Source organism: Arvicanthis niloticus, chromosome 29 (assembly GCF_011762505.2).
Source record: "Arvicanthis niloticus isolate mArvNil1 chromosome 29, mArvNil1.pat.X, whole genome shotgun sequence".
In the NCBI taxonomy this organism is placed as follows: Eukaryota; Metazoa; Chordata; class Mammalia; order Rodentia; family Muridae; genus Arvicanthis; species Arvicanthis niloticus.
Genome location: NC_133437.1, coordinates 1,896,553 through 2,184,910, shown reverse-complemented (window position 1 = coordinate 2,184,910; position 288,358 = coordinate 1,896,553). Strand labels below are relative to the sequence as shown.

The following is a 288,358-nucleotide window of genomic DNA, read 5'->3' as shown; positions in this document are numbered from 1 at the left end:
ACTATAGCCATTCTAACATGTCCTAAGTACTGCATCATTCTTGCTTTTACCTTGATTTCCTTAGCTAAATGGTATTGGATATCTTCTTATACATTTATTAACCATTATCCACTTGCATATCTTCTTTAGTAAATATCCGTTTGTATAGTTTGTCTACTTTTAATGAGGCCCCTTGTTCTCTTTTTTAAAAAAAATCATATTATAAAATTATAATGCACTTACAGTGCCAGGCACTGAAATATTCCAATTTGTTGGTCATAGGATTACAAGAGAGACTCCAAATAACATAGGCTATTGCCACTGGTGGACTCCCAGAACTCGAAGATGAAATACTATTGTGGAAGACACTTTGGACATAGGACTTGGAGGAATTGAGCTGGAACTGACCTAGAGGCTTTCTCCATGAGGACTAATAGTAACTGAAGATGCTATAAAAAACTGCCAAGGAAGAAAAAGTGGTCTTACCCAATTATAAAAACTATAAACCATAACAACGATCAGCTTAGCAAGATATTGCCAATGGTGTTGATAGTGGCACTTAGTTCTAGGTGGGTAACCAATAGCGTGTAATTGTACTTCAAGTCCACTCAATAGAAGAGAGTTCATGCAACTGAGGAAATAATCACAAATAACTGGCACAAATAGAGTCCCATCTCATAAGCAAGCACCAGTCCTTAACACTATTAACACTATTGCTATGCCTGCATGCAGGAGCCTAGCCTAACTATACTCTGAGAGGCTCCACCCAGCAGCCTCAGACAGACGCAGAGATCCACAGTCAAACAATGGATAGATCTTGGAGACTCACATGGAAGAGTAGGGGGAAGGATTGTGACCCCAAAAGAGGATAGGAACTCCACAGGAAGACCAACAGAATCAACTAATCTGGACCCTTAGGGGCTCTCCAATTCTGAACCACCAACCAACATACACAGGCTAGTTCTAGACTCCCCCACCCCACATATGTAGCAGATATGCAGCTCAATCTTCACGTGGGTCTTAAACACGGAATGGAGGCTATCTCTAAAGCTGTTGCCTGTCTGTGGAATCTGTTCCCCTAATTCAGTTGTCTTGTCTGGCCCCAGTGGGAGAAGGAAGTGTCTAGTCCTGCAGAGACTTGATATACTAGGGTCGGGGGATACTGGGGGGGGGGGGGGTCCACTCTCTCAGAAAAAAGGGGAGGGGGACTGCGAGGGAGTGATTGTGGAACAGGGAACCAGGAGGAAAGACAGAAACCAGGATGCAAAGTGAACAAACAAACAAAATAAGAGACTTCATGCCTAGTGCTATAAACTTAGCTAATTATCAGTGGCTGGTGAGGTCATAGACCTTAGGGGGGAATCTACTACTGCCACTTTTTCAAACCAGTATAATTTTTAACTGCATTCTAAGTACCCATTCTTACACCCACATATATGGGTAATTCTCAGTCCTCATCAAAGATATTTCTTTATGAAGTAGACAGAAACCATTACAGAAATCCACAAATGGTCAAAATGCAGAGAATGTATAACTGACCATCGGATGCTCAACACCAGTTAATACATCTATAAGACAATCCCTAAATCTAAGGTTCATAGAATATCACAGAAGGAGGTGCAGAAAGGTTGTAGGAACCAGATGGTCAGACATCTGCTACGAGGCGATGTCTTCTGTTTATGACAAGAAGCTGTAGCTATGAAATATCAACAAAATGATCACCTAAGCAGCAAGATGAGCACAGGAACAACAGTTGACCAGTTGACATGCTAATATGGATGGGGCAAATCTCACAAGATCCACTCCTAGATGGAGAGCTATAGGCAATCAATTGCTGCTGAGACAGAGAGAGAGAGAGAGAGAGAGAGAGAGAGAGAGAGAGAGAGAGAGAGAGAGAGAGAGGAGAGAGAGAGAGAGAGAGAATATTATATCTTTCCCAGGCACAAACCCCCTGATAGGTTCTCCAGTCCCAAACAATCAGCCTTAATAAATACATACATGTATGAGCAGCACTAAGTGGATAGAGAAGGATTCATGTATAAATACTGTGTGTTTGTGTATGTGTATGTGTGTTTGTGTGTGCAACAATTTTTAAAAGCTGTCATGAATTTTAGAGTAAGAGGGACATAGGAACAGTTTGGAGAGGTGAAAGAGTGAAAATGTAAACACAGAACAAATGTATGAAAGTCTCAAAAACTCTTTTTTAATAAAAATCCTGTAAAATTTAAAATATTTATTCTTAAAACATCATTTTGTTTTACCCCTCAGTTTTGGAGTGTTTTTGTTCTACTTCTTGAGTTCTGGGAACACAGGCTTGTGCTATATACCACCATGGATGCATTTGCAAATATTTTCCTGCAGCTATTGCTTTTCTTATTTTATCAATTGGTGTCTTTTGTAGTGGAAACGTTTTAGATTTTTATGGGGTCTAATTTATCTGGATTTTTACAGCTATTTTTATATTCTTAATGTTGTATTTAAAATACCTTTACCTAATTTAAGGTCACAATAATTTTCTCCTGTTTTTGTGTGTGTGTGTGTGTGTGTGTGTGTGTGTGTGTGTGTTTTCCCCTCTGTGTAGCTCTTATATATAAATCTATGATCTGATCTAATTTTTAGTTAATTTTATGAGTGATTTGAGAAAAGGCTATAAGAGGTTTGTTGTTGTTTGTTTGTTTTTTATATCTAGATATCCAGTTTTTCTCCACTTGTCTCAAAAAGAGATTTCAGAGCTGAGTGCGTGGTTTGGGAGTAGATACCACAGACTTAAAGGTTAATGACACAGCCCCATGCACAGTCTTTACGTACAGTAATACACATGTCTACAACCTAGGAAATAGAACACAACTCAAGACTGGTAATTTAAAAATGAGTTTAAGGTTAAAAAAAAAAACAAAACAGAGGATTGGCTTTGTTGTCTTCAGGGAAAAGACATGCATGTGTGGACTTCATATAGCAAAGTGGCTTCAAATTCTTTCACTTTTTTAGTTTCTTAACATAGTAGCTGGCCCTGGTTTATTTTGATACACACCTAAATATTTAGATTATAGAAATTCAAATATTGATGTTTGCTAATGAGCTCACACTTGGTATGCTTACAGCTGTAATTATAATGGTATCTTAGAACAAATTATTCCTCAGCTTGTGCTTCAGAACAGGTCTTTTATGTGGGTATTATAAAAAGTGGTCAAAACTGGCTTAATGGACGAATGCTGGATTAGGAATCCAGAGACTTAATCTCTGTGCTCTTGACACATCACCTAACTTCTTAGATCAAGTTTTATCTGTTCAGTTAGCACTTTCTGAGTGTTCATGATTTACTGGACAATGTGAGCTATTGTTAAACAGAGGTAAGACAAACCCTTCCAGTGTCATAGAGAGGAACAGGAATGACACTGTCATGGTGTGTGCTTGTTCTGCTATTTTCCAGGTCTAGCAATGCACATTTCTTCTAAGAAAGTAGTTAATGTGGAAAAAGAAGGAAAATTTCCCAACATGAACTTTTAGGATATATATCTGCAGGAGAGAACTTCATTTGTAGATGTATAAACTAGGAATCCATTTCTAGTGTAAATGTAAGCAGCCTTTGGAAAATAGATCGTCATAGTGTTGAAAGGAGGTGTGTTCATTCTTCTATGAAAAGTGAAAGTGAAAAATATAAGGACTATAAAAACCTTGGTGGGTACTGGGCTTCCAAGTTTCTATACTGTACTAAAACACATACTATTTCTGATGCTTGTTTTATTTCTCGCTCTCCCAAACCAAACCTACAATAATGATATTTTCTTAAGAATAAATTCATTTTACTACATCATGCAGTTGACACAAGTTAATGTCCTGATACTCCTGTGAAGGCTGAGCTTTCAGATACTGAGTAACATTTTTGAAAACATTTTTTTTTTTAAATGCTGGAGCACCTTCAAAGTTGAGCCTAACCATCCCAGGAGTCTATCTTGTGGTACCCAGACAGTGGGTCTATGTCTTTTGAAAGCTTTCGATACTTTGGTTTGAGATCTCTCTATAATTTTGTCGGGTTAACCTCTGTGTACATCTACACACCCACACCCACCACAGCCATATTTTCTTTTTCTTGGTAGGAGAGGAGCTAGGGCGGTGTTAACTCTAAAGCTACAAGTAAGCTAAGTGACACTGCTTCCATATAACTATATAATATTGGTTTGGCAAATGTAAATCTAGGATCAACCATTGTTTAAGTGTTCTTCTATATGTCTTAATTATGCATTGCATATTGAAACTGCTCTAATCTATTAGTCAGAGTGCTTGGTCTCAAGTGATAGAAATTTCATTCAGATTAGCTGAAGCAAAAATCCAATTTGTGGACTCCTTTAACTACAAAGTCTAAGTGTGGACTTGGCTCTCACCTGGCTAAAGCCAGGTGATCTGTAAGATTCCTGTTTCCTGTGTCATTTGGTTCAGCATCCCCCTAGGTCTCAGACTCATCCTTGCACAACTGCTCTGCAAGTGCTGCTCATTGGTGACACAGCACTTCCAGACTGACTTGGCGTTTGTAAGTCTGAAGCAGAAGAGGACTCTTTGGCGTTTATATGGAAGACGTCACCAAGAGACTCTAGCTAGTAAGGCTTGAGTCCTGTGCTTACCTCTCTGCTAAAATCCTCATGAACAGTAGAAGACTGGCTGCTCTAGGAACTGTCCCAGCTCTTAAAGCTAGGAAAGAGAAAAGTTCTTTGACAAACTCTTCAGACATCCATGGGGAAAAGAGTATCAAGTCTCTTGGATGTGTCACACACACACACACAGGGTGAGTCAGACACACACACACACAGGGTGTTTGCACCACGTGAGAAAGTACTGATAGAAAACTTCACATGTAAGTCACACTAGTGTTCATTGGCCACGAAAATGCAAATCTGCTCAGAGAATCATGGTGTTGTTTACTTACCTCTAATATTGCAGTCTATTTAACTCCTTCCTTGCTTAGTCTTTTGTTTGATAGTATGAAAGCTTTCATGGAATTGGCATAAATTGTAATGATACCCATTTTTAAATTGTATCATTTTATAAATATTCTCATTAAATTTTCTTGTGTAAACCATGACAGTTTCGTAATAAAACTTACAAATCTTACTGAGAAACATTATTAAAACATACCCCTTTCTGATAGATCTGATGATGGTAGTTATTGGGAATTTAAAAAGAATCTTAATGGAATTTATTCAATACCTTGTGGACTTTTAAGAAACCACAGTCATAAGCAGCCTTCAGCAAACCACCTTCCCTTGTGTAGAATATTTTCAATCCTTAGACTGTGACTGTGATCAGCCTTTTAGAAATTGCAGCACATTTATGAAGGAAAGAATTACACTCATGCACTTTAAATAGCAAGTCTATATACAATGTTTTTATCCTTATCAATTAGGATAACAGCAACAATACTAAAAGCCATGGCATATGTACAGATCAAATGAACATTTAAATAAAATTTAAACTCCCTGGGGCTTTAGAAAGCATGGAGGATAAAGTGAGAAGTACAGACCCTGTTCTACAGTTATCCAGAGCTATGTGTGTGCATGTGTGTGAGTGTGCTTGTGTGCTTGTGTGAATGTGTGTGTGTGTGAGTGTGTGTGTGAATGTGTGTGTGAGTATATGTGAGTGTGTGTGTGTGTGCATGTGTGAGTGTGTGTGTGAGTATATGTGAGTGTGTGTATGTGTGCATGTGTGTGTGTGAGTCTGTATGTGTGTGTGTGTGTGTGTGTGTGTGTTTGTGTAAAACCAGAATTCCTGTGTCATGGTTAATTTTAGCAAGCTATCTTGTTTTTTCAATCTTTGCCATAGCATCCAGAGCATTGTGTGCGAGGATCACTTGTTCTTACGAAATACACTGACATATTTAGTGGCAGAGGTCAGCTTACTTTCTGTTGGTTTAGGACAACAAGGATGATTACATGATTTTCTAATTAGTGAATATTTCATAATTTAACTATTCACATGCAATAATTACATGTGAACACAGATGAGAAAGCTGGACTGCCAGCTCATGTGATTAGGTTTTCTTCATGTGGCATAATTAGTTATTTAGAAATGCACATCTGCTAAAATTTTATTTCACAGTCATAGTAGGGAAGAAGGATGGAATAGCAGTATGGATGGAAGTGATCCACTGGGTCCTTATGCCAGTGAGTGAAGAGACTATTATTGGAGGAGAGAAAATTCACAAAGCTTAGCTTGCAGATAGAACAAGCCCATGTGATAGGTAATAAAACAGGTTGTGTTAATAAAAATATTGAAAATATAGAACAGAGAACAATGGCATGAAAATGATAAGAAAATAGTCTCCAACTAGAACTCTATAATCTATCAGTCAATTGCAAGGGCAGAGTGAAGATAGTTTCAGGTGGGAAAGATTGATAAGTGTTATCTCCCTTGAAGCTTTTCTTAGAAACCCACTTAAACAGGTAATTCAAGAAAGACAAAATTCTCTGCCCAAGACAGAGGGACTCATCACAAAGACCACCAGAAAAGTCTCACTAGGCATCAAGTCTAGGGGGCCACAAGTGACCAGCTGAATAAAGTGTCAGGGTTAAATCATTCTGTGAGGCTATGCCACTCACAAAGTGATGATGTGGTGCATCCAACGGTGCATGCCAAAAGATTATTAGAACCTGGAGTACCACTGAATGAAGGAATTTTAGCAAAAATATAATTTAAAACAGTTTAGTAGCTAGAAGAAATATCAGTACTTATAAAATTGATTATTCATGGGAAGAATGCCCAGAGACTGATACAATGGGAGTACCATGTTTTTGTTACTATTTAATTATGTTACCAAGTGTATCAGTTATTTTGATTAAAAATTAAAACCAAGGTAAAGTAAAAGCTGTTTAGCATAAGACTTGTTCAGTATTTAAAGATATTAATAGTAGGAAAAACTAGATGTGGGCTGTATGAAAACTTTCTTCACAATTTTAATGTAAACCTTAAACTATTATACAAATACAGTTGTTTTTAAAAGTCAGAGAAACAAAATGATAGGAGATAGCATATAGTACATTAGACATGACACAGTAAATTAAATGAACATCAACATGTATTATGTTAATAGATATTCCCTGTACACATATATTTAAAATTATTTAGTATTTCCAATGTTATTATTTCTCACAGAAACATATGCTTTAAAAATAATATCTGTTTGGTTAATTGGCAGACATCTTTCTCATTAGTGGAGTAATATAACCTTGAATCATAACTATTATAATAATCAATTCCCCACTTCTATCCTATTTCTGTATTAAGCCCCATTAGTTCTAGCAGGGTGGTTGCAGAGGACATGACAATTAGCTTGAGAAGGGCTCTGCTATATCTGCAACCTGTTGTGTTCACCATGGAATCTTATTGCTTCTCTTTTTTTTTCTTATCAGTTTGGCTAAGAAATAGTCCAGTTTCAAAGGTGATCAGCTATAGTCAGATGGCACAGTGATGAAGGGTGGCTTCTGATGCTGAGAGTAGGATGACAACTTTGTCTTTGAGTTTCAGACATGTACGGTGCCTGCTGTTGCTGTTGTCAGTACAGGCACAAAATAACAAGTCCGAAACAAACCATACTGAACATTCAGTGCCCACAATCACCTTTTAAGATGGTTTTGAGTATTTCCTTATTATTTCTTACACTTTCTAAATTCCTTTCTGTTATTAAAGTACTAGACATTGCAGGAAACAGCTCAGTGCCCTGTTTTCTTACAGTGGATCTAGCAAATGAGAAGGACAGCCTGCAGCAGCGAAATATCCGAGCTTTAAGATCATATTGTAAACGCCCTAATTGGCATAATAACCTATAATTTTCTTTTCTTTTTTGGCATCACCCATATTAAACCTTGTACTTCCAGTTTCCCTCAATCACATAATTATCAGATATTCTTGTGGGTTTTAAAAGGCATTTTTAAAAATCATATTCTTTAATTAATTGACCAGTGTGCTTCCATCAAGTGGACTGTCTTGTGCTTGGATGGGGCATTGTCTAGTTCAGTAGTTGGACACAGTGAGGCCTTTTTCTGATTTTTCCAATCATTTCTTTGTTGAATGTTACACTACTTTCTGTGTGAAGTGAGGCGTTTTAGGGCCCCGTAAGTGCTTCTTATTGTACATACACATTGAGCTCTGTTTCTGAGTGTGATGCAGATTGGTTGTCTTTGGGTTTGTTGATTTTTACCATGTCAGTAATAGCTAAATAAACATTGGCTTTTCCTTGATTTTTGAACTAGCTTGTTATAACGAAGGACAGAATGTCTAATTACCCAACCCCTACCAGTATTTATATGTTGAAACTTTCACCTTCAATGCAATGGTACTGGGGGTGAGGCCTTTGGGAAAATAACTAGGTTTAGAAGCAGTTTTGAGGGCAGACTTTCAAAAGGGGGCTTAGCATTCTTAAGAGGAAGAAAACAACCAGTACCTGTCCATGCTCCCCATGGCTGCACACTGAAGAATGGTCACATGAGCACAAAGTAGAAGATGGCCATCACCTATTCAGGGAGAAAGCTCATACCCAAGAGGCAAATCTGTGGGATTCTTGATCCTGGAATTTCTAAACTATGACAAATGTCTCTGATTAATCTACCCAGTTTATGATATTTTGTTATAGCAACCCGAGGTTATTAAGACAGAATATTTTCACCATTTTCAATGTTATATTGAATTCAATATAAATACTATATATTTATACAATATATAGTACTATATATTATATATTATACTATACAATGATATATATATATAAATAATTGTATAAATAGCATAGGGCTGATACTGCTATTGAACTTCCTTTGGACCTAGTACTTCCTTTAGCCCCAGGACCACACTCTAAAACCGAATAAAATTAGATTGTTTTGGAGGATTCCATAAATTCCTTACTTATTCTCTAATTTTATCATGGTCAGATTTTGTCAGCCTAGGTAAGTACTGTGCATATATGATATTTTTCTTTCCCTGGTGTCTGCCTGCCCCACATACTGGGATATAATGCCCTGCATCCATTAGGAAGCTACCTCTCCCTTTCCTTATTCCTTAGTCCATGCCTGAAGGAGACTTACTTCAATAATGGATCTAGAACAAAGCATTTTGTACTTTTTTTTTTAAAGTGTTTCTTTTATTTTTTGAGATTCTAATTATATAATTTCCCCTTCCCATGCCTCCCCTCATCTCCCCAATAACCCAATCCTCCTGTTATTTCAAATTTATTCCCACCTCCCACCAGCCACCTTTTAGAACATATCTTTGAATCAAAACAGCTAGAGAGCCGGGCGGTGGTGGCGCACGCCTTTAATCCCAGCACTTGGGAGGCAGAGGCAGGTGGATTTCAGAGTTCGAGTCCAGCCTGGTCTACTGTCTACAGAGTGAGTTCCAGGACAGCCAGGGCTACACAGAGAAACCCTGTCTTAAAAAAAAAAAAAAAAAAAAAAAAAAAAAAAAAAAACCAAAAAACAGCTAGAGAATTACATTTTCCTAATCTTACTGACGGGTCTGAGGTGAACATATGATTCATTTCAGGCATATGAGAGACAGACCAAAGGTTTTTCCTGATATCATTGGGCAACAGATTTAAACGTGTACAGAGAAAAATGATTCTGAGAGACGGAGTAAGAGATGGAGTAATTTGGGTTATATTACTTAGTGCCTAGAGCGAGCTTTCAGTGGATTTTTGATCATGTGAGAAATCAAATTTTCTCTTTGCTTTAGATGGGTTTAAATTTGACTGCATAATAATTTAAACCAATAAAACTGCTTAGTAACATGATTAACAAGTTTATAGTTATCAGAAAGTACACAGAGCTAGCCTCTGCCTGCTCCTGCCTGCTCTGAGATGAGTTCCTCTGATCCACCACAGCCCAGTTGCCAGGCTGCTCTCTCTGCCTTACACCAGGCACAAAGCTAGTCATGGACTGAAATCGATGAGAAAATTTGTTGAGAAAAAATGATCTAATCATAGTGTGAATCATGAGCTCTTCTTTCCTGAGTCCAGTTTCTTGCTATGATCAATGAGTGTATTGAAAAAAAATGTTCAATACACTCTTGAGGCCACAGCCTTGTTCCCATTATATGGAAAAAAGAAGGAGGATGAAGAGAAGGGAAGAATAAAATTAGAAGAGAAGGAGAGGAAGCAGGAGAAAGAAAAAGGGAGCAAAAAGTCTAAAAGTGCTATCTCACTTTTATTTCCATGATATACCCTCGATAAAATACCCAACACTTTTGGGGGGGGGGGGTATACTATCAGACAGTTGTTATTTTTCAGAGCAAGAATTTTTTTTTTTTTAACAAGAATGATATTCAGTGACTGTTAGGCCCAAAACCTTTATTATTTCTTAATTTTAGACATTATTGGATTTGTTATGATATCCTGATAATTTCTGAAATGCAAAATTAAGCCTTCTTTAAGAAAGAGAGACGAGATAAACGTATACACACACACACACACACACACACACACACACACACACACACAGAGAGAGAGAGAGAGAGAGAGAGAGAGAGAGAGAGAGAGAGAGAGAGAGAGAGAGGCTTGGATGAAGGGAAGAGGAGAGGAAGAGAAGTCCTTTATTTCTAAGGTTAGTCCATTCGTTACTTGTAGTTTTTAAAACTAAGCAATATTTTACATTATGCATTTAAATACATTCTTTTAAAAGTAGCCTTTATTTGGGGAAGGGTGTTTTTTTAAAAATGATTTGTTTAATTTTACTTTATGTTCATTGGTATTTTGCCTGCATATATGGCATGTGTATCTGATGATGTCAGGTCCCCTGGAACTAGAGTTACAGACAGTTGTGAGCTGCCATGTGGCTGCTAGGATTTGAACCCAGGTCCTCTGAAAGAGCAGCTAGTGCTCTTAACCGCTGAACCATCTCTTCAGCTCCTAGACACAGACACACTCTTATGATGTACTCTAGTTTCCTTTTCATGGCTTTCTTTACCCTAAATAAATACTTACATTTTATGCCTAGCAACTCCTTTCAGGGCTTCTTGTTGCTCAAGCTGCTCGGCTTCTTGTGTGTCTTAACCTTCTTTAGGGCTCAGTTACCTCATGTTTAAAGGGCATTGGGTAAAGTTTAGTCCAGACTCTCTTCCAGTCCTATGAATTCACAGAGATGTATTTTTTCCATCTCATTCCACTCATGATCAATAGACAGTGATAAGACAATTCTTAAGTAATAACACATTCATATTTTAGAAAAATGATGCCTAATTTTTGGTACTTCTATGACTCACAATTTTAAGTTTAGAATATTTCAACCTTTTCCTGTAAGCTGCGAAGGGTGACCCGTGAAGATGGTTCGCTACTCTCTTGACCCAGAAAATCCCACGAAATCTTGTAAATCACGAGGCTCAAACCTTCGTGTTCACTTTAAGAACACGCGGGAAACTGCTCAGGCCATCAAGGGCATGCACATCCGCAAAGCTACCAAGTACCTGAAGGATGCCACTTTAAAAAAACAATGTGTGCCCTTCTGTATAATGGTGGAGTTGGTAGGTGCGCCCAGGCGAAACAGTGGGCTGGACACACAGGGACGGTGGCCGAAGAAGAGTGCAGAGTTTTTGCTGCACATGCTTAAAAACGCAGAGAGTAATGCTAAGCTTAAGGGTTTAGATGTAGATTCTCTAGTCATTGAACACATCCAGGTGAACAAGGCACCTAAGATGCGCCGACGAACCCACAGAGCTCATGGCCGGAATAATCCACACATGAGCTCCCCCTGCCACATTGAGATGATCCTCACTGAGAAGGGACAGATTGTTCCACAGCCAGAAGAGGAGGTTGCACAGAAGAAAAAGATATCCCAGAAGAAACTGCAGAAACAAAAGCTCATGGCACGGGAATAAATTCAGCATAAAATAAATGCAGATAAAAGTTAAAAAAAAAAAAAAAAAGAATATTTCAGGTTGTATGCAATGCTTAGCGGCTATCATAGCATGAATCACGAGCTCTTTCCTGAGTCCAGGTTCTTGCTATGTCTTCATTGTAATCAGAGTATATTTGGTGAAACCCTGCCTTTAACTGGCTGATGCATACGAACAACAATTTTTAGCCTAATTCTTAAGAGGCCTGCATGCTTTCCCTGCTGCTGTGTGTTTCTGTTTCTGTGAGCTCAGGAGAATGACACAAGAAGCACGTCTTCACATCTGAGTGGGAACTGGAGCTTGCCTAGGCACTGAAAACTGAAGTTGGGCCTTTCCCCTGAGCCTCCCCTGAGCCCAGCTTGATCAGCTGACCTGTGATATAAAGATAAATAATTATTAAGTCTAGTGTGGCCTAAGACAGCATTTTGTAACAACTAACTGATATAATAGGTACCCACAAATATAATTACAGAAAGGTAGGCTGTGAGATGCTTTGGTATACATCCTGCTCCTCAGACCCATGGTCCATTCAGAATACCACCAGCAAAACTGCTTTGTTTGTTACTTTGATATGTGTCTTCACACAGTTTCTTTTTTTTTTTAAATTTATTTATTTTTATTGGATATTATATTTACATTTCAGATTTTATCCCCTTACTCCCATTCCCCCCACCACCCACGAACCTCCTATCCCATCCCCCTTCCTCATGCTTCTATGAGGATGTGTCTCCACCTACCCCCTCCACTCCCACCTCCCCACTCTCGAATCCCTCCCCCCACCTCAGTGTTCAGCCTTCATGGGACCAAGGATCTCCTCTCCCACCTATGACCGACAAGGCCATCCTCCCCTACATGTACAGATGGAGTCATGGGTCCCTCCCTATGTGCTCCCCGGCTGGTTCACACAGTTTCTTTACAGCAATGCAAACCAACATGCATACATAGTGACATATTTATATGTACACATGTAATATATATGAAGATTATATAGACTTCATTCTTTGTTTTTTACAAGTTGCTTTATTTATAATATCTTGGGTATGTTTATAGACTGTGGTTGCGGTAGTTTGAATAAGTATGGCCTCCATAGACTCATGTGTTCCACTGTTTGGCCCATAGAAAGTGGCACTATGAGGAAGTTTGACCTTGTTGGAATAGGTGTGGCCTTATTAAAGGAAATGTGTCACTGGGGGCTGGCTTTGAGGTTAAGTCTGGCCAGTGTAACAGTCTCCTTCCACTGCAGGTGGATTAAGATGTGGAACTCTCAGCTCCTTTAGCACCACGTCTGTATGCATGCCACTCTGCTCGTCACCATGCTCCCCTCCATGACGATAATGGACTAAACCTCTGACACTGTCAGTCTGCCCCAATTAAATGATTTTCTTTATAAGAGTTGCCATGATCATAGTGTTTCTTCACATCAAGAAAACCCTAAGATACATACATATCACCGTGTAGAAAACATTCTGAGTTTTCTGCAGCTGTGCAATATTATATTGGACAGTGTTATGAAAGAATCCACTCATGTATTGATGGATAATTGGCTTGTTTTCCATGTTTTGTTATAATTCAATTATGTATAGAAATATAGGTAAGAATATTTGCAAAAAATTTTTCTGAGGATAAGAAATGTTCACACATTAAATTTTGTTAGTACCAAACTACTTTATAAGGAAACAAGGGATAACTTAGAAGAGATATTGTAAATATCTAACAGATTTTCTTTTAACTTGGAAAGGAGGAAAATAAAAATTTTCACACTGAAAATGATCCAATAAACTTCTAGGATGTGATGTGCCTGTCAAATTGCTTTCTAAATAACCACATTTATTTCTACAGAATAATGCTGTTCTTAGCTTTGGGTAAAGCTTCTTCAGCTTTTGTCACTGGTGACTTTAGTTATTCATAACTGACCAAAAGACAAAGAATAGATGACTGTTGTATGCTCTTTCATAAGATATATATATATTGTCATGTCCTCCAAGGTTCAGAGAACATTACAAAGGAAAAAATGGAAAGAACAAAGACAGAAAGAATGTAAAAGTAGAAGGAAAGTGTAGGGAAACACTGAGACACTTGAAATACTGACTTGTGTACATTTCACAACTGCCGAGCTCTTGCATTCACAGGATTACCGGCATGAGATCTCTATAAGTTTGGTCCCATCAAAATCCTGTCATGGAGGTTTCATATCTAGAGAAAGGTTGGTGGGAGAGAGACTTCCTGATGGGGTAATCACTGATAAGGTGTCCATATTTCAATAAACCAACCGAGTCAAGTTCTTGTGAACAATACTAAGGAAACTTAATAGTTTACACAAGGGGGAGTACATTCATGTGCTAGCATCTGTGCACACACACACACACACACACACACACACACAGAGGCTTGGAATGCTGACCCTGGATAGAGTGCTAGTGTATGAGGGTTTAGATCCAATCTGCAGCCCTGAGAAGTCTCCTGTCACTGTGAGCTTTGAGCACTAACATGCTGCTTTTACAGAAACTCAGAGAAAAGGTTTAGTTTTCCACTATGGCTCAGATAGAAGGATCATAGTAAAAGTAATCAATTTTTGTTGAAAATTTACTATTTCCTAAGCACATTCTTAGTCCCACTTTTTGTGGATCATCTTAACGTCACAGTCATTGGTAACTACTCTTAATGTCTTAATGTCTTCTGTATACAAATAAGTAAGAGTTTAAGGAAATTTAAACAAGTTTTCCTAGTTGTTCGGCTAGGAAATGGTAGTGTCAGACACACAGTTCCCAAATTGTTCTTTTGGTCAATTTGAGATGTGTTTGGCTAAATGCTAGTATGTGAGTGTAGTTAATGCTGTGAAGGTATTTTGGAGTCGTGACTCAAGTCCATCTTCTGTTGGTGTTAGTAAGGGAGGTTATCTTAGTTTATCTTCAGGGATATGACTTAATCAGCTGAAAGGCCTTTAGGACACAGCTGACAGGAAGAAATGTTCTCTGTGGACTAGATTTCAGCTGCCTGAGGCCTCCAGCCTGCTCTTTGTGCTGACTTCCACTGCCTTTCAGGTTTGCTTTGTCAGCCTCACATTTTCGTACACTGAGTTTATACGCAAGTCTGCTAACACTGAAGTCTTTGTTATAATTTTGGCTTTTGAATGTATCTCAGGCTAGACTGGAACTCAATCCTTTCCCCAGTCATTGCTGGGACTGTAGGTATGTACTGCCACACCCAGCTTACAGTGTCTTAGTCAGACATCTCCCACAGGATCCAGCTCTGTGCTTGTGTACTGACTGACACATTTGTCTAAGTTCAAAGCTCAAGAAATAATTAGAATGCTGTACTCATCCTTGTATATAGCAGATTAGGAATTTGAACTCCAGACCAGCACTCTGTGCACATGCCTTTGAGTCACACGTTGCACTTAACACACCATGTCTCATCCTGCTAAGTTTTACATTTTGTGCAGTCCAACATGATAAGCACTGTGAAGGACACAAGGATTTAACCTCACTTTCCCTGTGCTGTGTCACACACACTGAACACAGCTCTATTGTCAAAGTCACTGTCACCTCTCCTTTACATTTGGTCAAATGTGGGCATTAATTTTCCCATGATTTCCTTTCACCTTTCTTTCTTAATGTTTTATTTTTTCGGTTTTAAGAGTTTAGAACTTAATGTTGCCAGTCTCTATCTTGTCTGTGGTTTTAGATTATCCAGGTAATTTAAACCCTAGTGACAGAGGAAGAGGATGTCTCTGTTGCGGGCAGAGGAAATATCCTGCTACATTCTCATATAACCATCAATCAGCCAAAGTGGAGACTAGGATTTAACTGTTTTAGACATAGTTATAGATTACAAAATCAATTATATTTGTTTAAATGGATCAAAGCTCTATGAGCTTATAAAATATGGAGGTTAAAATTGTATAGTTGAGTTTATATAGAGAACATTTTATCAAATCAAAACTGGAAAGCACATGCACCTTATTTTGAACTGTTTGAACCACTGTGAAAGCCAAGGTGCTTTTGTAGGCTTACTCTGGAGCACTGGATACCTGCACTGGCTCAGTGTACTGCCTGCATTACCTGCCAGGGGAGCAGGATGTTTTAAGCTTATGTGAACACAGACATGGTGCCAGGGGATGCCACTCATTACTATGGAGCTTCCATACAGCTCCTCCTTAAGGCAATATAGTGCAACAGCCATATTCTCCTCTCCTTCCCTCTTCTTCCTCATCCCTTCTCCTCCTCTTTCCCATCTTGTCTCCCTTCCCTTCCCTTCTTCCCTTCCCTTCTCTCCCTCCCTTTCTTTTTCTTTTTCTTTTTTTCTGTTTGAATCAAGATTTCATTATGTGGCTTCCACTAACCTGGAAATCACTAAACACACACACATACACACACACACACACACACACAGAGAGAGAGAGAGAGAGAGAGAACAAGGGATGAATTTACTCATGGGAGCAAATATGGAGATAAAGTATGGGACAGAAACTGAAGGAGGGGTCATCTGGAGATTGTCCCACCTGGGTATCCATTCCATGCGCAGTCACCAAAGGCAGACACTGATGTGGATGCCAGGAAATGCATGCTGACAGGAGCCCGATATAGCTGTCTCCTTAGAGGTCTGCCAGAGCCTGAAATATACAGAGGTGGATGTGCACAGCTAACCATTGAGCTGATCATGGGGTTCCCAATGGAGGAGTGAGAGAGAAGACTGAAGGAGCTGAAAGGGTTTGTGGTTCCATGGGAAGAGCAACAATACCAACCAACCAGAGCTTTCAGGGTCTAAAACAGCAGCCTGGGAGCACGTTGGAAGGGACCCATGGCTCCAACTGTATATGTAGGGGAGGATGGCCTTGTCAGGCATAGGTGGGAGAGGAGGTCCTTGGTCCCATGAAGGCTGGATGCCCCAGTGTGGGGGAATTTGAGGGAAGTAGGAGTAGGTGGGTGGGTGAAGGCACATCCTCATAGAAGCAGGAGGAAGGGGGATGGTATAGGGGGTTTCTGGGTGGGGGTTGGGGAAATGGGGAAAGGGGTAACATCTGAAATGTAAATAAAATATTCAATAAATAAAAGATTAAGAAGTTAAAAAAAAGCCTGGCAGTGGTGGCGCAGGTCTTTAATCTCAGCACTTGGGAGGCAGAGACAGGTGGATTTCTGAGTTCAAGGCCAGCCTGGTCTACAGAGTGAGTTCCAGGACAGCCAGGGCTATACAGAGAAACCCTGTCTTGAAAAACAAACAAAAAACAAAAAACAAAAAACAAAAAGAAAGAAAGAAAGAAAGAAAGAAAGAAAGAAAGAAAGAAAGACACCAAGGTGGCAGGTTACATGGGAGGGTTTGAAGGGAAGAAAGGGAAAGGGGAAATGATTTTATATTTTAATCTAAAAATGTTAAACAATTTTTAAAATATGTAAAGCATGTATAAATTATTTTGAAACATGATGAGTCCATATTAGTAATCCTCCTGCCTCAACCTCCCATGTGCTATGATTTCAGGCATGTGCTGCAATATTTGGTTCCAGGATTGTTTTCTTAAAGTGGGTGTTGTAATTGCAAAAGAACATTTTTGTAAGAATCGAGGGCTTTTGCAAGTGTGGCACACTTAGTTCTCGTCAGTATGTAGACTGTGGAGGTCTCTGCAATCCTAATTATAAACTCTGTTACCATAGAGCTGGGGTTTCAGTCCTGCTTCCTCCCTTTCTAGGTGTGTGACTTGTCCCTTTGTCTGACCACACTGCTCTGGACTGCCATCACCTTCTTTAGACACATGGAAGGTTTGCTTCACTGGAAGTAATTCATGGCCACATGACTTACTTAGGGTAGGGAGGACTCAGGGTACAAAGCACCAAATTCTCTTCCCTTTGCATGGCAACTAGCTTTATATCAGACAACAGAATATGCCATCTTCTCTATCGCTGAGGAACAAAGTCCCAGCTATGTCATGACAGACAGGTGGCACAAAGGACAAGTAAGTATTTGTTGTTTGGAACCACTAAGGTCTTGTGGTTGTTAATTATTATGATCTCATCTGTCTTCACAAACACAGTGACCTTAGACAAATATTTACCCTCTGTTAGTTTTCTTATCTATAGTATAATAATAATAATAATAATAATAATAATAATAATAATAATAATAATAATGTCTAGTGGGAGTTGGTATGAAAACTAAGGGAGTTTATCCACTTAAAGTACTTAGCACAAGACCAATCATTAATTAGAGTTGCTATCATCATCATCATTATCATCATTTTGTAAAATCATGTGAAAAAATGTGTATTTTTAAAGCATGTTTGCCTCCTTTACACACAGCCCTTTAAAAAATTGTTTCCTGACATGATAGTTCTAAAATGTGCCTGTTACAGCCTTCTAATCCTTCTATAACTTAAGTAGTTTTTAAAACTTTTGACTCATCATTTGGGAAGTCAGTTGATGTATAATAATGTAGCTAAGTAGAGTGGCCTGTGAGGCAGAGAGAGCCTGTACTGAGGCATTTGGGATTGCTTCTCTGTACTTTCATGGAATTGTTTTTCTATTATTTTTGATGTGTTATGTGTACTTATACAAAAAAAATCCATTTAAATGTCTTTGAAGTACCTTTAGTTCTGCTTAAATTTTGGAAAATATTAACCAATTTGTCAGAATTATGCATAATTTAAAAGAAAATAGTGTGAAGTAAGTGGCTACTTGGTAAATAAACATTGCTACAATTGTGTTAATCTCCTGATACTCCTTTAAAGAGATTATCAGTGTGTGTGTATGTGTGTGTGTGTGTGTGTGTGTGTGTGTGTGTGAAAGAGAGACAAGAAAGATTGCTTGTCATGTGATCACATGTGTGTGAAGTGTGGATGTCAGACAACGTTTGAGAGTTGGTTCTCTCCCCTGACATTCTTGCGGGTTTCTAGTGGTTCCTTTCATACTGATAATCCCTGAACTTTGCAAGGTAATGACAATAATGGTAACTATTTTTCAAAATGGTTATTCTGATAGGCGTATATACACTAGATGTGTGAGATGTAAAAGTCTGTAGGAACAACTTATAAGGTGTGTGGCTTTTCTTCTATTACTTAGAAGTATTTTATTTAGAGATTTATTTAATATATCTAGATGTTTGTTTCTTATTAGATATTTTAATAATTTAATAATTTAATAATAATAATTTAATAATTCTTTAAGATAAAAACATGCCACAAAAGTCTGCATGTACCACAACATGAGGATAACATTGTTCATAGCAGCAACCCTTACAACTAAAGCGAATCCTTAAAAAGCCTCAAGGGATGCAACATTATGATATACACATAAGTGAAACATTGCTACTATTGCAAAAAATCCACCCTGAACACATCACACAAATATAACATCAGGAAAATTTGTGCACACTATTATATGAAGTTCAAAAACATATAAAACTAAGTGTTGGTTTCAGGGGAGGCAAAAGGAGTGAAAGGATGAGCTCAAAGAATGAGGCATAAGCAAAATGATGCCATTGTTTCCAATGGCAACTGTATATATCTTTATACTAAGTATATTCACTTTATCTGTCTAGTTTTAGTGCTCAGCAGAATTCGTTCCTCTCCACTGCAAACAGTGTTTGCTCATGGAGGCTCTGGGACACACTCTTATTTACTACCTAGCAGCCCCATTCAAACCCAAATTGGCTATCAGATATTTGGCACCAAGCCTGACACAATGTAGTATCAAAGAAAGTATCAAAGTGAAGTGGAAAGTGGGAATGGTGAATGACTGCAAACATATTTTCCCAATGTTTGTTAATGTATTTGAAACATTAAGCAATTAGTTCATTCAGGAGTTAGGACTCATGATCCCAGGTTCTCTGATATCAATTTTGTTTGTTTGTTTTTCATTTTCTGAGACAGGGCGTCATCATGGGATTCTGGTTGGCCTGGAGCTCCTATGCGTAGACTAGTCTGGCCTCACATTCACAGAGATCCAACTGCCTTTACCTCTGAGTGCTGGGTTTAAAGGTGTATGTAACACACCTTGCTCTACTGTCATCGTTGGTGTGTTTTATAATCCAGGCATACATTATGTGCCTTTACAATTGCTCTAACAATCTACCTAATAACAACTTAAAAGGAGGGAAGGGGTTGAAAGTGGAAATTTCTGTTTTTTGGGGGGACTCAGTTGTGTCGTGTGATGTTTTTTTCCAGAAATTGTCTTATGAGAGGATGATTGTTGTTGAAGCAGACATGTGGGAGGATGTTTTGTTGAGAAAAGACACGTGATGTTTTGCTGGAAGCAGCCTGGAAGAGGGGCAGGTGATGTTTTGCTAGAGCATATGCTTGAGAGAACACGTGATATTTGGAAAGAATATGAGTTTAACCAAACAGACAGTGGACGATGCTATATGGTATTAGTTCACTGTGCCATTCTTTGCCTATCATCAATTGTTGTGACTTCATAGAGAGAAATGCCACCAGAGAACTTTTGGTGATGTTCTGGCAGCTTATTGCCACTTCTGGGGACTCTGTGTGATTGATTAGCAGAGCCTTGAAGTTTCTTCTGAATCGACCTGCTATTGTTGATTCTTGACAACTGAATTGCTGATATCCTCACAGCACAGATTAGATTTGCACCAAACAAGTTCTAAACAGGTCCATACCCTCATCTGCTTTATTAGCCTTTCCTTTCTACTACATCTGGTGGGTAGTGGGCTAGAAGAGAGGTTAAAGCATTTAAAAACTCAATTGAAATTAAGAATAAAAAGATCCAAGTTTAAAGGTTTTTTTGGTGCAGGCGTTCCGAGCACCATAGGTGCTCGGCACCATGGGTCCCAGGATGGAGGAAGCATGTGGGAGAGAAGAAAGTTGCTCATAGAGGACAAAAGCAAACCATAGAAAACTAGGGACCAGAGCAGTTTTCAAAACCATGTCCCAAGTGACCTGTTTCCTCTGAGTAGGCCAACTTTTAAAGTTTCTACCTACTAACACAATGCTCCCAATGGGGGCCAAATGCTCAAAAGACAAGCTTGTAGGGAACATTTGTTATTCAAATAATGACATTCTGCCTCCTCTGCCTCTAGTAACCCATAGGTATTTCTTTACACAAACTATATTTAGTCCTCTCCAAGAGTTGGAAAGTCATATGAGTACCACAATTATTGAAAAATTAAGCTCAAAGTTTCCTCTGAGACTCAACACCTCCAATTTAAAAACAAGTCCAAGCTGTGTACTTCCAACATAAAGCAGTCCAGAGTAAATATTCCTATTCCAAAAGTGAGGAGCACCAGTAGAAAGGAAGGATTAAATCAATCAGACTAAAACAGCACAATCCTTTCCTAATGATACCTTTTTCTTTTTCCTTTTTTTGTGGCATTTTTAACTGCACTTCTTTTCTGGGCAAACCTTTTTCAGTAGCAACAAGAGAAAATGTTTAAAGGCATCTCTGAAACAGCCATCCTCTATCATGGGCTCCATCATGGAAAATTATAAACTTATTTCAGAGACTTTCTTTTGAGCAAGAGAGCACCAGCTTGCATAGGTGATCTAGTGGGGTCTTTCTGCTCATCTTAAATGGTCAATTATTTTAAAGTGTATGTAAATACACATATTTTATATTGATAATATCTCTCTGCATACTTTCCCTCTTTTACTAGTTCTCTTTGTATTCCTGGAGAGCCTCACTTCTACCTTAATGTCATCTATAATAATGTCCTATAAAGTCTAGGCACCACATATGAGAAAATACAATATTTGTCTTTCTGAGAGTAACTTGATTCACGTAGCATCATGATATTCAATTGTTTTCATTTTTCTGCAAGTAATATGACTTATTTCAAGGCCAAAGGGAATTCTATTGTGCACATATGCCACATTTTTTTTTTTTTACCCATTCCTTAGCTGTTGGATACTTCAGTGTTCTATAATTGAATACTGAAGCATGTGTCTCTCTGGGATGGTGACTTGGGGTCTTTTGGGCATCCATAGGTAGTCTCACTAGAGTACTCGGCTGTCTTCAATAGTGGAGAATAGTTACATCCATGTCTGTGTCATAGTTCACTTCCTTTTTGTCCTCATCTTTGCCAGAATTTACTTTCTTATTTTTTAACGTATTTATCATGCGTGTTTATTTGTGAACATGCATACACACATGGGCAGAAGTTAGAAGACAACTTTGGGGGGGTCAGTTGTTGACTTTCTCTTTCCCAGTTTATGGGTCTTAGTGGTTGAACTCAAGTCATCAGGCTTGGCAGCAAGTGTGTTTACTCAGTGAGCTATCTCAGCAGCCCATGTTGTTGCTTTCACAATGACCATTTATTTTGACTACAGTAAGATGACAATTCTCAATGTCTTTTTGATTCATTTCTCTAATGGCTAGTAAAGTTGAACTTACTTTCTATTGGCTATTTTTATTTTATCTTTTGAAAACTTTATTTCATTAGCCCATTTATTTATTTTTCATTTATTTTTTGAATTTTTAAATTTTTTTTCAAATTTTATTTACTTACTTACTTACTTATTATTTTTTGAGACAGGATTTCTTGTATAGCTGTGGCTGTCCTGGAACTTGATCTGTAGATCAGGCTGTCCTGGAACTCAGAGATTCCTCTGCCTCTGCCTCTTGAGTGATGGGATTAAAGGCATGTGCTGCTGCTGCTGAAATTTGACTTCTTTATATAGTCTAAATATTTATCCTCTGTCAGATGTTTATCCAGCAAAGACTTTCTTCTATTTTGTAGACTGCATCTTTGTTCAATTAACAGTCTTTTTGTGTGTGTGTAGAAGTGTTTTTTGTTTAATGAGGTTGCATTTGTCAACTATTGGCCCTATCGGCCAAACTAGAGTCTTATTGAGAAGGTTTGGGTGCCTTGAAACGTCTTGAAACATTCTTCCTCTCCAGAGTTTCTAGGATTACATTACAGTCTTTGATCTATTGGGAATTGATTTTTGTGTTATGTGAGAGACAGAGATGCAGTTTCTTTCTTATACATGTGGAAATGGTTTTTAAGCACCAATTGTTGAAGTCGTCTTTTGTTCAATGTGCATTTTTGACTTCTTTGTTAAAGATTAGATGAATGTAGCTTTTTGGCAATATTTGGGTTTTCTCCCTCTTGATAGATCATGCCTATGTTGAAGTGATGGTCACATTTTCATTACTATGGATCTTTCAGGTTTAACTTGAAATCAGGAATAGTGATAATCATACTATGATTCCTTCAGGCTTTTTTTTTTTTTTTTTTTTTTTTTTTTTTTTTTTGGCTATTCTAGGTATTTTGTTCATCCGTACATATTTTAAGATTGTCCTTTCCATTTCTGTGAAGAATGCCATTGGAATTTTATTAGGATTATACAGAGATTGCCTTTCATTAAATAGAATATTCATAATTTTCAGTCTCCTAATCTATACCTGCTCTGCTTTTTCCTACCAATGTTTATTATAAACATGGATAAAGCCAGGCAGCATCTATGCAACTGCTTGGATGCTTTGTTCTGTTGAAACTACATTTGTCAAATGAGTGTTTAGCCTTTAAGTTCAGCTCTCTTCTAAATCTTTTAACATAGGAAAAAAAAGAACTGTAGACAATTTTTTTTATCATAATGTAGCATAACTAGTTTCTATTCTAATCCCTAATAGAGTCCTTATTCCCACTGGAAATCTTGTAGCAAAGTTTTTACTGTTGACATTTTTATAAACAGGTTGGCTTGAGTTCTTACCAGCCTCACCCATTAACCCTGCTTACAACATCCTAAGAGTTCTCCAAAGTTTTCCAAATTTCTGCTTCAAGTCAATTCTTGTAGACACCTTAAGCATGATATGTTCAGGGTTAGTGATGGCAATGTCTCTACTTTTTTTGTTACAAATTTTCTGCATTTGTTACTTTCCTTGTTATTATGACAAAATTACATTCCTAACATAAAAGTTAATAGGATGAAAGATTTACTTTGCTTATAATTTCAGAGGTTTATGCCTATGATAGCTTGGTCCTGCTTGGTTCCATGCACTTGGGCAGAACATTATGATGGCAGGAGTATGTGGAGAAGGGTTCCTTCACTCTATGGTGAATGGGAAGTAGAGACTGAAGAAGGGACAACACATAGAGCCATACCCCCAGTTACGTACTTCAGCTACATCCCACTTTTGAAACTTTCTTTCCCTTTTTTTTTATTACTTAAAAAAAAAAAAAAAAAGATAGGGTCTCTCTATATAGTCCTGGTTGCTCTGGAACTCACTACATAGACCCAACTGACCTCAAACTTACAGAGATCTCACTATTTCTGCCACCTGGCTGACCTCTTATTATATCCCAAAATATTGCCAAAAGCAAGTGTTGATCACATGAGGGTGTAGGGAACATTTAATTCTCAAATCACAATATAGAACATAGTTTCTGATCCATTTTTATCTAATTAGTATATGCAATTATTATATTTGTTTGAATATATGATTCCTGATAAATAATGAAGGGAAATACTTCTGTATATGCATGATCTTTTTTTTCTTATTCACATATATTTCTGTCTCCAGTGTGACTGCCCTAAGAGAGCAAGCTGAGACTCAGAGGTAAGATAGGAAGGCCTTTGTTTCTTTTAGTCAATCTTGTCCAGTTAGACACATTTCCTTTAGTGACAAAAATGACTGAAATCATTGGAATGGAGTCATTAAAGCAGTAAAACCAGAGGAAAACCCCAATGCATACATTTTTACCAGTCACCACCACTGCAGAACTGCTGTATGGTTCTGAGCTCCTGCAGAGACATTGGGCTACCTGACTCCTAATTAGTTTTTTAAAACTAATGACCACGAGATTCCTGTACAGGAAACTTTTATAGTTTAACTTTCACAGAAAAAATAAACACTAAAAGATATAACCATATATTTAGCTATATATAACTATATATTTAAAATAAATATATATGTTTAATGAAAAGATATATCAACAATACCTCTTATTACATCAGAATTTTAATGCTTTTGAGTAAAGAGAATGAATAAACTCTTTCACTAGGGATAACACCTACCATTTGCTGAATGTATGAGTCTTGCCAATTGCTATGCTAAATGCTTAAAAAATATAATAGAAATGTGAGTATGTATATAGCTAATTGATTCTACCTATATCACCTATGTATAGAGGTATTATACATATGTATAGAGGTAAATATTTTTATCATTTTGGTAATTGTGATGGCTATTCCTGGTTGTCAACTTGACTACATCTGGAATGAACTATAATCCAGAAATGGAGGGCACACCTGTGATGTAGATCTTGAGGCTATAAGACACAGGCTTCTGACCCTGATCCTGACTTGGATGGCACACACTTTTGGTCCAGACCTTGAGGCATAGTGGACATGAAAAGTTTAGGCCCAGACAAGGTTGTATACACCTTTAATCCCAGGAGATTGAGGCAAACAGAGTTCAAGGCCAGCAGCCAGGCATGGTGGTACACACCTTTAATCTGGGTCATACCTTCTGCTGGTTTGTTAGATTTAATTACCTTATTATATCGAAGTTGATATAATTTTTAGGATCCTCAATCACAAGATATTACTGGTCTAGACATTTGGATTCTTTTTTTAAAATTCAAATCAGGGCTTTGAGTGAATATCAAAATAAATACTAATAAAAGTAAACAGCAAGCTGTTAGCATCTCAGTGGTTGAAATAACTTCAACATTAGTCTGTGTTTTGAATATTTACTACATTTGGTTCACATTATTTTTAAAAAGAGACATTTAATTTAGCTACTTTAAATGATTCTAAGGCTATTGAAGGCAAACTATTTCTCTTTTGACAGAGTGTATTTTTCCAAGCTTATTTATTTGCATAAACTATTATAAATCTAGGCGTCACATAATCCAATATAATATTGGAAAAATTATTGTTAGCTAACTAACATCTATTATATAAATTACTAGCATGAATATGTCTGCTTTCTCAAGATCCAAAATATTTAATGACTGCAAATTAGCTGACCTGGAACATTTTTACAAAAAGTATCTATAGTATGTAGATTCTTTTCAGTTATCTGAAGTCCTAAAGTCTTGCCATAATTTTGTATATAAATAGTGCCATTATTTGTCTCAAGCTGATGTTTATAATGTCTTTATTAATGAGCATTTTCCATTTTCACAGCTCAGTTATGAATTTTGTACAGAATTTTCTGGGAAATAATCCCTTTATCTCAAAAGACTTACTTATTGTAATTAATGTGAATGATCTATTAAATGTAATTATGTTAACTACATCTATACTTAAGCACTATTGGAATGAAGTGAATAGATGTCAAAATACATATCTTTTTCATGATTTTTTCCTGGGGAAAAACAAAGCAATGTCTGTTAATTGTGGTTTCTATAACCTGTCAGGTTCCAGGATCTTGGTGACAAAAAAAAAAAAAAAGAAAAAAGAAAAAAAGAAAAAAAAAAAAAAAAAGAAGCATGCACAAACAGTTGATAAGATTGGCAGAAGAACTGTCATGTAACTTTGCAGTATCATGCACGTGAGGGTAATACAAGCCATAATTAATTGTAAGCACATGTATGACTCATTATATGTATCACGCATAAGATAAACAAGGGCTCTTCCCTGACAGGTTGTTTTAAGGACAGTTTGGCCCTTACTGGGCTTGTGCCCAACACTAGTCTAAGACAATCTTGTTTATCTCTCTTTCTACCAGGGTGTACTTGACCACAAATTGTGCAGTGGGAAGGTGCTGAGGAATGACCTGCCAGGAAGGGGTGGACACATGTTTTTCAAAGGGAGGTTGCCCCAGGTCACTGGAGTCTCTTCTTCATAAGCCCTAAGGTTGTGACTTCTCTCCCTGTTTCTATTATGTCTCATATTTATGTAAGATAGGCTGTCAACAGACCAAAGAAATGTGTCCACCCCAGTCCAGGTTGGTGAGCCAATGGGTTTGTTAAAGTAACTTACAGAAACAAGGGCAAGAGGTTACTCCCCAGTGCATGAGTGACTAAAAAGCAACTGCATCACTACAGAGTCTCAGCCCAGCATGGGTGAAACTATGAAAAAGCTGAAGCACACCTGCAGTTAACCTCCCACCACCTGCACACTGAACACAACAAGAGCTTGCATAGCTGAAGAAGCAGCAGGACACAGGATCTGGAATTGCAGATGAGAGACAATGACCCTCTATTCTGCCTCTTTTAGGGGGGTAATTTTTTTGTTTGCTTGCTTTTTGCGGCTACCAGGGATTGAATCTAGGATCTTCATGCGTGCTAGAGAGGCACTGAGCTACATTCCCTACAAGACGAGAGGGCGTATTAACAGTGTATTACCATTACCACAAGCCTAGCCATCAGTGTGTTGCCTTGCTTAGTCCATTGATATGACTACAAGGACAAGGAGTTCTGCATGTCACCACAGCAGTTTCTGGCTCATTTTCGACATAGTCTACTACTGCAGTTGTGTTGCTAAAGATACAGGTTACTGCAACAAGAAAAGGTAATTTTTTTCCTTTTTATTAGCATATGTTAATTGTATGAAGCGAGGAATATCACTGTGGCTCTTTCATATAAACAGGTAGTGCACTTAGATCCTCTGTTACTTTTTTATTACTCCCACGTCACTGCTTCATGGTGGAGTACAGTTTAATTGCATGTATGATTAATTATATATCACATTTTCTTTATTCATCATTTGGTGGACACTCAGGCTGATCCTATTAATTGGTGATTATGAATACTGCTGTAATAAACAGAGGTATATGAGTGTCTTTGTATTAAGCTGATTTTGAATCTTTTAGTATGTACTCAGATGGAATTTCTCTATGTCACATGGAAGTAATTTCTGTTAGTATTCTGCCTAAACTCCACCTCCACAGTTACCTGGCAACAGCCAGGTATGCTCCTCCCCACAGTTACCTGGCAATAGCCAGGTAGGCCTGGTCCACTATAAAAGGGGCTGCTTGCCCCTTCCTCTCTCTCTTACCCTCTCTCTCTTAATCTCTTACTCTCCTATTCTTACACTCTTACTCTCTTGCCTCTCTGTCCCCTCCCCACCTCTTCCTCTCTCTCTACATGGTCATGGCAGGCATCTACTTCTCTACTCCTCTGCTTTTCTCTCTCTCTCTCTCTCTGTCTCTCTCTCTCTCTCTGTCTCTGTCTCTCTCTCTGTCTCTCTGTCTCTTCTCTCTCTCTCTCTCTGTCTCTCTCTCTGTCTCTCTCTCTCTCTCTGTCTCTGTCTCTCTCTCTGTCTCTGTCTCTCTCTCTGTCTCTCTCTCTCTGTCTCTCTCTCTGTCTCTCTGTCTCTGTCTCTGTCTCTCTCTCTCTCTCTCTCTCTCTCTCTCTCTCTCTCTCTCTTCTCTCTTTCTTTCTCTGCCTCTACTACCCTCCTGGCTCCCCTCCCCATGCCCTCAATAAATGCTATACTATACCATACCGGTCCCTCACAGGAAGAGATGCCTTTATATGGGCCCCTTCCTCATACCTCTCCACACACCCACAGAACATACTCTCTTTATCTCTTTATCTTTTTTATAAACACTTCAATTTCTACCTTAAACATTTGCATAAACACCTAGAAAGAATTTTGAGATCTTCCTGTGGTGGGAATACAACTAAGCTTTTAAAATAAGACAAAAATAAGCAATCAAAGCATCTGGTGCCCTGGTCTCCCATGTCTGCACCAACATGGTAAAAAGCTATGTTCTTGTTTTTTCTGGGAACCCTGCCAAGCGATAAACATGACTCTTGGAATCTTAGTTCTCCAGAATTAGTAGACCTGTGTATCTATACCACTTCTCTTAACTCAAAGCACAGAAGAAGCAGAAACTGTACAAGGCCTGGAGCTGTTTAGGTTTTTCCAGAGAATTGGGGGGGGAGGGGGGATGCATATCTTATCACTATTATCTACTTTTATGTTGGTGGTGTTTTATCTTAAGGAACTGACTTATGCCATTGGCTATATGCAAGGCAGGCAGTCTGGCCAGGTGGAAGACCCTCAAGTAGAAACAGCTTTACTCTGGAGGTGAAATAACTTGTACATTAGGGCAGCTCAGGTTGTTGCCTGTAAACAATTGCTTGAAAAAGCAGTACTATCGAGGGCATTCTGATTTACACCCAACAGTTTGATGATGTTTGATATCGACAAGAACCTTCTCAATACCACCTCCACAAAAAGCTTGCCAAACTGGGATTGACTAACAATCAAGTGTCTCCCTATGGTAATCATGCTCCTGGGAAGAAAGTCTCAGGAGATTTTTCAGCTGTAGCCCAGCCTGCATAGGAATGGTTGGGGAAAGGAGACAGACCTGCTGTCATCTGTTTTTCTCCTGGCTTGTCTAGTCCTTCCTCAACCTTGTGCAGCCCCAGAGCTGGGTAGGTCCTTGTTCTTCACATAGGCTAGACAAAAGAAGTTTTGATGACTTCCTGAACAAATTGGCTGTAAGAAGTTAATTTTGAGAGGATTTTGTGCGAGCTTTTAATAAATAGCTCTTGTGATGGTTTTTGGTGAAAATGGGGTCCTTAGTTTAGCTTCACTCAAAACAACCTGCATGGAGTTTTGCTTTGAGATATTGCATATGGAAACCATTTCAGGGATGTTTTATTAGTCACAAATTAATGCTGTCAATGCGAGAGGAAGTGTTGGGGGTATCTGCATTTACTTTATAGCCATCAGAACCTCGGAAATGTGTTTTCCTTATGGCTGTTTTAGGGAATTCTACAACACAGAACAGGAACAGTGATGAAAAGATTCAGTTTTGATATGGGTAAAGTTGTTTAGTCTTTAAAAGTTTGGAAAGTGTCAGAAGTATAGGTCATAGTATAGTGTGTGAGAGCATAATAATGCTATGAGAAAAGCATATGGTAGAATTTCTTGTAGTGAGCCGCTGTTTCAGTGGCTACACACGTGCGTTTTCCAACATGGCGCTGGCCGCATGGTTCCCCAGCAGTAAACAATCATTCTGCGCAGCTGCCAGGCAGAAAGAGCGCCAAGCCACTGGCCTATCCCGAGGCGTAATATTGGGTAGTGAGCGAACAGCCATTCAGAAGTGAATACGTCACTCTAGGGTGTATTTAAGGGACCCTCTTCCGGTTTCTTGGGTCTTTCCGCTTTATCGTATGGAGCAGTAAAAAGTTCCTCGTGGCAGAAAACCCGACTACCGCCTCCTGTCTTTATTCGCGGGCGAAAAGGGATTTTGGGGGCGTTCGTTACAATTTCTCTGTGACACCTTAGTTAAATAAAAGAAGTAAGAAGAAGAAGAACAACCAAAAAGCCCAAGACTACCGGACAAGGAGCACTTTGTTTTCAAGCTGACCTTCAGAGGTATGGGGAATTAACTTGTCTCCTAGAAAACCTCACCTATGAAAAGAACTCCTATCAGACTCATTATGTGCAGTGAGAGTGTGTGTGTGTTGACTTACAGTGCATATGTAATATTGAAGCACTTATAAAGTAAACAAAATCTTCCTTTTTTTTTTTCAGAGCACTTTTAGCTAAGAAATAAAATTGCTAGTGAGAGCCATAGAGTTATCAACCAGAGGAAGAGAAATCTTTATTCAAACAACAATCTTCAACTTGACACTACTTGAAAATACTGTAGGAAGACTGATAGTATTTGGACTGCTAAAAACGTATTTAAAAAACAAAACTTTGCAGCTCCTATGTTGATGCTCTAGAATACTAACAAAATGCACATTATTTTAAAAGTTTGCAATATATTTATATTACATTAGAGCTAGCACCTAGAAAATTAAGTTTTAAAAATTTACTTGTGGTTAAAATAATTCCAAACCAAATCTGGGGAGGGTAGATGGGAGTAAAAGACATTACAAGCCCCCCCCCCCTTTTTTTTAAAGCAAAAGTTAAACCATTTTCACCCCGGAAAAATTTCAGTTTCAATAATTGTTTGCAACCTAGTTGAGGTTACCTTAAAAACCACATGATAGAGCCACGTGGAGTCCCTAAGAGCTTCCCAGGACTTCTTTCTTGGCTCCTCCCAAGCATAAAAATGAGTACTTTGTGTGTTTCCAAAGAGAACTTGTAGAGTCTCTGAGTAAAGCAGGATTTTACTCTATATTTTAAAGCACATAGTCCTGACCAGTTTTGTTTTTTATGACTAGGAGCAAGATGACAGACCATATTAAAACTTCTACTTTTGGTCCATTACCTGATAAAAACAGATAAATCAGTCTTTCTACTAATACTGTCACCTTAATGCTATTTTGTTGAAGCTAGTACTTTAAAACAAACTGGCCTTGTTTCCATATGAAAAGAAAAAAAAATGTATATTTTTCCTTGTCTGTGCTCATTTTCTCAGAACTTGATGGTATACTTTTCATGCCAGAATATTTGTGCTGGCTCCAGATGGAAGCCAGACCTTCTGGCATGGTTAAATTTCATACACCAGGTCATATTTTTGCTAACTTATTCATTAACAGATTCATCTGCTCCTGAGTCTCACTTAGTAAGATTTCTGGCTGAGTCAATGAATCAGAGCTGGGCCTTGAATTGATAGTCTGATACAATTTCACATTTTCCCCAAATGAAAATTTTGATAATTTGTTTTGGTACCATGTTCTTCTCAAGGTACTGAAATGAATTACCAAGGTCTAGGTGACTCAAATAACAATAATTTTTTTTTGTTTTAGTACTTTTCCTCTCATAATATTAGAGCTTGGGAAGTCCAAAATCAAGGTGCTAATGCACCAGATGGCTTGGTTTATAGATAGCATCTTCTCTTGTGTTTACATGGAGGGAAGAAAGAACGAGTAAGAATTCTATAGCTCTTCTTAGAAATATCCTGATTGCCTCCTAAAGGCTTATTGTGTGAAGTAAAGACCTCAAAACAATATTGTATTTATGGTTGCTATTTCAACATAGGACTTTTTCTGGGGTGTGTGTGGGATATCTAATTTTTAACATCTGCATCAGGAAAAAAAAAAAAACTTCCAATGTTTAAGACAACATACCAAATCCCATCCTTTTCACTCCAGTCATGTAGGCACCCAGAAACTTTGGAGAACAAGGTGTTCTGTTTGGCTGTCTTCAACCTGGTGTCTTGCTTTTAAAATGAATTTTGCCATTACTTGACATAGATGACTTAAGTGGGAAACAGAAATCTACTGAAAAACTTTTACTGCTGATACAACAGACTTGCACTCTGTGATGTCAACATCCATCCCCCACCACCCCACTAAAAGCACAAAAGAAGTTTTCTGCGAAGAAGTAGTGACCAAATATTCTGCTGAAAAGCAAGGGCAGAACTGGAGCATGGCCTGTGTCCACCAAAGGCTCCGAGTAGTGGGAAGATGTGGAAGACCTATTGCCATTAGATTATCTGTTCATTTGTGTAGGTTTTCAAGTTCTCAGCAGAACCAGAATGGAAAGCCATTCTATAATAAACATACGACTCATGGTAATGTAGCTAAGTCCTGCAGAAAAAAATATTTCAGAAGCTTTCCAGAAGAATGTGTTTGTGTTATCCTGGCTGCTTAGTGTCAGGTAAAGGTGCATGCTAAGAAAAAAAATTCTCAAACCACTTGCAAATTGAGACTCTCTTCCTCCCTCTCATATCAGTCTTGTTCAAAATGCTTGGTTTGAAGAAAATATACCTATTGCTTAGGTTCGACATGTTCTTTGCACACAATATCATTCTTCTAATCCAATGAAAACATTCTTAAGATTGCTAAAATGCATATGCTTATCATCAAATAAAGTTTAAGTTTAGCATTTTCCACACTTTTAAGGAGAATTCATTGGCACATGGATGTAAAGAAATGACAGGAAATTGCATCAAGAGGTCAAAGAGTTTTCAGTTTTTATGACAAAAAAAGTAAAGGGCTGGTGAGATGGCTCATCAGGTAGAGGGGCTTGTTGTACAAGCCTAGAGACCTGAGAATGATCCCTATAACATACTCAAAGATAGGAGGGAAGAACAATATTGTTCTCTGGTCTCCACACATTTGCTGTGTCATGATCACCTACACATAAATCAATCTCTCTCTCTCTCTCTCTCTCTCTCTCTCTCTCTCTCTCTCCCTCTCCCTCTCTCTGTCTTTCTCTTTCCCTGTCTCTCTCCTTCTCTGTCTCTCTCTCTTCTTTCTCTCTTTTACACATACACAATCACACTCTCACACATACATACTCACATATTTACACATATGTGCCACAAACACAGTAACTAACTAAACCAACAAATAAATAAAAAAAGATTTATTATAGGCCTAAAAAACATTTCCAAATTCTTGACCAAGGTCTAAAAGCAAGAAGGAAAACCAACACATGTTGTGTCTGTCTTGGTCAGTTTGGACTCCTACAATCCATCCACCTTACAATAAGTAGCTTAACCAACACTCATGCATTTCTTACAGTTTTGGAAGACAGAAAGACTTCTGCAGTCAGTGTTGATGTGATCTGAGTTCTCTTCTTGTTTTAGGCTTCTTACATGGAAGGAAATAGGATGCAAAAGAAGGTGAGGAAACATTCAGGTCTCTCAGTCTGGAGATAGCTGTGTTAGTCATGCTATTCTGCCTTCCTGATCTAACTACTACTCAGACCCCAGCTCTAGATTCCATTACTTGGAAGGTAAGTGTTCGATATATTCTGGAGATTCGTGAAATTCACTCTCTAGAAAGTTCCATTGATTAATCAAATCCTATATTCATTTAAGTCAGCTAAGGTCTGTGATATAATACTAAGCTAACCACAGACAGATAGTCCTGATGGCAATTTCTTTCTATGGAAGGACATAAAAAAAGCTATTCATAGCACAGAAGTGAAGCAAGGCCATCACTCATTAAATAGAACAAAATGTTATGGAAATGATGTGAAAAGCTGAACTATAGATTCTCCTCAATTAGGTGATGGGATTATAAGAATAAAGCCATGGTAAATTGAAAGTCAACAATGCATGTGCCACACATAACATAGCAAAAATCCTAGCTGCTTGGTGCGTTCATAGTGTATAGTAAAGTATCAAGAGTTGACCCTTGTTGTGGTGTGATTCAGGGAATCCACAGCATGGGGAAAATGATATACTTCACAATGCTAACTTGAGAAAGAAAAATTCATACTTCAGTTCTATTGAATTCATGCCACGTTTGTATGACCATAAAAATGAACCATTTAAGTGGAGGACTGCCTATAGTTGAGGCTCTAGAGTAATGTTTTTCTTTAGAAGTTATTGCTGTGTTCCCCCTGTTGGCTCAGTATGAGATGTTAGTGATGCTCTATTTGCATGAGGATAGACTCCAGGTGTTACAATGTGTGACTGATTGCCCATGTTCCTTTCAGTGGGGTGTCATGGTTACACGTTCCAGAGCAGGTACAAAAATGGATAGGGAGTAGCTTGCCTCCTGCTCATCTTATGTCTCTGAGAGTCTCCTAGTCTGAGCTCACTCAACTTTACCAGTTCTTCTGTCTGGTGGCCTGACCCACTTGTCCTACACATTGGTTTACATTTTTATATTTTATATTTATTTTGTGCAAACATGTATATATATATGTATATATATATATGCAAACATGTATATACACACACACACACACACACACACACACACACACACAAGCATGCCATGACATGTGTGGAAGTCAAAGGAAAACTTGATGTAGTTGCTCCTTCCCTTGAACTCAGTTCCCAGCTTGAACTCAGGTTGAATTCAGGTGACTGCTGCCTGCAATGGCTGAGCCATCTTGCTGCCACTTACTGACATGTTTGATTAAAACATTTCCAATTGTCTACCCTTTATATATCACTCTGTTGGGTCCATGCATGTGAATGTGCCTCTGACCCTCAGAAGCTAGTGTGAGACTTGAGGTGACTTCCTATCTCACTCTGTACCTTCCTGCCTAGAGACAAGATCTCTCGCTAACTGAAAGTTGCTTATTGGGGAAGCTGGAAGCCGATGAGCTGCTGGCCTAACTCTGTCTCTGGAGCTCCCCACCCGGTTGTGAGATTTCAAGCCTGGTCTACAATGCCTGGCTTGGTTTTTATGTGCACTCTGTGCTTTAATTCGGGCTCACACAGTCACAGCATAAGCACTGTTATCTTACTCGCTGAGCCATCCCCAGCTCTCTAATATAGCTATATTTTAGTAATCATGTATATTATTGAGAATGAAGACCATTAAAGAAACAAAGAGTTTTACGGAAATATAGAATTTAGAAGTGAAGAGTTCAGAAAACAAAACAAAGCAATATTTGGCACTAAAAATAAAATAGAAAAATTTCAGATGTTTAAATTAATAATAACATGGAAATCAAATTAAGCAGACTTCTAAGCATGACCTTCACAGTACCATTAAAATATTACAGAGTTGTTTGTTTGTTTGTTTGTTTTTGTGAGAATATTTTCACTATGTAGCCCTGGCTGGATCTGAATCTATAATGTAAACCAGGCTGGCTTCAAACCTATAGAGATCTCGTTGCCTTTGTCTCCCGAGTGCTAGGGTTAAAGATGTGCACTATAATGCAAGACATTTAATGAAACTTTAAATGCTGATCATGAATAATACAAGCTGACAAGAATATTTTCTCACAGATTCTTTAATGTATAGGTCAGCCAAATAAAATCCTTATCATTATATATATTTTATGAGTTAATTGCTAGTCAAATAAATAGAATAAAAACAGAACAATTTTATATAAATTTTAAAACCCAGCAAAACCAGAAACATCTCTGACAAGCTCTAGAAATTTCTTGAAGATTGTCTTAAAACAGGTAAAGAAACTCACCAGAGGTTTGACCTGATAGTGATTTTGGAGTAGAGAAACATGCTTTTGAGAGTCTGAGAATGCACTAGTGAAATGGATTTCAACTCAGATTAATGGTCGTGATTTTCCATGAATAAACATGACATTTCTTTCTTCTCTGTTTGCATTAACTGGACCACTGAGCTATCAATAGCCTAAGAATTCCAACATTTTTTTTTTTTATTTCAAATTCCTTCACAAAAGAGAATGTAGAAGTTACCCTTTATTGTCCTCAATTTAGAAACTCTTTTATTGTCATTGTTACAAGTTTCACAAATAACACTCAAGGTAGACTTCAGACAATGAGTTAGATTTGTAACAGAAGTACATGCTCAATTAAAATATCAAGAAATCCTGATGTCTCCATAGCCATGCACATATGGAAATTGCTAGTTTGACTCGAAATCTTTAATGAACAAAGAGGCACATGACATTGGAAGGGAGATGGGATGGGGGTCACCAGGGAAAGTTGGAGGGAGCTAATAGTAATGGGTAGATATGATCAGAAGATATTATGTAAGTGTATGAAAGTTTCAAAAAAGCAATTAAAATATTATCTAGTAAAATTATGAAAGTGTCCTTTATATACTGTGCACTGAGTAAACATGAGTGATATTAACCTCTATTATTTATCAGTTATTCAATCTGTGCTCTTGTGTTACAGTAGCACAAAAGAATTTATGGCAGAAATTGTTTACCAAGAATGGATCATTGGTATAATAAATACCTGAGAGAATGGCAGGATAAAGGCCACCAAGCCAGATTTCAGTGAGTGGGTGATGTTGGTTAGGGATTAGAAGAAGCCTGGATTAGCAAAACATAGACCATAAAGGTCATTACAACAAGCTCTCAGGAATAACTGAGAAGAAAGCATGGCAATAAGTGCAATAAGGATTTGTCACACAGTATAAAAGCCTTGGGTGCTTTATGTTTGTGCTGGCCCAAAGGTGTTTAAGCTCAGTGGACTGGACTTTCAGCAGTGAGCAGCAGAGTTGCCGGGTGTGCTCAACTTCTTTTGGTTGCTTATATAAACAGTGAAAAGTAGCAAGCAATTTATCCATGGAATTTATAATTGTAGAAGGAAGCACAAAACCTAGAAACATTGTGGCTTACTTAGGATTAATAAAAACGCTGACTAGGGAGAGTATTAAGGAAGTGGCCAGGAGATGTTCTGCGGAAGAGGTCACCCTAAATGGAAGGGGCCTGGATCCTATTCATCAAGGCAATCAGTACATGACCCTGAAGGCATTTTTGAAGTCTTCTGTGCAGCTCTTCCCATCACAGACCAGGGAAGAATTTTGAACCAAGACTTCCAGGGAAACCTCTGAAGGACTAAGATGTATTCTGTCCCCTTCTGGGCTCTGGTGCTTCTTACAGTAACAGTTGGAGTTTATGTCTGTTGGAAACCTCTTTGTGCTGTTTACCCTGTTGAATTTTATTTCTACCTGGACAGTTGTATTTTGGAAGTTTGTAACTTCTTTCCCTTCACAGGGTTCTAAATGGATAAAATTTGTATCAGGATGAACCATGTCCTAAGTTCTATCTAACTCTGCTTTTGATAAGGCTTTGGACTTTTGATTTGATGCTAGATTACTAGAATGAGTTAAGACTTCAGTGGCTCCTGGGATAGAATAAGCCAGTAGGGAGTGGTACTTTTATGAGGTGTGGCCTTGTTTGAGTAGGTGTGGTCTTGTTGGAGAAAGTGTGTCACTGTGGAGGTGGGCTGTGAAGTCAGATATGTATGTGTCCAAGCCACAGCCAGTGGGACAGTCTCCTTCTGCTGCCTAAGGATTAAGATGTAGAACTCTGCTCCTCCAGAACCATGTCTGTGTGCAGGCTACCATTCTCCCACATTGATGATAATGGACTGAACCTCTGAAACTGTAAGCCAGCTCCAATTAAATGTTGTCCTTTATAACAGTTGCCGTCCATGATCATGGTGTCTCTTCACAGCAATGAGACTCTCAGATATGAATCCCCTTCCTACTCCTGCTCACACTTTTCTCACTATCCTTCCTCTCTCCCTCCTTTTTCCTCTCTTCCCGTCATGTAATCCAATATGTCATGATGCAGCAAGAAGCCCAGAACAGAAGCCATCTCAGGATCTTGGACTTCAAATTCTAGAACTATGGACTACATAAATTTCTTTTGTTTTGAAAGTATCCCAATCTATGATATTCTATAATAGGAGCATAACACACACACACACACACACACACACACACACACACACACACACACACGTTTATGTTTCCTTCAGCTTCATTAGGACATTGTTGGGAAGGGAAAGCTGCATGGCATAATGCACTTCACAGAGGAAATGTCATGTTCAGCATTCAACCAAAGATAATGATGTATTACATGGCACAGTAGCACAATAGTTATAGGAGTTGGTGGAAAATGTTTAGATTTAGAGAAATATTTTTTATTTTAGTGAAAGAGTGAAAGTCTTAGATTAAAAAATAATGAAATAAATGATTGGTAGAGACAATTCAAAGTAAGATGTTTTGTTGACCTCTATCTCTATCTATGTATCTATGTATCTATGTATCTATGTATCTATGTATCTATCTATCTATCTATCTATCTATCTATCTATCTATCTATCTATCTATCCCTTTATATCTTTAGAGACTTAAGTATAAGAAATAATCCCTAAAATTTTAAGAGCCAAAGCTACTTAGGTTAGCTAATAAATTAATGACTTACTAACTTAATGCCATCAACTTACATTTATGCTGAACTGCTAGAGCAAAAAAGAAGTGGAGATTAATTGATATCTCATTTTTTTAACCTGTTGTAAAAAGTGCAGATTTTGTCCTAGGGAAAAAATCGGAAAATAGCTTTACTTTATTTAGGCTCTGAACTAAAATATTACTTGTGAGATGTTGATAACTATGAAAGTGAAATCAGGATTTTTTTTTTTTACCCCAGCACTGAGGACTAAACTAAGGGATTCATGAATATTAAGCATATGCTCTTTTAAAATTTCTGTTTTGGGGTCAGATATGGTGGAGGCAGAGTCAAAGGATTTCTGTGAGTTTAGTACTAGCCTGATCTACATTGTGAGCTCCATGCTAGCCAGAGCTGCCCAGTGCTATCCTGTCTCCAAATAAGTAAATAAAATTGAAAAAAAAATCCCTTTTTTATAAAAAGATTTGTGTTATTTTTATTGCTGTGCTGATGTGAGTAAATGTATGTATGGGATGTCCAAGGAGGTTTGCTTATTTACTCTGCCTTGATTTCTCCCTGCAGTTCATGTCTGCCTTTACTTTCTGACCACTAGAGATCAAAGCAGGTCCTCTACCACAGGGAATCTGAATGACTTTAGCATCATCCTGATGCTTACATTTTACTAATATTCCAAAATGGAGTAATATAAAAGCAGAAGCTAAGAAGCATCATGTTAATTTAGATATTGTCATAGGAATTTATGCAAATAGCAGTGGATAACAGCCAATTAATGAAAGTGAAATACTGTAGAATAGAGAATAGTACTTTATCTTATAAATACTTGTTACAATGTTTGAACAGAATTTATAACGCTAATGTTTACATCTGTACCACATATTGGTTTGCTTTAAGAATTTTTTTATAAAGTGTGTAAGATGGCTCAGCAGGTAAAGGATATTGCCGCCAAGCCTGATAACCTAAATTTGATCCTTGGAACCCATGTGGTAGAAGGAAAGAAACTACTTCCTTAAACTGTTCTTTGATCTCCACATGTGTATACAGTGGTCTTCCTTCCCCTACCTATGTATTACACACACACACACACACACACACACACACACACACACACACAGAGAGAGAGAGAGAGAGAGAGAGAGAGAGAGAGAGAGAGAGAGAGTAAATAAAGAAGGAAATAAATAAATATGACTTAAAAGGAATGTTGTTACAATTCTAGCTGCTACTATGTATAGAACTACGTTTCTTTAAATGCAATTAATTAGATGGGTTTGATAATTTTGACAGAAGAAAGATTGTTTAATCTGGTATTTCTTGTTAATGAAACAAAAGTTATTTTGAAATTTATATAAGCAAAATGTCCATACATATAAAAATGGGGAAAAAAAAGGTTTTGAAAATTCTGCAGAAAAGAGAAAAGAAAACCCATTTGTTTACCTCTTATATGCCTGGCAGTAGACCAGAACAAAGGTTTTTACCTTGTAACATATTCTAATCAGCTCAGACAGACACATACTAATTCCTTTACTTAAAAAAAATAGAGTGAGAAATTTATTTCAGCATAATTGATAACTTTGATGAACCAAAGGCAAGCAAGCATATTTTATAAAATAAAATGCAGATGCTGTTATTTCTCATATAGATATCATCAACACTGCAGACACATGCAGTGCCCATTTAGCTTGGCACTCTGTTATTTGATGATTTTTCAATCATATGAAATTCATGATATTATTTATATTTGAGGAATTTCATTTTTATAAAATTACTGGTCAAGTTTGGTAATATGACAAATTTTACCTAATAGTGTCTTAGCCTGACTTATGACTTTGTTGAATTTGTATTCTTGTCTTCCCTTACAAACATTATGGATAGAGCTGGGAGAACTCTTCTTTTTGATCAATGAGATCTGTAATATAGAGAGTATTGGTTGATAAAAGATTGTAGTCAACCTGGAGTCAAACTATGAGCATGGACAAGCAACATTGCTGGCAGTCCCTTGAAAAATTTAGGATAATAGATAAGAGCATAATAATATCAAATGTTAAGAGATAATAAGGGAAAAGAGTTATTGCTAAGTGATATTCTCCACCCCTTATTTCCAACCAAGATTTGCCATAGCAAAGGTCTGAGTATTACCCAGGTTGAACACAGTGCTTGCAAAATCCATTTATTCATGTAATTGCTTCTGTTTCCTCACTTAGAAATTGTGAGTTATCAACCTATGTGTGTTAAAGTATTGTTTTAATGGGTTATAGATAAAAGTAGTTATAAAATACTTGACACAGCGTGTAAATGAGTATACTGTAATAACATCTGATATTCTCATATTATACTGCTAATTGTCAGGTTATGATCTATTTCACATATAGCGACCCATCATGTGCTTGTTTATTATTTTGGTTGTATTTTTACATAGTTGATTTTAAAAAAAGATTCAAAGGAACATTTTTAAGACCTAATTACTGACTTTGTGACTCAGAACATAAAAAGGAAGGGGGAGATAAAGAAAGGATGGAAGGGAGGGAGGGAGGGAAGGAAATAAAGAAAGGAGATAAAGGAGATAAAGAAAGGAAGGAAGGGAGGAAGGGAGGGAAGGAAAGAGGGAGAGAAGGAGGGAGGGAAGAAGAGAGGGAAGGAGAGAGGGAGGAAGGAAAGAGCAGGAATTGGAGGGACCAGGAGGGAAAAAAAAAAAAAAAGAAATCTATCACAGAGAAAACTGAAGCTCCATCTATTTTCTCTGTCTGGTTCTAGTAGTAATTAACAGATGGTTCTTGTGTATTTGATAGAACAGTAGGCAAGAAACTAGAAGTAGTTTGTATCAGAGGCTGTATATATCAGAGGCTGTATGTCAGAGGCTATATACCAGAAGCTGGCATCAGTCCTGAGTTCTGCTTTCAAAACTAGTTTTTTTTTTCTCTCTCTCTCTTGATCTTCAAGCATCAATTCATTAAATTTTTTTTTCTATTTGATTGTTGAACTAACTTAATTTTCCACTTCTCCTGAATTTTGAGGGGCATCAGTGTTTAAGAAAACAGACAAAAGTTGATAGTATTTAGAAAGTAATAAAGTCCTTCAGGTTTCTCCACTCAAACGGGCATGTTTTGTGGCAACACTGAACACAGAAAGAGGCAAATATTAACCTTCTTATTTATTTAGATGAGAATAGGCCATTCTAACTTTATAATGACTCATAACATACTATCATAATAGTGGCATATCTCAGAGTTTCTGTTGATGAGGGATTTGGGACTAATTAAAGGAGGTTGTTTGGGGGTCACTTCAGTGACTTCAGGGTGCTTCATGAGTCTGCAGTTAGGATATTTTCTGTATCTGTAGTCACTTGAAGGATGGACAAAGGCCCTGAGCAGTGGTTCCAGAATGTCATCTTTCTATATCCTCCTTGGCAGTTTTGAAACTTTGTACAGCTCTGTTATTCTGGTGTTTCAACTCCATAATTTCTGTCTTTCCCTAGAGTGAGTGATCCAACCTGTGAGGACATATACCACTGACTTATGATATATTTTATTAGATATATAAACTAATCTGATACAGTGTACATCAGAAGGAATATGTGATCACAAGAGCCCATCATATTCTGGCTACCAAGGATGTGCTTGTATTTGGAGCATTTACCAACAAGGGTTGAATCCAAACTAAATATAGAAGTGTTGTTATCAGTTAACTTTTTGAATATGCTTTAGTCTTTGAGGTAAATATTGGCTACTATTTGAGGCTATGTTTTAAAATAATAATATTGGACTCTGGAGTCAGGACCAAGTTCTAGCTCCTGACTTCACTCTTGAAAAATATTTGACCTATATATTATTCTGCCTATTTATATGTTTTTAAGTAAAGGGATTGATATGTGTCTGTCTGGGTTGAATAGAATGTGATACAAGGTAAAATCCTTTGTTTTAGTTATAATGCCAGGCAAATAAGAGCTAAACAAATGGCATTTTCCTTTCTCTCTTCTCCCAGTATACTTGGAAGCAGAATTTCAAAACATTTTTCTCCATTTTTTATGTGTCTGGATGGTTTGCTTGCATGTATGTCTACGTATTATGAGCTTGCAGTGCCTTTCAATGTCAGAACAAAGAATTAGATACCCATAAAACATTGTTATAAAAGGTTATGAGCCACCATGTGGGTGCTGGGAATCAAACCCAGGTCTTCTGGAAGAGTAGTAAGAGCTCATATGTAGGGGTGGTTCTGATGCTAAGGTCCTGTTCCCCAATTGGTTCTTGATTGACCAGTAAAGATGCCAGCGGCTGATTGCTGAGCGGAAGGAAAAAGGCAGGACTTCCGGGTCCCTGTAGGCAGGGGAGACAGGAAGAGAAAGAGGATTTCTCTATGCTTCAGAAGAAGAAAAGGTGACCCCAGGCAGAGGATTAAAAATGCAACTAAAGCTGAGGGCAGATTCAAGGTTCTGAGCTAAGAGTAGGGAAGGGCACACTAGCACCAGGAGATTAGCAATGCCCAGCAATTGCGCCATAAGGCAGGTTAAAAAATAAGCTTGTGTGTGTGTGTGTGTGTGTGTGTGTGTGTGTGTGTGTGTGTGTGTGTGCATGCGCATGCGCACGCGCATTTCATCCGTGTTGCTGAGGGAAGCTGGGCAGTTCTGGTAGTGTGGTCCACTCAAAGCTTAAAAGGGGTGTGGGGTAGCAAGTGCTACATGCTACACTTATAATCACCGAGCCATTTCTTCAGCCCCAGAATTTCCACAACTTTGTGCCAGGAATCACTAAGTTTTATTTTACCATCTAAACCTTTTGAGTAGTGCCTCTCGCTAAGGGCAGTTTCTTCCAATGCACCTAACACATACTAGTGTATATTTACCACCATGAAAATCTTTGGAAAGAATGTCTCTGAAAGACTTTTTCTTTCTTTCTTTCTTTTTTTTTTTTTTTTTTTTGAGACAGGGTTTCTCTGTGTAGCCCTGGCTGTCCTGGAACTTACTCTGTAGACCAGGCTGGCCTCGAACTCAGAAATCCGCCTGCCTCTGCCTCCCAAGTGCTGGGATTAAAGGTGTGCGCCACCACCACCCAGCCTGAAAGACTTTTTCTAAAAGGGGCACTAAAATTCAATATTGAGAAATTATGTAAGAGAAAAAAAATTAAGCATCCAGCATTAAGGAAGAAGTTTACCAGTTCTAGTTTATAAGTCAGATAGTTTTAGGCACATAAAACTCTAGAGACTCCAGAGATAAGAACTCACTCTTTTCTGCTGAGTACAGGCATGAGAAAGCATCTGTAAAGGTTCTCATCCCACTGCCACCAGAACTAAATCAAAGCCATTTAAAGAACCCCAGCATCTGTAGAAGTTCATCATGGATATATCTGAGAAGCCACTTTGAGCAATGGGGAACTCTTATCTGTTGTCATTATTATTTTACAGATTTACTATACCCCCTTGTTTCCTTTTCATATCTATTAGGAGTTTCTATCCCACTTTAGATAATTTAGTTCCCAAATAAAAGACACAGGCACTTTTAAATTTATACTACGCTTTGAAGCACTAGAGCTGGGCAGATATCAAACCTCTATACTATTTTGTCTGCTTCCCTGTCAAAATCTTTGAGATTACTTGCTGTGTTTTGTTTGGGCTGCTCTTACTCCACCAGACCAGGCCACTTGGCCATATACTCATGATCCACACTACCTCATGGTGACCCCTTCCTTCTTCTTCCTCACTTTCCTCCTGGTCCCTGCCTGAACCTGTGCTCTGCCTCTAACTCTTCTGCCCAGCCCAGGCTGTAGGCATCGTATTAACCAATCAGGGATAACTTGGGAAGCAAGGTTTATACATCAAAAGCTGGTGTACCAGAGGATCTTGGGGCCAGTATTTAGCATTTGAATACACGGCAACACCAACCCACTACACATAGCTACTTTCATATCCAAACACCATGTCATCTAGGATGTTGGCAGGTTTTTAATTTAGCTGTTGGAGGAGGTGAATGCAAACATGAATGCATGATCATACTGACAGATTAAAAAAAATTACCAAATCAAAGAGTTCTATAACAAAGGAAGATATTTTAAAAAACCAGGTTCGTGCTTATCTATGGAAAAGATCTTTGTTGATACTAAAGAAGACACAGAAGAATATCAGCTGTGTGATTATTAAGCACTGTGGGAAAGTTGAAGAGCTTGAAATCATGATTGACAGAGACCGTAGAGTGAAGAAGGGCTCTGCTTTGATGATCCATGAATAAGATTCAGTATCATTCAGGAAAAATGATCCTGTGAGTGGCCAAGGTGGTGAAGTAAGAAGCTCCTTGTTGAAGAGCTAGCTAGTGCCTCATCTCACCAAAGATACTGAAGTGATTCTGGAAACTTTGATGATGGTTATGGTGGAAATGACATTTTTGGAGGAAACATCAGTAGTTGTGGTGGTTTGATGGTGATAATGAATAGTTATAAAGGATTTGATAATGGTGGTCATTACGGGACTAGAGCTAGGGTTTTCTGTAAGACCAGTATGCACTCTTAACTGCTTTTATTGGTCCACAAAAAAACAAACAAAAACAAAATAAAAAATGAGAATTAAAAACAACCATAACAAGAAGAAACAAAGCCATGGGACACTGTGGCAATGTATCCATTATCTTATTATCAATGATTTGACTCTAAAAGAACCTATATACCCAGATATAAAAGAAGCATTTAGAAATCTTAGAACAATCTTTTCCAAGTTCTCTAATTCCCAAAGACAGATTTGAACCTATATCAGACTCTTCAAGGAATGGAGTTTAGAGTTGGGATTTATAGGGAAGGCCTTTAATACAATTTTTCAAAGTCATGTATAGAGCAATTCTCCATTTCATATGGAAAAACAAAAACCCAGGATAGCAGAAACTTTTTTTTTTTTTTTTTTCTGAGACAGGGCTTCTCTGTGTAGCCCTGGCTGTCCTGGAACTCACTCTGTAGAGCAGGCTGGCCTACAACTTAGAAATCCGCCTGCCTCTGCCTCCCAAAGCAGAAACAATTCTTAATGATAAAGAAACTTCTGGGGGAATCAATATCCTTTACTGTGATGGTTTATATATGCTCAGCCCAAAGAAATGGCACTATTAGAAGGTGTGGACCTATTGGAGTGGGTGTGTCACTGTGGGTGTGGCTAGAAGACACTCATTCTAGGTATCTGGAAGCCAGTATTCTTATAGTAGCCTTCAGATGAACATGTAGAACTTACCTCTGCCTGTGCCAGGTCTGCCTGGACACTGTCATGCTCCTGCCCTGATAATAGACTGAACATCTGAACCTGTAGGGCAGCCTCAATTAAATGTTGTTCTTATAAGAGCTGCCTTGTTCATGGTGTCTGTTCACAGCAGTAAAACCCAAAGTAAAACACTGACCTCAAGCTATACTACAGAGCAATAGTGATAAATACTGCATGGTGTTGGTACAGAGACAGACAGATTGATCAGTGGAATAGAAAACCCAGAAATAAAATCACACACTTGATCTTCGACAAAGAAGCCAAAAATATACAATGGACAAAAGAAAGCATCTTCAATAAACAGTATTGGTATAACTGGCAGTCGGTATATAGAAAGATGAAAATAGATCCATATCTGTCACCTTGTACAAAGCTCAAGTCCATGTAGATCAAGGACCTCAATATAAAATCAGATATACAGAATCTAATAGAAGAGAAAGTGGAAACGAGCCTGGAACTCATTGGCATGGGGGGAAATTTCCTAAACAGAACTCCAATGGCTCAGGCTCAAGAACTGATAACTGAGACCTCATGAAACTGAAAAGCTTTTGTAAGGCAAAGGACATAGTCAATAGGACAAATTGGCAACCTAGAGATTGGGGAAAAAAAATCTTTACTAACTCCACATCTGATAGAGGGCTAATATTCAAAATATATAAAGAACTCAAAAAGTTCCAAACCTTCAAATCTTGAATGGCTGAGAAGCACTTAAAGAAATGTTCAAAGTCCTTAGTCATCAAGGAAATGCAAATTTAAATGACTCTGAGATTCCATCTTAAAACCAATCAAAATGGCTAAGATCAAAAACTCAGGTGACAACACATGTTGGTAAGAAGTGGAGAAAGAGGAACACTTCTCCATTGCTGGTGGGTTTGCAAACTGGTACAACCATTCTGGAAATCATTCTCGAAGTTCCTCCGAAAATTGGAGATAGATCTACCTGAAGACCCAGCTATACCACTCTTGGGCATATACCCAAAAGATGTCCCACCATTGTCACAGGGGAATGCCCTCCACTATGTTCATTGTGGCCTTGTCTGTGATAGCCAGAAGGTGGAAACAACCCAGATGTCCTGCAACAGAAGAATAGGTACAGAAAATGTGGTTTATGCACACAATGGTATATTATTCATCTATTAAAAATGAAGACATCTTGGGTTTTGCTGGCAAATGGATGAACTATAAAATATCATCCTGAGTGAGGTGACTCAGACCCAAAACAACACACATAGTATGCACTCACTGATAATTGGACATAAACCAGGAAAATTCTAATAGAGGTGAATCTTACAAAATATTTGACCTAGTATTCTGCAATACTGCCAAGGGCATAAAAAATAAGGAAAGTCTTGAGAGACATAGCCAAAAAGAGCCTATGGATAGGCTCCCGGGATGCAGAAAGCTATTGGCAAAAGGTAATGAAAAATGCAACTATAAACTTTAGTTAATATTCATTTTAGCATGCATTTGCTAGTTATAACAAATAGAAGATATTAGTTATAGAAGAAGATGGCTGAGGAAGTCAATGGAATTCTATCATGTTGTATATATAAACCTAAACCTGTTCTAAAATAAAGTCTATTTCAAAAAAAGAAAAGAGTCATAGGGACACCACAAACGATTTGAAGGCAGGAACATTCAAAATTTGTAAAGAGAAGATGCATTTGTTGGGGGAGGGGCAGCTGTAATGGAATCTATTCCATTAATTTACTTCTTCATTTACTCAGCTTATGCACTATAACCTTGATTCCACAGGTAGTGAGTCTGGCCTGAGGCACTCAACAACTTTTATCTCTTTCTCTTCAGAGTTGTAAAATCCTACCTCCTTTGCCATAGGAGAGTAGATTGAGGGTAACCAATGACTTAATCCAGGTTCAAAGTGACTCTAGACTGTTGAAAAAATCCCAGTAGTGTGGCCTTGAACTGTGAGGTGGGAGATACTGCCTCTTGCTATTTGGAGTGAAGAACTTGGACAGAGAGGGGGAATCTCAAGAAAGAAAGCACCACAAGGAGATGACAAGCTAGAATAGAGCCAAAGGCACAGAACAAGGCATGGGGCATTTTGGGGTTCCCAAGTTGGTCCCTGTCTGGGTGAGCTCTAACTTGGAAGCTTCTTGCTTACAAGAGTCCATGGCTCGCTCTAGAGAGCAGGAAAGGTCTCTAAAGGATAGAGATGAAGAATTGACTCCAAACTTATGTTTATGTGTAGTATGATTAGATTTATTTTTTGACACAGGAACTCATTAGTGCAAGCCAGCCTTAGACCCATGATTCTCTTGCTATGGCTTCCTGACTGCTGACCATAAGCCTGGCTACATTCAAAACATTAAGAGAAGCTGCTCTATTTCCTGTCACAAAATTAAGTATTTATTTAAAGATAAACTTGTGGAAAGTAATTTGGTTCTTTTGCTGAAAATATTTAGAATGAGTGTGCAGCATGACACAGGTCAATCTTTTTATTTTACAGGCTTTTTCTATGTATGTGATAATTTTACAATTAAAAGAGTTTTGGAAGACCAAAGCTGATTTTGTCTGCCTTGGCGATCAGATTCAGAAGTAGAGGTAGTATGCTTGGAACTTACTGCAATCGAAAACTGCTAATGTGGCAGAAAGAACATGACCTATTTGGCTGGGTGGTTCTGCCACTCTGGACTGTGTAACCTCAGACAGCTATTGTTCTTCTTTGAATATCACTTTTCTTTTGTGAAAAACATGGGTTATAATATTCTTAGCATTATTAACTCTTGTGAGAAAGTTTGTGTTACTGTCCCAGCATCCAGTGTTCTAAGTAAATGTGTTTATTATTTTGTCAACTAAAGACTCTGAATTAAGCCAGAGTCTGCAAGAATGTAGAAGAGAGAATAGATGGCAATATAATTTAGGTAGTAGACTGGACAATCCATGGAGACCAATTAGATGCCTAAGCAAGGCAGAGCAAGGGGAGCTACTGTACTGGCTAGGAATCCTACCTGTGTATATGGACAACTAAGAAATTTACATAGGAAGAGAAACAAGATTATTGATGTGTGTGTGTGTGTGTGTGTGTGTGTGTGTGTGTTTTGAGAATGAAAAGAATGATGAATCCAATGGGATTTCTCACAGAGATGAATCTATCAGTTTACAGTTCAAATTCACTCAGAGACCTACTTCCTAAGAAAGTGTGCTTGGGGTAATAAGTAGGGGACCAAAGTTAGAGCCATGAACAATATGAAGAGAGAGTCAACAGAAAAGAAGAGTAAGACTGGAAATAGGGTGGGAAAAAATTTCTGTATGTTAAGTAGAGAAGTAGAAATTCTTAGACCAGAGACAAACTTTTTCAGAGGAAATGATTATTTTATGTTTTCAGCTGCCATGGCAAGATTCACTAAGGTTTGTGATGAAAAAGAGAAAATGAGGCATTAGATTTAGCTAATGGTTTCCTCCGGTCCGACAGATTGCAGACTATAAACGGGTAGATGGGAGGAAAGAAGTGGACATGTTGTCAAACTCGCTCAGCATTCTAGAAGCTTAGCTGTCAAAAGGAAGACAGACAAGGATGGTGTAACAGATTCATTTGTTGACGTTAATGAATCTATGGGGAAGTAACCAAATGTAAGAGATTGGGAGAGACAGGGAAGGAGAGAGACGGGAAGGAGAGAGACTGTAGTATAGGATGTCGGAAGGAGTGGGATTTGCTACCACAGGTGGAGGAATTAGCCAGAAACCAGAAGGAGAGGTCACTTCCTCTGAAATGAAAGAGAAGCCAGCAAGGAGAGATAAAAATAGATAAAGTGTAGGTTTCGGTATGCAGGTATGTGCTGAGGTGCAGAGGAAATTCAGCTGATCACCTTGAAAGTCTATGGAGAGAGATACTGAATGAGGGGCACCAGAATGGATGTGTTGACCATTCGCTGATCATAGGTTTACAAAGTGCTTGGGTCCTGCTGACGCAGAAGGACCATTTCCTCCACAGTTTCCTTGCTGTAGCTGCAGGGCTAACAGCAGTGACAGCTGACCAGAGCCTCTCGGAAAGCAGGGTAGAGTCCAAGGGGACGGCTAAGCATGCTAATGTAGAATTGTGAGTCCAGACTGCTACCAAATCCGAGGAGTCAGGCTGGTGGCAGATGGTAGATTTTTTGAGATCGAGACATTAGTTTTATAAAAGTGAGCTACTCTGAAGCAAGGGTATGATACATGCCTCTCAAGTAACATGGTCATCCACAAGGCTATTCTTTATCTCATGGTCTTTAGTTACTAGTGTCATGGGCGTTTTTTTGCTTCTTTAAGGGGAGGAGGTCACAACTTCTCAAAAACAGATAAAAAAATGAAATGATTTATTTAATTTGAAGTTATTCCACAAGGAGAACATAAAATAGATTTTTCTATTTGTTTGGTTGGTTTGTGAGACAGGGTTTCTTTCTGTAGCCCTGGCTCTCCTGGAACTTGCTCTGTAGACCAGGCTGGCCCAGAACCCTCTGCCTCTGCCTACCAAGTGCTGGAATTAAAGGGCATGAGTCCCCACTGTCTGACAAGTCTATACTCCTTATGCCTGGCTCAGAATACATCTTTTAAAAGCCACTATTCATATAGGCATTACAAACAAATTCGGACCTAGTTTTAATTAACCTAATGAAAACATTATACTACATTGTATGAATTATTTTATTTTTGTCTATTTTGTGAGAGGATTACAATAGACTAAAAGGAACTCAGAATATTTGGCTTATTCAGGCTACCTTTCTGAATTTTGGGTTATTTTGTTTTGTTTGTTTGTGCATAGTTTAAGGAATCTAATTTGTGATACCTTGTGACAAATTTGACAAGAGACAGTGCAGCTAAGCTCTCTCTCCTTCTCTGTCCCTAATAGGATGTATTAAAATTAAACAACTCAGAGATGTCTCTTTCAAGGAACATGGTCTTCAATATCCTAGGAGAGATAAGGAAAGATATAAGTGGCAGCCGAGAGTTGGAGAAGTTTAGGATTCTCCAAAAGGGGCCAGTGTCTCGAACACTCCACTAGTTGCTAATCTTACTGTGTCAACACTGCTTGTTTCATAATACTGTCTTTTAGGGAAGGGCTTGCCCCTTTTGTGGGTTCCCTTTTCAGGATATCTTGATCAGGTCTGAGTGGAAAGGGAAGATGAAATTAAATATTTTAGAGGAGTGCATTTATGGATCTTTCAGATGAGAGGCTCGGGGTGCTGGCACCCAGAGTTACTGTGGAAGCACCATACGTGTGCTCTGAAAATATCAGGATGAGTGTTTGTAGTAAGACTGTTCTTAGTGTTCCTAACTGGAAACACCAAAACTCCAACTACAGAATCAATAAGTAAGTATACGATGGTTGATTCTCACAATGACTAATATGATGGTATCCCAACAACATGTATTTATTATTACAAAATAAATGAAAAAATAAAATCTTTGAAAACTGTGTTTATTGTAACACCATTTTTATAGTTCTCCTAAATAGGCAGAAAAATAATAAACTCAAAGTTCATGGTGATTACTCCAAGGATGCCAAGGGTGAAGGGCATGTCAGTAACAGCCTGGATAACAGAAGATACAGATGTGAATTATTATTGTTATTGTTTCAGTTAGATGGTGTGTTCATGGGAGCATGTTAAGACAAATAAACTGAAGCCTACATTAACAAATGGAGATAATACATTAGGAACCAAACAGTAAACCTTTAAGCAACATGCAATTATGGTCAGATGCGGCTCTTACAAGGCCCTGTGGGCAAGCCCAGCTCTTCTAAACCTGGTTAGCCAGACCCTTTTTTGGTTGAAGATAAAATATAAACAACCAAAAAATTTCAGCAATTGCTTAGTACCATCCAAAACGTATCAAAATAAAATCCACAAAGCAGTATCTCCTGAAGTAATTATGTGGGCCATTCTCTGAGCTAGGCAGGCAGACAAGGATTACTTGGATGAAAGAGTATTTCATTTAAATTTTTGCACTTAATTTTTTGATAGGTACCACTTACATTTTTGATAGATACTGCCAAATTGCTCTTCATAATAGCTTGTGTTAATATTCAGAGTCTTGTTTCTTCACAACCTTACCAAGGCTGTGAATTATCAACAATCTGTTTGCTTAGCCATCTGGCAAATGCCAGCACTTTGTTTCCTATATAATCAACCAAGTTTGTAATAGGGTCTTTTACTAAATTGGAGAAAATTTATTTTTGTATTTCTGCACAGTTAGCAGTGAAAGAGTGGTCGGTATGTACCTAAAAACCCTTTGGCAACACGTGTGCTCTGTGGTTGTTTTATTCTGTCCTTACCTAAAGCATAAAGGGAGGATGAGAGAGAAGATATTTATTTCCTCAGCTCTTCCACATACCAGGCAGTGGGAGTAGCATTTCCACAAGTTCTTGAACTATATTTTTTTGGCAGCCTTCTGAAGTACCACAAAGACTTAAGTTAGAATTGAAGACTGCACTAGTTATGCAGGTAGGTAGTGATTTCACTTTTGTGGTGAGTTATGTGCTGAGAAGGGTACACAGTGTGTTAGACTTTGCTTTTAACTCTGTATCGGAGATTTCCTAAGAAATTTTGGCTCAACCTTTGGCATAATTTCTTTACTTATGAAGTGGAGGTAGTAATCTCTGGTATCCTTAACTTAAATGACAAATAAATACACTGCTGTGTACGTGTATGAAGAGGCCTTAGCATATATAAAATGTGCTGTCATGCAGCACCAGTTCATTCTAGTGATCCACTTTCTAAAATCTGGGCTGTTACTAAAATAACCCAAAACTTATGTCTGGCCTGCACTGCAGTGTTTGAAGAGGGCAAGAGATGGGATGTGGAAGGCTTGGTATGAGTTATGGAAATGATTTCACCTCAGTCTCCTCTTTCTTCATTACACTGAAGACAATAGAAACTATCTGCCCTTGTGAGCTGGGACAATTACTTGAGGCTAACAGTGCTTAAGAAGAAGTGGTTTGGTTTGTTTCAGTTTAAGAAGCTTTAATTTGTGATCACTATTCCTTGTGCGGTATAATGGAGCAGGGCCGTTCATTGTGTCAGACAACTGAAAAAGACACAAGAAAGGCCAGGACCAAGATAAGCCTTTCAATGTATGACCTCCGTGACCTCCATCTTCACTTTGACCTCATATCTTATTTTTTCATGCCCCCACATTATGAATCTAGAAAGGAATTAATCTATTAAATAAGTAAGATCCAATCACTTCCCAAATGATGAAGGCTGACAGCCAAGTCTCCATACCAGAAGTCTTCCTTGTTGGGAGAGTTCACATTAAAAACAGCATACCATCTCAGAATGAAGATGAATCAAATTCTATAATAGTTGTGAAATTATTTATTAAATAGTAATGTACCCCACAACATTAACTAAGTCTTCATTCAGATTTGAGGCTGTTAAGTTATACTCTTCAATCTCAACATTATTGCATTAGCTGCAGAGGTGCATATCTGTTCTTCCTGTCTCCCATTTTGGAACTCCTTTGCCAGTCTGTCTCACTGTTCTTCTTTACACTTTATTTCACCTTCTTTCTGCTTACTTCTTATGCAGTCTCCAGGGGCTTTGGAGATGTCCTGTCCCTGGGCTTTATTTTGTTTCCTCTTTAATTATGTTTTTATTCATACTGAACAAAGTAGTATTAACCAGTTCACAGCCATCTTGCAGCAATTTGTGGCTAGCATTTTTGACAACTAGTTAATTTGCTGAATTTTTTTTTTTTTTTTTATAAAATGGTGTCACTAAATGGTGATGTTCCTTTGGAGAAGGCATCCCCACCCCCAAGTGACCTAGAAAAGTAGAACCCAAGAGATGATGAATAATAAACACATCAGGTTAGACTCAGGATAAATGTGCCTAAATGGTTAGTATTAATTGTTAATTTCTTTGTTACCTTTTGTTATGATATATACTATAGATACTTTTGCTGAACTTTGATTTAATACAGATGATAAAACTTTGGAATACCACAGTAGTCATCTTAAATCCATATATAAAATATAATATAATATAATATAATAATCTGTGCCCTAAAAAATGCTTTCAAATTTCTTCCCCATTTTAATAGTGTCCTATAATGATTTTACAAAAATAACCCATAAATCTTCAATATGCTGTTATTAAAGTAAATACTGTTGCTAAGTGGCTGTTCCTTTAAGTGGAGTTGCAGAAACCATATACCTAATATTGAGCAGTTGAACTCATAGGAAAACTAAAAGGAAATTAAAACAAATAAGCAAAAAACCCCTCACCACAAAACACACATCTGTAATTATTTTAGGTAAGTTTTTCCTCCCTGGAACTTAACATTTGCTTTTTTTGCAACTGGTTTTACTATGTAGAAAATTTGACAATAAAAATGTGTCTTCCCCTAAAGCTAAGCTGCGGCAGCTGAATCGGTAGTGTCTTTTAGGACATTTTTAATAAAAACAATGACTCTTTTTACTGGGTTATGTGAATGTTTGGGCTAAAAGGAACAGAAGAACTATTTAGCCCCAGCTGTTGCACTTATTTTCAGATGTGGAAACTGGCTCCAAGAAAGTGACATTTTACCTAATTTCACAAAGATGAGTCACTTTACTGGGGGTTCTTAAAGAGGAGCACACACTGGTGCATCTATCTAGGTATGAAACCAAAAATGCCTTATATACTGATTCTTAATGAGTCACAGGGTTCATTCAGATGCGGTTTCTCTGAGCTAATGCTTTGGGGCAAGGTGAAATTGTGGAAGCAGGGTCTTTGTTCTCTTGCTGTCTGAGTAAAGTTTTATGTAGAATAAAGATACTCAAAGCATCGGGTAAAGGTAGCTTTTCTTTGGAGATTTACTCTGTTAAATCCTGGCTTTATTTTTTTTTTTTAACTCTAACCTTATAAAAAATGAGATCCTAAAGTATGCGTGTAGGGACATATAGGAAGTTATCACCGAGTGAGATAGTCCCCCACCCAACCCTGAGGAGATGCCTCCCTTGGCTTTTATGCTTTTAAGCACACATTATTGCTGGCTTTCCTGGTGACACCTCTACTTACAAGATTTTCACTGTCTTCAGTTGAAGTCTACTCCCTGTAATTTCTACCCACAAACTCTAGACTTCTTGTCTGGATGCAATGTACTTGTCCACTCTTTTCTTTCCCATGAAGTCCTATCCTTTCGGGAATCACTACCCTTATCCATTGGGTTTTCTTCATAAGGCATTATTTTCAGATTTATGATTGCTATTTTCAATCTCAGTCTTGTTTTAAATTTATGCCTTTTAGAATGTGAGGCTCAGAACTGTTTTGTTTTTTTTTTTCCCTCCAGATAAGGCTGTTCATTATTGGATCTGTAGAGAACCATGGCTTCTGCTAGTGAAGCTGTGTTTGTATTAATAGAGATTATGGGTGTATATTCTATCTTGGTAGTTGCCTTATGTGCTTGACAAAAATTACCCTTGGAAACAAGTAACCTTCCTAGATATTTTCTCCATGAAATGTTGTCAGATCAGGTTTCCTCTAGTCTATATTTATGTAATTAAAGTTTCAACCTACATTTATCTGTCCTAGATGTTATATTCTGGTGTCACTGTGGCGCAAATATAGACATTCTTGACCTTGTTCATGATTGAAATAAGAGAGCCAAAAATTCTTGCATGTTAGAATTTGGCAGGCCTCCTTAGCAGTAATTACAGAGTTTGTTATCTCCTACAGCTTGAAGGCAGAAAGTGCTGAAAACCACATCCAAGATTGAGTTTTATAAGCACCATAGTGCCAAAAAGCATTACATTCTGAGTCCCGGTGAATTTGCTGGCAAGCTTAGAAAAAGAATAAGACTAAGTTGGGTAAAGAATGGAACTCTAAGTTGAAGGTTGAAAAGGGGGAATTCAAGGGCGACAAGATAAAAGTGGGTAGATGAGAGGGGGCACACCGTCATAGAAATAGGAGGAGGGAGGATGGGTTAAGGGGTTTCTGGGGGTAACGAATGGGGAAGGGGATAACATCTGAAATGTACATAAATAAAGTAGCCAACAATAAAAAAAAAAAAAAAGAAAGAAAGAAAAAAGAAAAACAAACAAAAACCCCAGATAATGGAACTGGCTATAACAGTCAAACATTTGATACTTTTTAGCAGCAATTTAACATTATCCATATTATGGGGATTCCTTATAATTCTCAAGGACAAGAGACTGTGGAATGGGCCCATGAAACTTTAAAACAATATCTTCACAAAATAAAAAAGGGGAAGTTATATCCCCATACATTATGAATTTATTTAAATCATGTTCTTTTTATTTTTAAATTATTATTTTTTTAAAAATTTGGATGCAAAGGAACTTTCTGCAGAGTGTCTATGGTACTCTACAACTAGGCATATTTATGCATAGGTGAAAGGGAAGGATCCACTTAATGGCATAAGGCATGATCTCATTCAGGTATTAAATATGGAGAAGAGGGCATGTTTGTGTTGTTTCTGCAGGATGCTGAAGGAGCATGGTGGCTGCCAGAGCAACGGGTGAGACATGCTGATGCCAGGACAAAGAATGATGCTGACCTGTGAGCTTGCTAAGTGCTCTGACATATGTATTGGACATATGTTCTGGACCCACCATTGTTTACCTATACCCCTAATGAGACAAGCTGCCTTGCCTCAAGTGTTTACACCTTGTGGAACAGAGAATCAAAAAGAGAAGTTATAATGACTCTTGTATTGTTCTTAAATGGGGCCAGTTATTCAGACTCAATCATGGACTGGTCTAGAAATCAATCTAATATTGGAAATAACAGTCTTCATTTATAAGGCTGGTTATGAACATTTTCAGAGACATATATGGAAATTAGCTGCAGTTCTCTATGATGTTATGATAGCAAGATACAAAGTTGGGGCAGGATCTGGATTTCAAACAGGTTGTTAGCACATGTGTTAAGGCTCTTTTAATTGTCAAGTTAAAATACTTTTGTTTCTTCTACAGTATTTAATGTAAGTTGCATTGATTGTACACCTTCTAATTGTGTTTGTGTTTTGAAATACAGCATGATAGTTATGGAGGTCTACCAACCAGCTTTTGTTTTAGTGCCCTGAGTATCACAGAACCTCAGTATTCTAAAAATAGCTTATGAGTACTGGAAGAAATGATTCAGGCTTTAAGCAGAAGCAAGAGGGTCGTGGGCTTGATTATTGCTGGTATAACAGCTTTAATTACATTAATTGCTAGCACCACTGCTTCTGCAATTGCTGTGACACAAGAAGTTAAGACAGCTACTTTTGTTAATCATTTAGAAAAAATGCTACTAATGTGTTGAATATACAAGAGGATTTAGATAGGCGTTTGGAAGGATGGATTGATGTTCTTTATCTTATTCAAAGGAGGTTCAGAATTTAAGGGTAAGGAGCCATCTAGAGTGTCATGGCAAATACCATTGGATTCATGTTAGTTATAAAATTTACAGTGGTAGTCATTATAATTAGGAAGAAGTTTAAAGACACTTGCAATGTATTTGGCATAATTCTAACACCTCTCTGGATGTTTTAACATTACATAGTGAGCTTATGAATTTCAAGAATGCTGCTCTGCTGAGCATTGATGTAGTAGATACTGCAGATAAAATTACCCATGGCCTGACGTCAGTATTTCTACTTTGGTCAAGCTTCAAGAATGATATATATAGCTTGATCATGCTACCCCTTTTTGTCCTGGGAATACTTTTAGTCTTTCCCATTGTGTTAAAGCTTGTCTTTAACAATATTGACATGTTGGCAGCCAAAGTACATGGCTTGAAACTGATAATGGACCCCCCAAAAGAGTTATTAAATGAACAGGCTGGCAAGCCAGGGATGGGTTAAGATTCTGCATGGAGCCTTACCAATCTAAGACAGAAGTGCATTGTTTTAGATAATGCAAATTCCATGATGGGTAAGAAAGGCATTCTGGTCAGAATGACCTAAGACCGGTTCTGTCTTGTTAATGAAATAAAAAAGGAGGAGAATCTGAGAGCCTTTGGGGCTGCTTGGCATTATTCTGACATGGGCCAAGGACAAGAAAATGGGCTGCTTGGCAGGAATATGACATTGGCCAAGGATAAGGAAATAGGCTTCAGGTGGGAATTTGACATTAGGCTAGAAAAAAGAAGTAATTTCAGGTAGGAATCTAAATATTAGGCTAGAACAAAGAAGTAATTTCAGACAGGAATCTAAATTTTACGCTAGAACAAGGAAGTAGGCTTCAGACATTCAAATGACTTTGGGCTAGGACAGAGAAGTAAGGTCAGATATTTTGGTCATTCTGATAAACCCTTAGAAACAGTGATCAAGGGAGTGTTCATGGAACTTAGTTTATTTCCTTGCTTGTTCTTTGACTCTTTGTGTTTATTGTCTTGCTTGTTTCTTGACTATTTGCATCTATTGTATTGCTGGACCCTCAACCTAGAACTGACCTTAATACATGCATGTAATTAAAATGGTATAAAAGCAAAAAAAGAGGAGGGGAGGATGGGATTGGGAGTTCGGGGGGAGGGGGATAGAGAAAGGGGATGATATCTGAAATTTAAATAAATAAAATATCCAAGAAAAAGAAAGAAAGAAAGAAAGAAAGAAAGAAAGAAAGAAAGAAAGAAAGAAAGAAAGAAGGAAGGAAAGAAAGGAACTCTAAATTAGCTGGAAACATCTGGACAAAATCCTCTTATCCTCCAACTTTCTGGGCTTGTGGATAGTAGTGTTTTCTTCTTGATGGAGAGTAATATTCTACCCTTTACCTGAAGGCAAAATAGTAAGCTCTGTCTGGCAAAACCACACTGACTTTCTCCCCACATCTTAGGTTCTGCTTCCATCTCTTTGCTATCAGTCCAATAGCTAAGGTAAGGTCACACACCTTGGTTATGTTGAGAACCGCACTAGCCCCACGTTGGGGCGGCCAAAAAATGTTGCCGCCTGAGCAAAATGTTGAGGCCCGGGCTGCCCCGCGTTTGGCGGCCACTGTATCCTGGCCCAAGCTGCCGCTCCGGTCCGCAGGTCAGGATTCAGCAAGAGAGAGAGAGGATGGACTCGAAGAATGGAGACCAGACAGAGTGTGTTTCAACCCTGTTTATTCTTCAGTCTCTCTTCCTAGTCCAAATCCCAAGTCTTGAGTTTCTAGTCCCTAGTTCCTAGTCCCTAGTGCCTCCAAGTTACTTTCTCCAAGTTACTTCTTCCAAGTGCCTGCTACCTAATGCCTAATAACTAACTCCAAGTTGTACTGTCTAACCTAATTCCTAGTTCCAAGTTGTACTCTCTGAAGTGTCTGATTCTCTCCCTATAGTCTGATTCTCTGATCTCTCTTCTGTCTACCTCTCGCCTTTATATGTCTCACTTCTAAGCCATGCCTTTTGGTCACGCCTTTAATCATGACCTTAGGTCTTGTCTCTAAATCTGATCTCTACACTTCTAAATCACACTCTTAAGTTACACACCTTTAATCTCACACACTCAAGGTATCTAAACCAAGATTATCGGAGTGTGTTCAGCTGTTGTAGGCTATTGTAATCCAAGTCTCATGTCAGGGTAAATGGCTCAAGATGGCTGCAAAGCTGATAGCTGCTTTCTGCTAAAAGTCGGCCCCCAACAGGTCAGACAAGTTTGAGTTTTCTAAGGAAAGAGGAATAAAATTCTGGAACTGCAGAACCCAGTAGAACTTACAGTATAGAAAGAAAAGTTTGAGTCCTCAGAGGCACCCCATAATACAGCAAATGTACACAGTTATGTTTCTTGATGTTCTTCCCCAAAGGACTAAAGGTCATTTACTCATGCAACTTTGCACGTGCACAGTTGGTATCCTCCAGCATTTTATAGGTGTAGAGTACAGGGGTCTTGATACCTAGAAACCCAAAGCATCTTATTAGGGAAAATCGAGGGCACTGTTGTGCAGAAGTTCATAGTGAACGAGTTTCTGGCTCAAGACCAGATGGTAGTGCATCTATGGGCCCATGGGTCCATAATGTTATCTGCTCTTGGCACAGTGTAATTGGGATGGACATAAAGTGAGGTGGCACAACCACCATACTGGTTCTTTGGCCTATGGGACAAACATTACCACTATGAAGGTTAATTTTAAGACTCTGAAAATAAGAGTAAATCTAAGCAATTCCAAATCATGGAGAAAATGGTAGAGTTTATTGTTACTCTGAACTTTAAAAAACATTACATATCTCCATCCCATTTACCAAACTATAGTCTAGCTATTCAAAATTCATGCCAGTCCCACAGGATAATAACCCCCCTTTCCCCCTTTTTTTTCTGTTAAAGGAGCTAGCTCACTGGGGGGGGGCACTATTTCAGAAATTTCCCCCATCTTGTTAAACTTTCATACAAAGAAATTCAAATCTTTCTCCCACCCCATGCCCCACCCTAACTTGTACAAATTTTATGTGTGTCTCTTCATGTCTCTCTCCTAGTAACACTTTTGTTTACTCCCAGGCACTGTATCATTCCTAGGACTTGATAGCCTCAGGTCATAGACCCCTTCCTCTTTATCTTCATTTCCTTTGTGTCAATTAAAAAAAACCAAACTTTCCAGCCATGAAAGACTGTGAAGCCAGATCCCAGACAATGGGGAAAAGCTACAGAATATCATTGCTGTTAGGCTAAAAACCCTGGGGATCTCCTTCTCTATGTGTTAGCTAGCATGTTTTGGGTCATGGTACACCCCTTTAGAAAAAGAAGAAAGCCTCCTCATTGGTTACTTTTGCTTTTTTTTGTTGTTGTTGTTATGTGTTTGTTGTAGTAATTATTTAAAAATGGCCACCGGAGAAGCTGACTAAGCTGCGGGGTCTCTGCCTAGCTCAACCATGTGGCCAGAAGCCATGTGTGTGTCACAGCTAGAAATGGCCAGCTAGAAACACCAGCCCTGCCACACATGAGACAACAGAGTGGGAAATGGCTCTGCCAATCTTCCATGCTGTCTTGGCAAGGCTGGGCAGTGCCCGGACCATCCTGCCAACCACACAGGCTTGGTACAGATGAGACTCTAATGCTTAGATTATCCAAAGGCTTTATATATTTGGTAATGATCAATAACAAGATACCCTTACAATCAGAGGTGTAACCCAATACCCAACCTAGATATACCAACTACCTTTGACTGCTACAAACAAATGAATAGCCTCCATGTCCCCCTCTCTGGTTTTCTGTCTCTCTCTTAGCTGCTCCTCTTCCTCTCCTTTACTCCTCCTCTTCCTCTCCTTTACTCCTCCCACCTTAGCTCCTCTTACATGTTTCTTTTGTAAAAAAGAATATTTTCTAAAATGAGAATTAGAATGAACTACCTGCAAGTCCCACCAAGCATAACCTCTTTTCAGTGACTATGCCATATATGGATTTTTTTGAATTTTGTTTTTGCATATTTATGGTGTGTGTATATATATACATATATATGTATATATATGTGTGTGTGTATATATATGTATATATGTGTATATATGTGTATATGTGTATATATGTATGCATATGTATATATGTATGCATATGTATATATGTACATATATATGTATACATATGAATATATGTATATATGTGTATATACATACACACACATGTATTCATGCGGAGGCCTGGAGTTGAAGTCAGGAGCCTTTTTAAATCCTTCCCTATGTATATACTGAGGGAGGATCTCAGTGAGCCTAGAGCTCACTGTTTTAGCTAGACTTACTAGCTAGCTTACTCTGGAGATTTTGTCTTCACATGGCTCCTTTTCCTGACTTTGTATCTGAATCTTGACACCAGTCAATGTGGTTAGGGACTATCACACTCTGTAATAGGACTTCTTCTTGACTAATTGCATCTGTATAAAGTCTGTATGTCTTTATCATCTTTAACACAAAGAAGGAAGAAAATGGTATGTTGGAAGAGTCAGAAAGATTTATGTATCAAAAATCATGGGAAATAAACTCTATGAATGTTCAGGTGACTGTCACAATAGTGATTTTTTTTAAAAAAAATTGTTAACTTTAGGCATGCAAGGTCATAGCTGCAAAATAAAGAATACATCCTTGCGTTTTAAGTCTCCTGTCACGAGGAGGAAGTACCATGTACTAGGTCTTTTACATTCCCAGCAGCACACTTAGGAATATCTGTCCAACCCACTTACCACATTATACAGAAGTGCAGTTTTTAAGTAGAGCCTATTCCAAAAACAAGTCTTGGCTCTAGCTATCAGTTATATAAGTGGCCTTGCTGCTGAGGCCATGTGAATAAACACATCCTAGGTATGATATGTTGGTAGTGGGAAAAGAGACACATGAAAGTTGAGGGAAGCTCCTGGTATTAGTGTTCTACTGTCACAACAATACATAGACTAAGTGGTTTATACAGTAGACATTTATTTTTTTTTCTTTCACTGTTTAGAGGCTACAAGTTCTAGGTCAAGTCTGAGTGCAAGAGCTCACTGTGCTCTCAAATGCTCTGGTGAATGAAAAAAGAAGGAGCTTTTCTTACAAAGGTTTTTTCTTTCTTATATGGACACTAATCCTATTGGTCTAGGGTCTCACTCAATCTCCAAATTTCACTTAAATTTAATCATTGCCTTACAAATTCCATCTCCAAACATAGCCACACTCTAGAATAGGGTTTCAACCTGTTTATTTTAGAGACGTGAAGACTTCTGTTCACATATTACAGTCATGGTGAAGATCCCTGGAATATACTATCTGTATTGGAGGATTGTATACCATTCACTAAACACTTTGGTGCTACTACACGCTGACGATGGAATCCCACGTGGTGGGGCAGTCACAGGCCCACAGTCCTACAATGCTGTAATCAGAATTGCCTATCATAAACTAAATTGGGTCATATTTCAAATGTAAAGCTTAGTGAGGCCAGAAATAATGAATTATAAATGAAGTAGTACATTAATTCCATACCACCCACAATTCCTGTTCTGTTAATTCTTCCTTAGTTCATACATAGGACTACAGAGGCACGAGGTCCTTATACCTTACTAATAGAGAAGAAAAAAATTCTCACTTCATTCATAGATTACTTGGCCGAATGCAGATCCAGCTCAAATATAGACTTGGATGTATGATAACCTCTTGAAAGGCATTTTGAAAAGTGTGAGGAAATTGATCAAATAGGTGTAATTGTGGGTGGTATGTGTGTGTGTAAAGATGTAGCTTGAAGTTAGAATAGTTATAAAAGCATCAAAAATGGTGTATTTATCTAATTAATCAAGTCCCTATAAAGATAATTGTTCTAAGATTCTAGATGAGAAAGTGTGGGGATGATCACACAGATTACCATGTAGGAGTGGGGCGAAAATCAGGGTATTTATATCTCCTGTTCTTTTTTAAAAATCTTTATCAGAGAGCATCCATCATGGAAGCGGTACTATGAATTTCTAACCAAGTAGACAGAATGAGTTAGTGGACATCAGCTGATCTCTGTTTCTAGCCCTCTCAGTGCTGATACCTGGAAGTGGAAATGAAACTGCTACAGTGGCAATGATAGAGGGTAGACATTGTCCTGAAATCATGACCTCCCCGATTCCCTCAGGATTCAGCTTCTTATTGCTGTTGTTACAATGTCCATAGTCTTATCAACAGACACCATTATTATATTATGCCTCTAGAAGAATAATTTGCAACTAAGTGATAGTTTGATTATATTGGACTTTTCATATTGGAATCAGCATATGTTCTGGGTACGGATTTGTCTTGTAGATAGAACTATTATTTGGAGAGTGTGGGAGATACTAGACAACATTGTTATAACATTACATCAAACTAAGAAATCCTATCTGGGGCTGGAGAAATGGCTCAGCGGTTAAGAGTACTGACTGCTCTTCCAGAGGTCCTGAGTTCAATTCCCAGCAGCCACATGGTGGCTCACAACTATCTGTAATAGGATCCGATGCCCTTCTCTGGTGTGTCTGAATACAGCAACAGTGTACTCATTTACATTAAAATGAATAAATAAATCTTTTTTAAAAATACTGTTATTTTTAAAAAATGAAATCCTTTCTGAAATAAAATGTAATTATAAAATTCATTGTTCTTATTGGATACCATCCACTAGAAGCTGCCCCTTTAGTGCAGTGATGGGATGATCTTGTAAAAATACAAATGAGGTGCTAGGTTGGAGATAATAAAATATAAAGATGGCGTCCGAGTGCATCAAGTTCTCTGTGTCCATTGTTGTTGCTCAAGAGGAAGCATGTATGGATTAAGGCACCAAATTTCTCAATGCTCCGTGTAGCTCATTTGGAAAATATGAGCTTTCTATCTTTCTGGACTATGAAATGTGTGGTTTTAAAAGTCTTATTTCCAAGCAGAAGAACATTTCATTCAAGGGGTAACATATAGCTGTCTTATTAATTTTTTTTAACTACAAGTAACACTTTAGATTTCTCAAGAAAAAAATACCAATAAAAGAAAAAGAAAGCTATCATCCTAGCAGGTAAAACTGAAGAGAAAACAATATGACTTCTATCCAATAGGGTCATGAAAAAAATCTGGCACTTGGATAACTCAGTGGGGAATTTCTTAGTAGTCTTTTTTTTTTTTTTTTTTCAATTTTGCATGTAAATGAAATAATATAACAATCATGACCTGAGAGGGTGTTTTGTTTTCTTTCCTGGCTCCTGGTTACCATTTCTTAATATGGGCTCATCTTTTATTTTTAGTTTTATGTTTTGATCTATATGCCTTTAACTCTATGAGTGGTGCATTCTATCAAATGATTCACTTCTGAGAAATCAAGTCAGGTAGAAATGAAATGTTACATTATATAAACTCCACAATAGTTTCATCTGCTCTTAACAATATCCTCCAAAACACCTCTAAAAATGCTGTTGAGTTCATTTTGGGTTGTCTGTCTACTGCTGAGCATGGGATGTACCCTAAAGTTTACTGTCTATCCAGTGAGGCCCCATTGGTGAAAAGTTTTTCTTTGTGAATGGCTATCAGTTGGAGATAGCTTCTGAGTTAGGGGTGGAAGTTTTGACTACTCCCTTTCAGTGCTGGAACACCATGTGGCTTAGACAATGTGTATGCTGCCATAGTCGTTGTGAGCTCATGTGTCTGTCAATCCAATCTAGAAGACCTTTTTTTCTTGGTATCTTTCATCTCCTTTGGGTTGTGCAGTTTTTTGCCTCCTCTGATTTGTGAGATGGATTTGGTGGAGACAACTCCTTTAGGGATGAGTATTCCAGGATCTCTCTCCCTCCCCCTTCCCCTCCCCCTTCCCCTCTCCCTCCCCCTCCCAGTCCTCTTCTCCTCCCCTTTCCTTCTCCGTCTCTACTCCCGTGTGTGTGTGTGTGTGTGTGTGTGTGTGTGTGTGTGTGTGTGTGTGTGTGTATGCATGTTTTGTCCAACTGTGGGTCTCTGTGTTTGTTTTCATTTACTGTAGGAGGCAGCTTTTCTGATGTTAGCTGAACAAGACACTGATCTATATTACAGCAGAATGTCATTAGAAGTCATATTATTGCAATGAGCCTTTAGCAGAACATTAGTATATGGTTTCTCACAGGTCCCTGGACTTAGGTTCTTGGCCTCCTCAACAAAGGTAGGCATGGGTTCCATATCATGATGTGGGCCTTAAGTCTAACCAGATAATGGTTGGGTATTCCCACAACTTTTGTGCTACTATCGTAGCAGCATATCTTGCTGGCAGGTCACTGTTATAGGTTGAAAGGTATGTGACTGGGTTGGTGTTTATCTTTCTCCTCTGCTGGTGTGCAGAGTACCTTCCAATACCATGAACACTAGAGGTAAAGGTTCTAGGTAGGTACCAGTTCAACTTCTCTGTATTCAATGACTTATGTAGGTCCTGTCTTCAGCAATGGGTCCCTACCATCAATGGGTTTTGGAGAGCAACCTACTGCTTGCCTTAGCAACAGACTGGGTTATTTGAGGTTTTCCATGGGGCTCCTTTGGCCAATAAGTCAACTAGATATAACCCATTCCAGGCACTGGAGGTTCTGTTAGGTAATTTCATTTAAATTTTTTTCATATGTGTATATATTTTAAGAAGTTTCTACTGCAGTAGATTTCCACATAACCCTTCAATTGGCCCTTAGTTTTAGCTGTTCCTCCTCCTATTCCCTCCTTTACCCACCTCTTTCTTCTCCTTTCCCATTTGATTCTTCTGTTCCAGTCCACTTCCCTGTCTGTTCATAACTATTTCTTCAATTTCCCTTCCCTGGGCAATCAGTTCTCTATACCTAGCCTCTATGGTCATATAAATTGTACCTTGTTTATCAAAGGTGTAACAGCTAACATGCACATGTAAGAGACTAGGTACCATATTTGTACTGTAAGGTCTGGTTACCACACTTAACGTGGGCTTTTTGTTGTTGTTGTTTTGTTTGTTTGTTTCTAGTTCTATCTATTTACCTGTAGATTTCATGATTTTTCTAAAAACGTAATATTTCATTGTGTAAATGTACAACATTGTCTTTATTCATTTGCCTGTTGATGGTCATCTAGGCTATTTCCAATTTCTGGCTATTTTATAAATAGAGCAACAATGAACATGGAGGATCAAGTGTCTGTAGTAGGATGTACAATTCTTTGAGTATCCAGTCAAAAGTTGTATAGCTGCATCTTGAGGCAAATCTGTTGCCACCCTCCTAAGGAATCCTTACACTGATTTCCATAGTGGTTTTCATGTTTGTATTTTTCCACCACTATTGAGGGGATATTTCTCTTTCCACATTTTCTTGCCAGTGGAAACTGTCATTTGTTTTATTGGTCTGCATATGCCTTTCAGTGTGTCACTAAATCTAAAATTACTGTTTCTTAGATGGCTCATGTTTATTGCTTATTTCTCTGGCTTTTCATAGGGAAGATCAGCACTGCTATTTCACTTTAATCGTAGTGATATATATATATATATATATATATATATATATATATATAATATATAATATATATAATATATATATAATATATATATATAATATATATATATAATATATATATAATATATATATTAATTAGACTGTGTGTCCACGCACCATGTGCATGTCTGGTATGCAGGGAGGAAAGAAAGAGCATTGGCTCTCCTGAACTGGACTTACTAACCATTGTGACTCAGTGTGTGGGTGGTGGGAGTCAAACTCCAGTTCTCTGGAAGAGCATTCCATATTCTTAACCATGAAACCACTGCTCTAATCCTTAATCTTTTATTTTAAAGTTAATACCATGTAAAAATGGGTACACAGATTATCTTAAGTCTTAAAGTCATTCTTAAGGTTATATTTTTATTTCATTTTCCTTTTACAACTCAACATGAGAACAAGGGCCAATTGTGTGTATGTAGTCAATCCTTTGCCCAATATAGATTTCCAGTAAGTAGAGGTTTTAAATAATGCAATGTGGATATGGATCAGTGCAGTCTCTGAATAATTACCGTGACTCTTCAATAAGGCAAATACTTTTTTGATGGATCATTAGAAACACATTTGTGGTAGAGTTTTAAACCATTAATGACTATGAAGACTATCTTAATTGCTTTCTGAGTGAGGAATTCTTTGTGATGTGAAGAATTTCTTTCTCCTCCTCTTCTTCTTCTTCTTCTTCTTCTTCTTCTTCTTCTTCTTCTTCTTCTTCTTCTTCTTCTTCTTCTTCTTCTTCTTCTTCTTCTGCCTCTCTCTCTCTCTCTCTCTCTCTCTCTCTCTCTCTCTCTCTCTCTCTCTCTCTTTCTCTCAAAATCTGAAGAAGGGCTCTGAATCTCCCTGGAAAGGAGCAATAAAATAGATCTTGTGTGTGTGGTCTGGAACTGGTAGGGATGAGAACAGGAGGGAAGAGAGGAAGGAGAGAGTACAGGTGGATATGACTGGAATCAGGGGCATTTAGGGAGCAATATGGAAATTTATTGCAATGGAAACTTCCTGGAACTTATAAAGTTGACCCTAGCAAGGATTCCCGGTAGTGGAGGATATGGATCCTGAACAAGCCATCTTCCATAACTGCACAAGGATTTCAGTGAAGAACTACTTTCTATTCATCTGTTTTGCTAGCCTGGGTCTTCTTAGATTGTTTCCCTTGAAAATGGGCATACCTGTGCTTTTAAAATTCTAGAAGTCCTGAGCCTATCTGCAAATATAAAAATAGCAATAGCAACTGACAGCCAGTCTCTTTACCCCTATCATTTATGGGACTATTTAAAGTTATATCTATTTCATGCTCTTAGAGTAATGTGAGGTTTAGATTTGACTCTCTTTAATCTGAAACACTGAGTGAGCCTCAAACCACTTAGCAGCCTTCCATTTTTCACTGGGAGGGGAAAAGCAGCAATGTAATTTACTGTCTACATTTTATAGTTTTCCATTTGGAAAAAAAAAAACTTGCTTATGCAGTTCCTGTATTTGCACAGAGTAGAGCAGGGAATGGTTTTTAAACAAGCTCTGCCTAGGCTGTACTGGAAGCAAGTGACACACTAACCTAGCTAGTAGTGGAGATGAGAAGCCTCTTCCCAGAAAAAACAACAACAACAAAAAAAACCCTCAGTGTCAGAGAGAGGATGAGGTGAGGCTAGGCAGGGCAATCAGATTCTGTGAGCCCAGGGGAGCACGGGACAGGCGGAACAGAGGGTCCCTGCCAGTCTGCCATGCTAAATGTAAAGAGGAGAGAGTATAACACTCTCTTGTCCTCTCAGTTGAGCTCAACACTGCTTGGGCACTGACTCACTGTATGGAGTCTCACTGTTACCTTGTCTGAACCCTAGTCCTTCAATACTCAACCTCACATAGAAGTTCTGTTACTAAATGGGCAGGGTCTGTTTTGACCTTTGCTTAAGGGAATAGAAAGGTGTCGGGTTCCTGAAGCTACCCTCTATCTTGCTTCTAATTTTACTATACCCTTGATGACAGTGCTCAACAATCTCACATTCTGCAGTGCTTTTTATCTTCATAATGTTCTCTTTTCTCTTCCCGTTCATGGAGTGTTACTGAGCATCTGCTTTGAGATATCATGTTCTGACCTAAGCATGCCTGTGCTAACCAGGCCTCTCCTGAAAAACAGAACCTGTGGGATTGTGTATGTGTATATATGACTGCATTACTTTTCTTGCTTCTGTAACCAAACATGTAATGAGAAGTAACTTATGGCGGTAGGGTCTGTTTTTATCTTACATATTTAAGGAGTACAGTTCATTGTAATAGGGAAGGCATGTGGCAGGAATGGGAAGTCACTAATCACATTGTGACTATTGTCAGCAAGCACAAAGAGAATTCTACCATTTGTATCACAGTGGGTCTTCTTATCCCAGTTAAACTTTTTTGGGAACACCCTCCATGTGGTTCTGGAGTCCATTAAGTTGACAACCAGGATTGATAATCATAACACACACACACACACACACACACACACACACACACACACATATATACATATATACATATACATGTATCTAGTATACATACCTGCATAATTCCATATATATGCAGATACCAATTAGAATCAGTAGAATGTGTAAGTGAATATGTATACACATATCCCAATAATATTTCTATGTTTATCTAAATTTATTTATGGAACTAGCTTATAGAATTGTGAAGGATGACAAATCTCAAATGTATGGTAGGCAGGTTTGAGGCCCAAAGAGGAGTTGGTGATGAAGTATAAGTTCTAAGAAGTTGAGAACCCTTGAGGAATGTCAGTATGTTTTCTGTGAATGTCTTTAACCAAATGGATGAGACTATTAACATTATGAAGAATAACCTTCTTCATTTATTTTCTACTGATATAAATGCTAATATTGTCTAAAAATAGATAATTTGAATACATGAATACCATGGCCTAGCCAGATTGTCACATAAAATCAGTCATCATAGACACTATGAAATTTGTGGTGAAAAATGGTGTTAACCTCGTCCACAATCAACCTGTGGCTAGTTAGGTAGATACCCATATATGTAAATATCTATAAATCAGTTTGTGAGCCTTGGAATAGCTTTCATAGCAGCTACAAACAAAGGGCTTTGAGAATCCAGTGAAGGTGGTGATTTTGGACTTGAGACAGCTAAGATTGGTTAAAAAAAAAATCAGGGAAGGTTTTTTTTTGTTTTTTGTTTTTTTTTTTTCCCCCCTTGAGTATCTCTGCTTCTGATGAGAGAAGCTACTTGGGTCCATGAGTCAGGTCTATGAATATTATAATTGGCCATGCATGATGCTATCTGAAGTACTTTCTCCCAAAACAAGGAGCCTTGTTTTCTGGCTATTTTTTATTTCATGGGATTTTTATAGGGCACATGCCTTCCTGACCTGGGGGATTTTTTATGCAATGATGAGTAGTCCATGACAGAAAAAAGGAGAAATGTCTTCTCCAGTGGACCGCTCCCCTGACCTATTAGTTTTGGGTGATTCCACAGAGGTCCAAAACTCTAAGCCTTCCTACAGATTTAAGAAATAGCTGCTGCCTTGTGGCTTTTAAGTGGCTGCTGTTTTACCAGGTCTTTTGTTTTTGTTTTATGGAGAAGTTAAATAGAAAGTCTTTGCCAACACCCAGCTGTGGGCTGTTGGGATTTAATCAGGGGCTGGGGGGTGGGGGTGGGGGGACTTCAGTTGCCCCTTCAGCTTGTCCAAATCCACAGGATGATGCTGAGTGAGTGCACAGCAGGCTCATCGGCTCACAGTATTGGTTGCAATGTTGTTTGTGCACCACATAGGGTACCAGTTGCCAGTCCGTGTATCAGAGGCTATCTGTAGAGATCTCTGGCCTGCCTGGTGGGAGGGTTCAAGCGATGGGGAAAGGGCAGGGGAAGTGCCACTACTGCCACTGCTCTGGTGACACTGCTGCCTCAGTTGGCTGCTGCTGTTACTACAAGATGTTGTGCTGGTTGCGATGAGCTGAGCTGGTGAGCAAAGTGCTGTGGGGCTGTAGCTCTTGCGTGGGTGTGGGTCCTGTCGGGCTGAGTTGTGGGTCCTGTGTGTTTGCCACCCCAGGCGGCTGGAGCCACAGCTCAAGGGAGCAGAAGCTTGGGAATTCGACTGAGTTACTCCACTCAGCACCCACCGGGCTATGGGAAACCACAGAGCTCTACACTGTGCATGGGGAGATCCTAGTCTGAGGTCCCTCAGGGGCGGAGCTCTTGGGTTGGGTACCCCCAGGCAAGAAGGCAGGCAGAGATCGACTGGTCTCAGACCCTTGGGCTCCCAGGTGCTGCTGAGAGGCCTTGGAAGAGTTGAGACAAGAGTGGGAGCAGGGTTGTGTACGAGCTGGACCGGCCCACAACCGAAAAGGGCCTGGGGGAGAAACCCTATTGGGTAGAGTAGTCATGGTGACTCCCTTGGCTGGGCCTCGGCTGGCTCGAGTTGCTCGGCTGGCTCGAGTTGGTGGGCTCCGTAGCTGGAACATAGAAAAGTCCTCTACAGGAGATTAGGCGGTGGCTAGTTAGTTGAAGACCTTCTCCACGGTCCCCCATGGCAGGCCCCAAAGACAAGAGGAAGTCCATGATCTTAAAACATTTATTGTCATGGCAGAAAGTGGATGAAGCTGTACCCTATGTTCTCAAGGTGGACCTGAGGTTAAATACCTTTTGCAAGTAGGAGGGGATTTGGGGAGGGAATGCTTAATTGGCTATGCCCTCTGGCTTTTAGGTAACTCATGAGTATGGAGATCTCTTGAGGCTCTGCAGCCTGTAGTCACGCCCTCTACCTGTGCTATAAGACACAAACCTCTCTTTGGGAGGGGCTGTAGGTGGCTGAAGGTAAGTGAAAAGAACCAGGGCCCAGGAGCAAGGCTGAACATCTACGGGGTTCGAGGCCTGTACTCCACCCAGTTGACTCTCACAGCCCACAGCCACACAAAGTGCAGGGGAGCTTCTAGTGGCATAAGCTTCAGGAGAACATTCTCTTCCCAGGCAGTGTTACAGCTCTTATGCAACAAATGCTCTCAGAGTAATTCTCTCACACACTTACTCTTTCTGGATAGGATCTTATATATAGCTTGGGGGTGGATTGGGGTCTGACAGTGGGTACTTCCTACTGGCTTAGTCTGTGATATTAGGGATGCCTCATCCTACATGTGGAAAGGCTTGAGGGTGCTGCCCCTACATGAATAATGGCCTCAACTCTCTCTACATGGGAGAGCTGTGGCTACATGATAGGGGCCTGGTGTCAGGAGCAGGTAAATCTCCTACTGTCCCTTCTGGGTCCCCGGGGCTTCAAGACCAGCTCGACCTTACCAGGCTTCCTCTCATGGTTCACTGCCCCACAAGTATGCAGTATTATTCAGTGGCGTAAGGTTTGAGGGAAGGAAAACATCTTAGATGGAGTTGAAACAGAATTGTCCATTTGTTCTCCATACTTTCATTGATTGAAATCTGTATGTACCTTGCTTCAGGTGCTGTTGGACTGCAAAGATGTATGAGTTGTCCTGAGTGAACAATAATGGTTATTGCTTGCAAAGTGCTGCATTTACCCTATGCCACCATCAATTGCTGGGCTTGTGGGAAATGCCAATGCACCACTCAGAGGGTGAGAGAACACAGCCCTGGCTGGGAGCCTCATCCCGGGTAAGAAACAGATTGAGGCTGAAGCTGGAGTTTCCATGCTCCCACTGGGAGGGAGTCATCTGGAATGGAGGGGGCCAATGGTTTGGGGACCAAGAGCCTCGGGAGATGGGGAACTCTGATTTAGCTCAGAGGCAGCCAGTCCAGGAGCATGAAGGAGCCTTCTGTGGGAAGGCTCTGTCTGTAGACAAAGGCTTCCTCCATGTTCCCCATGGTAGTTCTTGATGAGAGAGACAGGCAGTCCATGCTTATCTATATCTTTTAATGACTGTTCATGGTGAAAAATGGGTAGATACTACTTTCTGAGGGTGGACCAGAGATTAAATACTATTTACAGGAAGAAATGCTTGGGAAGGAAAGCCTATTGTTGCTAAACCCTCAGGACCCATCTAGATGCCTCATTAGTATGGAGAACTCTGTTCTGATCTATGTGACCATTAGTTATGTTTCTATGTGGGGAGTGTGGTCATGTTTTCTAGACAAGGAATTTGGTAGGGAGTAAGAAGACCACCTACCATCCTCAGAAGGGTGGTAGAGTCTCTGAACCTACTCAACCTTACCAAGTTTCCTGGCATGGGCTACTACCTCACAGTGCTGTTTGTCATGTGGCAAGCACTATGCTTAGTGTTGACATTCATCACAATAATTAAGCCATCATTCTGTAAGTAAAGTTACCAGATTTCATACTAGTGATGTCCAACCAGTGTAGACTTGACCTAATTCCTGGACCAGAGAAAAGAATGTTTCTCTGGTGGAGGGTCTAGTGAAAAGAAGAGCTTTGTCATTGCTAAGCTGTCTTGATCAGGCAAGACTTGGGCCTTGGCTTAATGTTCACCCAAGTGTTTCTGTAGCCTTTCTGTTATAGACAGAAGCTTTCATGATAGTATGTAAAAAGGTAGACTCTATGATAGCCCTATCCTTAATTACTTTGCATGTGTGTACATGCTTGTGTCTGTGTGCATACATACATGTGCAAGTGTACATGAACGTGTGTCTTGTACATTTGAAGGCCAGAGACTGTAAGGTCTTTTCTTTTATTGCTCTCTATCTTACCTTGTGAGACAAGTCTATTACTGAACCTGAGACTCCTGATTGACTAGGCGGTTAGCAATGGGGATTTCTTTTCTTTCTCTGCTTCCCTCTTTAATTTTTCACAAAATCTGCTTCCACCAAAGTAACCACTTTTATCCAAAAGAGACAGGACTAAAGAGGTTTAGGGACTGGTTCAAAATCATGCAGCAAGTTGATGTTCAGCCTGAAGGTGCCACATGTGAAAACATATGCTCTTTCCAGTAAAGTATACTGCCTTAACCCCTAGACCAATAGATGTCATCATGGTATAAACAGGTACAAAAAAAAAACCCAACCAAACAAACAAAAAAAGCAATGCTACAATGTAGTTTTCTATGAGGCACATACAGGGAGATAAGCTCCAAAAGAAGTATAAGAAAAAGAACATAGACTGCCTGGTGTACTGAAGCAAGTGAGCCTGGGAGCAAAGGCAGGTAATGAACCTAAGACCAAGGCAATGCAAATGAAAAGAGGAATTTGTGTTGGGCTGAAATGTGTATCTAGAAGACAAAGGTGTGTAACTGGGTTTGTGAAAGTGAGACAACTTAGGCATCAAGGCTCTTAGTTAAAAGCAAAGGAACATCCAAAGCTACTTGAAGCAGGAAAGGAACTAAGGAAGGACATTTCACATGTCACGTTCTTCCCAGGAGCATTAGAAAGTCCTGCAGGCCACAATCCGGGAGTTGTAGGCAAACTACACCATAGGATCCATCCCACAAGAATTAAACCACTAGGACAAAGCACATTGCATCCAAGATGACCACTGATGACTGGTTAGCTCTCTCTAGACTGCACCTAGTTTTCTAATCCTAAAGCTGAAGCTCTGGGTCCTTACTGACTGCACTTTAGGTAAGAATGACTCTTAGTATGAGAACATCTTTGAATATGCAACATTTGTTCAGTGATTTTAGGGTAGCCACACACATGCCTATTCCAGATGGTGAGAGAAAGCTTAGAATCAAAATTATTCCTAAGTTTCTTATTTAGCAAGTGGATTATTTAAGATGCTATAGGACAAGATATTGAGAAAATAGAAAAAGGACTAGATTTGCGGGACCAAAGAAATCAGTTTTTGAACAAATTTAATTTAAAATATATGGAAAGAGTCTACAGGTAGTTGTAAAATCAGACACTAGAAGTTTGGAGAACTTGTCTCCCACTACTTTCCAGCTCTGTTCATTCTGTATAGAATCTAAAACTATTGATCAAGCATCCACTAAGAAAGGAGTCTCTCAGAGTAACTTGAATTTTTCCTGAAGATATTAAAAAAACTGAACATTTTGTTTGGATTAGTTTTCTCTACTACTAATATCATAAATTCTTATTAGCACCTGCTACTTGCATTCTTTGAGCTTCCCTGGTGGTTCTCTTGAAATGTTTTTCTAAAATATTTGTGGACTGTACTTAACTCTTACTTTTCTGTATTTTGTTTCCATATTCTTGTTTCTTGACTTGATCATTGTTTAGCTCAGCATGGTGAATAAACCAGTGGCAAGCTAGAGAAGAAACCAGCCCAGGATGCCTTTTCCTTCTTCTGACAGAGATGCAAAATGAAAGCTCATCCTTAGATTGCGGGCTGCCAGAAAGCAAGGCTTTGCTGGGATGGATACTTGGATTTTTTCCTTTCTACTTGTTTGCTTTGGTCTTAAAGAATGTAAGAAATTTCTTGTGTAGGAATTTCTTTCTTGGCTCCTGGTTACTATTTCTTAACATGGGCACATCTTTTATTTTTAGTTTTATGTTTTGATCTATATGCCTTTAACTCTATGAGTGGTTCATTCTATCAAATGATTTGCTTCTGAGAAATCAAGCCAGGTAGAAATGAAATGTCACATTTTATAAACTCCACAATAGTTTCATCTGCGTTTAACAGTATATATCCTCCCACCAATATTTCTTAGCACCATCTGTAATAGTTTCTAATTGTTTCCTATTAGATAGTGAATATTTTGAGGTAGATGGCATGCTGGCAATCATGTGGTTCACTGTTCTTGGAGGTAAAGAAAGAACCTCAGAGAAGTACTAGCTTGTCAATAATATAGTTAATTGTTCTGTCTCCTTTTGTCTCCCCTGTTAGAATATGTAGAACAATCCCAGATAAATCGCATCAAGCTGCAGGTCTCATGTGAGAGGTTTCATTGGCAGAGGAGGCCTCTGTGAATGGGGTTGGGGTAAGAAGAAGAGGAGAAGGAAAAAGAGAAGAAGGAGCTGTGGGCTAGAGGGACAAGTATTTTATCTAGGACATGACATATGTGACACATGCAAAGGGACCGTGTGACAAGTGCCAAGGCAATGGACACAGGAGCAGCACTGTCATCTAAAGATGACATGTCTCAACTCTGGATCCAAGAGCTGGCTGTAAAAACACTTTTAGCTGTCCGGGGATGCACCCGATGGTAACATTTTTCTCTTTTTCTCAGCATAAAAAGAGGAAAAAATGGGGGGTGATGATGGTGAGGTGGGAATAGGGGTGTAGGATCTCTTAAACTGCTTCCTGTTGTCTAGGAACATCATCATTTTGGGGTGTAGGTGACCCTCACCACTGAGGCTCATTCAATAGTCGTTCGCATCAGGTGCCTCTGGAAAGTGGTTGGTAATCCTTTAAAGGGTGCTGATTAATTGTTTGGTTAGAAATATTTTGAATTTGTCATTAGAGGAATGTGGAGATGAGGTTAATAAGGTAGAGAGCAATGGTAAAGCCAGAATAATGAGAAGAGGGGTTAGGAAGGGCAGTATCCACTTCCATTTAGGGTTTTTGAAAACCCAGGACTTGGAGGCTTCATGCTATTCCCTGCGTTTTTGGATCTGATTGTAGCTGCTGGATTTTGTTTCTCACTTGTTGTAGAAACAACATTTTTTTTCCCCTTGGAGGAAAAGGCAAAGACCACCTTCTTTCACTGTAAGAACATCTAGTCCTTGGTCATTTTTGAAGTACCACTGCTGCCAGGGAATCAGTCTGTCTTTGGAAGCTAAGCATGGTTTGGGTCACCTTGGACACTGTTCTCAAGCTGGGAAGAGAAGTAATTGTATAAGGTTAGAGGGGTAGTCAGCCCCGTCATTCCAGTACCAACACCTATAGTTGTTCCTGCTGTGACCAGTAATGGCACGATTTGAACTGCCCTCTTGTTATGTTGGGTAGATATTGAGTCTACAACGATTGGTAGAGGCTCTTTTCTGTGGATTACTCCTAATTCAAGAAAAAGGAAAACCAATGAGCACACTCCTGACCAGCAGGTAGATAGATGATGATATACCTGAGTGCCACAGAGAATGGATGTGTTTGGACTGTAGAGCATTGTGGTAGAGATGAGCTAACAAGGGTTATGGCTTTGTTGCAGACTAGGGATCTTAACATTCCTGCAGAATGTGTCCCAGATGTCTTAAAAAATAGTCTGCCATACCAAAAGGGTGGTAGAGAAAAGGTATGGGGTTGTGGCAATACCAGAGTTGGTGCAGCTGAGGAAAGTGAGGTGATGTTGCTTGCCAGGGTCACTGGAGAAGCTGTAAGTGGCAATTGTGAGTTAGTTTCCAGGGGATACACATAGCCAATAATCTTTAGGGCGACCAGATTAGGCGACATTTAAAAGTTGGTCGACATCCATACATGAGTTCAAAAGGTAAGATGAAAAGAGGGTGCTTGGGGAGAGCCCTTTGCCTAAAAAGAGCCAGAGGTAGAAGTTTTATCCAATTGAGGTGAAGTTCCTATAACAGTTTGACAAGCATGGTTTTCAGGGAACAGTTAGTTCTTTCTATGTTCCCTGAAGATTAGAGATGATAGGGATATGAAAATGACAGGGATGTACAGGGCATTAGATAGAGTTTGAAAAACTTGGGAGGTGAATTTAGAACCATTGTGTGACTGGAGTGAGGCTGGGATTCCAAATTAGCGAATGATCTCTCAGAGGAGGAGATCAGAGATTGTCTGAGCCCTTTTGTTGGTGTTGGGGAATGCCTCCACCCACTCTGAGAAGGTGTCCACCAAAACCAGGAGGCACTTGGCACATTTGACAGTAGGCATGTGGGTAAAGTCAAGTTACCAGTTGGTTCCGGAAAAGGAGCCTCTAGCCTAGTGAGTAGGAAAAGGGGTGTTATAATACCTGGAGTTGGAGTCTGATATCTGACAGATTTTGCAAGAGGCAGTGATAGATTTTTAAGAAATGTAAGTCCTCAGGAATAGGCTGCAGATGTGTTTTTAACAAAATCAGACAATGCTTGGCTGTTAGGATGAAGAGCTGATGAAGATAGCACAGGGTTTGACAAGTACCAGGGGGTGATAGAGGGGATGTGGGTTGTAGTATAAGAATGTATGTCCTGAGGAGGATGAGATGAGTCTAGGTCTATAAGAGCTGAAGCTCTAGCTGCCTTGTCAGCTCAAATTGTTTCCCTTGGAGACAATAGAGTCATCATCTGATGGATAATTCCAATAGCTCACTGGGGAGATGGGAGGGTTTTTTCATGGCCATAATTTAGTTTGCAATAGTTACTGATCCTCCTTTTGTCATAAGTCACCCGTGTTCCTTCCAGCGTGGAACAGGAGGCTATGGAAGTCATATTTGGAGTCTGTATAGATATTTAGAGATTGTCTCTGTGCCAGCTGAAAGGCACAAATAAGAGCTATTAGTTCAGCCTGTTGATTGGTAGTGGTAGTGTGGGCAGGGAGAGTCTTTGCCTCAACCATCTCTGTGTCTGATACTAGAGCATAGTCAGCTCCTCTGGCTCTTTCATGTAAGAAGGAGCTGCCTAGTTATTCCTAGGAATCATAAAATCTCTTCCTTTGTAGAGATAACTGTTAGATACTGAATTAGATTTTTTTTTTCTACCTAAGACCTTGTGGGTTGGAGTAATTGTTAGTCCCAAATAGGTAACCTGAGGAGTGGACAGTTGAACTTCAGAAGATGAGATGCTGTAGCCTCAACGAGACAGAAAATTTAAAAGAGCAGAGGTGCCAGCTTGGGTAATTTCTAGAGAGGGACTGAGAAAAGAATATCATCTACATAAGGGGCAATCTTACACCTAGAGAAAGGCAGAGACAGTAAATCAGAAGCCAGGGCCTGGCCAAATAGGTGTGGGTTGTCCCAGAATTCCCGAGGTAGAGCAGTCCAGTTGAGTTGAGTAGAGAAGTGGGTGTCTGGGTCAGTCCAGGTAAAGGCAAAGATGTTCTGTGACTGTGCATCTAGGGGGATAGAGAAGAGCACATCTTTGAGATCTAGGACCGAGAAATGATACGCTCCCAAGGGGATAATGAAAAGAAGTATGTAAGAATGGAGAGGAACCACGGAAGAATTAAGGAGCCTGAGATATTGAACCAGGCGTTGGGTTTCAAGTTTCTTAACTGCTAGTATATGGGTGTTAAAGAGGTAGGATGGAATAATTTTTTCCTTAGGAGGTCAAGGTTGATAGGCTTAAGTCCCCTGAGACTCTGGAGAGAAAGAGGGTATTGAGCTTGGGTGATGTACCTGGTAGAGTCCTGTAATTGGATGACAACAGGAGAATGATGTTTAGCAGCAGAGGGGTTCTGGGAGTCCCAGACTTGGGAAATAGAAACAGCATGTTAGAGTTAGTAGGTTGGGTGGCTAGGAGAAGGTGAAGAGGGGCTGCTGGTAAGTTTGGGTTTAGACAAATGAGGGGATCAAAAGAAACAGAGACTCCTAACTTAGCTTAGATCCCTTCCCAATAAGGGAACAGGACACATCGGCACTACCAAAAAGGTATGGGTGAGAACACCCCTAAAAATGCAACTAAGTGGTAGGGTTTGGTGAGGTTGGTAAGTCTGCCCCCTACCCTGACAGTAGGGAAACAAGAAGAAGAGGTGGGTCTCCAAAATTCTGTCAGGACTGAGTAAGTGGTCCCAGTGTCCAAGAGAAAGGAGATGGGCCACCCAGATACCATGATGACTACCCAGGGCCTCCCTGCCAGCCTTTCCATCTCTCTGAAGTTGCAGAGTTAGGGGCCCCCTCTCGAAGCATCTAAGTTTGGTCTTAATGTCGGCATAGCTTTCAGAAGAGAAGAAGGTCATTAAGAGTTGCTTATCTTCTGAGTTTTCAGTGTCTAAATTAGTATATTGTTGTAAGGCCTTTGTGAGGCTCTCTAAAAATTTCTTGCTTATCATAACTGCATGACCTCTTGGAGTTTTTCAAAATTTATTGGTTTTAGGGCAGCCCTATGAAGAGCAGCCAGGAGGCAGATTGTGAATTGGTTTCTGGTTAGAATATCATGTGGAGAATTATAATTCCATTGAGGATTCTGGTTGGGTACTGTTTCAGACCCAATCGGATATACTGAATTTGTCTGATGAATCTCATCTGCATGTATCCTACCCTGTTCCAAACCTGCCTGCACTCATCAGGGAGTAAACTATTACTGAGAACCATATGTCTATCATGGAAAGTCAAGCTATAAGATTGAGTGATAAACTGAAATTCTTTAATAAAGGCAGAAGAGTTGGAGGTGTAAGATCCCAGTCTTTTTTCTATTTGAGAAAGTTCATTAAGCAAGAAGGGGACCTGTACTCTATTTAGACCATCAACCCCATCTATTTCCCTTAAAGGAAGGACTGATGCTGGTTAGCAAGATCCTGTGATCTGCTTCTGTGTTTCATCCAACACATCTACCTATGGTTACAGGCATGGTTAGCCATGACCTCCCATTTTTCATGGGTTGTGGGTAATTGAACTCAGGTCTTCATGCTTATACACTAAGCACTCTTACCCTTAGAGTTATCTCACCAGTCCTATATAGTTAATTTTTTGAGTGAGGAGTACAAACCTAGTTTTCTAGCTCAGCTTTTGTTCTATGTGCACAAACTGATTTGTGCTGGTGCATCAGGCACATTCATGGACAGCTAAAAGCCTTGTTACAGCCAGCTTTCTGACCCAGCGACAAGACGTGTCATCTCTAGGTGACAGCATCGCTCCTGCATCTGTCCCTATGCACATGCACCATGGCCTTGCCACATGTCCCTCTGCACATGCATCATGGCATGAATAAAAGACTCCCTGCCCCCTCCTCTTTCCTTTCCTTCCACCTCTCCAGCCACCTCTGCTCCTCTCCCAATGAGACCTCCCACAGGAGACCTGTCACGTGACATGATTTGTCCAGGATCCTGCCGCTTATTCTAACACTGCCAACCAATTGGCAAAGCCAAGAGAGTAAAATTAATTTCCTTCCAAATGAACTAAAGAAAAAAATGAAATAAGGAATAGGGTTTTTTTTGTTGTTGTCTGTTTTTTTTTTTAAAATAAGGAGTTTTGCTGAGCATAAGGGGAAGTCTTGGAGCTATGTGAAGGAGAGAGGCAGAGGAATATGGCTTTTTGCAAGAGTAGCTCTCGAGCCTGCTGCCAGATTTGCTTTATTCCCTGGATATGTGCCTGCAAGTTTATTGCATGGGCTAAATGACCCCTTTAATGTCAGTAAAATACTGCCTCATTTCCTTGTGAATAAGTTTTTAAAAGATCTTTTTCTCCCTTTTAGGAGTCTATCACATTAATTTCATTTGCTTAGACTTAAGTATTGAAAAGGGGCCATGAGGCCTTGACACTTGTCTTGCGTCTTTAATTGGTGCCTGTGTTCTCTCTGAAGAGTGGACATATCTGGTCTCCTTTCTTATTCCAAATCTGGAATAAATGCTTGGGGTCTCCCTGAACAATCACACTGTAGGTCAAGATGTATCTCAGTATAAAGTAGCTGTCCTGGAATTCCCTCTTCAGGGTTAGAACCCACAAGTTTTGGATCCTAAGGCAAAAGCCTGACAATCAAATTTTAAAGAAAAAGACCAAGTTCCATTGTTCTTTCAGATGATCTACTTTCTGTTTGTAAACAGACTCTATCTCCCTGCATATTTTCATATCCTGACTTTAAGCACATTGCTCTAAACAATGTCTGATGATGTCCTAAATATCAAGTAAAAGCACACATACATGTTCTTCCTCCAGACAACAAAAGCAAGTATCAAAAGACAGAAGAGAAAAATTTATAGTCTACCTTTTGAATTAAGATATATCTCTTAATAACACTAAGGGCTTGAGTCTGAAGCCTGGGCTTTCAAATCCCTTTGTGAGTAAAGAAAGGACAATAATCAAAGTGAACACTTTAATAGGGAAAACAACCTTGGAGCTATTTTTACCATAATGGGCTTCTGCAGTTAAGTAATTAGCTACAGGATTTAGGGCAGGGATAAAGTCAGCCTCTTAGTCCAAAGCTGGCAGCAGGGCATGAAAATCTGCTGTCATAAGAGTATTTAGTGAATTTTTTAGGCATAAAACAAACTAATATGTATTCAGCTCAATAAGTGCTGGTTTTTGGAGAGTGGGTTACTTACTTTTCCTCTTGTGTTTAGATTAGACTCATAAACCTTTAAGTCCCAAGTACCTAGTTAAAGTCCCATGGACTTTACTGAAGGGTAATCATAATATAATACTATATGCATAGGTTAATTAAATGAATTCATAATTGAATCTCTTTAGTTAAGTACACACACTTTTATACAATAGCTCCCAGTTCTTGTCACATGCATATGCATTTAATAATTCTTAAAACGGGAACATTTTATATCATACTAATTGCACATAACACTTGCTCATTATTAAATTTTCTCGTGTTCTTGCTATATTAAAATATAAGAACTATCATAAATTGGGCCTTCTGTTTAAATTATTTCACAATGTTATATTGGTTACTATCATTGTTTGGCTTAATTTGCATGTCTTTGTTATCAGAATAAACATTTGTGTGCATTTTGTCTTATTGATCAGCTGGGCATGAACTTCGGCTCCTAGTCATTTTTAGACAGAAGCCTGTCTGTTCTAAAATAATCTTTAGGCCAGGAACATTAGAAGAATTCTTTCTCATGTGATTTGTCTGAAACCTTCTCATTACATTTTAGCTGAAATAACTATTAAACCAATAACATGGGGAAACCATGCTGCCTCTTGCTGTGCCCTCATATAGCCAGGTGAGAGGACGAGGAGAGGACACATAGAGAAAGCTCTATGCTTTTCTTATATGGTCATCCACTCATCATGGAAGGGTGAAAACTCATGACCCCACATAACCTCAAAGGTCTCATTTTCAAATAGAAGCACATGGGCCATCTGTGTGTGTGTGTATGTGTGTGTGTGTGTGTGTGTGTGTGTTTGTCTGTGGTGTAGAACGAAAATATGAGAGTGTAGAGTGGTGACACAGACTTTCAATCTATAACACACTCTCTCTCCTCAGATGACTCCTGCTTTACCAGGGAAATCACCTTTTTAATGGGGACTTTGACTCTAAGTAGCAGCTTTGGAATAAAGAAAAAGGAAAGCGTGAAATGAAAGTAGTTGGAGAACTGAATGCTAAATCAATCATTATCATGATTTGGCACATGAATTTTGAATTTCTAAATTTTGAATTTCTCTCTCTCTCTCTCTCTCTCTTTTTTTTTTTTTTTGGTTTTTCGAGACAGGGTTTCTCTGTATATCCCTGGCTGTCCTGGAACTCACTCTGTAGACAGTCAGTAGACCAGGCTGGCCTCGAACTCAGAAATCCACCTGCCTCTGCCTCCCAAGTGCTGGGATTAAAGGCGTGCGCCACCACCGCTGGACTTGAATCCCTCTCTTAAATAATAGACAAGAATTAGGAGATGTACCTTTTAGCAGCACTAGGAACTAACTCTTAGGAAACAGGGCTCTTTCCTTTCACCCCCTACCCACATTTTTTGCCAGAGCTCCACGTATAACTGGCAGCAAGTCAGTTCCTCACTGAGCTATTTATTTACTTTCCCTTATGAGTCACAAATGAGTCAATATCTTGGCAAGGAGTTAAGTTTTTTTTTAAAAAAATAAGCTCATTACTTGTATTCTGTTACATGCAAGTAATAATTTGAGTATTTGAAATACTTGCTTACTTCATACAAGTAAATATATAATATTTTAAATATATACAAGCAAATATATGAAATTTTCTCTTAGGGTTTAAAAAATATTTTGTTGACAATTTCAAAAAAAACCTAAGTAGTTGTTAGGTCTTAATAATTTTATTTTCACGTGAGTATATGGAAATGTTTTTGAAAACAGTAACTACCACTAATTTCTTGATAATGCCCTTCCCAAAATACTGTTGCATAATCATGTTGTTTATATAGGTCCCTCTGAGAAAAGCCATTTAGGAATATAATAGTTAAATCTTTGCTATTATCTTCATTGTTATCTTGTGTTTTCTTTCTTTCTTTGTTTGTTTCTTTCTTTCCTTTCTTTCTCTTTTCTTTCTTTCTTTCTTTCTTTCTTCTCTTTCTTTTTTTTTTTTTGGCATTTGTCTCATATCAGTACCAAGAGCTTTTTTTATTATTATTATTATTTTTAAAGGTAGATAACTGAGTTGTGCCCTAATTTACTAAAGTAGCTTCCTATTAATAGATATCTGTGTTGTTGGTTGGTTGGTTTGTCTTATAAAAGGTAAATTATACCACATGAAGAACCTAATATGTGCATGTTTGTTTTTACCATTCATTTGGATATATACAGATGTAGATATAGATATATAGATATTTCTTTACATATATATGAGCTTGCACTGATTTAAAACAAATGGCTATTATTGACTACCCACTATTTACCTTCTACTTAATAGTCAAGTAATCTAGGGTCATTTATTTAACAGGTTTGATCATTGTTCTCACCTATAGAATGGATATGAACAATAAGACCTTAAGGAGATGTTCTGAGCATTAAAGGAGGTAACCTAAGCATAGCATTCTAACATCCATGTATAATAGACTCTTCATTGAAGGCCCTTATTAGGGTAATTGTCTATAAGCCTGACCTTCTCTTTTACAAACATCAATGTCACTTTTAAGAAAGTGGCTGGTTTTTCCCTAATCTTGGTCAAGAACTCTAAGAATACTTGTTGCAAGTGCTGATATAGTCCATGCTTCCTCTCAGCTCAAGGTAGATGTTTATTTAGTAGGGTCGGTTGAGAGTAGGAGTTCCTGGCTGTAGGTAGAAGTGAGAGACTGAGTTTTTAGTCCTTTCTTCAAATTAATATTAGGTTAAAGATGGTCATTTGGGCTTCACTCTCTTTATTTGTTACATGCAGGGGTTGGATTAATTGATCCCCAGGGCACTCTTCTGCTCCAATAATTATGTTTGTGCTTATTCAGTATCAAAATGGTACCTAGATTATACTGCCTAGACTATTGGTGGCAATTTATTTAAAGTTTGCCTCATCTAACAGTGTGGTTTTGCATGTGTTGTCTCTATGTGTGGAATTACTTCCTCTCTGGCTTCTGTGCTATTCTAGAGTCTCAGCTGAGTCTCTAGGCTGGCCTTCTCTTTTGACCTGATTAGGTGCTTGTTCCCTTTCAGCTGGATTGGCCCCTGCACTGTATGACGAGCTGACTTTTCAAATCCCACTGATAATTTTTATATGTCACCCCAGGTTCAGCCATAACGTTGTGGTGGGTGTTGTTGTTGTTATTGTTGGTAGTGGTAGTGGTGATGGTGGTTTTTGTTTGTTTGTTTGTTTAGTGCACCAAGAAGAAAATGACACAGTTTTTCTTGGTTTATATTTCAAGTCAAGATCATAAAGGAAAAAAAAACATATGTGCCGCCAGGCAGTGGTGGTGCACGCCTTTGATCCCAGCACTTGGGAGGCAGAGGCAGGCGAATTTCTGAGTTCGAGGCTAGCCTGGTCTACAGAGTGAGTTCTAGGACAGCCAGGGATACACAGAGAAACCCTGTCTTGGAAGAAAAAAAAAAAAAAAAAAAAGGAAACATATGTGCCTAGATAAGGCAGTTTGTGAGCAAAACCATTCTCTGTGAAACTACATGCTTCCCTAGACAGGAGTTAGGTGTCTGGGCTTCTGACTAAGGAGAGAGGATCTAGTTCTTGACCCTGTCCCCCTTCCCGTGTACAGGGAAGGAGGGTGGCAGAGCCATTGAGAGGTACATGGAATACACGGTTTTAGAAAGTTGGGAGGAGGACATCCAATTACATAAGTTTGAGGGACTTTGCTCCATAGAGCCTCACATGACATGGTGTAGGAGAAGATGTTTCTGAGCTGGAGGGTAGCATGGAAGTGTAAAAAGACTGAAGATCACTCTGCTTCTCTGGACTTAGTGATGTATAAGAGTAACAGAAGGATACTGTATTTGCTGGCTAGTTTTATGTCAACATGACACAAGCTAGAGTCATGTGAGAGGAGGGAATCTTGATTGAGAAATGCCTCTATAAAATCAGGGTCTAGTTGACCTTTAGGACATTTTGTTAATTAGTGATTTATGGGGCAGGGCTCAGGCCACTATGGGTGGTGCCACCCCTGGCATGATGGACTTTAAGAAAGCAGGAGGAACAAGCCATTAATTCTTTGATGGCCTCTAAGATCCTGCCCTGATTTCTCTCAATGGATTGTGACTTGGGGTATGTATATCAAGTCCTTTCTTCCCTGAGTTGTTTTTGGTTATTGTGTTTTATCACAGTAATAGTGATCCTAAGTATTCTATATACACAATTTTATCTATGTGCACATGTTATCTATCTATCTATCTATCTATCTATCTATCTATCTGTCATCAACAACATATATGTATATGTGTGTATTGACATGTACACATACACATTTGTACATGTATACACACATACTCTCACATGCATATGTAACTGCTCTACTGCTTTCAAGAGTAGAAACATTTGATATTTTCATTATTTATTAGGAAATTTCAAAATGTGATTATGATCTTTTAAGTACATTAAAAGCATAGATAAAGCCTCTTTATAATGCTAGCTTGCTTATTTTTATGAAAGAAGCATGCTCTTTGAAAATTTGTAAAATATGAAAAAAGAGAATAGAGAGGTTAAGCTTACTTATAATCGTATTTCCTTCAGCTTTCCGGTATTAACCTTCAGTTGAAATTCACCGTGATCTTAGAAACAAAACATTGGTGTAATGTTTTGTCTACATGTAACTATATGACAAGTGTTCTGCCAAAGCACAGGGTGTTTAGTATTTGTGGACCCAAGAGCCATCTGTTTTGGTTGCTGGGCTTGGAGGGAGAACTTATTGTAATTAAAGCTTAATAGATAAATTGAAATATTCAAAATGCAAATTATGACATTATATATACATTTTTAAAATTTTTTGCTTTTTGATACTGTGTAGCCCTGGCTGTCCTGGAACTCACTCTGTAGACCAGGCTGGCCTTGAACTCAGAAATCCACTGACCTCTGCATCCCAAGTGCTGGGATTAAAGGCATGTGCCACCACTGCCCAGCTATATATACATTCTTTTAAAGGAAAGTAAAAATGTTCATATAATACAGGAAGATTATTACGATAACAGTAATTTTAATTAAAATTTGAAACCCCAAAGGGACAATAAAAAACAAAACAAACCCAAAATATGGTTCACAACCAATAGCTTGACAGTAGGGAGGATGATCCAGGGGGATCTGACCATGTTACCGCAGTGCATTAGTCACTCACAGCAGCTAATGCAGACAATGCTTCTGTCTTCTTGACCAAAGGAAAAAGCCAGAAAGCAAGAAAGCCAGCATTGGATATAACACTAAAAGTTCCACAGTCTCTTTCCTCTTTTCCCAAGGGTTCTGGGATATTCAGCTCAAAACAGGAAGCAGGGTCTAGCGCTAGACTGACAGTTTGAACGTTGTAGAAAATGGACACATCTGTTTCAGTTACTTAGGGAAGAAAGGTACCTTCCACACAGGGCATCAAAAACTTGCCCCACAGCTGAGTTGCTTTGGCTTGTTTCTGTTGTGTTTAAAAAATAGAAGACCTGGAGGGCACATTAAATTGACTTGATGTTTTTAGACTTTTGACATGAGGGACTAATCTTATTTTAGTGTCAGTGTATCTGTCAGCTGCTGAAGATTAAAATATAATTAGTTCCTCCCTGTAATTAGCCTTGTAATAAACGCATCGCCTCAAAGCTATGGGTAGTCAGAGCACTTAGAGCCAGACTGCCTGCATTTGAATTCTGACTCTGGTTCATAGGCTGTGAGGCTTGAAGCAAGATATCAACATCTTTAGGCCCAGGTGTTCTTATTTGTACCTATCTCATGGAATTTCAGAAGAATAAAGTGCATTTACGCGCGTAAAGGACTTAAAACAAGGTGTGGTGCACAGTAAGAAGTGTAAATGTGTTAAGTAAAGCATTATCCTTGAAGAGTTCTCTGTTGGTTGCTGGTGAGCCTGGAGCTAAAACAGAATAGCTAGGAGTGGGCCAAAGGCTGACTTGAACCTCTCATAAGTGCACTAAAACTTGCCCATACTTTTCTGGTGAGATGGGTGAGTGGTGGGGTGGGGCTAACACTACAGGAGTCTTTAAACACATTAAATTGCTTTGGGAGGCAAGCTGTGTTGGGGCTGGTTATAGGATGTGGAAAATTAAGTTACTTTAGGAGTAAGACAAACATTTGGAGGGGAGACTAGGATTTCAATCATGGTGGGAAAAGTACCAAGTCCTTCCAGGGCTATGAGGGCACCTGCCACACATAGCTTGAAGGTTGGTGTCTGCTGGACTTTGCAGTACAGGAATCTATATTGGCAGCTATTATTGCCTCACTACAGGGGCTAGTTGTCTGTATGTATAACATCCAGATCTTAGCAGGGATTAATTTACACTGTGACCTTTTGTTAAGAGTGTGTTTGGATTTCAAGCTTTTCTAGTAACTATGAAGAAGGAGGATAAGGGATAAAAAAAAAATTAAAACTGTGAAAATTAAAACAAGAATTCTTATTCCTGAAGAATGTAAAGACTGATCAGTTGGCAATTATTATCAGTAGTTATTATATTACTAGTATATTTCCTGGAGTGCATGGAAATATGTCCCTAATTCCTACAGTTGGAAACTGTGTTTTTAATTCTTTTACCTTTTGCAACATATGTATCTATAAACTGCTCCAGATCACTTTTTTACAGCAAGCTGAGAAAGCAAAGGCAAAAAATCTAAATGAATGAATGAATTTTAAAACTCTAAAATACAGTCTATTTGAAGTATTATACTAATTATCTAATTGAAATTAATGAGAGTTACACAGAATTCCACAAATTGTTCTGTTGGTACATTCGTTGTCTCAGATAAAACACCAGTCAGAAGACGTCAGCTTCCAGTGACCTCAATACATATGCATACAAAGGGGAAATGCCCGTGTGCCCTGGGCACATGCTTGGATGAGTTGGCTAGCCTTGTTCTTCTCAACTTGTTTCAAATGACTTGTTAAAGAATGCCAAGTGTTGTTATTACTTAAACTAAGTTAACTAGACGTTGAGATGTTCATGTATTTGGTTATGGTCTATATTTCATTTTAATGAGCATTTTTACTGCTTTGTTAAAAACCAGTCAGGTAAAAATTCTAACTGGATCTATTGGTAGGGAGAAATGGATACTAGATTACCTATACATCACTTTTTTGTGGAGTGTAGACTGACTTGTTCAGCAGTTCTCTGACTGTTACATAATTCTGTAATAGATGGTGCTGGTGACGAGAACTGCTTTAGCATAATATTTGATAAATTCAATGTATGTAGTATATTACATTTTCAGTGATTTTATTCACATTCTTCTTGATTGTATAATAGAGTACAATGCAAGAAAGAAGTAAGATTATATATGTGTCTGTTTTATTTATTGATTTGGTTATTTTATTTGAGCCTGGGTCTCACTATGTAGCCTTTAATGACCTGGAATTTCCTATGTAGATTAGGCTAGTTTGGAAGTCACAGAGATCCACCTTCCTCTGCCTCTCTGCCTCTGGTTAATTTGTATATATAACAGATAAGATAAGATATGGGGTGGGTAATAACAGATACTACCCAAGAGCTGCCAACAACCTATGAAATTGATTGAGATATTATTTTAAAACAAGTCTTCCTTAAATCAGGTCTGTAATTTTGTTTCGTTTTTGATCTGAGATAAGATTTCCCTATAGAGCCTTGGCTATCTTCGAACTCAATATATAAACTAGGCTGGTGTTGAACTTACAGAAATCAAGATCCTCATGCCTCTTTTTCTTGGATTCTGAGATTAAAGATTTGCACCAACATGTCTGGCATAGCTCTGTAATTTTTATAACAATATAACCAGCTTGAAACCTATTCTTGAGTATCTGATTGCCTCTACATAGAAGCAATCAGCTTCCAACAGTGCTCCTATAACAATATGCTGTTGGTTGCTAACTGGTAAAAGAAAGGTAAGTTCACGCATAATTAGAAGGAGTTCTGTTGCTTACAGAAGGGCTCCTTCACTAGATGGTTAAAATATTCAGCTCTGTGTGGCAACCACCCAACTGTAAACACCTTGACAGGTAGTATTAGCTATGAACATTCATATGATGTTTTAATCATTTCATATCTGTTGCTCAGTAATAACAAATGATTATGTAACTACCACTGGGCCTCTAGATCTCCTCTAGAGACAAGGTCCCCTCTGTCAGGCCAACCATACAACTATTCTTCCTCTTTGTCTTTTTCAGATCATGACTGCCTGCTTGCTTTTTTCCAGATGTTAAAAAACAACATTTCTGCAAGGATAACTTCCAGACAGAAGTGGAATATCTTACAAATGTGACCTCAGACTTTGAGCAGATTCAAGTAACAAAGCTAAGACAGTTTTATTTCTGCTTGTATCCTGCAGTTTTGATTAGATTGAATCAACATATGAAAATACTGGCATGTAAATTCAGTAAGGATATTTTTTTTGAATATATAGTATATAATTTTCTATTGTAGTTCCTTGTAGTGTTGGACTCTAAAGATCTAAAACCAAGGGATGCACTCCCCCAGAGACACTCAAGGACAGGACTTGCTGCAATAGCATGAGGTTTATTGATAAACTGATAAATTGATAAAAACCAGTGCTCTGGGGTTCCCTTGCATGCTGGCAAGAAGAACCCTGAATTATAGCTGAGGGCAGCTTATATACTATTTTTACAGACTTTATGAGGGCAGTTATACAATTACTTCTTAAACATTAACCATATAGGCCAAACTCCAACAGCCGTTTTCAGGCTTGGTTTCCATTCCCAGGCCCAGTTGCTAAGTAACTCAAATTTGCACCATATCTTTTTACAACAAAGAAGGGTCAGCTTAAGAAGCTTCTATTTACCCAGGTTTTACTGTGTTAAGGGCTCATAAACTCCTATCTTGGGTCTTTCTTCCTAGAATGTTTGTTTGAGTCTTTGGAATGCGCTTCTCTTGGGATGCGTCCCTGGGGGAAGTTAATGTTTGAGTTTAAAACCGAAATGGGAGCTTTTTATTAATTTTAAGTTTCTACAGTAGCACAGCTGGAAAATTCTAGTTTTTCTTTACCTTTCTTTAGTCTGATGTTTCTAGCATTTTTGTCCCTCTCCTATGATGTCTTTCCTAAACAGAGGCTGATGGCAGCAGATCTCACCTAGTTCTGTTTGGGGCAGGTGTCCTCTTTCTGCCTCACTGCCTGCTCCGGCCATATTGTACAGTCATCTGGTGGGGTTATCAGAATGTCTGAGCTGACTGTGACAATATTCTTGGAGTTTGAGATCATTAATCACTGCCAACTGCTTGTTTGCAGGGATTTATTTCATCTTCCTACCATTCAAACAACATCGTCTAATTGACAATCAGATACTTTGCATCTTTTGGATTCACTTTAAAAACCTTTATGTCAGTAGTAAGACTGTAATGCCCATGCCTGAATAAAGAAAGTTTCTCTTGTATATACTGCATATGGAATCTTGTATGCAAGTACATTTGTATATGTTGAAGGAAGTCCACAACTTTCAAAAGAGCCTGTGAACACTTAGGTGTTTTTCTTTTAAACACAGAATAGAATGCAGTTTTAAAAATAATGGGAAAAAAAACCTAAGTGTAAAGTATATATTTCAATGCCTGTGGGCATTTTTGTTTTAGCTATTGTTACCTAGAAGTCTGGGTACTCTCTTAGGGTTCTTAGTTTTGGTAATAAAATTTTAAGAATGGATTCAAATGAAGCCATAGAATAGTGTTATTAGAGTTTAAAATAAAAACAAAACAAAAATGACAGAAAAAAAAACAAAACAAAACAGGGTGGCAACTATAAATCTGCCTAGAAGAAGAAAATGGAGTAAAGAAAAAGGCTACAACATTTGAATTATGCCAGCATGGAGGCCAGCAACAGGGTATAGAACTTTAGAGAAATATTGGAGAAATATTGGAGCGCAACGTATAAGACAAAGCATGCTTTAAAAAAGAGGTGGAAACACAAAAAGAAGTTATGTTTTTCTTAGTAATTAGACGAGTAGATACATTTGCAAAACTCAGTATCTGCTACACTGTAAGAGACTTCAGAAAGGGCAGGAATTCTGGGAAAACATACTTATTCCTCTTGTGTCTTTAGCATGGCTCAAGGGCCTGCCTTCATGAGGAATGGTACTTTAACCAGATGATTCAACAACCCAACTGGGATGTTCAGTCTCTCTACCCATGGTCAGAAATTTCATTTGCTTCACCAAAGGAAATAGTTTTTCCTCAATAGTCCTTCAGTGCCTCTGTAACATTATCAAGACCTGAAGTGCACATAGTCCAATGCTCCTGACCAACACATTTTATTTTTAGGATTATCCCCCAAAGTACACTGGTGTGTATCTTCAATAAAACTGTACAAAAATTTTTATATGAGATTGTTTGTAACAGCAATAAATTGGACACAATTTTAGGTAAAAGATCCTTTAGGTAAATAAAAGTCTTTCATAGAAGTCTATTTAAATAAGTTAACATTAGTAAAGGAGAATCTTTTAACCATTGATTTAAATGAAATATGTATTGAAGTGGAAGACCAGTGTTGCTATTCGTATATAAAAAGAAAGAAGTCAATGAGCACATTGGTGAATTCATATATCTTTGTCTGTATAACCTGTTTTGACATTCTGTTAGTAGTAGCTATTGCTAATGAAAGGAACAAGGAAGTTGAGAAAGGTCAAAAAAGTTTTACTTTTTAAAAATAAGTTTAAAATGGCTGATTAGTGCATATAATTCCCGGAGAAATGAACAGGTAAAAATTAGACAAGTACATGATGCATGTAACTTTTGTCTTTCTGCCAGGATTTTTTTTTTCAGAGATGATTGATATTTTTATTTATAATTGTCAATACCTTGAAACACTGTTGATATAAAGAGGCACTACAAACCAGAAGTGTGTATAAAACAGTTTCAGAGATATTAAAACTATCCTAATCCCAAACCAAATTTCACTTAATGATTCTCTGTGAAAGTTCAGTCAACAGCTAGAAAGAGTAATTATGAAAATACATTTTAATATGATATGACCCAGACAAGTATCAGTTTGGTATACAGTAAAGAACAACAGCATGAAAACATCAGAAGGTTTTTTGTTTTTGTGCTTTTTCTGCAAATAAATCATTACCTGCCAGGATTTCTTACAGCTCACTTTAACAAGAACTCTCCTCTAAGAACAGACCTAGCTTCTGCCCTGCAGACTGGCCGTGTGATCTTTAGCTCCACTGTCTCCCAGACTTATTTATGTTTTCCTTCCTTCCTAGTACTAAGAAATAAGAGCTATTGTGAAGATTGGGTATTAAGATTTCTAGCACAAAGCCTGACATAATCCTTAATGAGATTTAATTCTCTCTTTCCAGCTTCAGAAGGTAATGATGATTTCTTTTCCTCCCCTGCCCCACACAGGGGGTGCATAGCCTACTGAAGTTTTTATGGGGTACTAGGATGAAAGAAAACTGATTGAGACAGGTGTATAACAAAGCCTCCTTGCTAGTGTCATAGTTTAGAACAAGTATCCTTGAGCCTCAGCGCTAGGCTTAGAGCAGGTAGGGCCAGATCCTACTGAGCTCAGCATCCTCTCTAAGGCCTGGAAGCTTCACACTTTTTTTGTGGCTATGACCCTTAGGCCCCTCTGTAGTCCTTTTAGTTGTGGCAGCTGTGCAGCTCAGGAAAACCAAACAGCCTCTTAGATACCAGAGTTCTCCCTCCCAATCGCCACCCCCCACCCTCCTCCTGAGGCTTTTCCCATTATTATTATTATTACCTTAGCTTTCAAATGTGTAAAATAAGTACTTATGTATTTTTATTTTGCTTTATGAGAAGAGGAGGATACGTTTATAATAAAGAACTTTGGGGGACCTTTTGTAGTAATAGATGTGCTTTTCTGAGTGTGTGTGTGTGTGTGTGTGTGTGTGTGTGTGTAGAAACCAGCAGAGCACAGAAAGTGAACACAGTGCTTTCTTTGGTCCCTTGTGGCCTCCTTGTTGTTTTATACTACATGCTGGGAAGTTTCACACACACCAACTTCACATGTCACTGAAATCAAAGGCTATAGTTACAACTTCACGAAGGGAAACATTTCTCTGGGCACCTTCCATAGCTTTCAGATTTGTTTTGATGCACAGGTTCCCAAGAACAGCTTGGAAGAGCTGGAGATGCCCGTGAGTAAGAGTAGGTACAGAGGCTTGCATTTGTTGCTGTTACCATGTGGCCTCATGTGTCATTATCAGTTTGTAGTATGGGCTGGAAGGTACTTGAGTGAGAAAGACTCAAGTTTTATTATTATTTTTTGTTCTTCTTGTTGTCTGTTTTCTTTCTGGTACTGGAGGTTGAAATTGAGGCCTAGCACATGTTGGACAAGTGTTCTGTTTTTATAGAGAACCAAATTAGACTTTAGTGACCTACTGGCAATTATAGAATAAAAGAAAAATTAAGTAGGAGAAATCCGAGAGGCCACAGAGTTCAGCCCTTCCATCATACTGAGACTTATGTGGCCTGCCTGAAATCACAGAGCTTGATTAGCAGTGGCCTGGGACCTCAAAGTCAGATCTCCATGAGCACTGTTCATTATCCATGTCAGTCTTCCGATGCCTTTTCTCTTATGCAGGATGCAGAGGCCTTACTAAACTAGTTCTAGGCTGGCATTCTGAATAGAATATTGGTCACAAAAAGGTTGATTTCATCAAGGAAATTGCATAGATAGCAGTAAGGGTATGAAAAATTAAACGTCTAAGATTGTTGTGGGGAAACAGCATTTTGCAACATGCTTTATGATCTAGTTATGGAGGCAAATCCAGTGCATATGTGAAATGGCACTCTTCTTTTAAAGCATAGAGAAGAGGCTTCTTGAGCAGCAGGACATGAGATAATGGATGCTGTCAGTCCTAGAGAGTAAGTAAGAGTCTGGCTTTGAATTTGTAGATGAAGGATAGTTCACTACAGGGCCAATAACTTATGCAAAGAAGGGCAGCCAGGCAGTGCAGGGAGGTGTCTTGGTATCCATGGGAGCCTGTTATAAAAGCCAGTCTAACTGGAATACGAGGCCATATTGGTAGGGTGTGGTGAGATAATACAGGGCCTTAAAAACAAGGTAGAAAGATGAGACCTAAAGACTACACAGAGTTCGATTTACATTTTAAGGTGAAGTGCGACTTTAAATGATCTTATTTGGTACTGCTACTTGGATAGTTAGTTATTGGTAGTATGGACTTGAAAGAGTATAAAAGATGACTTATGGGACCCTTGATAATCTAGGCAGGAGATGGTAAAGTGACAGAAATGCCTAAAAGTGGGGGGGAAAAAGACATTTTAAAGGAATTAATCACTTGAGTGGTTGTTTAGATTTGACAGACAGCGAAGAACTTATTCAAAGTTGAGTTCAAGGATATTAGCCTGGGTGATCAAGTGAAAGGAGTTGGTATCTTAAACTTCATTCTCACAGAGGCCAGAGTTTGAGCCGATTGCTCATGAGAACCTCCTCCTGGTTTGGGGTCTTCTCCCTGTGGTGCAGATTTCAGAACTCTAGTATTAAAGATGTGTCTTATTTCCCCCCCCCCAAAAAAAAAAAAAAAAAACATTTGAAACATTTGGAAGAAAGTTGCTTGGTTCCTTGCACCTGCCTTCTGACTGTTGTTGACTTTACTACATAGTTATCGCCTTGTTAAATAAAGAGAGAGAGAGAGATCCCTGGGACCCATTAGTGTCCACAGCTGGGAATGAATTTAATCTTTGGGAGAAAACAAAACTGCTTACCTGGAATATTTGTTCTCTGACTAATCATGTAGTCATGTTGATCCACCCGTATATTCTCTGAGTTCCCAAAGATCTTGGCTTTGGGAGAGTGACATTGGAAATGGTTCAATTTACAGATGTGATTACAGCAGCCATTTGGAGGGTCTGGTAACACTAGGAGAGTAACTAACTTTGAAATGTCCAAAGCACTAAAGTCTGTCTTTTATTCTGTTAGAGAGAGAGAGAGAGAGAGAGAGAGAGAGAGAGAGAGAGAGAGAGAGAGAGAGCTCTCTTAGCATATCTAAGGGACATTCTATTCCATTGCTACATCTCCTTCATCCTGAGAGAGGCCAAAATAATTTTGTAATGTACATATACTACAAAAGGCCAAAAGTCTTCCTATGAGAGCAAACATTTATTGTGGTAAAAATGTTGATTGAATCCTTCCAATAGCCCTGCAAGGAAGATAATACCATCATTTCCATTTACAGACAAATCAGTCCCCCCCCCAAAAAAAAAGCAGATAGAAACACTGTGAAGGAAAAAGTGAGCTGAATATTGAAGGCTGGCCATCTAATTTCAACCCTGACTTTTCCCTCACTCTCCTGTATAGAAGTTGAGCCAGAAATCAAATATGGAGAAGCAGCCAGGCTCAGAGAAGCAGCCAACTTGTTTACATGGCTTTATTTTTAAATTATGTGACATTATTTATTACAGATTATTTGAACTTGCCTATTACAACAAACAATTCAAGGCTTGCATGTTACTCTCTTTGTCTATAGCTTTTGTGATATAATTATGTTACAAAGCTCACAGTTTTGCTATTTATCCAGCAAGTTCATCCAAGAAGTTTTACTTCTTGCAAGGTCCTGCTTGTCTTGGAAAAAAATAGATGTCCCACACCCTCCTCACTATATTTAGCTGACTGGGACTGCAGCTTGTACCTGTTTTTTTGGCTTAAAACCAAGGCTGTTGTGCAAGAGAAGGGCTAAGTGGATAGATTTCGACTGCATCTTTGCTGTCCGTCAGCTGTTTTAACAAGGGCAGCGTTTTGAGGAAGTGATAGCCACATTACTGTAGGAAATGCAGGCATGGGAATGCAGGTGCTCTATCTGGGTTCATCCTTAACTAAGTTCTGTCTTTAGGACATCTGTTGACCTAAAGAACACTTCTTTGAAAGATAGCTGCTTCTCCAAGCTTGACTTCTCTGCTTGTGAGAAATTGTCAGCATTGCTTCTTTTAAGAATTTGGCATCAAGAGGTCAGCCTGGTCTACAGACTGAGTTCCAGGATGGCCAGGACTACACAGAGAAACCCTGTCTCAAAAAACAAAAACAAAAAAAAAAACAAAAACAAAAACAAAACAAAACAAAACAAAACAAAACAAAACAAAAAAAACAAACAAAAAAAACAAAAAAACAAACAAAAAAAAAACAACCAAACAAAAAACAAAGAAACAAAACAAAGAATTTGGCACCAAAAAAGTTGCTGTCTACCCTTTTTCTGGTGTGTGAAATCATCACGTTCCTTTGTCAGAAGGACTCTTAATTCTTTCTAATTTGTACCCACCTTCCTGCCACTAACTCATTAAACACACTCAGAAAAGCCATTATACTGTTAAGTCTCCAAAGAGAGTCAAGTTTCTCTTTATAGCTAATTCCTGGTTGTGTTTAAATAGCAGAAAAAGCAAGCCATAGCCAGGTTAATCCGAGTCTCTAGGCAGGTATCTTCCTGTTTATTTTGGCAAACACCTAGCCAGTAAAACTGATAATATGTACATGACAAGATGGGAGGACATAAAAGTGGATTATGTTTATCAGGGAACAGTGAAAAACACAAACCGTGATAACAATATGGTAATACCTTACCTAATCTCAAGCCAAGTTATAAGTGAAGCAAATCTACCCAGAAGCTGTTATAAATGGAGGTAGAAATTACTTCCTGACATTTACTAGGTAAGATCCCTCCATAAATAATAAGAGATAATGAGAAGACACTTTGGATCCTTAGGATAAATGATCAAAGATTCCTTAGTTATTCAAGTCATTCCAACTGTTCCTTGTTCATCAAATAAAATTAACACATGTGAACAATTTTCTCACCTCAATAGTTCCAAGGGACTTATGAAAAACACTTATGATTTTTCATAAGAGAAGCCAGTTGGCGAACTTGAAGCCAGCTGCCTCCTGCCTCAAATCCATCACACGGAAAAGGAAAAAGGAAGATGAAAAACAAGTTCCAGGAGATGGGAACAAATCAAGCCACAGTTCTAACTATTCTCCCTGAACACCTGCCATTGCTTTAGGGAAGCAGACTCTTAGTCGGTGTTCAAACCTATCTCTGTGCAATTGTGCACTGCTGTTTCCAGTTCATTTAACCACTTAGCAGGCTGTTTCCTGCTTATCCACAGTTTATTGCATGATTCTCAAATTCTCTGGTTCGAAGGCCCCAGTTTACAATCTTACTTCATTACTGTCTATGGCTGAAGTATCTAAATCTAGATGGCCCCTAGTCTCCAACTGAAGGCCTATACAGGATGGGTCCCTAAAGTAGCAGGTTACATGAAATGTGGTGTCAACCTCACACTAATGAGAGAAGTGGCAGCATACTCATCAGAGCTGGCACACAGATGCAGGCTTGGAGAATATTTCTATCAGTGGACTCCGGATCCCAGCCTTTAGCATGTATTCATGCAGACAAGTCATACATATCATCAAAATTCTCCACAATGGTTTGAAAAATTTCCTACTACCTGGTATTCTGATCGTGTAAGTTTCACATGGGGCCCAGAAATAGTTTTTAAAAGCTTCATAAATGGTTCTAAAGGAACAGTTTACCCTAAATAAATAGAAAGGTCTTTGAGCCTTTATCATTTGCTCACATAGCTAAAAATGAGATCTCTGCCAAAGTTTTAGAGGGATCTGGGTTTATTTATTAGTCATTATTGAAGTACCTGCAGTGAGTATGAAGTTTATAAACATCAACATCTACATTTTTATGTGGATTTTGAATTAGAACATGGTCTTTGTAAGTCATTGCATTTCTGAGTCCTGGGCTTTGTGAGCTGTGTAAGTTATAGCAGTGTCTGTTTGGCCTACCATCCCATAACCTTTTCAAAACTTAGACTCTTGTTTGCTAGTGTCCTGGTCAGGTCTGAAAGGACAGTGATGACATTTGTCTCCATTCTGGGTTCTCTGTACACAGGTGGGTTTTGGTGTACTGTATCTGAGTACATTGTGACATCTATCTAGGCTCTCTCCTTTCTTTCCAAAACATGTTAGGTTTTGCCTCAGTTTACCAAGCTAATATTCTAGTTCTTCGTGAAATCCACTGTGTACAGTGAAAATTATTACTCCACAGTTCCAAAATTCTGACCATCTGGCCTGGTTCTGCCCCATTCCTCCTCTCCTCTGGACCTTCTAACACCGACTGAGCTTGAGGCATTGTGGCGTGAGGTGGTCTGTGTGGAAATGCCTGGGTTGGAAGCTGGCTAGAAATCTTCTAGCTGGATGAGCTTGGGCCCATGGCCTAACAATTATCTTTTAGTTTTGTTGTCTACCTTACTTACTTTCTATAACTTTAAAAAAAAATTGAAAACAAGAAACAGGATCTTTTAGGAATTCAAGACAACACATATAAAATATAAATAATGTACTCAATAAACATAGTCCGGTCTGATATAATTGTTTTGGCTTACTCAAAACTGTACAGCCATTGCCTACGAAATGGTTATGTGCTGTCTGCTCTAGGGATTGGTCTACAACATTTGTTGGGCATCAGTTCCCAACTGCCTAATTTTTTCTCAGTTCCCATCATCTGTATTTCACTGTTTTCTGACAAATATGTTATCCAACCCTATTCATTTATGAAAATTTATTATTTTTAGTACTTTTTGCTGAGTGAATTATCTAAGTCACTTCAATTTAGTAGGGTGTGATGTTCAGTTACTCAGTCACCTTTTGTCTTATAGTGTAAGCCTTGTCTTGAGTTTTTGTTTGCATTTGGTTGCTTAAGCATAGCACAGGTTAAGAAGGGTATGAGGTCATTGGGGAGAGTGAAAAGATTGGGGTGTCTGCCTGTTCTTTCCTCTCTCCCTCTCTGCTCAGGATCATCCTTACCTGAGCAGCAGAAAGCAGCTGCTCTCATACACGTGGGTGGCTTATCTGCTCATGTTCAAACATTTTCTGTGTTTTGCTAGATTGTTTTAAATGAAAACAAGTCTCTTTAGGAAGCTGCTGATCTGTAGAAGGATCAGTGCCAGGCTATGCTGTTGGTAGTGGTGAAGGTGGGGATAAAGTTCTTCCATGTAGGAGCAGGAATGATGACCCTATCTAAAAAAAGATTAAAGGGCAGCAGTGGGAATGGTAGGAGGGAAGGTAAGAGATGGGCAGGGTTGGAGGGTATGTCTACACATCCAGTTGTTCATGTTGGCTGGTGGCTAGAGGGAGTGTTTGAGAACATCTGGACAGAAAATCAAGAGGTTATAGAAAAAAAGTACTGTTTTCACTGGTTTCAAAAATGCAAAATGATGGGGACTTACAAGATATCTCAGCAGATAAAATACTTGTCATAGAATCACAAGGACCGGTGTTTGAATCTCTAGAACCTCTGTAAAAGTTGGTCAGGTGCGGTGACTCCACTATAACCCCAATATCAGAGACAATTAACCAAGTGGACCATCTGAATTGCTAAGTTCCAGTTTCAGCAAGAGACTGCTTCAGGAAAGAAAGTAGAATGAGATCAGAGAAGACACTTGATATCAACCTCTTGCTTCCATATACATATGTACATCAAGCACATACTACAGAACACATGTTTATCCCACTGTGATGGTTTGTTTATGCTCAGCCCAGGAAGAGGTACTATTAGAAGGTGTAGCCCTGTTGCAGTAAGTGTGGCCTTGTGGGAGTAGATGTGTCACTGTGGGTGTGAGCTTTAAGACCCTCATTCTAACTGCCTGGAAGTCAGTATTCTGCTAGCAGCCTTCAGATGAAGATGTAAAACTCTCAGCTCTTGCTGCACAACACCTGCCTGGATGATTCCATGACACCTTAATATTAATGGACTGAACCTGTGAACCTGTAAGCCAGCCTCAATTAAATGTTGTCCTTATTAGACTTGCCTTGGTCATGGTGTCTGTTCACAGCGGTAGAACCCTAACTAAGACAGAAGTTGGTACCAGGGACTGGGGTATTGCAGATAGGCCTGACCATGTTTTTGTTTGGGAAAATGTGGATTTGGAAAACCATGGAATGTTTTAAGTGGGGCTTAATGAGCTATCCTAGTAGGAATATGGAAGACTTTGTTGCTGTGAGTGATTTGAACTTTTCAGACCTAGCTCAAGAGGTTTCAGTGGAGAAGGACTTCAGTATATGGCTTAGAGACTGTTGCTATGGTATTTCAGTGAAAAACGTGGCTACCTTTGGCCCTTGTTTGAAGAGTCTGTCTGAGGCTACTTAATTGCATTGACAAAGGAAGTCTTAAAACATCCATCATAGAGTGTTCTCTGGTTAAGTCTCATGAGGAACATTTTAAACATGCTTATCAAGCTGAGAAAGAAAAAATATAAAATAAATCCATTTGAATATTAAAGGGGTGCCAGAAAGTGAAACAGAGGTGGATCCAGTGTTCAAGGAGATAACAAATTAAGGCAGTGGTGATCTTGGACCTAGATCCTATCCAACTAAACTTAGATTCAGGCATGGTGGGACAAACCTGTAATCCCAGGAGACAAAGCCAAGGAGATCTCTGAGTTCAATGCCAGCCTGACCGAGCAAGTTCTAGATGAAGAAAAGATTAAATACATGAGTGGTGGTACACACCTTTAATCTCATGAGACAAGCATGCAGATCTCTCTGAGTTCAAGGTCAATCTACAGAGTAAAATCTAGAACAGCCAAGCTTAGGCAGTGAAGGACTTGGAAAAGAGGAAGCAAGTGATAATGTCCTAGAACAAGGGGGCCATGGTCCAGCTCCTGCAAGCAGCATGTGTCTCTGGCTTCAGAGTTAAGTGGAGAAGGGACTACTGGGACAATTGGTGCTGTTTATCTGGAGCTAAGAAATTGGTGGTGATTAAGAAGAGACCAGCATCACAGAGGTGAAATCTGGGAAGTGTTTTCTGAGAGCAAGAGAAACTGTGTTTCAGAGCGGAAGCTGTATCTCATGCTGCAGCTGTACTTGCTAATGTGTAAGAGTCATCCAGGTGGCACTGGTTTGGAAGGTATGAAGGTGTCATGAAAGGCAGCTGAGTCTTGGCACTGTGAGAGGGCATGGAAGGCCATTGGTGAAAGTGTGGCCTCAGTTGCAGTTGATGGCTCAGGACTGAAGGGGTCATGCATCCCTTTTGGCCTAGCTGACCCAATCTGAAGGGATAAAGTAACAAATACCACCTAAAATATACCAAATAGGATTATTGACTCTGGGGAAACCTCAATACTTGATAGAGAACCCTCCATCATTTGATAGAGAGTGTAATGAGGCCCCCTTTATGAAAAATGCCTATTCAAATCATTTAAATTAAATATAAACAACAGACGGATTTTAACCACAGAGATAAAGTAACTGTCTAGATGGCAGAGCCAAAAATGAGTCCAGGTTAATGGACACCCCATTAAGGAAGTCGCTGTAGAAATGCAAAGGACCAAAGATTGATGCTCTGAGCCTGAGCCTATGATAACACAGAGTATAAAACACTAGGAGCTGGAAGTCGTTTCCTAAGTGTCCCTTCTCACCTGAAGTGCAAAAGCTGCCTTTCAGGCAGAGTGGCTCTTGCCACTTCCTGGTGCCAGAGAGCTGAAGCCTTGGCAGCCAACTGCACTGCTAGAATGCCTGCAAGGACAGGCGTCTAGAACATGTCTGCACAGGAGACCAGTATTCTCACATTCACTCAGTTTTAAATAAGGAGATTCATTCTGAAACATGTCATTAGTCAGTCCTGGATGACTCCAGAGAGGGCAGACTTTCAGGTTTCATTGTGTTTTTAAGAAACATTGTGTAAAAGAAATTGTTAACTCTATAGCTATGTCCTATGCATTATTCTATAAGAAAACTCATCGCTTAGATTCCGCCCGCCCCCCACCCCAGAACTTCAAGGGGCATCTCCAGACACAATAATACACACACACACACACACACACACACACACACACACACACACACACAACCTTTAGAAACAAGCATATGAAAATAAAGAAAGAAAACAGTCATTATTCCTTCTCAGCAGAGAAAATTTTGAAGATTTTGACAGTAAATAAAGAGAAAGAGGTTTTCAATGCAGACACGTAGTGTGGAGGTAAGTACTAGAGCAGGCCGGTACTAATGGGGTAGAAATCTGCTTAGGATATTCTACAGCCCTGTGGCTCCAGAATAGTCTTTTTGAGCAATACCAAAATACCAGGAAGAGTTCAGTACATCTCAGTCTCCCAACTGACGGAACCATAATTCCATCGTTGAAAGGATTCTCAGATGATCAGTGTATACACTGAGGAGTGAGAGCCTGGTAGAGACTGGAGAGGCAAGATACTGAATAAACCTGCAATAGATGGGGCATTCCGATTTCAGCAAATATGAATGATGTCAGGAGATATTATTATAAAGGCACATTTAGGGTCCAGATCAAAGAGGTTCTGACCCCACAGGTTTTGTATGGTATCTGTGAAATCAGCATCTCTTACATGTGTCCTAGGGCTCTGAACCACTTTTTTTTTTAAACAAACCTTTGCCACTGATGCCAACATCTTTCATAAGAAGGATGCATTTAGTAAACACAAGCTATGACAGCAGGCTTTGGATGCTTTCGCCTAGGCTAATATTGTGAACCTAACAGATCCAGAATAACCTTGTAGGAAATCTCTTGGGCATATCTGTGAGGAAGTTTGTAGACTATGTTAACTGAGATGGAAAGATCCATCCCTGAATGTGGGCAGCAATGAGCAATGTCCCTAGCACTTGCTTCTTGCACAAGAATAATGGGTCCCTTGTCTGAGATAGGATCTATGGTTCTAGAATCCCCAAGGCTGGTCTTCCTAACTTTTTCCATGAGCTCTAAGTTCTGCCCCCAAACTTACTCATTACTTTGCTATGCTGTCTTTTTCCCCTCATAAGTTTCAGAATAAGAAAGGGTGATTTTGGATGTTGGTTTAAGGCATGTAGAATTCTAGTTCTGTGATCCTGAGGCAAGGGTAGTTCTGAATCTTCAACAGTTTCTAAGACTGTATAAAATAGATTACAGCAGTACCTGTCCCATAGAATTATCAGAACCATTGCAAGAGAAATGGCCTGTGGAAAATACATGTCACAAAACACCTCACTTAGCAGACATTTAATAGATGATTATAACAGTTCTCTTTTCCTGCCTGAAGAGTGGCTATTTCCTCCGAGGTTTACTTATTCATTATAGGGTGTCCTGACAAGTCTCTTCACGTTGTCTATAGTGAACACCATCTGTGCTCACAGAATATTAACACTTCTTTCTTTGCTTTTTGGACATATTCTTATTCTTATTAGCTTGTTCTTAGCCTTTCTGCTAAACTGTAAGATTATCAATACAAACAACAACAACAACAACAAAACCCTGTTTCATCCTTCTTTGTAGCATTAGCACCTCTTACAGATCAGTAAAGGAGAGGTGATTACACATAAGCACTGTACTCAGTGTTTTTAACATAATATCTCATTGAGTCCTCAGAACAACCCTGTAAGATAGGCACTGCTGTCGTCTCCACTGTACACACTAGGAAAGTAAATGCTAAATAGTTGTGCTGGCTAAATTTATGTCAACTTGACCCAACTATCATTAGCTGAGAGGAGGAAACCTTGACTGGGAAAATGCTTTCATATGATCAGGCTGTAGGCCAGCCTGTAGGGCATTTTTTAAGTAGTGACTGATGGGAGAGAGCCCAGCCATTTTGGGTGGTGCCATCCCTGGGCTGCTAGTCCTGGATTCTATGTGAAAGCAGGCTGAGAAAGCCGTGAAGAGCAAGCCAAAAAGCAGCTTCTCTCCATGGCCTCTGCATTAGTTCCTGCCTCCAGGTTCCTGCCGTGCATAAGTTCCTGTCTTCACTGTGCCTGATGATGAACTATTATATTGAACTGTGAGTGAAATAAACCCTTTCCTCCCCAATTTGCCTTGGGCTTGGTGCTTTATTACAGTACTATAAGCCCTGACTAAGTAATGCTGGTTAGTTTTAGTTGTCAACTTGACATGAGCTAGAACCAGCAGAGAATGGAGATGTAATGATGAATTATCTAGTTCAGTTTGGCTGTGGGTACGTATATGTGGTACTATTCTCTAGGCAGGGAACAGTAGAAGCAAGGAGAATATTAGCCGAGAATGAACAAAACAGGATATTTTGATACAGCACCAGAAATGAAGCCACAGCAAGTGCTTGTTTTCACTACTTAGCAATAGACCTGAATTTTAACTCAGAGTTCTAGTTCCTACAGTCAAGACAACAGGTGGCTCTGAGTGCTTGGTGAAGTACATGCCATAGTGAGAACAGCTATTTTAGGTGAGACCTTCCTTCTGCTGAAAATGACCTTTTAGAGGTGACAAAGAAGCCAATCAAATCACTGGTCAGTCTTTGGATGCCTTATTAACTTCAGATAATATCAAAACAAACCAAATGTAAATGTTTAATGAATTTCATTTGGAAAAATAACACCCTCAAATCTATGACGAAATCACAAAGATATATATTTCAAAGAGCAAAATTTTGTTGTAGAATGGGAACAAATGTAGACTCCCTGACACAGAGATAGCTTCTTTTTTTTTAGCTTTGAGTTATAATGTACAGACAATAAATGTACAGCTATACAATACGAGTTGATATTTCACCACAATCAAGATATAGTAAACTCCACTTTCCTGAAAGCACGCTGTGTCTCTTTGTGCCTTCCCTGTCCCCTACCAGTTCTGGAAATCTGTTAATCTGCTTTTTAATCATGATTTTGCCTTCTGCAGAATGCCAGCAAATGTAACAGAGTATGATAGACTTTTGTGTATAGGTTATTTTGTTTCACGAGGCTTTGAAGTTTTAACTATATATATATTTTTCATTAGTAGTGTTTCTATCTTTTTGAAAAGAGCTGTTTCACATTATGAATTTCTTTAGTTTAGGAATTTAGCAGTCGACATTTATTCTAAAGCCAAGGAAAAAGCCAGGTTCAGAACTAAGTGTTTTAGTTAGGACAGATGACAGAGGTTCTGGTTAGTCATCAAAATGATGGACTGGGTATTAGGACTATCTTGTACCTCACTGGTACAAATTGGCATAATTATGCTCTAATTGTATTTTGAGAGAAAAGTTTTATTTTAACAGGAAGGGTGATATGTAGGAGGAGCTAAGGTGGGAGGAGTACTGAGAGGAAGAGAAGGAGTAAGCAGAGGAGGAGAAGAAGGAGAGGAGAAGCTAGGTGATGAGAGAGAGAAAGAGGGGGGAGACAGGGAGGCAGATATTCATGTATCTCCACCAGTCAAAGATAGTTGATATACCTGGGTTGGGTAGTGGGTTACACCTCTGACTGAGCATTACCAAACTTATAAAGCCTTTGATTAATATTTTTAAAAGCCGGGCGGTGGTGGCGCACACCTTTAATCCCAGCACTTGGGAGGCAGAGGCAGGTGGATTTCTGAGTTCGAGGCCAGCCTGGTCTACAGAGTGAGTTCCAGGACAGCCAGGACTACACAGAGAAACCCTGTCTCGAAAAAAAAAAAATATTTTTAAAAAAATGTATAAATGCAAAAAGGAAAAGGGGGCATGGGATAGGGGTTTTCTAAGGGGGGGAATGGGGAAAGGGGATGGCATCTGAAGTGTAAATAAAATATCCAATAAAAAAGGAAAAAAAAAAGGAATTTAGCAGTCAATGCTCATTTGGGTTATTTCTTGCTTTGTTATAGATACTCATGGAAGTTCTTTCTATAGAAATATGCTTGCATTTTCTTGATAAACACTTTGGAGTTCACTTGATGGGCCTTATGGTAAATTCGTATTTAGTGATTGATATGGCATAGCCACATTGGTTTCCTTTTTCTTTTTTAATTAATTTGGTAATTAAATTTAAAAGTTTTAGACTGTATATATGTTAGACATATGTGTCCTCATATCCCTATCTTCCTTTTTATTTCACCTTCCCCCCATCAGCTCCCTGACGATTACACTTCTACTTTCATGTCATAATTATATAGTACAATTTTATGTATCTGTATGAACTCTAAGAACCATAAGTTAGAGGAAAACACACAATACATGTTTTTCTGAGATTGTCTTATTTTACTTAATATGATGATCTCCACTGTATCCATTGTCTTGTAAACAACATGGCTTTATTCCTCTAAATACTTGAAAAAATATTCACACACACACACACTTTTCTCATTCATTCCTCTATTGTTGGACATTATTATTGTTTCCATAATTTAGCTAATTCGAATAGTGAAGTGACAATGACTGCTGTGCAAGTATCTATGTGTCATGTTGACTTGAAGTAATTTGAATAAATACCTGAGAGAAATAGAGCTGAACCACATGGAAGATCTATTTTCAGATTTTTGAGGAACATCGCTACTGACTTCCATAGTGTCTGGACTAGTTTTTCTCAGCAGCAGTGTATGAGGGTATTTATTTGTCTGTGTTCTTGCCACAGTTTGTTATTTATTTTCCAATGACTGTCTTGATTATGGTGTGGTAGAATCTCAATATAATTTGAATTTACACTTCTCTGATGACTAATGAAATTCAACCTTTTGTCTTCTGTTTGTTGGCCATTTACATTTTGTTGTTTGAGAACGGTTTCTTCATTTCATTAGCCCATTTGTTGATCGGTTACTTGATTTCTTCTCTTTTAGTTATTTTGTATAGTCTAGATATTAATCCTTTGTCAGCTGTATAGCTAGTAAAGACCTTTCATTTTGTAGGCTGTCTTTTCACTCTCTTTTGCTATCCATAGTTTTATAATTTTATGATGTCTCTTTTAGTGATTGTTGGCCTTATTTTCTGAGTGGCTGCATTGCTATTGAAACAGTCCTATATGTTGAAGGGACTTTGTATTTTCCTTTATAACATTTTCAGGGTTTCAGGTCTTATATTAAGATCTTTATCCATTTGGGATTGATTACTTTTTCAGGGTAAAAGATGGAAGTCTACTTTCCTTCTCCTATATGTGGACATCTACTCTTGCCAACACCATCTGTTGAAGAGTCTGTATTTTCTCTGATACATGCTTTTAGCATTTTGACAAAAATCAGGTGGCTGAATCTGTGTGCATTTATATCCCACCCTAGTTATCGATGTAACCATAGTATATTCCATTCTTCCAGCAGTGTACTAGACTCTTGGTTGCCTCTGTCCTCAGCAGCACTTGATATTATAAGTCTGCTTTACTGTATTCTAGATTTGATGTTAGGTAGTAACTGTTTTGTGGTTTCAATTTTAATTTTCTTTAAATCTTTTCATTGACTATAATCATAGTATATAGTAATGTATTGGATAAGGACGTTTTTATACAAGTATTTATTTTATTTTGTAAATTTGCATATTCTTGAAGATTGGTGATGCCAAACATCTTTTCTAGATCAGCAATTGCCTATTGAAATTTTATAATCTAAAACATGGTTGGTATATTTTCTTGATGAGTTTTATATGCCGTTTGTCAACTACATGTTTTACAAATATTACTTACTTTGTGGCTTGTATTTCCATTATCTTAAATATGTCTTTTGGACACTAAAACTACTGTATTTTATTAACTTCAACTTGTCCATTGTGTATATGTGTGTGTGTGTGTGTTGTCTGTTTCTTGAGAAGACTTGCCTAACCCATTCCCACAATGATTTTGTTCTCTCTAGTTTGTTTTTTCTTCACATTTATGTTTACCATCCATGTCAAATAAAGCTTGTGTCTGAAATAAAGGTTCAAATTCTGCAAGAGTTTCATCTTTCACCTATGTGTCACACATTTCTCATGCCCCTCTGTCAGGCTAAGCACGGCCATGTAGAGACTATTATTCTGGAGTGTGAATGTGTGAGACTCAGGAAGCGTTTAAAACTTCCCAGTTCTCAAGTCCTCAATAGATGCCAGCATTTGAATTAGGCTCATTTTTTTTTTCTGTTTGTTTGTTTGTTTGTTTGTTTGTTTTAAGTGTGGGATGTAAAGAAAGAATATAAGGGGGAATTTAAGACAGATGAAGAACGTGGGTAACTTTTAAGTTCATTTTACTTTGAGCAGATAGGTTCAAATAGAAGGTAACTTAATAGAATGACTAAACAGCCTATCTACTTTTAAAATTACTTTTAAAATTATTTTCATTATATACCAGAGTTATTACTTTGCTTAGCTTTTACTTTCACCCATTTCTGAGAAGCTAAAAGTCTTTGATGAGCCTTTTTTCCCCTCTCCTGAAAGCCTGTTTGAACAGAGAAGGAAAAATCTTGGGATAACTCTGAGCCTGGTGTCCTTTTTTCCTAGCTTGCCTTTTTCCCATTACCACTCCCACATGCTCTGATCCTCAGATAGTCTGAAGCTTTAACGTGCCAAGAAAAAATTCTCTGTATTTAGGTTGTTTTGGATTGTTAATTATTGGTGGCAATGGATGAGTGTTCAGCACCTTGGAACTTTTGCAAAAGAAACTTAATAAGGATACGTTTGCTGTCGTTGGAATAGTATTTGATGAGCAGCTGACCTTTCCAGTGTTTACATGAGTTGAATCTCTGAAATGCCGCTAAGAAGGTCCAAGTTCTAGTTCAGACTCAGACACTGAATCTCTTTGTAGAGAAAGCTTTTAAAATATATTCTGCTTCAATTTTCAAATATTTTAAAAGATTGCCTTCATCCATTGGTTAATTGGTTGTTGTCTATAAAAGTTTTGAGAGACAAAAGTGTTTCCCTAGGGAAATTCCCTGCTGTTTTCTCTCAAGCTTGCATTTACCTGAAGAAAGTGGATTCCTATTGTGGAAAGGAGTGCTGTTCTATAGATCCTTCACCATGGGCTAAAATAACACTTCTTCCTCATAGAGTTTGTGAATAAAGTGTCCACTGTTAGGAAAGAAAATGCAAAAGGAAACACAGTTGTCTGGATTAGGTCATTTATATACACTTCAAAAATATTATTAAAATCTCCACTAAGTAATTCTCTGAGCATATTCCATAAGAATTTCTTCTCAGTTAATATTGGAAATTCACACATATACAATTTTTGTTCATTGTGTTTCACATGAGGCCTGATGTTCACAGTGCCCCACTGATTATAGAAGGTAATCACCCATGCCTCTGAAGGAAGAAGGAGGTAGGTTGGAGAAGGCTGGATTGGGAAACTGTGCAGGACAAGAATTATTTTCTAATGGTGGCCCTCCCTTCCCCCTTCCCCCAGATGTTTGAGTCAGTTACCCCTTGCTTAAGTGTCTTGTTTAGATGAGGTCAGGTGACCTTCATCAACTGTCCCAGACATTGTAGGAGAAACACCATAGCCAGTTTCACAATGCTCTCTTTGTAGTTTGGGATATTTCATAGGCATCAACCGTAACCTAGGACATTGAATATCTTTACTGGAAAATATCATACGGAAATAATCCTAAAAACCATCCTTTTGCTTACAGTTGAAATATGAAGGGAATTCTCTGAGAATCATCAACTGTGTCTGGCCACAAGAGAAGATTTTTTTTTGTTGTTATTGGATATTAAAAACTACATTAAAATAAAAAGGCGGTCAAGGCCATCTGTATATATGTCTGGTCAAACCTTGAAATTTTCATCATAGTGTTTAATTGACAAAGAAACTAAATGGAAAGCAAATTTATTCTAAATCTCAGTTAGGAGTATTGAGAATCCAGAGATTTCATGTGAAGATTGGGACCTTCAGTTTTTTGTTTTTTTTTTTTTTTTTTGTTTGTTTGTTTTTAAACATTTGAAGGGACAGCTGTATTCATAAGTGGCAGTACCAACTAGATCGGGCACAAGGACCATTCGGAAGTCCTGTCACCAGCTTGAGAAGATCTGTATGTAGGACCTGAACTTTCTTACTAAAGGAGCAGTCATTATCATGTTGACTATTTCCTACTCCAAGGAAAGAAGCTACCTACAGAGAGAAAAGAATGAGTTAAAATGAAACATTTTGCTGTTTAGAGTAAAAAACTTCACAATTGCACACATGGAGTGGTGAGAGATCACATGGAGATAAACTTCCATTTACTTTGGTTCTTCTGGAGGAAGGTATCATGGTTATGTGCTATTCACTCCTTCAGAATCTCTTGGGATCCCAGCACTTTTTCAACCTGGCCTCAGTTACTATTCAGAGTCAGAAAGCATCCCTTCACCACACTGTCATCTTGACCTCATCTTATTATACCTGGCAGTCATGCATCCTTGTTTTTATTTATTTACTTATTTATCTATTTATTTATTATTATTTATTATCTCCTTGGTTGAGAAAGAATCTCAAGGATGACCTCTAATATACCTTGCTTCTCCATTAGTGTCCTGAGGACTGAGATTACAGTGTGTGTCTCCACCCAGGTCTTTCCTTTTCTTAGTATCATCTACTCTGTAAGACTGTCCCTGCTTCTCCTATTTAAAACATTCCCATAACATGGATCTCCTACATACTCTTTGGCTTAGTTTAAAACTTACAATATAAAACTTTATCACCATCTAACGTACATTTTTCCTATGTTACTTTTACTGGGGTGCTGGGAATTGAACCCAGGGTCTTGTATATCAAGGTGAGCACTGAACTCCTTCCTTAGTTACAGCCCACCCTTGCCTGGGACGTAACCTGTTGTCCACACAGGTACATATAGTGCTCACTGTTATTTACCTCACATATGATAGAATAGTGTTTGGCACATTGCTTTGAGTTTGGCTCTTAAAGGAACAGTTTTATTTTCTTTGACTTTTATCTTAACAATCTAGTTCAGTGTGTGGAAGAGAGCAGGCACACAAGAAACTTTATTTTTGATTTTGTCCCTAGCTGCTATGACTATGAAAGAGGATCTAACCTTTGCATGGTTTCATTCTAGTTAAATGTTGTGTGGTAATCAGGGGGACTACTTAGTATTTAAATTCTTATTCATTTTGTTGTATGCATGGTGGGGGTGGGGAGCAAACTGATCAGGGATGAATTTACTTAAAGAAAGGCTCTGGGTTAGTTTCAGGAATTTTCCCCAGTCAGCACTTTGGAGATGAAGCTCTGCCTTTGATTCAAGCCAAGAAATACAATGGATTGTCCTAGTCTGCACATTTCATTTGCAAGTTCAACTGAAGGGGAAGTTGATGGGACTCTGTCATTGGCTCTCTGAGAAGCAAAGATTTCCAGCAAAGAAAAATGTGTGTGTACTTGTCTGGCCAGTGAGTGAGAAGCCATCAAACGCTGAGTTCCCAAGGGCACACCCTCTCCTTTCCAGGGCCTTCTCCAGCAGTTATTCAAGTGTATGAGATTGTGATTAAAAAATAAATGGAATTTTATTCCAAATTTAGTCCATTCTTTAAATAAGAATATTTTCTTGTTTCGCTTTCACTTTCTTTTTTGCTTCTACAACTAAGCATTCTATTTTTTTTTTTTTTTTTTCAGCAGCAAAATTGCATCTTCTAGGCTGGCAGGGCTTCAGGTAGGACTCATAATTTCTAATTGTGCAAGCTATTTGAGTGGTCAGTGAGGACTTCTATAATTATAGGATGCTGGCACATAAGTGGCTCTTTTGGTCACTGCCACTTTTATTAGGAGAAAGATTAGACAAAGATGTGTTTTGAGAAACTACCTTTCTTGGTTTTTTTTTTTTTTTTTTGAAAGATTTATTTTATGTATATGAGTACACTGTTGCTATCTTCAGACACCAGAAGATAGAATCAAGTCTTGTTACAGATGGTTATGAGCCACCATATGGCTGCTGAGAATTGAACTCAGGACCTTTGGAAGAGCAGTCAGTGCTCTTAACCACTGAGCCATCTCTCCAGCCCAAAACTACCTTTCTTAAACTTCAGATCCTAACTTGTTTGATTATCAAAGGCAGAAGGAAGCTTTTGCTGCATTGAACTTCTTTGTGACATGAAGAGAGTTCTTCCAGTCTGAGAGTTAGCTATTTTAAAATGCTAAGATTCCTCTTCATCTCATGTGAATGATAGTAGATACAGGCTTTTAAATGGCCAACTTTTGAACCCTGGCTCAGCCACTTGCCTGTCCTATGGTAGTGCAAGCTAGTGATTTCAAAAGTTTAGAGTGTGTTCCCTCATTTCCATGTACAAAGAAAACTATAGTATATCTCCTATAAGGTCTTTGTTAACTTCAAATAATATACACAGCTTAAAGTGTTCAGTTAGCACTCAGTAAAAGCTGCATGTTGTTATTTGTTTTCTATGATATATCGCTACATCTTCACTCTTAGTCACATAGTTGCTTTGCCAGGAAGGCCCAGGGGTGACATATTTCAGCGTTGGTCTTGAACAACATCTCTGTCTCTCCAAACCTGTAGTGCTGTGACACAGTCTAGCTAACTTGCCCATCCTTTTCTTTTCAGAGTTGTGTTATTGTTTGCTAAGGTTGAAAAGATCTTATCAGCCAGAACAAGGTGATAAAGCTTCCGATTCATGAAATTTTTACAGGATGGTCTCTGATACATTGTTTTGTTAACCTGGTCCACTCACAGAGAACTTGTTTTCTCTTGTCTTCAAGAAGGACCCACACAGAAGCTGGAAGACTTACTTGATGGAACATTAGTATTAGTATTAGTATTAGTATTAGTATTAGTATTAGTATTAGTATTAGTATTAGTATTGATGGAGTATTAGTATTATATACTGCAGTTTCTTGCCAGAATCTTTCGCAGACTCAGCACAAAGTTTGTTATATGATTGTATTTTTGGATTCAGCAGTTGCTCTGTTGTATCTTAGAGATCACACTGATGAAGCACTTTTTAAATTTTTTTTTTTTTTGATCGATCGTTTGACCTTTTAGCATACATTTCCTCTGTTATTTTAGAAAAAAAAAAATGTTTTGGTTTCTTTGGCTTTTTAAATATCTGGGAAGCCAGGCGGTGGTGGCGCACGCCTTTAATCCCAGAACTTGGGAGGCAGAGGCAGGCGGATTTCTGAGTTCGAGGCCAGCCTGGTCTACAGAGTGAGTTCCAGGACAGCCAGGACTACACAGAGAAACCCTGTCTCGAAAAAAACAAACAAACAAACAAAAACAAATAAATATCTGTTATATGATTTAAATATTACAGAAATAATGATAATCTATAAAAATATTTTATATTTTTGAATACTGAAGCTGGGCATTCTAAAAATCCTTCAGTTTTTTTTTTGCAATGATAGCTGTCATCCATTCATGTGTAGGCAATACAATCAGCAGAAACACTGTAAATTATGTTTTTAAATCACCCTGCCCCTGTAGCAGTGCTAGTGAAGAAGCTAGGACCATAATCTTAATAAATTAGATTACTGTAGAAACCCATTTTATTTTTATGTATTCCTAGAAGACTGTATACAAGTATATAATGTTTTCACCACATTCACCTCCATTATTCTTTCTTACTCCCATTCTCTCTCACTTCCTTTTCCCAAAAGTTTTCTCTCCTTCCTTTAATGACCTGCTGAGTTCAGTTATTATTAAACTTGAGGGTGTGGCTTTCTTTACTGGCGCACCATGGGGTGATACCACTGAAGACTGTGGCTCCCCTTTCTCAAAAGCCATTATCAGAGAGTGGCTGCTCAGTTAGGGGTGGGCCTTATACTCTGCCCACTTCCCTATCCTCGATGGATAGATAAACTTGATTTTGTACAGATCTTGTGTAAGTATCCACAGCTGATGTGAGTTCTTGGCTGTGATAGATAGCCATGTCATGTCCTCAAAACAACATTTTGTTTTATTTTAAACTTTGTAATTAAATTTATGTACAGAAAATTTAGTGTACATTTAATCCAGTTTAGTGGTGAGTTTTTTAGTCTTTGACTTTTCCAGCTTGGCAATGTGAACCACAGACTCAGGACCCAGTATGTTGCCTCACCCGTGGCAGTGGATCTAGTCATATTTGTCATCATAATTGACCCTAATGGCTTCCACCAGCTTAGCCAGAGCACCCTTGTCTAACCTGTGTGAAGGCAACAGTGGTACATGTCTTCCTATGGACCAGGTGCCCCAGCCTGGCCTTTCCCTTGATGATGCAGTAGGACACCCCCATCTTTTGACACAAGGCAGGCAGGAAAACCACACGCTCAGTGGAGTCTACATCACAGGGAATCACCACCAGCTGAGCCTTCCTGTTCGCCACAGTGGGTGGTGACTATATTGACTCCTGCTCAGAGGACAGGTGGTCTCTTAGTTGGGACGCCCCCTTTGCCAGTAGCTTTCTTCTCAGCACAGGCCAGTAGCCTTTGCTTTTTCTCTTGCGTTGTCTCTGGCCTGTACTTGTGGGCTGAAGAGGTCAGCTCAGGAACTTTGGAAAATTCCACCAGACCCCTCCCCTCCTGGAAGAGAAAGGTCATAGAACACTTAGGCACCCCTCCTCTCCATAAGGGAGAGGCTAATTAATACTCCTCAGACCACAGGGGATGGGGACCAACCATCAGCCACCTGAGGGTGTAGGAGGCCCAGAGCATGTAGACACATTCTGCACAATGGACCAACCCTTGCCACCTACAGACAAGGAAGGTCCTTGCCACCTCATTCCCTAAAGACCAATCAGTTTTAAAAGTCACACTGTTCTGCCAATCACATAGTTCCTAATGGCTGCTGCCCCAAAAACTGTATAAAAACTGGCCAAACAGGCTGCCCAGGGTCGCCTCTCCTTTTAGATGCAGGATGACTTCAGCATGCTGGAATAATAAAATTCCTCTTGCTTTTTGCATTGATTCTTGGCTCCCTGTGGTTCACTAAGGGGGTTCCTGGTAAGCTAAGACTCAGCAGAGTTTTATAGGGGAAACTTAAGCATCTGAGTAGCTGTTTGCCTGTCCAGGGCCTGGGTGAACTTGTTAATGGTAGGAGGTACTTTGAGTCCCTTATAGAGAATGGCTCTTTGCTGCTCCAGCCTGATGTAGCAGGGCCATTTGGTGAAGTGTGTTAGATCTCTTTTGGGCTGGATGTCCTGCCCAATGCCTAAGTTCTTGGGCCTTTTCTCAAACAAAGGATTGACCACTGGGGCTACCTTCTTCTCTTTGGCCTTCTTTCCTTTGGGAATCTTGCTTGACTGGAAGAGAGCAAGACAACATTTTAAAACACTCCTTTCTGTCCTACTTCTTAGATTCCTTCCTCCTCTTCTACTGTTCTCCCTATACCTTAGGAGTGAATGGTATGGATGTCCCACTCAAGGCTGATCACTGTTCCCCACATTACTTCTGCTCACAGCAAAATGAAGCTGAAGACCCTCATACTCGGGAGACCCTTTCTCAAGTCTCAGGAGATCACAACCACCCAAAGATCACAAGAAACCATACCTGGATGCAATTAGTAGAGGCTTTATTAGAGAAGTTGGTCTGCGGTCAAACCACAAGCTCTCTCTCAAGAGCAAGGTTTGGCCTCGAGTGATGAGTTAAGGGATCTTTTAAAGAGGAAAACCCCGCAAACCAGGGGAGTGAGGAGGGGGTGAGGAGTTGCCAAGGATACATAACATAAGAATAGTGAAACATTCCAGAGAAACCCACCCTGAAAGGTTAATAGCCATGGAAATTACTCAGTACAATCATTTTTCTCAAAAATGTAGTCTTACCAAGTCACTGTCCCCTATACTGTCATTACAAAATATTTCTCACTTCCTCCAGTCACAGCCCCACCTAGATGGCTTGTATTTTTTATGGTCAGGAATGTGTCTTCCTGCTTCGGGCCCCCACCCACCCACAGGTGGGTCTGCTGCCTGAGGCTTGAGGAATGTAATTCATCCAGCAAGTGTCCTGGGGGGCCTGAAATCTTATTTTCAGTTCCGAGTTCTGGAACCTGCATTTTTCTGCCTAGGTCTAAGGGCAAAGAAATCTACACATATTTCATAAAATGGCCTTTATAATTTTTCACTCTACAAAGCTTCTCTAAGGTTCACAGTTGTATCCATCTATGGATATAAACACAGAGACTTAGAGGGCGGTTTGACAACATGGCAATTTAGCTAAACAATAGTAGTTTTGTTCTCACCTTAGGGCCATGTGGCTCCAAACCAAGTACTGTTGAACAGGTTTCCAGTCCAGACATAAGTTCCCTTATGTAGACTAGGCCTTGAATCCAACCAAAACAGTTATGCTACCATTATACCAGTGGGCAAGCCTTATCTGGCCAGTCAGTGTAATAATGTGCACATCCATTTCTGCCCAGTGGCATAGCACCTTCATATCTACTTAGGAAAGCTGGCCAGAGGAAGGAGGCTTCCAGGTCGGTTCTGCCTTAAATTCTCTACATCATACAAAGTATGTGGTGTTTTCAGCAACAGGGTCTTACCATCTAGTTTTGATGGAAGAACCAAGAAAAGTAGCAATAGTTAAGGACCTCTGGAGTCTCTTTGAACAGAAACTCAGTCCAAAACTCTTTTTCTAGGACTGTTTGTTGTTTGTTAAGTTGTTGTTACTGTCGTTGTCGGTCGTCGTAGTCATCAATCATCTTAGTCAGCGGCACTCCCCATCCCTGCCTCTCTGTATGCATTTTGGGGCATGGGGAGGTCAGAAGAGGCATCAGATTGCCTGAAGCTGGAGTAATAGGTGATAGTGAAACACTCACATGGATGCTGGGAACTGAACTAAGGTCCTTTGTAATTGGCAGCAAGTTATCTCTCCAGGCCTTGACACAGAATTTTTTTTTTTTTAAATAACATGTGGCTTTTGGGAGTAGTATTGATCTTCCTTGTGAGCTACCTCTGTTCAAACTCCTGTTTGGAGCATTTTAAAATTAGTCCATAATGTAGAGGTTTCCATGTAGCTTTCATGCACTTTTTAAAAGTGCTGAAGTTGGGTTTGCTTTCTAGTTTTGAAAGCTGATTGAGTTATGTATTTTGATGTTAGAGTTGTAAGCTATCCAAAAGTTGGTTTGCATAGGCATTTAAACAGGTCAGTCACTGACCTGATCCTTTGAAACAGATTAGAATAATTTAGCATTACAAATGTCAAATTGCAGGTCAAGAAAGGCACAGAAAGCAAAATTTGCAATCATTTCCAAGACAATTTCAGTTTCACCTTAATTTATTTAAAAGTTTTAGAGGATGTAACTTCACTGTTAGTAAAACATTTGCTTAGAATAAATGATATCCTTTGGTTTGACCTTCATTACAAAAACATGAACAGAAAGTAGACAGAGGTTATTAAATGCATCATTAAAAATTACTATTTTTTTTAAATTATAAAATTCAGTTATTGGTGGCACTTAAGATATAGTCTGAATTAACCTTTATTGGTCACTTTCAAAGTAAAGTACACATTTATCTTGAAATGAGTCTCTTGATTTGTTACAGCCACACCTTCAGGTTGTATGATTGAATTGTAAAATATACTTCAGCATCTCAATGAAACACAGGATAGCAGAATGAAAACTCTTCCCCCTTCTTTTCCTTTCTCCCTCTTTCTGCTTTTCATCTCCCTCCTCCGTCTTTGCTCCCTTCCTCCCCCCCACCCCCTCACTTTGCTTCCAGCTCACTTAAGAATTCCCCCTGGTAGATTTAGAAAGCGTTCTTCTACCAGGTATTTAAAAGCTTTTTTGGCATGCAGTGTAGCCAATGTTAACACTGGCAATTGGTGTAATTTACAAGGGTGCATAAATATAATTATGATATTTTTACATCACTTGCTTAAAGTCAATTTGTGATAAACCTGTGTTGGCAATGACAGATATGTGTTAGTGATTATTGCATGTAATTGAACTGTATAGAAGTTGTAGTGAGTTCCTAAAAATTAATTTTGTGGCATCTTTGTTAGTTTTGAATAAAGCTGTAATGAGTTTCTACATCTTTGAATTGAGCAATTCCCCATCTGGGAAAGATACACTACAAAAATAAATTATTTCAAGTGCCTTTTGAAATTGTTTAAATTCTTAACTGACTTCTCAGCTTCTCAGCTGAGTCGTTGTTTCCTAGTTCTTTTGTTTGCCTAGAACCTCGTAGGGCACATGAGGATACAACAGTTCATTTAAAATTAAAGGGTTCATTTAGGGGTTCCTTGAGGCTCGCAGATGAATGTTACAATGTCTAATCTCTGGTGTCCTCTGTGAACTGGGGCGTTTTGGTTTCAGTTGTACAGTGTTTGATTAGTCTTGACTCATGTTTCTTTTGGACAGTTGTTTTGAGCATTTACCTTCCAGGAGTCAGAATTTTCTTTTGCTTTCCAAGTTCTACAGAGAAGTTTTTTTTTTTTTTTTTTTTTTTTTTTTTTTTTTTTTTTTTTTTTTTTTTTTTTTTGGCTTCTTGGGGTTTTGTTTGTTTTACATTGTTATGCCTTTATCAATTCAATTGCCTCCCCAGCTTAACATTCTTTTAAAAAATAAATGATGAGAGTAGTGACCTTTTGAAGTAAAGGTTTAAAACGGCCGCTAGTCAAGCCCACTATCTAAGCTGCGGTGGCTCTGCCTATCTCAGCCGTCATGTTCCACGGCAAGAGGCCACGTGCGTGCCGCAGCTAAAAATGGTCAGCCAGAAACACCAGCCTTGCCATCCATGAGACGCCAACGTGGAAGATTGGCAGAGTCATCTTCCAACACTGTCTCCGCAAGGCTGGGCTGTGCCTAGACCATCCTGCCATCTATGTGGGCCTGGTAGGAAAATGAGACTCTAATGCTTAAATATTAATCAAAGGCTTTATATGTTTGGTAATGCTCAATAACAATATGCCCATACAATTAGAGGTGTTTCCCAATTAGCTAACCTAAATATAAGTTGTTACTCGGGACTGCTCTCCATACCTGCGTGGCTCTTCATCCTCCTACATCTCTGCCCTCTCTAGCTCCTCCTCTTCCTTTTCCTCTTCCTCTCCTTACTCCTTCCACATTAGCTCCTCCTACGGTGACCCTTCCCAGATTTTACCAACTATGCCTGAGATTTTGCATGAGAGATGTGAGCCTAGTGGAAAACAACTGGAAGGAGCAGTTGTTTCTACAACTCTTCAGACTGACACATAGATTGTAACTTTTTGAGTGTGTGGCATTAAATCTTAATTCTCTTACAAAATTCTAGCTTGGAAAGATAGTAACAAGAAAGAACAGAATGAAAAACACCTTCTCGGTGCCTACAAGATAGTTGGTAACATATAGGGCACCTTTAGATAGATTATGTTGGTAATGTGCAAATTCACTTGAAAATCTGTAAAAATAGGACTACTGTTTGTATTTCTATGTTTGAGTGTGTTTTGTGTGCTCCCAAATAGTCCACTGGAGGACCCCAGACTGACACTGATGAGAGCTGTGTGGGTCTGGGGACCCCCATTCCCTTTAGTAGTTTTCTCAAGAGAAATGCTGTAAAATGAACAAACCTGACCCCAGTTGTTTGTTCCTGTTCAAGGTGTTGCCACATGACCCAATGAATGCTGTCAACTTGCTGTGTCAACACCCTCTGCTCTTACCACAGGCCAAATAAATGGGGTCCTCACCTGGCTTTGGGATTTGAACTTCTAAAACTGTTAACTAAATGAGTCTTTTCTCTTTATACAGTTAGCCCCCTTAAACATTCTGTTACTCTAATGTAAAGAGACTAATGCTGTCATTCATTATTCTTTACTTAATTATTTGGCGGGCTTACAGGAAACACAAGTTGGATCAAGTATGCTGATTACGTTGCAACAGAATGATAAAACAATGACTCCGTGATCTTTGACCTCTCTTCAGTCCCGATCCTTTGTTTCTCTATTAGTCCTAGCACTTACAGTTTTTAATTTCTTATAGGTATTTGGTAAACACTTGTCATAGCACTGAGATATAGCTACATATACAGATATACTGCATTCATTCATTTTAAGTCTCCTCCAAGGTGGTTTACACATTTTGATTTATACATTGAGTACATTATACAGAGACTATGAGATTGGCCATAGTCTTGAGTTTCCAAACCTTCATAGAATGGACAGACTTTCAGAGAATGCTAGACTTGAATGGGTTTGTTCCATGCATATGGTGAGTAGGAGAGGCAACCATGAATAGGAACATGCGGACAATAGGGACAGTGGAAGTCAGCTGTAAGACACAGCATATCCTGATTCCTTCTGTGATCTTACAGATGAAGCATGTTTATAGGATGATATGATCCTGTGATGAACTATCATTAATCACTTTTTATTGGGAAGAAATTGTTCAGTAATATAAAGACTCTGACACTAAAGTGACGATCTCTGGCAGAGGAATGTGAAAAGCTGGGATTCACTTCAAGACCCATTTGGAAACAATTACACTGAGAATGACATTGCAGATGTCTGCTTCTCTCCATTATTTGCACAAGACTTTGGTGACAGCAACTCAGATGACAACCCGACATCTTTCAGAAAATGGAACAAGCCTTTAGTAGACAGAAAAATTTATACAATTTCAAATATTGTGAAGTTTTTTTCTAAGCAGTACTAATTATAATAGTTGTGACTTGACTACCCATAGTAAAAAAAAAAATCAAGAATATGATATAATCAGATTTTGTTTAAAACCTGTTATGCTATGTCTAAATCTTTGTGTGAGTCTTGTGACTTAAAGGGCCACTAGTATTGTTGGTGGTTGTTTTGTTTTTGTTTTTAAACAAAGGATGTTAAAACATATACGTTCAGAAATGTAGCATCACTAGAAAATGTTTAAATCTCTCTTCATAGGAGGAGTGAAGTAGAGGTGTGTGTATACTTAATGAGGGAGTAAATGACTTTTTTTTAATGGCCTAGAAGAGCAGACAAGGCCTGGGACCAAGTTCCTCTACACTTTTTGACTTTGAGATATCTTCTTGTAATTAGAATCTTCCTTGTTTAATACAATTTCAGGTAAAAGACTAAAGACCAATGCTGAGGGGCACCTCAGCTATTCTTTATTTCTTTCCGTCTCCCTGTCTTTTTGGTCTCTCCTCCTCCTTCCTCTCTCTGTCTCTGTCTGTCTCTGTCTGTCTCTGTCTGTCTCTGTCTGTCTCTATCTGTCTCTGTCTGTCTCTGTCTGTCTCTATCTCTCTCTGTCTCTCTGTCTCTCTCTCTCTCTGTCTCTCTCTCTCTCTCTCTCTCTCTCTCTCTCTCTCTCTCTCTCTCTCTCTCTCTCTCTCTCTCTCTCTGTGCCTGTCACACTCAGAACAACTGTAAAAAGTCAGTTCTCTTTTCCACTATGTAGGTCACTGATCTCAAACTCAGGTTTTCGGGCTGTTATCAAGCACCTTTACGTACTGTTGCATCTCACTGGCCTTAAACAATATTTTAAGTAAATTTGTTCATTGACCATTTTACATATACATACAATAGACATTAACCATTCTTTCATCTTTCCATTACCCCTGTTTAGCCCCTTATTACATATGTTTCTTTCTCACATTCATGTCTTTGAGTTTTGTGACCTGCTGAGTTTAGTCAGCACCCTCTGTGAGACCATGGTTTTGAAGCTATGTATGTGTTGGGGTCTGGTTCATTCAGCAGTGGGTACACAACTAAAGAAAATGATTCCTTCCTCTCAGAATCTATCAAGAGCCAACAGTTCAGCAATAAGTGGTGGAGCCCCACGAGGCCCTGCCCCTTCCATGACTGATTGTTGGCAGCTCTAGACTTGTGCAGAGCCAGTGCGGATAACCACATTTGAGAGTTCATGACTGTAACAGTTGTGTCATCTTTTACATTAAAAAGATGACATTTCATAGCCTTTCACCTTATCTTTCAACTGTTATGTACATCCCACACCTTTTTTAGCAATATTCCTTGGTGGTGTAAATGTCTTATTTAGGTTGAAATTCTCAACTGTCACTTATTTTCAGCATCTTCAGCAGCCGTGAGTCTATGCATTCACTATCATTCACTGCAAAGAGAGGCTTCTCTGATTAAAGTTGAGAGTGGTTTTTGTCTATGGGCATAAACATAAATATTTATAAAGCAGTATGACACCATAGAAATTTAGCTAAAAAAAAAATAGTATTTTAACCAGGCTTATAGTAACATTCATGGTTTCACTCCGTGGAATAGGCCTCAAATACAAAGACAGGTGTGTGTTTGCAGGCTTATGCAGTCTGGTATCAGAAAAGTGGAAAAGAGAACTGACTTTTTACAGTTGTTCTGAGTGTGACAGGCACAGATTTTGTTTAAAACCTGTTATGCTATGTCTAAATCTTTGTGTGAGTCTTGTGACTTAAAGGGCCACTAGTATTGTTGGTGGTTGTTTTGAAAGTGGAACCTCAAGGTCTGTGTGAGCCTGTCTGGCTGCCTAACCCACATGGCAGAGTACCACGTGGTGGGCCGCAGGCGTAGTTAGTCTGCAGCAACAGTGGAAATTCACGCGGTTAGTGATGGCAGATACCAGCGATGGAGTCCACGTGGCGTAGAGGTGATGGTGGTGGAGGTAGAGGCAAGCCACATGGCGTCGGTCCTGCCTGGCCACAGCAGCTAGCGGCTGCGGCTGCGGCAGCACAGCGGTTCCTGAAGTATTCGAACTCGGCCAATGCACCAATGTTAGTTGTTAGAAATCCGCATTTGTTAATTAATGGTTGTTCTTAGTGCCTGTGCTATTGATGTCGTTTTCAGGAAGTCTTCTCCTGTGCCGATTGATGAGTTCAAAAGTATTCCCTACTTTCTCTCAGATTCAGAATATCTGAATACATACTAAGGTCATTTTTCATTCTGTTGATGAGTTGTGTATAGGGTGATACGTATGGGTCAATTTGCACTCTTCCATATGTACCCACCCATTTTGACCAGCACTATTTATTAAAGATGCTATCTTTTCTTCATTGTGTATTTCTGGCTTCTCTGTCAAAACTCAGGTGGAGTACAGGTATCTAAAAGTATGCCCTATGATTCTCTGGACTTCTTCAGTGTTAGATGCAATGTCCTCCTTTTTTCCCCTAATTTGTAAAATTTAGGTCTTTCTGTCTTTCAGTTAATTTGGCTGAGGGTTTGTCAATCTTACTGATTTTTTCCTCAAAGATTCACCTTTTTTTCGTTGATTCTGTTTTGTTTGTTTGTTTGTTTTTAAGTTTGTTTTTTCTGTCTTACTGACTTTGGGACTGAGCATTTTTATTTCTTGCCTTCTACTCGTTTAGGGTCTTTCTATCCTAGAGATTTCAGGTATGCTATTAAGTCACTAGGGTGAGATCTCATTTTTTTTTTTTTTTTAAACCTAGGCACTTATGCTATGGATTTGCTTTTTAGAACAGCATTCATTGTATCTCATACATTTTGGTATGTGCGTTTTTATTTTCATTCAATTCTAAATTTTTTTTTCTTATCTTCTGTCTTCACCCAATTTTCATTCAGTAGTGAGTTGTTCAGTCTCTATGATATTGTAAACTTGCTGCTGTTTCTGTTATCAATGATATCCAGCATTAATCTGTGGTGGTAAGATGAGATACAGTGTGTTATTTTGATTTTCTTGTAACTTTTGAGACTTGCTTTGTGTCTGAGTATATGGTCGGTTTTTGGAGAAAGTTCCCTGAGTCGCTGAGAAGACAGTACACTCTTTTTATGTTTGCGTGAGATGTTCTGTAAATACCTGCTGGGTTTGATTTATGACATTACGTAACTCTGGTATTTTTCTGCTTGGTTTTAGTCTGAATGAACTGTCTACTAGTGAGAATGGGATATTGAAATCACCTACTATCATTGTAATGGTCAATATGTTATTTTAGCTGTAGTACTGTTTATTTTATGAACTTGGTTACCTTTGTGTTCAGTGCATAAATATTTAGAATTGCAATATCTTCTTAGTGGATTTTTCATTTGAATATTTTGTGTCCTTCCCCATTTTTTTTCTGATTAGTTTTGGTTTAAAGTCTATTTTGTCAGAAGTTAAAATAGCTACACATGCTTGCTTCTTGGATCCATTTTTTTTTTTTTTTGAATATCTTTTTTTGTCGTTTTACCCTGAGGATGGCTATATCTATCTTTGTGATAGATGTGTTTATTGGGTGGAGTAGAAACGTGGACAGTGTTTTCTAATCCAATCACTTTAACATTGATAGTTAGCAGTGAGCAGTATTTGTTGATTTGTTATTTTTGTCATTATGATGTGGGTTCTCTCCATTCTTTTGATTTGTTTGTATGGAGTTATTTATTCCTTGTGTTTTATTGAGTATGATTAACTTCTTCAGATTGATTTTTTTCTATTTCTTTCTGTGGAGCTGGTTTTGTGGATAGTTGCTGCTTACATTTAATTTTACCATGAATGTTTTTTTTTTTTCTCATCTATTCTCAGTGATAGGATTTCTGAGCTTAGTAGTCTGGGTTAGCATCAGTGATCTCTTAGAGCTTTGTAGACATCTGTCTAGGGCCTTCTGACTTTGGGAAATCTGATGTCATTTTAATAGGTCTGCTTTTATACATTCTTTTTCCCTTGCAACTTTTAACATTCATTTTTTTGTTCTGCACCCATAATGTTTTTTATTATTATGTATTGTGGTGAATTTCTTTTCTGATCTTCTTTATTTGGAGTTTTGTATGCTTCTTGTACCTTGTTAGACAGGTGCCCCCTTTTTTAGGTTAGAACAATTTTCTTCTATCATTTTGTTGAAAATATTTTCTGTGCATTTGACCATAGTTTCTTCCCCTTCCCCTATTTCTATTATCCTTAGATTTGGTCCTTCATAGTCCTAGATTTCCTGGATGTTTTATGTCTGGATTTTTTTTTTTTTTTTTAAATTTCACATTTTCCTTGACTAAGGCATCTACTTTTTCCATCTTGTCTTCAATGCCTGAGATTTTCTCTTCCCATGTCTTGTACTCTGTTGATGAGGCTCACCTCTGAAATTTTTGTTTGGTCTCCAGCTTTACCTCAGATTGGGTTTTCTTTAGTGATTCTATTTATTTGTTAAATTCTACTATCATGTCATAGATTGTTTTTTTATTATTTCATTTCATTGTTTGTGTTTTACAGTCTTCAACGTGGGACTTACCCTTATCCTGTTTAAGGTCTTTGAGTATATTCATAATAGCTATTTTGATATACTCATCTTGTGCTTCAGCGATATTATATTTCTCAGGGCATATGAGTAAAGGGTTCTGGTGGAGACACATTGTCTTGTCTGTTACTGTTTGTCTCTTTGTACTAGTGTCTAGGTTCTGATGAATGAAGTGATTCAAAGTGTTGATATCTGGTCTTGTCTATGTTGCATGGGTATTCTGTTCCTTGGTTTCTGTTGCCTTCTCTGAATCTTAGGAAAATATTCTGGTTGTAGATCTTCGGATAGGTTGTGCTTGTTGGTAGGTGGCAGAAAAAGATAGAGATGGCTAGAAGAATGCAGAAAGTGAGTTTAGAAAAGAGCTCATGGAATCCTGTTCACACTTAGGAGTGGGGTTTATAGGGAGTTGGTGTGGTGTGATGTTACTGGGCTGAGGGTGAGAATGGAGAGATCTTAAAGGAATATAAGAAGGATAGTCTGATTCACCTACCTAAGTCCCTTTCCAGGTGTGGCAACTGGGCATCCTGTGTCTAAAAGTGTTTCTTGGAATCAGGTGCTAATCTGAAGGAAGGAAGGAAGGAAGGAAGGAAGGAAGGAAGGAAGGAAGGAAGGAAGGATGACTTAGAGGGGGACACACCGAGAAGGTCCACAGGAAAGAGGAAAGTTAGGTTCAACACAGGGTTTTTCAGAGTCACCCTAGAGTAGGTAGGATGCAAAGACCTGTAATCAGGTTGTTTACAGGGCTGGGGCTTGTACTAGAGCAGTTGTAGTGAAGACAGGAATGACAGTGAGAATGACCCTGGATCCCAGCCTGGTATGGCCATGCATTTACAGATGGGTGTAATCTTCCTGATGCAGGTACTGAGACTGAGCTCAGATCTTTTAAAGGAAGAGAAAGTGCTTAACATGAAGCTGTTTCTCCATTTGGTTCTTCATACAAAACTTCATTTTAATTTCTAAAGTACTCTGAATGATTACAGGCCACGAACACTCATCTTTGTTTCTAGGAAATTAACAATCTTGCTCACAGTTACCATATTATTGGGGTCATTTCTCTCATTTAGGTCATGATGATAATAAACCACTTGCTGGTTTTCCTCTTTATATACGAAGTAGGTTACTGTGGCTCCAGGGAGAGCATGTCCTTACTTGGGTGTGTGGTAGAACCTCTGCTAGGTGAGAGTCATTGCACATCAGTTGTTGACGCTCCAGAATCATTATTGCTGAACACCTTACTTATTAAATCATGAAGATCATTCTTGAGGTTTTATTTTACTTTAGTATATACACATGTATGGATTATCAAGAGTTTATATATATGGCTGCATTCTGTTGTATGGTAACAGAAGTTAATAGATCATAATGGTATAAGATTATAAAAAAATTCCAGCATAGAGGCATACATAGGAAATTTAAAAGATACTGTCACATTCTATACATTACTCTGCATTTTTTTTTTTTTTTTTTTTTTTGCCTTTTAGAGTAACTTCATGGCCTCTCTCCAGTATAACAAACACATCTCACACTCCAACAGCTGCATAATAAATAGCCTATAGTTAATAGCACATGGATTTACTTAAGCATTGTCCTACTGATGGACATAAAGTTCATTTCAAAGTTTTCAACATTGAAACTATTGTTTTGCAACATTATTGTCTTGCATCGTGCATGCATCTTTCCATTGTGGAGCCTTTAATGCAGTAGAATCGATACCTTAAAGTACAAATGCTAGGACAAAGTGTATATGCTTCATACTGTGACAGGTGTTGCCCTATCTATTGCAAAATGTCATACTTATGTGTTTTCCTGCAATTCTATATCCTCATAAACATGATACATTTTATAATTTTACTCATCAGTCAGACTGATATTTATTAAGAATCAGTACCACCTTTTAATTTAATTTCTCTTTCAATTTGTCATTAAATAATATTTTCTTTTGGTTAGTTGGCTTGTGAATTTTATGGCTATTTGGATTTAATATCCTGAATATCTTGTTTATAACTTTTGCCTATTTTTAGTTTGAGTTTTGTGTTTTCTTTTTCTTTCTTTCTTTCTTTCTTTCTTTCTTTTTTTTTCTTTTTTTCTTTTCTTTTCTTTTTTTGGTTTTTCAAGACAGGGTTTCTCTGTGTAGCCCTGGCTGTCCTGGAACTCACTCTGTAGACCAGGCTGGCCTCGAACTCAGAAATCCACCTGCCTCTGCCTCCCAAGTGCTGGGATTAAAGGCGTGCACCACCACCACCCAGCGAGTTTTGTGTTTTCTTTATTCAGCACACAAGACTTTCTATCTTATAGCTGGCAAACTTACACGTGTAATTAAAAATTAAGCTTTAAATTTTTATTTTACTATTGTTACTTTTTAATTTTCAATTTAGTGAACAATTAGAAAGGTGGCATAGAAAATTCCTTTAATGCTTTTTCCCTGTGACTCTTATCCCTTGCAGATTCTACTATTTTCACTTTGCAGTCGTGTAGTACATTTATTTGCTAGAAATAGTGAGTCAACATAGGACATTATTATCCGCTCCGGCCTGTTTGTCACTGATAGAATGTCACCTAATATCTGCTCTTTGCTGTGCATCATCCAAAAGACCATATTGTAGCTCGTTGTCACTTGTCATTAGTCTCCTCCATACTGCTGACACTTTTCCAGTCTTAAAGGGCACTCCTAAATATTTTAGAGTGTCCCTAAATTGGAATTTGCTTGATTAAAAAATATATATTATGACACTTATCAATTTATCTGAGCCCCTAATGCCAGTAGGCAAGCAGGCATTCCCTATAAGCCCAGAAGCAGAAAGAGTGTAAGAGCTGTAGGGAATGAAGAACATCCTGAAAATAAGGCTCTTTAAGTAACAGGATCTACAGGAATCAACTCACAGAGACAGGCAGCATGCACAGTGCCTACACAGGTCTTTATCAGATAGGGTCTAAGAACTGAAAGGAGGAGTAGACACTCTTTGGTTTTGGACCCTTGGACAAAGGACTGAAATGCATATTTTACATATCAAAGCAGACATGGCCTCCTGGTTCTCCCAGCATCCCTCAATCCCTACCTGGTAGACGCTGCCCCCAACCCTGAACCCAGGCTGCCCTTCCCCCAGAGGCTCTTCCCTATATAATCCAGATATTTTGGTTCTCTCTGTCTCTCAGTCTGTCAGTCTGTTTGTCAGTCTGTCTGTCTGTCTCTCTCTCTCTCTCTTTCTCTCTCTCTTTCACCTCCCTCTCTCTGCAAGTGCACCTTTTCTCTCTTTTAACTCCATCCTCTTTTATCTCCCCAAGAGGCCTTCCCTAGCCTCAGTCCCTGGAGCCAATGAAGTCACCCTAGGGCAGCTTTCCAATAAACCTGCATCTAATCTAATCTAATCTAATCTAATCTAATCTAATCTAATCTAGTTTGAATTGCCTCATCTAACCACATCACCATCCCTAATCCAGAAGCAATCTCCAATTGATAACCACTTGTTAATGAACACTTAATTTTCTCCAATGGAGTATCACTAAGGGAACAAGCTACTCTTAAGATTTGGCCTTACGCCATTGGTGGATGTCAACAGAAAATGAACTCAATGACAGCCCTGGAGAGGTTTGTTATCTTATAGTGTTGTAACGGAGCTTTTTCTCTTTTAAGAAATTTTATGTTATTTGTTAATTTTATTATATACATGTGATGTGTGTGTATTATTTTTTCCTCTCCTTTTGCATATATATTATGGCTTCCAATTTAGTGTTTTAAGGGATTCCTGGGTAGCTGAATGAGTGGGTTTCTGCGTTTGTATCTGTTATGTTTGTTTTGTCCTATTCTGACGTGTTAGTTTTTGTTTTATTTTGTTATTATACTTTAGAAGCTTCTTTGTTTCCTAATGATAAACAGAATGGAGTTGGAGCCAAATGGGATGGAGGAGGGGAAGGAGGAAGGAGCTTGGAGAGAGAGGGAAAACTGTAATTAGGACATATTATGTTAAGGGGGAAAACACCCCAAAACTATTTTCAATAAAAGGAAAACTAAAATCAAACCCCAACCAAACAAAAAATCATGATTAGCATAAAGTTTTGGGTTTTTGTGAGGAAAATCATGATATGTAACACTGTCATGGCGCTGGGTCAAGTGTACATTATAGCTCCACAATTACCAACATCATTTGTGCTGATCAGAGTCACTTGGCTCTGGTCACATTTGTTTTGCTTCTCTACCCCTCCCTGCCTTCTGTGTATCATCTCCAGAAGGAGTATGGTTAGTTCAGAGTGGGGATTATGGTCAACCTCTTTTGAAGGTGCAGCACCTATGGCCATTTTTATAATTCTTCTGCCAGAGAATTTAGTGGTTTTCCCTTCCACAGAGGCATTTACTTGTCAATTGACTTAGTCGATTACTTGTGGAGTGTTACTGTACTGGGTGGTTTTGTGTGTCAACTTGATGCAAACTAGAGTCATCAGAGGAAGGAATCTCTGAGGAAGTGAGTTGTGGTTTATTTTATTGGACAAAGGTTAAACAAGCAAACAAAAAAACCAAACTAACAAGCAGCTGGATATTGTAGTAATGTCATTGTTAGAAGAATCTTTCTGCCGGGCGGTGGTGGTGCACGCCTTTAATCCCGGCGCTTGGGAGGCAGAGGCAGGTGGATCTCTGAGTTCGAGGCCAGCCTGGTCTACAGAGTGAGTTCCAGGACAGCCAGGGCTACACAGAGAAGCCCTGTCTCGAAAAACCAAAAAAAAAAAAAAAAAAAAAAAAAAAAAGATTCTTTCAGCTTTCAGAGGACAGAAGAAAATACATGTGCATATACATATATGAATACATTTTATTTATGTATTAAGTGTTTATAGAACACTGAATGTTCATACTGATATTTCCAGCTCTTATTCATTAGCATATGGGGATATTATGGTCTCCTGTAGTCTTTACCTCCTACTTTAACAAAAAGACCCTAGCTCCCACAACTGTCATTCTTTTTAAAATTGTTTTATTATTTGTAATGATATATGTATTTTCTCCCAGAGGAGATAATGGTGTTTTTTTAAAAATTTTTATTTTGTAATTTTTAATTTATTTTTTGTTTTTTCTAAACAGGGTTTCTCTGTGTAAGCCTGGCTGTCCTGGAACTCACTCTGTAGACCAGGCTGGCCTCAAACTCAGAAATCCACCTGCCTCTGCCTCCAAAGTGCTGGGATTAAAGGCATGTGCCACCACTGCCCAGCAAGAGATAATGGTATTAACATGTAAACTTACAATAGTTTTGAAGTTCTATTTGTACAGTTTTTACTTATTGCTAAATTTAGTTAGGTTAGTACTCTTCCCCCCACTCCCTTTCTGAGCTCTTAGATACATGTTCAATCCAATTATATAGCTTTTTCTCATTCTACATTCTTTGGAAATTGTGTTTAAAATACTTAAAAATCTTAGGTTTGCTCTTTGCTTGGGAAATTGTATAACACCATGTAGCTACTACCCTTTTAGTAACAACTACCATTTTAGTAACATACAGAACCATTTTACTGGCCTAAGCTATCTCTGCTACTATACGTTTTCAACTCTCCTGCCTCTTTCTCCTATCAACACACACGTGGTGGCACACACCTTTAATCCCAGCACTTTAATCCCAGTGGTCTACACAGTGAGTTCCAGGACAGCCAGAGCTACACAGAGAAACCCTGTCTCGAAAAACCAAAAAAAAAAAAAAAAAAAAAAAAAGTTATTTATAAATTCGCTGAGACTCTCATACAATATGTTTGATCATACCCCAATTCCTTCTCTTTCTCATCTGAGTTCCATGCTTAACCACACCTTACTCTGAACTTCGAACTTCGTGTCTTCTTTTGAAATATTATTATTTTTACCTTTGTAATTTAATAAGCCATCAACTCCAATATGTGCTTTCTTCAAATGAATATAAGTGAGACCACCCACTGGAGAGTGATTCATTTGTTAAGAACCACACTCTTAAAGGAAGCAAACTCCCCTTCTCACAGAAGAGCTGTCAGTTGTCTATAGCTGTAGGTGATAAGGGCTTACAAACAAACCCCTTCCTCCTCCATGCTAGAAAGTTGACTGGGTTTGTCTTGTTCATATCTAGTGCAGGCAACCAGAGTTCATGAGTGTATCTGCCTTGCCATGTCCAGAGGACACTGTTTTGCTTCAGTTTTCTCCAATTTCTTGCTCTTAGAATCTTTTCAGGACCTTTTTTTGCTATAGTGCCTGAAATTTGGGAAGGTAGAGTGGTATAGATGTGTGATTTGTGGCTGAGAACTCTATAGAAACTTATTTTCTTGGTTGTTCACTAGAACATGAGTCTAAGACCCTATTGCTGAAGACAATTAAAAAAACAACACTAACTTTGCGTATTTTACAGTTTTTAATTCTAGTGTATAGTTCAATGTTGTTTTTTTCTTCACATTGTCATTTATATAGAAGAAAATTTAAATCTTAATTTTAAATTACTATTTTCTCTTGTCATGAGTTGCATTTTAATTTATAAAATTTATCATTAAACCATAATATTCAGATATCTATTTCCTATCTTTTCTTCTGAAATTTTTAGGTTTGCAGTCTTTCTTTCTCTCTCTCTCTCATTCATATATATATATATATATATATATATATATATATATATATATATAGTTTTGTTTTTCGAGACAGGGTTTTTCTGTCCTGGAACTCACTCTGTAGACCAGGCTGGCCTCGAACTCAGAAATCCGCCTGCCTCTGCCTCCCAAGTGCTGGGATTAAAGGCGTGCGCCACCCCCACCGGGCCAATTCTACATTATCATAATCACTGTTAGTTGACATTATGATTGAAAAATGAATAGTATTGGTCCTTGTGATACTTTGAATAAGAATGGCCCCATAGGCTCACATGTTAGAATTTTGAGTTGGTGTTGAGAAGGATTAGGCATTGTGGTCTTATTGGAGTAGGTGTAATCTTGTTGGATGAAGTGTGTCATGAGGGAGACCCTGAGGTTTCAAAAGCTCAAGCCATGCCCAGTCTCTCTCTTTTTCTTCCTTTTTCTGCTTTGATTCAGGATGTAGCTCTCAGCTCCTTAGCACCATGCCTACCTGCCTCTATGTTCCCTGCCTTGATGAAATGGACTAAGCTTCTGTAACTATAAGCAAGCCCTTAGTTAAATGCTATCTTTTATAAGAGTTACCTTGTTTATGTATCTTCTCAGCAATAGAACAGCTATTCTGACAATCTTCCCACTTTCTTTTTTAGTATTGTGGTGGCAGTTCCAGAGCTTTTACACACACACACACACACACACACGCACACACACACTGAGATAAGAGGCCTTACATGTGGTTGTGGGGGCAGAAGAGGTTACAGAAAGATTGTAAGAAGAACCAGAAGTAGTTATAACTATATCCAGAAATAGTGAATAACTATAAGGAAACAATATGTTTTGCATACTGCACAGCAGTTGAACATATGAACTCACAGCAATTTATGACAGGAAACATAAGGTCTTTTGCAAACTCAAGTCAGACCAAATCCAACACGAAGAGGAGAGGTGGGCACATAGTCTCATCCCTAACTGAGAAGCCATTAGCAACTGATAGCTACTGAGAGAATGAGTGACAATTTTCATTAATTGTATGAACACTCCAATGGAAGGCTATTTGGGCAGCACAAGTTAGACTTGATGGATTAATTTTTTTTCTTTTTTTATTGGATATTTTATTTATTTACATTTCATATGTCATCCCCTTTCCCCATTTTCCCTCCCTAGAAATTTCCTATTCCATCTCCTCTCCTCCTTTTTGCTTTTATATCATTTTAATTACATATAAGTATTAAGGTCAGTTCAAGGTTGAGGGACTAGCAATACGATAGATGCAAATAGTCAAGGAACAAGCAAGACAATAAACAAAGTTCTGTGAAAACTCCCATGATCATTGTTTCTAAGGGCTTATCAGGATGACCAAAATATCAGCCTACTACTTCCCTGTCCTAGCCCAAAGTTATTTTTATGTCTGAAGCCTACTTCCTTGTTCTAGACTAAGATTTATATTTCTGCCTAAAATTACTTCTTTGATGGATTAATTTTAAAAAGACAAAGAAAAGGGAGCTTAAAGTTGGGTGGTTAAGAAAGTTAGATCAGAGATGAGATGAAGAGAGGACAGTGAATATAACCAAGACACATCTACTACTTCTGGTTCTTACAATCTTTCTGTAACCTCTTCTGCAATTACCCTTGAGCCTTTTGGGGATGGAATGTGACTGATATAGCTGTCCCATGTAGGACTGAACTTTCTGCAATCTTTTGTACCTTGATCAGCTGTAAATATGTGCATTTATACCATCATCTGCAAATAGAAGCTTCTCTGATAAGAGTTGAAAAATGCCTTAATTTATGGGAATAGCAACATCACTATGAGTCAGTTTAATACTATGTACACTTAGCAGAATAACATGGTAGGTTTTTCCTTAGAACCTATGATCTGTCTAGATATAGGCCTGATAATGGTGTCAAATGTGGGTTTTATCTTATGGTGCAGCACTCTAATCCAATCAGAAGTGGGTTGAATATTTTCATGATGTTTATGACACTATTGCACCCATGAGCATGTCTTGCCAGGCTAGTTGTTTCTGTAGCTCACAGGGTTCACAGCTGTGTGAAACTGATGTGTGTTATATTTCTATCTTTTGTAGAGGAAGCTACTGTTTTTCATCCAGTAAAGCATGAAGAACGTTTTGTGACATATCTGTGGTTATAAATATGACCACATAATAAGGAGTAAAAGTGACACTTAGTGCATATGTATATGTTTTTGTTTTTAGCAGAGAAGTACTTTTGTTGTATTCTATGGTGAGTAATGTAAAAAATCCTGCTATAAAATCCTGCAGTCCTCTTCTAGTTATTGCTTTTGACCTGAACAATGTAAATGTTATTATGTTTTAATTGCAAAAAGTTTGAGACAAGGTATGTATACTTCTATTAGACATTTTCTAGAAATTGTTAAGTCCACACAAGAAATGTAATTACGACACCAAAGAGAACTCTTACAGTACTATTTTTCAGTTATTAACAGAATAGTGGGATTTGAGGTTTAGTCTGCACAATGGCTACTGGGCAGAACCTGATGCCTGCTGTCTTTCTTGGTCATACTACATATTTTCCATTTCTCAGGCTGAAATCACAAAGTAGAACTAATTGATTAGAAATAGCTGAGGTTCTGCTGGGATGAGGGTTTGACTAGGAATGTACTCTTGAAATTTCTGAATTTAGAACTATGTAACCATTAAAAACATTCTAAATATTCAGAAAGCAATTTTTGCCAACCATGTAAAATCACCATGAGTGTTGGTATTAAGCATTTTTGGGAGCTAGGAACCCATTGATGCTCTTGCATCAAGAAAGAAAGTAACCTTCCTTGGTTTCTCTAACCATAAAACAGTAATCATACTGTAGAGTGAAAAATTATAAAGACCATTTTATGAAATATATATAGGCTTTTTCTTTACCCTAAACCTGAGCAAAAGAATGCAAGTTCCAGAAAATGGAACTGGATGTAAGATTTCAGGTTTTCACTGCCCGGGACGCATTCCGGGTGGAGGGCATTATCCCTGAATCAGAGGACACTTGCTGGATTAACATTCCTCAAGCCTCAGGGTGGGGCTATGGCAAGTGAGAAATAGTTAACCTGAAATACTTGGTAATGACAGGGTAGGGCACAGTGACATGGTAAAACTACATTTTTGAGAAGAATGAGTATGTAGAGTGATTTTCACATGGCTCTAAATCATTTAGGGTGGGTTCCTCTGAAATGTTCCACTGTTCTTGGTTACTCCCCCTTGAGGTTTTCCCAGTGTTACAGCCTGCTGATGTTCAAAATTTGTAAAACAACCAATCATGTGTAACCACACGAAAATGCAACCAATCATGTGTAACCGTGCAAAAATTCCTTCCTTTCACCATCCCATGCTATTAAAAAAAAAAACCCTCAGCTTGCTGGCCTTTTGTCAAAATTCTGTTCCTGCGTGGACGAGCAGTTTTGACCTTGGCTAGCCAACTTTCTCCTTAATAAACCTCTGCTAATTGCATCCAGGTATGGTTTCTTGTGATTTTTGGGTGGTCGTGATTCTAAGACTTGAGGAAGGGTCTTCCGAGTATGAGGGGTCTTCAATACTTTCCATTATTTAAGTCACCAATGTTGTAAGAACAAAGAAATGTGTGTCTATGATTCCTCATTTCTTGTTTTCCATTATTTATAGGCTGAAATTCAGATTTCTTAGCAATCTAACTGTGGCTCTGAGAACAGACTTGGAGTTACCCAGATGCTAAGAGGCCAGATTTGGACTCTTGACGTCATGGCCTTGGATGGTTTACTTGACTTTTCAGTTTTAGTTTCATCTCATATGGATCACATAAGGTTCTTTCTCATAAGACTTAACACAAAAGTTAAACAGGGCAGTGCATGTTCATGTTCATGTACTCACTGCAGGTTATGTGCCCAATAGACAGTGGTTACTAGTATCTACACTACAATGTGATGTGTTTATAAAAAGATAAAGAGAGGAGGGGATATGTTTTGTTGGATGTGTGGTGAGGTATGGGGGAAGGGGGTCCATGCTGAGGTATCTCTTTCCCCTGAGGGACCAGCCACACAAAAGAGTTTATTCAGGGCATGGGGAAGAGAGTCAATAGGGTAGTAGAGGCAGAGGGAGGGAGGGAGGGAGGGAGAGAGAGAGAGAGAGAGAGAGACAGAGAGAGAGAGAGAGAGAGAGAGAGAAGTAGAGAAGTAGAGGCAGGCCATGAGCACGTGGAGAGGGGGGAGGGGAATGGGGAGAGAGCTGAATCAGGAAGGCAAGAACAAGAGCAAGAAGAGAGGAGGGGGCAAGCAGTTTGTTTTATAGTGAGTCAGGCATACCTGGCTGTTGCCAGGTAACTGTGGGGCAGAGCTTAGAATGCTAACACAGTGACACATGACACCTTTGCATCTGAGTTTCACAGTTTTACCTGTCATCATTATCATGATAAATTCACTCCTTGTTTATCTTGAATATACTCCTTTATTGCAGTGTTCCTCATTTATCTCTTGGCTTTTCCCCATCCTTACATTGTTTTTGTTTAGTGTTACAAATGTTAGATTGATTCTCTTTAGTTAATACTGTTGGAATGTTGGACTCTAAGATCCAAACCAGGGGACACGCTTGCACAGAATCACACATGGACAGAGGATTCGCTGCAACAACATGAAGTTTAATGATACCAGTGCTCCGGGGCTCTCTTGAATGCAGGCAAGAGAACCCTGAACAAAAGCTGGGAGCAGTTCTTATACAGAGATCACTAGGGCAACCACAAAGGACCACAAAAGCTGACCTTCCCAGGTCTGGTCTCTAGGTGACTAAGATTCGAACATTACTCTTATGACAATGAGTGTCTTCCATTTGCCCAGGTTTACCAAGTTAAGGGCTCAGTTTTCTGACCACCTCCCATCCTGGGCCCCTCTCCTAGAAAGTGTCCACGTGCTCTGGGCCTTCCTCACCCGCAGGTAGGTTCCCCCCTCTTTGGTCTGAGGAATGTTAATCAACCTCTCCCTTCTTCCTCTGAATGTTAACCCAGCAAGTATCCTCTGACTAAGGAATGTGCTCCTCCTAGAAGGTGTCCTGGGACAGTGGGATTTCAATTTTAAGTTTGAGCTGAGACCTGAAATCCTACAATACAAAGTAGCATCCTAGCCAGCTGACTCAAGAAAATTCTAAAGAATTAAAGTAATATAGTGATGATCATAAATCTATAATAATTCTTCATATAAATGTTTATTTTATCTACTCAAGATTCAGTGACTTAAAAATTCTGTGTTATAATACTATTACACCAGGGGCCAATGAACCTAATTAAACACATGGACTTGTTTTGTCTAGTCTGTTGATATTAAAAGACGTCAGAAGAATTTATAACATTGTCTGTATTCCTGGCTTTCCTTCACAAGGTTAGAGGCTTACCAATCATAAATGCCCATTGCAGCATAGAAATGTCTGAGACTTCAATTAGATTCATTTTCTACTCAAATGACAAACAATAGCAGACACTCTTCATGAGAGGTTGTCAATGTGGACACCAGCAGAACCTTTTTTTTTTCCAAAAAAGAACAACTGCAGAATGTTGGAGTACTGCTCTATATTGTGCAGGTAGGATATAACTTATGTGCCCACACCATATCCATGCTTATCTTGTCAAGTGTTTTTCAATGTTTTTTGATGTTAATAAAGTCTACTTTTATTTCCACATTAGACTGGCTATTGAGCATTCTGTAAAAAACTACTGTTGCTGAGCTAGTCTGAGAAGATATATAATTTGTGAAGATGAATTTGAGTTATTTTATGTCAGTGTTTTCAGGGTGGAAACTTCAACTGGGTGTCTTATATTCTTTTTGAACTTGAATTGTGTACTTTTTATTGTTTACATTGACTAAATTGAGCATAAAATTGCCAGATCACTTTACTCCATGTTTTATAGATACAGCCTTGACTGCAGATTAAGCAGAGATAGTATTTTCTCTGGGTAGACTGTGGGATCTTGAAGCCTGTGACTGTTGGTTCTATTTGGTTGTACTTCTTGTTATTACTACTAACTCAATGTAGTTTCTTCCTCTGAAGCTGTAAATGTTACTGTTTCCCCACTATATCTCCTTGGGAAAAATCCAGTAGAGGTAAAATTATTTAAAACTTTACTTAAATAAATATATCACTTAGCTCAAGCATGTGAATAAACGTGCTTTGTGTTATGCTTGGCAACATTCCATTCTGAACACCTTCATGGAGCAATGTACAAATGGGTTCTTGCTCTTTGCCAGTTATTGTATTATTACCTAATTTTATCCAGTCAGACATGCAAAGGAGGCTCCTTTCCAAGAAACAGTAAGATTCAGGAGGTTAAGGACAAGAAGCTGCTTTTTGACTCTCTGGTGTTACTTATTTTACCGTTTTTGGGACTCTAAGTGAAAGATGCAATATCTGACTTTTTTATTTCCTTTTACCTTCAAAATGATTATTTTATTTACTAGCTTAAGAGTAAATGCAAAAGGAAAAAATAACATAATTCAATGAGTACAGATGGGGTTGCCATCCCACAGTCAAAAGCTCTGCCCCAGAATTGGTCCTGGCTAAAGGAACTGCAGGGACAAAAATGGAGAAGAGACTAAGGGAAAAAAAGGTACAGCAACAGGTCCAAATTGGGATCTAGCTCAAGGGGAGGTTCCAAGGCTGATACTATTATTGATGCTGTGATGTACTTACTGACAAGAGCCCAGCATGGCTGCTCTCTGAGAGGACCAACAAGTAGCTCAAAGAGTCAGAGGCAGATACTTAAACCCAACCAATGGACAGAAGCTGGGGACCCCTATGGTAAAATTAGGGGAAAGCTGGAAGAAGCTGAGAAGAAGGGAAACCCCATAGGAAGACCAGCAGTCTCAACGAACCTGGAGATCTCCCAGACACAGAGCCACCAACCAGAGAGCATACACCAGCTGATATGAGGCCCCCAACACATATACAGCAGAAAACTGCCTGGTCTGGCCCCAGTGAGAGAAGATGCACTTAACCCTGGAGAGACTTAGTGAGGTTCCAGGGAGTGGGGAGGTCTGGTGGAATGGGGTGGAGACATCCTCTTGAAGACAGAGGAGGAGGTATGGGATGAGGAAGAGTCAGAGGGCAGACTATGAGTTGGATAAGGACTGGACTGTAAAAAAAGATTAAAGAATAATAAAAAGAAAGAAATACCGAGATATGTATATAAACAATATTTGTAGGAGATGTAAGGACAAGAGTGACTCAAGTTTTTTTTTTTTTTACCTCCAGTGACTCAGCAACAAGCATCACCTTCTTATGTAAGCGGCAACAAACTCTGTCCTTACTTGTGAAATGGATAAGTCAAGTTCCACTCAGGACATGTTACTGTTCAATAAGAGGTCAAACCCCTTCTATATGAAGTTTTCTTTAGCATCTCATCCTCTGACCTAGGTGGGTTTGCTTTTATTAGTAAGAGACAAGATTTTCACAGAAGCTAAGACTCAGAATCACATTTTTCATTTTGTATGAATCTGTTCCTATACTGAATGCTGTGCTGGCAGCCTAAAACCTTTCCATTTCCCCCACACTCCAGACAATCAGATAATCAGACATAGTGGAGAACATTTATTAATACACATATATTTGATAGGGTGGCCTTTGAAGAGTATGGCAAGAAAATGAGTAGTGATTTAAGTAATACACTTTTGTGAGACTGATGAAAACACATGGAAATAATTAGACATTAATTGCTTTTAAAATATTAATGTTTTATTTGCATGTGAGCATGTGTGCTTGTGTGAATTTATGTGTGTGCAGGTGCCCTCAGAGGTCAAAGGGTACTGGATTACCTGGAACTAGAGCCACCTGATAAGGTGCTGGAAACTTGATGCAGATCTGTAAGAATGATAAATGCTTATGACTATTAAGCAATCTTTTCAGCTAATAAGCCCATAAATATCAAACATGACTATTAGCATATATTTACTTCATTTGGTCAAAGTTTTAAAATTGGAGAGTTTTCAAAAATTTTTATCTATTAAAAATTTCAAGTGTAAAGAAGATTCTCTATGAGAAACTTGATGCTCTGATATACCAGATGACCCTCTTAGATGAAGTCTATTCATCAAAAGATGTGATGACTGTCCAGGAAGGAGTGTGAGGCTTTGGTCTTTTGTCAGAGCTCTACGCCCAACCTTAAAATAAATGTTAAAAATTGAAAATATTTTTTCCCACAATATATTCTGATGAAGGCTCACCCTTCTCCAACTCCTCCCAGATCCTCCCCACTCACCCCACAACTCTTTGCTCTTTTTAGAAAATGGAGTCTTTTAAGTTACTAAAAGCCTTGTTTCTCCTCTCCCAGAGCCTGAATTGCCTCCAAGAGAACAAAGCAAGGCCTCTATCCAAGTTGCTTGATTGATATCTGTTCTTGGAGGTATTTGCAAGTCTTCCTGGTCTTTCATACATTTTCCCATTGGCCTCTTCTTCCTTCACCATGACCCTCATTTTGTTGTTGTTGTTGTTCATTTATAACCACAGACTGCATACTTTTTCTATACATGTACTAAGTTAGATTCTGGAGATGAAGAGACAAAGACATGTCAGAAGCCATGTTTCTGGGGTACAGGGTATTAGTAAGATTGGTCCTTTGTTGTGATAACCTCTCTCTCTCTCTCTCTCTCTCTCTCTCTCTCTCTCTCTCTCTCTGTGTGTGTGTGTATATATATATATATATAGTAGTAGTACATATATATGTGTGTGTGTACATATATATATATATATATATATATATATATATATATTTACATTCCAAATCCTTAGCTTTTGCGGCTTTGCTTTAAATAATTTTTCTCTCATTTCTGCTGGAGATCTATGAAAGTTGGTCTGTTTACCTTGTCTTTACTTATTGGTTAGTTATAGATACAGTCAGCTAAAATATGTGTTTATGTTTTATTTTGCAAATGTGTGCTTTTCAAAAGGAAATTTGAAACTAAGATCATTCCTTTGCAGCTTCCACTTTCTGATAACTGTGTTGAATCTTGTTTGATGTGAAAAGAAACATTTTTATTTAGGGTACAAAGCCTGACTCCTCCCTCAATTAAAGTCTATTGAAATCTACAGAGAGAACCATGGACCTCTGTCTTTTATTTTTCTTCTTTCTCTATACCCCCAGATTGTTGTAGAAGATAGACTCAGGCATCCATTTGAAACCCATTTACAATTACAAGCTTCTAGTGTTAGGGTGAAGAATCAACTTCTGGTTATTGACTTATCTCTGTCAAAGGATAGGAAAATACCATGAAAATGCCATCTTAAAAAAAATCATACAAAAAGGGGGGGCAGAAAATTTTGGTAAATATAACATACTAAAATCTCACTTCAATAATATATTTTTCAAAAGCAGTGAAAATTAAATAGTTTGATTCCTGATCACTTTTTCTCCTTCCCTTTCCCTTCAAACTTGATTTAAAGTGACAACAATTTTTTTTTTTGGGGGGGGTGGGTTTTTTTGAGACAGGGTTTCTCTGTGTAGTCCTAGCTGTCCTGGAACTTACTCTGTAGACCAGGCTGGCCTTGAACTCAGAAATCTGCTTGCTTCTGCCTCCCAAGTGCTGGGATTAAAGGCGTGTGCTACCACTGCCCGGCGACAACAATTTTATTGTGTATATATATTTATAATTTTGTGAACTGACGGGGTTCCATTGGGTTGTAAAGCTTCACAAGAAGTCATGGGGGCTCCAGTGACCTTGGAGCCCCAATGGGCCAGGGCAGTCAAGATTGTACACTTGTATGGTAGACAGTACTGGATGGCAGCTGGCAGATCAGATAAGGCTGTCAGCCTAGAGACCTTGATTTCTCCTAGCCATGATCTATGCCCTCCTTTATAGTAACTTAGGTTTTCTCATACATTGTGACACAGAATTCAGAAGCTGTTGGTTTTCTTGAAAATTAAACTGAGGGAAGTCATGGTGTCACTTTTCCTTCACTTTTTGTGCCACATTCTATTAGCTAAAGTGGCTCCAGGACCACTTTATATTCAAGAGAGCCTAGGGAAGACTTTGTTTCTTAGTGGAAGAAGTGAGGAAGAATTGACATTTATACCCAATTTATATAGCAAAACTATAAGTGATCAGTGTAAAAGTGCATTGAAAGAGAGAGAAAGAGATAGCAGTCTTTAGTCTCACAGACCCTGAACTACATTGGTCTCCTTAGAGACAGTGCTGGGTCATGAGAGAGCTGAATGGGCACTGGGTCACTCTGTTTCTCATCAAGGAAAAACAAGTAAATGTGGGCCAAGGAATCCCAAGAAGCTGAGAGGCAAAATATCATCATGTACATGTTTGTGCAAACTTGCTCTGAGTTGCACAGGAAGCAGTACCTGGTTGTTTCAGCCAACTTCTCAGTGTTCTAGAAAGTTCTGAGTGAGATGAAATGTGTCTGCTAATATATATATATATATATATATATATATATATATATATATTATATATTGTATATAATATATACACATAGATATATATCTATGTATATATATGAAAGATACATATTTATACATATTTCTATATTTATAAAACATATATATGTATATATAATATATATGTTTATATGTATATAAAAGAGAGAAAGAAGAAAGAAAGAAAGAAAGAAAGAAAGAAAGAAAGAAAGAAAGAAAGAGAAAACTGGAGACATTGCAAAGACAGGCAGACAGGGCTCATTATGAAAGAGAATGGATGAATTATGAATTGTAAATCTCTTCCATACCCCAAGGTGAAATAGAAAAGTCCAAGGGTCATAGTGCACCTGGGAGGCCTCATTTGGCTTTCTTGGTCTGTTCTGAGCATCACTCCCAAATCAAAGGGAAACGTCATGGTCTATCTATTGATGATATTACAAGGAGAGTGGGAGAGACGGGGACAGTACTGCTATTGACAACAGGCAGCCTTAGCAGAAGAAGGCTGCTAAGCCAAGGGGAAATGCAGAAAGCATGTTGCTAACTGTACCGAGAATTTTAGTTTCTTTGAAAAACATAGAAATGTTATGGGAATATATTTTTGTTATAATCCCCAGTTTGAGGATATGGGGATGCTTCACAGCTGATGACTGTGATTTGCCTTGTGCTCTAGCTGGGTGTGGTTTTGCCAGCTACAGGTAGTTTCTATGATTGTGTGACCTTTGAAATTCTAGGGACTTTTTAGAGGATATATAAATGCAAGAGCCCCATAGAATAGGCTAGTGGCTGGTTGGTGGTTGGGTACTGTTGGTTGTGGTTTGTCACATAGTCCTTTGGGCAAAAATCAAACTTGCCCCAAGAAACTTGAAGCCCCTAATCATCAGGAAGTAGTCTAACAATCTTGTCACCCTCTTTTCCCTGTATCTGTTTTTCTTTACTACTTAGTTAGGGGGCTGAAAGGGTGGAAGAAGAGGGGTGGAGAAAGATAATAGAAAAAAGAACCCACAACATAGCCAAAAGTCCTGCTACAGCTTTCAGAGATGAAAGGCCTGAAGCAGCAAGAAAGGGAGTTGTGAAGTTGAAAAAAAACATGGAAAAGAAGAAAGGGGAATATAAAGGCAAGGAAGAGGACAAAGAGAAAGATGGAGAGGAGGAGAAGGAAGAGGAAAGTGAAGTAGAGGAAGAGGAAGAAGAGAAAGATGAAAGAGGAAGAAGGAGATGAAGAGAAGGAAGAAGAGGAGGATGAAGGGGAGGAAGAGGAGAGTGGACATGCTGTTTATTTATTTATTTTCTTATCTAAAACATTTAATCCCCCATGTATACATCTCACTCATTTTAAATGGTGTGCATGTGTGAGTATGCGTGTTTGTCGGGGTGTATAAAATTTGATTTAAAATTGCCTTCCTGGCATGTTTTCAAAAGCTAATAACCTTGCATGGTACAGTATGGAGGTTTTAAATCAGCAGGGATATTTACAGCTGGTTCTTGGAGATTAGTTATATGAGCAAGCTAGGGGTTTTGTTTGGTTGTTGGTTGGTTTTCTTTTTGTTTGTTTGTTTGTTTTTTCATTTTAGTTGCCTTTGATCCAACTCTTATTAAATACTTGTTTTGTTACCTGAATACTATTCTGTAATTGCAAAAGGAAATGGAGATATTCTGTTGACACTCAGAATTCTTCTATGTAAATACAACAAAGAGACGTCACTAAATGTCTTTACAATGTGAAATAAGGTGGTATGCATGTGAAGAAAGAAAACAGGAAAGTGCATAAGATTAGGAATTTGAGTGTGCAGTCTCTGCTTGCTGCTGTGTATAAAAGAACAAATTTACTGTATGGTAATCACATTCAGGTGAGCTTAGAGAAAAGCCAGCATAGCTCAATAGCCCTCAAACTTGGAACAACAGAATTGTAGGATCTGCTCTCAGGATATCTGACTTAGCAAGCTTAAGGTGAGACTAGGGAATTTGCTCTCTTCTCTCTTTTCTTTCTTTCAAATACTTTTTAAAAGAAAGGTTCTTATTCTTGGTCTAAGTTGATGGTATACTCCTGGGAGAGTCTTCTGCCTTAGTGGTCCAGCTCTTGAACTACAAGTATAAGCTACTACTCCTAGCTTAGAATTTACATTTTGAACCAATCCCAAGACGATCATGAAGATTCAGATGTTGTTGATGATGATGGTGATGATAAAATGGATGATGCACCACTTTGGAGAGACATCATGCAGCTCTAGACTACGAAGAATTAAAACCAGCAAGAAAACACAACAAAACCCTAAGAAAAATAGTGTTCAAGTAGTATTTTTAAAAGCCTAGTATTTGTTAAGTTCTATGCCACAGCATTAAGTACTGCTGTTGGAGGTGGCATAGACTGCCTTGTTTCAGAGTTCATTGGTAGTATTAGTCACACGAGTTTAAGCAAAGAGAACAGTATGCCGGAAGATTTAGGGGCACTGTTAGTAAGCACTATGTCTACTCAGCATTCAGGATGACTTAGTATCATACACTCTGTGATTAAGAACAGCTCCAAGTAGAAGATGCCTCAGGAGCCCTCAGAACTTTGTAGAATTGTGCTTAGAATTACACCACTGTTAGAAGTATTAGTTAAAATATTCATTGTCTTTTATAAATTTTGAGTGGCATTAAACAGACATCTATTGCTATCAAAAGACATCTATTTCCCAAAAGAAAGTGTGCTGTATATTTTAGCAATTACAAATAATTTGGTCAGCCTTTACTATCAGGTCATTTTACATGGTCTTGCTAAAGACTGATTAAATGACACACCATCTCTTTTTCCCTATTGATTTTGCCAACCACATACTTTTGTTTTTAGTAATTGTTAAAGTGATTACTTATGCTGCTGAAGATCAGACAGCCTGTGCCAACTGGCAACATGGTATTATCAGACTTTAAAACCATCTTGTGTGCATTTTTGTAAACAAAGAATTAAATTCATTTTAGCTAATCTGCATAAATCTGAGCATTAACTCAGTCTTGGAAATTTTGATTAGAAAAACTTGCTAGTGGGAAATATGATTTGGGGTCAGTTCTCTTCTCAGATTGATTCTTTCTGCTGTTGCTTAACTTTTGTCTGTCCCTTTTTATAATAATTACTATTATTGTTGTTATTGCCACTATTATTATTGCATGTGCATGAATACTTGTATGTGCATGATGTGTGGGTCTGGCCATGTGCATGCCATTGCACAAGTGTGGGAGTCGAAGGACAGTTGTGTGAAGTTTATTTTTCTTCTTCCCTAATATGAGTACCAGGGATCAAACTCAGGTTAACAGGCTTGTTCAACAAACTCTTCACTCCCTGAGCCATTGTACTGGTATTGTTTTCTTTTTAGACATCCTCTTACTGTGTAGTCCAATTTTGCCTTGAGTTCTTGAGCTTTCTGCTTCAGTTCTGCAGCATTGTGATTACAAGCATGAACTACCACGCCAAGTTTTGCAATTTTGTTTCTTTTTAATAGTGACTTAATAACAGTTTACAATGATGGGCGGAACTAGTGAACAAAAGAGACTCTTTTGTTATAGGAAATCAGGTCTTAGTTTTGCTCTGCCCTCAAGAAGATACTTTAAGAAGATAAAACCCAATGTGTTGTATACTCAGTTGCATTAGCTTTGGCAGAATGTAAGGAGTAGATGCAGAGCTAAGGACCAGAGGGGAAGGAAGCAAGCAGGTCCCGGACCAGCTGCTTTTCAGGCAAACCGGCTGAACTAAATGGTCACAGTTGGCCGCAAATGATGGAGGAGGGGAAGAGGCCTACACTAGCAGGCAGAGGACTGACCCTGGGGGAGACACACTATGGATTAGAGCTTGGAGCCAGTGCTTCTGAGAGAGAGAACAGTATGTCCAGGCCCTGCCTGGGGTACTCAGCTGTGAGAAAGAAACTGTCTCAAGAGGAGAGGGAAAGTGTCTCACCCAAGAGGAGCTCTAGAAGGAGGGTCAGGGAAGAAAAGGGTTAGCTCTGAGCTCAAGAAGTCTTTCTTGGGACCATGAAGATGGTTACTCCTGATCAGTGGCAGATGGCTAAAAAAAACCTGGGGTGGGGAACAAGCAGAACACTTGGAGGGACTAGAGTGGAGGTAGATGAATGATTGGATGTAGGGAACCTCTTTCCATTTACCAGACTGCTGTGTGCATGTATGAAGACCCTTTAAAATGACTGGGTCTAGTATGCCATTAGGTGGCCATTTTAAACCATTATCTAGAGGATACCGAATCCAGACTTTATTGTAGAGATGTATCAACTTGGAAGGCCTCAAATCAGGCATTAATTTTAGAGATCTGAGGTTTTTAAGGAGACAACCCAGTGGGGTGTCTGAGGGTGTGGCCGAAGACAATGTAGCGCCCATTGGGTAAGGGGGGGGGGGCGCTTACTGAGCTATCGTATTGGCATCCCGATAGAAAGACGGTAAGAATTCAGGCAACAGGCCAGGTAACCAGGTCCTCACGAGATTAGGGTCCTCATAAACTCCTGGAGTTCGCAGAAAGCAGTTTAACCTGGTACCAGGATTTCCGGCAGCTGCAAGAGCTCAGAGTGGGGAGGGAGACTGTAAACTGCTTTCGATGGGTGGGGGGGGGGGGGGGGGGGAAGGGAGTCACCCAGCGGCCAATGTCCTAAGTAGTAGTTCAGCTAGGAAGCCAGTCATAGGGACTGGGGCAGACAAATGCCAACACCTCTCAGCCCAGGGAAGGCTGGCCAGGCCTTATCTGGGCGTCTAGGGTCACTCCCGCCGATTGGAATCTCCTTACCAACCAATATGCCAGTGTGTGTTTGCAGGCTTATGCAGTCTGGTATCAGGAAAGTGGAACCTCAAGGTCTGTGTGAACCTGTCTGGCTGCCTAACCCATATGGCAGAGTACCACGTGGTGGGCCGCAGGCGTAGTTAGTCTGCAGCAGCGGTGGAAATTCACGTGGTTGGTGATGGCAGGTAGCAGCGATGGAGTCCATGTGGAGTAGAGGCAATAGTGGTGGAGGTAGAGGAAGGCCACGTGGCATCGGTCCTGCCTGGCCACAGCAGCTAGCGGCTGCAGCAGCCGGCAGCACAGCGGTTCCTGAAGTATTTGAACTCGGCCAATGCACCAATGTTAGTTGTTAGAAGTCCGACTGCAGTTCAGAACAGACCACTCCAGACCACATGGTTCCAAGGGGGAGGAGGATTATTCAGGAGATAGGGCAAAGGTGGGGAGAAGAAGGTGGAAGGATAAGAGAGAAGAGAAGTAGAGGCCGGCCATGACCATGTAGAGAGAGAGGAGGCGGGGAGGGGACAGAGAGGCAAGAGCGTAAGAGAGAGAGGGTAAGAGAGTAAGAGATTAAGAGTAAGAGAGTGAGGAGGGGGCAAGCAGCCCCTTTTATAGTGGATCAGGCCTACCTGACGGTTGCCAGGTAACTGTGGGGAGGGGCATACCTGGCTGTTGCCAGGTAACTATGGAGGTGGAGTTTAGACAGAATACTAACAATGTCACTCCAAAGTGGGCTTTCTGGAAGCAGGGGTATTCTCTCTTAGTATTTGCAGGAACAACAAAGTATGTACTATTGTAAAAACAGACAATTTCTACAGACTTGTCTGATACTTGTCTTATAATTCATGTTGAAGTATAGACACAATTCCATTTCCTGACTGGAAAGGAAACAAGAGTACATGGAAGACTGGATGATAAAACACAAAGAGCAAGATGGGGGAGTGGAAGAAACAGACTCTAGTGTTGTGGCTTTCACTACACTCTGGTTCTTGATACCATTCCCTTAAAACCTTAATGCGCACTGGTACAGGGCACCAGAATGGACATTCTCTATGGGCCAAATTTCTATTGCAAAATATCCAAACTCATATATTTTGGTATGGAAGGCCTTCCTTCTTATCCAACAAAAACTTTTACTATTTTAAAAATTATATATTTTTCATATTATAATGTAATTACTTCATTTCTCCTTTCCCCTTTCCTCCCTCCAAACGCTCCCATAGACACCACCCACTCTTTCAAATTCATAGCCCCCTTTTTTTTTTCATTAATTTTTATAGATGTGTTTTTAATTGTCAGTTGTTACTGGAGGCGATTTTTCTGGAGTTTTCTCTCTGCTGTTGGCTCAGCTGAGTACTTGGCGAACAGAGCTGAGGAATGAAGTGTAAAATAGGGCTGACTGCAGAGGCCAGGCATAGACTTGTAAGGAAAGGATTTCTGACCCTGCTTCCTATTCCTCCCAGGGCTGGGGTCTGAACTCTAAACTACTTCTTCCTACCTTACAGTGCTTCAGTTGTCCACAGAAGCGTTTTTACATGACCGTCGTCTAGGCCATTGTGCTGGGTAAACTCTTCTCTACACCCTCACCCTGAAGCACTTGGTCAGTTTTCTCATGGAATGAATCTTGGAGAATTTGCTTTTTATTTTCTCCTCCCACTCTTTTGCCAAATATGAAGAAAGTGGCATCAACCTCCCTGACTTACAGTGATGCCTACCCACTTCTTTTCCTGTTTCCTTGTGGAGGGTAAAGCCTGGAGTCAGGGTTCACTGGGCTTTTTTTTTTTTTTTTTTTTGTTTGTTTTTTTTTTTTTGTTTTTTTTTTTTTTTTTTCCAGGGGTCCAGAAGTCTTGCTAAATGTCAGGAGTCTGGATGCCAGTTTCACATCCTGCAAAAGCTCTCTGAAAGAGTGTGTCAGCAGAATGGATATTGCATGTCTAGACAAAGAATTGCCATTAGCATCACCAGCCAGCATTCAATCTGTTAACTCTTGTGTAAGCATTTGCTTTCTGTGCCTCAGGCAACTGGGTGGGGGTGGGTGGGTTAAATAAAAGCTTTAGCTCTAAGATTTAGACTAAGGCCCTCCAGGAGCTTCTTTGAAGAGAAGTTACCTTATAATAAGATTAGAAATTGTACTGATAGACATGAAAGTCTCCTGTTGTTTTTTAAAAAAAATCTCCAGTTAAATGATGATATCTCTATATTTTATTATATATCTAGGAACGTTTTGTAAAGCCAGTCAAGGGAGTGCAGGGCTTCCTGCTGGGTTCTGCTGTTAATCTGTGAATCTAATAGCCATGGTCCCTGCCTCAAGGGATTTACACCTTAATAGGGGTGACTGACCACAAACAAGAGTAACAGGATCTTGGTCTCAGTTTCGGCTGAGGCACCAAAGAACAAAGCAGTAGGTGTCAAGTTCCTTGGCTTTTGAAATTGAGGTGCTAACTGACTACCTCTGCAGAAGGGATACCTCAAAACCTGTTCCGCAAGTCGTAAGCCATCATCTTATCCCAGGGCATTGAAGAGAAGGCCCAGTGTTTGAAGTTTCAAGTTCAAGTAAGTAGGAAGGCTTGCTTGAGAAGAGTTGTCTTAGTGCTGTGTGGTCCCCATCACTGCGTCAAGGGTCTGTATGCCTTCTCATTTAATACCGTGGAAGGAGGGCATCCATTCTGAAAACGCATTGTCCTGTGTTTCATGGGGGCGGGGGGCATCCAGGGTGCAGGTGAGGGTTGAAGAGCTGCCACACTGAGAGTGTGAAGTACTTTCAGACTGGACTGGGTGATGTCTGACTTTGATGAAGAGACTGACTAGGTCAGCTTGAAAACATGTCCCCAGGGGAAAACGTGTGGAGAAGTGAGGTGAAGCTGATAAAGAGATGTGCCCTCAGAATGAGCAGGGAGGCAGGAAATTTTTCTGGGCCAAGAAGGATCATGGCCCAGAAGGTAGAAGAAGGTAACTCTGGGAAAGATAATGGGAGTGGGAGTGGTGTTTCTAAAACTCCAGGAAGAACAGGCCAAGGAGGTTTGGCTGCCATCCAGGTGCAGAGGCACACACCCCAGATCACAGCCTTATCTGACAAGTCAGACTTATCTTCCTTCTGTGCCTCCCAACACACCTCTACCTTGGAATCCACCATGGAATGAGATGAAAGGGAGCTGCCTTCCCAGCAAGCTCCTGGGCATGAACAGGACCTGAGCATGGAGGGAGAGAAACTGTAGGTTTGGAGTGTAGATACTAAAATCACCTGAGCAAGAAGACTAATTCTTCATGACTTGAAAGGGCCTTGGATCAGCTGAGGAGGGGGCTAATGACAGGAGTTATACAGGAAGGCAGCAGATTCAACTTGGTAGAGATAGGAGGAGATAAATTGCTTTCTGTCTCAATCACACTGACCCCTGTTCTTTTTTAGGCACATGTTCACAGAATTCTACAGCACTGCTCTTAAAAGACAGGGAAGCCTGCTTAGACATGCTGACAGCACCAGTCTCTCAAGAAATGATATTGAATCAGTAAGAGCCAGCTGTGCTGAGTACTTTCTGAAAGTTGCTTCCCTTTCAGGCAGAGGGAACGGCATGCATAAAGCTTATGAGGAGATATATAAACAGCAGTCAACACACATTCAATTGCCTTTAGCCACGGATATATTTTCTTTGTCCAGGTATTGAATTAAATATTATGTTTTATAAACAAATTGTATTTAACTGATCAATGTTAGAGGTGGGAAACGAAGCTTTGATAAAAGGTAAAGTCTAAAGGCCGGAAAGAACAAAAGAGCTCCTGCCCTCTGCACGCAGCTCCTGCTGGCTCAGAGAACATTCGGCCTCTGCATGGATTGGCAGCCTAGGCTAGCATGCTGACTACAGTAAGAAGCACAGGAGGTCCATGAGTTTTCCACCGCTTGTCTCATTAGGCCATGATGATGAGACTTCGTAAGTATAGCTTCTTTGGTATTGCTATGAGACAATCTCAGGGAACCTCCCTGTTCTCTGGCTCTTACTGCTTCTCACCCAGCATGATCCCTGAGCCTTTGGTATAGGAATTGTGTTTATTGTAGATGTTTTGATTGGAGCAGGGTACTACATGGTCACTGGTTACTTGTTCTTTGTAGTTTGATTGCTCGTGGATTTTTATAATGGTCTCTGTTAAAAAAAAAAAAAAAAAAAAGGCAACTAAAGAGTGCTAACAGTGGGAGAAAATAGTCTTTGCCAGAGATGAACATCCAAGTTGGTTATCTAATACCAAGTGGTCAGTTCTGAGATCATATACATACAAATAACATTATATGGGCTGAACAGGTTTATCAATATATTCATGAATATATGTAATATATATATATTATAATATATATTATATATACTATATATAATATATTATATATATAATATATACATATATATGTAATATATATTACATATATTCATGAATATATAGATATAGATTATGTATATATAGATTATGATATATAGATTATGTATATAATATATATACATATATATGTAATATATATATTACATATATTCATGAATATATAGATAAATAAATATATATATATATATATTTAGCAATGATTAATGAAATAGAGGACATGAATTTTAGAGATAGCAAGGAGATTCATGAAAAGGGTTGGAGGCAGAAAGGGCAAGGGACGATAATGTAATTGTATTAAAACAAACAAAACAAAGAACATAGTTATTAGCATTTTGTCTAAGCTCCACTCCACAGTTACCTGGCAAAAGCCAGGTGTCCCTCACTCACTGCAAAAGGAGCTGCTTGCTTGTGAAAGGTCCAGGACTCCCCAGAAGGGGGGTCCACTCGAATCACAGGATAGCACGCACCCAAGGACACACGAGAGACCGTCTTGATGTAAAGCACATGAGGTGGTTCATTAAATCAGAGCTCTGGGCCAGTCCATATCTCCATATCTCACATAGGGGATAGAGGGACTGACACCCCCCCCCCAGGGGTCTAGCGCTTATATATGGGCAGGGTGGGGAAAAAGCGAACTTTCACGCGGGTGCACACGATTGGTTGTTTTACTTTTTTGAACACTAGCAGGCTGTACCATGGGGGCAGGGTGTAGTTCCTACCTTGGCCAGTCAGTTTGGGATGTTCTTAACAGGCCTTTGTCTTGTAACTCCACCTCCTCTGTAACTAATTAACTGGGCCCCAACCTGCTGGCAGGCACTTTTAACTATTTAGGTTAGGGAAAAGAAATGGAATCAGGGCCCTGTTATTTTTATTAGTTTGAGCCTATTTCAAAATTCTCTTTCATTTGCTCCCTTCACTTTCTCTTGCTCTCTTGCCTTCTTGCTCTCACTCTGTTCTCTCCTCCCTCCCCTCCCTCCTCTCTCTCTCTCCATGCTCATGGCCAGTTAATCTTCATGTGGCTGATCCCTCAGCGTGTGCCCTCAGAGGCACCCCCTTCCCCCACATCTGACTACACATCCACCAAACATATTCTTTCTCTCTTTATCTTTTTATAAAACACAACAATAGTTTCCCTAGTAGTTCCAGGAGTCAGGGAAGGATTTCACTTATTCTAGGACTCTGTTCCTGTGTAAAACTTGGAAAAGACTGATTGTTGTGACATCCAAAATCATAGAGGGAAGATGTGAACTGTAGCCAGTGGAAGCAGCTGCCACTCCTTGTGGAAAAGCAGGCTTGCCTTGGGTGCCAAATGCTTGCTGACTCAAGAAATAGAAAAGCAATAGATGAACTGGTCCCCTACTGTAGGCTTTGGGAGAGTTCAGAAGAACTGTGGACTCATCCAAATAAAGCCTGTATCTTTAGTGACCTCCTCTAATGCTCTTATTGGTGGCACTTCCCCAGACTTCCCAGGATTTGCAGTTGGTACCTGGTCACCACCAGTGGTGGAACATCACAGGACAGGCACATAATGTCTGTGGGGGATCCTAGGAAAGGTGAACGACTGACAGAACTTGCTTTCAAGGAGCAGTATCTGACACTGTTAGTCAATTAGGCATAGGTAACCCAAGGAGTTGAATACAGATCTAAAATGTGCCTCCTTGTGAATATCAGGAAAAGATAGTATCACCTAAATTACTAGATATTTCAGCTTCCTAGCTTTTAACTTTATGTTTTGCTTCCCTAGCAACACATACGCAGTAGAGAAACTGGCAAGTATTGTATGGAAAGAAACACAACAACTATCTTAGTTTTAAATAATGCTTTGTATATAAGGAAGTAGCTTTTGCATGTCAGAGGGAAGAGTTTGTGCTGTCTTTAGTCTTAGTTTCCCTCTGGTGAAGAGCAGCAATTTATCCCTATAGACTTGATACACTTCAAAAAGGAACCAATCTCCAAATAAGCTGTATAGCATACAGAAAATGCAGATATACTTAAAATCAAGGTAACGGGTTTAGGCTCTGAGAATTCCATAGTTAAAAGGATGCTGAATCAGAGGGCTTGCCAGCATCTTATGCAAATCATTAGCCCGTAGTGTATGTTCTTTGATGTTTCCTGATTTTCAGATAAAAGTAATGTGTCAAAAAATTTTACAAATAATTTTTCAGGTTGATATTGTAGTCAGTCTATTTTATGCTTGGCAGAACATCAGGATAGAAGGGGAATAATTGGATCGGGCAAATAAATTTGTGTTACAACCCCAGCCTTCGGGGCCAGAGAGGCTCATTGGTTAAGAGCACTGACAACTCTTAGAGGGCCTGGTTCAACCCCCAGCACCCACATCGAGAACCCTTAGACCTGAGGTTGAGACCCAGGCTAGAGACTTCTGCTTTGGAAGGTCCATGTAATCTTCTCTGATTGGAATAGTCCTCTGCATAAAGAGAGATGCTCAGGGGCAGAGAGTACTGCTCACCACACCTCTCACTCCTGTGCTTTTAGACTCTAGTCCTTTCCCGAGCAGTTCCTAGGTTTGTGCTTCCACCAGCCGTGGCAGGGAACAGTTTACTATCACAAACTTACATAATTTACCTTTTGTAGTAAACAATTAATAGTAATATCAATCTTGGTTAGAGTTTTTGGCTAAACTGGAATTATATTTAATATTGAAGATTATATTGCATGATTCTACCCATCACTCCCTTCTGATGCTGAGAGAGACATTGTCATTATCCCTACACAATGAATGACATGGAATTAGTAGTAAAAGATAATAAAAGTAAAAGCATCCCTGTTCCCAGAGTCCTTGATGCTCAGAATTTTATTCTTTAATTCAACTCCTTTACAGTCTCTACAAACCATATATAACTTGCTTCTATCCAGGGCAGTATCCTATGTATTACATTGCAGACTTTTGCTAAGCTTTTGCCAGAGGCCTCACTGAAGGAAGGGTGTGCTAAAGGACCTAGAAAAGTGGAACACATCAGTTAGTTATCAGCCTGAAGAGATGTATTTGGATAGATTGAGTATATTTGTAAAACAGAGGATTTTCAACTTTTTAAAGTTATTAGATTGGTCGTTAGAATCTTCCAGAACTAAATTTTGTCTTTCTCAGTAACTACTGATTTTTGTATATATGTTTCAGGGTTAAGTTTCAGCTTGTGAAATTTGTTACTGAAGCCCCAAGGAGCCATTCATTTAACCGAACAATGGTGTGGTCTGATATTAATGTGTCGTTGTTAAACTCGGTACTAAAACTTAACAGTTTATATTATTGTGAACTTAGGACTAATTTACAATGTGGTCAAACTGTGGACAGCGCCAGAATTGTTAAGAGTTGCCTGATGGGAAATAATGGTATCACTGTTTACTAGAATTTGTGGGTTTGCTGCATATATATATGAATATTATATATACACATAATTTGGTTTTTTGGATAGTAATTTTGCTGTCAAATTTGTAGAAAAGCACCTCAGCTTTCTATGTTGAGTTGACATTATATAAAAATTAACAGCTGAAATATTCTCTAAATAATGGGAAAAATTAGCTGATGGGAGTGTTTTCCCTGTACGATTTTCCTTCAGTCATTAAAGGAGGACAGTTTTTCCCCTGCATCCTTTCCTTTCCAGTTTATTACATCACTACCTATGATTGGCAGTATCCCTTTGGTATCAGATGGTCAGCCTTATCTTTTTAAACCTAATTTAGATGAATATGTAGATGTCTAGAAATGGTACAAAGTTCTGAGAGAGAAAAACATATGGAATTTGGAAGATAAATAATCTAAGAATAGCTTCTTGAATATGAGCCCCAATTAAGGAGAAATAATTAATCATACTGGCATTGCAGAAATGAAATATTTCATATTACTGTCTGATCTTGGTCATGCCTCCTTTTCAAACCCCCAAATTAGACATAATGATGGACTAAATAATGATAGACTATATAAATAAATTTATTATTCACCATCTGGTTATGTTACTCGGTGAACTGATGGAAAATTTCTGGAACCCTTTTTCAAAAATTCTCCTGGGGCACAAAGTCCTTCTTAACCCAGTTTCTGGGGGTACCTTTGAACTTCCTGCATAGATTTCTAAACTTAGCAAGATTTATTTCATTCTTTGAGCAGGAATGCTATGTCTATATGTACATATGCACACATGTGCATCCAAAAAGGGCAATGGATCCCCTGTACCTAGAGTTACTGATGGTTCTGAGCTACTTGTGAGTGGTAGTGATCAAACCTCTAGAAAAATAGCCAGTGCCCTTAATAGCTAGCTGATCCATCTCTACAGTCGTGTACGCTTTATGAAGTGAATCTTTTCTATGGATAAAAGTTATATAGCTACTTATAATGTGTACATACAGATATGAAGGTAATTTCTAATAAATGATTACAAGCTGTGGTCCAGCTAGTCAAACAATGGCTGCCAGTGAACAAAAGTTCCAAGAATCCAGTGGTGGTTCAGTCTGTGAGGCTGGGTGTCTCAGCTAGTCTTCACTATATACTGGCATCTTGAAAAAGTTGGCTCTAATGTCAGTGAAGGAATGGAGTTGCTAATATGCTGATGGATTTACAGCCCCTCAGCCCTTCCTCCATGCCCTTACATAGGTGTGGTCCACATTATAGCTGGGATTTCCCAGCTCAAAAGATATGCATTAAACATTGTCTTAAAGCCTCAAGATCTAAATTACAGAGATTTCTTCCTACCTCACAGACCCAGATTACAAATAGATCTTCCCCCTTTGAGTTCATCAAAAATCTCTCACAGATGTGCCTCTCCATTTTTGGGTTTTAGTTAATTCCAGCTAATTAAGTAGACAACCAAAATGCCATCACATAATGCATTGCGTTTTCAAGTAATTTTATACATTTTTCTATTAAAATACCATGTATATTGTAAAAGTCTATATAGTATGGTTGTTCTCAACCTCTGGGCTGTGACTCCCTCAGCATATCAGATATACTGCATATCAGATATTTGCATTATAATTCATAACAGTAGCAAAATTGTAGTTATGAAGTAGCAATGATAGATGTAAAGTTTTTACCCCAGTGATCATATATCTGGAAGTCACCCCAGTATGAGGAACTGTATAAAAAGGGTCACAACATTAGGAAGGATAAGAATTACTGATATAGTACATTTGGAAGTCCATTTTTTTTTTACCTTGTGACAAATTGATTGTATTTTTAAAATCAAGAAACCCTGTATATATGGTGTATGTATGTGTGTATTTGGATTTTCATGTATATAGGGAAGTTAGGGGACAATGTTTCTCATTGTTTTGCTACTGTACTTGATTAGCTTGGTCCATGAATTTCTGCAGTTTTTCTGAGTTTATTACTTGTCTTTCTATAAGAATGCTGAGAATACAGAGACATTACCATACTGAGCTTTTTCATTGGCTATGGTGATTTAAACTCAGGCCCTCACACTTGCTCTGGCAAACACTTAACCCACTCAGTTTTCTCCCCAACCCTATTTTATTTTAAAACACTTAATTGTGATTTATACTATTAATAGACTTATAAGATTTTTAGGCTCAAGAATTAAGAAAAAAAATTTCACCTCTATTCTCTAGTTATTACACTTAACAGACCTTTTCTAGAAAAGAGCTATCGTCTTCACTTGCCTTTAGTATTGGATTCTTTACTAACAAGATGTTATTTTTAAGGGCATATACTATCTATGGTAGTAAAGTTAACTATGAGAGGGAGTCTTGTCCACTTTGCCGTACCTGTGTGTTTAGCAGCAAGCTGTATAATTTCCCTGGACCCTGCATCTCGTCAGTCAGAGGGAAGGTTGAACAGCATGACTTCTAAGACACTCTAGCTTTACAATCTGGATGTCATAACTGTACTTGGCAAGTCTTCTGAAAGGATGTTCTCCAACGCAGAGAGCTATTTGACTTTCTCCATAGATAATACAGATATGCAAAGACTTTTAATAGGAACCTCACCAAGGAAGAGAACATGCTTATTCCTCTTGGGACATCTTCCTATAGCACAGCTCTCTGTTACAATGCTCAGAAATCCCTGTGTGGAATGCCACACCCATGATGTCACTGCAGCTGGGGCTGCACACACATTAGGATTATAAAAAAGAGTCAGCAACAGTGCAATGACATTTAGTCTAACTAGTCAGTATTTGGTCTTCTCAACTTTCCTGGCTGTATTTTGCAAAAGGTAAAAATAAAGTAAATGAAAAATCATTTAATTTTCTTAATTTTGTGTGCGAGTCATGATGTTTACAGCAAGAGATGCATAAGAATGTAGATCAAACTTTACATCTATCTATCTATCTATCTATCTATCTATCTATCTATCTGTCTATCTATCTATCTATCTGGTTCATCGACACATACATAGAGATCCGAAGACAACTTGGGGAAGTTGACTTATCTGAGCTTCCACTATGTAAGCTCTGGGGATCAAATTGGGGTCCTCAGGCTAGTGGCACAGACCTTTACGCACTAACCCATCTCCCAAGCCAAAGAACTGTAGGACCATGACAGGCAGCCTGATTTCTGGTTGAGCTAGGTTTGAAACCCTGGTGACCCAGCAGGTGATCTTGCAGAGTTCCCTGCAAGGGGTCGTAGGAGTTCAGCATGCTTCCCTACTCTAGGCTTCTAACACGAGGCCACAGACCTACATCAATCCATTCAGTCATGTAGGACAATGCCCCCTAGCCTTTCCACAGGTAGAGGGAATAACTACGGGCCACAGAGCCTCAAGACAGATCTCTATATTAACGAGATACCTAAAGGCCAGAGGGGCATAACCAATTAAACATTCCTTCTCAGACCTTCCTCCTAAAGGTTTTTAATTTCAGACCTGCCCTAAAAATACTGGAGTATAGTTTTTATCTATTTTCTGCCATGGCAATAAACATCCTAAGACCACAGACTACTTTTCTTTTTTGGGGTCTGCAGTAGGGAACAGTGGAACAGGCCTCAATCCACAGAGCTGCTGCCTAATCTGGTGACTTGCTGGCAAATCTAGCCCTTACGCCCCTACTTCCTGCTCAGCCCTCTGCAGCTCCCCAGTGGCGTCTGGGACAGTGCCCAAGAGCCTGAGAACCAGCCAATCCCCGGCTGCCTTTTGGCCCCAGGACCCCAAAGCCAAGAGCTCTAGCTCCCCACGGGACCTCAGACTGTGCTCCCTCACCCCTGGAGCAGAGTTCATGGCATCACATAGTCTGATGTCTGTCTGGCACCAGCGTGCAGTGAACACGGTCAAATTCCTGTGCCTCTGTCCCCATGAGAGGCCCTAGCCATGTGGTGAGACAGACAAAGGACTTATGCATCAACTCAACAACAGGTCCCACACACACTACAAACAAACAAAGAACATAGTTAAAAATGTCACTTCTTTTAAACATACCATAAGCTATTTGTATTAAGCATTTTCTTTATCCAAGAAGAGAGATTTAAGGCCCAATAATAACAATACACTCATTTAAAGAGGAGATTTTGATCAAGAAAGCCTTTTGTTGGAGTCATATATAATCTTTATTAGTTTTCCCGAGGAAAGATGCGTGCAACAGGAAAAACTACAGCTCTTGAAATACAATATTAGTAAAACAAAATCAAACATAAAACAAGACCAAACAAAATTTTAACACAAAACTAACCTTACAAGGAAAGTATGATTTTAATACAATCCAAACACACCTAGTCAGACAACTATATTCAGTCTGTACCTTGGCAAGACCATGAGTAGTTAAACAAGAGAGAACATAAAAGGAATTCATGATGGATTTTTAGTTGCAAGCATGCACTAATCCAGTAAAGACTTAAAGAAACATTTATTCTGATGTTTATTGTTGCTGTCACACAACTTCTAGGTCACACAACTGTGTTGGTTAGCAATCGTCTTCGAATGTTTCTTTAGCCAAAATGAAATGTTGGGAGGACCTTTGTCTAACCTGATTTTATAACTACATCTCAGTGCTAATCTGAATTTCATTTGTTTTTATTTCACTCTGGTTTTTTTACTCACAAGATTTAATATTTAGGGAGATACTATATATACACTGGTATAATTAAAGGACAGTAATTGCACAGGAAATGAAAAAGCAAGAATCTCCTATTTCAGCCAGAAGTACAATGAAACATGGCTCTGTAAATGCCTCCTTCTCACAAGATGGAGTCCTATTAACAATACTGATGGCACATTTGACATTGTGTGTGAAGATGTGTTATGTTTGTTATATAAACAATGCCCATGCGCAGTGAACACTGGCATCTGCTCTGAACATAGATTTAGACCCCATGGCTAAACAGAAGAGGAGACTTTTCCTGAAAAACTGCTACGTGTATTTATGAAAATTATTGTCAGCATTGTTCTAAGAAGAGTTGTTTTAATTTCAAGGCATAGCTTTGTATTAAGTTAGGTTAATTGACCTGACTATATGGTCAATGCCTAAGCTGATTTAGAAGCATTAACCATTTTGACTTTTGAGACCTTAGTTTTAGCTAATTTTTGTTTGCTACATGTGCTCAAATTGGAAAAAGGCAACTAGGAAGTCAGCTGGAGTCTGATGTAGATTGTCCTTCCATCTAACAAATAATAAATAAATAAATATTGAAATTTCACTGTGAGGAATTTACAAAATCTTAAAGATTTCTTAAATCTTTGTGCATATGCATGTGTGAATCTGGTCCTTGTGGGTGTGAGCATGGATGTCTGTGTACATGTGGTTCTTGTGTGTATGGGCATGGATACATGCATGCGTGTGGTCCCTGTGTGTGTGAGTATGGCTGTGTGTGTGCATGTGGTTGTTGCCTTTAACCTTATTTAAAGCAGGTTCTTTTGTGATTGTTGCTGTGACCACCAAGCTAACTGTTCTATAAGTTTTCAAGGATTCTCCTTTCTCTGCCTCATTTCTAGCCTTGGAGCATTGGAATTACAAACATATGCTACAGCCTCCAGCTTTATGTGGTTTCAGAAGATCCAAATTCCTATCCTCACATTCATTCATTGAGGGCTTTTCCTGCTTAGCCGTCTCTCTAGGCCTATACTGTAGTTTAGAAAGTGGTAAGTTGAGCCCTCAGTATACTCTGAAACCTAAACAATCAGAGCAGATACAGGCAGGGTCAAAACACTTAAAATCTTGTTAACCCACATAGTTTGGGTACTAGGAGTCATGCGTCAGCACGTTTTCCTAGGTCCCTTCTTGAGAATGACATCTTCAAAAGAACTGGCATGTTTCCAGAAAGTGTATAATTGTCCTTAAAATGCTCCCCTTTCCCTATCATAAATTATAAAAATAATTATTTATTAAGTAACTTCAGTAATGCTTAATTGTGTAAAGCAACATAGCAAAAAAGGAGCCTCTTTCATACCCTGAAGTTAATGCTTTGTTCTGCTATTTATTTAGCCCTTTCTCATCCTGTTTTAAACATTCATGCACGTTTGTTTTAAACTTTACACAAGCACATACTGTAAACTATTTTTAGGAGGGTATGTTGTAGCCTTTCTTTGCAAAATATGTACTTCAAACTTATACTTTAAAATTTCAGTTTAGTACGCTGATACTTTCCCCTTTCCCTTTGGTTTGTTTTTTATGCCTTTTGTATAACAAACTTTATTTTTAAATCAGCAGCTTTAGTAGCTATAGTTCACTATGAGGAGAAACCCATTACATGGGTTTCTAATTTCAGAGAGTTTCATTCCATAGACATTAGGCCTTGTGGTAGATCAATATTTAAAGTTTTGAGGGAATACAGATCTGTTATCCTTTGTGGCTATGCTGTTTTACATCCTTACCGGCAATGTGGAAGGGCTCTAGTGTGTCCTTTTCTTACAAATACTTGTTTCTTTCTGTTCATCTTATTGTAGTCATCCTGCTGGGTATATGGTAGTAAGTCATTTTAGTTTTGATTTGCATCATATTTGTGCTTATTGGCATTTGTATATCTCCTTTGGAGAAATGCCCATGAAAGTCCTTTGTTAATGTTTTACTTGGCTTATCTTTTTGAGATATGAGTCCTTCATGTACTCTGAATATAAATCTATCGGATATGATTTGGAAATCTTTCTGCTTTTGTTTCTTTTCATTTTTTTTATGTTGTCCTGTGAGGCTAAAAAAAAAAATTGATAACTTTATGAAAATCAAGTTATAGTTTTTTTTATTTTTACTTTCCTTTTTATTGTATTTTTTATTTAGTTACATTTCAAATGTTATCCCCTTTCCCAATTTTCCCTCTGGCAACTTCTATTCCATCCTCCTTCCCCCTGCTCCTATGACGATGCTCACCCACCCATCCACCTACTCCCACATTCCTGCCCTGGCTTCCCCCTACACTGAAGCATTGAGCCTTCACAGGAACAAGGGCCACTCTTCTCATTATTGTCTCACAAGGCCATCCTCTGCTGCATATATGGCTAGAGCCATGGGTCCCTCCATGTGTACTCTTTGGGTAGTAGTTTAGTTCCTGGGAGCTTTGGGGGTCTGGTTGGTTGATATTGTTCTTCTTCCTATGGGTTTGAAAACCCCTTCAGCTCCTTCAGTCCTTTCTCTAACTCCTCCAATGGAGATCCTGTGCTCAGTCCAATGGTTGGCTGTAAGCATCTGCCTCTGTATTTGTCAGGCTCTGGCAGAGCCTCTCAAGAGACAGCTATATCAGGCACTTGTCAGCAAGCACTTCTTGGCATCCAAAATAGTGTCTGAGTTTGATGACTGTATATAGGATGGACCCCCAGGTGGTCCAGTCTCTAGATGGCCTTTCCTTCAGTCTCTGCTCCACACTTTTTCTCCGTATTTCTTCCTGTGAGTATTTTGTTCTCCTTTCTAAGAAGGACTGAAGCATCCACACTTTTGTCTTCATTCTTCTTGAGCTTCATATAGTCTGTGAATTGTATCTGAGCTTTTGGGCTAATATCCACTTAGTCCACTTAGTCAAAAAATTGGACCCAGTACTACCTGAGGACCCAGCTATACCATTCCTGGACATATACCCCAAAGATGCTCCGACATATAACAAAGACACATGCTCCACTATGTTCATAGCAGCCTTATTTATAATAGCCAGAAGCAGGAAAGAACCTAAATGTCCTTCAATAGAGGAATGGATACAGACAATGTGGTACATTTACACAATGGAATACTACTCAGCTATTAAAAACAATGAATTTGTGACATTCATAGGTAAATGAATGGAACTATAAAGTATCATCCTGAGTGAGGCAATCCAGTCACAAAAGAACAGACATGGTGTGCACTCATTGGTAAATGGAAATTAGCCCAATTTATAGTTTTTTTTTTTTACTGTGATTTTGATGTCCAATCAAACAAGTAGTTATTGCTCAAAGTCACATCTTTTTGATATCTTCAAAAACTTTATTGATTCAGTATTTATATTTAGATTGGTTATTAAAAGTGTTTAAAGTTTTTATATACTGTGAATCAGGATGTCCAGCTCTCTACTTGTGGTTGAATATAATATATTTTTAAAAATTATTTATATATTGCACTAGAACCATTTGTTGAAAAGTTGTTTTACTTCATTGACTTGTCTTAGAAACTCTGTTGAAGGTATTGGTACAGAGACAGGCAGGAAGATCAATGGAATAGAATTGAAGACCCAGGAATGAACCCACACACCTATGGTCACTTGGTCTTTGGCAAAGGAGCTAAAACCATCCAGTGGAAAAAAGACAGCATTTTCAACAAATGGAGCTAGGTCAACTGACCGTCAGCATGTAGAGGAATACAACTAGATCTATTCTTATTTCCCTGAACAAAGCTCAGTCCAAGTGGATCAAGGACCTCCACTTTTATTATTATTATTATTCCTTTTCGAGACAGGGTTTCTCTGTGTAGCCCTGGCTGTCTTGGAACTCACTGTTTAGACCAGGCTGGCTTGAACTCAGAAATCCACCTGCTTTTGCCTCCCAAGTACTGGGATTAAAGGCATGTGACACCACTGCCTGGCTAAAGAACCTCCACTTAAAACTAGATATACAGAAACTAATAGAAGAGAAAGTGGGGAAGAACCTTGAACACATGGGCACAGGGGGAAATTTCCTGAACAGAACACCAATGGCTTATACTCTAAGATCAAGAATCAACAAATGGAACCTTATAAAATTGCAAAGCTTCTCTGTAAGGCAAAAGATACTGTCAATAAGACAAAATAGCAACCAACAGATTGGGAAAAGATCTTTACCAACCCTACATCTGATAGACGGCTAATATCCAATATATACAAAGAACTTAAGAAGTAAGACTCTAGAGAATCAAATAACCCTAATAAAAATGGGGTACAGAGCTAAACAAAGAATTCAAAACTGAGGAATACTGAATGTCCGAGAAACACATAAAGACATGTTCAACATTCTTAGTCATCGGGGAAATGCAAATCAAAGCAACCTTGAGATTCTACTTTACATCATGGCTAAGATCAAAACCTCACATGACAGCAGGTACTGATGAGGATGTGGAGAAAGAGAAACACTCCTCCGTTGTTGGTGGGATTGCAAGCTGGTACAACCACTCTGGAAATCAGTCTGGCAGTTCCTCAGAAAATTGTACACAGCATTACCTGAGGACCCAGCTATATAGCTCCTGGGCATATACCCAAAAGATGCTCCAACATATAACAAGGATACATGCTCCACTATGTTTATAGCAGCCTTATTTATAATAGCCAGAAGCTAGAAAGAATCCAGATGTCCTTCAACGGAGGAATGGATATAGAAAATGTGGTACATTTACACAATGGAGTACTACTCAGCTATTAAAAACAATAACTTCATAAAATTCTTAGGCAAATGGATAGAACTAGAAAATACCATCCTGAGTGAGGTAACCTAGTCACAAAAGAACGCACAAGGTATGCACTCATTAATAAGTGGATATTAGCCCCAAAGTTCAAAATACCCATGATACAATCACAGATCACATGAAGCTCAAGAAGAATGAAGACAAAAGTGTGGATGCTTCAGTCCTTCTTAGAAAGGAGAACAAAATACTCACAGGAAGAAATACGGAGAAAAAGTGTGGAGCAGAGACTGAAGGAAAGGCCATCTAGAGACTGGACCACCTGGGGGTCCATCCTATATACAGTCATCAAACTCAGACACTATTTTGGATGCCAAGAAGTGCTTGCTGACAAGTGCCTGATATAGCTGTCTCTTGAGAGGCTCTGCCAGAGCCTGACAAATACAGAGGCAGATGCTTACAGCCAACCATTGGACTGAGCACAGGATCTCCATTGGAGGAGTTAGAGAAAGGACTGAAGGAGCTGAAGGGGTTTTCAACCCCATAGGAAGAACTACAATATCAACCAACCAGACCCCCAAAGCTCCCAGGAACTAAACTACTACCCAAAGAGTACACATGGAGGGACCCATGGCTCTAGCCATATATGCAACAGAGGATGGCCTTGTGAGACATTAATGGGAAGAGTGGCCCTTGTTTCTGTGAAGGCTCAATGCCCCAGTGTAGGGGAATGCCAGGGCAGGGATGTGGGAGTGGGTGGGTGAGTGGAGGAACACACTCATAGAAGCAGGATGAGGGGGGATGGGATGGGATGGGATGGGATGGGATGGGGGGTTTCCTGGGAGAAAGCAGGAAAGGGGATAACATTTGAAATGTAAATAAAGAAAACATTCAAGAAAAGAAAAGAAAAACACAGCAACACTCTTGAAAACTAATTATACATAATTTAAAATATTTTTAATATAGTTCATTGATTTATAGACCCTCAGTATGTTACAATACTGTTTTGATTACTGTAACTTTTTAAAATTTAAAATTGGAAACTCTGAATCTTTTTTGTTGGAATACTTTTTTTTCAATATTATTTTGATTGTTCTCATATATTTACATGAATTTTATGATCTGCTGGCTAATTCTATGACAAGACAGCTGTAATTTTTATAGTAACAATATCAGTTCTACAGACCTACTAAGAGTATTGCTAACCTAACAGTGTTATGCTTAATGATCTATGGTCATGGCCAGTCTTTCTATTAATTTGTCTTTAATTATTTCAACAGTGTTTTCTAGTGGCTAGACAATAGTATTTACCTTGTTCTTTTATACTAAATTTATTGTGAGATATTCTTCTTTGAATGTTATTATTAATAGAGTTATTTTTCAATTCAATTTTTCAGTTGTTAATAGCTTATAGAGATAGATAATGCAGGTCTTACAATACATTTTGTTGTATGCTATTTACAGGAGATTTTGAGGATAAACAAGAAGAGAAAGGTTATAGTTTAATAGTGATATGTTTGCATGTCACACTGACAAGGGGAAAATTGGCTGGTTAGTTTATTGTCAACTTGATAAAAATTGGAGTCATGTATGAAAATGGAACCTCAATAAAGAGAATGTTTCCATGAGAATGGCCTGTAACCAACCAAGCCCATGTGGACATTTTTTAAACATATATAATTAATGTGGGAGAGTCTAGCTCACTGTGTGCAGTGTCAAATCTGGGCACATGGTCCTAGGTTATATAAAAAAAACAAGCTGAGCAAGCCATAAGTAACCAGTAAGTAACCATCATTTCTCCATGACTACTTCCTCAGATTCTACCTCCAGGTTTTTGCCTTGCCTTCCCGTTATGATGGACTGTAATTGTCAGATAAAATAAACCTTTGCCTTAACAGTTTGCTTTGGATCATGATATTAATCACAGCAATAAAAAGAAAACTAAGGCATACTCAAAATAAACAACTCTATTTGTGATGATGTGAAAATAATACACATTCAGTAAAATCTGTTTGAATTTGGATATTTTCCTTAGGTAGTGATATCACAAGATGAACAAGTGATAATCAATTGAATGATATATTGCTAGTGTTTTCAATATTCTTTTATATTTTCCTCTTGTGTTATATTCATACAACTCCCATCTATGTCACTGAATTCTTTCTTAATTTTAAATACAACATGCTTTTCAGTGAACCCGAGGCTAATGTATAGTCCTGTCACAAAAGCTGGCCCAAAGAAAGGATGATGTTACTAGATTAGGTGTATTACAATTTAAAAAATTAGTGTATGAAGGGTTTATGAGATGTAACTCCTGCAAATTGAGAAATATCATTGAGTTTCAAATAGTAATCGTATATCCTGCAAATTTTCTGGCCCCTTCCCGTTAGTACTTACAATGGATTCTGATTGCCACGTTTAGATTCTCTAGTTACAAGAATATGTTACTTAGAAATTTCTTCCAGAAATGGATACATTCCCTTACCTCTCCTCAACTCAATTAATTGACTTGAATGAAACTTATAACGCAATATAGAAAAGAAGTGGCAAAGACTAACATCTTTGTCTTATTCTAGACCTTAGAGAGAAGTAATGTGATCTTGTACATGAAATGCAAGGCTAATTAGAGGGTTTTCATATCATATCATGACCATGTATCATGTATCTGATCAGGGTCAGGATCTTTTCACTAATTTTTTTTTCTGTGAAAGATAGTAAATTTTGTAAAATGAATTTTATGTGTTTATTGAGATGATCATGTGACTTACGTTTTCATGAAACAATATGGTGTAACACAGTGATTTATATGCATCTTGCATATACACATATGTTCATGTGTCTATGAATGTATCTGAGCAGATACATGTTGCTCTTGTATGTGTAAAGGCCAGAGGTTGATGTGGATGTCTACCTTGACCCTTCTCTAACTTGCTTTATGAAATGGTGTTTCCTCCTCATCCTGGAGTTCACAATCTGGAAAATTCCTGGAAAATCTGCCTGTCTCTCTCCCCACTCTTGGGATTAAATGCACATGCCCTTGCAACAGATTTTACAGTTTGACTTATATAGGCTTCATGAACTTGTTCTTAGGATAGCTGATAATGGTGCTTAATCCTGTTAAATTCATTGCTTTACTCTGCTGCTTCATGCTGAGAATTTCTGTGTCATATATACTGATATATTAGTTAAAAATACTGATATGCAGTCTTCAATCCTAATTATTCTTTGTCTGTTTTTTTTAAATAATAGCCACCTTCTAATAAGTTAAGAAAATTTTTTATCTTGCCTTATTGTAGGTTTATTTGGACTTTCTGTTTTTTCTTTCTATTTGTTTTTGAGTCAGTTTTGGAGGTTTTCTAGAAATCTGTCCATTTGATGTAGGTTATCAAACTTGTGGCTTATTGATATTCAATATCTTTTTCTGTTAATTATTCCTACTGAGAGATATTTGTTTACTGATTTTTAAGAATTTACCTCATTGCTCTTTTTATCTGTTTTTATCTTTTTACCTAAGTTTTAATTGTAAACAGACAATCACAAAGAGTCAAGATTCATTGTGTTGATACTCTTAGTTTCTTGTTTTCTCTTTACAATTGAACTATTATTGAATGTTCAGGCTGTTTCTAATCTTTTGCTACTATAATCAAAACTAGAATAATTATCCTTATAAAACTAAGATAAAATATTTTTATATCTGGTATTTCTGTAGGACATTAGGGTGGATATGTATGTAGCTCAGAGGTCGTATACTTGCTTGGTATGCATGAGGTTAAAGGTTCAATCACAAGCATCGCAAAAACAACCAGACAAACATACACAAAACACAGAGTAAAACACCCCAGACAAATAAACAACCCTGAAACAATCAGTAAACAAACAAATACAAATAAAAAGCCAAAACAAGGGGCTGGACAGATGGTGCAGTGCTAAAGAGTACTGTCTGCTCTTCCAGAGGTCCCTGGTTCAATTCTCAGCGCTCTTATAGTGACTCACAACCATCTTTAAGTCTAGTCCTAGGGAATCTGACACTCTCTTTTGACCTCTGTGTATACAGCACACAAATAGTACACAGATCTACATATAGGCAAAAAAATCATACACATATAAAACCCTTTAAAACAATGAAACAACAACAACAACAACAACAACAACAACAACACACAAAGCCAAACACACACAAAGGGAAACTACAAATTTTTTTTGGACAGACTCATGGAATGCTATCGTTAATATGTTTTATTTATAATTAGTTAATGTATAATATCTCACACATTGTACCTGCTATGTGTCTTACTTTAGGTTTCTATTGCTGTGAAGAGACCCAATGACCATGGCGACATTTAATTTGGGGTGACTTACTATTGGTCTATTATCTTCATGGTGGGAAACATGGCAGCATACAGGCAGATGGGATGCTGAAGACGGAGTTCTACATCTTGATCTGCAGGCTGCAAAATGAAACTGTGTGCCAAACTGGGTGTAGCTTGACCATAGATCTTAAAGCCTACTCCCATAATGACACACTTTCTTCAATAAAGCCATTTCCTATGGGCCAAGCATCAAACACATGAGTCTATGAAGTATACTATAAGTACAGTGTTGAGAAAATAATAAGAGAAATGTGCATAATTTCTCCTCCTTACTTCCCTGCCCATATTCTCTCCTTCCTTTTCCCACAGTGTTTCCCCTGGCCATTCTACATATTGTGTTGTATGTTGTGCCATATAATTTTTCTCCTCTTTCTCTCTCTCTCTCTCTCTCTCTCTCTCTCTCTCTCTCTCTCTCTCTCTCTCTCTTCTAGTTTCCTGGCTTTAACTCACTTACTCTCACTTAAAGATACACATTTAACATTTAGAAGCTGAGAACATTCAGTATTTGCTTTCTGAGCCTGGATTATCTTAATATAGTATTTGCCAATTTCACTTATCTTGATTGCTGAATAAAATTACCTTGTGCACATGTTTTTAATTCCTGACTGAATGACACTTTTGGAATTATAAAGGAACATTATTCTCAGTAATTCTTTCCTCTTATCTGTCTACTGTGTTCAAAATCCAATCAGGCATCTTAGGAACATCCTTAACATTAAAATTGGAGTCATATAACTTCTGACCCATTATTAGTATTTTTTCCTTATTTTCAGTATAATCTTAGATAAGTTACTTACTTCTCTGGACCCCTACTTTCTTTTTCTCTGGTAAATAGCCTCTAACTACCTCATGATACTATTGTTAGCTTCAGATAAAATTACGGCAGCAACATTATTGTGTGAGCTCATGTTGAAGCCAATTTTTAAAAGATATAATTTTTTTATTGATTCTTTGTATATTTTATACAGGTATACAATATATTTTGAACATACACTGCCCTCCCTGCCCCCGCCGACCTCTCTCCGACTCTTCCTGGATCCCCACCTACCTACCTCTTCACTTCATTTCAACTTTGTGTACTATTTGTCCATAACTCACTGAGTCCAATTTTGCTACCCACATGTTCATGGGTGTGGGGTATTCAGTGGAGACTAGGCACTTCATTGGAGGCCACACTCTTAAAGAAAACTGACTCTCCTTCTAGAAAACATCAATTGCTCACAGCTCTTCAGGTAGTAGTGAGGGCTCATGAGTTCCTCCCCAGTCCATGTCAGAACATTGACTAGCTAGATCTTGTGCAGACAAACACAGCTACTGTGAGTTCATGAAAGTAGTCATTTTCCCTTGTCCAAAAGACACTGTTGTACTTTTGTCTCTCCAACTTCTGTTCCTTCTTTTTTTTGATCCCTCTTCTGAAATGACCTTTGAGCTATGGGAACACGAGTATGATATTGACATCTTACATTGGTTGAACACTCCATAGATGCTTATCCCTTATGGTTTGGCCAACTGTGAACTTCTGGTTTAACTACTGTTAATTGCAAATAGAAATTTCTCTGGTATAGTCTAAAAATTGCACTGGGTTATGGTTATAGAGACATGAATTTAACATTTGATGTTATGTCCATTTTGCAAAAAACAGAGTAGTAGGTTTAGCTCTGACGCTTATGAATTACCAATCATATTCTTGGCCAGATTTATAGTATGAGGAATATGTTTTCTACAGGGAAGGAGGGCTTAACTCTAACCAGGAAATGGCTGGCTACCCTTGTAACATTCATTCTACTATTGAACCCATGAGCACATTTTGGCACTTCAGTTATAGAGCAGTGAGTTTTTGCTACACCACTTTGTGCTCCTGGTAGATTGTGTACCCAGGAGCTATTTTTGGATCTGAAAATGAAAGGCACACACATTAGCTTATTTTCAAAATGCCTTGGCTACCTCAAAGTCTGGGCACTCTTAAACTTTCCCTTGCTACTCCAGGCCCAATTGGGGAAGTGGCCTCTCTGCATCCTACCAGCACAACTCTAAGTGTCCCACCCCATGACCAACCATTGGCTGTTGGCATCTTTATTGATCAATCAAAAACCAACTGGGGACAAGGACACATAGTGTCTGGACATGTAGATTCCCAATTGTATCAAAGCCTTTGAATCAGCCTCTAACACACTTATTCTTATAGCTCACAAGGTTTATAGTTAGGTAAAGCTAGTAATGATTTTTTTTCTCCCAACAACTTGTTTAGCATTACCTGGTAATAATATCAAAGCTAGACAGCAATAAGGCAGATTCTTGTTCATACCAATTTGATTTCTCTTTGTCTTGTGACTAAAGTTTGTGGTCTTTAGGGTTTTATTGCTGTGAACATACATCATGACCAAGGCAACTCTTATAAAGGACAACATCTAATTGGGACTGGCTTACAGGTTTAGAGGTTTAATCCATTATCATTAAGGTGGGACCATGGCAGCATCCAGGCAGGCATCATGCAGGAGGAGCTGAGAGTTATATATCTTCATTTGAAGGTCACTAGGAGAGGACTGAATCAGGCTAGGAGGAGGGTCTTAAAGCCCACACCTACAGTGACACACTACTCCAACAAGGCCATACCTCCTAATATGCCACACCTTGGGCTAAGCATATAAAAACTACCACAAATGGCAATATTTTCTACTGTTTTGATACTTGTGAGGGAGAATCTGCAAGATATTCCTGACCAATAACTTCAGGGAAGTTGTACATACTTGTCACTGGCCTTTTATTTGGTAACCTATAGCTTCTGAAATGAATATAATCCTCTGTGTAGGGTAACTTCAATTAAGCTTCTAAATAGTTAAGTTTCCATACAAATTTGGCAAATTTATTATCTCTTCCCCACTACCTCCTCCACCTTACCTCCCCTGATCCCTTGTTCCATTTAAACTTCCCTTCCTACAGTTTTATTCCCTTTCATAACACTAGTATTCTGCTAGTCTTTCTTCTTTTAAGATCTTTCCCCTGCCCCTCACACCAATGGTCTTTTTCTAGCTTCCTGGATTCTGCAAGTACTCCAAGGAAAACCGAAAATGTAAGGGTTTGCTGTTAGGATCCACATATGAGTGAGAACATGAAATATTTGTCTTCCAGAGTCTGGATTATGTCACTCAGTATATATTCCAGTTCCATCCATTTACCCAATATTTTCATTCTTCTTTTTACACTTAAATAAAATTCCATTGTGAAACCCTGTACCCTATTTTCATTACACATTCATCAGTTGACAGGCACCTCCATGTCCTAACTGTGACCAGCATGGTAGAGCAAGTTTCTCTGCAGAGGGAAACAGAATCCCTTGGATCTTCGCTTAGGAGTGGAACAGCCAGGTCCCCACAGGACTCCCTATCAACTGTAACACAGAAAAGGCTATGCCGAACACTTGGGAAATGTGTGAACATTTTCTGTTCCATTTTCCCTCAGTGTCCGGTCATATTCCATTACAGATTCTGATTCTGAGTTTTCTGGGAAGAGAAACTGAAGAGGTCAGCTCAAGAACTTTGGAAAGGTCATGGGACACTTGTCTCTCCCCATGGGAGAGGCTAATTAACATTCCTTGGTCACGGGACACTGCTCCCCTGGAAAAGAGAGGCTGATTAAAATTCCTCAGGTGACAGGGGAGGAAACCCACTTTTGGGTAGGGAAGAACTGGAGCATGTACACACATTCTGCAGGATAAACCAACCCTCGCCACACACAGACAAGGGAGGTCCTTACCACCTTAGTCCCTAAAGACTAATCAGTTTTAAAAGTCATGTTGTTCTGCCAATCACATTGTGCCTAATGGCTGCTGCCCTAAAAACTATAAAAACTGGCCAAACGGACTGCCCAGGATTGTTGCATCTCCTTCGGGTATAGGACGACACCAACGTGTTGGAACACTAAATTCCCCTTGCTTTTTTGCATCGATTCCTGGCTCCTCATGGTTCACTCAGGGGGTCCATGGTAAGCTAAGGCTTCCCAGAGGTGCATTGGCCGGGAATCCAACCTCCCATAGGGATATATGTGAGAGTGGAGAATCAGGTTTTGAGGAGGTACAGTGGTTTATTTGTCTGTCTCACTGTCAAAGTCTGATTTCTGTAAGCCTATATGAACTTTCCGTCCACTTGCAAGCATCTGTGCGGCTTGGAGAGCCCACGGTATTTCGGGCAGTCAAGTGCGGTGAGAAGATGTACCTCAACATCGTGACTGTTGGGGCCTGAGGAATGCTTCAGGTCCCCTGGAGGGGGTTAGAAGGACCCTGCTCCTTTTGGAACCTGTTAGACTCAGTCCTGGTGTAAGCCAGCCAAGTCTCCTGGTTACTTGATTCTTCTGCCTGTGAAGGCAGGTTTTCCTACATCTTGATTGGATCTTTGTGAGTTATGTCTTGACTCATTTGTGGCAAGGACAATAACTGTCTATATAATAACCTGGTTTCTGCACCTGTGGCAGGGGTGAGAACTGTGCGTTGATTGTCTTTCTCAGTGTTCTTGGACTTGGACTGTCTGCACCCATAGCATGGGTGAACTGTGTGTGTGTGTTTATTGTCTTTCTCCGTGTTCTTGGACTTGGACTGTCTGTACCTATAGCACGAGTGAACTGTGTGTGTGTGTTTATTGTCTTTCTCTGTGTTCTTGGACTTGGACTCATGTTATTTTTTGGACTGGAACTACCCCATTAAACATCCGAGTTAACCACTGAAGGGAAGGTAGGGAAAGAGGAGAAAACTTGTCAGAAACTTGTAAAGAAGGGCAAGTTAGTTACTCTCTGTTTCTCTGAATGGCCCACCTTCAGAGTAGGGTGGCCACTCATAGGGACCTTCAAGTTGCAGGTGATCAAAGCAGTAGAGAAAAGAGTCTTTAGGCCAGGATCCCTCAGGCACCCAGATCAAGTGCCCTACATAGTTAGAAAAATCTAGTAGTGGACCCTCCCCCCACCCCCCATGGATAAAAGCCTTTCTTCCCCAAGACCCTTGTAGGTTCTGGCCATCAGGAGAAAGGAAACACAGGAGCAGGGATCTGGACCTGAGAAGAAGTTGATGTTTCAAGACCCTCCTCCTCCATATCACTCTGCTCTTGCCCCCATGGCCCTACCATCGCCAGCACTGGAATCCTCAGCTCACACGGAACCGGGGCCACTGTACCCCTTTACCTGAGGAAGGAGCGGGAGGAGACCCCCAACTTCCTGATCCCACCATGGAGACCTGATGTCTGAGAGCCACCTCCCCTGATACCTCGGTGGCTCTCCCACTGGGGGCACATGGGCCTCTAGATAAGGGCAATCATGTTAGGCAATATTGGCTCTTCTCTTCGGCTGACTAGTACTACTCGAGGGCCTAACAACCCCCTTTCAGATAATCCCAAGGGGCTGATTAAATCTCTCTGAGACTGTTTTATTTACTCATCAGCCCACCTGTGATGATATCCAACAACTCATAAGAGTGCTCTTCAGGACGGAAGAGCGAGAGAGAATACCGGAAAGAATGTCCCCTCAGGCACTGGGGTGGGGGTGGGGGGGCACCATTGATTGACCAGGCTGCTGACAGCAGGTTTCTTCTGACTAAATCTGACTGGGACTTTAGTGTGGCAAAAGGTAAGGGTCACCTAAAAGCTTACCATCAGACTCCATTGGCATGTCTCAAGGGGGCTACACGAGGCCCCACCAATTTTGACCAAGGCACTTGAGGTTAATCAGGGATCAGATGAGTTGTTTACAGCCTATCTAGAGCAGCTCGTGAAAGCATTCTGTCAGTATACACTATGGCTTTTATAGACCAGGACAGGATAAGTCATTAAAGGATTTAGTGTAGGTTGCTAAGGAAGTCTATCATAACAGGAAGACAGAGAAAGAGAAAGGAAGAAGATGAAAGAGAGATGAGGACCAGTGCACACATTGCAAGGAGAGGGGCCACTGGGCCCGAGAGTACCCCAACAAATGGAAGCCAGGGGCAGGAAATCCCAGGCCTTAGGAAAAGCACCCCCAAACAACAATGATGTTAGCCCTGGGGGTAGAAGTGACTAGGGAGAATGGGGTTCAGACCCCTCCCCAAGCCCAGGGTAACCTTGAAAGTGAAGGAGAAACCAACTTGATTACTGGTGGACATAGGGGCTCAACACTCAGTCCTCCAAGCCAATGGCTCTGTTTCCAAAAAAAGATCTTGGGTCCAAGGAACTACTGGCACCAAAATGTATCCATGGACTACCTGAAGAACAGTGGATCTAGGGATGGGCCAGGTATCCCATTCATTTATGGTAATCCCAGACTGCCCCTACCTTCTGTCAGGGTGAGACTTACTCTCCAAGATGGGGGCCCAGATACACTTTCTTCCCAATGGGCTGCAACTAACTAGCCCAAAAGGAGAACACATGGGTGGAGGAAGGAACTCTCCAACTAACCCCTGCCAGGAGCTGAGGCTACCTGCTCTACAGACAGGAGCAGTTTTCTTCATGCTGGTCAGAGCTGAGTGGGTGCTGCTGTGGTGGATGGCCCAAATGTCATCTGGTTTGACCCTTTACCTCCCAGGCACATTGACACAGAAAGCAGCCTTGGAACTTGGGGCTGGCAAGAAAATGAACACCTACACAGAAAGCAGGTATGCCTTTGCCATAGCCCATGTCCACGGGGCTATATACCAAGAGATAGGACTCCTTGCATCAGAGAAAATCTAGGATTTCTTGGATGCCCGGATGAAGCCTGCAACTGTGAGTACTATTCATTGCCCAGGACACCAGAAGGGAAGAGACTCAGTGGCCAGAGGCAAGAACTAGGCAGATCAAGTGGCTTGAGAAGTGGCTATGCAGGAGCCAATCCTGGTTATGGGCCTTCAAGAGACACCCACTGGGAAATGGGACTGGATTAAGAGATGGCCTCACTTAAAACACACAGAAAAAGAAAGGACTCGGATTGCCAGCCACTCTACCAACTATTACCTAGAGAAGAAAGGACAGTGGCACACACATAAGGGAGAACTATACTCCCCAGAAAGCAAGCAAAAGACTTATTAGGCCAAATGCACAGATGGACTAATTTAGGGGATAAGCTCATTTAAGCAGTCAAGGGATCTAGGATATATATATATATATATATATATATATATATATATATATATATATATATATATTCTACATCTATATCTATATCTATATCTATATCTATATCTATATCTATATCTATATCTATATCTATATCTATATCTATATCTATATCTATATCTATCTATATACTTTGGAAAGGTCATGCACTTGTCTCTCCAGATGGGAGAGGCTAGTTAACATTCCTCAGAGCACAGGGGAGGGAACCCACTTTTGGGTGGGGAAGGGCCAGAGCATGTAGACACATTCTGCAGGACAAACCAACCCTTGCCACCTACAGACAAGGGAGGTCCTTGCCACCTTAGTCCCTAAAGATCAATCAGTTTAAAAAAAGTTACAGTGTTTGCCAGTCATGTTGTGCCTAATGGCTGCTGCCCTAAAAGCTGTATACAAACTGGCCAAATGGGCTGCCTGGGGTTGTTGCCTCTCCTTTGGGTGCAGGATGACACCAACTTGTTGGAACAATAAATTCTTCTTGTTTTTGCATTGATCCCTGGCTCCTCATGGTTCACTCAGGGGGTCCTCAGTAAGCTAAGGCTTCCCAGAGTCTTAGAAAACATCAAAGGCAGGTTGCTGAATGGCTGCTCGAGTGGATATAATCCTATTTGTAAAGTCAGCCAATGAAACACTCAGTAAGTAGTTGCTGAGGCAAGAACAGTGATGCTGATGCTGCATTCACCCATCTACCCTCCCCTAGGCTCTGCCAGCTTGATTTTCTGCCAGCTTTTGGAAGGCATCTAAAGCCAGTCAGGATCCCTCCTGTGGCAAATCTACTCACTACCTTGTATCTAGTAGATTAAAAAGCTTGATATTCAATTATAATTTTAGTTTTTAAGGTTTCCTCCTCTAAATGGACTTGCTATTTAAAATTAGGAAACTTTTGGAGGTATAGTTTGTTTTAAGACCTTTTAGAGATAAAATAAATTATATTATTTGTATAGCTCTCATTTCTAATGATTTGTAATATTGTTAACCTTATAATTAAATTAATAAAGCCATATGTCCATTGTTGTGGATATCCCTGGTTTTGCTTGTATTTTGATGCTAATTCCACTCTCCCTGAGAGGGGCTGCAGACAAGGAGTGAATGACATACACAGGTGACTTCCTGTGAACCTTCTCCCCACCTTAACTTGTAAAGTCACTGGCTAGAACTGATGACTGGGCAGTGGATGGGGAAAATTGTGGGGGAGAAGGAGGAGAGAAGAGAGGTAGGGGGAGAAGGAGGAGAGGAGAGAGGTAGGGGGAGAAGGAGGAGAGGAGAGAGGTAGGGGGAGAAGGAGGAGAGGAGAGAGGTAGGGGGAGAAGGAGGAGAGGAGAGAGGTAGGGGGAGAAGGAGGAGAGGAGAGAGGTAGGGGGAGAAGGAGGAGAGGAGAGAGGTAGGGGGAGAAGGAGGAGAGGAGAGAGGTAGGGGGAGAAGGAGGAGAGGAGAGAGGTAGGGGGAGAAGGGAGGAAGATGGAGGATGAACTGGACAATCCAGATTTCTAATGGCTTTAAATAGCCACGGGTCTTATCTAGGTCTTATCTAAGTGGGCAATTTATATCATTATCAATTGATTCTGAAGTTATCATGTAGGCATCTTGTGAATTGAGAATGTATTGATATATAAATCTGACTGTTTAACTATAAGCTTTAAGAGTTTTGATTTACTGGGTTAAAGGGATATGTGACAACTAGCTACAGGGGTAGATGACTGAGAAGGTACTGGTGGCTCTGAGGCAGGCGATCAGAGCTGGGAATACCACCAACCTGAGGCTGGCTTAGAGGTGGTGAGACTGCTGGAGCAGAGAGTAGCTGGGTGTAGCATGGAAACTTGCAGCGCTTTTTAATATTTCCCACAACAGTCCATAATAGAGTTACCATAGAATCAATAGTTCTCACCTTTCATGTTCCTCATGGCTTGTTCCACTAATCAGTGTATGTGTTGTATTTTTAATCAAATGTAACATTAATCAAATTTTCCTTCATTTGAATTTGAATTAATCCAAAAGACTTTCCCTTCATCTTTTTTCTGTTCCTTTCATATTTGTCTAGGTAAACTACTACCAATGGTTTCTGATGAAATATATAGTCCATTCTGACTAGATATTACTTTATGTGTAAATATTTTTAAGGTTTCATTTTTTATGAAATTTATTAAACTTCTTTGACAATTTTAAATGTGTACTTCTTTACATATCAAAACAGAAGAAAACAACATTTTAATATTGAAGACATCTCTTTCTGACTAATTAGAATGCTAGCCACAATACTCAGGAAAGTGGGATACAAAGGATAAAATAGGAATGTACTCTGTTTACATTCTAGTGGGGAAGGTAGAAGATAAATATCAGAAGGTTTAGTTAAATGAGACATCAGGAATTTGAAGTTTAAAACAGAGCAATCTTTTCTCAGATCAGATATTGACAGCAAAGAATGTGCTCTTTTTTTCCTTCTGACAGTTTTATTTGAATTTTTATTATTTTTGAGATTATAATATAATTATATCATTACCCACTTCTCTTTTCTCCCTCTCAAACCTTCCATATTCTACTGCTTGCTTCCTTTCAAATCCATGACTTTTTTTTTCATTAATTGCTGTTACCTGTCTATATGTATATGCATATACATACTTCTTTCTAAATGAAACCTACTCAGTTTCCATAATGTTACATGTATGTATGTTTTCAGGGTTGACCGTTAGGTTATAGACAACCAATTGTTGTACTCTTTTCTAGGAAAGGCTATTTTTCCTGCTTGCAACATTACTTAGTTGCCTATAGTTATTAGTCAGTTGCTAGTTATCCCTTAATTCTTTGTGCAGGGTTGAGGCATCATGGTCTTTCTTTTGTTTCTTTAGCACTCAATTGGTGTCATTCTTCTTCAGCTCCATAACCTCTAACTACATTCTAAGATTTTTTTTTCCTCACACTGACAGATAAGTGTTGTCCCCATCACTCATCAAAAAAACATCTCTGCAATAGACAGAAACCATTACAGAAGACCACAATCAATCAATGGATTGTGGAGCCCATTGTCAATGGACACATCTACAAAACAACTTCTACACCAATGCTAAAGGAATATTTCTTAAAGAAGGTACAAAAAACCCATAAGAATCAGAGGATTGGGGGGATTGCTATGGGATTGTGTAAGTTTTTTTTTTCTTTTTCTTTTTGGTATTTGTGTATGTTTGTGAATTGGGTGTGCCTGTTCATGAGTATGCATGTCTGTGTTTATATGTACATGTATGTATAAGCATGTGGAAGCCAGATGTCAACCTTGAATGTTGTTTCTCAAGCACCATCCACCTTGCTTTTTGTCTTCTTCATTAATTTATTTACTTAGTGACTTTACATCCTTAACACAGCTCCGCCTTCTCTCCTCCCAGTCTCTACCTCCGTTACCCACTCCCCTTCTCCTCAAAAAAGGGGAAGCCCCCAATGGGTATGAACCCAGCCTAGCACATCAAGTCGCAACAAGACTAAGCTCATCCTCTCCCACTGAGGCCAGACAAGGCAGCCCAGCTGAGGGAAGGGGATGCAAAGGCAGGCAACAGAGTCAGAGACAGTCCTAGCTCCAATTGTTAGGAGACAAAAATGAAGACCAAGCTGTATATCTGCTACAAACATGTAGGGGGCCTACCTCCAGCCACTGCATGCTCTTTAGTTGATGGTTCAGTTTCTATGAACCCCCATGGGCTCAGTTTAGTTAACTCTGTAGGTCTTCTTGTGGTGTCCTTGACACTGCTGGCTTGCTCAATTCTATCCCCTGCTCATTCCCAAGACTCCCAGATCTCTGCCTGGTGTCTGGCTACAGGTCTCTGCATCTTTTTCCATCAGCTGCTGTATGAAGCCTCTCAAGAGACAGTTATGGGATGGAATTTTAATTTGTTACAGTCATTGGTTTGCCATTCCTTCAATCTCTGTTTCATTTTAACCCCTGTGCAACTTAAGATAGTCTCACATTGGCTTGGAATTCTCCAAGTAGGCTAGGCTGGCTGCCCAGCAAGCCCCAGGGATCTGCTTGTCTCTGCCTCCCCAGTGCTGGCTTAGAAACATGTGTCATCACTCCTGCCTCTTTTACATGAGTTTGGGGGGTTTAATTCAAGGTCCTCATGTTTATGTAGGAAGTATTTTACCAAGTGAGTTATCTCTCCAGCCCTTGCATTTATGAGTTTATCATTCATTCACTTTTCTTCATAAAAATAACTGCATATCTTAGACACAATGCCTGTTATGTGCTCTGTCCCATGCCCTTCTTATAGAGTGCTCTATATGCCTATAGCTCATGAGTTCTCAGTAGCAGTGTTAATTAAACAAAAAGACCAATACCAATAGTACCACTGATCTCTTCAATCATTTGGAGCTCAGTAGAATGATATTGTTTTGCAGAAATTGTTTAATAATGCCCCCTAAGTTTAGGGTTGTAGCATCTGAACTTTTTTCTTACAGGGTCACAGTTTATAGACATACCCTAGTACACTACATATGAATTCAAGAAATTTTTAATTACCCGATGTATTTGTTCCACAGTCATTAAAAATGGTCACATACGGTTGAATGAGTTTTGTAACATAGAAAATATTGTTACTATTATTGTAGTGATGGTATAATTACAATTAATTAAAAAAAACAAACTCTGCAATGCACCCATAAGTTAACTTTTACTGAAGCACCTATAGATTGTCCTAAAGTTCAGCTTGTCCCTAACTCTGTATTTGGAGAGAGAAGCAAACAGTTCAGTTTTGAAGACTCTTTCTCTTTAAAACAAAGTGGGAGCTGGTTAACTACGTGGCTCTTTTGATTACATGTTGAAACCACACTAAGTCTCCGAAATCCAACAGAATATTGCAGTCTGGTCCTTTGTACTGAATGCTCACATGAATGCCTCCAGGAACCAATCCAGAAGCAAATCGCTGTTGATAGTAACTGACAGCATGAATCACTGCCCTCTGAGAGCCTCTGCCATCATCAACCCAAATGAGCTCACTTTGCTCAGAGGGAAAGCTGAATTTGTGCATGAGCCACAGCCAGCCTCTCAAGCTCGGGAACAGCAGGAGCCCTCAGCAGTTGTTTGAAAATAGCTGCACCTTTGAAATGAGTCACATCATCAGCACATTCATAAAACCAGTTTTGTCTTTGATGACTTTTTGATCATAAACATGCAAAAGTTCTCAGAAAAAGGAGATCCAACTCTGCTGTTTATTAGCCACAGAAGCCAGAGAGGCCATGAATACTTACAGGGTTCCCCAGCAAGCAGACTTGAACCTGGGTTTTCCCCTTGCTGTGGCCCATGTGAAAACATTCTGTTGAGGGCAATTGCTGTATTGATTCCTAATAGCTTTAAGGAAACTGCCTTTAATTTGGAATGATTAAGAACTTTGGAAAAAGTTAGATAGGAGAGGGCATGAGGGAATGGGTGTGATTATATATCCATGCAATTGTCAAAGAATAATTTAATTAAAAGATTTTAAAGATACTTGAAATATGTTTGGCAGAAAGTTCTCTAAGAATAAGTGTATATTCATATTTACCAATGCAACCAAAATGACTAAAATGTGCTTTAAATATGAGAAAAACATTTACCCCAAATATACATACATACACACACACACACACACACACACACACACACTGGGGTTGTGGGGAAGCAAGCGCTGAAAACATTTGTTCAAAGGATGAAATCATAAGCCTAATATTCACAGTTCAAAGGTTAGTCAAGTTTTCTTCCATCATTTAATTCAGCTTTAAAACATCTAAATAGCACCAACATTGTAAATGTAACGTTGCCTGACTTAATGCCTTTACCCATTATTATCAACATAATCCATTGTTTTGGTTCTTGGCAGGTAAAAACCCTTCTAAGGCATCTTTAAAGATAAACTGCTTTTTAATTCTTAACTCTGTACACTTTTTTTTTGGTTGTTGTTGTCAATAATTTGGATTTTTAAACATAACAGTCCTTTAATTTGTAAAGTACTTATTTCTGAGACAATTTGTCCACTAGAGCATGGAACCTATTAAACTAGTGAAGAAGTAACTTTATTGCTGGGATCCATGTTTACTTTTCTCTAAAAAGGTGATGAATTTGAACCCTCATAGGCTCTGTCTGCTGGGATAGGATGCCTCTAATGGTGACCATGGGAGAGCATGTTGAGACAAGAAGAGCATTGTATGTCAGGAGGAGGCAGGGAAGTTGCTAACAATCTGAAAGGGGAGGTGTAAGTACTAAAGATATCCTCTCCTTCCTGTCGGATATTAGAGTTAGACATGGGTCATCCCAAGTGTTAACAATTCCATATGACACATAGAGGAATAAGCACTCTCAGTTATTCTACTGGCTGTCCCAGTCAACTGAACTTGTGTGGTTCCTTCAGTATTCTTGTCTTCTAGATAGGCAAGAAAACAGACAAGCCTGGGGCCCCCTATTACCCCTTCATGAGCCTTGCATGACTTGGACAGTCAGTAATCAAGTCCTTTCAGTTTGAACTTAATCTTTCAAATACTCAAACTCCATTTCTGCTCTTCATTTTCATAGCCAGCCTTCTACCTTCTCCTTTACCCCTTCAACCTGATCCTTATGTTTTGTGAAATACACTTTTGATCCTCTCATTATTCTGCTTAAAAGTTTCTCCACTGCCTTCATATGTAAAACCTATATAAGAAATGGAATACTACACAGCTCTAAAGAATAACGAAGCTAAAAATTTTGCAAGAATATGGATGATCCTAGAGTGTATAATATTAAGTAAGGTTGCACAACCCCAGAAAATAAATAAACTGCATGCTTTCTCTCATCTGTGGAATCTAACCAGTAAAATATTCAGAGATGTAAACAAATGAACATATGGGTACAGTATAACATCTAGAAAAGAGAAGAAGAAAGGCTAAACCTAAGGGGATGAGGAAGAACTGAAGACAGGCAATTGGCATGAGATATGAAAGAAGATATAGAACCAATTATTTTCCTGTTGCTAAGTCTGCCATGGAATTTTTGTTTTTGGTGGTGGATAAGTGCATAAAATATATTTAATTTTAATGCTGAAACTGTAAAGTCAAACGTGCAGCACCACAACTTGTTCCAAATACCAATTCTAACTGCATAGAAATTCATTGAGTTGTGTGACCTTTTAAATTTGGATATGTTATGGTATTATTTGTAAGATTGTTCCTTCCTAATAATAAAATTTATAAGAAATTTAAAAAAGAAAGAGAAAAAAACAAAACCAAACAAGATGACAGCAACAAAGAAAACCAAGTTCACCACCCTTGCATGCAATATTTTCCTTTTATGAGCCTTCTTTCTTCTGCCCTTGCAAGATCATTGTTCATGTTCTAATTGCCCCCCTTTTTTTTTCTCCTGGCCCATTACTGGTCACCATATTTGAGTAAGTAACTACCTCTTCTGGGTGGATTTCTCTGTGTCCCCATGTTTGATGTTTTACAGAATCTCCCTCCAGGATCATGTGACTACTGTGCCAATACACAATGCATCTACTCGCTTGGCACATACTAGGCGAATAACTATCTGCAGTTAGGGATTAATCAAGGAAAGCTACACAGGGAAGGTAGTGTCTAGCTGTCTCATACTTGAGGGAGGAATCAGCAAGACAGGGAAGGCTATTTAATGTGGGAAGAGCAAAACAGAAGCCAGGAGAGCTTGCTGTGCTTTGAGACTTAAAGCAACTTAATGTCAGCTGAGCAAGAAGGGTAAGCTACAGTTATGTTCAGGAATTCCATACTGTAATCATCTGTGACCAGCTTCTCTCAAAGGTCAGGCTTCCCGAAGCTCTAGGTGCAGAAAAAATCAGGGCTGAAGTGATGGCTCAGCAGCCAAGAGCACACTTACTGCTCCTTTGGAAGACCCAGAACTGTTGTAGCCCTACCTCAGGGCAGCTGATGCCAGCTTCTACTTCTGTGGGTTTGTCCCCATGTGGCAAACACACATATGTTTCATTCCATTATTTCAAACATTAAAAAAGACCAAGCATGATTAAACAGTGTGTGATATATATATATATATATATATTTAAGTTTACAAATTAGTCCTTTAATACAAAAATCAAAATGCAGTTTTATTTTGTTAATCAGGAGAAATAATAGGACTTACACAAGAATATTTGTTTCTAGACTACAAGAGACACAATCTGGCCATGAGAAGCAAATAGGAAGTTTTGAGGTAAATGGCTTCTCTTAAAATCACAGCACCATAGTGGAGTCTCTTTGGAGGTCACACCAAGTTCAATTATGGGAATGTGAGCTGGGAGCCAAACCGCTCTTTACATTCATATGCGTGTCTGCCTGGAAAGCATGTCTACAGAAGTGGTGTCTCAGTGAGCTCTCTCTGCTTGCTTTTTGTTTTTGCTTTCAACTACATGAAAATGACCAAGAAATAAACTTTTAAACTGAAACAAAAGAATATTTGAAAACTAAGAATACAAATGTTGAAAAAAAAACAGTTTACAAAGTAAGATATTTTTAAAATGAAAGTGTACGCACAGGTTCAGGCCCAATGGGTCACTAGTAAAATGGAAATAATTACTGTTGATGTTAAAAACTCTTAGTGTGATCTCTCAGGGCAAACAGTAGACACAGGAACACATAAGCTAGAATGAGAGCAACACAGGGAACAAACAGACCCCTTGATATTGCTTAAAGGTTGCTGCTCCTCCTTTATAGTGCTGGAAAAGTTAACACTGCATTCAGAATCATTCTCTGAAGAAATTCAGTTTTTAAGTAGCCAATGTATATAGTTGCATCCAAAGTTATTATTGAATATATTTCTCACCTCCCACCTCTAGTGCAGATGTTTTCTTACCCTGTCATTAAATAAAATGATGTGAGGTATCTTCATATATTATAAGCACAGTGGGGCACATGCTTATCTATGTATACATTGACGAAGCAATTATTGTCCTTGCTGCCTTCTTCCTGGAGTCTCCATCAATCTGTGATGTGACCTTGGGACATGAGGCATAAAAAGGTTTAAAGCACCACAATCAAACTCTTAAGGGGCCAGCAAGGCTTACAAACCAGTGGCTGCTCCTCCACTTTTTATTTTTCCATCAGACGGTGGCTCAAGTCTTTTTTTTTTTTCAGAAGGAGAAAACTGAGGTGCAGACAAATGGCGCATCAAGGCCAATTACTTGGTGGTAGAATCTTACGGCTTCCTTTACTCTTGCTTCTGAGTTTTCATTTGTAGCTTTCATTTTTCTTCAGTTAGAAGAACAATGGTAAATATTTTAGATTTCAAGTATAATGTATATACAAATCTCTGAAAAATGGTCAAACATTTCATTTGTAGTTGCAAAATTATACAGATATTAAAGAGGGAAGGTAGAGATTATTATAGCATCACTCTGCTTCACAAATCTATGAAGCAGAGTGAGATTTCTCACTTGTTATTTGTATGCCATTGGAAGTCCTAAGAATCAGGAACTTTCTGGGCACAGCATTAAAAAAAAAAATGCAAGAGGAAGGTAGCTGAAGCCAGTGTAACTTTTCATCTATCTGTATGTGAACTGTTTAAGTAACCTTGTATTTAGGAACTCCTTTCATCTTTAGTAGCCAGCTTTCACTTCTTCAAGCACCTTTAAGTTCTTTCTGGTTTCTCTTTCCAACTTCTACTTCCTGGTGAATAGCCCTCTGGGTTGGCGTTTCTTCCTGAATCCTTGCGTCTCTCATTAGATACCTGCTCTTGTTCCTGTGAATGTGCATCGCTGAGAGGGCTGGTGGAGATTTCAAGTGGACATTGTGTGCTGAGAAGGCCTTCCTGGGCTTGAAAGCAGGAGCTAGAGTAAAGGTACGAGATTCATCTCATACCATTCTTTGGCTTAGAGAAGGAAGAAAATATTCTATTCTACTCTGAATAGGTTTTGGCTGTTATCTAGGGCTTAATTACAGGCTAAGTAAAAGCTTTCTTGCCTCTATGGAACCTGCTTTGGGGGAAAAATAGATTGTTTTTAAGTAAAGTGTAGTTAAGTTTATATTCATCCAAATAAATAAATAAATAAATAAATACATAAATATATTATCTAATGATATGGTGTGATGCAATATATATATACATGTATATATCACACTATATCATTAGATATAATGTATGCTGTACAGAGATTAATATAAAAATAGTTTGTTTAATAAGCCTTTATTGAATATAATTTGTAACTCAGATAATAAATAACTTGTAGATACAACAGAGCCACTGCTGTCTAATAGAAAACTGCAGCATGTCATCCTCATGCCATGGTCCATTCTACATTCTCTGTATGTGGGACACTCAGAAAGGACTATCACAAATTTGAGGCCACTTTGAGATATCCAGCAAGACCTTGTTGCAAAAGCTTATGTATGACTTACATGCACCCAACTCTGAAGGTACAATGAAGTGAAAGTAGAACTTGTAACCTCCTATTTCCATTTGATTAAATAAAAATTATATATTTGTATGGTTATTTATTCACCATTTCCTTAAATAACAGAATGAAATCATTTAAAAATTTATTCAATAATATGAATCATGTAATAATCAAAGTATCTTATAAAGAAGTACTTTAGATTGGTAGCTGGTATATTTTGGACAAGCAGAAAATCATTCAAATACGAAGGGTCATATAAAAATTATTTGAAATTTGTATCATAAACACCAATTATTCTAGATCCATTGCTAATAACAATTTACTGGTAAGCATGACTTTTAATTTTTGTTTTGCCTTCTGTTTTTTTCCCAGCATACTATCTAGTAGAATGAGCATCTAGAAGTGCAGTGCAAACTTGGCTTCAGTCCTGACTTTGCTCTTCCTGGTTGTATGACCTTGGAAAGTTAACATGTATCCTCTTTTGACCTTGTTTCTTCATCGGTAAAGTGATAGAATTATATTGAATAATAGTTGAGGTCTCTTCCAATTTTAGCATATTTTTTTTGGTTCTTTAATCTTCTAAATTTAAGGGTATGGTGTAGAACATGAACATATGTTTGAATATGTTATTAAAATATTAGCAACCTCAAATTTTGGAGTTAGTTGGAATTCTGAATGTTTTCTGCTTTTCTTATGTCATAATATAGACATCTGCATTTTGTTAAGTTTATATTTAGCCAGTTCAGACTTGCCAAGGGTATCTGAGGTATATCTGATGAAGTAGCATTTAATCATAGAAGCTTGGAACCATCCGAAAGCATAGATAATGACATTGTTTTTGGCATGGATAGGTGCAGCTCTGATGATAGCACTCAGATTAAGTAAGACTGCATCACATCCCTTGCCTGAAGGTATTCTATTAACATAAGGCCCAGGGTCTCAACTAAGTTCTGAAACCTCCCAGCCAGGTCTTTCTTGATCTCTTCCTAAGCTGGAAACATGGTTTTATTTCTTTATATCCTAATTCACCCAAGTTTAACTAGAAAGTGAAGTGTCCAGTTCCCTCTTAAGAACTCAGTGTTTTGCCAGGCAGTGGTGGCACGTGTCCTTAATCCCAGCACTTGAGAGGCAGAGGCAGGCAGATTTCTGAGTTTGAGGTCAACCTGGTCTACAGAGTGAGTTTCAGGACAGCCAGAGCTACACAGAGAAACCCTGTCTCAAAAAACAAAACAAAACAAAACAAAAACAAACAAACAAACAAACTCAATGTTTTGTAAGGTCACCAGAAGTATCAAGTCTTGATTCTCTGGGGTTTCCTTTCTATGCCAGTGTAGAAAAGGCTTTTGGTAATTTTTTAATTTACAGCTGCAAGTATTGAATCTTGGAACCTCATGCAAAGTATCATATTTTATCTCAAGTCCGTCAGAAAGGTTTGAAATTCTAAAGTATATTGAAAACTGAACTTACGAGTAGCGGACTGGCTTCCATTGAGGAGTTTAATTTTGATTAAGCTATGGGGATCATGGCAACCAGTCCCCTGTAGGGAGACTTTTGCCTGGGGTTCTGGGAAATGACTCAAAGTACTCCAAAACTTCATAGTTGACCTTTGGTCAGCCCAGCCCAGGAGCCAGTCTTTGACCAGAGGATTATTCTCAATTTCTCACAGAACCAGGTTTGGGTTACACTATGCCCCTACATTTACCCTTTTATAAATCGTATTCTTAGTCATACTGTTTTTAGCTTACTATATTTTTAAGTAAACCTTGTAAGATGATAATATTACTATTTTCTATCTTCCCTTTACTAGTTATTTCTTTTGTACATGTATCTGTATACATGTACATCTGTGTTTGAATTCTTATATGGAAGTTGGAGGTGGGAATTGTTCCCTGTTTTCAAACTCAGATGTCAGAGTTGGCCACAAGTACCTTTCCCTGCTGGTCACCCATTATGTTGATAATCTCGACTAATTAATGTTAATGTCATTTACATTTGGTTTTTTGCTCTGAATGTTGTGGATTTAATTTTCTGAGACATGATTTACCTTCATTGTTGTCTTATTCCCAATGTCTTATTATTCTTTTTTAAATTTATATTTTATATTTATATTTTATCTAATTTTTTTCATATATATAATATAATATGATATGATATAATATGATATGATATAATATAATATATTTTGATCATAATCTTTCCTCTCCCCTAACTCTTCTCAAGTCCTCCCTAACTCCCTAACCACCCAACTTCGTACTTTCCCCCTTGCCCCCAGGTCTCTCTCTCTCCTTCTTTCTCAAAGAAAAATAACCCAACAAAACACTAAACAGACAGACAGTAAGACAAAATGTACTAAAATAACACAGTACAAACAAAAACATGGAGTCCATTTTGTGTTGGGGCCAACTATTCCTGGCTGTGAGCCCTGCCCTGGAATGTGTTTACATACCCAGCAATAGTCAGTTGGATAATTTTTTTTTTTTTTCTCTTTCCCAGTAGGTCTTAGTTGTAAATGGCTCCTTGGTGAGAAGTAAAACTTTGTGTCAAGTTCTCCTGCTCAGTGCTGAGATTTTGTCTGGTCTTGTACATACCATATGTCTCTGTGACTTCAAATGTTCATCAGTCCTGCTGTGTCTAGATGACACTTTCCTTGGAATCATTTACCACTTCTGGTTCTTCCAATCTTCCCACAATCCTTTTCTGCATAGATCTTTTAGCCTTAAGAAGAGTGGTTGATAAAGATATCCTATTAGGGCTGAGTGCTCCAAAGTCTCGAATACTCTGAACATTGTTCAGTTGTAGGTCTCTGTGTTAATTATTGTCTACTACAAAGAAAACTCTTCTCTGATGAGGGCTGGCTGATTAATGTATATAGCAGTATGTTATTAGAAGGGTTTTGGTTTTTTTGTTTGTTTGTTTTTGTTTTTGTTTTTGTTTTGCTATGTTTCTTTAGCAGAATTACAGCATTAGGTTTCCCCTAAGACCCATAACTTACCAAGTTTAAGTTTTTGACCTCTTGAGCAGTCAGATATGAGTTCCATCTCATAGAGTGGACTTTAGATCCAATAAAAGAGTGGTTGGTTACTCCTATAACATTTTTCTCACTAATACCCCAGCATATCTTTGAGACAGTTTGCTATTGTACATGACAGAATGTATATCTGGGTGATTCTAATGATTACTTTTTTCTCCTCAGGGAGCATCCAGTACTCTGAGTTCTGGTCAGTAGAGGTAAAGCTTTTAGTTGAACACAGCTTAAATTCTTCATGTTCAATGACATAAATAGTTATGGAGAATAAACAGTGGTCTTGGTCAGTGATGTTGGAAGGGGTAGTCTATGGGACCCCTTTGGCCAAAAACTCAACAAGATGTAGCCTGGTCTCAGTACTTAAAGTTTTACTTGGTGGCATAAGATGTCTACTTGGGGCATTGTCTATACCATTATGTTGTGACTCCATTTATGTGATCCCTTTCTTATGCTTTAGGAAGCCAATGGTAGGTTTTACTATGGTCTTTAGTATTAATTGTCCCTGCCTCTATTTTCTCCTATTTGAAGTTCTTGAAAGAGCACTATTTTAACTGGCTCCAGTGCTTCCTATACCTTCCCCTCTATCTCACCCATGTCTCATCGTCCCTTTAACATCCATCACTGTACCTTTTTTTCCACATTTAAATTTTGGCCTGTAAATGTAATTAAATTATATATAAATTTAATCTAAAGCCAATTAATATTGTCTCTAAGCTGTATAAATACTAAGAATATGCTTTTAAGTAGGATGCTGGATTATAATTTTAATTATGTGTTTGAACAATTTTATTTTTAGAAGTTCTGGGGATTGACTCTAGAGTGTTATGCATGCAAATAAGCATTCGGCCTCTAAGCTACAATCATGATACACACAGAAGACAATATTACCACTTAAAGCCAGACAATCTTCTACCTACATTTATTTTAAAACATATTAAATTTTGCTTGTTGGTTTATTATAAGTTTGTTTTGTATATGTGTGCATTTGTGTACATATATGCATGTGCACATCTTTGTGAATCTTTGTAGATGCCAGAGGTCAACCTCCAGTGTCATTTCTCAGCAGCTATCCACCTCGTTTTTTTTTTTTTTTTTTTTTTTTTTTTTTTTTTTTGTTGTTGTTTGTTTGTTTGTTTGACAGGCTATGGGGCTTGCCAAGTATACTAGGCAGATTGGCCAGCAAGCCAAGTGTTGCCTGTCTTTACCTCCTCACTGCTAGGAGGGCACACTGGGGCCACATGTGGCTTTTCTTTTCTTTCATCTTAGTTTAGGCTTTGCTGATCAAACACTAGTTAGTTGCAGACAAGCACTTGAGTGGCTGAGCTACCTACCTCCACAACCCTAAACTGTCTTTCCTTTTACTTAGTGGGAGACAAAGCATCGTTTCCTCACTATGCCCTAAAATGTTTGAGATACACATTCATTTTCCCTATTAAAAGCAAATGTGTTCTACGGACAACCTTGGAACTTTCTTCTTCTTATCTTAATTCAACAATTGTTTGGATGTCCTGTAAGACTCATAACACTGGGGTTTCTTTTTCATCTTTAAAAAAAATGTATCCCCTATTTTGGGGATAGCCATCTGCATTTTTGTTGGTTCTTTCCTCGATTTTGTTTGAGCTTCGAGCATATTTGCAAATAGTTTTACTGGAATGGATTTGCTGGGAAGGGTTATATTGGCAGCCACCACTTTTGTTAGTGTATCTGAAAATGCTTTTGCTTATCCTTACACTCAATTATTTGGTCAGTATTTGTCTTCACTATGTTAAGCAAATATTGAATGGTCTTTTGGGTTGATGGCTATGTCTTTCTTCATGTCTGAGAAAGATGATTTGTCATCCTTATAAAAATGGTTTACTGGCTTTGTTTCTCTGTGTAGAATTTCAGTAAGTTGAACATTAAACTTTATGGACTGATAGTTTCAGCTCTTTTACATCTTCATTGTTTTTGTTTTTCTATTCTGCCTTCTTCTTCTTTTTTTTTTAAGAGTTATTTATTTAGTTTATGTATGTGAGTACAATGTATCTATCTGTCTTCAGACACATCAGAAGAGGGCATGGGATTCCATTACAGATGGTTGTGAGCCACCATGTGGTTGCTGGGAATTGAACTCAGGACCTCTGGAAGGGCAGTCAGTGCTCTTAACCACTGAACCATCTCTCCAGCCCATCTATTCTGCCTTCTGATCCATTTTTATTTTATAGTTTTATCAGTTTTGTTTTTTTTTTGTGGAAAAATTTTAAGAGCTATTGTTTTTGTCATGAGCTAACCAGTTTCTTTATAGATTTATATTATTGTTTTTATAGTTGCAGTATTATTTTTAAAGGCCTGGTGAGCCAAATTAGATTTTTTAAATGTTTCTGGTTGATTCTTTTTTTGGGGGGGGGGTTTATGTTTGGTTTTTAACCTCAGTCTTGTTTCTGGTACTCTGAGGTATCTAGTGGTCCTTGCTTATCAACTCTTGCTTTAGAGTGAACATGTAGCTTGATTACACCAAGCTATGTGTATGACATGGGATTTCCTTGGCTTTTGTAAGATTTTATCACAGGTTGCTTCTCTATTGCTTTAAAGGTACTTTGTGAGTCAGGAGGGCTTCTTATCTGTAGGATGTGGGTTGGTGCAGTGAGCAGGGACAGCTCTCATAGACAGACTGTATGTTCCACAGCCAGTTCACTCAATATTCTCAGGCTTCTTTTATATAGGAGAGGGAATGCTGGGCAACCTATTATTCTGTACTGGTGGTCCCTGATTATGCTGAGTTTGGGTGTATTTTTTTTTCTTTTTTTCTTTTTTCTTTTTTTTAATTGGATATTTTATTTACATTTCAGATGCCATCCCCTTTCCCCATTTTCCCTCCCCAGAAAACCCCTATCCCATATCCTCTTCTCCTTTTTACATTCATACTTTTTTAAAAATGTTAACCAATGGCTTTATAAATTTGGTAATGTTCAGTATCAATCAGAAGTGTAACCTAATACCCAACCTAGATATATCAACTATCTTTGACTGGTGGAGATATGTGAACATCTGCCTCCATGTCTGCCCCCCTTTCTCTCTTATCACCTAGCTCCTCCTCTCCTTCTCCTCCTCTCCTTACTCCTCCCACCTTAGCTCTTCCTACATATCACCCTTCCTGTTAAAATAAAACTTTTCTCTCAAAATACAGTTAGAGCATAACTATACCAATTTATGTCAGTAAGGCATAAGATAGATCTAATACCCAGTCCTTCATTTTGTTGACTAAGTAGAACCTCTGTCATCTCTCCTGAATAAAAGACTTAGTTCTGAACCTGGCTTTTTTTTTTTTTTTTTTTTTCTTGGCTTTAGAATGAATGTCAGCTGAAAAACATCCTCTCAAATCTTTTCTCTCAAAGTAAATAGCCAGGATTGGCTATGAGACTATAAGTTTTCAACCCCATCAGAAATCCAGAATGACTGAGTTAACTGAAATTATGGGAAGCACAAAGCATAGCTTCTAAAACATAGCCAATTTATAGAGACCGCTGAACACCTGGATAGTCCCTATACTACAGAATGTTGGAGCATCTGATCTTCAGCCTTCTGACCCAGGATCATCTGACAGACCTAGTGATGCAGAATTATTAAGGGCTGATTACTCTGATTGGCAGATATAATCAGTTGACTATTCTGCAAGTGTGTCCTTTTCTGGACAGTGATTTGTCTGTAGATGGAAAGAGGCAATTCTTGCCTAGTGGCTGACTCACTACAATTGGAATAACTCCAAAGATGCTCAATTTCTTCTTAGAATCCAAGACAGGAAGCTGTCAGGACCAGACAGGTCTCTAATCAAAATGAACATTAATACAGAAATGTTTGTAACGTCAATTCTGTGGATTTTTGATGTTTTGAAAACCAACTATTTATATAAGGCAATCTGGACTGTTGTCTGTTAACTCCTCTCAACTATTTCTAAATAAAACATAGAAAACACCCTAACAATAAACTCAAAGCCATGAATTTGCTATAGGCCCTTAATCACAGGCTAACCATCTCAACTCAGTTAAAAAAGTTAAAGAAGGACTGGGTCTAAGCCTTGTATTCCTAAATGTGTTATACAGGCACAATGCCTATGATATTAACAATATTCATCTCACTTTTATATTAATAAGAAGCTTGTACCAATAAGAACCTTAAATTTGAAATCAATGCAAATTTTGTACCATTTAAGAAATTATAACTTCATCTTAATAACAATTATACATATTTCTACCAGTAGGTTATGGCTGTGCAATAAATCCTAGCTAATCCTCCCTGTTCCAACAAAACCACTACATTTCCCTAGAAAGACAGCCCAATATTAACCACCTCAGTCCCCAAGCCCAGGGAATGGGGCACCGACTCTTCATTAACTTCTTCAAGCTGATTATGGGTGTTGAGATACTAGAAGAGGGGTTGGGGGAAGAGTAAATTGATAAGCCTCTGACACTGTGTCTTCACTGCATCCAGCTGTAATTCCAGGACATCAGAGGTTCGAGCAGGTCTGCTCAGCTTGCCTGATGAGTAGATACACCAAGGCTATGCATTCTGCAATATACAATTCTGAAAACAAATTTTAGTACCAAGATAATTGTTTGTTTGAATTCTGGAAGCTAGTCTTCTGGTGGCCTGCCTCTGTCATGTCTAATCCATATAATTCTGGGAGTTTCTATGAGGGTGTGCTCCCACTATCCTCCCATTTTTGCCTTCCTGCTCTCAAATTTCCCAACATCAGGGAATCCAAACTTTTGGGCACCTAGGCCCTCCACTTCCACTGATGCCTAACCTCTTACCCCATTCCCCCCCTCCAATTACTATGAGGGTGGGTTCCCACCATCCTCTCATTCCTGCCTCCCTGCTCTTGCAATTCCCCAACACTAGGGAATCCAAACTTTCAGGTACCAAGGCCGTCCACTTCCACTGATGCCTGACAAGGCCACCCTCAACTACCTATACAGGTGGAGCCATGAGTTCCCCCCTTTGTGTTCTCGGGCTGGAGATTTTAGAATGGCTACTACAGCTTGTTTCTTAGGACCATTTGCTTGAAAAATTGTTTTCTAGCCTTTTACTTTAAGGTAGAGCTATACCTTCCCCCCACCATGAGCAAGCCTGGAGAGACCTTGTTTACCACAACAAGGTCAAGTGACAGGATCTAGGTGGAATTACCCACCTTGGCTGCCTGGAACACAGAAGCAGAACTGCCCCTGGGCTTGCCTTGAGACATCTCCGGCCATGACCTGGAACGGACTATGGATTATCCCACTCATCTGAAACCAGGAGGGGTTGTGGGTTGGGTCTTCCCCTTTAAATTGAGAGCTGAACATTAAAGCTTGGGGCCTTGATCAGAGAACTTTGTCTTGGCCTCATCTCTTCTCGCCCTCCTTCCCCTTTCATTCCCAGCTCCCCTTTCAGGTGAACCCAGTTGACTTGTGGCCGCGGGCGGCTACAGTAGAGTTTGTCTTTGCACTGAGGTGGGTTTCCTGTATGCAGCAAAATTCTGGGTCCCATTTATGTATCCAGTCCATTAGCCTATGTCTTTTAATTGGGGAACTGAGTCCATTGATGTTAAGAGCTATTAAGGAACAGTGATTGTTGTCTCCTGTTATTTTTGTTATTAGAGGTGAAGTTATCTTTGTGTGGCTATCTTCTTTTGGATTTGTTGGAAGAGGGTTACTTTCTTGCTCTTTCCAGGGTATCATTTCCCTTTTTGTATTGGAGCTTTCCTGCTATTATCCTTTGTAATGCTGGGTTTGTGGAAAGATATTGTGTAAATTTGGTTTTGTCATGGAATATCTTGATTTCTCCATCTCTCCATCTATGGTAATTGAGAGTTTTGCTGGGTATAGTAGCTGGGCTGGCATTTGTGTTCTCTTAGGGTCTGTATGACATCTGTCCAGCATCTTCTAGCTTTTATAGTATCTGGTGAGAAGTCTGGTGTAATTCTGATAGGTCTGCCTTTATATGTTACTTGGCCTTTCTCCCTTACTGCATTTAATATTCTTTCTTTGTTTTGTGCACTTGTTGTTTTGATAATTATGTGATGGGAAGTATTTCTTTTCTGGTCTAGTCTATTTGGTGTTCTATAGGCTTCTTGTATGTTTATGGGCATCTCTTTCTTTACATTAGGGAAGTTTTCTTCTATAATTTTGTTGAAGATATTTATTGGCCCTTTAATTTGGGAATCTTCACTCTCATCTATACCTATTATCCTTAGGTTTGGGCTCCTCATTGTGTCCTGGATTTCCTGGATATTTTGTGTTAAGAACTTTTTGCATTTTGTATTTTCTTTGAAAGTTGTGTTGATATTTTCTATGGTATCTTCTGTGCATGAGATTCTCTCTTCTATCTCTTGTATTCTGTTGGTGATGCTTGTGTCTATGACACCTGATTTCTTTCCTAGGTTTTTTATCTCCAGTGTAGTCTCCCTTTGTGATTTCGTGATTGTTTCTACTTCCATTTTTATGTCCTGGATGGTTTTGTTCAATTCCTTCACCTGTTTGGTTGTGTTCTCTTGTAATTCTTTAAGGGATTTTTGTGTTTCCTCTTTAAGGGCTTCTACCTGTTTACCTGTATTCTCCTCAAATTCTTTGAGAGTGTTATCTATGTCCTTCTTAAAGTCCTCTATCATCATCATTAGAAGTGATTTTAAATCTGAATTTTGCTTTCTTGATGATATGGGGAATTCAGGACTTTCTAGTGTGGGAGAACTAGGTTCTAATGATGCCAAGTACCCTGGGTTACTGATGCTTATGTTCTTGCACTTGCCTTTTGCCATCTGTATCTCCTTAGTGCTATCTGCCCTGTCCCTGACTGGAGCCTGTCTTTCCTATTATCTTGGTTGTATCAGAACTTTGTGGGGTGGGCATAACTACTGGGGTAAGTGCTAGGGCCCAGAATCTGCTCAGTGCTCAAGCACAGACAGGATGCTGCCCAGGTTAGAGCTCTGGGAGCCCCGTTTCCTCTGGGTTCTTAGAGATTGGGGGCAGAGCTGCCACTGGAGATCTGCTCAGTGCTCTGGCCCAGACCAGAAGAAACCAGTGCTCTGGGCCCGAGTGACTTCCTGGGTCCTTGTGGGTCCCAGTTACTCCCTGTTTGGTGCAGGCCTTGCTGTCTGCTTACCTAAGATACTACCTGAGTTAGAGCACCTGGGATCCCCACTTCCTTTGGGTTCTTAGAGATTGGGGGCAGAGCTGCCACCCAAGATCTGCTCAGTGCTCTGGCCTAGATTGGAAGGAACCAGTGCTCTGGGCAGGGAGTGACTTCCTGGGTCCTTGTGGGTCCCAGTTACTCCCTATTTGGAGTGATCGTTGCTGTGTGTTTATACTGCCTGGGTTAGAGTTCCTGGGAGCCCCGCTTCCTCTGGGTTCTGTGTGATTGGGGGCAGAGCTGCCACCCAAGATCTCGAGTTTGCGTGTATATACAGAATAAGCAGTGGCAGCAGGTGTAAGTACAATACTGAACAACTCTGAATAAGCTCTCACTTGTATTGTCCCACCTTCCATTCAGGTGCCTGCTCTAGAATATGAGACTGCAGAGTTCTGTTGGGAATGTAGCACCATCTTTGCTTTGTTCTCTTCAGCTTTCACACTCCCTGCCTCCTATCCTCCATTTAACAATTCCACAGAATTCTGTCTGCTTTCCATTCCTAAGACTTCATTGAACCTTCTCTTTTTTCTTTGTTGTTAAAGCCCCATTTACCTTTGAGGATTGATTGATTGATTGATTGTCTATTGTCCTCCATATTCAATGGAAGGAGACAAGGAAACCTATATTTTTACCATCTCAAAGTGAAATTTCTCATATTTTTCTAAAATAGGGTATTGTTCTTAGTCAGATGAAGGCATTAGCAAGCTTTGAAAGCCATGGTTTTTGGAATGAATAATGCTATTCTACAAAAGTATGAGAAATTATAACTTCTACATCCCAGCACAGTCAGAAAAATCAGTCATGACACAAGATACTTTTAATTATCTGGCCCACATATTAACAAGAACATGATATATTTATACACTAAGCATTGTTTCAAATTGTGTAAATGTATAATATAAATATGCATTAGATCCATGGAGTAACAGTAAAAGGAGAAGACTATGTTTGCCCTCATGAGTCATAAGTAATATGGTTGAGATTCAGATTTCATCCCTGGATCTTATATTAAGTCTTATGTTAGTCTGTCTTGGTTTTATTATTTCTTACAATAAATGTTATTAGAAAATAAATCATGAGGATATTAAAAAGGGAATGTCAAGAAATAGCTGGTGGGTGGAATGTACTCTTTAAAAAATAAAGACATTTTAAGATGAATAAATGTAATTGTACAGTTGAGGAGGGCTGAAGTAAAAAGTCTTGACTATAGGTAAAACATTTCCAAGGAAAATAAAATAAAGAGACTGTAAAAAATCGATTTGACCCCTTCTAAAACTGGAGATGCCTGTCTGAGTTGTGTATGATAAAATTTGCAGCAAGGAGAATACTGAAAACAGGATAAGAATTTCAACAGAGTTCAACTCAAGGCTTTGCTGAGGTTAACAAAAGCCACGAGGCAGCAGCAGCAATCTTTATAGCTATTTTCAGAACAATTGGGAGATGAAAATTATAGGTCCATTGCTTCAGACTATGATATCATGATTAACAAAAAATGTGCTTCCATTTTTCTTCTGTCTATACCAGGAATAATGATGGTTAAACTGCCAATATTGAGACATCAATGCTTTGAGACCTCATTTGCATCTATGCTAAGATAAGCAATAGTAATTTATTTTAAATGTATTCAGATGCTAATTCCTAGAGAAGTTAAATTTGAAATGGTGAACAAATTTCATTGACATGTTCATTCAAATATATCATTTTGACAAAATTTGCTGAACAGAAAAAATTCAAATGAAGGGGAGCCACAATATCAAATTTTCACAAGATTTGTGATAAGTCATATTAAGTGTTAAAAATATGTATTCCTTTTTCTTAAGGAACTTTTAATGGGGTCCCTTTGTACATGAAGATATTTCAGATCTCACCAGTGTTGGGTTTGGCCATGTGTCTTGCTGTGGCCAATTGAATGTGAGGGGTGACATTGTACCTGAAGCCACTTCCCTGTTGAACCTTATTTAAATCATGTCCCTCTGCCACAAGAGTAACAGCATGTTAAACAGAGATGTTGCCTACTCAATTTAACTGTGTGATTGGATGTGGCATGAATCAAAAGAGCAGAAAAGGTACATTGAATACAAATAGTGCCTTAAGGTTACTGTATTTTTAGAGTGTTTCATTACAACACCATGTCATAGCCGATTTTGGCTCCTACAGGAAGTAAATAATGAAATTTAAATACTACTGGATACCATCAGTACAGGTATCTAATCAGCAAGTTTTAGAACTTATAGAAAGTCAATAGAGACGTATTCTAAATGGGTAGATTATGCTATTACCAGAGCCACAGGTTATTAAAAATCTTATTGGCAGATGTGGGATATTTCTTGTCTTAGTTATGGTGCTATGAAGAGATAACATAAACATGGCAACTCTTATAAAGGAAAATATTTAATTAGAGCTGGTTTACAGTTTCAGAGTTTAGTCCATTATCATCATGGCAGGAAGCATAGAAGACTTAGTGCTTGTAAAGGAGCTGAGAGTTCTAGATCCAGATTGGCAGACAGAAGGAAGTGAACTAGTTTCAGCTTCTGAGACCAGAAAGCCATCCCCTAGAGACATACTTTCTCCACCAAAGCCACACCTATTCTATCAAGGCCACATTTCCTAACAGTGCCACTCCCTGTGGTCAAGTATTTAAATACATGAGTCTATGGGAACCATTCCTATTCAAACCACCACACCTCCCTGTGAGCTATTATTGGTCAGAGACACCAAAACCAATATAGACAATTGTCAGCTCTTGGCTGCCCACTTTAGCTAGATGTTAAGACCCTGTTGATGAAAATCTTTCACTTTGGTTGCAGGACATAGAGAAACTTAGGTAGAATAGACCTGGAAATGTTTTCCAGTTGGTTAGCTTCCATGTACAGGAAGGTGCTATGCAGGCTTTGAGAGAAGGAAAGTCATCAACAGTTCTACCCAGCAGTAGGCCTTATGAGCTATAATACCAATGGGCTAAGCAAGATTTACACACTAATTCAATAATAACACAAGAATTTTGAGGGTAATGAGCCACCAGATTGGAGAATGTTGCAATGATTTTGTATTGTAAGCTTCAAGGACTAATACACTTTTAAAAGCAATAAGGTTTAATCTACATAGAATTGCTAGTTTTTGTTACATTAAACAAATAAAGCAGTTGTCATCCTTATAGTATTTTTTAAAGAAGGAAATTCGATTATTAGAAGTAGTTAGACATAGGTTAGTGCAGGAATAAACTACCCAAGTCTCTTAGGTCAAATTTGCCTCATTTTGTCACAGATAGGTGACAATTTCCTTATAATGTGTCATTTGGCACACCAGCACTTGAAAACTACTAGGATAGAGTATGTACACTTGACTTGTTTTTTGGCAGCCTGCCACACCCATTTCCAAGCAGTGTCAAACTGTTTATAACTGGGTGAGGGACTACAGTTACAGAGTGGAAAACTCTGGAAATCATGTCTGGATATTGTGGATGACAGCTTGTGGAAACCAGCTATTCATTTGTGAAAGGCTTGTGGGCAATGTGGATACCTTCATATACAATAATCTTTGTTATGCCTGAGGACTAGCCTATCCTTATTCACAGAAGTTCCTGGCAGATTCATTTCTGCTTTGCATCAAAAGCTTTTGATGGTCAGACATTTATGATAAAAGTTAAACTGTGTAAACAGTTTCTATCCTCTGCCAATGCTCAAACAACATCTGAGTAATAATTTTTAAAGTGTGGGTCAAGGTGTTGTGGAGTTGCTGTTTAACTCTGGCAAGCCTTAGTAACAAGAAGCTTGTTGGTCTCCTGTATATGTCACTGAATAAGAGCAGAGTCACCCAGAGCATTGCTCCAGATCCTGTGCTTTACAGGCTCACCAGGAAACCCTGTGTTTGCAGCCTTGGAAAACTATTAAGTGAAGCAAATTCCAATGTCTTGTACTGTCTGTGTGGACAAATTATATATGATTCATAGAGACATAGAATTTTGTTATGGCATCAATATTTGAATAAAATATTCTGTTAGTTAAAACATTGTATTATTGGTTACTTAAAGATTATGTTTAAAACACCCAATTTTCTGAATATCCATACAAACTCAAAGTATTTAGTTATTTTTTAAAGCAATATTTATTGGAGCTTGAAGAGGAAATAGAGTCACATGGTGTAAAGAAGTGATGGTCCTGATTATTAAATATAAATAGGTAAAATTGCTAAAAAGATAACATTTGTACCATTTTTTTGATGTACTACATCAGTGACTCATTATTTCCATCTGTGATGGTTTGTATATGCTTAGCCCAGGAAGTGGCACTAATAGAAGGTGTGGCCCTGTTGGAATAGGTCTGTCACTGTGGGTGTGGGCTTTAAGACCCTCATCCTAGCTACCTGGAAGCCAGTATTCTGCTAGCAAGCTTCAGATGAAGATGTAGAACTCTCAGCTTCTTCTGCACCATGCCTACCTGGATGCTTCAGATGAAGATGTAGAACTCTCAGCTCCTCCTGCACCATGCCTACCTGGATGCTGCCATCTTCTTGCCTTGATGATAATAGACTGAACTTCTGAACCTGTAAACCAGCCCCAATTAAGTGTTGTCTTTTTAAGAGTTGCCTTGGTCATGGTGTCTATTCACAGCAGTAAAACCCTATTAAGATACAACTTCAAGGTCAATCTTAGCTCAAAATGACATTAAATATATACTTATTCCTATGAAGATTGCTTTTTTTTTTTTGTTTGTTTGAGTCAGGGTCTCAATAGCTTAGGCAGTCTTTGAACTTGCTATACAGACAAGGATGACCTTGAACTGTCCCTCACCAAGACACTTCAGGGAATTACAGGCACTCCTCATCATGTCTGGCAGAGAAAGCCTGTGATTTTATAGGATAAGTTTTTATTTTCATGAATATTTCAGTCTTTTGTAGCTGGAGTGACTATTGAACCATATTGAACCATAGGACACAGAACAGAGTGGTAGAGGTACTATTGAGTTTGGTGCAGAGTACTGTCTCAGCTGAGTTCTCTTAAGACTTTTTACTTAAATTGCTAAAAGTTTTTGGCAGTAAAACAGGCTAGGATTCCAGTCATAGACAAGAGACTAGATACAAAATATCAATTGATATCATAGTTTAGCATCCTTCGGATGGCCAGCTCTTGACAACTTTTTGCTATCACCCGTAGAGTCATTCATCCTTTTAGAACTATGTTTTTATGAGCCCATTATCTGTTCTCATCTGGGGTTTTGTTTGGTAATTATTCACTTAAAGGTTTCAGATGCCTTGTGCAGGCTAACTTTGTGGGTATTTGGAAGTTCATGCTTAATAAAAGAAAAGTGATAACAAACTTGCAAACAAATATATACGATTGTTTTTCAGTTTTGGTGGTAGATAAAGATACGTGCATATCTATATATGCAAAAAATATATCTATAGTGAAAGTGTAAAATCCAGTGTGGAGCTGCACAGCTTTCATTACAGATCATTTTAGCTGTATAGAACGTCAATGAGTACAGACTTTGGGTCTGCTTAATTTTTGCATGTAATTTTTAAAATTTGCAAACTTTAATAATATGTTTATAATAAAGTAAGGGGCCTTTAAATTTTTAGGCCACTTACTTTATGAAAAGTATTAAAAAGTTCCAGGGAGCAAACTGTGTTCTATTAGGAGATTTGCAAAAAGTAGAAATATTTTGGCTTATCCTTGAGTATTGAGGATAGCTGTAAGAAAAAAAAAATTGTCAGCATAGAAGCCCTGGTGGCAGGAGCCAGTCAGACAATTTAAAGGCCACTGAACCAGCATTCTAATAAAATGTTGGAGGTTCAGGGTGGGGTGCAAAGGAATGAGTGCCAATGTAATAAATGGTCTTAAAAGTCATGGTGGAAATTTGAATTTATTCTATGTATAACGGAATTACGAAGTGATATGGCTTTGTATTTTATAAAACTCAGTTCAGTCTGTGTGTGAAGAATGGACCATATTTAGTTGCAAATAGAATGAAGATTAGTTAGAAAGCTGTTGCATAACCTCAGTTTAAAAAGGATCACTGCTTAATAGAGCAAAGCTTCAGACTGAAAGGAAAATGAAAAATGCATGTACTCCCTTTTCAGTGGACTTTCTCATTATGGTTATACACAGTTAACTTTTCAGTATGATTCACAAACCAGTATTTTCCAGCTTGGATGCCTGGATGTGGACACGTCATGAAGTATCATGATAGTCCTTTCTTACTATACTTAACTCTATTCCTCTATTGGGATCCTTGGGGTGGGTTCCACCAAATAGTGAGTGAGCCAGTTACAGTCCAGAGAGCACTGCTTAGTTATCTCTGTCATTCTATTCACTCTGTCCATGGGTTTGCCTTCTTTGTTATAAATCCTTTTTTTTTTCTACCAAGAGAAGCATATGGTTCTTATGTTCCTCTTTTCTCTATCCTGAAAATTTCACAGGTCTGAGTTTTTGTAGTGTTTTAGTAGCAGTTATTTTGTGTATAAAGTAATACAAAGATAAGTATCAATAAAAATATAGAAAACACCTTACTTTATTTTACCTAAGGAAAAAAAAGAGCATGAGAAGTTGCTATTATTTTTTTTCTAAACCATAAGTATACCTAGAAGAGGTAGGGCACAGTTTCAGTAGTTTTTAAACAGAACATACTGCTTTGCACAATTATTGACAAGAATATAGTAAAAATCGATCATTCATCGAGCAGCTTCTATGAACTCATTGCTGTGGCCATTTCCTACATGAGTTATTACATTATTGTTTGCCCTCTCACAGATGAGGAAACGGGGTACATAGCCTAGAAATCATTGGCTCAAGGTCCTGATCAAAGATTCAAAGTGAGGCTTTTCTCTTCGAGATTACACTGCTATTCTAGAGAGCCTGTTATGCTCCAGAGGGTCATCCTTATGAGGTTGGGCCCAGGAACTCTCTATTTACTTGGCTGTGTAGTTTGTTTTCTGACCCAGCCCCTCTCTGGCCTCTATCTCATCCATATTTAGTCTGGTTTTGCGTTTGAATTTCTATTTGCCCCAACTTAGCCTTCAGTTGGGTCTTCATTAATATGCATTTCTACAAATTTTGGTTCACCCTTAAAATAAATCCGCCCGGATCCTTTCTTGCTGTCACTATCACGTTTCATCTGCTCTATAGGCTATCCTAAGCTTCTCTGCTCATATTGTTTCTAAGGGACAGAAGATCAGAGCTCCATAAGTGGCAAGGAGACAAAGCTCTCCCTGTGATTGACCCCTTAAGAGATGAACACACACACATTCATCAGGATGTCCTTATCACAGGTATACTGCTGGTCTCAGCAAGCTCTAGGAGATTATTCCTCTAGCTTCTGAATTTTCTTTATGTGTTTTTTCTAAGTATGCATAAAATTATAGTCTTGCACTTTCCTTTTTCATACACAAACAGATCATTATAAAACCCAATAATGATCCCTGAGGGAAAAACCACACTGAGCGAAAAGACTCAGACGTGGAGTGAGGGTGTTGGACAAGAAGGCATCATCCCAGGACCTGTGGAGACATTTATTTCCAAGGGTCAGTGAATCACATTTTTATGACCTGAAGCTGTTTTTCAGAATGTTACACCATAGTTTACCTGAAGCCTTGTCAAGCCTATTTTTCACATCCCACATAATTCCTGAGGCTAAAATTGTTCAGTCCTTAACATAGAGTTTTATTGACTGATAACACAGAAGTTGTTGGTTGTTCTACCTCTGATTAAAATGAACCTTTTACTCTCATAAGTTTACTCTCATATTGCTATAATGTGATTAGCATGTTTGCTGCTCAGCAAAAGTGGAGGGAGAAAGAGATAGCATCTTTAAATTTAAAGATTGAGATACGATTTTTTATTCCACATCACTGAATATAGCTCTTCTTCAGAAAGAATTGGCTGTTTGTCTTTAAAGTTAAAAAATTCCTAGGCTTGGCTTTTGTGCTGTGATAAATATAAAAAAAAACCTGAAGTCTGGAGAGATGACTTGTGAGTTAATAGCTCTGGCTGTTCTTCCAGAGGATACAGGTTCGATTCCAAAGTACAAAATGGTAGCTCATAACCATTTCTAACTCCCGTTCTAGGGAATTTAATATGCACTTCTGGTTTCTACAGATTCTGTAAGCATGAGTTGTACACATTCATCCAGGCAAAACACATAAAAATAAATTAATCTTAGGAAAATTTTTTAAAAAGAATAAATTTCATCATATTTACCACTTTAATAAAAGAGTGGAATGTTTCACCTTTTCTTCTAGCAAACTGGTAAGAAAGACTCATCTAATTACATTGAAGCAAATATAAGTGAACATATCTTTAAATAATGGTTTCTCCCTAAAGTAAATTGTAATATCAAGTGGATCAATGCTTTAGATGAAAGGAAATCTCCCATTAAATATTATATATATTTTGGTTTGTTTGTTTCTATTTAAAAATCTATATTGTACTTTATTTAAAAAATGAGACTTAAAGGCTCAAATGATATAATAAGGAAATAAAAAACTAAGTCAAGCATGGTGGTATGTACCTGTAATCCTATCCCCTGGGGAAACAGAGATACATAAAATAGTCTAGGCCACACATTGAGACTATGTCTCAGAAAAACAAAACAAACAAAATACAGTAAATGAAAACATTAGGATGCATTAAAGTATTTAGAATTTTGGCTTTTGGTGAAAAGAAATAGAACCGTTTCATTGATAGTTATTTTTAGATAATGCCTATTTTAACTTTAACATCTTGGAGTCAGCACATCATCTCCACCTACTGAACTTTCAGCACAGGTTACATAATCTTACTGGGAAAACATGAGTGCTGTTATTTCTCCTTTTGTTTGGGCATTCAGTGCAGTTTACTCTTCCCAGACGTGGCTGTTTGGCAGACTTTTCCTTCTTTGTTCAATAACTTCTTTTTAAATATAGTAATTCCTTTAGAAAGAAGGTTAAACTTTAATTAATGTTACTATGATTACTAATTATAATAACAAATGAAGCCATTGTAGACCTTGACATGTTTGCAAAACACTAAGTTTATACATAAAACATTTAGCTTTGTGAGCTGTAGCTGAGTACCATTCTGGTGATCACGGGCACTAGGCTGTTCTGCAGTGATAGCACATAACTGCACATGTTCATGCACCTCCTACACCTGTGCTCCAAATGACAGCTTTTAGTCCCAACTGCCACCTCCTTTCCAGTTATCTATTGTAGAGAATGTCAAGGGGTGACAAATACCCCTCCAAAATAATTAAGAAAGAAGGCAGTTCCTCTTTCCATAGGACAGTCTACTTTATAATCTCATCAAACTGAACAGGCTGGAGAATTCAAAGTCAACACACCGCGGAGTCCAGGTCATTATCATTTGAGTTAATGGAAAAGGAATCTGGGAGACCTGAACACATTTCCGTGTACTGTGCATATCAACCAAAAAGTGACAGTTGGAAGTCTTATCTGCCCTCTCAGAGCATAGATCAGTATGTGGACCATCCCAAGTATTCAGTAACATCTACAGGATGAACTCACAGACAAGTATTCCTTCTCATGCCTGGTCTCTGAGAGTCATGCCATTGAAGCTGTACGATACACAGGAAATCATTCAGCACCAAATCTATTGATTGCTAGAAGCTAAACAGGTACTTTCTCTTAGAGTCTGTGTCAAGACTGCTCTACTCTGACATCAAAACCCACTTTCATCACTTACGAACATTGTAGATGTGGGAAACTGTTCAGCTCTTCTGTAGCTCAATTTCTATGGCTCTTTAAAAGGGGTTATTGGCATCCACAACATAGAAGTTCCAGTCTCAGGGAAGCCTCAAATTCAACCTATTAAAGGAAAGCTTTTTTTTTTTTTTTTTTTTTGGACTAAAAATACCACAAACTTCAAGGAGCTTAAGGCAGATCCACATTTATTTGTGGCTTTGTAAAGTCATGTAATAATTAAAAGAGCATCGAAAGGCACAGCATTCCAGGGAGCAGCAGGCAGCTACCCAAAATATTTTGAGTCAGGAAAAAATATTAGCAGATTTTACTGTTAAGGCATTTTTATAATTATCTCTGGTAGAATAAAAGAGTTTATTGGTCTAAAGACTAAAAATTTTAAATATCTTAAAATATGAGGTTTTAGTTTGGATCTTTTTTAAACAAAAATTGCCATTTGACAAAATTTTTGTCTTTAATTTTTTGTTTTGCGTTTGAGATTCTAACATAATTATATCACTCCCCTTCCATTTCTCCTATATACCATCCCTGACCTCTTTCAAATCCATAGCCTCTCTTTTCATTAATTGTTCTTACATGCATATATGCTTATGCATATGTATAATATACATATACATATACATATACATATACATACACATGTATATATATATATATATATATATATATATATATATATATATATGTGTATTTCTAAATACAATCTGCTCATTCTGTAGGTTCACTTGTATGTTTTCAGGGATAGCCATTTGGTATTTGGCAACTGGGGAGGAGTATTTTTCCCACTCTGCATTTCTTAGTTGACTGTAGTTCTTTGTGTAGGACTGAGGCCTCATGGACTTTCTCACATCCACATTGACTTGTCTATGTTATTGTCCTTGCTCAGCTTATGTTTAGGCAGTCATGTTGGTCAGAGTTTGTGAGTGTAATTCCTGAGATTTCTAGGAGACACAGTCTTATAGCAAACTCCATGATCTTCTCTCAGCGCCAGTCTTCACTCAGATTCCAGGCTCTTCCCTCTGTCTTTCTACTCCCTCCACTGTAATGTCCCCTGAGTTTAGATGGTGACGTTGTTTTGTAAATATATCCATTGCTTCACAACTCTGCATCTGAATTGCTTGTAATGTTCTGTAATGTCTCCATCTGTCATTCAAAAAGTTTTTAATCAACTATCATAGGTCAAATATTGTATTTTGTTCTAGGGTAAGAAAGTGGAGAAGGCATGGAGATGATGATTAATGAATTTGGGGAATAAGTAGATGAGAATTGTTCTTCAAAGTAGTCTACCTGGGATCCTACATCATAATTCTAGTACAACAACTGTTGCCCTCAACATCTTCAAACAACTATGAGCCATAGTGAGCTCCACAAAACAGCAAAGGCTTCTGTGCTGTTTAGAAGAGCTGACACTTAGCTTTTATTAAAATACACAATTTTTCCCTCCTGCTTGATAAATGCTACATCTTACAAAGCCCAAGTGCTCTCTTTCTTAGTTCGACAGTTTCTCCGTATACCTGGATACCTAATACCCAACAATAAAGCTACTGAAGAGTTAATGCCTGGATCTTGGTCAAAAAGTCCTTAGCTGCCACCTGTTCTGACTGCCTGGGTCCTCCCATAGCTATTGTTGAGTATTTTCAACATCACCTCTATTAGAGGGTCACACTACATCCACTAATTCTTCTGTCCCATCTACTTCTTTCTCCCTGGTTCACCCAGGGCCCTACCTCCACTATGGATTATTTTTTTTAGCTATTAATGTCCATCAAAGCTAACATTAAAGAACAAACATGTCTACTTTTTAGGAAGTTGTTGATCATAAAATGGGATACTCTAAATTCTTAGAGAAGTCCTAAAATTGTTCTCCGAAATGGCATATGCTGTTAAATCTAGTTTTGGAACTCCTAATGACACGAATCAAAAGGGATGCTGTTCATTTATGTAAATGCTGGTGAAGCTTTCATGATCACAGCAAGAATATCAGGACAATTACTTTACAGGCACATCTTGTGTAGTAAATAAATGTCAAATTTTAGCGGTTCTATTTTAATGTCACAAATGATCACTTAAAATTCTTACACTCTAGCATGTTTCTCCAACATTGGGATGTTTTTAGCATATAGGAGGCATGATGAGTCAGTGGCATTTGGGATTTTCTAATAGATGTGAAAGGGGAATAATAGCAAACAATTTCTCTGCTGATGATACAATTCAAAATTATTCTAACTCTAAAGTATGACTCAATTATAGAGGGATTTTTTTTTTTTTTGGAATTGGAATATAAAGTCAGAAGATTAGTTTTATAAAACATGTTTATTTTTAAAGGATGAGGAAATCAAAATCTATTTTTCTTTGTTATAAGACATAAATCAGCAGAATAAACCCAAAAGGTCTGACGATAAAATTATTATTGATTAGTGGAAAATAGTTTTGAAAGGAGTAAATATCTACTAATGCTAACTACAGAAATTACTTAGGATATCACAGCCTAGAAATTTGAAAATTGGTGCTTGTTTAATTTTTTTTTTAACTGGACTGGACATGGTGGTACACACCTTCACTCCCAGCACTCAGGAGGCAGAAAGAAGCAGATCTCAGTGTGAGTTCAAGGCCAGTCTGGTCTACAATGTTGAGTTTCAAGGCAGCAAGAGAAACCCTGTCTCAAAAAACAAAACCCATTTTTTGTTTCTAGTGGCCAAGCTGCTAAGTAATTTCTATAAAGATCAGTAGATTTTATTTTATCCTGATACTATTCTACAGATAATAATTCAGCCTGTAACAAAGCCATTGAACTGATATACTTTTGACTAATAAGTGAACACATAAATGACAGGCTGGGAAGTGTAGATTCCTTTGGACTTCTTCCTTTAAAATAGTAATACCTTTTCTTTATCGTTTTTGTAAATTTTTATAAATGGAATAAACAGATTACCCATAGTCTCCAACATCTGTAAATAAACATTAGCATTTTATGTATATATTAAAATTCATTTCTATGTTTTACATAGGAAATATGTGTGTTTATTTGGTTTACAAAAATAATACTGTATACTAAACTTTCTTTTATGAAATATATGATAAGTATCTTTTCATAAATTTTATTAGGATATTCTACAGCATCACAGTATCTGCATACAATATTCTACAGAGAAGATATACAATTGTCTCACTAATATTTCTTTTTTAGATATTTAAACTACTTTTAATATTTTCAATATGTGGTACAGAGACTTTCCCTGTTCCAATAATTTTAATTTCTTTTGTGCTATTTTTGTTTGAACAGTTTAAGCCCATTTATTGTCACTCATAGTATCCTTTTGAGTAAAAATGCAAGGTTACAAAGAAAATAAGTTATACTTAATGTGTTGCTAAAATATTTTTAGTATTTGTGATATATTTGCTCATTTATAAATATTCGATAGAGTATCACATATAATAACTTTATTATTTTAATCAGCAATAATCATCAAATTTTGAGATATCTAAGGAAACAAGAGGTCAATATTACAGTACTGTCTGCTTATGTCACTGTGCTCTGATATTTGCAGTAATATAAGGAAATGCTAAATATCAGTTAGAGATTAGTTTAAATGAAGATACTAATATTTCTCCTTGTGGATCAATAGATCAAACCCATGGTTCAATTTTAATTCAATAGTATTTGCTAATTATATATACAGACACACACGCATACATACACATCATATATATATGTATACATATATATATATATATGAGATTGAGAACTTCTTTAGCAGGTTAATTTGGAAATACTTGAAAATAAGGAGAACTTATGTTTGCCAATGTTTAGCAATGTGGACTCAAAATATCCAAGTGGCACTAAATCTGGTGAAGCCAGTAGACATTGAAAAGGTGCCTTATATAGTACAAATAGACCAACCTGGTGAGTAATGGTGAAAGGAGGGGCTGTGGGAAGCTAACTATGAGTAGGACTTGAAAGAATGGAAGAACAGAGAAGAACCCTGCTATTTAAAGCTTCTAATAAAAAATGTTCTGTGTTACTGAGAAGAAGAAAATGGTCTTTCTCTTAACTTAGTTAAACCCAAATGTTCCAGCCTCAACAACCAATGACTAAAATATATCTTAGCATTGTGAGCTACAGGTTCACAAGTGTAGCTTGAACCCAGGAAATCATTCTCCTCCCCTTTGACTTTCCTATATTCTTATGGGTGTTGTTTCCAGTCTGTCCTGGATAGAGCAGGTCTTCTGCCTTCTTCCATCTGGACATTCTATATATACTATGCTTTTTATTAGATTTTTAATGTAACTTTATAGTTACATTATGTAACTTTATAGTTTTCTGCATATAAGGTTTATATTTTTTTTTTTTTTTTAGGTTTATATGTTTTGCTAAATTCTCATAAAGGCTTTTTTTTTTTTGAATTTGTATTTTAATTCTGACATTTATGCATACATTGCTAGTATATAGAAATAGAATACCTCCATGTGTAGACATAGAAAAATAGACATGGTATGTCAGTCAGTGCTCTCTAAAGAAACAGAACTGATAGAATGAGTGTGAGTGTGTATGTGTGTGTGTGTGTGTGTAAAGAAGATTTATTAGGTTGACTTGAAAGATGTAGTCTAGGTAGCCCAACAAGTGCTGTCTCAAAATAGAAAGGCATATAACTCAGTACCCACTACGTGATGTCTCAATAGCCCCTCTCAGGCACTAGACTTCTGAAGGATTCCTGGAGAATAGATGATCTTTAAGTTTATCTTGGAACCAGAAGAAGTTGGTCCTCACACAACTGTAGGACTGCTGCAGCAAAGGGACAAACTTGTCAGTAAGAGTAAGGACCAGCAGGCACTAGGCAAACTTTGCTTCTTCTGGGCTCTTTTATCTCACTGTCACCAGAAGGAGCTTCCCCTGCTGTAGCCACCCATGGCCACAAGTCAACTGGGTTCACCTGAAAGGGGGGCTGGGAATGAAAGGGGACGGAGGGCGAGAAGAGATGAAGCCAAGACAAAGTTATCTGATCAAGGCTCAAAGCTTTCATGTTCAGCTCTCAATTTAAAGGGGAAGACCCAACCCATAACCCCTCCTGGTTTCAGATGGGTGGGATAATCCATAGTCCGTTCCAGGTCACAGCGGAGATGTCTCAAGGCAAGCCCAGGGGTAGTTCTGCTTCTGTGTTCTGGGCAGCCAAGGTGGGTAAGTCCACCTAGATCCTATCACTTGACCTTGTTGTGGTAAACAAGGTCTCTCAGGCCTGCTCATGGTGGGGGGAAGGGTACAGTTTCCCCCATTTTGGTTAACTTAAAAAGAAAAGTTAGAGGTGAAGCAGGAATAGGGTCATCGTGAGATATCTGGCTACTTCCTGCTGACATTGGGGGCGACGTGTCTCTAGGGGGAACCTAGAAGAATGGGTATGGGGGATGTTTGTCCAGTCTTAGGAGAGTTGGCTGTGTCCTGCTGTCCAGGGTTTATGGAGCCCATCTGAGGATAGGTCAGGAGAAACAGGTTCAGTAGAAGCAGCTGTGTGGGGTACACGATTTCATCCCATCTGGGGTACCGAGTAGCTGGGCTTGTTGGGAGAGATCTTGTGTGAAGGCAACCTATCTGCTTGAAGACACAAGGTTCAAAAGTTAACAGCAACATGATTATCCAAGCCAAGTAGGAAATAAGGTTGAAAGTGGAACTGTTTTAGTATCTAATCCAACTGCTGGTTGACAGGGATCAGATACAAGGTCTATGACTACTCAGGCTGGTAGATTTCAACAAAAGCTGTCTGTTTACAATAGTTTATAGCCCTTTGTTTCAGTGTTTTTCCATGAAGACACGAGACTTTGTGTTAGCAGGCAAGTAAGTCAGGCCTATTGCTGATTTTAGGTCCCCAATGTACAGGCAGGGCTGTCCCTGACATCTCCTCCCTTCTCCAAGTATAGAAGGACCGTGGCGATTCTAATCTTGCCAAGGTGGGGATAGAGGCCTGACCTCCAGTAATTAAAGGGGACCTTATAATGGCTCCAGTCCTCCTGTCCTTGTCCAGTAAGGCATAAGGGCCATACCTGTCCCGATGTCTTTTTCCTGGAGAAGGGATACTTTTGACATCAACCCCTATGCAGTCAGGCTTGTCCGTCAGGGAACCCAGAAATATATTTTTAACTTTTATTTATATTCCCTTGCAGTGCTTAGCCTTGCAGCCTTAGCAAGAATTCAGATCGCCAGACAGAGGGGGTTCTGGGTGGCCCCTCTCTGCTTGGTCTAGGGGCGGAAGTCCCCTCTTTTAGGTTGGGTGGAGATGGGACTTGGGAACACCCTGAATAGAGTAACAACCTTATCTAGAGTCTTGGGTTCTCCATAGCTAACACATGATAATGTGTCTGACTAAATTTTGTTATCAGATTCTTCAGAATCATAATTATTAGGCTCAAGATCTGCGTCCACTTGACTGACCAATCTTTCAGGCAGCCATCAGGGCTCCATTTTTTTTTTTTTTTTTTTGAAAAAATACAGACTGATCCACAATCCCAAATTAAGACAGGGTCAAGACCATTCCAAGAATTAGTTAGGGGGTCTCTCCATTAGACTCTGGAAGTGACTGGATGCCACTTCTGCTGCAGACTTCTTCTGCCGATCTGCTGCAGACTGACCTTTAACATCAGTTTGCAGAAAATTTAAAATAAATAACACAAAAGCAAGATGTGCTTTTGGTGACCTTGGAGGGTATAATTCCCGCCCCCCCTTTAGTTTAAAAAGCCAACCTTTTAGAGTTTTTATAAAATCAGGGAAGAAGCACCAATAGCTGTTTTTCCCACACTCAGAGAGTTATAAAGATATTAAAGTCTCATAACCTCTCTTTCACAATTTTTTGTCCTTGAGGATAATAAGGAATCCTGGTAATAAAGTTGTCAACAAAACCTCTCAAATGTTTACTGTAGTCAAATAACTGCAATAGCCAGTTCCATTACCTATCTTAGTCTGGTATGGAACACCAAGCACAGGAAAATAATATAGGCAATAACTAATTATATTTTTAGTTGCTTCTCTTGTTAAAGTAGTTGCAACTAGAAAGCCTAAAAAGTGTCAAGTCACATGTACATATTTTAATTTTTTAAAAATCAACAATAAGTAACATCTATTTGCCAAAATTGATTACATAAGTCCTCAAGGTTTAACACCAATATGAAAAAAATTGAGAATACTGAAAACAAGTTTTTGCAATTTAACTTGCACACTTTTTAGAAATGCCAAATTATCATCTCAAGCTATTACTATTTTGATGCTGTAAGAATAAGATAGTATGGCCAATTATTTTCGAGGCCTATAATCTGCCTAGTATACAAATCTGCTCTGGCATTGCCCTGGGGTTCAGGCAATCCAATGAGCTTTTAAATGTTTTATAAAGTTAAGAAACAGTACATGTTTTTAAAATTAAGCTGTATTTTTATAAATAACTATAAAATTTGAGAATTAGCAATATCTAAAAAAGGAACAATTTTAAGCAATTATAAATCATGAACCATATACTGGCTATAAGTATATAAATTGAAAGCTTGATTTTCTAGTATTTTAAACAGTGGCTACAACACATAATTTAATTATTTGTGCTCAAGTAGGGGAAACTCAAGAAAATAAACATGTGATCTAATTACATATACTGCCTTCTCAATAGATAAGGCATCTGTAAATACAGTAAATTCAGCAAATGTCTTTTCTATGAGCTGCATTCATAGTAAATTTCAGGAAATATAAAAGCATGCAGAGAAAATCTGTAATAACTTATCTTTTGGATAATGATCATCAAATTTGCTTAAAATGTTTGCCATATAATAGGCCAAATATCATTGTTTTTCAATAACCAATCTTTTTTAGCTGAGTGAGAGTATCAGATGAATGCCAAGCTGAAGGCAATCTTCTAATAATTGTTACATAACTTAAGATTAGGTCTCTTGCTAGTAATAGACTGTACCCAATATATATTAGAAGAACCAAAGCCATCTTGTCCTTTCTCTTTCTAAACAATTTGGGAGGAAGCAGATGCAAAGGAACAAAAAAAAGTTGAACAATTCTTTTTCCAGCAGGTAGTTACAATGCCATGGGGGAAGCAGCCATTATTTAAATTTCTCCAGCATAATCATTACAACTCTTGGCCCTGAAGACTGTTGTGAATGTCTTTGGGCCTGAGGCTGACCCCTCCCCAAGAAACAAACAAGGCAATAAACAAATTCCAGAAAACACCCTTCAAGGGGCTGGTCAGGATGACAGAGGCAAAAAGAGTATTTGTCACACAAGCTTCTGCTGCACCCATTGTATATCAACTTAATTCAAATGTAAATGTTTTTAATCTTGGCCTATATCCTGAGGCCTGGCCCAGAGATTATCTTTCCTGCACCAAGGACAAATTTCTGTCATGTGACCAGATTATTTGCTTGTGCCTGTTTTGGGGACAGTCATTTTTAAAATGACTTGAATCTCCACATTTAAAACATCTTTTATCTTTACGGTTCTGTGCAAGCATTGCTTGTACAGTGGTCCTTTGTAAGGCAGCAGCCATGAACAGACCCTGATGGTAAGAGGGCCCAATTTTAGCACAAAGACGAATGTATCTATGTAAGTCTGTCTTTGCTTTGTGCAACAGGCTGCATTAGGATTCTCACAAGCCAAATGTGTAACAAAAGGAATTCCTGTTTGAGGATCTCCAAAAATTCTACCAGCTGCTTTCAGCAGCCTGTTCTGGAATGGTTCCTCAGAACTCTGTTTAATACTGAATAAATTTCCACTAAGATCCCCTTTAGTAGGTAATTGATTTCAAGCACAGCAGGCAGCCATTGCAATCTATGTATACACTCCTGCAGGCAGTTTAACCTGATTAGTATTATCTTCATATTAACCTAGAAGCATGTTAAAATCCCAATCTGCATTGCCTGCCTGGGCAATCATCATGGCGGTTTTCTTACTGGTATCATGCCATTTTGAGCTCCAAAGCAAATAATCTACTCCTGACAAAGTAGCCTTACATATAGTTTTCCAATATTTGGGCATTAAATTTGCTTCTACCACAGTATCCAATAAAGCTTGTGTGAAGGGGTCAGTAGACCCATATTGTGCCACAATTGTTTTTTTTAACTCTTTTATTTAACTCTACCTGTTCTAACCTTTCTTCTATAAACATAACCGAGTCAAAAAATCTCAAGCTCATGATTGAACTGCCTGTCAGCTGTAGCCAAAGGAATGTTGGCAGTTATCCACATTTTTAAGTTTCCTTTGCAATATTAGCACATAACCATAATTTTTGGAAACAAAACCAATTTTTAACAATGTAAGCAATCTATTTTCTCTAAAATCAACACCAAGTGGATTACTTTTACATTACAAAGTTTGGCTGCCAGTTCTCATATATGAATGCATGATAGTGCAGCCTTTAATATCTCATTACATAGACATTGCTTTTAAATCTTTTATACATCTGGTTTTTGAATGACTAACCCTGTGTTACCAGTTTTAAGCAAACTTTTTGTTACCCAAGTTGTAAATTTTTAATCAAACCCAATAACTTTAGGCCAATGATTTATAACCAAAATTTCTCGCTTTTTCTAGCCATAATTCCAAAATAAAAGCACCTTGTCACAGAGATTTTTCCATGACAAACAACTCTTAACTTCCTTATTTAATCCAAGAAACCTGCCTGTCCCTTTAAAAGCAGCCTTTCCAGCTCAGCTTGACTTTTAGCTACAGGTGTTAAACAAACTTATCAGCTGCTGCTCTGCATATTAAAACTGCCTTTGAAAACCAAGTTAAACTAGACCAAGTGTTGAATCAAGCAATTTTAACGATCTTTTAAACAATAAACATAGAACATAAAACATAGACGACCAATCATTCATACAACGAGACACATGGACAGAAAACACAATGAGACACGTGGACATTGGTGCACCAAGGACAAGACAATGAACAAAGAGAGCAGAATTAAGGATTTCTCTTAGTTTCTCTTAGTCTAAAACGTCTCCTGAATTTTCTCTTGTTCCTAGGAGAGCTCTGAAACAGCTTTTTCATTCTTTTTTTGCTGGCATAACCCAGAGAGAGAACAACTGCTTTTCAAAACCCTTTCTCTCTCCTATGTTCAAGATCTAACGCGTTCTCTTTCTTTAGGAGATGTAGCTGTGGCTGCTTTCTTAGTTTTCCAATTTCTTCTAACTCTGCTCCTCTCGTCTGAAGCAGCTCTCGAAGGCTTCGGGCAAATGCCCTTTTAGAATTCTCCTGTCCCAAATTCACTGTCACCTCCTAGACAAAATTAAGCATCGGGTCAACACCTATTTGACTTAGACCGTACCCCCTAAAACACACTTCCTGCAAACATGGCCCCCCAAAATTAACTAGCACTAGTTTCAATGCTGTTTGCTACTTCCCAAGTGCTCGGGATACTCTCCTTCTTGTTCCTGTTTTCCGTGGAGCCCCACCTAAGACAGCATTCCTCAGCTCATCCCCCATTTTCAAGTCCCACATTGCACGAGCCAATCTGTAGCCGCCCGTGGCCACAAGTCAATTGGGTTCACCTGAAAGGGGGTCTGGGAATGAAAGAGGACGGAGAGCGAGAAGAGATGAAGCCAAGACAAAGTTATCTGATCAAGGCTCAAAGCTTTAATGTTCAGCTCTCAATTTAAAGGGGAAGACCCAACCCACAACCCCTCCTGGTTTCAGATGGGTGGGATAATCCATAGTCCATTCCAGGTCACGGCAGGAGATGTCTCAAGGCAAGCCCAGGGGCAGTTCTGCTTCTGTGTTCTGGGCAGCCAAGGTGGGTAAGTCCACCTAGATCCTATCACTTGACCTTGTTGTGGTAAACAAGGTCTCTCAGGCCTGCTCATGGTGGGGGGAAGGGTACACCCTGCCCCCACCCTCCTAGATTTAGGGTACATTCTCCTGTTTTAATATTCTGATCAAGGAAATCCTTTATAGAAGTGCTTAGCAGCTTGGGTTTTAATTGTTTACAGACATAGTCAAGTAAACAACCAAGATGAAATACCACACGAAGACAGATGTAAAAGAGGTATAAAATCCAGTGACTTTGGTTGTGCTATTTCTAAGAATTTTCTTCTGGATTCCTTAGGTTCCCTGGCATAGGGAAAGTCAAATAATGGATGGTCAGTCTTCTCTTTTCTAATCTGTTTGCTTTTGTTTCCCTTTGTTGCTTCATTATGGGTGAAATATCTTCAGGACTATTTTGAATTACAGTAGTGACAGCAGGTATCTTGTTTCTGGGAAAGCACATGTTCCTTCATCATTAAATACAACAAAATGTATTTATCAAGTTAAAGATGTCATCCTTTTGGTTTTTTAGGGAGCTTTTCAAAAAGTGGGTATTGACTTGGTCAAGTGCCTTCTCCCATGAGATGATATTATTATATGAATTGTTTTCCCTTTGCTTATTAATATTGAGGATCCTTTTAGTTTTAAGATATATTAACATTGAACTGCTGGGACAAACCATACTTCACTGTGGTAAAGAATTTCTTTTATATATTGTCAAATTCTATTTGTTAATGTTTCCTTAAGGACTTTGCAATGTGTTTTCAAGAATGATATTGGTCCATTATTTTTCTTTTTTTCTGTGACACATTTGCCTGGTTTTTATAGTAGGTGAAAGCAGGGTTCATTAAAATGAATTAAAATAGTTCCTTAGATTTTCTGGAAGAGAATGCATAAACTTAACACTAATACATTTATGCATTTGAAAGAATTCTTTAGTGAAATCTTTTAGCCCTGGAAATTGCTCTTTTGGAAGCTTTACGTTATTTATTGATTCCATGTGTTTACTAGGTATTAGGTAGTATGCTGTAAAAGTTACTTATTTCTGTTGAGGACCACACTGCCCCACACTTTGGAGCTACTAATTTGCTGTCCACACTGCCCCACGATTTGGGGCTAAGTGCTCTGGTCAAGAGAGAGAGAGAGAGAGAGAGAGAGAGAGAGAGAGAGAGAGAGAGAGAGAGAGAGAGCGCGGAAGGGCAAGAGATTCGAAGAATGGAGACAAACCAGAGTGTATAGTCAAGTCTGGTTACTCCTTTATTTCCCCTATTCACTCTATTACAAGAAAATCCTGGGTATTTATAAGCACAAGCAGGAGAACACAGGTGAAGACACTTTACCATACAGCTGAGGTCACTAAACAGCAAAACAAGCTATGTGGGATAAACAATATATTTATCAGAGTGTGCTTCAGCTGTTGTAGGCTTTTGAAAAACAAGTCTCTCATCAGGGTATATGGTTCCAGATGGCTGCAAAGTTGATAGCCGCTTTCTAGCCGCTTTCTAGCCGCTTTCTAGCCGCTTTCTAGCCGCTTTCTAGCCGCTTTCTAGCCGCTTTCTAGCCGCTTTCTAGCCGCTTTCTGCTTAAAGTCGGCTCCCAACAATTGCATTCTAGATTCACTGTGATGCTTGTGACTCACCAGGAATTGGACTATTTCATCAATGTTTTCAGATTTGGGATGTAGAATTAGTCACAATATTCCCATGTTTCCATTTTAAAGTCAATCATAGCATCCCTTGTTTCGTTTCAGGTGCCCACCAAAGCTTGTTATGGCTGAATCTTCATTTATAAGTCTTATTAGAAATTTGTCAATCTAATTGATGCTTTTAATCTTCTTTTCATTTCATTGATTTCTCTCTCCTTGTTTTTTTTCCAAATTGATTGATTTCTGTCACTTAGTATTTATTTCCTTCCTTCTACTTACCCAATGTTTATTTTTCTTTACTTCTCTGACTTATTTACTTGTATATCTATTTTGTTTATTTACTTATTTTTTGCTTTTTGCTTTTTTGAGACAGGGTTTCTCTGTGTAGCCCTGACTGTCCTCTCTAGATGAGAATGGCCTCATAATCAAAGACCCATGTGCCTTCGATCATAAATGCTGGAATTAAATGAGTAGGCCACCATCTCCTGGTTGTCTTTTCTTTTTTTAAAAATTCAATATTCTATTTATTTACATTTTAGATGTTATACCCTTTCCCCATTTCCCCCACCCCCACCTCCCCCACCCCATTATTCCCGTATCCCATTCCTCCTCCTCCTTTTTTGCTTTTATACTATTTAGATTACATGCAAGTATTAAGGTCAGTTCTAGGTTGAGGAACTAGCAATACAGTAGATGCAAACAGTCAAGGAACAAGCAAGACAATAAACCCAGATGGTCAAAGAACACGCAGGACAATAAACAGAATCTCGTGATCACTCCTGTGATCATTATTTCTAAGGGCTTATCAGGATGACAAAAATATCTTAGCCTACTTCCCTATCCTAGCCCAAAGTCATTTTCATGCCTGATACCTACTTCTTTGTTCCAGTTTAAGATTTAGATTCCTGGTTGAAATTACTTCTTTTTTCTAGACTAGGATTTAGATTTCTGCCTGAAATTACCTCTTTGTTCTAGTTTAATGTCAGATTCCTGCCTATAGTCCATTCTTTGTCCTTGGCCTATGTCAGATTTCTTCCAAGCAGCCCTCCTTGTTTTTGGCCAATGTCAGATTCCTGCCAGGCAGCCCCAAAAGCTTTTCTCATCTCCCCTTTTTTATTTCCCTAACAAGACTGAGCTTGTCTTGAAGACCCCCAGACTCGGGAGACCCTTCCTTAAGTCTTGGGAAATCACAACCACCCCAAAATCAAGAAACCATACCTGGATGCAATCAGCAGAGGTTTATTGGGGAGAGTTGGCTAGCCAAGGTCATAACTGTTCATCCATGCAGGAACAGAATTTTGACAAAAAGCCAGCAAGCTGAGGGGCTTTTCTTATAGCACAGGGTGGGGAAAGGGAGTTTTCTCGTGGTTACACATGATTGGTTGTTTTACAAATTTTGAACATCAGCAGGCTATAACACTGGGAAAACCTGGGGGGGGGGGTAACCAAGAACAGTGGAAAGTTAGCTACTTCTTGGAACCACCCAGATGACTTGCATCCCTTTCTATGGTCAGGAATATGTCCTCCTGCCCTGGGCCTTCCCCACCCACAGGTATGTCCCCCTCCCTGAGGAATGTTGCTCTTCCCTGAATGTATCCCAGGACAGTGGCAGTAAAGGCCTGAAATCTTACATCCAGTTCTGCTTTCTGGAACCTGCACTCTTTCTGCTCAGGTCTAAGGGCAAAGAAAAAGCCTGCATATATTTCACAAAATGGTCTTTATAATTTTTCACTCTACAGTCTTAGGTCATTGTGACAAGAATGTCTTTTTACCCATCATGGAATATGCATAATCAAAAGGAATGCACTTTCCAACATTTTTTCAGAGAATCAAGGTTTTCTAATACTCATGGCAGGAAGGCAAAAGCTGGTTGACAGACCCCATAACAGACATGCCAGGATTCAACACACTAACACAACTAGAAAGTATACAGTCAATGCAACTTACAATGAATACTGTAGAAGAGACAAAACCAATTTTAGCTTGACAATTAAAAGAGCCTTAACACATTCACTAACTAACCCTTGTTTGAAATCCAGATCCTGTCCCAACTTTATCTTTTGCTATCATAACATCATAGAGACATCATGCAGCTAACTTCCAAATATGTCTCTGAAAATGTCCAGATCCAGCCTTTTAAATGAAGACTGTTATTTCCAATATTGAATTGATTTCTAGACCAGTACATGATTGAGTCCAAATAACTGTTCACCTTTAAGAAAAATACAAGAGTCATTATAATTTCTCTTTTTGATTCTCTGTCCCACAAGGTCTAAAAACTTGAGGCAAGGCAGCTTGTCCCATCTGGGATATAGGCAAGCAAAAGCGGCTCAGGAACATATGTCCAATACAGCTTCCCAGTCACCCCTGTCAGGGCACTCAGCATCATTCTTTGTCTCAGCAACAGCATGTCTCACCAATCATTCTGGCAGCCACCATGCTCCTATAGCATCCTGCAGAAAAAATACAAACATGCCTTCTTCCCAATATTAGATACCTGGTCAGGATCATGCCATATGCCTGTAAGGAGATCCTTCCTTTTCACCTAGACATAAGTATGCCTAGTTATAGGGTTCCATAGACACTCAGCAGAAAGTTCCTTGACATCCAATTTTTTTTAATGTAAAAAGAGTGTAATTTAAATAAATTTGTGGTGTTTGGGGATATACCTAGATATTGTTTTAAAGTTCCATGGGCTCCTTCCACAATACCTTGCTCTTATGGATTATAAGGAATCCCCATAATTGTTGACAAAAAGTCTCAACTGTCCAACTACAATTGCCAGTATCATTATCTGTTTTTTTTTTTAAATTGGATATTTTATTTATTTACTTTTCAAATGTTATCCCCTCTCCCCATTCTCCCCCCTCCAACCCCTTATCCCAACCCCCCTCCTCCTACTTCTAATAGTTCTTTTTGTTTCTACTTGGTTGATTTTAGCCATAAGTTCGATTATTTCCTTCCATCTACTCCTCTTTGGTGTGTTTGCTTTTTTTGGTTCTAGAGCTTTTAGGTGTGTTGCCAAGCTGCTAGTGTATGCTCTCTCCAGTTTCTTTTTGTAGGTACTTAGAGCTATGAGGTTTTTTTTTCAAAAAAGTCTTTAATTTCTTCTTTATTTCTTCCCTGACCAAGTTATCATTGTTCAGTTTTTGTGTGTATGTGAGCTTTCCATTGTTTTTGTCATTATTGAAGACCATGGTAATCTGATAGGATGTATGGGCCTACATACATCTGTTGTAGGCCTGTTTTGTGACCAATTTTAAGGTCAGTTTTGGAGAAGGTACCATGAGGTGCTGAGAAGAAAATATATTCTTTTGTTTTGGGATGAAATGTTCTATAGATATCTGTTAAATCCACTTGGTTCATAATTTCTCTTAGTTTCACTGTGTCTCTGTTTCCATGATCTGTCCATTGATGAGAGTAAGGTGTTGAAGTCTCCCACTATTATTGTGTGTGGCACAATGTGTACTTTGAGCTTTAGTAAGGTTTCTTTTATGTAAGTGGATGCCCTTGCATTTAGAGCATAGATGTTCATAGTTGAGACTTCATTTTGGTTGACTTTTCCTTTGACAAGTATGAGGTGTCCTTCCTTATCTTTTTTGATAGCTTTAAGTTGAACTTTGATTTTATTTGGTATTAGAATGGCTACTCCAGCTTGTTTCTTAGGATCATTTGCTTGGAAAATTGTTTTCTAGCCTTTTATTCTGAGGTAGTGTCTTTCTTTGTCACTGAGGTAGGTTTCCTGTATGCAGCAAAATGCTGGGTCCTGTTTTTGTATTCAGTCTGTTAGTATATGTCTTTGTATTCAGGAATCAAGTTTATTGGTGTTAAGAGATATTAAGGAAAGGTGATTGTTGCTTCCTGTTATTTTTGTTATTAGCGATGGAATTATGTTTGTATAGCTATCTTCTTTTTGATTTGTTGGAAGATTACTTTCTTGCTTTTTCTAGGGTATAATTTTCCTCCTTGTATTGGAGTTTTCCCATATATATATATATATATATATATATATATATATATATATATATATCTGAATTTGTGAAAAGATATTGTGTAAATTTGGTTTTGTCATGGAATATCTTGGTTTCTCCATCTCTGCTTATTGAGAATTTTGTTGGGTATAATAGCCTGGGTTGGCATTTGTGTTCTCTATGGTCTGTATGACATCTGTCCAGGGTCTTTTGGCTTTTATAGTTTCTGGTGATCTCATATAATTCTGATAGGTCTGCCTTTATATGTTACTTGATCTTTTTCCCTTACTACTTTCAATATTCTTTGTTTTGTGGACTTTGTGATTTGATTATTATGTGACACGAGGTATTTCTTTACTGGCCTAGTCTATTTGGAGTTCTATAGGCTTCTTGGATGTTCATGGGCATCTCTTTCTTTAGGTTAGGAAGTTTTCTTCTATAATTTTGTTGAAGATATTTATTGGTGCTTTAAGTTGGGACTCTTCACTCTCTTCTATACCTATTATCCTTAGGTTTGGTCTTCTCATTGTGGCCTGGATTTTTTTTTTTTTTTTTTGATGTTTTGGTTTATGAGCTTTTTGTGTTTTGCATTTTCATTGACAGTTGTGTCAATATTTTCTATGGTATCTTCTGCATCTGAGATTTTTCTATCTCTTGTATTCTGTTGATGTTGCTTGCATCTACGACTCCTGATCTCTTTCCTAGGTTTTCTATCTCCAGGTTAGTCTCTCTTTGTGATTTCTTCATTGTTTCTACTTCCATTTTTATGTCATGGATGGTTTTGTTCAGTTCCTTCACCTATTTTGTTGTGTTTTCTTGTAATTCTTTAAGGGATTTTTGTGCTTCCTCTTTAAGAGCTTCTACCTGTTTACCTGTGTTCCCCTCAATTTCTTTGAGAATGTTATTCATGTCCTTCTTAAAGTCCTCTATCATTATCCTGAGAAGTGATTTAAATCTGAATCTTGCTTTTCTGGTGTGATAGGGTATTCTGGACTTGCCATGGTGGGAGAACTAGGTTTTGATGATGCCAAGCACCCTTGGTTGCTGATGCTTATGTTCTTACACTTACCTTTCACCATCTGGTTATTTTTAGTGCTACCTTCACTCACTGTCTCTGACTGGAGCCTGTCTGTCCTGTTATTTTGGTTGTGTCAGAACTCCTCAGAGTCCAGCTATCTCTATGATCCTATGATCCTTAGACCCTGGTTGTGATAGTTTTTGAAAGTCAGGCAGCCTCTGGGTTCATAAATTCTGGTGTGACCACTCTCCTTAGATCTGGTGATTTTATGGTGTTGTGTTCCTATGTGTGATAGAGCTCCTGGGTGTCCAGCCCCCTCTGGGTTTTGTGGGATTGGGTGCAGAGGTGAGGCTGAAGATCTGCTCACTGCTCAGGCACAGACTGGTAGGAACCAGTGTTCTTGGCCAGGAGTAAATTCCTTGGTCCCCATGGGTCCCAGTTACTCCCTGTTTGGGGCAGGTATTGATACCTCCTTATCTAAGATCCTGTGGGGTCAGGGAAGTTAGAGTTCCTGAGAATCCTGCCTCCTCTGGATTTTGTGGGATTGAGTTCATGATCTGCTCAGTGCTCAGGCACAGACTGACCTGGTTGTCTTTTTTTAAGTTTTGACATAGAGCCTTGGTTTAGATGACTGATTTGCAGATTTTCACATTTCAATGTATATATTTAGTGCCATAAATATCTCTGTTGATACAACTTCAGCCATATTCCATATTTTTATATGCTTTATTTTTATTTTATTCAGTTTTACATACATTTTAAAACCATTTATGATTTTCTTCACTCAAATGAATCCTTTGGGAATGAATTTTTTTAAAATTTCTGTTGTTGATTTCTAGTTTATTTCCATGTAGATAATTAACACACTCTGTAAGATTTTAATTATTTTAAATTTATTAAAGTTTGTTTTATGGCCATGATTATACCATCATAATACATGTTTCACCAAGCTATGAGATGAGGATCTGCTATTGGGGAGCCTGTACTTACTATACATGCAAGAACAAGACAAATAAGAATACCAAAGTTTCCGTTTTTATGTTTGGGAAAGCTGTGAAAGGAAAGAAAACCCTGCATAAAACCAGGACAAATCAGAAAAGTTATCACTTGTATTGTGATGAGAGCACAGTGCCTGCTCCAAAGATGCAAGATGAGGTCTTTATGTTGGTACCAGACAAGGTAATAAAGCCAGGAAGCCCTGGAAACCACATCCACAATTCAAGAAATTTTTGTTTGTTTGCTTGTTTGTTTTTCTCTTTTTTGTTACTCTAGTTTGCTTTGTTTTTCTTTGATCCTTTTCTGACTGAATTTATGAAACTATGAATCTATGAAACTATGAAAGTACAAGTAAAGTGTTTCAGAACATTACTGCTGGGAAGAAAAACTGTACCTTAGTTCTGAGCTGGAGAATAATCTGATGGAGTCGAGGAAAAGGAGATTGAATAGAAACAACAAGCAGAAAGGCCACACCAGGAAGTTAGGCTAAATAGATATGATCTCAAGAATGTTCTCAGAAAGTACCAGTAAAGTCAAATCTCCACATGTAGTAAATATAATTTATCAGGTATCTGTTATGTTTGATGTCATTTATGCCTTTAAAAATATTGAGTAAACATGAAACTCTTCCATATGTTCATTTAGTTACACATATTTATCACAACCATAAGTGGAAGACTAAAAAAAATGTAATTAATTAAAAATAAACTAATTGAATGCTAACATAAATAGTTGACCTTTAAAAAAATCACTTATTTTCCAAACAAAAAATTTGTGCAAATAAACAATAGGAAGAAAGATCAGTTTTATATTTTTAAAAGTAGATATTGATATATATTCTTCTCTGATAATATACCAGATGATGTTAACAGTTGGAAGTTTCTTATAGATTAGTTGCCATGTGGACTTTAAAGCCACATCAGTGAACATTTCATTTCTGGGTCATTAATATCTTTTTGCTCGGCCTTACACTTTCAATAGACCTTTTGCCCAAAGCATGATTTTATATCATTTATTTAATCCCTTACATTTTTTCCAGATTTTAATATATTTCCTTATATGTTTTAATTTTATTTTTAACAATTTGATATTTATTTTAGATAATTTCATTTTATATAGATTTTCACCTTACCTCCATTCTTCTTTTTTTTTTTTTTTTACACTTTTCTTATTTTCTTTGGGAAAATTCTTTTTCCTAATACTACTTTATGTATTAACTCAGTAGGCTTTTTATTACTGTTATTATGAAAGGGAGCCAGCAGAGAAGAAGTTTCTTGTTCAATTCCATCCTGATTTCTCTATGTTCTGCAATGAAAGTATGTGGTGTCTTTAGTAATAAGGTCCTACTGCCTAGTGTAACTATGTAACAATAGTCAGTGTTGTTTGGGGCCTCTGGGTCCTCACTGCCCAACAATTCACAGTGAAGTATCCCACATCTGTTACTTGCTTGTTTATTTATATTATTATGCATGTTTGCTGGCTAATTTTATGTCAACTTGACACACACTAGAGTTATCTGAAAAAATAAAAAAGAACCTCAATTGAGGAAGATATTTTCATAAATCCAGCTGTAGGTCATTTTCTTAATAAGTGATTAATGGGAGACAGCCCAGCCCATTTTGGGTTGTCCCTCCATGGCTTTTGCATCATTCTCTAGGTTCCTGTCTGCTTGAGTTTCTACCCTTACTGCTTTTGAGAATGAACTATTTTATGGAAATGTAAGTAAAATAATCCCTTTCCTCCCCCAAGTCCTTTGGTTATGGTTTCTCATCAGAGCAATAGTAACCTTAACTAAGAAACATGTGTGTATGTGTGTGCATGTGTGTGTGTATGTGTGTGTGTTTGTGTGTACTCCATCATTTTCTATTATTCTCTTGGGACAGAATGTCTTATTGAACTGTGCCTTTAAATAAACTGTAATTTGTTATTTCTCTCTGCCCACATTAGACTGACAATCAGTAAGCCCCAAAGATTGTCTTGTCTTTGCCCCCATCCCCAGTACTAGACAGGTAGGCAGCCACACCCAGGTTTTTATGTGGATTCTGTGGGCCCAATTAAGTCTTATATTTAACCAAGCAAGAACTTGGTTAAAGCCATTTATTTCATTTATTTTTTATAAAATGTTTTGCCAAATGCTCAGATCTCAATAACCTTAATGTTCTTAGTCTTACAAAAAAATGGTGTTTCATAATAAACATATTAAAAAGATATGGCCTTAACTGTCGGTAATCAATCAATTAATATATATATATTATTAAAGACATTAAAAGAAAATGATACTTGGGATCAGTTTTGGAGGGATGGGGAGGGCAGTAGGGCACAGTGTTGAACAGGTACATCATGATACCTAGAACAATTTAGTGCTGTTGATTTGTGATAAGGTATTAGCAATTTTACCCATTGTTGCTTTTTTGCTATCAACATAATGAAGCAGTCAAATTATATCATACTGTGTTTATAAAAATAGTTTATTCTGGACCATACTTGTGAATCACACTGTGAGAATTACTACAGAAGACAAGGAGTATGAATGACCTATAATTACTTGCACAAAATATAGGTAAGCTTCACAGCCATAATCTTGGGTGAGGAAGTCAAAACCCAGGTTAAATGTTTTATAAACCTGCTTTGATATAAAATATGAAGACAGGCAGAATTTACAGATTGTGTTAAAAATTAGCATCAGATTTATGCTTAGGGGCATGATAGAGGGCCCTGGAATGTTACAAGCTCTTTTGAGATATATAGTTTATATGCATGATCTATGCTTAAGGGTATGCATTTGGTCATATTTCTATTACAATTTCAGATGATAATAGGTGAGATCTTTTAAAAATTTACTTATTAGTATTGTGTGGGGGTATGTGTGGCATATGTGCAAGGTCATGTATGTATACATGTATTTGTACATGAACATGTAGAAGTCAGAAAATAACTTTCAGAGTTGATCTCTCCTTCCACCATGACAATTAGTTCAGGGATCAAACACAAGTCTTCAGACTTATTTAGCAATCACGTTTGTTTTTTAAACCCAGAATTAATTTTTTCATTAATCTTTCATATCCTGTTTTGATCATATTTTCCCCAATTATTCCAGATCCTCCCTACCTTTCTATGCACTTAACTGTATGCTCTTTCTCTTTAGAAAGAACAAAATTGCTGGGCGGTGGTGGCACACGCCTTTAATCCCAGTACTTGGGAGGCAGAGGCAGGTGGATTTCTGAGTTCGAGGCCAGCCTGGTCTACAGAGTGAGTTCCAGGACAGCCAGGGCTACACAGAGAAACCCTGTCTCGAAAAACAAACAAACAAAAAAAAACAAAAAAAACAAAAACAAACAAACAAAAGAACAAAATTGAAACAAAAAAACCTAAAAAATAAATACAGACATCAAAATAAACAGGCAAAAGACCAATAATACACAAAAAACCCATATATATATATCATATACAGTACACACATACACTCAAAAACCAAAACAGAACCAAACCCAAAAGCCATGAAGACTTTTTGTGTCTGTGTTTTCAGCAACCACTCTTGGGCATGAGACCTGCCCTAAAGTGTGGTTGATATACCCAGAGTCATTTCATTGGACAAAGCCCCTGATTTTCCCTTTGCCAGTGGATATAAATTGGAAATAGTTACTTGTTTAGTGGTCAACAAATGCTTTTATCTTCTTCTCACCAGCCCAAGACATTTGTTTGGTTTTTTGTATTTTGTTTCTTATTTCAGTTGTCTGGTGTCTCATCTAGCAGGGCAGTGAACAGGGTCTGGGGAGATGGTTCTGAATTGAAGGGTTGGTCTCTAAGCAGTGTTAACCAAGAGGCAGTGACTTTTACTTCTTACAACAATATTAGTTCATTAAACAGTTTTGCTTTGCCTTAAACTTGGGTCTATTGTTTTTGCTTGTTTGTTTTTTATGGCATTGTAGGATTCACATGCAAGATTTGTGGGGGTGGGAGGGTTGTTGTTGGTGTTCTGTGTATTTAGAATATGCTGAGTCATACTTACAGTGGAATTTAGCAACCTTTCAAACATTGAGTTACTTTACCTATTAAACTTTAAATTGATGTTCATGTGGTTGGATGCAAGTAGTATGATTTTCATGTGATTTTTGTGCAGGTGATGCACTGTGTTGTTGTCTCTGGAAAAGAGTATAAAGAGTATAAAGAAGAAGAGATCATGGTCTAGCAGAGGAAGCTGCATGGCATGGAGATAATGCAATACAGTTTTCATACCATGACATAATGCAACTAAAAAGAGAATTACTGACAAAAATATTTTAGGTATTTAGCCTTTCCTAAGATAAATTCCTCTTCCAGACCCCCCCACTCCCACCCCCTATTTTCTGCCCAATTGAGTCCTATTCCTCTTTCCTCTTTCAGGCTTGGCTTAGGTCCTGTTTTATGACCTACTTCAATCTCTGCAGCCTGTGATTGAGCACCCCCCTACCCCACCCCACCCCCCCCACCCCCCGTGAATTCAGTGCTCTTTATTTTGTGGTCTTATTTTTTCCTATTCTTTAGCTTAATCTATTTAACACCTGATGCTTAGATTGTCCCAGGATCAAGATCCAAGATAAATTGTTCCAACCTACTGTGGGCAAACACATGAGACACTGGAGAAAGGCAGTGGGAGTTGGGACAATACACTGATGAGGTCCTCCATTCAGTGGGCTGATAGCTCTCAAGATATGTCTTCCTCTGAATCCTGGCAATAGATCAGGAAAGAAAAAAATACATAGGGTGATAGCCAAAGGATGACAAAGCAAGTTAAATCTCCCTGACCCAGAGATTGTATGTTACCTAGTTAGATAAATGGATGTGGAGTCTTAATTATTTCTAGCTTGATGTAAAAATAGTTGCTGTTCTTTGTTGAAATTTGCTATTTGATATTGGAATATATTCCTAATAATGTTACACATTATTTTAATATGGATTTCCCACTATTATTAATTATTATTATTGCTAATGACATTACTTACTTTTCATTTTATGCTATGGAAATGATGTTAGACAGAAAGGAAGTTGAGCAGTTTTTGTGTTCGAATTCAAAATGTGTCATAAAGCAGCAGAGATAACTCCTGATATCAATGCATCTAGTCCAGGAACTGCTGATAAGCACATAGTACAGTGATGTTTTAGGAAGCTTTGCAAAAATTAGAGCCTTGAAGCCAAGGAGTGTAGTGTCTGGGCAATTAGAATTTGACAAGGACCAGTAAGAGCAACCACACATGCTGATCTTTGTTGGAAGCTGCCAAGGAAACTCATTGGAAGCTCATTGGAAGTTGCCAAAGAGTTCACTGTGGACCATTCAGTGGCCATTCAGCAGTTGAAGCAATGTAGAAAAGTAAAAAAGCCTGATGAGTGGGTACCAAGTGAACTGACTGAAAAAAAAAAAAACATTTTGAGCTACGTTTTCCATATATATATATATATATATATATATATATTCATTTCTCCATGAGGTTGTGATGTGAAAAAAAAGCATTGGATTTCATAACCCACAACAACCAGCTCAGTGGGTGAACTGAACAAAAGCACTGAAGCACCTCTGAGCTACACTTGTACCACAAAAGGTCATGGTCACTATTTTGTGGTCCACTGCCAGCTGGATCCAACACAACTTTCTGAAACCTAATGACACCATATACCTGAAAAGTGTATTCAGCACACTGATGAGATATACTCAAAACTATACTATTTGTAGTCAGCATTGACATTCTCCATGACTCTATAGATTAAACATTGCACAACTTCAAACTTGAACAAATTGGGCTATGTAGTTTTGTCCTATCCACACGACCTCACCTCTCATCATCTGCTACCACTTTTTCAGGAATCTCATCATTTTACAAAGAAAATACTTCTACAAGTGGCAGGATCAGCAATCCAACAGGCCATTAACAAAATCACAGATTTTTATGCAGCAGAAATCAATAAGCGTATTTTCTGTTGGCAAAATGTGTTGATTGTAATGGTTTCTATTTTGACCTTAGTTGTAATAACTGAAAATTTGTGGTGGACACTGAAATTGGTCTACTCCAGCACAACAGAAGTCCTACATCGATCAGAACTGTCTTGGGTACAAGTGACTGAAAGCTCAACTCTGGCTCTTTAGATTCAGAGCTGGAAAGTAAGGTGAAGATTAATCTAGGCATTCAAATAATGTTGTCCTAACCGAGTGTCACCTTATCCAAATCTTTGCTTTTTTCTGTATTGCCCTTTAGAAAGCTGAAGAATGGCCACTCACCGATATCACGTTCTAATACCCCAGATAAGTAAATAACTCTAAAAACAAAGGGTCTTTGTTGAGTGGACTAAATTAAAGATTGTGGTGTGGGGAGATTATCTGGGGGTTCTAAATCTAATCAATCACAAGTGTCTTTATAAGAGGCACGCAGAACTCCTAGTACTGAAAACAAAGCAAAAACAAAAATAAGAAAAGTGAGGGAGAGGAAGATTTTATACACACAAAAGAGAAATTGATGTGAATGGCAGGAAGTGCATGCTGACAAGAGCCTGACATAGCTGTCTCCTTAGAGGTCTGCCAGAGTCTGACACATTCAGAGACAGATACTCACAGCTAATCACTGATCTGATCAAGGGTTTCCCAATGGAGAAGTTAGAGAGAAAACTGAAGGAGCAGAAAGGGTTGGTGGCCCCATGAGGAGAACAACAATACCAACCAACCAGAGCTACCCAGGGTCTAAACCACCAGCCTAGGAGCACATAGAGAGGGACCCATGACTCCATCTGGACATATAGGGGAGGATGGCCTTGTCGGACATAGATGGAAGAGGAGATCTTTGGTCCCATGAAGGCTGAACACCAAGTGGGAGGAGGGTAATTTGAGGGTGGGAGTGGGGAGGTAGGTGGGGGCACATCCTCATAGAAGCATCAGAAGGGGGTATGGGATAGGAGGTTCCTGGGTGGTGGAGGGAATGGGGGTAAGGGGATAAAATCTAAAATGTTAATATAATATCCAATAAAAAAAATAGAGAGAGAGAAACAGGCAATGTAAATATGGAAGCCAAGATTGCAATAATATAGTCTGATGTAGTCATTAGCAAAGACGTGCAGACAGTGACTAGATTCACAGAAATGATTCTCGTCTACAGCATCTTGATTTGAGCCACTAAATGTGACGCTGTATTTCTGGTCCCCTAAACCATTAAAGAATAAGGGTTTGTTATTTCAACCATCCATATTTGTGGTGAGTTGCTATGGTAGCTAGAGGGCATTTATCCTGTGCTGCTTCATGGTAAGATGGTTGCGAACAGCTCCACACTAGTTCAAGTCAATAGAAAAAAAGTTTGCAGTGAACTTACAGGCTTCTTTCCAAAGCACCCTGCTTAGTTCATGATCCCTTTTCTGAATAAGTAGCTGTGTATAGGGAACTGGGTGAGGTAATTAGGCAGACCTGGGTCATATGCTTCATACCATGATTCAAGGTGCATCAAATCACCATGTATCCACACACAGAGTTATCCAGCTCTGGTTTCCTAAACAGAATCTGTTATCTCACCAAAGCCCAACAGTTAGCCATCTGAAAGTCTCTTTAATGTTCCCTCACGTGATGTCACTCTTTTTTTTTGTCTTGTAGTGTTTTGCTTTGTAGATCAAGTTTTATACCACTGTTAGGTCTGTGTTTCTTGTTTTCCCCTAAATAGTAAATTCCTAGAGTTAGCAGATATGTTTAATTTCTAGTTGTACATATTTTCTTGTGGTATTGTGGGATTTAATATTAGATGAATAAATAACAGTGATTTATACAGTTGTAATGCAATAACTCACAGCCATAAGAAAAACTAACCAACAAACCTATAAACATTTAGGTTTAGTCAATGCAATGTGACCTCAACTTTATATTTTTGTCTGTAACAAATGACTACATATTGTTTCTTTTTTATCTACCTTACCAACATTTTCATTTACTCATTATACATCCAAATTTTCATTGATTTCTGAATAATGGTTATATAGCTTCAGAATCTCTATTTCTGTTTGTGGCCACTTATATTTTCAACACTTCTGAGGTAACTGCATTTGTGCTATATAGCATCAGATATGGTGAACTCTGTTTTTGAAGATACAGGAGGGAGTTAGGGATGATTATCTTCCACTTACATGTGTGAGCTTGATGTTTACCTAAATTGTTGGGTGAGAGGGAATACATTTTTAAATGAGCTGCCTCAGGTCTGAAAAAAAAATTCAGCCAGTATCAGATGAATCATAAATGACTAAAAACGATGAAAAACTCCACTAGTGCTAACCTAGTGGAGAAACAAACAAAAAATATCAGTTTTCAAATACAAATTACATCCTCCTTTGTGGAAATGAATGTAAAATAAATTTTTCTTATACAAATTGAAGTAATGAATGCAAGTAATAGCCTTTAAATATTTATTTAAAAGAAAATAAGAAAATTCCTTATACTAGTTTGTTTTCAGTTGTTTATACTCTTTAATTCTAGTGTGTTTTTTAAAGGTTGAAATTTGTCTATTAGCTTCTTTATCCACTGTTTTGGTTTGTTCTCTGTTGCTATGATAGAGGGTAGAAAGTTTAATTTGTCTTACAGGTTACATTTTATCATCAAGGGAAGCCAAAGTGGGAATTCCAAGAAGAAGCTTGAGGCAGAAACCACACAGGAATTCTGTTCACTGGCTTGCTTCCAGGCTCATATTCTTACATTGCTCTGCCTAAGGATGGCACTGTCTACAATAAACTGGACCAATTGATGTCAACTGGCAATCAAGAAAATGCTCCATATGTATGCCCACATGCCAGTCTGTTGGAGACAATTTATCACTTGATGTTCCCTCTTCCCAAGTGGGTAGGTGACAACAAAAACTGTTATTACATCCATGATTAATTATTTTGGAATGGGTAAGAGAAAGTCAAATTTAAAAAGCAGTATAGATTATAGCAGCAATGAGGGATAATTGTTATATGATTTCCTGCTATTAGTAATTACTGAAATATGTTATGAAGATGATTTTATATAAACACAAAAAATAATTTGTTAAGCATCCTTGTCAAAATATAGCATTGCAAATACTTAGTAACTACAAACACCATAAGTTTCCTAGATCTACCAAAATCAGATTTCTAGGAAGCTTTAGTGTAGCCATCTTGTGAGAAGTCAAAAAGAAGGAAGGAAAGAGTGCGATCCTTCAGGAGATATTATCCTAATTGCCCAAGGACTATGAAAATCTGGGAAAAAGAAGGGGAATAAAGTCATTTCCTCCTTCCGGTCTGGGCTGGAGCACTGAGCAGATCCCTGGTGGCAGCTCTGCCCCCCAATCTCACAGAACCCAGAGGAAGCAGGTCTCCCAGGAGCTCTAACCTGGGCAGTATCTTAGGTAAGGAGAAAGCAACACACATCCCAAACAGGAAGTAACTGGGACCCACTAGGACCTGGAAGTCACTCCTGGCCCTGGAGCACTGGTTCCTTCCTGTCTGTGACTGAGCACTGAGTAGACCTTGGGTCCCAGCTCTAACCCCAATAGTAATACCCACCCCACACAGTTCTGATACAACCAAGATAATAGGAAAAAGAGGCTCCAGTCAGAGACAGGGCAGGTAGCACTAAGGAGGTCCAGATGACAAAAGGCAAGCGCAAGAACATAAGCATCAGCAACCCAGGGTAATTGGCATCATTAGAACCTAGTTCTTCCACACAAGAAAGTCCTGAATTCCCCTTATCACTAGGAAGCAAGATTTAAATTTAAAATCACGTCTAATGATGATGATAGAGGACTTTAAGAAGGACATAAATAACACTCTCAAAGAATTTGAGGAGAACACAGGTAAACAGATAGAAGCCCTTAAAGAGCTAGCACAAAAATCCCTTAAAGATTACAAGAGAACACAACCAAACAGGTGAAGGAATTGAACAAAATCATCTAGGACATAAAAATGGAAGTAGAAACACTCAAGAAATCAGAAAGGGAGACTACCCTGGAGATAGAAAACCTAGGAAAGAAATCAGGAGTCATAGATGCATGCATCATCAACAGAATACAAAAGATAGAAGAGAGAATCTGAGGTGCAGAAGATGCTATAGAAAATATTGTCACAACTGTCAAATAAAATGCAAAATGCAAAAAGTTCTTAACACAAAATATTCAGGAAATCCAGGACACAATGAGAAGACCAAACCTAAGGATAATAGGTTTAGATGAGAATGAAGATTTCCAACTTAAAGGGACAATAAATATCTTCAACAAAATTATAGAAGAAAACTTCCCTAATCTAAACAATGAGATGCCCATAAATGTATAAGAAGCCTATAGAACAAGTAGATTAGACCAGAAAAGAAGTACCTCCCATCACATAATAATCAAAACACCAAGTGCACAAAACAAAGAAAGAATATTAAATGTAGTAAGGGAAAAAGGCCAGTAACATATAAAGGCAGACCTATCAGAATTACACCAGACTTCTCACCAGATACTCTAAAAGCTAGAAGATACTGGACAGATGTCATACAGACCCTAAAAGAACACAAATGCCAAAAGGCTACTGTACCCATCAAAACTCTCAATTACCATAGATGAAGAAACCAAGATATTCCATGAGAAAATGAAATCTACACAATATCTTTCCACAAACCCAGCATTACAAAGGATAATAGCGAGAAGCTCCAATACAAGGAGAGAAATTATACTCTAGAAAGAGCAAGAAAGTAATCATCTTTCAACAAATCCAAAAGAAGATAGCCACACAAAGATAATTCTACCTCTAATAGCAAAAATAACAGAAAGCAATAATCACTGTTCCTTAATATCTCTTAACATCAATGGACTCAATTCCCCAATTAAAAGACATAGACTAATGGACTGGATAAGTAAAAAGGACCCAGCATTTTGCTGCATACAGGAAACCCACCTCAGTGACAAAGACAGACTCTACCTTAGAGTAAAAGGCTGGAAAACAATTTTCAACTAAATGGTCCTAGGAAACAAGCTGGAATAGCCATTCTAAAATCTCCAGCCCGAGAACACAAAGGGAGGGACTCATGGCTCCACCTGTATAGGTAGTTGAGGGTGGCCTTGCCAGGCATCAGTGGAAGTAGAGGGCCCTGGTGCCTGAAAGTTGTGGAATTTGAGAGCAGGGAGGCGGGAGTGGGAGGATGGTGGGAGCACACCCTCATAGAAACTCTCAGAATTCTATGGATTAGACACGACAGAGGCAAGCCACCAGAAGACTACATTCCAGAATTCAAACAAAAAATTATCTTGATACTAAAATTTGACTTGAAAATTGTATATTGCAGATTACACAGCCTTGATGTATATACTCACAAAGCAAGATGAACAGACCTGCTCAAATCTCTGATGTCCTGGAATTCAAGCTAGATGCAGTGAGGACTCAGCATCAGAGGCTTATCAATTTACTCTTGCCCCTGCCCCTCTTCTAATATCTCAATGCCCCCAATCAGCTTGAAGAAGTTAATGAAGAGTCAGTGCCCCTTTTCCCTGGGCTTGGGGACTGAGGTGGTTAATATTGGGCTGTTTCTGTAGGGAAAAGTAGTGGTTTTGTTGGAACAGGGAGGAATAGATAAGATTTATTGCATAGTCATAACCTATTGGTAGAAATATGTATAATTGTTATTAAGACAAAGTTATAATTTCTTAAATGGTACAAAATTTACTTTGATTTAAAATTTAATGTTTTCATTGGTATGAGCTTCTTTTTTTAAGTTTTTTTTTTTTTCTATGAGACTCACTGAGAGTCACACACAGGGAGACCTGGGCGGGATTTGAACTTGGAAAGTCAGACACGTCCGCCCTCTGGTGGCGGGCGCCAAAGCCGTGTGCCACTGCACGCTTGCTAAGCTTCTTATTAATATAAAAGTGAAATTAATATTGTTACTCTTATAGGCATTGTGCCTATATAACACATTTAGGAATACAAGTCTTAGACCCAGTTTTTCTTTAACTTTTCTAGCTGATTTGAGATGGCTAGCCTGTGAGTTAAGGGCCTATAGCAAATTCATGGCTCTTAGTTTACTGTTAGGGTGTTTTCTAGATTTTATTTAGAAATAGCTGAAAGGAGTTAACAGACAACAGTCCAGATTGCCTTACATGGATAGTTGGTTTTCAAAATGTCAGAAGTCCACAGAATTGACGTTACAAACATTTCTGAATTAATGTTCATTTTGATTAAAGACCTGTCTGCTTCTGACAGCTTCCTGTCCTGGATTCTAAGAAGAAATTGAGCATCTTTGGAGTTACTCCAGTTGTGGTGAGACAACCACTGGGCAAAAATCACCTCTTTTCATCTACAGACAAATTACTGTCCAGAAAAGGACACACTTGCAGAATAGTCAACTGATTATATCTGCCAATCAGAGTAATCATCTGTTAATAATTCTGCATCACTATGTCTGTCACATGATCCTGGGCCAGAAGGCTGAAGATCAGATGCTCCAACGTTTTGTAGTATAGGGACTGTCCATGTGTTCAGCAGTCTTTATAAATTGGCTAAGTTTTAGAAGCTTTGCTTTATGCTTCCCATAATTTCATTTAATTCAGTCATTCTGGATTTCTGACAGGGTTGAAGACTTATAGTCTCATAGCCAATCCCACATGGTTGAAGACTTATAGTCTCATAGCCAATCCCAGCTATTTACTTTGAGAGAAAAGATTTGAGAGGATTGTTTTCAGCTGACATTCATTCTAAAGCCAAGGGGGGAAAAAAAAAAAAAAAAAAAAAAAAAGCCAGGTTCCAAACTAAGTCTTTTAGTTAGGAGAGATGACAGAGGTTCTGGTTAGTCAACAAAATTATGGACTGGGTATCTTGTACCTTAGTGACCCAAATTGGTATAGTTATGCTCTAATTTTATTTTGAGAGAAAAGTTTTATTTTAACAGGAAGGGTGATATGTAGGAGGAGCTAAGGTAGGAGGAGTAAGGAGAGGAGAAGGAAAAGGAGAAGGATAGGAGGAGCTAGGTGACGAGAGACGGTGGTGGTGGTGGTGGGGAAACATGGAGGTGGATGTTCGAGTGTCTCCTCCAGTCAAAGATAGTTGATATATCTAGGTTAGGTATTGGGTTACACTTCTGATTGTATGGGCATCTTGTTATTGAGCATTACCAAACTTATAAAGCCTTTGATTAACATTTAAAAAATTGTATAAAAGCAAACAGGAGAAGGGGGGATGGGATAGGGGTTTTCTAGGGATGGGAAATCGGGAAAGGGGATGACATCTGAAATGTAAAGTAAATATCCAATAAAAAAATAAAAAGAAGTTAAAAAAGTCATTTCCATTATATGTTGAAGTCATGGTGGTTGCTCATTTCTGATTTTGTGCCAAATGCTAAGCTTGAACTCATATCATATACATAGGATGGAATTAAAATTGTATACAAACATGAATATATGTGTTTTCGACAATCTCTGTGGTCCAACAGTGACGCTCAATTATTATTTGTTGAGTTACCTTGCCTTTCTTCTGTCTCTTTCTTTCCTCTACCTTATCTGACAAAATGCCAGACTTAGGGGATTTTATAGTGATGTGCATATACTAACACTTGCGTTCAAGACAACACATAATATTGGGGGGCAATGGTGTGTTACTGAGCTTTAAGATTATATTAGCTTATATTTTTAAATATATAAGGAACATATGAGAAAATAAAGGGTTAAACTCTAGTCTAAAAATAAAAGTTAGAGAAAGTTTATGTTCATTATCATAGAAACAGAAAGGTGTTGTGTTTATATTAAAACTATGAAATTAAAACTAAAAACATATTGGAATTTTTTTTAAAGTTTATGTTGACATTGAAGTACTTCAGCCTTTATAGGTAGATGTTATTTTTTCTGAGATGACTTTTGTCAAAGTGTGCTGTAATTCACAGGTATTTATGGATATAACAGAAATAGCTGTAGAAAAAGAAAATTATTCCTTAAAGCATAATTGATAAAAGTCTTGTAAGAGAACAGATCAGCTAAGTATAAACTTGGAAAGAGCTGTGCTGTGGATGAATGTGCTCAATAGGAAAAAAACCAATTAGCTTCTTGCTCCTTATCCTTCCTCTTCTGCTTTCTCTTTTCCTTTTAATACTTCTTCAGCCCCTCAGTTGCTAAGCTAGTTGTCTTAGCATGCCTCTGGGAATGTACGAGTCCTGATGTAGTCAGACTTGTGGCTACCAGAGCAGCTCCCTCTCCTCAGTCATAGGTGAATTCCAGACAGCTTTTTAGAACCTGCAGGTTGCTTTTTGAAAAGCTTCCATGGTTCATGGACAGATTATGGAAATACTGAAAGGGAGGAGTAGTGTCTTTCCTCTTATTACCTGGATGTCTTTCTTGTGAGCTTTTGTTCACCTGGTACTGGTGCAAAGCCAGAGAAGAGGACCTGTAGCAATTAGTTGTACCGTGGAATTTCCATCTTCAAACACCACCCACCTTCTAGAAAGGGCAAATAAAGGCAGAATGCAAGTGGATTTTTGTTTTTAGAATCCATTTACTGCACATACTAGTGCAAATTTGTAACTTTTTCTAGCTTTAGCATTTCCCCTCCCCCCTTGTGGCTCTACCCAATAGTCATTTTGGCAACTCCTACCTGGAATCATTTCCTGTAGGGACATTTTTAGAAACCAAAATAACAGCATTTACAATGGTAACAGCTAAATATTCCCATGGAGTATCCTGGTAAAGCAAGGGTCTTTGCATGGTACCTTTTTGACACTGTTTATCTAGACAGTACTGGCTGTTAGCTGCTCTTGGCTAATCAGTAGACAGTTTGAAGTACTGTCCACGGTCACTCTACAATTACGTCTGGCATATAATGCTGGTGACATTCTGGCTTCCAAGGTGCTGTTATGTAGTGTTTTGTTTTAATTTCAGAACACACGTTTATTTAGTAAGTGCTTTTAGTAATAAAGGGCAGATGTGCAATTGTCTGAAAAGAAATGGAGAGGCATATTGTAATATCACATGGGATTATGGTATTTCATAACTGAAGTGCCAGTTGGAAAAAGTCATTGAATATTTGACTCGTTAGAAAGTTTTAAGGAAGATAATTTTAATAAAATTATTTACTTAGCCATCTATGTCTTTTTTTTTTTATGATTTAAATTTAGTGTAGTGTAAACTCAGAGAGGTACTGGCAAAATACCCAAAGTCTCTACAGACAGTTAATGTCCTAAACCACCATGGCTAAACCTCAGAAATAGATGCAGCCTCATCAAAGTTAAATTGAATGACTCAGTGTCTGGACAACTCAGGGGAGAGGAGAAACTGGTCACTTTAGAAATTAAACGTTACAGATGGAGGAACCTTGTTCTGGTTTGAGAAGGGAAATTTACCATTACAGGAATTTTGACTCAAAACACAAACTTTTCTAAAAATGTGTCAGAGTTAGTTTATCATGTTTTCATTAATTTTTATTTTCAAGCATTACCTTTCAGCTTACAGCTATGTCTGAGAGATCTATTGCTCACTGTTTAGAGACAAACATTTAAAACTTGTCTCCTCTCCCTTTTATGTGTCCCTTTACAGAACTAGGTAAGCCAGAACTCACTTTCAAGTAGCTACACAACTAAGTTTTGATGAATATACATGGGAAATCTGCTGGATCTTCTTGCTGTTATAAAGGAAATGTAGAGCTTGATAGAATCATTTATTTATTCATGATCTTCTCTGATTTTACATCTTTGAATAGAAATATGAACTTTAGTTGGTATCTTGAAACAATTAGGTAGCCAGACATAGTACTGGGCTGTGGTTGGGGGTGGGGACAGTAGGAAAAAAGAGCTTGGTTTATTCGTAACTACAACATTCATAATATCCAATCTAGAACATCCTGCCTCTGTAGCTCTTCTTATGTGAGACAGTTAATGGTCTTTTCTTCTTAAGTCACATTTAGAGGGCAGTGGTGGCACACACCTTTAATCCCAGTACTTGGGAGGCAGAGGCAGGCAGATTTCTGAGTTCGAGGCCAGTTCCAGGACAGCCAGGGCTACACAGAGAAATCCTGTCTTGAAAAACCAACCAACCCACCCACCAACCAACCAACCAACCAACCAACCAAAAAAAAAAAAAAAGTCACATTTACCTTTCTGTCATATATTTGCAAATTCCTAAGAATGCACCCTAAGAAACGAACATGTGCTGAATTATAGCAGACACACAAATAATTTCAGCTCAAGTTCAGCTTTTCTAACATCTTGTTCCACTCCCTTCCTGAATACCCTTTGTTCCAGTTCTAGCACTAATAAGATTCTGTCTGAATAAATAGAACGTTGTCCTGATCAAATCTGTTTTTCGATGTAATAAATTGTATTTGTCTAGAATGGTGTCTATATTTACATCATTTTTTGAATTTACATAAATTTTGTATTCTAATTTTGCAAAGAAAAATATTACAAAGTAATTCAATATTATAGAATGATGTGTTTCCATATCAAAATCTTTGATAAATGAAGAAACTATTTTAAGTAATATAATGGTCATTAAATTTTATGTGTCATGCTTACAAAGTTAATTATAGCCCATGAGTTCAAATGTATCTGGCATGTTAGATTAAGATCAAGTAGATAAAATCACATCAAAATAAAAAAAAGGAGTGGGGGCCATAGAGATGGCTTAGGGGTTAAGATACTTCTTGCTCCACCAGTGGGCCTGAACTTAGTTCTCAGCACACATGTTTGACATCTTACAGTCACCTGTAACTCTGGGAAATTCATTGCCCTCTTCTGGCATTTCCAGGCATTTGCACACATGTGTATACTTTTACACATGCACATGTACATATTTACCCATAAATAAAAATAAACTGAGTCTTATATTTAGAAAAAATTAAGAAGCAAGTAATAATACCTCAAAATACATGAAATAATCTATCAAAAACTATTTGAAAACTTAAGCTCTATTCTGGATTTACCAATTCCTTTTGCATAATGAAAGCTTTACCTGATTCCTTGTCTTTGAAACAATCATTTTATTACACCATAAAATCTAGGGTTGAAATGATATATAACTAAGCTTTAAAAAAGATATATCAAATCATTTATTTGTGAATGACCTTTCAAAAATTCTATAGGGAACACAGTTGATGATTTCCATATACCATAGAGAAAAATATATGAACACAAGCCAAATAACATTTTAAGAATCACTTTTCATTTGTTATATAAGAGATGCTGTTTAAAAAGGCATTTTCCCCATTTATCCTTCTAGTCCGTAGAAGACATCTGTTTTACACCAGGGCATCGCATGGCCATTATGTCATCCCCAGGGTTGTTTGTCTCAGTGGTGCATATCACAGTGCCATGGAGTAATGATTAATATTGATTGTGAGCTTAACAGTTCTTAGAATCACTGAAGAGAAAAGACTCTGGGCATGTCTGTGAGGATTTCTCTAGATTGCATTAATTTAGGTGGGAAGACCTACCCTAAGTGTGTGTAGTATCCATAGGTTGGGGGCCTAATTGAAATAAAACAGAACTGCAGCAGAGCATGAGTAGTTTTTATTCTGTGTTCTAACTGCAGATGCAATCATATCACCATGACTCTTCACCATAATGAGCCAATGGAACTGTGAGCCAAATCAAGCCCTTATGTTGTTTTACCGTGGTGTTTTAGAGAAACATAACTGATGTGAATGGCTTAGCTTGGGAAGAAGATAGGATTTTCATGACAATGGCAGCAGCATAAACAGCAAATCTTGAGGGAAGAGAGAAAATATCAGACAGTGCTCCTTTTCCTTCCTGCATTGGTAAACACTGCACTACTGGAGGTGGGTTACTTTATAAAACGAATTGGTTGTGTTGTACAGTCAGAGTTCTTGACTTTTCTCCCTGTATCAGAAGCTCTTGAAGAAGTTGCCTTCTGCAATTACATCAAGAAGGTCTCTCGTGTGTCCTTTGGGGCGTGCAGGTCCGGACTTGGGTGAGGGTCCCCTTTACAGGGGTCTTTCACACCCACAATAAGTTATCAAATATCTATTAACAGGCAAAATTCAATATCAAAGACTTATGTAGATCTTATATCCATAACTCAGTCTTGTATAAAGGTCATAATTTTAAAATGGTGTAATTGAAAAGAACAGCAAGCAAAGAGGAAGAAGGGTGGAGAACATATACACATATAGAGAGGGGGAGGGAGGAATGGAGGGAGGGAGGGAGGGAAGGAGGGAGAGAGAGAAAGAGACAGAGAGAGAGAGAGAGAGAGAGAGAGAGAGAGAGACAGAAAACTAGGAGTGGGAAGTATCTTAGTTAGGTTTTCTATTGCCATGATCCAAGTCAATTTCTGAGGAAAGGGCTTATTTTATCTTATAGTCTAAATTCTATGATCCAGGGAAGTCGGGGCAGGAGCTCAAGGCATGAAACTAAAGCAGGAGCTGATGCAAAAACTATACAGGAGAGCAGTTTACTGGCTTGTTCCTCAACATTTGCCCAGTCTCCTTTCTTATAGCATCGACGACCACCATCCCTAGCATAGTATCATCCACAGTGAAATGGACCCTCACACAGCAATAATCCAGAAAATGCAGCACAGGGTTTCCTATTGGCCAAGGCAGAAGATATATTTTCTCCATTGAAGTTTCCTCTTCTCAAGTGACTGTATCTTGTGGCAACTTGACATAAAACTAGCCAGGGCAAGAGTCTCATAAAAAGCTTTCATCATGCATAAAGTTATAAAACTTATTTAAAGGCATAAAAGGGGTGAAAAGGCATACTCTATTCTAGTTACTTCAGTCAGCCAGCAACTTGACACAGAACAGAGTTATCTTATGTGTACCCTTCCCTCAGCCCAGAACAGGCCAGAACGAGCTGTTTACCACAATAGACCAAACAACAATAGGATCTAGGAGGCATTGCCAGCCTTGGAGATCTGCAGTCTGCCACAGGAGCTGAGATGAAAAGACTACCTGCTGAGCTTGCCTGAAACACCTCTGGCACATGAATAAGGATGCAAACCCCTCACCCACGCTGCTGGGCTGAAGTGAAGAAGAGACTCTTCTTGTGGAGGTGGGGTTTTCTCCTTTTTTATTTGAAAGTCAAACAATAAACCTTGAGCCTCAATCAGAGAACTTTGTCCTGGCTTCATCTCTTCCCACCCTCCTGTCCCTTCTCCCATTCCCAGCCTCTCTTTCAGGTGAACCTGGTTGACTGTGGCTGCTGGTGGCTACAGAATGGTGCCTAACATGGGGCCTGAGTACAAGAGATCAGCTGAGGAATGTTGTCTTCATTAGAGCTCTATGGGAAACAGAACAAGAAGGAGAGTATCCCGTGCACTTGGTAAGTAGCAAACAATTTTGATACTAGCACTAGTTATGGTTATTTTTTGAGGGCTGTGTTTGCAGGAAGTGTGTTTATTAGGGATAAGGTCTAGGTAAAGTAGGTATTGGCCTGGCGCTGATTTTACCTAGGAGCTGACAACAAATTATGGGTCAGGATAACCCCAAATGGGCATTTGCCCGCAGCCTACAAGAGCTGCTCCATGTAGGAGGAGCAGGGTTTTCAAATAGTATGTTAAAAAAATTCTTGGCAGAAATAAATTCATACTGCCCATGGTTCCCACAAGAAGGAACTTTGCATAAGAAAACCTGAGAAACAGTTGGACAAGTTTTAAGAACCACCAAGGCAGATTCTAACACCCTCTGCATTTGGGAACTGGTAAAAGATGCTATTGATAATACAATAGATAAAGAGACCTTAGAGGCGTTAGCCACTGCCCAGGCACAGCTTGAGGAGTTCCAAGAATGCCTATCAGAGAACACTTTTACAAGAAGGGGCACTCTTACCTCTAAGTCAGAGAAGTGTAGACCTAGTACATCTCTTGTAGCTCAGATAAAAGAAATTGGAGATTCTGATGATGAATCAGATCTAGAGGAAGGAGTGAATTTAAAGGAAAGGGCTTCCAAGTATCATGAGAATTGGCCCCCGTATGCACCTTCTGCTCCACCTATGGTCCTTGATGAAGCAGAATCGGCCCAGATGGACATAAAGGTATATAAATTAGAGATGGAAATTAAGCTGCAAAAACTGACTAATGAGCTTCAGAAGTTAAAGTGTCAGTCAGGTGCAAAAAAGAGCAGTGATTCTGAGATGCATCAATCGCTGTTAGAAAGAGCTGTGAATCAGGCCTGTAGGGATGGGCAAGATACATCTGATGTGTTAGCCTTTCCTGTAGTTGATGTAATTGACTATCAGAATAAAAGAACTAGACAATATCAGGCATTGGAGTTCAAAGTGATAAAAAATTGAAAATTGCGGTGTCACAAGACGGGCCTATGGCCCCCTTTACACAAGCTTTATTGGATACTGTGATAGAATCAAATTTAATGCCCCCAGATTAAAAAACTTTATGTAAGACTACTTTGTCAAGAGGAGATTACTTGCTTTAGAGTGCAGAAAGGCATGATACTAGTAAGAAAACCGTCATGATGAATGCTCAGGCAGGTAATGCAGATTGGGATCTTAACATGCTTTTTAGGAGAGGGTCAATATGAAGGTAATGCTAATCAGGTTGAGCTGCTGCAGGCGTGTATGCACAAATTGCAATGGCTGCCTGCCCTGCTTGGAATCAATTACCTACTAAAGGGGATCTTAGTAGAAATTTATCCAATATTAAACAGGGTCCTGATAAATTATTTTAGGAATTTGTGGACAGGCTGCTAAAGGCAGCTGGTAGAATTTTTGGAGATCCTCAGTCAGGAATTCCTTTTGTTATACAATTGGCTTATGAGAATGCTAATGCATCTTGCTGCATGGCTATTGGGCATTACAAAGCAACAACAGATTTACATGGATACATTCATCTTTGCACTGAAATTGGGCCCTCTTACAATCAGGGTCTGGCCATGGCTGCTGCTTTTCAAGGGACTACTATACACACAATGCTTGCACAGAACCATAAAGATAAAAGATGTTTTAAATGTGGAGATTCAGGTTATTTTAAAAAATGACTGTTCCAAGAGAAAGGGCAAGAGCAAACAATCAGGTCATATGTCAGAAATTTGTCTGTGGTGCAAGAAGGGTTATCATTGGGCTAAGAAGTGCAAATCTAAAACAGATAATCAGGGCTGTCACTTGTCAGGAAATGAATTTTGGGGCCAGCCCTAGGTCCCCAAGAATCCACAGCCAACAGCTTATGGGACCATGAAGCTGTTGCCAAACCAGGGAAATCTATTTCAGAACTTATTAGAGCAACCCCAGGAAGTGCAGGACTGGACCTCAGTTCCACTACTTCTACGGTACTAACACCAGAAATGGGAGTTCAGATGCTTCCCACAGGAGTTTTTGGGCCCTTGCCTTCAGGGACATGGTATTACTTTTGGACTGAAGCAGCACTATTGTAAAAAGATTGCAAATTTATCCAGGTGTTATAGATAGTGATTATAAGAGAGAAATTAAGATCATGGCTGCTTCCTCCCAGGGCGTTATAACTGTGCCTGCTGACAAAAGAATTGCTCAACTTGTTTTTGTTCCTTTGTATTCGCTTCCTTCCAAATTTGCTAAGGATGAGAGAGAACAGGATGGCTTTGGTTCTTCTGATATGTATTGGGTTCAATCTATTACTAAAAAGAGACCTAATCTTAATTAATAAAATTAATAAAGTTAATTAAATTAATAAATTAATAAATTTATTAATAAATTAATAAAGTTAATAATTGAAGGAAAAAGTTTTGAAGGACTAATGAACACAAGAGCTGATGTAACAATTATTAGAGGACAAGAGTGGCCCTCAGCCTAGCCTTTGTCTGATAATCTCACTTACCTTCAGGGAATTGGTTATGCCAATAACCCAAAACAGAGTTCTAAACTTCTAAATTGGAGAGATGAAGAAGGCAATTCAGGACAAATTCAGCCCTATGTGATGCTGAATTTGCCTGTCACCCTCTGAGGAAGAGATCTTTTGTCACAGATGGGTCTTATGATGTGCAGCCCTAATGAAGTAGTGACTAAACAAATGCTAAGACAAGGATTTTTGCCTGGTCAAGGACTAGGAAAAGAAGGGCAAGGTATTAAAATGTTTAAGGTGCCTAAGCCTCATTCTGACACTAGAGGTTTGGGGTATTTTCCATAATGGCCACTGTCTTGCCTGCATCCCATGCTGATAAAATTCAATGGCTTAATAATGTTCCAGTGTGGGTTGATTGGTGGTCTTTGTCTAAAGAAAAACTAGAAGCTGCTTCATTGCTTGTGCAGGAACAATTAGAGGCAGGGCATATAGTAGAATTTCAGTCACCTTGGAACACTCCAATATTTGTTATAAAGAAAATCTGGAAAATGGCAATTGTTACAAGGTTTAAGAAAGGTTAATGAAACCATGGAACCTATGGGAGCTCTATAATCTGGGCTTCCCTCTCCAGTAGCCATTCCTAAAAGGTATTATAAAATAATAGTAGATTTAAAAGATTGTTTATTCACTATTCCCTTGCATCCTTGGGATTGCAAAAGATTTTCTTTCAGTGTTCCTTCTGTTAATTTTAAAGAGCCAAGGAAAAGATATCAATGGGTAGTTCTTCCTCAGGGCATGACTAATAGTCCTACATTATGTCAAAATTTGTAGCACAAGCCATTGAGCCTGTAAGATGGCAATGGCCAATGATGTACATCTGTCATTACACAGATGATATTCTTTTAAGAGGAAAAGATCCTCAGGACTTGCTTTTATGCTGTAGAGATTTACAACACATATTAGCTGATAAAGGATTACAAATAGCTCCTGAAAAGGTACAAACTCAGGAGCCTTATAATTATTTAGGCTTTAGGCTTACAGATCAAGTTGCTTGTTCCCAGAAGATAATTATCTACAGGGACAGTTTAAAAACTTTAAATGATTTCCAAAAGTTGTTAGGTGATATCAATTGGCTTTGTCCCTATTTAAAGCGTATGACAGGAGAATTGAAACCTTTATTTGATATTCTCAAAGGGAGTGTTGATCCTACTTCCCCTTGATCCTTAAACCTGAAAGTTATTATTGGCCTTACAACAAATAGAAAAGCCATTTAGAAATAATTTGTTACTTTCATAGATTATTCCTTACCTTTACATTTGTTAATTTTTAATACTACTTATATTCCTACAGAATTGTTGTGACAAAAGGCTCCCCTCATGTGGATACATTCAAAGATATCCCCTAAATGTAACATCCTACCATATTATGAGGTGGTAGCCCATATGATTATACTTGAAAGAAAACAGACATTGACTTATTTTGGCAAAGAGCCAAATGTCATTATTTAGCTTTTTAATGCAGATCAAAATACTTGGTTAAAACAACATAGTACAGATTGGTTGCTTGCTCAAATAGGATTTAATGGAATTATAGACAATCATTATCCTCCAGATAAGTTGATACAGTTTTTAAATGTACATGAGGTTATATTTCCTAACATGACTTCTTTACAGCCTCTACATGATGCTCTTTTAATCTTTACTGATGGGTCCTCTAAAGGATGAGCAAGGTACCTCTTAAATAATCAACAGGTGGTCATAGAGACACCTGGACTCTCTGCTCAACTAGCAGAACTGACAGCAGTTCTAAATGTTTTTTAGTCTGTAAGTGATGCTTTTAATCTTTTTACTGATATCCTATATGTGGCTCAGTCTGTACCCTTGTTAGAAACTTGTGGTGTATTGCAGTTCAATACTCCAGCTGGATCTTTGTTTTTGTGACTAGAAAACCTCATTCTTACCAGGAAAAACCCCTTTTATATTGGCCATATAAGAGCTCATTCTGGCCTTCCTGGACCTTTAGCTGCAGGCAATGATTGTATTGACAGAGCTTCAATAGGAAAAGCCTCAATTTTGGATCCTGTTGCTTTGGCTAGATGAGATCATAATAAGTTTCATCTCTTTAGTGTACTTTAAGGCTTTGACATAAGATCACTAAGGAGCATGCTAGAATGATTGTAAAACAGTGTCCTAACTGTCTTACTTTATCTCCAGCTCCCCATTTAGGCATTAATCCAAGAGGCCTTATGCCTAATCATATTTGGCAAATAGATTTAACTCATTATGCAGAATTTGAAAAATTGAAATATATACATGTCTGTATTGACACTTGCTCAGGATTCTTTTTTTTTGCTTCTAGAAATGTAATTGATCATTGCTTACAAGCCTTTAATGCTATGGGATAACCTAAAGTTATCAAAACGGACAATGGGCCAGCCTATACTGGAAACAACTTTATATCATTTTGTAAAGAATTTGGCATTAAACATAAAACTGGAATTCCTTATAACCCAATGAGACAAGGAATTGTTGAATGTGCACATCACACTCTAAAAAATTGGCTTGTTAAAACTAGAAATGGGGAACTATACTCCCCAAGGTCACCAAAAGCACACCTTGCTTTTGTCTTATTTGTATTAAACTTTCTGCAAACTGATGCTAAAGGTCTGTCTGCAGCAGATCACCACTGACATCCAGTTACTTCCAGCTCATTTGCCAGCGTCATGTGGAAAGACCCCTTAACTAATACTTGGAACAGTCCCGACCCTGTTTTAATTTGGGGCCATGGCTCAGGCTATATTTTTTCAAAAAAAGAAAACAGAGCCCAATGGCTACCTGAAAGATTGGTCTGTCAAGTGGACACAGATCTTGAGCCTAATAATTATGATTCTAATGATGAAGATGGCTCAAAGTCAGCCAGCTGATTTAACTTGATTTAACAGTCTTCACTCTTACTACAGAGTAAATATTTTTTATTAAGCCACCCACCTGGTGGCCAGACTTGTGTCTGATCCCTGCTAATTAGCAGTTGGATTAGATACTGGAATACTTCTACTTCCAACCTTATTTTCTACATTGCTTAGATAATCATGTTGCTTTCAACCTTTGAACTTGTATTTTAAGCAGGTTGATTACCCTCATACAGGATCGCTTTCAGCAAGCTCAGCTATTTCCTCCTGGCAGTTACACATCACTGTAAAAACTTGTGGCTAGTGCATGCCCACAGGTCCTTTGGTCTAAATGTGGTCTTGGTCTAAAGAGTGTGCCAACAATGGCCTGTTAGTCAACGATGGGTAAGAGTGTTTTGAGCTCCCATAAACCTAAGACAGAGACATACATCAATATGCTATGTATGTTTTCCTCAAAGATGGGTAATATAAAAATAATATAAACACCAACCTAAGCCAGGCACGGTTGCCCAGCTACTCAAGACCCTAGAGAGGATGAAATATTGTGCCCTGTCAAGATATTGGCACTGCCATCTTAAAAAATTAAGGGGCCAGCTCTGAGCAGGCCAGAATGAGCTGTTTTCCACAATAGACAAAACAACAATAGGACCTAGGATACATTACCAGCCTTAGAGACTTGCAGTCTGCCACAGGAGCTGAGATGAAAAGACTGCCTGCTGAGCTTGCCTGAAACACCTCCTATGATTAAGGATGCATACCCCTCACCCACACTACTGGGCTGAAGAGACTCTTCTTGTGGGGGTGGGATTTTCTTCTTTTTATTTGAAAGTCGAACAATAAACCTTGAGCCTCGATCAGAGAACTTTGTCCTGGCTTCATCTCTTCCCACCCTCCTGTCCCTTCTCCCATTTCCAGCTTCTCTTTCAGGTGAACCTGGTTGACTGTGGCTGCTGGTGGCTATACTTATGGAGTCATAATTGTGGTATTACCTTTACCAGATTGACCTGTAGGCATGTCTGTAGGGTGTTTTTCTGATTGCTAACTGCTGTGTGAATGTGGTACCATGAAAAGAACCATTCCTAGGCAGGAGGTTCTGGGCTGCATACGGAACTGGCTGAGCAGATGGTAGGGAGCAAGCTTGAAAGACTAAGCCAGTAAACTGGTTTCTTCTGCAATTTTTGTCTGTTCTGTTCAAGTTCTGGGCCTACTTTCCCTCATTAGTGAAAATGTAAGCCAAACCAACACTTTCCTCTACTAAGTGGCTTTGATCATTGTGTTTATCACAGCACAGAAACAAACTAGAACACACAGCATATTTTGGGCAGGAAATAGTTCAAATAATAAATTTTCTCAAACAAATTAAGAAATTTTATTAAATTCTCAAAAAAAGTTCTCAAAGGCTTTTGTAAAACTATACAAAATTACATAGCAATATTTTTTGGGAGACCCTGTTGCTGAAGGCTGCAGGCCACCATGTCAGGATAGCATTCTGAGCTAGGTGCAAAATGGAGGACTCCTTTTCTTTAGCAGGGCTTACTGCTCCCTACTTACCCGTGTTTGGAAGATGTTCCTGAGCATTAATGCCTGGCTTATCTGCTATGCACCCTTTGACACAGTTCCCTGCAAATGCTCTTCCCCTCCTGCTCATATGATAATCAGGTACTGTACACCCACCCAGGTGATAGGGCCATGCTGCCTAATGCAAATGAAGCATACTATGAACATTTGTTATGCAATTCCCTAGTTGCCTCCCTCTTACTGTATATTCCCCTTACCCTTGAAATAAAGTTGAGCTGCCTCTATGAAGATGATCCCAGAAGTCTGTTACTTCATCATGCTCACAGGCTGTCTGAACCCTGCTCTCCTGCCTCTGCTCGCCTTCCCTTTACAGGCTGGAATAAGTAAAAATGTAGTCACACTTTTTAGAGAGACGCTTGCATATGTGTATACAAATATTTTAGTTGTACCATATATAAAAAGAAGAAACAAATATAAAAAGAAACATACATAAAAAGAAGAAACAACTCAACTGAATACCAGTACAGGGATGAGTTAAATATGGTAAATTAAACCAAAATGTTCAGTGCAGAAAACAAATTGCTCATTATATTTATATATAATAACAAATATATGAAATTTAAAGACCCAAATATTGTTAAAGATCCAAAGATGTGCATGTTAATAGAGTAAACTAATATGCTTTTACATAGAGTCTATAAAACTTCATAATACTTAAAAAAAGAGGAGAGAATACTTTATTAAAATCAAATCAAATTGAACAAGACAGGTTAATATTAACATTAGACTGGGGCAACATACAATTTGCTTGTTATTTTGTTTTTTGTATTTCTGAAATATTTTAGAAAATAAAATCAATAAAGAAAAATTGATTTGAAGAGCTTTTTATACTGTTTAGTTCTTCTAAATAGGCTGAGCTGAGTCCAATATTGATTTAGTTTTTCTCATGAATATTTGCCATACCTGAAAGCTGGACAGATGACAAATATAATATTCTGTCTTTCTGACAGATGGATGAACCAGAGATTTAAGGACATTCTTTTAATTACATTCTGTTAATTCACAATAAATAGGTTTGGAAATGAAATATTTTAGTCAATAACTTGGGAGTTGAGCTGTCATAGAGTATGTTAAGACATAGTACTTAGCCTTGATAGTTTCTACTATGATGCAAACCAACATATTTACCTATATATTTTGTTACAAGTGCTTCTTCTAGAAAGCTTGGTTGACCCAGAAAAGAGTGGGGAGAAAGCCAGGGTAGGAGGTTGCTCTGGGATTACTTCTGACCTTAGTCAGCCTCGGCAAGCAGTATGACATAATGGTGAAATAGTAGTCAGTGTCTTTAGAGGTGAATTATAGTTAAATTCTGAGTTCTTAGCGCTTTTTGTTTCCTTTCCTCTCTCTTTTCTTCTCCCCTGTCTTTTTCTTCCTCCTCCCTATCTCCCTCCCTCTGTTTTTTCTTTTTTGTGTTGAAGATGGAAGTCAGGACCTTGCACATTTTAAGCAAGCTGTCTACCACTGTGCCATGCTTTTAGTTCCCTTGCAATGTATTCTCAGCAATTCAGTTCAGTAATTACTGAGTGCCAAGTCTGTAGTGACCATACAGTTATTCCATTGACATGTAACAGTAAAAAGTGGCTGTCTTAGGTAGGGTTTTACTGCTGTGAACAGATACCATGACCAAGGTAAGTCTTAATAAATAAAAACATTTGATTGGGGCTGGCTTACAAGTTCAGAGGTTCAGTCCAATATTATCAAGGTGGGAACATAGCAGGCAGGCATGGTACAGGATGAACTGAGAATTCTACATCTTCATTTGAAGGCTGCTAGCAGAATACTGGTTTCCAGGCAACTAGGGTGAGGGTCTTAAAGCCCATACCCACAGTGATACACCTACTCCAACAAGGCCACACCTACTCCATCAGGGCTACACCTTCTAAAATTGCTACTCCCTGGGCTAAAAATATATAAACCATCACAGTAGCATATCCCATTCTTTGACAGAACTTACTATCTGGTGATGCTTGAGCCTTTTCCACAAATAGGAATTGTGGCAAGGATAGAATCACTTCATAACACACATAAATATGTTGTTAATAGTGATTCTCTAGAAGCCGTCCTTCATTTGACTTCATTCTACTAATTGCAAAACTGGCAGCCAGCTCTTTCCAGCAGAAATTGTGATTAGTCTTGGATTAATTCAGAAGTGCTGGGGCTTTAGTGAGATTTAATCAAGACAGTTTTCTTCCCTTTCCTTCACTCTGGCTCTAAAATTCATTGTGCTAAGACACATGCCTTAGTTTCTTCCATCTGGAATGTGAATATTCTCAGAGATGCTCTAGGAATCCAGTGAGACTTTTGCTTCTGAAAAGTCTTTGAGTTTGAAGTGACCATAGTACATAGTGATCCCACCCCTTCCTGCTCATCCTTGACTGGTTTCCTTATCCAGGAGCAAGGCTCTCAAGATTGATTCTAGCCCTGGAGAGAGGTATCAGAGCTGTCTGGTGTCTACCAATCTAAGATTGTGAGAACTGGTTCTTAGCCATAGGCTCCCCTAGTCTCTGCTCCTTCCAGGGAAGTACTGTGGGGTTTAAGCCTCCATGCAATTTCCTTTTTTTTTTATTTTAGTGAAAATAGATTCTTTCCACAAGAAGACCAACAGAGTCTATTAACTTGGACCATTGGGGGCTCCCAAAGATTGATTGATCCACCAACCAAAGAGCGAGTGTAAGCTGGGGACCTTCTTCTCTGCCAGTGTAAGCTGGATCTGAATAGTGTTGTGTGGGAGCACTTGCACTGAATTTCTCTTAAGTTTTGAGAGGGTCAGAGGGTCATGATGGAGGAAAATCAACACCAAATGTTCTGTGATTGTCCAAAATGCACACAAAGACTCTTCTTAGATTTCCGATTTCAGACATACTCAAAATTATTTATCTAAACTCACATTTAACTGGTTGGATTGTTTTGTTGTTGCTATTTGTTTTATTTGTTTTGTTTTGTGGGGCCAATCTTAAAACAATGGAGTTAACACCATCAATATTGGCTGAACCTGGTTTCCTGTCCTGTTTTGACTATGAGGAAAGATCCAATATATATTCCTTAATACAATGATGCAAAGTAAGCCAAAGCTTCTTTGGGAGGAGTGAGCAGAAAGGCCACCTCTTTCCTAATCTCTATGTATTTAGCAAGAGTCTTGGGTAGCACTATTTACAGTATCCAAGTTGTAGAATCGGCTTATGCTGCTATAATCAATGAAAAAAGAAAATATGAAGAAAATATGGCATATGTATGTATATGTGTATGTATTGTACAACAGAGTAGTATAACTCAGCTACTAAGATGAGTGAAATTGCATCATTTGCAGGAAAATGGATGAACTGGAGATTGTCATGTTATACAAAACAAGCTAACCTCAGGTAAGTACCTCATATTTTCTCTCATATTTAAAACTTGAGAAGTTTGTAAAAATGAAAAGACTGAGAAGGTATCTTTATATGAATCCTTTTATTTTCCAGTCCTTTCACTTCTTATCCTTGTGCTTAAGTTATACCTGTGCTAGTATTTCTCAGGGAGGGAGCTGGAAGCTTAGTGATCAGGTTAGGTGATACTGCTGAGGTCAGTGGCATTCAACAGTGACCCCAGTGACTCCACACTGCAGGATGTGGAGCAGGTGTCCCACACTGGGCATGGGCCAGGATGACCTTGAGCAGTACAGTACTGTGAGGGGAGAGAAGTGGGGGCTGAGATACTGACGTGTGCATAAGATGTGTGTGTGTGTGTTCAAGACTGCAAAAATGATTAGAATGAAAGTATCCAGTTCCTCAGAAAGTTTTTGTAATTTGTACATTAAAGACTAAAGAGACCTGGGGTAACCTGAAAATCCCCCAAAGAGCAAATCCTATGTTGAAGATTTGGTACACTTACTGACTGGATAGACTATCTTGATTGGAGAGAGTCAGTATGTTGCAGATTAAGAGATAAAATGATTTTGGCTTCTCGCTACTTCCATGTAACATTACTTCTGTATTTGATTTATGTGACTTATGAATGATGACTTCAGATTCTATTTGCTTGTCTCTGTCTCTCTCTCTCTGCCTGTCTCTCTGTCTCTCTCTATATATATCCCTGTCTCTCTCTCTCTCTCTCTGCCTCAGTTCCTTGTAAAACACAGCAAAGGAATCTTATTGATAGAGTGATATTATCTTCAAATGAGCTCATTTGAATAATTCATAGACTCTAAGAGTATGTTTGAAGTACTTTAAATCTTATTCATCCTTGATTTGAGTTGTAGTTTCCCATGACACACAAGAACGACCAAGAATTCATTCTTTTCTATAAAATGCTAAAAGTTTGATTTGTTTTCCCCCAAACCAAATATCTGTTTTTTCAAAAACAGAAAACATTTTTGTGTTTCATCTTTCCAACTCCTCTTCTGGAGTTATCTGGAATAAAAACTCATAGCACTGTTTTTTTTTTTGTTATTTATTTATTTATTTATTTATTTATGCTTTGAATCTCTGTTTATTTTTCTGCACTTTGAAAGACATTCATTCTTTATTATTAAATCTATTATTCACATCAGGATTTTATTTTTGTATTATCAATTCTGTCTTTGTTACCATCATTGTAATTTAGTTATAATTTTGTTTTGTCTCATCTCCTTGCCCCAGCCTCTCTGCTTCTGTTAACTTTTATTTAAGCAAACATCTATCTAATTTTTAATCTATCTTAATTTCACCTTTTATGTGTCTCATAATCGTCATATTTTAAATACATATCTTTCTTCTGATATTGTAGGTGACTTATGTTTTGCTTTGCTTTTGAGTGTTGCCTGGAGGATGGCAAACAGTAAGTCTATTTCAGTATCTTTTTCTACCTGCTTGTTAAATTTGAATGAACAAGAGTGGGATTGGGGTTTCCCACAGACTAGTTATGTTAAACTCCTCTTTTCTGTTGTGAGGTTAGAGTGCAGCTGAATGTGACCATACCTACTCCCTGGTCAATTTGGGACTCCTGGGCACACCTGCAGAGAGATATTAGTGGTGTCATCTTCCATATTTGGTGAAGCTTCTGAGAAAGTGTCAACTTTCTTTGCCTAGGTTTCTCTGATGCCTCCTCTTATACCCACTTGTCTCGTGCACAGTTGTCCTATTTTATGCCATGTGGCAGAGAATGCTCTCTGTAAGAATTCAGAAATTTTGAGAAATACCTTTCAAGTACCAGTGACCAAACTCAACTAAGCCAGAAGAGTGCCTTAGCTCTTTGTCACACGGGTCCTGCGACTTTCAGACCTCACTTTTCCTGCTAAATGGAAGATTCTCTCTAGAGGATTTGAAAATTAGCATTTTTTGGATGATGGTTTTATTTGCTTTTTACTTGTATAGAATATTGATAACAAAACCATATAAGTTTCTGTTTTATAAATAGCTTTCTGTAGTTTCTAAACTAATTCTCTGTACTCTTGGGTGGAACTCTGAGATTGCAGGACCCGTAGCTCTGCTCTGACTCACACTTGCAGAAGACTGGTGGTATGTTACAGACATTTAAAGACCAGCCAATGACTGGCTGAAGGTCGCCATCATATTGCACTTTTAAAATGTGACTTTTTGCATACATTAAAATCTTTGTATTTTTTGAAATCTCTTGTCGATACAGCACACAGTAGTCCTGATAATAAGGTTCTTAACAGAGGGGCTGATCTGAGCAATTGAAATGTTTATTTTTTAGTTTGTACATTTTATCTACATTCTTTATATGTCACACACATATGGAACAGCTTCCCCCTGCTCATACAACCTCACATTATAATAACACCAGGATGTGCTGGCAGTAATAGCATATTTTTTTTTCCAGATCAAACATCAAAATATTTTTTGAAGTAGAAGTGCTCAGATAATGAATCTCTTTCTCTTGTGGCCACTCAAGTCTTGTTTATTTGACCAAAATTTATGAAAGAAACATTCTATTAAGAACTTTTAAGTGATGGGGGAATGTTTTTGTCACTGATTGTATAGTACTGAGAGAGCTTTTCTTTCTTCTTAGACTCACTGGAGACAGAAAAGGTATATTCAACTGAATTCACAATTGTAGTTTGTGTTCAATGAGTCTGATTTTCAGTATGGTAATAACTAGCATCAATATGCAATCACATTCAAGTTCTGCTATGTTCTCAGTCACATATAGAACAAGAGAAAAACAGCTTATTTCCTGGAGAAGAAGCTTTGACTCAGAGCTTTTAAGTGCTACACATGCCACTGATAGGAATTTTGCTTTACTGTGACATGCATTGTCTTTCTTTCTTCCTTTCTTCCTTTCTTCCTTTCTTCCTTTCTTCCTTTCTTTCCTTCCTTCCTTCCTTCCTTCCTTCCTTCCTTCCTTCCTTCCTTCCTTTCTTTCTTTCTTTCTTTCTTTCTTTCTTTCTTTCTTTCTTTCTTTCTTTCTTTCTTTCTTTCTTTCTTTTTCGAGACAGGGTTTCTCTTTGTAGTCCTGGCTGTCCTGGAACTCATTCTGTAGACCAGCCTGGCCTCGAACTCAGAAATCCACCTGCCTCTCATTGTGTACTTTCTTATTCCTCTGAATATAGTGTCCTTTCATTCAGAACATTTTGTCCAGCAACATAATAAAACTACAGTAGGATTATCTAAAAAAAAGCTGGAATGTGAAAAATGGTGGAAATTAAGTGTTGTGCTCTCAGGAGCATCAGTTCTTAAAGAAAGCTCCTTAACATCCTCACCAAAGTCATACATACCAGATGACATAGAGATTCACAATGATTATATCTCGTCTTTTTAGTAATTCTGAAAAAAAAACTGAAACAATCCATTTTGAACATGGATACCTGAATGTCTGAGGTTTCTTTAGGAGTTAGAAGCCAACTCTTAAATTTTCACTCAATCCAATCACTACAAGGCCTGAATGCCAATGACATGGCTCAGTTTCTTTAAATTGTAGCATTCTGTCTCTGTGCTGAAGGTATAAAGGGGAAAGAGTTTTAAATTTGATGTTTATTTGCTTTTCATAAAGTATTTATTGAATGGTTATATGAGAAACTAATATATCTATGAGTCTGTGTAGATAACCTTAGGGTCTTGCATGTAGAACTCTTATAGATTACCTAGATTAAATCTAAAATATGTGCAGTAGTCAATGACACTGGCAATAGTGATTCCTCATGTTTCATAGAAATCCATCACAATTTAATTCAATAGACTGAAAAAAGTTTTCCTTGTGTCCTTGATTCCAATCCATTCTATTTATCTTATAGTATTCTTATAAATCCTTTAACTGCTACAAAATTTTAGACAACTTAATTTTAGGACCTTGCTATACAGCAAAAATATAAAAGGTATCTGCTAAGGAGAAACTGATTTCACATTTAAATATCCCAATATAATGCTAAGGTTTCAGAGACACTTGCATCGGAACAGAGATGACTTGCTAGGATGCCAGCCTCTACGGACAGTGATTACACAATTGCAAAAGAACTGCCATAGTATCTGTGAACAAAGCCAATAGCTGCTGTAGGCCCACCTTTGCCAACACTCATAAATGAGACTTTGCAGGAGCACCAAAAGGACCATAAGTTTTAATCTTGTCCCTTCTCTTCATCTTGTGGTACATCCTCTCCCCTCCATCTTGTACATTCACTCCCTGTCCAGCAGAAGAAAGAAAGAGGTTACACAAGTTGGTCTGTTGACTGCACAGTTCCCTTAATTTGTGCAGAAGAAAATGTCTATATGCCCAGATATTATTGTTTGCTTTCCATGTAATGGAAAAGCCCAAAAGGTATCCAGTAGTCTCTCAGCAGCTGATATGCCAAAAAGGCATGACCAGGTTTTGACACTTCCCAGGAACAGGGTTCCACATATTCAAATTTATTACCTAATGACTAATCTTATTTTTAAAGACTGTATTTGAAATCAGCAGGGGTTTTTATTAATCTATGTTTAATATGCTTCAGAATAAACTTAGAGAAAGATTATATGTAGCTTTCTGAAAATAATTATTTTGAGGAAACCAAATACAGTGCAATATGGGAATCAGAAGAAAAGTGGCTTTGCTTTGTTCACCACCACAAACAAGTATTTATTTTGTGATCCCGAACACAGATTAAAATGACCAAGTGATTGGCAAAGCTTTGATTTTCTGATGAGTGACAGGGCATAGAGCTTCTGTGTCAAGTTAATCTGTTCAATAGAACAAACCTGAAAATGAGTGTGAATTCACAGACAAAGGCTTCAACAGAAAGCATAGTAAGCAGTGCACCAGCGTGACAGAACATGAGAAAGTGTTTACAATTAAAATATCCTGTGCACTACCGTCAGTTTCCCAGAGAAAATAAACAAACCACCAAACAAATCTAAAAACAAACAAAAATTCCCCAAACTTCATTTTTCTGAAAACTGGTTTTGTTACAATAAAATATTTGGCTCTTTTTTAATTTCTTTTCCAACACTTTTCTAGTAGGTAGAAGATATCAGTCCTGTTTAGAGAAGTACATTCTGTATTTTAAATATAAACATTGAAACATAATCCTTTTGTTATTATTGGAGATTTAGAAAATAGGAAATTACCTACCGGTGTCAAAACCTTTCTTTTTAAAGCATTGAACCTCACTATTTTCATAGACAAAATATTGAATATTGTGTTTTTCTCTAGAGTCATTCAGAATTTCCACTGCAAATGTGCTTCATTTTGCTTCACTGTACAATATTTTGAGGAAACTATAGAGAGATCATTTTTCTTTGACTTTTACTTTGTCTTGAAATTCTTTTACCTGTGTGGTACCGTCTCTTTACTGAAGGCCCATAAACTGTACCATTTCCATGTCCCCTGAGAGAGTTATTCCCTCTTTTCAATTCCAGTGTCACATCCTTCCTTTTCCTTTCTAAGCATTTGGACCAAACGGGCAAATGCTTCACACTGGATCTCAATTGGAGTGAGCTGGATTCTGGGCAAAGTCTGGCAATTTTTCTTAGAGAAATTGTTGCAGTTTAGGGATATGAATACCATGACTATTTTTTTTATTACTTGTATACTTTTAAAATATATTTTTAAAATGTTATTCATGTGTTGGTGTAGGTGCCTGCTATATGAGTGTGAGTGCCAGAATGTAGTGTTAACTCCCCTGAAACTGGAGTTACTGGTGGTTGTGAGCCACTCAGGGTGGGTGCTGGGAACTGAACTTGGATCCGTTGGAAATGCAGTAAGCACTGAGTCTCAAGTCCTTTCTCCAGTGCTTGTTAACATTAATTTTTGTATATTATTTCAAAGGACTCTGTGTTGTTGGTGTGATTGGTTTGAAATGACTGAAGTTTTTGTCTGTGGCAGAGTAGTTAGCCTGAGTGGGTGTGATCGATATGTTCAGTGTTCTCAGTGTAACCTCAGAGAGAAAGGAAATGATGTGCTACAAAGAATGGGAAGCAGGCTAAGACTCTAGTTTGTTTTTCCCTTCTAGGGATCTCAGAATTTCTGGGTCCTGCAGTGAGGCAGGAAGGAGCCTTGTCTTAAGTCTTCTCCAGATCATTTTGTCTCTCCAAATTGGTAGATCAGGAAACATGTAACCTTTTTCTATGTGCTAATAATCAGGGCAAAGAACTGTTTCTGCAGGGTTATCTTAAAGAAACAAAGTTGAGCTAATTAATCCCCAATATCCAAAGACAGCCACCATCCTAGCAGGCTGCCTACAGTATCCACTTGGTGGAGACAGCCATGGTCACTACTTGTGGGGAACATGTCCAGCCAAGCAATTTATAGATCTGAATACCTCTGAGGTCAGTGACACAGCTTCTCCCTGACTATTGCTTTTCATTTTTAACACTGAGCATGGAAATGAGCCATCTGGAACCATTTTTATCTTTCCTTGTTATTTATCTCTAAAACCCTCATAAATGCTGTGCCTCATTGGTCTCTCTTTGTTATTGTTGTTTGTTTCTGTTGCCTTTGCTCCTTTTTCTCGTTTTAGCCCTCTTTGAGAGTCTGCTTTATTTAGGCAAGGTCATATTTGCTGGGTGTAAAGAGAGGGAATGTTGTTGTAATGACCTATCAGGAGTTCAGTCCATAAGCAGCAAGGTTCAGCCTGAGCTAAGGTAGCAACGTATCCGTGGTTAGAGTAAAGGAATGTCACAGGCTTTTATACCAAAGGGGGATGAGACACATGTGCTGCATGCTTGGGAATGATTTTACAGTTGTGATCCCGAGTCTGTCTTTGCTAACCAACGTGCAAGATCAAATAAGAATATATAAGAAGTGTCAAAATGATATAAAACTCTAGAGACTTAAGACCTTAGTTATGGGGTCAAGTAAAAAATGCTTCATGATTGTTTGCTTATTGTAATGTCACTAGCTAGACAGTCATTTCAGCTCTTGAAGGAAGGCATATTTTAAATCTAAACAAGATCACAGATAAAAGAATTATAGTGTGCCAATGCTTATATGGTTCTCTAATATTAACTGTATTATAAAAGACAGTGTCCCCACCACTGTGAAAAGAAAAAGCATCTCCTCTTTCTTTATGTGTGTGTGTGTGTGTGTGTGTATAAATTTCTTTAAAATACATTTCAGATTTTATCCCCTCACCCCATTCCCCCCACCACCCAGGAACCCCCATCCCAGTCCCCCCTCCTGCCTCCACAAGGGTGTGCCCCACCTATCCCCTCCACCACCTTAAATTCCTCCCTTCTCAGTGTTCAGCCTTCATGGGATCTCCTCTCCCACCCATGCCATGATTACTTTTGGTTGAAAAACAATTTTATTTGGTACTAGAATTGCTACTCCAGCTTGTTTCTTGGGGCCATTTGCTCGGAAGATTGTTTTCCAACCTTTTACTCTGAGGTAGTGTCTGTCTTTTCCACAAAGGTGTGTTTCTTGTATGCAGCAAAATGCTGGGTCCTGTTTATGTATCCAGTCTGATAGTCTATGTCTTTTTATTGGAGAATTGAGTCTATTGATATTAAGAGATATTAAGAAAAAATGAATGTTGTTTCCTGTTATTTTTGTTACTGGCAGTGGAGTCATGTTTGTATAGCTACCTTCTCTTAGGGTTGTTGGAAGATTACTTTCTTGCTTTTTCTAGGTTGTAGTTTCCCTCCTTGTGTTGGAGTTTTCCACCAATTATCCTTTGAAGTGCTGGATTTGTGGTGAGATATTGTGTAAATTTGGATTTGTCATGGAATATTTTGGTTTCTCCATCAATAATGATTGAGAGTTTTGCTGGGTGTAGTAGTCTGGGCTGGCATTTGTGTTCTCTTAGGGTCTGTATGATATCGGTCCAGGATCTTCTGGCTTTTATAGTCTCTGGTGAGAAGTCTGGTGTAATTCTTGTAAGTCTGCCTTTATATGTTACTTTACCTTTTTCCCTTACTGTTTTTAGTATTTTTTCTTTGTTTTGTACATTTGATGTTTTGACTATTATGTGGCGGGAAGTATTTCTTTTCTGGCCTAAACTACTTGGAGTTCTGTAGGCTTCTTGTATATTTATGGACATCTCTTCCTTTAGGTTAGGGAAGTTTTCCTCTATAATTTTGTTGAGTATATTTACTGGTCCTTTAAGTTGGGAGTCTTCCCCCTCATCTATACCTATTTTCCTTAGGTTTGGCCTGTGCATTGTGTCTTGGATTTCCTGTATATTTTGTAGCTTTTTTGTAGCTTTTTGTATTTTGTAGCTTTTTGTATTTTGCATTTTCTTTGACAGTTGTGTCAATGTTTTCCATGGTATCTTCTGCAGGTGAGATTCTCCTATCTCTTGTGTTCTGTTGGTGATACTTATGTCTATGACTCCTGATCTATCTTTTTTTTTTTTTTAGGTTTTCTATCTCCAGGGTAGTCTCCCTTTGTGATTTCTTTATTGTTTCTACTTCCATTTTTAGATCCTGGATGGTTTTGTTTAATTCCTTCTCCTGTTTGATCATGTTTTCTTGCAATTCCTTAAGGGATTTTTGTGTTTCCTCTTTAAGCGTTTCTATCTGTCTACCAGTGTTCTCCTTAAGTTCTTTGAGAGTGTTATTTATGTCTTTCTTAAAGTCTTCTATCATCATCATGAGAAGTGATTTTAATTCTGAATCCTGCTTTTCTGGTATGATGGGGTGTTTAGGGCTTGTGTTAGTAGCTTTTTGTATTTTGCATTTTTTTGACAGTTGTGTCAATGTTTTACATGGTATCTTCTGCACGTGAGATTCTCATGGGGGGAACTGGGTTCTGATGATGCCATGTAACTTTGGATTCTGTTGTTTACGTTCTTGAGCTTGCCTTTCGCCATCTGGTTAACTCTAGTGCTGCCTGTACTTGCTGTCTCTGACTGAAGCCTGCCTTTCCAATTATCTTGCTTGTGTCTGATCTCCTCAGGGTCCAGATGTCTCTATGATCTTCTCCAGCTTCACTGAGTACAGTGGTATCTCTAGGATGCCTCAGGATATGGTGCCTCCAAGGTAGCAGTCCAGCTAGGTGTCTGCTGTTCTGGGTACAGTCTCTCCTCTAGGATGTCTCAGGATAAGGTGCTCACTGATCTGAGTGCAGTGGCTCCTCTAGGATATCTCAGGATATGTTGTCTGATGCTTTGAGTTCAGTTTTTCCTCTGTTGCTCTGGGTTGAGTAGACCTTCCAGAATGTCTCAGGCAGAATCCAGGGTCCACACAAGAGCAGACCTGGCAGAGGTCTGGACCAGGCCTCAGATCCGGGAGAGGGGCAGAAGGGGAGTGCTATTCTGCAGGGGCAGGGGTGGGGGGTTGGGTGTCTGCTGGAATCTGAGCGCTCCCAGCATCCAGCTATGGGCTTACGGCAATGTGTGGGTCTTCCTACCTAAGGTTGTGGGATCCGTGGAGCCTCCAGGATGTCTCCGGTGGAATCCGGGGTCCACACAAGAGCAGACCAGCAGAGGTCTGGGGCTAAATAGATTTTTAAAAGGAAATAAAAAGCAGAGAAAAAAATCTACTTCACTGGAAATTAATATTTATTGTATTAATAAGAACTGGATTTTAGTATAGCAAACCCATATATCCATAAAATCTCTTGGTTTAATGTAGAAATTAAGTCAATGTCATGCATTTAGATTCCCCACTCAATGCTATAAATCTCACTGTTCCTCTAGGTTTCAAATGTACATCTTAGAAAAAATTTCTTTCTCCCAAATGTACTTAATCTTATTCTTTACCTATAATATAGATATGTGTGTTTCTTTTGTCAAGTCCAGATGCTTACTACATGCAAGACAGCTCCACAGAAGTTACCTCCAGATGCTCCAATCCTTTTTTACAGACACAGACACTTCTACTGAACTTGTTCCTTCTAATCTATTCACAGACACTTCCATACATCCTGGACAGCAAGGAAACAGCCAATTCTCCTAAGACTGGACCAATACCTCCATACCCACTCTTCTAGGTTTCCTAGAGACACATCACCCCATATTCAGCAGGAAGTAGTTAAAGATCACGCTGACACTATTCCTGCTTCATCATCACCTCTTTCTATTTTTTTCTTTTTTAATTAAACCAAAATGGGGTAATGTTAGCATTTTGTCTAAGCTCCACCCTGTAGTTACCTGGCAACAGCTAGGTATGCTCTGCCCCACAGTTACCTGGCAACAGCCAGGTATGCCTGACTCACTATAAAAGGGGCTGTTTGCTCCCTCCTTTCTCTCTTGCTCTTGCCTTCTTGCTCCCACTCTGTCTCCTCACCCCTTCCCCTCTCTACCCATTCCTTTCTTTCTTCTCTCTCCACGTACTCATGGCCAGCCTCTACTCCTCTACTCTCTCTCTCTCTCTCTCTCTCTCTCTCTCTCTCTCTCTTTCTCCTTTCTCCACCTCTACTAGATTCTCAACTCCCCTTCCCATGCCCTGAATAAATTATTTTATACTATACCATTGTGTGCCTAGTACTTTAGAGGGAAGGGATGCCTCAGCATGGGCCTGTGGAGGCATCCCCTTCCCCCATACCTCATCACTCATCCACCAAAACATATCTTTTCTCTCTTTATCTTTTTATAAACACATAATCTATGAAGGAGAAAGTACTTCTACACTTGAATCCCATCAGTAATGACAGCTTTTGCCTGATAAGCGGCTCTGGTTACTACAGGCAGGTCAGGCTGAAGTCTGCATTTCTTGCTTTCACTCACCTTCCTTTTTGTGGGGAGCCGACAGAAAGCAGCTATCATCCTTGCAGCCATCTTGAGCCATATACCCTGATAAGCGATGTGATTACAATAGCCTACAACAGCTGAGCACACTCTGATAACATCTTGCTTTAGATACCCAGGATTTTCCCTTGGGTGTGTGAGACTTAAAGGTGTGTGACTTAAGGGCGTGACTTAGAGATCAGATTTAAAGACAAGACCTAAGGGCATTATTAAAGGTGTGACTTAGAGGCGTGGCTTAGAAGTGAGACATATAAAAGGCGAGAGGCAGACAGGAGAGTTCAATTTGGAGTAATAGAGAATCAGACACTTCAGAGAGTACAGCTTGGAGTAGGAATTAGGCATTAGGAAGAAGACACTAGGAGGAAGAACTTGGAATTAGACATTAGGCCCTTAACACTTGGAAGAAGTAACTTGGAACTTAGAGGCACTAGGGATTAGGGAACTAGGGACTAGGAACTCAAGACTTGGGACTTGGAGAGGAGAAGAGAGACTGAAGAATAAACGGGATTGAATGACACTCTGTCTGGTCTCCATTCCTCAATTCCATCCTCATTCTCTCTCTTGCTGAACCCCAACCCGCAGACTGGAGCAGCTTGGGGCAGTGCAGGCTAACAAGTTAGTCCCCAAGGCTTTTGGCAGTGCAGGTCCCAACATTGACAGAACGGTCTGAGACATTTTGGGCCTCCAAGTGTGGGGTAGCTCTGGCCGAAACATTTTTGGCCCCCAAATGTGGAGCAGAGTGGTCCTCACATTCCTTTTTATGTGTTTTTGTGGAGCTCCAATGTAAGTGGGTTACACATTTAAACATAGCTGTTTACTAAGATTATCTATTCATTTCTTAAGCATAAATTTAAGTTTCCCAGTTCTTCCAGCTTTCTCCAATGACATGATTTGGAGTCTACTGACGTAAGTGAAATTCTTGGATCCCACAAGGGGAAAGAGTATTGACTCCCTATAAGTTGTTCTCTGACTATCATATTTGCCCCCTAAAGAAATATGTAAATTTTCTGAATTAGAAAAGTGGCAGTTAGCTCTAAGTAATGGTGACATCAAATTAAAGTGTTATAAAACAAGTGGTTGTTTTTCTTGCCTGTATCAGGTGAACTAGAGCCAGGGTGGTAGCTGGCAAGATCATAAGGATCTGAGATCCTTAGGGATTCTTCTCTGCCATCCTGTTGGCGAGAAGCTTGTCCTCCACTTGTCCCACTTATTGTAGCTCTTTGTTGTTGTTACAAACACCATGACAAAAGCAACTTGTAGGCAAAAATTTTATTTGGCTTACTCATCCTGATCACAGTTGAAGATTGAAGGAAATTAGGGCAGAACGCAAGAAGGAGCAGAGGTAGGAACCATGGAGGAATTCTGCTGATTAGCCTGCTTCTTCTAGATTGCTCAGTTACTTTTCTCATATAGCCCAAGCCTATTTGCCCAGGGTTAACACTGCCTACACTGGGCCAAAGATTCCTACATCAACTAGCAATTTAAAAATGTTTCCATAGACATACCCACAGTCCAGATCCAGTGGACACAATTCTTTACTGAGGTGCCCTCTTCACAGGTGATTAGTTTGTGTCAAGTTGAAAAAAACTAACCAGATCACCAAGCAGGGAAGGTCCAGGTGATTGCTTCTCTGGACCCCGTAGAATACAGTATCAGCACCAAGGTAATTAGTAATCACTAAGGTAATTAGATCAGCAATTAGTATCACTGTCAAGGCTGAGTAAAGAGCACAGCCTCTCTGTTCCCAGTTCTCAGTCTTCCTGCTAGGATTAAAATCCTATACATGTCTACCTACTTCATTTCCCAATTCATTTTTCTGAAATAAGGAAGGAACATATGATCTGATGCATGAAAAGGGTGGATGGGTGGAAGATAACTCTGCTCTTTTCTTACTCTAATTTACCATAATCTTATCTGATAGTTACCAAAGACTCTTCTGCATTTTTCCATCACCAGGAAGGATAAAGTAGGAAAAGTCTAGAATATCCTAAACATAATGATAACTTGAATAATGAAAAACAAAACAAAATGTTTTTAATTTAAAATTATTAGGTGGTGTCTTCTCTGAGTTCATCTACTCATTAGTTGTATTTAAGAAACATGCCTGTTCTCCCAGTCCTTACTATACCGTTGGCTTTGTGCTAAGTTTTAAGTGACTGCAGCTTACTTTAACTCTGTGTTTGCTCTTAAAGCACATAAGCATTTAAAAAAAACATCTCATGGGCATTCAAATGGGTATTTATAGATGAAGCTCACAGAGGTCAAATGGTTGATTGGGGATGCACGGAAAATGACTAGAGAGTTAAATGTTCTTTCTTGATAAAATTCACACTTTAATGTGATGAGTTATTTATACATGAAATTTTATTATAAGAACATTAGGTGAAGTTTGATTTCTATATTTTAGCATTTTTCCGTAATAATAAAGTTCTGACTTAGATTCTTGAAACATAGGTAGTCATCTAGGTTGATCTATGCATTGCAGATCAAAACATTTGATAAAATGAGATTCAAAGGGCTGCCAGTCTATTGGTTGTTGAGCTCATTTTTTAGCCTAAATTATAGTGAGCAGGGCCTGACATTTGGGTTCTGTCATTTGCCATCATTGTGGGCTTGATGGAAACATAAGAGTTGTTAGGACATGGGTGTTTCAATGCATCCAGTCATGGTTAAAAGATTATTTTCAAACATAAGTTCATCCACTTATTCTGTTTCTTCCCCTCCTCTTGCTCCTTTTTACCTAACTTTTTTTTTTTTTTTGTAATCTTAGGGTAGATTTTGTGATAGCTCTTAACTCTATTAGTAAAAGCTACTACAGATGAGTTTAATGTACTCAGAGATAATGCAAGACATATGGATATATCCAGCAACTGATGTATACTTTTCTCTCTTCATCAAGAAAAATAATGTGACTGGACAATGATTGTAAAACCTCATAGGTATTAGCTTGAAATGATGAGTTTGTCATATGGCTCCCAAAGAATGATGGAATCCTTAAGGGCGAGACTTGATGATTCTAATATGCTGCCAGAACTGATAATTGCTAGAAACTTCTGTTTTTATCAGAAAGCATGGTAACGTAGTTAAGATAATCATAGCCATGGACTGAATGGCTAATAGCATTATTCACATTTTCTAAACCAGTGTTGAGCAGAGGTTCCATTCCTGGCAGTATTTAATGGTGCCTACCTCACATAGCTTACACTTGCTCATGTGGTCCTTTGAACTCAGCCTTTTAATGTCAAGTCTTAAACCACAGACCTATATTATTGAATAGATTATTTATAAAACCAAACTTCATAAGAATGTAAGCATATTTGATTGCCCAAAATTTTGATAGTACATTTATTCTTTGAATTATTAGAACTGTACAATGCCAGCAAAAGTAAAACAGAAACTTTAAGCTGTTAGCATGATATTAAAGTATTTAAAGCCTTATTTTTAGAGTTCTATTTTTCAATTTTAATATATTTTAGATTGTAATGTATGTTTTCATTAGTTTATTTTCTTACTTTACATCCTGATATCAGCTTCCCCCTTCTTCCAGTTCCCCTCTCACATATCCTCATCCCCATTTCTCTTTGTTTCTCCTTTGAGAAGGGGAAGCCCCCACCCCCCACCGAGTACTAACCCATCCTGGTACATCAAGTCACTGCTGGACATCCTCTCCCACTGAGGCCTGACAGGGCAGCCCAATTATGGGAACAGGATTTACAGGTAGGCAACAGAGTCAGGACCATTCCCTGTTCCAGTTGTTGGGGGACCCCCATGAGGACCAAGCTGTACTCCTGCTACATATGTGATGAGGAGCTAGGTCTACCCCATGTATGCTCTTTGGTTGGTGATTCAGTCTCTGGGAGGCCCCCAAAGTCCAAGTTAGTTAACTCTGTTGGTCTTCTTGTGGAGTTCCTATCTTGTCTGGGTCTCTCTATTCTTCCCCCAATTCTTTCACAAGACTCCCCAAGCTTCATCTAATGTTTGAATGATCAACCAATGACTAGCCCAAATTAAGACCCAACCCATAGGCAAGAGCCAATCCCTGACACTATTAATTATACTTTGTTTGCTTGTAGACAGGAGTCTAGCATAGTAGTCCTCTGAAAGGCTCCACCCAGTTGCTGACCAAAACAGATGCAGAGACTGAAAGCCTCCACTTTTTTTTAAAAACTAAGGGTGTTTTTTGGCTAATATAGAAGCAATTGGTAACAAGTTATTCAAATATCACACAAATATTTCTAGTAATAGATTCCTCATTATTAAAATTTTCTATTACCCTCCATATTTATAAATTCATAACTGGAATGTTCTTATTAAATGTTAATGCTCATTGAATACATTAGTCAAATCCTTCTGCATAAGGTATGTGGGCAAGTGGTCAAACAGAGCATAATTTATATCCTGGTTTGTTATCCTTACTAACTGCATAAATTTCTTGTCTCTTAAGCTCATTGTGGAATTTTTAAAAGACACCAGGAAAGGAGCCTAGCATACAAGCCCTGTAACACGGCTGGGACTTATACTATTGTTGTACAGTTCTTTGATTAACAACAATAGAAATAAAACATATTAATTGCTGTTAAGAGTAAAAGAAACTTTAATGGAAATTGCTTTATTCTTGTAGCAACTATTTGAAATATAATAACCCGAATATATGAAATATAAAGTATAATATCCCCTTTTGTTTCAAATGAATATTTTTCAAATTTGACCTCTTTGATATAGCCATGTTTAGTGCCACCTGTCTCTAGCCAGAAAATAGGCATAGGCTCCAGAGAAGGTTAATCTTATGCTTTCTGGAAGGTTCAGGTGTTTCTTGGGGATGAAGTAAATAAGGTCAAAGTGAATGACTACAGAAAAGGCTCTGTCTTCTAACACATGCTCCAGGCTTCTTCTGGAAGTCGCTGTGGTAGAAAACTTTATTTCTGAGCTAACTTAGGGTGCAAAGAAGTCCTGGGGGGCTGCAACCTTTCAGTTGCTTTCAGAATCCTGGTCTATTTTCATTACATCTATAGCCAAAACTACCGTAGGTTTCCTCCATATTTCAGTGACATTATTTTGGTGACTATGTTACCACTCTATTCTGAAACAAAACACAAATGAAAATTTAAGCAGAAAAGAAAACAAATTTCCCACCCGTCCTATTGGTGGTTTTTATTTCTCTCCTTCTGGTGCTAGTAAGTCATTTAGTTCTTGTGGGTAAAAGCTGGCCATGTAGGTATGTTTTTCCTCCTGAGATAGTGTTTGAAATCTTGCCCAGAGCATTTATGTTAGGCACAAATAGGCATTGATTTACAAAGAGAGACAAGTGTCAGATCTTAGGAATACGTTTGTTTAGAAGCATGTGAGAACTAAGCCTCCGATTATGCATTTTACATTAAAACACTATATTTAAAACCTTTACTGAGAGCTAGGTTTTTATATTCATAATATAGTGCATTCATTTGTACTCTCTTACAAGACATATTTGCTTATTCTTTAACCTTTTCAATTATTCTTACAAAGGATATTATATGGATTTAAATTACATCACTTTATAGCTTATGTTGGAAATACCAAGTGATCAAAAAATAGAATTAATTCTCCAGTTTGAATTCAATGAGTCTCACTCCAGGAAAGAAAAAAGATTGTTGAGAGATGACTGAAAAACAAAACAAAACAAAACAAACAAACAAACAAACAAGTAAAATACAGTTAGGTTTGAGGGAAACACTCCAGCCAGAGCTGATGGATTGAACTTTATCGATGCTGTTTATGACGTGTGTCAAAATAAGTACAGGAAACAGGTTTTTTTTTTTGCTTGGAACTTTGGAATGCTGTGGTAACTGATCTCTAAGTGAAGGAATGTTACAACTGGAATAGTTGACTTAAAACTGTTCCAAAACCCATCAATTTTGTTAAGCTTACCAAGGAGAAAAAAGTGACAAGCAAGGGCACAGATCATTTGTTTATTTGACAAGACACTCAGTTCTTTTCCTTGGTAGGGCAGCAATTAAGATGGATTTTATTATGTTCAGTATGTGTGTGTTTGCCTGCTTCAAAATTGTCTACATATTTACTGGCAGGACTCTAATGAAAATAGATCAGTCCAAAGGGCTTTTATCTCCCTGTCTGTGAAACATTCTGAAAGCTGCATTTTTAGTAGATGATGACCTCAGTTGCTTTTAGGATTCTTGAATGAAGTCATAAAGTCTTAAAAATTTTGAAACCCAAAGTTTTGACTCATTGCAATTTGAGTAACTGCTTTATAGAAGAGGTCCGGGTCTAATTTTAACCCTGTGGCTTCATTATCACAAGTCTGAAGCTCATTTCCTGGGGATAATATTTATAAGCCCACAATTAAGGGTGTACTTAGTTGAGTTGTGAGGGAAAAGATACATCCAGGCTACTCCAAGGGTCCATTTTTAATTAAGGAGTTTGATATTATACTTAAACAGTTATTTTCTACTGCAAAGTAACGATTTGTGACCTTGTGCTAAATACATTTAATTATTTTAGCATCATTTCTGAGAGACTTAAATGTACATGTGAGCACTGTGTCTATAAAAGAAAACATGACTTCCAGTATAATATTTTTAGATGTGTATCTCTTAGAATTCTGTTTGTAGAACCTGATTAAGAAGAGCCTATCTGGACTTAAAACATTACTCATAAGTACACAGCTGTCAATCAGCCTTTCTGGGCACTGATCTTCTAAAAATGTAACACCTGCCTGATTTGAAAGCAGTGTTGAAACACTCTTCTTGTGTTTGTACCAGCATGCATTCAGAAGAACACCTGGAGGAGGCAGTTCAGTTTGCCATACCATATCAAACCACCCTGAACCAATGTGACCATACCAATTTATGCACAAATTCCTGAACTGAATATGCAACAGGACAGAATTTTCAAACATACACACACACACACACACACACACACACACACACACACACACACACCACATTTCTTTGGGTGAAGGTTGTGACAGATCTAACGACTGTTTGGTTTAGGTGCCATTCATCTCCATGTAAGATATCCATTCATCAAAATGAAAATAGAACAAGACATGGCACCTTCTTTTTTCTTAAGCAACCACTAACTAACTAAATAGTTCACTTAGTGGTTTTTTTCAGTGTTTCACCATAGAATATTTAAATATAACGGTAGTGGTTTAAGTTAGTATGTGTAAATAGAATTTGTGGGTAGGGGTGGTGAGATAAATCAGCAGATAAAGGTGTTGGCTGCCAAGTCCAATGACCTTAGTCTGGTCCCCTAAATCTATGTAGCTCATGGAGAGAATGGACTTCTGTACATTTTCCTAAGACTCCTAAGGATGTGTCCTTTTAATCGTTTTCCTCAGATATTTTGTCAGCAATGCTAATCTAATCAAAATCCAATATGACTCTCTTGCAAAGTTTTCTTTCACTCCTTTTAATATTTACTTATTCTTTCTCTGCCTCTATCTGTGTGTCTTTCTCTGCCAGTTTCTCTCTCTGTGTGTGTTTCTTTCTGTTAGCACCTCTCTTTTTCTCCTTATGTCTATATGTCTCTCTCTCTCTGTTCTCTCTCTATGTTCTTTTGCTCCATGTATGTCTTTCTGTCTCTGCCCCTATTGTGTGTGCATGTGTGTGTATGTGTGTGTGACTGTGTATGTGTGTGACTGTGTGTGTGTATACATGCCATAGTGTGCTTGTGGAAGTTACAGGGCAACATATGGGAATTGATTCTCTAGTGTGAGGATTCTGAGATTAAATTCAGATTATTAAGCTTCGCCACAAGCACCCACTTATATCTACAAAGCTATCAGAATGATTCCCTCTTATTTATGATTATATATTAATTGGGGGTTTTCTAAATTTTATTATAGGATTGTAGGTTTGTTTCATTATAACCAATGAGACATATAATTTACTTGGCTGTATTCTTTTTGTCCTTATTTTAAGAAGTACTGCTTCTACCAAAAAGTGTTGAAGAGGCTATGTTTCTGGTCTGTGGCTCATTAAATAAATTCAAGTATTTGTGCCATTGTCCTCAGCCAGCATCTTTTATTATCTATCTTGACATGTTACAATATCCTTTCCAACAGTGTGGATAAATATGTCATAAAGTTGGTTCATAATTTTGTATGTTCTATAATGAATTTATGTAACTTGCCAAATGTGAGAAAAAAAGATGCATAGTATGAACTAAATGATAACTAGCACTATCATTTGTAGTGTCCATAAAATATGAGTAAGTACTAAAATAAATGTTGGACAATTATAAATTCTACTGGGAAGAGGCTAGTTTAGGCTGGGAAAGTTATTGGAAATGGTGAGGGGTGGAAGTGGTCTTTGAAAGCTATGTAAGACATGGCAAAAAAAAAACACTGGAGGAGAGAAAGCATATGGTTTTTAGTGTCTAACTTCAGCAAGCACAGCCATAGACAAATTGAAAGTGAATGTGTATTTTTAGATTCAGAATATATGTTTGAAAATACAGAATATACTTGTTAAGATTGTCTGTTTTGCTAAGAACCAGTTAGAATCTGTTTTTCTGGGAATTCTGAACACTTCCACTAATTTGAATGGATAAGAAGACAGCTAAACCCTGACTCACATTTGAGATGACAGGATCAACCTGACAGATCCAACTCCAGGGAGGCTTTAAAGGAACTTGTTATCTGGGACCAGCATGAGTAGAAGCCGTAATACTCGAGCACTCGCAAGGCAGGGAAGGTGATTAGTCCCTCATAATGTGCAATAAGTAAGAACAGACTATGCTGGGTGATTTGTATTCTTCTAGATCCACAAGCTGCCTTTTTGTGAGTTTCACACTTGCTTGTGGTCACATCACTTGGGCTCAGTTTCAGAGAGCCTTGCTCTTTCCAGAGCCAGCTGTGGGACACTGTACTACACACAGGACTTTACCTAAGGTAAATTTGCATGTTTAAACTTATCTGGTTTCCCTTTCTTGCATTTAGTTACTTATGTCTAACACTTTGAAGTTCAATTTGAGCATTCTGAAACAGAATAAAATTTGTGTCAAAATTTGACGTTATTCCTTCTCATTTCTTATAAAACATTAAACTTTTAAATTTAACAAAAACCTACATAATGACCAATAGTAGATTGAATAATAATATATTAATAATAATAACAATGATAATTATTAATTTATTTTCTGTAGATTTTGAGAACAATGTACCAGTTTGTGAGGATAACATTGTAAACGGTTCTTTGTAGAGCTCTGGCCCATCATGTTCTTCATTTTTCTATTTACACAAGTCAAGAGTTGTACTAGTGACTTGGGCACCACAGATTATTGATGCTGGAAAGCTGGCCTAGACCTTGCTATTAAGATAAAAGACAACTTCAACGTCTGATTTATGTCTGGGGATAGATGCTTGCTGCCTTATGTCCCTGCTATGTTGCTAACAAAATGAATTCAAAGTTGACCAAGCCAGTGTCTAAAAGTTGAGTGAGTGAGTGATAAATACCGTTCATAGCAAATGGGCCTATTGTTGACCACCACAAGTTGGTTCATTTGCTTATACTGTGTCAAGGACTGGTAGAACCTCCACAGCCTCAGGAACATTGCCTAGTAAGCTAGAATATTTTGGAACTTCTCAGCTCTTCTTTCTCTTCCATTTTCTCTTCCTCCTCAAACTCCTCCTTATATTTCTTGTTTCCCCATTCCTCTCCCCTCATTTCTTTTTTCTCCTGTTATTCCTCTTCCTCCTCTATTCCTCCTTCTCATTCTTTTCTTCCTCTTCTCTTCATCTTCCTCCTCTTGTTTCCCCTGATCTCTTAAAAGGAGTCATTTTATTTTGTTATTACTGTATATCTGTATGGGCACAGGCTAGCACATATCCTGGTGTGCTGTGTATGAATGCAGGCTCACAAATTTCATGGTGCTGTGTATGAGTGCAGGTTCACTCATATCCTGGTGTGTAGCAGGATATTTATTCTGCTACATTGTATTTGCAGTGGAGCTAGGTGATTAAGCAGTAGAAGAGGAGGTGGAGCTTGGAGAAGAAGAGAGGAAGGGGAGAGGAGAAAGAGAGGAAGGGGAGGAGAGGAAAGCTATCAGCCATGGAGAACCACAGATGGGTCGAAAGCTGTCCTGGGTAGCAACTTCTATCAAAAGATTAGATATTGGGTAACAACTGTAATTGTGTGGGCATCTTGTTGATTGAGCATTTCTAAACATATAAATCCTTTAGATAATCATCAAGCTTTAAGAGTCTCATTTCTACCAGGTACTGCAAGAATGGCAGATATTGTCTGGAGTTCAGCCGAACTTTGTGGATGCAATGTGGTAGATTGGCAGATCCATCTTCCATGCTGGCATCTCGTGGGTGTCAGGGGCTGCGCATCTAGCTAGCCAGAACTCTGGTCAGAGCCGAGGAACAGTTGGAACATGGTGGCTGCCCAGAAACAAGCTGGACCAGGTGCAGTTTGCTAAATATCATCTGTACAATGGTATGTATGAGTTCAGGCTCACAAATTTCATGGTGTTGTGTATGAGTGTAGACTCACACATATCTTGGTGTACTATGCTGAATATATATATATATATATATATATATATATATATATATATATATATATATATATAATGTGTGCTGTGTATATGAGTGCAGGCTCACTCATATCCTGGTGGGCTGTGTATGAGTGCAGGCTCACACATATCCTGGTGGGCTGTGTATGAGTGCAGGCTTATATATATTATGGTGTTGTGTATGAGTACAGGCTAGATCATATCCTGGTGTGCTGTGTATGAGATTAGGCTCATATATATCATGTGTGCTGTGTATGAGCACAGGCTCACACATGTCATGGTGTGTTGTATATGAATGCAGGCTCACACATATCATAGGATACTGTGTATAAGTTCAGGCTCATACATATCATGGTGTACCATATATGAGTTCAAGCTTGCTCATATCCTGGCATACTGGATATGAGCTCAGACTTGCACATATTTTAGTGTGTTGTGTATGAATGCAGGCTCACACATAACATGGTGTGCAGTTACAGGTCAGAGGACAACATTTAAGAGTTGGTTTTCTCCTACTATGTGTTCCAAGACTGAAGTAAAGTTGTCAGGCTTTAGCTACCATATCACTGTAGCCTTTATTCTCCTTTACTTTAATGGAAGTGGAGCAAAAAAAGTGTGTATGATATAGATGGGATATTCTGATCACATGATTCAATCATATACTTCACTTACATGAAGTCCATAGAGTTTCCATCTTCACCATAGTTACACCTATGCAGATTCTGATGGATTCTCCACTGGAAATTTTGCACTGATGGAAATATTTTATTATTTGAGCAGCTCAGTGAAGGAGGCACTAGCTATATGTCTTAGGGTTTTACTGCTGTGATCAGACACTGTGACCAAGACAAGTCTTATAAAGTTCAGCATTTAATTGGGGCTGCCTTACAGGTTCAGAGGTTCAGTCCATTATCATCAAGGTGGGAGCATGGCAGCATCCAGACAGGCATGGTACAGGATGAGCTGAGAGCTCTACATTTTCATCTGAAGGCTGCTAGTGGAAGACTGACTTCTAGGCAGCTAGGGTGAGAGTCTTAAAGCCCATGCCCACAGTGACAAACCTACTCCAACAAGGCCACACCTCCTAATAATAGTGCCGTTCCCTGGGCCAAGCGTATTCAAACCATGACACTATGTGTAACAGGCACTTCACTTCAGGCACTTGATAAAACAAAGAAACTGAATTTAGATTTTTTTTATTATTATTTTGTATGTTGGGGGTGTTTTGTCTGCACATATTTCTGTTCACTATGTATACACATGTACCCTCAGAGCCCAAAATGTCTTCAGATCCCATGGGACTGGAGTTACAGAGAACTATGAGCCACCAATTAAGTGCTAGAGATTGAACCTGGGACTTCTGAAAGAGCAATCAGTGATGTTCAAGTATTCCTCTAGTCCTGAAAGTGAGTTTTTAATTTAAATATTTATAATAACATAAATGTAAGTAGAAGTTACATATGACTACTGGTTACTTCTGGTGGACTAAAAAAAGGTCTTGCCCAGAAAAGTAGAAAAATATTATTGTGTATTTTCTAAGTGTCATAAATTTTATTTTTTGTAACTTTAATTTTGTCTTTGTATTGAAGATATCTAAAACTCATAAAAATTAATTGCTCAAAGTCTCATGATTACTAAATGATTAAATTTGCCTTCAAATTCTAATTAGGGTGTCAAACTCAGGGTCTCAAACATACTAAATCAGGCACTCTCCTACTGAGCTATGCCACAACCCAATAATAATAACAATTACAATATTCCTATCAAGTGATTTATAAAACTGGGCTTTTTACTAGAGAAGGTGGGAGAAGAGATTATGCAGTGATGTAGGTCAGAAGTGAGATGTGCTTAGCACATAAGAGGCTGGTATTGGAAGTGTATGTGTGGTGGTGTATAGTGCCAAAGTACCCCCTCTCAGTGAAAACAGGTTACCCTTACCATGGCTTTCTTACCTGTCCATATGTTCAGAGTTGTATGTGCTTTGTCCTTAACATGTCTATTCTTCATCATACTGAAACAGGACTTGTCACAGTGTGTAGAATTGCTAGAAGCTAACTTATTAGTTTCAGTTCCTATTTATTAGCACTCTAGCCATGTCTTATTCATAGTTCTTTCCCCATGTAGTAGATAGACATGCATTAATCCTCTGGGAAGTCTTTTTCATCCTAGGATATATTGAAATGAACTAGTATTATTAAAAAAAAGTTTCTATCCCAGAAAAAGTGAGCCAGAATGTACCTCTGGTATTTTTCAAAGTTGCCAAGTGATTTTAGCACCCAGGCCAGGGTAACAATCAGAACCTTTGTTGCATATCTTGCAGTGTTTCACTACTTCCAGACATATTGAGCCCAGGACCCTAGTTAGGTGTTTTTATAGGTAGAGAAAGGTAAGCAAAGTGTGCAGTGATAATCATTTGGACAAGTGGTTCAGAGAACCTGAAAGTGAGGAGCATAGAGGAGATGCGGAAAAGAGTATAGAGAAGGAAAAAGAGATTGTGGGTACATACAGCACAATAAGCACCTCCGAGAAACTTGAAGGTGAGTTACTAACACTGGTATTTCTTTTATCTAACAACTACTTGTTGAGAACTTTTATACTAGCTTCTGTTACAAAAGAAAAGTAGCAAGAACCATATGGGGGAAGGAGTAAAGAGGCGGAGAGATTAGAGACATAGTTAAGAATACCCTTCATTTAAGTACATGCGCACTGTGTGTCACTTATTTCATATATAATTAGCCCTCCTACACATCATTACACATGTTATGTTGTCTTTGTTGTAAGTTGAACTCAAGTCCAGCAATGCCCGTTGTTTACATCTTCTTTGCATTCACGTGGTCCACTTGTATGTACTTTAAACACTTGGAGGGAGCCTGAATGCACTACCCACTTGCAACTTTTCTCAATGGGATTAGATGTAACAGAAATGTTTATAATAGGCTTTGGCAAACACCCTGATGCAAACTGTGTAAAACAAGTCCATTCATTTTCTTTTCTTTTGTGTTTTGTTTTGTTTTTTGAGACAGGGTTTCTCTGTGTAGCCCTGGCTGTCCTGGAACTCTGTAGACCAGGCTGGTCTCCAACTCAGAAATCCGCCTGCCTCTGCCTCCCAAGTGCTGGGATTAAAGGTGTGCACCACCACTGCCAGGCCCACTTATTTTCTTTAATACCTTTGTTTGTAACCTCTATTACATCACACCTTATAAATTTCCATTTAAAACCATAGACTAAATAAAACTTGTGTTCTGTGCTTTGATGGGAACATAGATGCAAACATTGAAGAAAATCTTTTCTTGGATGACATGCACTTGTGAGAACTACTCAGCATCCTTTTCTCCCTTGGAGGCAAAAACAATTACCTTTTGCTTAGCTGTTGGTTCCAGCATCAATGTTCATTATAAAACTATGTCAGTTTTATATATATGTAGTAGTCAAGTGGATAGGGGGCAGGGCCAATGAGAGAAGAGATGCAGAGGAGGCATACTCTTACACTCTGGAATTTAACTTTAAACTTGGTAACATAAATAACACAAAATAATATTAATAAGCCATGTTTTACTTTTTATATGTGTAATTCATGTATGTATATACTTTTGTGTTCAGATTCTTTTAATTACTATTTTTAATTGATATTGAATTGATAATATTGTGATATTCATTCATATTTCTGTATTTTTGTTGCTAGGGTACTTATATAGGTTCTTATATAGGATACTTATTATATTAACATCTCGTTCCACTGTTTCGCAGTTAATGAACATTTGAGTGGCTTTCCATTTGAGTATACTCAAATTTCTATAGTCACCAAAGCACACGTATCTCAGTTAATATATACTTGAATTTCTGATGTAAAAGTGGAGTTGTCTGGAAATATAGTATACATGTATTTATTTTGGACTCTGGATAGTGATAAACAGGTTCTCAATGAGGTCGTATGGAAGCTCTTGCTTAGCAGAAATATATGAGAATTCTGCTTTCTCTGCTTTACCTTTCTCATCTTAGGCTCTGCTATATATGTGTATATTTATTAAAAGTCTTTAGAAGGGCTGGAGAATGGCTCAATGATAAAGAGCACAAGCTACTCTGTCAGAGGACTTGGGTTCAGTTCTCAGCACTCATACAATGACTCACTCACAATTGCCAATTCAATTTCAAAGGATCTGATACCCTCTTCTGACTACTGTGGGTACCAGGCATGCATGTACTGCTCATCCAGACAAGCATTCATACACACTGAAAAAGTAGAGAGAGAAATGATAGATAGATGCTCAGACAGATTTGAAAACAAAATAAAACAAAACAAAAATCAAGAGCCTTTACAGAACAGAGCGAATAGTACTATGGAGGTTTAGAAGTCCCACCATCTGCCATACATGAATTGAAGTCTTGGAAATGCAGTGATAAGGTTCACTACAGAGTCAACTAATCTGGGCCTATGGGGGCTTACAGAGACTGAACCACCAACCAAAGAACATTCAAGGGCTGGACCCAGGACCCCTATACATTTGGAGCAGATGTGCAACTTGGTCTTCATGTGGGTTCCCTAAAGATTGGAGTGGTGCTGTCTCTGACTCTGTTCCCTGCCATTTTATTTCCTTCCCCTAATTGGACTGCTTGGTTCAGCCTCAGTGAGAAAGGATGTACTTAAATCTGTTGTGAATGGATGTCCCAGGGCAAAGTTTTAACCAAAAAGGGAGGACTTCTCTTCTCTGAGGAGAATGGGGGGGGAGGAAGTGAGTATAGGGATTTGTAAGGGTACGATTGGGAGGAGAGTAGAGCAGTAGGGCTGTGATCCAGATATAACGTGAATAAATAAATTGATTAATTAATGAAAAAGTAATTACAGGGTGGTAGTATGGACAATGCCAGAGGCTGAAATCCCAAGAGAATCAGGAATTCTGATACCTAGGAGCTAATGCCAGGAGAAATAGACATCTTAGCTCAAAAAAAGGAAAAGCAAATTTACCTTCCTTTCCTCTTTGTTCTACTCAGGCCCTGTCCACAGCTTGCTTGATACCTGCTCATGCTGATGAAACCTTTTCATCTGTACACAGTCCCTGGCTCTATTGGCAATCCTTTTCAGAGACATTCTCTCAGGCACATTTATAAATGTTTCATTAGCTATCTGGGCATCCTTTCACCTAGTCAAGTTAATGCATAAAATTAATCATGACATTGTAGCATCCATTTACAGTTTTAATTTATATTTTATTTGTGTTTGTGGAAATTGAGTATTTGACATCTTTAATATCTGTGAACAAATACACTTTGCTGCTTGTTTTAACATGGTTATTCTAATAACATGCACATTTCCCTTTTCTACTTGGTGATTTTTCTTTACTTAGCTGTGTGTATATATTTCGATGTCATTGATAGATGACTACCGTAACATGTATTTATTTTCAAGTTTTGTTCTTTGGTACTAAAAGAAATAACATTTTCACAAAGCAATGTGGGATTCATGAAAGTTAAATATATAGTAAATATGAACTATATAGTAAATATGAACACATTTGATAAAATTATTCACTGATCCTTTGAAATAATTAATATATATGTATTTATGATGACTATTTTATATCAATTAACGATTCTTCAAGATATAGGCTTAGTATTAAGTAAAAAAGGCAAACCTAGAGGACTTGGCTTGATAAACTCTATTTCCTAAATGGAGTTTAATTTGAATAAAATAAACTATTACTTGGTTGCCCTTTCTATGGTTTATATCAAGACATTCTGGGAAGAGTAATAATGGACAATCAAAGAAGATCCCCAGAGTTAGGTGGGTCAGGTAGGCTTATTAACCTAATAGAGACTTGTGCTTCTGAGGTTCTGCCTAAGAATACTTTGTCAATTAAGAGGTAAGAGAAACAAGTCTAGTAACTAGGATAGTCACAGCAACAATAAAATATAGGATTACCTAACAATAGTTTATTTTTTTTCTCTAAGCAAATCACAAGTTGACATATGACCTGCTATTGAGTAATAAATGTATATAAAACATGTTGATATGGGCAGACACAATGTTAATGGATAAAAATACCTGCCACCAACCTCCAAGTCTGTTGACTAAATCCAATCCCTAAGAACCACATGGTACAAGGAGAACTGCTTTCCACAAGTTGTTTTCTGACGTCTGCATGTATGCTGTGGCACACACACACACACACACACACACACACACACACACACAGCAAACAAATATAATACAAAATTCATCAAAGTCTTGGCCCTCCATTGTTAAAGAAAGGGGCTTTATTCAATCATATATTGATGGCTGAACATTCATATCTTTGGGGCACTAATAGAATTCTATGTGATTCCTATGTTTTCTAAACTCCTTGCTTAGATATTTTATACATAGAAATATTTAGAGTATAAAAATGATCACTTCAGGCAACAATTTCCTCAGAGATGGAGTCTTCAGATCTTCACTAGTCTAGAGTGAATACACATAGACCTCTCTTCACCCATTGGCTCCTTCTCAAACATCTCTTGGATTGGCTTTAGTATAAAGAGATCTGTGAGGCACTGACACTCCCTGAGGCTGGGTCACTTACCATCACATTCCTGTTTCTATCATTCCTCCTATGCTTTGGTGGTGTGATGGTTTGAATATGGTTAGCCTGGGAAATGGCACTATTAGAAGGTGTGGCCTTGTTAGAGTAGGTGTAGCCTTGTAGGTGGAAGTGTGTCATTGTGGGCGTGGGCTTTAAGACATTCATCCTAGCTCTCTGGTAGCCAGTCTTCTCCTAGGTGCCTTCAGAACAAGAGCTGTAACTCTCAGCCCTTCCAGCCCCATATGTTCTTAACAAAATAAAACAGAAGTATTCATACCATTTATAATTCTTTTTCTGCAACTGATTATGTGGCCTTCTTCTACTACCCATTCTGTTTTTCCTCTACTTTTTGCAATTACCTCAGAAGGTCTTAGCTCTTTTCCTGGAGGAGTGGCCAATACCTTCACTCCTGATGGATCTGTGTCCTTTTTCATCTTGCTTGGATTAGGCTGTTGTAGTTTCCCATTGACTTTAATCAGAAGACAAGATAGTACTAACAGATGCCCTAAAGGATCACCTGTACTCTAGACATAATCCTTACCTCCATTATGGAGAGGCAAGCCAATTTCCCCATGGTAATCTGGATCTATCACCCCTCCTAACACTGTTAATCCTTTCTTAGCATGTGCCTTAAGGGCATCAGAAGCCCAAAATGACCAAGGGTGAGTCCGAGCTTTCAGTTCAATGGAATGTTTGTTGTAGCTTCTAGCTGAAGCACACCTGCTCCCTTCCCCCAGAACAAAAACTTCTAGGACAGCAGAACTTAGGGTTGTGGGGAACAGGAAACAAAAAACTTTTTTAATGAGTCACTAGGAGTGATAGTAAGTGGAACTATTCCCTTTTCCACCCTTTGATTGACCACGGATTCTGGCTATGGGAGAAACTGTACCATACATCAGACACTGATTCAAAGCATATACTGCCTTCTGAAGAACCCTACTCCAGCCTTCCATGCTTCTGTCACCTAATTGGTGCTGTAATTGTTTCTTCAAAAGGTCATTCCATTTTTCTAACAGACCAGCTCCTTCAGAATGTTGGGAAACATGGTAAGACTAGTGGAATCCATGATCATGGGCCCACTGTCACACTTCTCTGACTGTGAAATAAATTCTTTTGTTAGAAGCAATACTGTGTAGAATACCATGATAGTGGATAATGCATTCTGGTGGTTTTTGCAGAAGCATTATGTACAGGAAAGGCAAATTTATATCCAGAATAAGTATCTACTCGAGTAAGAACCATTGTCTTTTCCATGAAGGTAGTGGTCCAGTGTAGTTAACCTGATACCAGGTTGATTTGAGGAATAGTGCCATATCTGGGGCTCAGTGTTAGTTTCTGCTGTTGATGGATCAGGCATTCACCAGCAGCCATAGCCAGCTCAGTTACATGGTAACTTGATGTCCTATTAGTGTCAAACATTCATTGTCTACTAAGACCAAATAGCAGGCCAGGAGCTGGTTTTCAAAGGGAGAATACCTGTCTACAGATGATGGTAGAGTTTTGTTCCAAAATCCCAAAGATATTTGTATAGATATTGAACTTTCTTCCAATTTCTTTAACATCAATTAAGAGACTATCAATCAGTATTTAAACTGAGTTGTTAAAAGGATGGTCCCAAGAGACATTTATCTATTCTAAATTTACAATGTGTTTGTAATAGTATAAGGGACATTTATATCATGTTATGCATATTTATGACCTGGTTATTGCTTCATTTGGACATGAGATATGATTTGACAAAGGACTGATTCTGACAGCTATTTCTGGTTATCAACTTGACTGCATCTTGAATGAACTACAATCCAGAAATGGAGGGCATACCTATGATCCAGATCTTGAGGCATAGTGGGGCAAGAGGAGCTGAGAGTTTCACTGCTTGTTCTGCAGGCAGCTAGGAGAAGGCTGGCTTCCAGGAAGCTAGGATGAGGGTCTTAAAGCCCTTGCCCACAATTACACACTTCTTCCAACAAGGTCACACCTATTCCAACAAGACTATACTGCCTAATAGTGCCATTCACAGGGCCAGCCATATTCAAACCATCACAGGAGGCTTTAGCTGCTGGGAGCCAAGACTCCCTCCTGCCTGAGGGGAAATGTCAGTTAAGTAAATAGCCTGAGTTAAGGGATACTTCTTTGCCCTCCTGCCAGAGAAAAAATATTAATAAGATAAACAACTTGAGCTGAGAAATGTTTTAATTGCCATCTTGCTTGTGAGAATATATTTAGATAAGTAATTTGGGCTAGGAATTCTTGTGGGCTTAGAGAACTTTGCAATTACAGGATGACCCTAGACCCTGACTGTTAGATGACCCTCCTGCCTGCTTGCCTTTATAATAGCAGCTCGAACAATAAAGCTTAAGCACTTGATCAGACATTCAAACAGGTGCTTCCTTGTGTCTCTTGTTCTGTCATTTTTTCACCCCCTTCTCTAGTGTCTCGAAACGGGCTGGGGCATTTCGGGATTGAAATTTCCATTTAGAAAATGGGTGTAAGCTTGAGAAAAAGTACACCTACATTTTTTATCCCTTTATATCTTAACAAGAATGTGTTAAATAAAAATCCTGTAGGGAAAAGGAGAGATGAGAGGGAAGTAAAGTAGAAAACTAAGTCAGAGCCCCCTGTTTTACAGCCTTGTCTTATCCTGTCAAACACTTCACTTTATATATATATATATATATATATATATATATATATATATATATATATATCTCAAAAATATATTTACTTTCTGTCCTAAGAGTTACATAGTTCAGAGTAAAATGTATGTTCATAAAATGTGTTATAATATAGATTCGGCATCTATAAAAATGATTATAGACTCAAACCAGTCTGTCTGTGTGTATTGTTACCTGCTACCTCTAGGGATGATGAGTGCTCCAATGGAAAGGAAGAGAGAGTGCTGATAAGCTCTTTCTCCTTTGTCTATAGTATTTCTTCTGGTCTGACAAATTATAGTATTCCCATATTGTTCCTAAGTATCTCATATTCCAAAAATCATTCATGATTGTTTTATACTTCTCTATTCTATAGTAGAAAAATCTCTTGTTAATTGAACCAGAAAACTCAGTGGAAATGGACTGGGAATATGGCTCAGCCAGTGCTTGAGCCCTAAGTATGAGGTGCCAACACACACACACACACACACACACACACACACACACACACACAGAGACAATTATTATGACTGCTCAGTCTACCTAGTGTGAGGTTGAATTCTACTGAGTTTTTGTCTCAAAAATACAGTGAAGAGCAACTGAGGAAAATATTGAATGCTGACGTCTGACTTTCACATACACATGTACATACATACACACCCAAAAGAAGCGGACAAACATACACACTCAAACACAAACACACTCATACACACACACTCATACACATACAAACTCACAGACACTCATATTCATACTTACACACTCACACACACACACATACTCACGCACTCTCATACACAAAACACACACTCACATACACAACTCATAAACACAGACTTTCATAAACATCACATACTCACAAACACAGTCATACACACGCACACACACACACACACACACACAAACACACACACACACACACTCTCACAGTCTCATACAGATCCTCATTTACACACATTCACATTCACACACATGAAATAAGAAACAGGAGAGAGGTTGCCAGGTCACCTGAGAGACCTTTTTCAGGTCCTGACTTATCATCTTTTCCCTCTTAGTCTCAAACTGAATTATAACTGTGGCAGCACTATAGGCAATGAAAAATTAGTGGATGAGTAGGTGAAGAGTATCTTCTTGACTTCAGCAGAAGTTAGTCAATTAACTTTGAGGTAAAAGCAAATGTTCTTGCCCAAAAGACATGGTGACCCTAGAAACCGAGGCTTTTGAGATAATTGTGCCTGAGGTCATTTACAGCTGGCGGGGCTGTTGGTTCTTTCCTTGACAGGAAGCCATTTTTTTAAACTCATCTCCAGATGCAGAAGGTCAGCTCCTTGACTCAATGAGTCACTAATTACCTTTAAAGTTTCATTAAAAACAGGGACATTACTAAATGACCCTGTGTTAGTCACACTTTGATCCAGGTTCAATTAGACATTTGAGGCAATAATTGATAACACACAATGAGGTTAAAAGTACAAGCTAGTATGACTTGTTTTCTTCACTAGTCAGTTCCCACAAACACTGAAAAATGCATGGGAGGTGATAAAATGGAGTTTAATTGGTCAGTGTAACATGATGCAGAGGGAAGGTAATTAAAATGACAGTCTCTGTAACTCTTACACTTTTCTGTCTCCTTTTCCTGTTCTCACCTCTATACTGTTCCCACCTTTGTGAGTACATATGCTCAAGGCATAGACTTTACTTTGAATGACACAGGTAATTCAAAAGCTATTTATATTTGGTTTTACTTACCTAATTTAAATAACTCAGTAATGATGAACTACTAGAGCGGAGGTCTCTGAAGTAGTCTGGCCCAGCTTATTAAGTTGTTACGATGCACATTACAGGCTCATTTGCTGTAATTAATTACTGGAGGGAGGGTAGAATCTTAGCTTTAATTGCTTCTATCTAACAAATGGTTTCAAGGAGAGTTCATTCATTAAGAGTACACACACTAGAAGCTCTTGCTCTTCTCCCTTCAGTTTGCGTTCTTTTTCAAGGCCATTGTTAAAAACAGTAATCTAGAGCTCTGAGTAGAAGCATTCACTGTACTTTGCCAGTGTTCCTTCCTGCATAAGTGCTTTCTTCTAAAATAACATCTCCGTCCACTATTGCCCCTCCAATAACTATTTTATTTTATTTTTTGGTTTTTCGAGATAGGGTTTCTCTGTGTAGCCCTGGCTGTCCTGGAACTCACTCTGTAGACCAGGCTGGCCTCGAACTCAGAAATCTGCCTGCCTCTGCCTCCCAAGTGCTGGGATTAAAGGCGTGTGCCACCACCGCCCGGCACCCCTCCAATAACTAAATAGGCACTTTTATTTTCTTAAATTATTAGATTGTATTTGGGTAGACTTGGAAGGAATGTCAGAATTTCATTTTCTTTCTCTCCTTGTTAAACTGCCTGATGGGTTGGATGATGCACACAATTCTGGAAAACAAAGAGAGCAATATCACAATCCACAGCAAGTCCATATAGGCTGGTGTGAGTAACCTGATTTAGTGTTATTATTTTACTAGTGTTCTTTTTAGGCATTAACATAGATACAGGAGCAAGTCTTTAAAACTGGTTAGCTCTTGAGTTTGGGAGATGACTCAGTGGTTAAGCATTTTGGTTCTGTCACCAGAACGGGGGTGGAGGGGAAGACCAAATTAATTAACTCTTAATGGTTTTCAAGGTGGCTTTTTAAATGTTATTTTATTTGCTCATCTTCCAAGTACTTAAGCAGGCCAGACAAAATGTTATTACTTTCCATTTACAATAAAAGGGATGAGATTAGAAGATGTTTAAGGGCTTGTCCTAGAGCACTTATCTGTCCTTTATTTGAACCAGAAACAGGCCTCCTGATCATCAGCTGGAACATTATTCACCTGTATTACTGTTGTTAACTTCCTTAAGTATTCATTCAATAACTAGAGCAGGCTCAGGTTTACTGCCCCCAAATCAGCTAGTGTTACCATTTATTTGTTTCAGATGTGTTTGCTTTAGTGTTTTGAGGCAGTATTGTGAGTGCGTCTACCACTGTCAGCCCCTAACTTTTCTCAATCCTCCAACCCAAATTCAGGAGTCACTATTATTTTGAACTTACAGGTAGCAATTTTATGAAGTGGTCTGTACTTATTTTCTGTGTGCTTGTCTTCATAGAACTACACAGTATCTTATGCTTCAAAAATTTAGATTCATGACTGTAGGGAGCCGCGGCGAGTGGTGAAAGCATTCCCCATTACAAGATGGCGCTGGCATCCAGTGCTCCCACAAGTAAACAACTAAACTACGCAGGTGCAAGAGGCAAAAGCTCGCCAAGTCACTGCCCATCCCTCCCGGGGCGTAATATGGGGTGATGAGTGAACAGCCAATCAGAAGTGAACACGCCACTCTAGGGTGCATATAAGCAGTGCCTTTTCCGGGCTTGGGGTCTTCCGCTTCAGCTGATACAAGAATAAAGCCTCGCTGTAGTAACTACCCGAACACTGCCTCCCGTGTCTCTCTTGCTCGCGAGGGGACTCGGAAGGGGCGCAGAACATCTGGTGCCAAAAACCCAGGAACTTCAAGGCGTCGTGGAGACACCCCCCCCCCCGAGACTCGGGGCGGGTTAAAAGACCACAGGATCGAGGTACGTCTCTGAGAGGTATGTTTGGGGTGGAAGCCTTGGTTGCGAGCAGATTTTCACCCATTGCCGCCGCTGCAGTAGTTGGCCTCTTGCTTGTGTTGCTTTCGTTTTTAGCTTGTGTTGTGAGGATACAGCTTGCAGCACAGCTATTAATGCAAGTCAAGAGGTTTTAGAAGAGGTCCACTCCAGTGTATCAGAAACAGAGCATGTTAGCTGGCATCAGGCCAAGGAGCCTGGGGAAAAAGATAAGGCTAAGGAGCCTGGGAAAGGGAAGCAGGCAAGAAGGCCTGGACAAAAGAAGCAGACTCAGGAGTCTGGTAAAAAGGGAGAGTACTCAAAAGAAACAGAGGCCACTGCAGGGCCTGTTAAGAATACCCTTCACCGGCTGGTGAAGAGAGAGTGGAGGTCAAAAGGACACCCCTTTACCCCATTAAGGAGCTTGCTGCCATAGACCTTAGCAGCTCCGAAGAAGATCTAACGCAAGGAGAGGAAGAACTTGCCGCCATAGACCTTAGCAGCTCCGAAGAAGATCTAACGCAAGGAGAGGAAGAACGCCTAGAGGAAGAGGCAGATATGAACCAAAAAATAACCATCCTGAGATAAGACTAAGAAAGACCTCGAGTCCTTCGGCCCTGCCCTTGCCTCCGGCCTACGCCCCGGGCAGCGTCTCTAATTCATTTCTCAGCCCAGGAGATCGGAGACAGCTTCAGCTGGCATTTCTGGTCCTTGAAGGGGCAGAGGGAGCCCGTGTTCATGCCCCAGTAGAGTATAGGCAGGTCAAAGAATTAGCTGAGGCAGTACGTGCATATGGAATTGGGGCTAATTTTACCATATCCCAAGTGGAGAGATTAAGTGCAGCTGCTATGATGCCAGGAGACTGGCAGGACACAGTGAAGGCGGTACTTACCAATATGGGCCAATATTTGGAATGGAAAGCGCTTTGGCATGAGCAGTTACAAGCACAAGCCAGAGCTAATGCAAGCATTGAGGGTCAACAA

General features: G+C 38.6%; 1 long non-coding RNA gene and 1 pseudogene across 1 annotated transcript; both read left to right on the top strand.

The window, feature by feature from the left end:
- The first annotated feature begins 11,263 nt into the window (after positions 1 to 11,263).
- LOC143440268 (large ribosomal subunit protein uL22 pseudogene) lies at positions 11,264 to 11,852 on the top strand (annotated as a pseudogene).
- A 73,335-nt stretch (positions 11,853 to 85,187) lies between these two features.
- On the top strand, positions 85,188 to 232,592 carry LOC143440267 (uncharacterized). Its single transcript, XR_013108060.1, has 3 exons — positions 85,188 to 85,307; positions 89,380 to 89,588; positions 232,344 to 232,592. It is a non-coding gene; the product is annotated as an uncharacterized LOC143440267 (long non-coding RNA).
- Positions 232,593 to 288,358: the final 55,766 nt, after the last annotated feature.